Source organism: Gopherus evgoodei, chromosome 19 (genome assembly GCF_007399415.2).
Source record: "Gopherus evgoodei ecotype Sinaloan lineage chromosome 19, rGopEvg1_v1.p, whole genome shotgun sequence".
Lineage (NCBI taxonomy): Eukaryota > Metazoa > Chordata > Testudines > Testudinidae > Gopherus > Gopherus evgoodei.
In genome coordinates this window covers 21,662,013-21,950,370 of record NC_044340.1, presented here as the reverse complement: position 1 = coordinate 21,950,370, position 288,358 = coordinate 21,662,013, and the positions used below count along the sequence as shown (strand labels likewise).

At 46.6% G+C, this 288,358-nt stretch overlaps 6 protein-coding genes across 24 annotated transcripts in view; 1 reads left to right on the top strand and 5 right to left on the bottom strand.

The window, feature by feature from the left end:
• PHLDB1 (pleckstrin homology like domain family B member 1) overlaps nucleotides 1-95,822 on the bottom strand; it is a 109,512-nt gene extending 13,690 nt beyond the window's left edge. For 2 of the 10 annotated variants that reach the window (XM_030538286.1, XM_030538287.1), the window contains exons 1-17: nucleotides 95,757-95,822; nucleotides 94,595-94,712; nucleotides 89,005-89,094; nucleotides 86,796-86,919; nucleotides 83,271-83,441; nucleotides 52,987-53,112; nucleotides 39,529-41,051; nucleotides 26,566-26,862; nucleotides 25,900-26,037; nucleotides 25,124-25,261; nucleotides 18,968-19,096; nucleotides 16,180-16,335; nucleotides 15,644-15,754; nucleotides 14,923-15,012; nucleotides 5,446-5,589; nucleotides 3,549-3,665; nucleotides 3,135-3,237 (exon numbers count right to left, since the gene is read on the bottom strand). In XM_030538286.1, the coding sequence (XP_030394146.1) occupies nucleotides 3,135-3,237; nucleotides 3,549-3,665; nucleotides 5,446-5,589; nucleotides 14,923-15,012; nucleotides 15,644-15,754; nucleotides 16,180-16,335; nucleotides 18,968-19,096; nucleotides 25,124-25,261; nucleotides 25,900-26,037; nucleotides 26,566-26,862; nucleotides 39,529-41,051; nucleotides 52,987-53,112; nucleotides 83,271-83,441; nucleotides 86,796-86,919; nucleotides 89,005-89,094; nucleotides 94,595-94,663 (3,526 nt within the window). In that variant the 5' untranslated portion in view covers nucleotides 94,664-94,712; nucleotides 95,757-95,822. Of the gene's footprint in view, nucleotides 1-3,134; nucleotides 3,238-3,548; nucleotides 3,666-5,445; nucleotides 5,590-14,922; nucleotides 15,013-15,643; nucleotides 15,755-16,179; nucleotides 16,336-18,967; nucleotides 19,097-25,123; nucleotides 25,262-25,899; nucleotides 26,038-26,565; nucleotides 26,863-39,528; nucleotides 41,052-52,986; nucleotides 53,113-70,799; nucleotides 70,885-83,270; nucleotides 83,442-86,795; nucleotides 86,920-89,004; nucleotides 89,095-94,594; nucleotides 94,713-95,756 lie in introns of those variants that run through there. The other 8 variants (XM_030538290.1, XM_030538291.1, XM_030538292.1 and 5 more) reach the window with 6 other exon arrangements.
• A 15,510-nt stretch (nucleotides 95,823-111,332) lies between these two features.
• On the bottom strand, nucleotides 111,333-126,330 carry ARCN1 (archain 1). The gene is made up of 10 exons (XM_030538303.1): nucleotides 126,231-126,330; nucleotides 120,835-121,098; nucleotides 119,750-119,929; nucleotides 119,297-119,502; nucleotides 118,094-118,258; nucleotides 116,708-116,873; nucleotides 115,155-115,302; nucleotides 114,632-114,740; nucleotides 113,438-113,642; nucleotides 111,333-111,881 (listed from the first exon to the last, which is right to left on the bottom strand). The coding sequence occupies exons 1-10, from the start codon at nucleotides 126,231-126,233 to the stop codon at nucleotides 111,792-111,794; spliced, it is 1,536 nt and encodes a 511-aa protein (XP_030394163.1). The 5' UTR covers nucleotides 126,234-126,330; the 3' UTR covers nucleotides 111,333-111,791.
• Nucleotides 126,331-126,424: 94 nt separating this feature from the next.
• IFT46 (intraflagellar transport 46) lies at nucleotides 126,425-171,686 on the top strand. Its single transcript, XM_030538318.1, is given in 15 exon segments — nucleotides 126,425-126,764; nucleotides 127,659-127,733; nucleotides 128,157-128,253; nucleotides 128,786-128,862; nucleotides 146,785-146,839; nucleotides 146,842-146,917; nucleotides 148,134-148,208; nucleotides 148,318-148,411; nucleotides 165,270-165,398; nucleotides 166,112-166,230; nucleotides 168,794-168,897; nucleotides 169,386-169,430; nucleotides 170,147-170,170; nucleotides 170,173-170,231; nucleotides 171,325-171,686. Coding segments are annotated over 15 exon segments (1,128 nt in total). The 5' UTR covers nucleotides 126,425-126,761; the 3' UTR covers nucleotides 171,421-171,686.
• On the bottom strand, nucleotides 152,849-192,126 carry TMEM25 (transmembrane protein 25). 8 transcript variants are annotated; one of them, XR_003997213.1, is made up of 11 exons: nucleotides 192,058-192,126; nucleotides 189,656-189,788; nucleotides 188,914-189,225; nucleotides 187,541-187,831; nucleotides 181,886-182,017; nucleotides 181,685-181,715; nucleotides 180,828-180,928; nucleotides 180,459-180,545; nucleotides 178,573-178,820; nucleotides 155,990-156,064; nucleotides 152,849-152,888 (listed from the first exon to the last, which is right to left on the bottom strand). XR_003997213.1 is itself a non-coding variant. In XM_030538306.1 (9 exons), exons 1-9 carry the CDS (start codon nucleotides 192,076-192,078, stop codon nucleotides 178,747-178,749), a joined length of 1,182 nt encoding a protein of 393 aa, XP_030394166.1. In that variant the 5' UTR covers nucleotides 192,079-192,126; the 3' UTR covers nucleotides 176,669-178,746. The 8 variants fall into 8 exon arrangements, 4 of the variants coding, with proteins under 4 accessions (XP_030394166.1, XP_030394168.1, XP_030394169.1 ...); XR_003997214.1 differs by lacking the exon at nucleotides 155,990-156,064 and having other exon boundaries at nucleotides 152,863-152,888; XR_003997211.1 differs by lacking the exon at nucleotides 152,849-152,888 and having other exon boundaries at nucleotides 155,113-156,064.
• Nucleotides 192,127-192,317: 191 nt separating this feature from the next.
• On the bottom strand, nucleotides 192,318-197,797 carry TTC36 (tetratricopeptide repeat domain 36). 3 transcript variants are annotated; one of them, XM_030538315.1, is made up of 4 exons: nucleotides 196,279-197,797; nucleotides 194,154-194,342; nucleotides 192,968-193,251; nucleotides 192,318-192,399 (listed from the first exon to the last, which is right to left on the bottom strand). In XM_030538315.1, the coding sequence occupies exons 1-3, from the start codon at nucleotides 196,292-196,294 to the stop codon at nucleotides 192,983-192,985; spliced, it is 474 nt and encodes a 157-aa protein (XP_030394175.1). In that variant the 5' UTR covers nucleotides 196,295-197,797; the 3' UTR covers nucleotides 192,318-192,399; nucleotides 192,968-192,982. The 3 variants fall into 3 exon arrangements, with proteins under 3 accessions (XP_030394175.1, XP_030394176.1, XP_030394174.1); XM_030538316.1 differs by lacking the exon at nucleotides 192,318-192,399 and having other exon boundaries at nucleotides 192,963-193,251; nucleotides 195,700-197,797; XM_030538314.1 differs by lacking the exon at nucleotides 192,318-192,399 and having other exon boundaries at nucleotides 192,963-193,251.
• A 67-nt stretch (nucleotides 197,798-197,864) lies between these two features.
• On the bottom strand, nucleotides 197,865-275,785 carry KMT2A (lysine methyltransferase 2A). Its single transcript, XM_030538284.1, is given in 46 exon segments — nucleotides 197,865-203,161; nucleotides 204,340-204,469; nucleotides 204,886-204,969; nucleotides 205,492-205,599; nucleotides 206,081-206,255; nucleotides 207,555-207,629; nucleotides 208,278-208,445; nucleotides 209,418-209,482; nucleotides 217,183-217,260; nucleotides 219,675-223,977; nucleotides 225,131-225,319; nucleotides 227,106-227,266; nucleotides 227,555-227,633; nucleotides 227,731-227,848; nucleotides 228,150-228,308; nucleotides 229,604-229,741; nucleotides 230,486-230,592; nucleotides 231,608-231,801; nucleotides 232,182-232,255; nucleotides 232,614-232,724; nucleotides 233,601-233,774; nucleotides 235,259-235,443; nucleotides 236,169-236,282; nucleotides 237,488-237,608; nucleotides 238,627-238,722; nucleotides 239,346-239,492; nucleotides 241,711-241,824; nucleotides 242,751-242,879; nucleotides 243,776-243,849; nucleotides 244,554-244,925; nucleotides 246,767-246,831; nucleotides 248,232-248,466; nucleotides 248,891-249,068; nucleotides 250,489-251,222; nucleotides 251,225-251,248; nucleotides 251,251-251,595; nucleotides 251,598-251,652; nucleotides 251,655-251,695; nucleotides 251,698-251,833; nucleotides 251,835-251,873; nucleotides 251,875-251,915; nucleotides 251,918-252,622; nucleotides 252,625-252,703; nucleotides 252,705-253,162; nucleotides 257,391-257,460; nucleotides 275,669-275,785. Coding segments are annotated over 46 exon segments (11,571 nt in total). The 5' UTR covers nucleotides 275,717-275,785; the 3' UTR covers nucleotides 197,865-202,885.
• Between the last annotated feature and the right edge of the window lie 12,573 nt (nucleotides 275,786-288,358).

The window sequence follows — 288,358 nt, the reverse complement described above, 5'->3', positions numbered from 1 at the left end:
TGAAGGGGAAGCACCACACTAAGTCTTCAGAGAACTCCCTGACCCATGACTCAAACCCCTTTATAGCCCCCTTCCTGCGGCAGCCCCTATGCAGCACTGTGGGAATGTAGAGTAAGTGGGATAAACCTGTGGATTTGAACTGCAACGGTGACAGAGTCTGAAGGCAAAAGGAATTCCCTACTGTGCATGTGAGGAGCCAGGGATAAGCCTGGTCTCTGGGCAGGATGCACATTGCGACCATGCAGCAGCCAAAGAAAAGTCGCTCACCCTGAGGAGTTGGAGACACTGCCACCACTGTGCAGCTGCAGCAGCCCTGTTGCATGGCGACTGCCCAGCTCTATTTCCCATCTGGGAGCTGGCGGCAAGACAGGAATAAGGCAGGTCTGACCACGGGCCACCGATGGCACACCCCACTTCCATACTGTGGTCTTGGATCACTTGGTGGATGCACTGGAAGCTCCCAGTGTGTCTCCTAAAGGGGCTCCTCATCTTTTCTGGACCCATTTAGATGTTACCCCACTCCTCCCTCCTGCCAAAAATGCACATAGCCAGATCCAACCTTCAAGGTTCCCAGCTTGCATGGACCATCCCAGCTGGGCCTCTACCTTCCCCTGGCCTCACTCAGCAGAGGCAGCAAGGGGAGGGTGCATGCATCAGTCTGGCAGGGCTGGGCAAAGCATTCATAGACCAGGCAGCCTGATACCAGATTTGCCAAATCCATACAACCGCTTGCATGCTCAGTGGGGCTTTGGGAGGTGCAGCAGGGAGAGAGGGGCATGCAGGGAGAAGGACCAGGCAGCAGGTTCCTGAAGGCGCTCCAGCTTTTGGCGCTTTGCGTGGCAGGCACAGGCACTGAAAGGCGCAAACAGCTGCTGTCACTGGAGCTGCTGCTGTGGAGGAAGAGGAGGCAGACAGGGTACTGCAGAGCTCATTTGACCAAAGTAGGAAAGGTGTTGGCTGACATGGCCTATGGGGGAGAAAATTGCTAAGGGCTTCCCTCCAGGCTGTGCTCTCTGATGCAGGGGAAATCTGGGCTGGTCAACAACAAGCCACCTGCCTCAGTCAGCACCAACCCTTAATGCCAGGGGAAAATAAGCAGGTTCCCAAGTGCAAGCTGGAGATACCCTCTTAAGGATGCAGCTGGGGATGCTCTTGCAGGAAGATGTCCTGAAAGCATCTGGCCAGTTTATCTGGCGCTGCAAGCAGATGGACTCACGGACACACTGACACCTTGGGGTTGGGTCTGTGCCTCCTCCCCACCATTGGCAGATGGCATCAGGTGTCTTCTTGAACCACACAGCCATGCTGCTGCCTAAGGGGCCAATTCAGGAGTCCTAGCCTTTCCAAGTCTCTACCTGCCACACTGCCTGGCTGCAAGGGCTCTCCTGGGAATGCAATAGCTGAAGATGCACCGTTGGAGCCAGAGGTGAGGGGACAGAGGGGGAAAGCAAGAGACCACGAGAGCCACAGTATCCATGTCAGAGCCAAACCAAATCTGGCAGGCTCCTGGCTTCTTCCTCACCTGCGCAATGGCTCTGGGCATTGCCTGTTCCCTGTGGCTGCTGCTGGGAAGGGTGCCTTTGCACAGGGTTAGCTGACGTTTTAGTCTCATCTACACTGTTATATCAGCCATGCTGCAGGAAGTGGCAGCCCGGCACAGTTACTGTCGGCAGATGGGACCTGCCACATTTCATTGTGTTGCAGGACCATGCTATTGTCTTGCCAATGAACAGATCTCAAGGATCAGAGGGATCACAACCGAGTCGCAAGATGAAATCTGTTGGGAGCACTGCTAGGCTAGCAGCAGGATGCCAAACATGGCTGGGTCTACCACTGATGGGAGTTCTTTCTCTGAGAATCCTGTCAAACTGCTAAAGGCCTAGCTGGGCTCTCCGGCAAGACAGCCTTGTGCACATGGGTCACAGCAACTGCTAGCAACAGCCATGCTGGAGCATGAGCAGGGCGCAGCATGGACAGAGCCTGGGAATTGCCAGCTGAGCTGAGCGCTTAGGGCTAGACAGGCCAATGCTGCTCGTGCACCAAAGCAGCATGTGACAACTCAGTGATGACATCCCTCCACCCATCCGTGAGAGTCCTGACCTCTCCCCCTTCCCATGATCCTTGTGGTCTACTCCAGCTGACTTGACCACTCATATTAAAGTCATCAGATTGTCAAAAGGCCTGATGTGGAGCCTTACTCCTTCATTTCCTCTCCCCCATTAGTAGAGACCATCTCATGCTGGGCATGTTTATGGCTGCAGGAGCCAAGCATCAGCTAAGATATCTTGACTCCTGGGAAATGGGTTCGAATCCCAGCTGGACCCAGCTACTGCTCCAGACTCCAAAGCCAGTGGCATAGGCAGCAGCCTGACACACCCCTTGGAGTGAGAGGGACTTATAGCAACCTAGATGATTCTGTTTCAACTGTGGCCCCCAGGTGTTCTCATCCCCCTCCTCCCCTGAAAAACTGATCCCCCAGCACCTGGGAAGCAGGTGCTGTACATGAGGGGAAACCATAGGCTCAGCTCAGCCTGAGTTGCAGAAGCTTGGGCATCTTTCCCCAGTGGATTTGGATTCCCCCAGCCTGGGCTGGGTACTTGTTGGGAGTGAGAGATCCAGGACCATTCTCACAAAGAGACAATTTCTCTTAAGCCAACTCTCCCTCCACAGGGGGATCAGTGGGAACCCTCCCTCTCCCTCCTCCTCTCGATTGTGAGTGCCACCAGAGCCTCCTGCGTTTGTGACACACAGCCAGACTGGATCATGGTCTGGGCCTGCATCGTTCAGGAGGGCAGAGTAGTAAAAGCTCCAGGCAAAGAGGCTCTTCTGTTGCCAGCTCAGAAAGTGGGTGTTTCTTCTTCTCCTCCTCCTCCTGCATGAGAAAGGCCCTCGGAGTTCCCCAGGCGGGATGTCTAGTGAACCGTGGCCAGCAGAAACACACAATGAGCAGAGATAGTGGTGCAGGACACAGGGCACAAGCAAGGGCAGTACCATCCTGGGAGGGGCAGAGCAACCCCAGCTCCCACAAACTACTCAGCACAGTTTGGAGCATCCCAGTAGGAGCATCTCCTTTCTCATTCCCTGGGCAGGTTGAATCCCAACCCCTGTGGGATGCCCTTGGAGCAGGTACTTACCCTTCTGCTGCAGGGCCAGCTGGCGTTTGGTCTCGATGTCCTGCAGTGTGGCTGCCAGGTTCCGTGGCAGGCTACCTGTGCCATTCTGTGGGTGCAGGGGGCTCTAGGGATGTGAAAAGACAAGGATGAAGAAGCCCGCGTGGGTTATGCCCCCGTGCGATGCCCAGTCCCTGGCTTATGGGCTTAAACTGCAGTAAAGGACCTTAGTTATAAACAGGCTGGCTGATGGAGATATTAACAGATCCACCTGCTGTACTGCTGCGAAAGGGCATCAAGTCAGGGTTCCAGGCTGTTTCTCCCAACTATCTTCCTGCAGCCTAAAAGCCCAAGACCCCCAAAGTCAGTGGATTGGAACAAGCCCCGCCTTTGGGGAATGAGTGCCGATGCTGGTACTGCAGCCCCCTGAGCACATACCTTTGGGGAGGAGCTGCGTCCCAGCATGGCCACGCTGAGCTGCGGGGATGATGCAGACCCGCTCTTTGTGCGTGGGAGGGTGCTGCCGGTGTTGCTGTCCATCTTAGCACGATAGACCTGGACACAAACACAGACATGACTAAAAAGGGCAGATGAAAGGCACAGCACAGGACCCTGTGGACTGGCTGAGGCTTAGGAAGAATTGATGGTTACCAGAGCCATCAGTACCCGTAACAGAGATTCATGGCATTTGAACCACTTCAGCCCTGAAAGAGGCAAAGAGAGGGGAAAGGAGCCCAAATAGCAACAGGAGGATAAAATGAGATTCTGATCTGATGGCAGCCTGGATCTACCTGAAAGATCTGCATCTTTTCAACATAGACATGTGCAGACAGCAGCTACCTGAGGGCCCAGCTTGCTAACAGCAGTAGAGTTAACGCTAATCTCTGTTACGTCCCTCCTTCAGCCCCAGTCCCTCAGCACAGGCTCCTTCCCTACAAGATATTCCCTGATGGCTTTGCTCTATCTTGTTTGAATGTGCCCCATGCTGGCCAGCTGCTGCACAGGGTACAAAATACCCAGGGCCCAGGAACGTGCCCTCTCTGAGCAAACACCTGCCCTTCTGAAAACCAACTCCCACTGTCAAAGTGAGGAGAAACCCTGTTACAGTGAGATTGTGTTTCATTCAAGCTGCAGTGTCTATGACTCACACCTGCTTTCAAAGGCTGAGACAGCCAAGTGAGAGCAAACTGGCCTCTAGGTTGCCTTACACTCTATTCCAATAGCAGAGCCTTTACCCCTGGTGAGGAGACAAGTGTCCCAACCTGGTGCAAAAGCAACTTTTGGACTCATCAGCTGAGCTCCTGTGAGCTGGACTCACTGAGAGTGAGCATAGAGCCCATAAGGTTGTGTTCAGTCACCTCTCTTCAAATCCGAGTACAACGCCACAAAGATGGAATTGCACAGGTACAGATCAAGACTTTCCCAGTGCTGCTCCTCTGGTTCCTTTGCAGAGCCCCAGGCACTAAAGAAGCTTGGGAGGGTTAGCTTTCACTTCCTGGGGTCTGGTGCCTGGGACTTGTGGTATACTGAGGGGGCCTTTTACTGCGGGTACTTCTCTCCACACTCATTAATGTCATTCAACAGGTTATTGTTCCTCAGCTGAGATCAAGGGCTGGTCTGGAACCCAATTAACTAAAGGGGCTGTAGCCTGAACCATCAGTTCCCCAAGGGAAAATCTGCATGAGCAGCTATTGTGATGGGTCTTACACTGATAAATAATCCATTTAATTCATTCTCAATTGGCACTGGGGCTCACAGACTTGCAGTGGAGTAGCTAAAAGTGAACTACAAATCATTTCATTACTTTGATTCTGTGTTCTGGGGAGATGAGCCCTAAATTACACAAGACAGGGCAGGGAGTGTCTCTTTAATGTGTCTGTTAAGCACCATGTGCCAGCATGACATGGCATAAATAATGATAAATAATTCAGCTGATAATTCTCCCCCAAAATTGTCAGTTGCAACACTGAGAGAGTAACAGACCCAGCCAGGCAGTGGGAAATCAAAGCAACAACCAACTTCTGGGTCAAATCCACTGTGGGTGCAAATTGGCTCCACTGATTCATGGGAGCTAAATCAATTGACACTAGCTGGGAATCTGGGTCATACTACCTGTGTCTTCCCTCCATCCAAGCCGGCTTTGGGAGGGGACTCAGAACATCTCTAGCTCGGAAACCCCTTATTATGTGATCAGTCTCACTAATCTAACTGGCTGAGTCCAGCTGCAGCTGGCCTTGCTGCCAACAGCCCCCTCCCCAGGCACCTCTGCAATCCCAACCCTGCACCCTGTCCACCCCTGCAGGGCCCAGAGATGGGAAGCAGATTGGGCAATTACCTGGAACAGCTTTCGAGAAGAGTGAGCTTTAGCAGGAAGAGGAGGAGGGGGGGAGTGAGGAGAGGCAGGGGGGGAGGCCTCGAAGCCAGCCTTGTAATCCAGGGCAGAAAGCTGTACTGGGCCCACCTGAAGCTGCTTCTCCATCTAAGAGAGAGGGTGTGAGAGACAGGAGGGGAGGGATGGAGGATGAAACAGTGAGAGAAAGAGAAACAGAGAAACCCTGCACCATCTCTGCATGCTCACACCAAGGACCTAGATGTGAGGAGAGGGAAACAGAACCCAGTGCTCCCTACAGCCCACCAAGGGCCCCAACTGGCTCTGTCCCCTTCTTCTGCGAATTAAAACATGGGACTCTTCATCTGCAGCCAAACCCCAGCACTGTGCTGACAACAGCTCCAGGAACTTCCACCCCCAACCCCATTATCAAATAGCGAGAGCAGCAGGCACTAACATGAGCACTGGAAAGCCACTCAACCCCAGTCTGCATGGCTTACATCGAAACCAGCTAGATGTGGCAGGAAAGCCCCGTGGGAGCCTTGTGAGTCCTCACAGAGGGGCTGAGATGAATGAAAGACAGCGGGGGACACAGGCAGGGAGGGGATGCACAGGTACCAACACTTGCAATGGGAGCTGTGCAGACAGCTACTCCTGCTAACCCTGGAGCTGCAGCAAAGCAGGGCAACAGTGTAAGCAGGGTCGAGGTTGGGCTGGCTGGGATGGAGACAATGCGTTCTCAAACCCCCCTTGAATCCAGGAGTGTTGGGACAGATTGTTCTGCGTAGATACCCACGGCTTGGGGCTCAAAAAGGTGTCATTCCTTCCCCCTCCACCCACGGTATGCTGCAGGGCTCACAAGGGACCCTGCACACACAGGAAGATGTCAGACATCCCTGGCATAAACACAGTCCTAGGCCATGAACTCTCACCACTTATCAATCCTTCTGCTGGGTCTGCTCCCCTTTGCTGCCAGTCCTACCTCCTCCTCCAGCTGAGTGTTGTGATGAGGGCACTGGGCAGAGCAGGGGAGCAGCACACAATTCTGCTTTGCAGTGAGAGAAGGATCCTGAGAGCCCGTCTCCCTCACCCTGCGGACTGACATGGCAGTGTGGGATGCTTGCTTGTGGGTCAGAGGCCCCAGAGCCCCACATCTGCCTTCCCTTCTGTAGCTGGACACCACCCACCCACACAAAGAGCACCTGGCCCCAGGGGTGAGCCATGCTGTTCCCTCATCACAGCCAAACGAGAGCTCAACATTAAATCAGTCCTGAGGCTTTAGAGCTGGCAAGATGGGCTGGTGTGGTGGCACTGAGGAGGGACTGTGTAGCTGGACCAGCTCTTCCTCTGACCCATGTGCATGTTCTGCACTGCGAGGGATCTGTCTCCACGGATGATTCAGCATTTGCCAAGGTTGCCCAGGCAAGCTAACATAGACTCGTAGGTCAGAAGGGACCAATATGATCATCTAGTCTGACCTCCTGCACAAGGCAGGCCACAGAACCCTACCCGTCCACTTTTATAACAACCCCTAACCCAGGACTGAGTTATTGAAATCCTCAAAATTGGTTTGAAGACCTCAAGCTGCAGAGAATCCACCAGCAAGCGACCCATGCCCCACGCTGCAGGGGAAGGCGAAAAACCTCCAGGGCCCCTGCCAATCCGCCCTGGAGGAAAATTCCTTCCTGAACCCAAATATGGCGATCAGCTAAACCCTGAGCATGTGGGCAAGACTCACCAGCGAGCACCCAAGAAGGAATTCTCCGCAGTAACTCAGTTCCCATCCCATCCAGCATCTCCCCGCAGACCACTGAGCAGACTTATCTGGTGATAATCCAAGATCGATTGTCCAAATTAAACTATCCTATCATAACATCCCCTCCATATACTTATCAAGCTTAGTCTTAAAGCCAGATAAGTCTTTTGCCCCCACTACTTCCCTCGGAAGGCTGTTCCAGAACTTCACTCTCCTAATGGTTAGAAACCTTTGTCTAATTTCAAGTCTAAACTTCCTAATATCCAGTTTGTACCCATTCATCCTCGTGCCTACATTAGTACTAAACTTAAATAATTCCTCTCCCTCCCTAACGTTAACCCCCCTGATATATTTATATAGAGCAAGCATATCCCCCCGCAGCCTTCTTTTGGCCAGGCTAAACAAGCCAAGCTCTTTGAGTCTCCTTTCATAAGGCAGGTTTTCCATTCCTCGGATCATCCTAGTAGCCCGTCTCTGGACCTGTTCCAGTTTGAATTCATCCTTCTTGAACATGGGACACCAGAACTGCACACAATATTCCAGATGGGGTCTCACCAGCGCCTTGTATAACGGTACTAACACCTCCTTATCCTTGCTGGAAATACCTCGCCTGATGCATCCTAAAATCGCATTTGCTTTTTTAACAGCCATATCAGATTGGCGGCTCATAGTCATCCTGCTATCAACCACTACCCCAAGGTCCTTCTCCTCCTCTGTCGCTTCCAACTGATGCGTCCCCAACGTATATCTAAAATTCTTATTATTAATCCCTAAGTGCACGACCTTGCACTTTTCACTATTGTATTTCATCCTATTACTATTACTCCAGTTTACAAGGTGGTCCAGATCTTCCTGAATAGTATCCCTGTCGTTCTCCGTGTTAGCAATACCCCCCAGCTTCGTGTCATCTGCAAACTTTATTAGCACATTCCCGCTCTTTGTGCCAAGGTCAGTAATAAAAAGGTTAAATAAGATCAGTCCCAAAACCGATCCTTGAGGGACTCCACTAGTAACCTCCTTCCAGCCTGACAGTTCACCCTTCAATACGACCCGCTGGAGTCTCCCCTTTAACCAGTTCCTTATCCACCTTACAACTTTCATATTCATCCCCATCTTTTCCAATTTAACTAACAGTTCCCCATGTGGAACCGTGTCAAACGCCTTACTAAAATCGAGGTAAATTAGATCTACCGCATTTCCTTTATCTAAGTAATCCGTCACCTTCTCAAAGAAGGAGATCAGATTGGTTTGGCACGATCTACCTTTAGTAAATCCATGTTGCAATTCGTCCCAATTACCATTGACCTCTATGTCCTTAACTACTTTCTCCCTTAAAATTTTTTCCAAGACCTTACATACTACAGATGTCAAGCTAACAGGCCTATAATTACCCGGATCACTTTTATTCCCTTTCTTAAAAATAGGAACTACGTTAGCAATTCTCCAGTCGTACAGCACAACCCCCGAGTTTATCGATTGCTTAAAAATTCTCGCTAATGGGCTCGCAATTTCACGCGCCAGTTCCTTTAATATCCTCGGATGGAGATTGTCCGGGCCCTCCGATTTTGTCCCATTAAGCTGTTCAAGTTTGGCCTCTACCTCAGTTGCGGTAATATCCACTTCCATATCCACATTCCCGTTTATCATCCCTCCATCATTGCTAAACTCCTCACTAGTCTTATTAAAAACTGAGGCAAAGTACTTATTTAGATATTGGGCCATGCCTAGGTTATCCTTAACCTCCATTCCATCCTCAGTGTATAGTGGCCCCACTTCTTCTTTCTTTGTTTTCTTCTTATTTATGTGGCTGTAGAACCTTTTACTATTGGTTTTGATTCCCTTTGCAAGGTCCAGTTCAATGCGGCTTTTAGCCTTCCTCACTTTATCCCTACATGTTCTGACCTCACCAAGGTAGCTTCCCTTGCTAATCCTGCCTTTCTTCCACTCCCTGTAAGATTTCTGCTTTTCCCTAATCCCCTCTCTGAGTTGCTTGCTCATCCATCTTGGCCTACAACTCCTACCCATGTTTTTTTTTCCCCTTTCTTGGGATGCAGGCTTCCGACAATTTCCGCAGCTGCGACTTAAAGTAATTCCAGGCCTCCTCCGCATTTAAATCCACAAGTTCCTCTGTCCAATCCACTTCCCTAACTAATTTCCTTAACTCTTTAAAATTAGCCCTCAAGAAGTCGAAAACCCTAATCCCAGATCTACATTTGTTTATCCTTCCATCTGTTTGAACTGAATCAGCTCATGATCACTCGAACCAAGGTTGTCCCCTACCACCATTTCTTCTAGGAGGTCCTCACCGCTCACCAAAACCAAATCTAAAATGGCATCCCCTCTCGTAGGTACTTCAACTACTTGATGAAGAAATCCATCCGCTATCACATCCAGAAAAATCTGACCCCTATTATTCTTGCAAGCACTCGTCCTCCAGTCTATATCCGGGAAGTTGAAGTCTCCCATAATCACACATTTCCCCTTTGTGTTTACCTCATTAAAGACGTCTCTATCCATATCCAAATCAGATCCCGGTGGTCTATAGCACACCCCAAGCACTATCTCAGGGGAAGCTCTAGTTGCTTTTTTACCCAGTGTGATTTTTGCCCAGACAGACTCTGTCTTATCCATTCCATCGCATGCTGATGATGCTAGCGGTGTCTGTGCTGGGCATGCCTACCCGCTAGGATTCAGACTCCATCCCAGGCCAGGAAGGATCCCTATTGCCTAGCTGCCTTTCTCTGGGACCCATCCCAGGCACACAGTGTGGGGTGCTGAAGCCTGAGGGGTGGCAAGAGGGAAATGCAATGGACACAAACCTCAGCAGAGATGAAGGAAGAGGAGAGAGATGGCGCAGGAGAAGGAAGGCAGCCTGCAGACGAAGCAACTTGAGGGGCGAAGCCTGAAGTGTGATGGCCCAGTGGGGAAGCAGGAGGGTCCTGCCCTAGGTCAGCTCTGACATTGCCCAGAATCCCTGAGAGCTGGTCAACAGTCACGTACTGGGGCAGAGAGAAGCAGCAGAGTGAAAAGCGGAAACAGGACTAGAGCAATGAGAGCCAGACAGGCAGAGAAGTGAGCAGGTAAGGACCTCAGCAGCCCAAAGCCCATCCCAGGAGAGGTTATTACAATAGGAGAGTTTAACTTCCTGACAAGCTGCAGAGGCTTTTGTCTCAGCTCCACAGAGCAGCATCAGGAACAGCTGCTATTTGCATTGAGCCCAGCTGTCACCCGCTTGCCCGAAGGTCTCGCAGCACACCGTAAGTGGCACTTGCATAAGCTCTGCTGGGGGATTCGCTTTACTTTATAATTTGAGGAGGAACTATTATTGCTCCTGGGACTGGTAAGAACTCACTTGATCCAGAGAGAGGCCAGGCTGGCAGTGTGTAAGGTTCCCCATGCTGCTCTGCCAAGTCACCTCCATCCTTAGTTACCTCAGTGTCGGGTTCCCCCTCGCTCCACAGCTATGCCGATGCCTGACCTCCAGCCCCAAAGCTACTCCAGCCATCCAGCTGAGACTGTCTATGCCAAGCTGAATGGCAGTTTTGTAACAAAGATCTAATTCAACCTAAAGCTGATCCCACATATCTCACTTGCAGACCCCAGCAGCCAAATTTTGCTTCGGGGAATTCCACTGAGAACAGGGAGGGACCTTGCTCCAGGTAGCCAACTTCAGAGGACTAAAGAATTAACTCATTCACCCCACCCCCCAGCAATGTTCCCTCTAATTTTTTACGTCCATGTGCAGAATGAACTTTGATATGTGCACCAATATGGAGGTGATGTGTGGTGAGGGGCCGATGGGTTCAGGGTACGGGAGGGGGATCAGGCCTGGTGCAGGGGGTTGGGATGTGAAGGGGTGAGGGGTCTGGCTGGGGTGGGGCTGGGGATGAAGGGTTTGGGGTGCAGGAAGGGGCTCAGGGCCAGAAGGTGGTTGTGTGTGTGGGGGTACAGGCTCTGGCTGGGGGTGCAAGCTCTGGGGTGGGCCCGGGGATGAGAGGCTTAGGGTGCTGGAGGGGCTCAGGGTTGGGGCAGAGGGGTTTGGGGTGCTGGCTGCCTCGGTGCTGTGGCGGAGAGAGAGGACTCCCCCCAGCCCTCTCTCCCCACAACAGTTTGGGGCCAGGGGAGAGGTGCCTCTTCCTGTCTGCATGTCCCTTGATACCTGCTATGCAGCCATGCAGCTTAGAGGGAACTTAGCCCCCCAGTGCTATCTGTGAGTCTAAAGCACTCTATTTTACAGCATAAGAGTAGAGAGATGCCTAGTCACTAGAAATGACCATTTCAGCCTCTCTCACTAGTCAGCATGAATTCACTGCCTGTTCAGCTGCAGGCCAGGGGGCTGCACCAAGCCAAAACCAATCTGCTCCAGTAAGGAGCATTGAGGCAACCGGTGATGGCAAGATGGCTCCATCCCTTGCACCAGCCTGATCCATCTTGAGCAATAAGACAACCTTGCTCTCAGCGTCAGCTACTAGAGTACAGATTTTGCTATCCAGACAGAAACAGTGTATGCAAAACTCAGCATGCTCAGGAGCAGGTACCTCATTGGCTGCAGGAGGTACAGCAAGCAAGAAAGAGAGTGGAGCAGCAGCAGTGGCAACAGCAGAAGCTTTAGTGTCCTGGCCAGGGCCGTACACATTGCAACAGAATCTGAAAACGTCAGACAGCCTCATGTATTCCTAGAAATCCACGATGGAGAAGGAGGAGAATTAGATTCATGCGCTGGTCCCCTGGCACCGAGCACAACACAGCAGTAAAGCTTCACACGTGCTGCCTAGGCGCTGCAGTGCAGCTGGCTGTGCAATTTTACATTCTGACTTCCGCTTTCATAGAGAGGCGCTGCCTGTGGGGACTACAAGTCCTAGCGCTGCAGGGCAGGACTTGTCATCCCAGGAGTGCTGCTTGGCTGAGGGCAGAGCATGATGGGACTTGTAGTCTGAAAGTTACAACGCTGTGTAATTGGCTTTATCTTAGGCTGTCTGGCTGTCCACAGAATAGGAGCCTCCCAACCTTCACCACCATGGTGCACACAGCCATTCGCCTTTAGGCTGCTGCTTTATTCCCACTGGCCTAGAGCTTCAGGATTCTCTAGTGCCACCTCTTGGTTGCCAGCCCTCCTGTTCTCTCTCTCCTGGAACTTGGAGGACTGGGCCAACGACACCTTAGCTGCATTTGGTGCCACCTGGTTGCAATGTGCACACCTGAGACAGTTTGAGGCAGGGAATCTGGAACTCCTTTGGCATCTGAATTAGCATCTGATCCAGAGGGATCGCTAGATGGAAATGGATTCAGCTCGTAAGTGGGTGGGAGGAGAGACCGCATGCTGCTGCAGTACTCGGCCTATAATGGAGCTTTACTGCACACACCACACAAAACATCCACATGCAACCCCACCATCAGAAGGGCCCAACGTGCTCCACTCCAGCAGCAATGGGAAACGCAGCTCTTGGGATACTGGCCCAAGGAAAGCAACTGAATTAAGAGCAATTGATGGGTAGGAATTAGCATGGGTAAGAACTGGAATTGGAACAAGCTGCCCCTTTACCAAGAAACACAGCAAAGGGTATGGGTGGGTCAGTGCAGACATCGAGACCCATCCACAGTGCCCCCTGCTGTTGCCAGCCAGACAACACAGGTAATGGGGTGAAGCATCTGGCGTCTGTTGCCAAGCATCATTAATAGAAATGTTTGCTAAAGCCCCAAACTGTTTAGACACGGGCAGCAATTTGCAATTAAGAATCCCAACCTCTCCTGCCAGTTGGTTTGGAACCGGTTCCCAGCTCTCTCACTATTTCTAAATCAAAGACTTTGAGGCTATTTAAAAAAAATAGAAAAACAAACAAACAGGCAAATAGAAGAAATTAAAGGGATGTTGTTGGGGAGATTCAGACTTGCAGTCTGCGGAATGAGAGGGAAAAACACGTACAAGGCGTTTTGTTGGGATTTAAGCCACACTGCAGTATGGTGCCAATGCAAGTGAACCAGGAAGCCAAACTGTGTAGAAACGAGAGCTGAATGCAGCTGAATGAAGTTTAAAGAGCATCAGCTGTGAGGAGTGTTAATCGCGGGTATTTTGAAGGTGCATGAGAAATACGGGAGTGTTAATCTGATGGTGCCCTGTTAGTGAGCCTCTCCCATGCCTATCTAAGGGGGCCTAAGTCACTGATTGCAACACAAGCCAATTTAAGAGATCTGCTGGCCTGCCTGCTGACTGAATTATTGACAAGACCCTGATAGGATGGTTGCACATAGCAGTCTGGCCCCACTCTGTGCAGGGGAGCAGAAGCAGTGAGCAAGCGATCACATGCAGTTAGTCCCGTTACCTCTTGCATCTTGGGGTAAGAGTGGGCGGAGAAAGGACCTAAGGAAGCACTTGCCCCTAGCAGGGGATTCTGGGGCTTAGTTTCCTCTAACAGGTCATAAGACTCCGAGATATGAAGTGTTTCCTGTTGGAGGGTAAAGGTCATCAGGGCAAAGCAGGCACAGAAACAGCGAGATCAAAAGAGCACAGAGGAATCCCTTCCCAGCTGAACAGCCTCAGGCAGAAAGCAGGGACATTGCCTAATGGAGCCTCCAACTGGCCGATCCCTGCTGACAGAGCACTGCAGCTTCATGCCACAGCCTTAGGGAAGACTTCACCTTGCAGACCATCTCAGTAGCACGACTGAAGGCACCAGGCATCACATATCCCATGGCTGGATTGTCACAGCTCTGCCCTTGGGAATTCTAACCACAGGAGGGAGAAAAAGGGTCTGTGCCCTCCACAGCATAGAGCCAACCCTCCCTGGATATGTTCCTAGTCTCCACATCAACACACTCACACCTTATACCTACCTGGCTACCAATTCTAATCAGGCACATGATATGGCGGAGTCTGCGGAAGGGCCAGCCCTAGCTCACTTTGCCCCTCCTCAGAATAAAGGTACTTAATACAGTTGGTGGGGGAGGGGGTAATAGGCTAATTCCCTCCTCCCATGCTGAACGCCTTGGTATGTATCATCAGTGACAATCCTGGGCACCTGGACAGAGCCAGTGCCACGCTCTTCCCCTGGCACATGGAACAAGGATTCGCGACATGGGACTCCAGCCCCAGCTGGTGCTTACAGTCCCCGCTGAGCAATGGGATGTACTGGGAAACGCTCCTGCAGCCATGCACTCATGGGCTACAGGATGCTAGCCAGACCCTAACAGCACAGACTGGTCTGGGGGCTGTGGTGAGTTAGCCAAGGCCACCCCCCTTTCAGGTGTCCAAGGCAACACATACCTGGGGAATGATGCTCTGCTCCCAAGATTGGATCAGGTCCCTCTCCCTACCAGTGTTTGGGGCCAACCAGGTAAGAACCAGTCTCTAATCTCCATGGTGCATGGCATGACTAGGACACCCAGCTAACGGCAAACCCATGTGTGAAGGAACAGCTCCAAACAATGAGGTTAAACTCTGGTTCCATGGTGTTGGTGGCTCTGCCCTCGGAAGGTTCTGTCAAAGGGAAACAGGATCCCCACTGCCGTGGGAGAGAGAGAGAGCCCTCTCCAGCTGACACGTGTTTTCACTGTCAGGGCACTGGGACTTTCAGGCATTTGTGCCAACAATCGCACAAATCTGAGCACTGTTTACACCTCTTGGAGGCCAGAGGCAGGAGCGCATTGAGGTAGCTGGAGCCCCAGGAAGGCATGGTACTGTGAAGGGAGGGCAGTTCTAGTGACTAATCATCCCTCTTCCCCCTAGTTACCTCTTTGAGCGCAGATGATGTTTTGGGGAAGCTCCTGCCGCCAGTAACAAGATGGTACCGTCTCTCCAGGGAGACAAGCTTCTCTTTCTCCTGAGTGCACAGCAACAAAGAGAAAAAGGGTGACAGCAAGAGAGTTAGTGGCTGTCCTGAAAAGCGTCCCAAAGTGATGCCAACACCAGGGCAGCCACAGAAACCATTAGGGCCCTTCCTGACAGCACCCGCATTGACATATTGTTGAGGTTCCTGCTCAGATCCATTCTTCTCCCAGCCACAAGCAGAGGCAGCTAGTGACAGTCACCCAAGTGGCATTAGCCCAGCCCCAAGCAGAGGGGTTCTCAACCCTCTCCCTATCACTAGGTGAGCCTGGGGCAGGGTGTACAGCTGGGCTCCCAATGGGGGGCAGTGTTTGGATACAGGCCAGCTGAAAAGTCTGAGCTTAGTACCAGGTCCATCTCCATCAAGGTGGGAGGGATATGACAAGCTGTGCCAGCACAGTTGCCCTCTCCATTTCCAACAGACAATGTGTAACGTGACCCCTTTGCTGGAGAGCAGAGCCCATATGCTACATGGACTCATTTGGACTTGAAGGACACAGCAGTGCAGAGATGGGGTCCAGCCCCACAAGGCAGTGCACTCTGTTAGTGAGTGTGCCTAGCCTGGCACACACTACCCCAGCGAACCCCTTTCCTCCTCTCCATCTAGCATGGTTCCAGGATGTTACCTTCTGCAGCAGTTGCAGCATGGTATTCTTCTCCTTGGCAAGGTGCTCAGACTCCTGGGCAGCCTGGAGCCAGATGTGATTGGCCTGGCTTTCCAATGCAGCCACCCGCTCCTTAAGGAAAATAAGGCAAGGGTGAGCTGGCACCAGGCCCTGCAGGACAGCTTGAGAAGAAGTAGCTGGTTGGGAGGGAGGGAGAAACCTTACCAGTCTGGGCAGGTATTTGGAGCCCCTCCATCCATTCCCAGAACAGGCACAGAGCTGGCTTGGAGCAGAGAGAAGTGTGGGAGGGGACAGTGCTCGGGAGCCAAAAGACTGTTGTGAGCACAGAGACAGCACAGGGCCTAGGGCATTAAAGGAAGGGGCTAGGAGAGGAGCTCAGACCAGAGCAAAGCTAGGCCAGGGAGTCCTAGGCTAAGGTGGGCTGGGAGGGGATTGCAGACAAGCCAGTTTCCCCCTCACTGCAGTGGACACTTCTGGAACAAGGGAGAACCCAGGCTCCACAGCCTTTGCTCAAGGGTCCAGGGCCCTCTCCTCACCTTCCTCTTGGCGATACTGCGGTGGCACTCAGCCTTGCTCTGCAGGAGCTGCTGGCTCACAGTCTCACGCTCCTCCTCCAAGCGACTCTCCTTTTCTAGCTGCTGGAACTCCAAATCCTCAAACAGCTTGGTTTCCGTCTCCAGGGCCTCTACTTCCTTCAAACACACAACCATGGACGTTCAGCTCCCTCTGAAACAGAGATACCTCCCTGGTAGCAGCACCTGCCCCCCCTTCCCCATGGCACACAGACATACCAGGCAGGGACTGCTCTGACAGGAGAGCAGGTCACTGAGAAAGCAAGGGACAAAGCTCCATTTGCTGCAGCAGAAGGGAAGCTGTACACCTCCTTGTTGCTTGTTGGGAGGCACAGGTGCAGTGCACAGCTGGTGGCTCTAACTGAGCCCGTCATGGACCTCCTGGAATCGTGCCCAGCCCAGGGACCTACCCAGGCAAGGTCTCCTGCTCCACACACACAAACTCAAGACAAGAAGTCCACTCTCCCCACCAGTCTCGCTGGCCCGATCTGTCCCCCCGACAGTGCTGCCAACCTATGTGATGCTCACACCCCAGCAGAGAGAGGTCCAGCTCAGAGAGTTCCCTGCTGACTACGGCAGTGAAAGAGAGATGATAGCTTTGGGTAGGAGATAATGTGCAGGGCCCCTGCACCATGGGACAATGAGGACTTGTGATCTGCTGGAAAGACGGTCACGGCAAAGCAGTCTTGGCGGGGACTCTGCAGCAGAGATTCAGACAGCAGATTTGTTCCCTTACCTTTTTTTTTTTCCCCTTAAAAGTTACTTCTCTGAAAGGTGCCAGCTGGGCACTCAGTGAGCATGGATTAGTGGGGCTGTCGAGCTGGGGTTACATAAAGGTCTTTCGCTAACAGTTAGTATGGCCAATGTGCTCCAGGGATGCAACCACGTAGCCCCGAGATGGACGAGACTCCCAGGGTTTGAGCTAGATCACCTCCTGGACAGCGCAGGATTGAGCCTGTTTTATTTCGTTTCAGATGTGGATGGCATCTCCTGGGAAGTGCCGATTCAATTCAGGGTTTGTAACTCCTACAGTAACAGCAAGAGCCTTTAGTCATGTATTTTTATTTATGTTATTAACTAAACAAGGTTTTGTTTGGATGTAAACATCCCTCTGCAACTCATGCAAATCCAACAGAAGCTGGGGCACAGGAACTTGAAAAAGAAACTGACCAGGCTAGCTTTGCTGAGTAGGAAGCAAGAGACAAACACTGCCTTGGGGAAACAGTGCATCTGATGTTTAAAATCCTTTACATTCCAGTCACTCTGGCTGTTAGTAACAAGCTGCAGAAGTTAGGGTTAGGTTTTAGCTTGGTTAGGATTTTTGCATTTTATTTAAAATACCTATTTTTCAGCCTGACCGTGCCCCATTTCAGTGAAGAATTTTTCCATGGAAATCCTTTTAACATCTATTTAGTGGAAACGGCCTGTTCAGTGTCAATGGGGAGACATTGGTTTCCTGCTCTATCTATCTCTACATGTCACTCACTGCATTAGACATCTCCTGAGTTCCATTTTAAACGGGACATAGGTTTTCAGGCTGGGATTAGCTGAAACTCCTGCGGGGACCAGGAAAAATGCTTTCATTTATTGCACTAAAAGAGTTTGGCATAATAAACAGACGATATTCCATTCCTAGGCGCTCCTGGAAAATCCCAGCTAATGGGAAAAATGCTGCAGCACTGCGATATGGACATTACCTGGCCTGAATGGCATACAGACATGTTCATAGGAAACAGCAGAAAACCGATACAGAGTTTAATCTCCTGAGGCTTGCCAGCCTCTCCTTTCACACAGGCTGGATTAAGGCTAAAGTGGTGTTCAGTAACAGTGCAGCACCCAGGGGCTGGTTGCACCAGCATTTGCAGTAGGCCTCTTCCAGTTCTACCAACGCCAAAGATCCTTGCTGCACTGCAGTTCAAGGGGCAGAGCAAGAGTTTCCCTTGGCAGGTCCAGTCTAAGTAATCAGGCCTGGGGTCTCTGAAATAGACATTCATTCCTTTGCACCCTTTTGCAGACTCCTCTGCAGGAACTGCCCGAACAGAAACCCCACCTTACATCTCTTCGCCTCCAGCCACATAGGAGTCGTCCCTGGCTGAGGCAGGTGCTCAGGAGCAGCACCTAGATGGAGAATTTAACTTATGGAGACAAGTGTTGGGTGTTTGCCCATTTTCCACACTTGATAGGAGTCTCCAGTCAAAATCAGAGCTGGCCAAGCAGCCAAATCGCTGGTTTCTGCTGGCAGGTGGGGGAAAGATGGGACTGAATTCACATCTGGGGACAGGCGGATTTGCTCCAGTGCTCAGAATTCCCCCTCCAGGCATTAATACAAGGGGGGGGGGGGCGCTTGCAGCACTTGTCACATTAGCATCCCCCAGAGAACAGCAGCAGTGACCAGAGAAGCGGCTGGTGGAAAAGGACGAGAGCACTAGGGAAAGAAACCTGCCTCCTCCTCACTTGCTGGCAAGAGGAGAGGCTGCCATGAGGTGTTATGGCATTCGGAGAGAGGGACATGTGGAACAGTATCAATAGCAGGGGAGAGTCGCTCTGCAAGCTGCTGGGGCCAGGCTACATCCTGAGTGGTAAACTTACCAATACCATGGCACCTGGATGCCAGCCTCCTCCAGCCCCTGGTGTACTACTGCATTCAGTTTGGCACATGGTACCAGTCGAGTGCTGGCTCAGGCTGGAGCTGTGGGCATGGAGGTGAGGGGGAGTGGGCAGTGATCCAGGAGGGTGGGGGTTAAACACTGACCCTTCTCATCTGGTCCTGTAACTGCTCCCGCATTGACTCAGGGCAGTTATCAAGCTGGCTCTTCGACTCATTGTAAAGCGCCTGCAGTTTCTCTAGCTCCTTCCTTTCAGCATCAACCTTTGCCCTTTCCTGAATCAGGGAAAAAACAACAAAACAAAACAAAAAACAAAACAAAAAAAAGAGAGAAAACACACTTCTCAAATCCGCGCCATGCAGAAGCTGGAGAATCAGACAGTGGCTCAAGCCAGAGAGAGAAGGGGGTTGGGGAAGAGTATGTCAAAGAGGCATTTTCCAAAAGATTTAAAAAGCAAAAGCATTTGGCATCCAGGGCTGGATTGGATTAGAACAGTTATTGCTCAAGACTGGACCTCAGTCTCACATCTCAAGGCAAAGATTTTACAAAAAGCACATACCAGGCCCCTCTAGGCCTCGAGCAGATTACTGTTAACATGGCTTCATCATCAGGGATGATGTCAGCACAGCACTGGGAATGGCTTTGTCAGTTAGGTGTCCTGCACAGCCTGTCATCAGAGGCATTTTCGTAGGCCTTATATTAATTTTCAGGAACGTCATTTTATAACAGATATTTTGAATCCAGGACACCATCAAATAATTATAAAGCAGGTCAAATGTAGAGACTACATTACCAGTCAACTGTCCTGTTTCGTAGACAGGGATGTCCTGGCATTCTGGTTTCCTTATGGACAACATGAAAAACGAGAGACTAAGATCCAATCTCTTCTCAGTTAATACAGGTTAACACCCTGGGTCCTCAGGAACATTTCAGGTTTTATTTAAGTGAGTTAGTGACAGAGAGGATATAAAGAGGAGGACACTTGTCGCTGGCCTAAAGAGAGGAAGAAATAGGTTCACCACCCCACTCTCCCACCCAGTTTAAATATGTAGTTGGCTTCAGTCCTGCATCAACATGCTGGATTTTCAGAGAAGCTGAGCCCCCTGCAGTTCCTAGGGTTCTTTTGGGGGTTCTGCCAGCATAAAAAATGATGATACAAATCCACCATTCACGTGCACAGGAACCCTGGGTTAACAAAGCAATGCACTGTAACCAGTGAGACCAGCACTTTGGTTTCAAGACATTCAGGGGATTTTATACTTATTTTACAGGTGGGGAAACTGAGGCAGACAGCCAGCAAGTGATTTGCTTGATGTCACACAGTGAGACAGTTGGAGAACCGGGAAACACTTGACTTCCTTTCCCTAGCAATAGCCCCATGACAATCCTTTCCTCCCATCCTGCCCATTTTACCTCCACCTACAGGAATAAGTAACAAACTGAATGGGAGAAACCCCAGACTGGATTACCCCTAGTTTGGGGTAAATCTGCATCAAAACCCTGTAACATGAGACTCTCTCTCATACCAATGCAGAATGATGAGACCAGTTAGTGCAAAGTTGAAAGAGGAAATATGAATATTCCCTCCAATCCTCGCATTGTTTTCAAATCCATAGTTACATGAGACAACCCCTGGGACTCGCTGAGAAGTTTGTGACTGAATGAGATACCAACAGTAGCAGTAATTGCTTGGACAGGGCACAAATGTCTATTTAGAGGGTGGCTCCAGCAGGGCAGTCCGGATTATCTTAGAAATGGTTTGAGCCATGACGTTTGGCTCTAAACTGCTGAGAAGTTTGGGATGGTCAGATTATTGCAATATATTACATGAGTACTGGGCTCAAGACAGCAGTAACTGGATAAAATAATCTGGCTTGTGTTATGTAGGAGATCAGACTAGATGATTTAATGGTCCTTTCTGGTCTTAAAAACTATGAAAGAAAGATCTGGGACTAGTTTAGGCTCAGCTCTAGAATTTATTATTTCTGGTTTTCAGCACTGAGTGCTGGCTACCCGGGCAATTGTTTTTTAAAAAAAAGTATGAACCTGTGACCACCAGCATTTACAACATCTACCTACCTATGTATGGCACAATGTTCTGTGGCTTCTAGGGAATCTCTTATCTGAAGAGTCAGAAACAGAAGCTGATTTCCCCTACCAACACTTTTGAGAGGGGAAGTGTTATGAAACCCACTTTATGAGTAGGTAAGCTGAGGCACTAACAAGTGAAGTGACTTGTTTCAGAACATGAGGGAAGTCAGTGGTTGAGCCATGAATAGAACCCAGCAGTCCAGACTCCTTGACCCATACTCTAAACACTAGAAAGCAACCCATCAGAGTATTTGCACCTTATAACTCTGAGTACCACCCCTCCATGCAGTAACACGGGTACAAGCCTTGGAAGGCTGTGGGCTGTCTCCAAAACAAGAGATCCATGCTCTCCCCATCACACTCAGAAGCTGCTAAATGGTGGGTCTGGGCTCATCCAAACAAGCTCCTGCTGTTTTCTAGGAAATCTTTAACCACTAATGTTATGCTTTTAGGGCCCAAATTTCCTGTGCCAAATATTGCCAGATGTCCTGCACTAGACTGATGTGAATAAGATTCATGACCACCCAGCATTTCAGACAACATTGTAATACCTATCTACACATGTGCATGCATGAAATCACACAATTCATTTTTATTCATAGAATAGAATTTGCCATACAAACCCAGTTAGCTACATCCACTTAAGTCAGTTGCTTCTCAGTGACAACAAAATTCCTGGGCAGAGCTGTATCAAGTACCCTGCCACCTCCTCATCCCTGCAGTAGTCTGCTGCCTTTTAGCAATCTGCAAGCATGCCAGCATCTTCATGCCAGATGGCTTGTTTAACTTGACAAAGTGCTGTGGAGTGTCACGTCTCCAGACTGGGAAGGAAACCCACATGCACTCAAGGTATCTACTGCACTTCAGTGTGAAAGCCAGGAGGCTCGCTTTAATCAGAGATGCCTCATTGCTCTGCACTGCAATCTGGGTCAGACTCACCCCACATTGCAAGCAGAGTCACCACATCAAAGCCACAGGCAAAATCCTACTCAGAATTAAAGAGTTCCCAGGAAACGTTAAATCTACAGCTCCCAGTATAAAGTGGGGCATACCAGGTGTGGGGCATCTCCACAGAACAGACAGACCATAATGAATGCTCCTGCAGTGGCCAGAGGGGAGGGAGGTGGTGCCCTAGAGAGTTCCAGGCCTGATTCTCCACTCACTCACACCAGTTTTACATCACTGTCGCTCCAAATTTACACCAGGGCTGGTGGAATGGAACTAGCCCTTCAACTCTATGATACCTTGTGGCTACCAACAAGCCACTTGGCAGCAAATCCATCCCTGTTCCCCAAGGTGCTCAGCCTGCAACTAGCTCTCCATGCTGAAGCTCACATCAGCCCAGTTAGCCCCATGAAAGAACCCAAGAATACCTGCAGAGCCAGAATGTCACGCAGGATGTTTCCTTCACCTTAGGAGGTGGTGGTAAAACCATCAGAATCACGATGCAGAAAAATATATGAGTAACATCCTCTGAGGAACTACCCCAATCCTCCTCTCCCTCTGCCAACTCCTAGCAAGAGGCCAGGAAACACTCCATTGTAACCAACCATGAGACCCCCTATCAACATGAGAATCCACATCAGTGCCCCACAGGGTAGGCTACTAGCTACACCAGGAACCCATCTCCACTACAACCAGAAGTAGGTCAAAGCAGCTGGTTACGGCTAGGCTAGAATGGGCAACCATGTCCCCAGATTAACCTGGATCCAGGGATGCCATGCCACTAACAATTGGTAAGCAGTCACATAGCTGTCACAGAGAGGGTACAATTGGTCAGAGGAGCAGCCAGTGGGGCTGCTCGCTAGTGAAGAATGGATTTCCATGCTGCTCACTCAGTCCAGAGTGAATAAAGATCATGTAGGAAAGCTTCAATTCTCAACCTAAGTCAAATATCAAAGTCTATTATTAGCTTTGATTTTTCATCATCTTCTGTGTAAAGCAAACAATATTCCCAGAGACACATGTCCAGCTGCAGTTACTCTGACTGTCCCTAATGGGCCCCCTGCACCTTCTCCTCTGTCTGCACTATGTGATTAAATGTTAGGAAGGAAATTTAAAAAACAGGAACATTACGAACAGTGATCCATGTCTCTCTCTCTCCCATACTCCCACAGGGTTAATGGAAATCTGAATCTATACAAATAGGTGGATTTAGGTGCTAGCCCAGAAGCACCGATTCTTGGCCCAGGGCGGCTCAGAGGACATGTCACAAGGACACAGCATTGCTAAAAAACAGCTGCCCAAGTTAGGCCCAGGTGTTTGCTGTGTGCACAAGTGCTGGAGGTTATGTGGGGCCCCATAGCATGCAGAGGCATGAGGGATTAGAGACACATTTCAGAGCGGGCGCTGTTAGAGAGAGAGTTTAGTGCAGACTGATTAGGAAAGCGAAGATTAAGACAGCAGAGACTTTGGGAGTGTGGTTTCTTCTAGTCCCTCTCCTGACTCCATATGGAGCTGGTTGTTTCACTACAAATGGTTTTTAAAAGGGCTGTAAAATTAAAAAAAAACAACACCCCAGCACATTGCATCTGTGCAGGAGGGACTGCCTGCATCCTGCCACTCACAGGCTTCACCTCGTCCAGTCTCAGAAATAATCACCAATGAAATTAATCAGGACCTGGTGCATTTTCAGCCATGGTGCCAGCATGGCTACATCCCACTGGGTTGCCATGGAGAGGGCAAGGAGTGCACAAACATCCATTCACTGTGTGGGGCAGTACGAAATCCCTGGAGGGACAAGGGCAAAGGTTCTCAGAGAGCTAGACAGAGAATGAAAGTTGATCTCACTGCTGGGAATGTGCTCTGCTCCCACTGATCCTTGCTCCACAGAGTGATGCATTCCAGCAAGCCTGGGACTGCTCTCCAGTGCAGTCAGTTACCTTCCTGCATGGGAATGGATCATCTCCAGCAAGACTCCTTGAGACAGGTCCCTGTGTGGGGGGGCACCAGCAGAGGGCTCTGTTGCTGTGAAGGGCAGAAATCATCAGCAGGAAGTGGGGTTTTGGTGCAGTTTCTGATGGGAACGGGAGTACAGTTTGTCCTGCAGAGGTTATTGCAAGGGACATTCAGGGGTGAGGGTTGGAAGGTTGCCACAGGTATCACAGAGGAAGCTGCATTCAGATCTCTTTCTGGAGTTGTGTGCATTTCTACATGGGTGTGGAGGTGTTGTTTCCACTGTTAAGAAGCACGGAGCAAACGATACCCCAGATCTGGAAGGGAGGCTGAGATAATGGTCTTTGGAAGGTGCATTCTGGCTCTTGTCCCCCTCTGCTCCAGCGTTCTGGGAACGTCTCAGCCAACAAGCTGGGAAATTAATGACCCCATGATGGCATCATCGTCAAAGCTGAATGATGCTTTAAATGGAGCGACATGAGGATCTCCAGCAAGCGAAGCACTGCAGCTTCATCACCACTTGCACGTGAGCACCTGGAGCTGTTGATTGGTGGGGCATATAGAGAACTGACAAACTCACTGCAAAACCTCAGTTTCTTTAGTCCTACACCAAGGCTAGTGTAGGAAGCAAGGCGGCATGGTGGGCCAGTAACCCATGCACTGCCCAGGTGAAGGCTGAGGCCAACAGAGAAAGCTCCAGAGATTGGCACCTTGTGGAAAGGTTCAATGAGTGCAAAGGTGACTCCCAAAGTGCACCCCAAGCACCGAAAGGAGCTGCCCTCCCACACCAGAGCCCCAAGAATGGACAGTTCCAACCCCCGACAGCTGACAAAGCTCCCGAGCCAGCGGCCAGTCTGCCCCAGGATCCCAGACAACGGCAGAGAGAAAGGAAATGCTCTGAGTAGAGGAAGTGCTGTCTCAAGCTGGCTGCAAGAAATCCAGCACCTCCTATCTGGCTGCGAACATGCCTGGGGCAGCCCCCTCCTCAGGGAAATGGCACTTTAGATGCCCACCCAGGTGGTGATAGGAAACCCTTTGAGAAGGGGGGCCCAAAGGAAGATGACACAAGCTTTCTTGGGGACGGATGGCCAGTGTGTGCAGTGCACAGAACCCATGCCATTCTCCTCCAAGACCAGCGGGTGACTAGATGGCTCAGTCTCTTCAGCATCAGAGCCAGAAGTATGTGTGCAGGGACAACACTTTCCAGCAGAGAGGGGACCTGGGATTAAGCAGCCCCTTGTGGGGGGCTCTGGGAGTACACCCTGCACTCATTGCTCTAAGGCACAGACAGGGGAACTCTCAGCTCTGGGGTTTACCATGTCCCGCTCCTTCTGGATGCTGGAGTCCAGCTCGCACAGTTTCTCTTGCAGCTGCTGCATGATCTTCTGTTCCTGCTGCAGCTGTATCATTTCCGACTCCCGCTCTCCCTGCAGCAGTGCCCGCTCCATCTCCGCCTAGGCAAACACAGCCATGTTACAGCAGTGCTGCCCCTGCCAGCCTCAACTCCCACCCTCACGGCAGGGCCCCCTCGAGGCACAGCAACGCCTGGGTGGGACGTGGCTCTGCTAGCAGAGATGAGCCAAGAAGGGCAACTGGACTTGGGTCAGGCCCAGATGGAGGTCAGGGCTGAGGCTAATGGCTCAGGTTCAATGGTTCTCAGACCTCACATGCTCTCCCCATTGGATCTATGCTCCATCAAACATGGCAATTAGAGACAGGCCCCATGAAGCCTCAAGTCAGAGCCAGACCCAACCTGTCCGGGTTAGTTCTGACCCTCCATTCTTCCCCCCCAAAAACAAACAAACGAACAAAACTTTAAGGGGTCAGATTTAAGGCTCTGGTCCGGGTCCTTCCCTGCCTTCCTTGTCTAAGGGGAGGGGAGCCCGGTCAAAGCTCTCTAAGGGCAGAGTCCCACAGTACTCCAGAGAAGTGGGGCTGGGGATGCCGGATGCACTTGCCCCAGCACTGTTCCATTCCGAACCCGCAGCCAGAGCCCTTCACCCCTGTCCAGTGCAGGGCTCCACTTTGGCCCCCCATGGGTGTCCTGCACCCTTCCCCCACACCAGGAGCAGCAGAAAGGGTTTCCCCCCACCTCATGAGACAACTCCTGCAGCTGCTGCTCCAGCTCCTTGACATGGCTCTTGAGCTCATCCACGTGGCCCAGCACCCGCACCCATTCCTCCTCCAGCAGGGCAGCCTCCTTGGTCTTGGAGCCTGTCGAGTCCTCGTGCTGCTTGGAAGAAACGGTGATGTCATTGAGGGACTGCTTATTTGCTATTTGCAGAGTGGGGAGTGCGCACATCACTTCAGCAAAAAGAGGGCCCTGCCCCAGAGCTCACAGCCACTGCCTCCTCTGATATACCCAGAAATCAATCACTGCCCATGCCCAGCTCGGGTCATACGCATGTCTGACTCCAGCAGCAGCGGGGTCCCCTGCAGGACACCCCCTCCTCACCCCATCCCAAAAAACACTCCATCCCCTCACCTCAGGGCAGGTGCTCTCCTGTGCTCTGGGCCCCGCCCACACGCACCTTGTGGTGCGTGCGGGCAGACCCTGACCCCTCACCTCCTGGTGGGTGCTCTCCATGCTGGGCAGGCCCTGACCCCCCTACTCCTTCTGGTGGGTTCTCTCCATGCATTGGGCAGGCCCCGACCCCCCCATTCCTCCTGGTGGTTTCTCTCCATGCACTGGGCAGGCCCTGACCCCCCATCCCTCCTGACGGGTTCTCTCCATACACTGGGCCCTGCCTCCCCTCACCTCGTGGTGCGTGCTCTCTGTGCTGCTACATTCCTCCTTCAGATTCTCCTCGTCTGATTTCTCCAGGCTCTCCCTCTGCTGGGGCCCTGTGGCCTCTCCAGTCTCCTCTATGGCCTTGCCAAGGCCCAAGGCAGCCAGGCTGGCGGAGCCCTTGGAGTGCCTCCTGGCTGTCAGGATGTTGGTGGTGGCATCTCCGTCACTTGGGAAGTGCTGATGCGAGCTGCCTGCATCTGTGGTGCCATCAGTTCTGGTGTATTCTGCACACAGGCTCAGGATGGTCTCCAGACGCTGGCGCTCCTGGGCAGGGGTTACAGGGAGGAAGGCGTGAGTGGGCTGCCTGCTGGGATGGGTCCTCACATAGATATGGGGGGGCCAAGCAAGCAGGAACTGGGAGGCATGTAAACCCAGGCCCACTGACCTGGACTTTCCCCTCTTCCACTCCACCCCTGCATCACGTATGACATCAATCTCCCTGAAGTGATACTTGTGTTGGACTAAAACACTGAGCTCCCCACCCCTCGATCCCCCACGTATTGGCCCTGTTCTTTCCCCCACTGAATAAACACACAGCACCCCATCACATGTCTTGGCCCACCAGCTGGGGTAGCATGTTGCATGAGACTGGGACCCCTGTGGGGAGGAGCAGGCAGGTTGAGTGACAGCCCTTTGCTCAGCCCTGCTCTGTTCAGCACTGGGAGCTGTGTGACCCTGGGGGATGTGACTCAGGTCTCATCTCCTAGCACAGGTCCCTGGCTGCAGGTGGTGGCAGCAGCAATCACAGTTAACATGCAGGAAACGGAGGCAATGGCTCTGGTTGGCCACTCCCCCCCGCACACACACACACGCTAATTCCCAGCCAGGACATGGGGCAGGGCCTTCACAACACACTTGGGCCTGACAGATGGGACAAAGTCCTGTGGGGGAGACCTGCTTGGACCAAGCCATAATACAGCACTCCCAGTAAAGTGCCCAGACATCACGAACATTCATCTCTCCCATCTCCTGCTGCCATGTCATTTCTAGCACCCATAGCTGGGCCTGGATCACATGGCAGTGAGCCAGATAAGACAGGGAAGTTCATTCCAATGCGTGCCATGGCCTTTGACCCCAAAGCCACCCCATTTCTAACCTGGCCATTATGAGGAAAGCGTCTCCTCTTGCATTCTAGGGGATCCTCAACACAGAGGCATCCGGCTGCATCTCGCTAACAGGGTTCCCCTGGGAGTCTAGGGTCCTCCAGGATGCACGTTCAGTCCCACTGAATTGCAGCTGCCTTTGGGGCAGATGATATTAACTAGAAGGGAGTGCCCAGCCGCAGACAAATGCACAGGTTGCACCAAGACATCCTAACCCTCTGGGCTTAGGCAGCTTGGTGCTGCATTCACAGACCTCAACTGCTGGCTTAAGGAGTCACTCTGACTCTGCTCAGGAGCAGAGAAAAGGGGCCCCAGCACAAGGGAATGGTCTGGAACGAATCTCCCCAGGCCGCTGCACGGGCATGGGGCAGAGTCTGGATGTGCGTGACAGAGTGGCACAGGTTTAGCTTCAGTTGTTTGTTAAGCCCGTATAGTTGAACTGGAGCAGGCCAGTGTGCGGATGCTCTAACTGCCATTTAGTTTAAACTGATTCCTAAGCAACTAAAAGTTAAACTGAACTAAGTTTGGTTTAAAGCCAAAATAAGACTAAAGCACTTCTTCAACTGAACCAGGGACCTGAGACAATTGCCTATTAGTGCCAGGGGCTGTTTCAAGAGCAGGGCTTTTCCCAAGACTCGGATTTGTATCAAGGCAGTGCTGGCCAGAAAGGCACCTGGAGATTTTGCATGAGCTGTGAAGCTCAATCTGAGCTTTATGCCTTGGCCACTGAGAGTGCTCAGCAGCACAGCTTCACACAGCCCAGAGGGAGGCACCTAGAGTCCTCGTCTCCACTGGATGGGTGTGGAGCCAGCCTGCCTTGCCCTGCAGTGGGGATCGAAGGAGATACAGGCACTGCTTCCAATGGAGCCCATCCAGGACATTTGGGGAGGGGAAAAAGAAAACAAGGGAACCCTAACAAATGTCTCATCCTCTTCAAATCCCCCCAGAAAATCAACCCAGACACAGCATCCCACCTGCTTCTGGGGCAGATGCTCCTGCAACAACCAGAGGAAGGGTTTGCTTCTGCCAGCTCCCTCCATGGCTTTTGTTGTCTGCTTCCAGCCACAGAATCACTGATTCCACAGCACCCTCCCTCCCATGATCTGAGCCCCCAGAGTCTGGCAGCATTTGCTTCCCACCGGAGTAGGAAACCAAGCAGAAGCTGGTGCCATATTATTAAGGGGATGTTCTCAGGACAAAAGTCAAACTCACACAGCAGGGATTTATCTACATTGCTAGTCACCTCGGGAAGCAGCATGCATGGACCCAGCCCCTTCCCCACCTCTCTTTGCAGTGTCCAGGGTCACCTATGGCATCTCAAGCTCTGGTACACTGCTGCAAATCACATCCCAGATGGGACCCCTGTTACAAAAGGTAAGCAATCTCCCCCACCCCCAAAGGACAGGCAGCATCGAGACAAAACAGACTTGCCAGGACTAGTAATTCCTAATCACAGTGAAGGGTTCAATCCCCTGTAGATCATGAGGGGCAGGACCATGCCTCTCCAAGGCCCCACGAATCCCCACCTGGTGCCGAAGGACATGGTTCTCATTCATTAACACACTCCTGGGAGGTGAGAGGACATATGTGTCTATCTAAAAGCCTGCAGAGCTCCCCAGATTGACCTGGGTGAATGAGCGCCCCCCTCGCTCATTAGTTACACAGTGTGCACACAATACAACCCGTCCTAGCACATTCTTGCCCTCGCCTGACAGTGTTGCTCCCTGACACTCCTGGCTCTGGGCCAGAGTACAGTGCTATTACTTACTCCAATGTACAGGAAAGGGAGGGACGAAGAAGGGTTTGTTTGAATCATTTGTTTCATACAGGTTAACGTGGCCACATACCAGGTCCATGGAGGATCTGGGAGATGATACCAGAACTCCAGGTTTTGAGTGCCCTGCTGTAACCACGAATCCGTGTTCTCTGGTACCTGTTCAAACTGCAAGGAACCACCAGCCATACAGCACTTGTCTGGTATGCAGGGGACCAGGCTACCCCTTGAGGTGCTTTCCCACGCAGCCCCATCCCACCACCAGGTGCAACCCCTTGTTACTACTCCCCAAGGCCTGACAATCCCAATCCCAGGAATTATTCCAAAAGGTTTTTGGCCTCTACTCCTTCCCAACAGGTTGCTCCCATCATCTGCCTGGGCGCACGAGTGACCACCTGCCTTGCAGATGCCAGTGCTGTCCTGTGAATCAGTGGCAGGAGACTGCTAAGGACGCAAAAATAGCTGTGTGCGCACATACACATATGCAGACACATAATCACAACCCTGACCAGCTCAGTCTCACAAGCAGTCTCAACTGGTCTGGGAAGCCAGTGGCCTGATGGACCCACAGAGATACGGGTCACGTGCCACAAAGCATGCTGCCAACAATTAAACAGCTCTGCAAGTTGAGACGAAGCTTCTGACGAGCACAGATAGCAGACACTGGGCCTTGACAGCTTTTTCCCTCAGAAATGGATGAAAATCAGGGACTGATTGTACAGCAGCAGGCACCACACAGCATCAGAGGGACAATGAAGACCTCCCTCCCACAGCCCTGCCAACGCCCTCAGTCCAAACCTGCAGCCCCGCTATTCCAGTCCTGGACCACTGTTGAACAATGACTGACAGGCCACAGAGCAGAGTGCATTTAGTTTTGGCATAGCACAGCCGCACAAGTACTCACGCAGCTCCAGGTGCATTCCCAGCCCAGGGAGAGCGAGGGAGGAGAATGGGTCAAAGGTCAGGGCAGAGCAATGAAAGGGAGGGGAACAAAGGAAAACCAGGGAGGATGGTGCACAAAAAGCCTTGCAACAGCCTTTCCAACCTGCACTGACCCTGGCTAGAGACCGAGGGGGTGAACTGCAGCAGCCACAAACGAAGTGCTCCCCATGGCTCAGAGGGATTCAGCAACCCGCTCACAGCTGCTCCTGCTAGCCCACCCGCACATAACCTCCTCCCCCCAGGTCCATATACTCACAGAGGGATCCAGCCCCACTTTCATGGTCCGTCGGATGTTCCTGCAGGGAAGCAATTCACCTTCACCCTCTCGCCCACCTGGATTCAGCACCACCCCATGCAGGGTGCCAACCCGCTGCCCCGTGGGAGACACGTGACCAGCTGGGCGTCAGAGATAGACTAATTACATAGACTATAGCCCCAGGCTGGAGAGCTGCATGGCTCGCCACGCACACTACACAGGGCTATTTCTAGACAGTGAATCAGGCAGTCTGAGTGCACACTGCAGCGCCAATCCGACTCAGTTCTGAGTAAACAGGGCTCCCTCCCCCACCCCAGCCAGATGCAGCCTGGGAGAAAGGATCCCCTACCTTCCAATGAGTCTGGGTGAGGGGAATTATGGTCTTGTGGTTATAACACAGGACAGAGTCATGACACCCGGTTGCATCAGGACACCTGGGTTATATTCCCAGCTGTGCCACTGAAACGCTGCATGACGTTCGGCAAGACATACACTCTCCATGTGCCTCGGTCTCCCCCTGGGTGCAATGGTGGTGATGATCCTGACCTGACTGGGCTGGGAGAGGCCGTGACAGGCTGGGAGACCTGGGAAACCACTGCAGAGGGCAAAGGACATTCAAGAGAGGGATGGGTGTGGGCTCCACCTGTGGGCCAGGTCATCTCCCTGTTGGGGGAACAGAGGGGATGGCCTCAGACAGAAAGGCCCTGGATAAAAGAGGGGGATAGTCACCTGCCTCTGACTGGTACCTCAGGAACCCACAGTGCCTAGCTGCCCCCTCTACAGCCTCACCCTGGGGACCCTGGTGGCCCCCTTGCACTGCGCTGGCCACCAGAAAGATTAACAAGGGGAGCAAGGGCAGCCTGCCAGGCTCTGGCACCTAGCTCAGCAGGCCCCAGGCTTGCTTACTCCTTAGGCACCACTGTAGCAAAGATAATTAGTAATAGTGGGGGTGGATGTTCAGGCTCAGGCTGGCAGAGCCCCAACCACGCTGGACTGCCCCTGACATTCCTGCGCTCTGCTGCTGTGGATTCACAGGGCTGTAGGTGCTTTCATAATTACCTCCCTCCCATTCTGGGGACCAGACTGCCTGGGGCAAGGACACATCAGCAGCTTCCCACTGAGCCAAGAGACACAGAAGGGGCTGGGTTAGGAAGCCAGGCCCCATGTTTGGAGTGGGTTAAATCTGAATATTTTCAGAAAAGGGGGTGCTGCCCTCTGACCTGTTCCCACAGCAAAGCAAGATGGATTCCCCACACCCACTGGCCCTCTTCCCTCTCGGCCCAGCCGTCTTTGAAATCCCAGGCTCCAAACCCAGCCTTGCTCAGAGTGGAAAGGGCCTCCCTATAGCTGGGGCAGACAAAGTACCCAGAAGCTCTCGCTCTCCTGCTAAGAGGGAGGGAGATATTCAGGAGCAACCTTCCCATTCTGTCTGTGCTGTGCCCGTCTCACCCCGTGTCTGTCTCACCCCTTATGCCTCCTCCCACAAACCTGATGTCCCCAGCCACTGCCTGAGGGTTTATGCACTCCCCGGCCCTACAGAGACCATCAACTTGCAGGTCAGAGAGAACAGGAGTGAGAGTCAGGCACTTCCCAATGTAGACTCTGAAGAGAGAAGGATAGCACATTAACAAGAGTGCTATAAACCTCCGGCTGGCACGGTGCCTCAGTGTTCGCTGTCCCCAAAGCAGGAGCACCAATGGGCAGCTGAGGCGCGGCATAAGCCTCTCCTGAGCTGGCATAATGAGGTACTGGGGGATGGAAGGACCATTCTCAGGGATGAGTCCTTAGGGCTGGAATGGGCCCCTAGCACGGAAGGGAGGGGAAATTAGGGTCTCACTGCAGTGCACAGGATAGAGAGGGTGCTGCATCAACCCACGAAGCTGACATTCACCCTATTCCTTCCATGTTAGGGGTGGAGAGACTCTCTTACACCCCATGCCACAGCTCTGAGCCGGAGCACCTAGGAAAGGGACTGACTGCCACTTGCCAAAGCACTATAGCCTGAGCCAGACATTAAGGAGTAGAACTAGTCCCTGGGCATCCCCCAGCCTTGGGCGCAGGCAGACAGCAAGCCTGGGCCATGCACAGCATGCAGCCCAGTCAGAGCCATGCTAGTCAGGGATAGCTAACACTTAGACCTTAGACCCAGGCCCTCTGCCTCATCTACTAGTCCCAGTTCTGAAGCCAGACCTGTCTGCAAACCCTATGGGCCCCTGGGAGCGGAGCATGAGCTGAAACGAGAGATTCGGCCTCTCTGGCCAGCTAGAGACATAGACCTGCTTCTGAGAAGGAGCTCTGAACACATTCAGGGCACCAGACGCAGAGTTTGGCGTCAACAGCAACACAGCGGCTCAGGACACATGCAGCCAAAGACCTTCCCAGCAAAATCAGCCAGCTGCAGTGTAAAGAGATTCTGGAGAGGGCAGCAGCTGCCTATCTGCTGGAGTCCAGGAGAGCTATTCCTTCCTTTCAACCCCTGATTGGCTAGGGACAACAGGTACCACCAGATCTAGTCCCTTGGGGGCTTGGGTCCAGAGAAGAGGAGCCTGAGTTTGTTCTCTCTAATCTGCTTCATCTCACAAGTGAACTACCAGTGGGGAAATGCTCAGCGCTCTTTCTATCCCCCTTGCTGGACAGCTGTCCACAGACTCACATCCCTGGCCACCCAAAGGGATCTATTTCCTCAAGGCTGGGCAGGACAAGGAGCTCCAAACGAGCACTTTCCTCTGTCACAGGGACAGCAGGGCATCATGGGTGCATTCACAGCCCATGCATTAGAAGCTATGGAGAGAGGTTTATTTCTAATGGCATCTCCTCCCTGAGAGGCTCCAGGGTCAAACACACTAGATACAGTGATGTGCTATGGAGAACAGTCTTGCATTCCTGCAGCAACTGTCCCCCAGGTACTCCACACACACTGCAGATGGTACGGACAATATGGGCAATGGCCAGGGCAGTTCCCACACCTGGGGAAGGCAGCAGCTGTTTACAATGCACACGGCAACGGCACACACCTCAGAACCCTGTTTCCAGTGTAATCTCTTAGGGGATTTAGGGAAGCGAGTGCCCTGGAGAATGAACATTCCTGGGCTCCTGGAGACTGTGTCAGGGGAGTATTAAGTGCCAGGCTGAGTCAATCTTGCCGGGTCTCATTATTTTGTACCTGATGCCACCCCCACCTGACAAAGCACCAGTCGTCACCTGCCAAGTGCCCCTTCAATCAGGGACACTGTCATATCCACCTTCTTCCCAGATAGCGTTACTCCCAGCTGATTCAAGGCATTGGTTCCTAAATGGAACCCTTTACCTTAAAAAAAGGGATCTCAGGCACTGAACCTTGCCTTAGTCACAGGGCCGCCCAGAGGATTCCAGGGGCCTGGGGCCGTCAGCGGCAGGCGGCTATGGTGGACCTCCCACAGGCGTGCCTGTGGAGGCTCCACTGCTCCCACGGCTCCGGTGGAGCATCCGCAGGCGTGCCTGCGGGAGGTCCACCAGAGCCACGGGACCGGCAAGCGGCAGGGCGCCCCCTGCGTGGCGAAATGTCTAGAGCTGGCCCTGTTCAGCAGCGGGGGGCCCCCACCGCGGGTCTTTGGGGCACTTCGGCAGTGGGTCCCGGAATGGAAGGGCCCCCCGCCGCCAAATTACCGCCAAAGACCTGGTTGCACTTCGGTGGCAGGTCCCGCTTTGGCGGTAATTCACTGGCGGGGGGTCCTTCCGCCCTGGAGCGGAAGGACCCCCCCGCCGGCGAAGACCGGGAGCGGAAGAAGCTCCAGGGCCTGGGCCCCATAAGAGTTTTCCGGGCCCCCCGGAGCGAGTGAAGGACCCCGCTTCGGGGGCCCCGAAAAACTCTCGTGGGGGCTCCTGCGGAGCCTGGGGCAAATTGCCCCTCTTGCCCCCCCTCTGGGCGGCCCTGCTTAGTCAAACCCTACCCTTGCAGTCTGAGGCCAAGGACAGAGAGGTGAGCTGTGCTGCCCTGTCCCCAGACACATGGCTGGGTGCTGGACAGCCTCCTGGGAATACAGACCAGACGCTCCATGAGCTTCCACAAGGGACAGCTCAGTAGCCAGCAGCCATCTTTGGTTGTTTTGGCCCTGGCTGCAGAAGCGACCCCCTAAGGTAAGCAGTGCAGTCAATAGGTGCCTCCCTGATCCCATTACCTGTGCAGAGACTTCTGCCCAGCAACTACCATCTGGCTTGCCCCAGCACACCATCCAGTAGCAAGGGGAGGGGTTTTGCTACACAATCTCTTTGAACCACCCTGGACTGGCCCCCTTCACTGGCTACGCATGGACAAAAGAAGAGACAGATGCACTGGGCAAACCCCACTCTTCTCATAGACTCATAGATTCATAGGTCAGAAGGGACCAATCTGATCATCTAGTCTGACCTCCTGCATAAGGCAGGCCACAGAACCCCACCCATCCATTTTTATAACAACCCCTATCCCAGGACCGAGTTATTGAAATCCTCAAAATTGGTTTGAAGACCTCAAGCTGCAGAGAAACCACCAGCAAGCGACCCGTGCCCCACGCTGCAGGGGAAGGCGAAAAACCTCCAGGGCCCCTGCCAATCCGCCCTGGAGGAAAATTCCTTCTCGACCCCAAATATGGCGATCAGCTAAACCCTGAGCATGTGGGCAAGACTCACCAGCCAGCACCCAAGAAGGAATTCTCTGCAGTAACTCAGTTCCCATTCCATCCAACATCTCCCCGCAGACCATTGAGCAGACCTATCTGGTGGTAATCCAAGATCAATTGCCCAAATTAACAATCCTATCATAACATCCCCTCCATATACTTATCAAGCTTTGTCTTAAAGCCAGGAAAGTCTTTTGCCCCCACTACTTCCCTCGGAAGGCTGTTCCAGAACTTCACTCCCCTAATGGTTAGAAACCTTCATCTAATTTCAAGTCTAAACTTCCTAATATCCAGTTTATACCCATTCGTCCTCGTGCCTACATTAGTACTAAACTTAAATAATTCCTCTCCCTCCCTAACGTTAACCCCCCTGATATATTTATATAGAGCAAGCATATCCCCCTGCAGCCTTCTTTTGGCCAGGCTAAACAAGCCAAGCTCTTTGAGTCTCCTTTCATAAGGCAGTTTTTCCATTCCTCGGATCATCCTTGTAGCCCGTCTCTGAACCTGTTCCAGTTTGAATTCATCCTTCTTGAACATGGGACACCAGAACTGCACACAGTATTCCAGATGGGGTCTCACCAACGCCTTGTATAACGGTACTAACACCTCCTTATCCTTGCAGGAAATACCCCACCTGATGCATCCCAAAATCGCATTTGCTTTTTTAACAGCCGTATCACATTGGCGACTCATAGTCATCCTGCTATCAACCACTATCCCAAGGTCCTTCTCCTCCTCTGTCGCTTCCAACTGATGCGCCCCCAACGTATATCCAACATTCTTATTATTAATTCCTAAATGCATAGCCTTGCACTTTTCACTATTGTATTTCATCCTATTTCTATTACTCCAGTTTACAAGGTGGTTCAGATCTTCCTGAATAGTATCCCTGTCTTTCTCCGTGTTAGCAATACCCCCCAGCTTCGTGTCATCCGCAAACTTTATTAGCACATTCCCGCTCTTTGTGCCAAGGTCAGTAATAAAAAAGGTTAAATAAGATCGGTCCCAAAACCGATCCTTGAGGGACTCCACTAGTGACCTCCTTCCAGCCTGACAGTTCACCTTTCAATACGACCCTCTGGAGTCTCCCCTTTAACCAGTTCCTTATCCACCTTACAACTTTCATATTCATTCCCATCTTTTCCAATTTGACTAACAGTTCCCCGTGCGGAACCGTGTCGAATGCCTTACTGAAATCTAGGTAAATTATATCTACCGCATTTCCTTTATCTAAGTAATCCATCATCTTCTCAAAGAAGGAGATCAGATTGGTTTGACATGATCTACCTTTACTAAATCCGTGTTGCAATTCGTCCCAATTACCATTGACCTCTATGTCCTTAACTACTTTCTCCCTTAAAATTTTTTCCAAGACCTTACATACTACAGACGTCAAGCTAACAGGCCTATAATTACCTGGATCACTTTTATTCCCTTTCTTAAAAATAGGAACTACATTAGCAATCCTCCAGTCATACGGCACAACCCCCGAGTTTATCAATTGCTTAAAAATTCTCGCTAACGGGCTCGCAATTTCACGTGCCAGTTCCTTTAATATCCTCGGATGGAGATTGTCCGGGCCCTCCGACTTCGTCTCATTGAGCTGTTCAAGTACGGCCTCTACCTCAGTTGCGGTAATATCCACTTCCATATCCACATTCCCGTTTATCATCCCTCCATCATCGCAAGGTTCCTCACTAGTCTTATTAAAAACTGAAGCAAAGTACTTGTTTAGATGTTGGGCCATGCCTAGGTTATCCTTAACCTCCATTCCACCCTCAGTGTATAGCGGCCCCACTTCTTCTTTCTTTGTTTTCTTCCTATTTATGTGGCTGTAGAACCTTTTACTATTGGTTTTGATTCCCTTTGCAAGGTCCAGTTCAATGCAGCTTTTAGCCTTCCTCACTTTATCCCTACATGTCCTGACCTCACCAAGGTAGCTTTCCTTACTGATCCTGCCTTTCTTCCACTCCCTGTAAGCTTTCTGCTTTTGTCTAATCCCCTCTCTGAGTTGCTTGCTCATCCAGTTTGGCCTACAACTCCTGCCCATGGTTTTTTCCTCCTTTCTTGGGATGCAGGCTTCCGACAGTCTCCGCAGCTGCGACTTAAAGTAACTGCCTAGTCTATAAAAACTCTGTCCCATGGCCTAAATATGGGGCCTAAGTGCCCGCAAGACCTCCCATCTGCCAAGAGCCTTGGAACATTATCTGCACAATACATGCAATGCAATTAAAAGGGCCCAGGCAGCTAACTACTTCGGCACGAAGCTGGAGTCCCAGCCTGGCATCCCCCAGAGAGCATACGGTCAAATCCTGAGGGCCTCCATTTAGAGAAGAGGCCTTGAAGTCCTATACATACAGGTCAGACTGTGCCAGTCAATACCCTGTAGGTTCACACTGCATCCTGTACATGGAGACTTAATAATACAACCCACAGGCTTTGCAGATTTACAGTTCACCCCACATAAATGCAGACTACTTAGCTTCATAACCTGCCAGCACTGTCCTGACTTAAAGCCATTAGGTTCCCTGTCCTGTTATGATGGTTAATTGCACATTGGCTTCTGCAAAATCCAGCTATCTGCATTCAGAAGCAGAAAGGGTCTGGGTTTGAAAACACTGTAAGTCCAAGGCCCTATGCAAAGAATACACCAGCCCGTACTGCAACTGTCTGGGCTCCCTGGTATCTGGGTGCAGGTCTGGGCTTGGAAAGAGTCAGACTCAAAACTTCACCGAGGGTACAAAAAATCCCAGGTCACTGTGACAGCAAGTATGTATAGTGCCAGTGAGGTGAGTGGAGAGACTAGAGAGCTCTCCAATGATGTATACACCATCCAGTGCCATGTGGTCGGTGTACCAGTATGTGGCACAGCGGGGTCAGGCCCACAGTGGTGTGTGAAAGCACAGGCCAGAGCTCCAGAGCAAGGAGGATCCCAGACTCTATGCATCCTGGGGAGTGCAAGGCTGAAGCAACCCAGCAGCCAATGCCACAAGCCCCTCGGCCATCAACAGAGCACTCCGCTCTCTCTCCTATCCTGTGGAGGGCACTGTGGTTGGCTTCCTGTCTCCCCTTCACAAATCCCTGTAAGGCATTTGAGGGGGTACAGGGCCTATAGGTAACATACACAAGGCAAGAGCTTTCCAGGCTCTGTAGCAAGCTACAAGCCCGGGGCTCACCAGTGAGTGCCTTACTCTGACCACTAATTATGCCCCCTGCCATGGATGTGTAGTGGTGTTACAGCAGGAACTGCAATGTGATTGCTCCTATAAAGCAGCGTGTCAGCTGGAGCAGAGGGAGAGGGAACAGGGGTCACTGCAACCAGTGCCTCCCCCTCAGCAAACACCACTCTGACCGGGAGTGAGGGCCACAGCAGCCCCCCAGGGGTCCAGCAAACTTGCCAGACACGATGTGAAACTGGAGGGGACCAGGATACAGTTTGCAGATAATAGCATCTGAGCTTACAGCTGTGATGAATGATGGTCAAAGACGCAGCAACTAACTCCTCAACTGAGGATGCTGTGCTGAGGGGAGCCGGCAAGGGTCACGTGCAGAATCTTACCCAGCTGCTCAGCAGACTAATGAGTGGGGCAGTCCTACCACTGTATATGGCAGCCGGCCATATACAGCATGTGAATCTGAGGTCAGCAGGGCAGAAAGGGCCCAGGAATCAAATCCCACAGGGAATGGATTGACCAGCACAGCTCAGACCATGTATCCAGTTAGTTTGGTGTCCTGCCTCCCATGGTGCACAGGGGGGAGGCAAATCAGTCCAGCATGCAGCTGGCCAACAGTACCATGTGGGATGGCAGCTCCTTCCTGACACTCTCAAGGACCAACTGATGCTCTGAGACCTGATCAGCCTTAGTCTAAGTCAAAGCAACTGAACTAGCATCACAGTAACCAGTTCCAGCAAGACCAAGAGCCTCTTCCCAGCTGCTGCAAGGGGCTTGGATAAACCGGATATTCCTAAACATCCAGTGTTTTACCCACTGTGGCACTACCTGTGCTCCTCAGAATGGGCAACAGTATCAACGAGCAGGGACTGAAGACGACCTCACTTCTCCCTCCAACATTCAGTGCTCCCCCTTGCCTTAGAGCTCAGCGTCTATCCATAGTGCTTCCCCCACTACGCCCCATCTCCGACTCCTTACCAGGCCCCACTTCCGTCCCATGCCCTACCCCCCACCAGACCCCCTCCCATCCTGTCCCTCTCACCAGGCGCTCCATCTCCTGCTCACGCAGCCGCTCCTCGCGCTGGCGGCGGTGATACTCCAGCAGGTCATCCTCATTGTCGCTGATCTCAGTGATGCTGTTCTTGCGCTCCCTCGTACTCACAGGCAGATGCAGATCTCCTGACAGCTTCCTCTGTACCCGGGGGCTCTGACGGGGTGAGGGAACAACCAGCGATCCCAGGCTGTATGCAGTGCTGAGGGTGATGCCAAAGCTGGGTTTACGCTGGGAGGCAAGTTCTGCCTGGAAGATGGGTGAGGAGCTCCTGGTTCTCAAATTCTTCCCCATCAAGGAGGACGAGGAGAAGTCTTCATGCCTCTCCAGGGGCCTGGCTGCCTTGCGCCGGATGCGAGGGCTCTCAGGTACCTCCTTGGCCAGCTTGGTCTGCTGTGAGGGACTCTCTTGGGGGGTCCTTGCTTGGGGAGACAAGGCAGAGGGCAGGGGTGCTGCCCGGCGAGACAGGGAAGGGCTGAGGGGAGGCAAATCCCTCATGCTCTCCACGCTCCTTCTGCCCATTCTGGGACTCTCAGGGGGCTGCAGAGCGCGGCTGTCCTGATTTACATGGATGAAACCCACAGTCTCCAGGGGCTGGAAGACTCTTGTCAACGCCTGCCGGGAGGGGCTGGAGGCCAGGTGTCTGTCAATGCCAGGGGGCTCCCTGCCCTCCCTGAAGGGGCTAGGTGGACGCTCTTGAAGAGCCACAATTTTCAACCTCTGAGAAGACGGTGACTGAAATTTGGGTGCTAGTCGGGGGCTGCTGGGGATGTTGGTAGGCTGAGCCTGGGGGCTCCCTGTTACATAGTCACTTGGGCTTACAGACACCAGGGGCACATGCTGGTTAGGATGGCCCGGCTGTGTGCTCTCAGCAGCTCTCCAGGTACTGGAGAAGGCTGAAAGCCCAGGGCCTTCAGGGTGCAGGGCTCTCTGGCAAGGCTTGGGGCTCAGGGGAACGCCATGCACTGCCCTCCTTTGCATCTTGGGACTCTCTGCAAGCTGTGTCCCACTTGTGCCTGTGGTGCTGTTCCTCAGGTCCAGGCTGGAGCCCCCACCCGGAGGTCGAAGTGGCCGCTGCTGTGGGGGCTGCATGGCATGGTTGTAGCTGGAAGATCTCACTGGTACCACTGGGGGGATGGGCGGCCCCTGCTCCTGGCTACTGGGAGAGTGACTAGTGTAGCTGCCACTGCTGGCTGGGGATGAAACCGGGGAGAAGGGTGGGGATGCGTTGTCATAGCTGGAGCCCACAGACATGGCCCCAGGGCTCAAGGGTGGGGACAAGAAGTAGTGCCCACCACCATTCACTACTGAGGACACAGGGGACTGGGCATTGGCAGAGAGTTTTCTCCTGGGAGAGCTCGAGTCCTCCATCACCAAAGAGTCCATGATGTCTTGCAGGTCCTTCTCAATAGAGCTGACCAGGGAACTGTGGCTGGGCCGGGGCCTCACTCCCTGCCCCTTATGGACATCATTCAGAGACAGCTGGTGGTTGCCGTTCACGAGACTCTCTGATTCTGCCAGAGGGAAAGACAGGAGCACCCGTTAGCCAAGGAGACAGCACCATTAACCTCACAGCCCAACCTATGCCAAACCCCTCCACTCAACCAGGCCATGTAGGTAGAGACAGGCCAGAACCAGCCTGTGCTAGGGAGCAAACATTCAGCTCCTGCTCCTGTTTCTAAGGCAGGACGGCCCAAGCACTGTCCCACAAAACCCCAGCTGCAAGTCAGTTCTGGAGACTCCAGAGGAACCACGACAGCCCAGGGCCTGCTCTCCAAGAGGCTGGTGGTGGAGGAACCAATGGCCACCAAAGCCTGGTGGATCGGTCTGGGCTCTATCTGTGGACCTGCCTACCTCTCCTCCATAGGGAACCGCTATTTACTGCTACCACAGCCAACCTCACCACAGCCACGACATGAGGCCACATGGGGAAGGGAAGGGATGGGAGCCAGTTTCAAATCACTCTTCTCTTCCACAGGAAACATTCCAGCAGGAAGCTACCAGTAGGAGGTGCCCACACAAGAGATTTCCACCTCCCAATCTTCCTTTTCTCCTCGCTTCCAACATTACAGAATACCCCACAGAAGTTCTAATTGCTCTGAACCAGCACTTTGCACTCTGGAGGAGGGCGAAGCCACACTGCCAGGGCTGGTGCAACCATTTAGGCGGACTAGGTGGTTGCCTAGGGCACCGAGATTTGAGGGCGCCAAAAAGCGCCCCCCAATTTTTTTTTAAATGGTTGAGCAGCTGCTGCTGCTGGGACAGAGAGGGAGTCTGAGCTGCTGGCGGCAGCCGGCAGCCCAGGGTGTCCCCTGGGTCAGGGCGCCGCCGGGGCAGCTGGCAGTCCAGGGGGTCCCCTAGGTCAGGGCGCCGCCGCGGCAGCTGGCAGTCCAGGGGGTCCCCTGGGTCAGGGCGCCGCCAGGGCAGCCGGCAGCCCAGGGGGTCCGAAGGGGGCGGCAGGCAGCTCCTGTGGAGCTACCGCATTTGTGCCTGCGGTTGGTTGGCTGCTCACGCGACTCCGGTGGACCTCCCGCAGACACTACTGCGGCAGCACCACCGGAGCCGCGGGACCAGCGCACGGGGCGGCGAAATTGCCGTTCACCTAGGGCGCTCAAACCCCTAGCGCCGGTCCTGTACACTGCTGGTGTGTGCTGCACATACATGCTGGCTGGAATGCTAAGCACAGTAGGAAGTGGTGCCAGCAATGCAAAGGGGAACACCCACAGCTCCATTAGACAGGATAAGAGCTATTAACCCTTCAATTTCTAAGCATGAGAACTAGGTTTCAGAAGACCTTTTCCTATAGTCAGGCTATTCCATACTTGGCCATTAGAGGGATACACGCACTGAAGCACCTGGGACTGGCCTCTTTGGGAGGGGAGAGGAGAGACAGGAAAGGAAGCACTAGAAAGACACAGTCTGAGACAGCTTGGCAATGTCCATGCTCCTTTGAGTGCTCTTCTTCAAGCCAGTGCCACAGCATGGGCTTGCTGCAGGTGCCATCTTCCGGATGTGACCCTTGCAGAGGCCCTGACTACCTGGAGCCATTAGGAGTCCAGGGCACACCTCAGAAGAAAAGGAATATTAACAACAGACCTAGCTAAAGTCCACCTCCTTAAATTCCTCCTGCAGCTTCAGTAATATACAAGAGTCTTTTTCATCTCTTACCTGGAGCTACTTTGTACAGAACAGTTGCTTTAATAACAGGTCCTGGGACCTCTACTGGATCTTTTCTTTTATGAAACTCAAGCACACAGGGCTGTGCTGAACTGTCCCCCCTAACCCTGCTCCACTCCCCCTTGGGGTTCAGGGTAAGCCATGCCCTTATGAAGTATTGTTATCTCCCATGCTGATCATCTCCTTGGAGCTCAGGTGCCCGGGGATTATCTTCCAGTAACTATCAGGGTGTCCCACTAGCCTTATTGCCCAGGCAACTGAAATTTGATAGCTCTTTCCAGCACACAGACTGCAAAGCCCTGTGATGCTAATGCATCCTCTTCCTGGCTCTGCCTGTGGCATCACTGGCATGCTGGGAGTTGGGCAGGGAACAGCTGCATATACCTCACCTCATCCTACAGATGGGACTGCCTGTTGTGCCTTCCCTGTCCACATAACAATCAGTCCCTGGGGCCGCCTGACTTTTCCTCTGGAGTCTTGTAGACAAAACTGAACCAGCAGTGCAGGGAGAGAAGAGAGCCAACTCCAGACATGTCATGTGGTTAAGCATCTGCCTCCCACTCAGAAGGGAGGAGGTGCAGCCTCCTCCAGAGCACCCGACAGCAGCAGCCGGGGTGCAGAGCACTTCCAATTTCACCCTCCCAGCTAAAATGCCACTATTCCCTGCTTCTCTGAGGCTGAGTCAACACCCCCTTTCCTTCCCCAGCTGCCATCACGGTCTGGGGAAGAAAGAACATGTAAGACCTGCAAAATCAGACATCCAGGCAGACTGGAGGGAGGGGCAGCTGCTCCCTGGGTGGGATTTCGGGATGGAGCCTCTGGGGGTTTGTCTTGGGGATTCAAAGAGTTTCAGGGACAAAAAGGGGGGAAAGACTAAGAGAATTAAATGATTTGATTGAATGTCCCTTAGAAACAATTTACTAACCAGCATGGAGCCAGCTCCTGCCATAACCTTTGACCAGGGTCTAGAATTTGAACTATACAACATGTCTCTAAACAGTGGCAAGAACGCTAAGCTGGGGAGGCGGGGGGGAGCATGTGTCAGTCATAAACCAGACCAGGCCACACACTTGCCTCAGGACGTGGGGGATAAATGTAAAGCGGGTCCCCCCACAGTTCCTGCCACTTGGCTCTGAACTAACACTCCTCCCCAAGCCCCTGAAGCTGAAGTTGTGTTGGCCCTCAATGCCTCAGGACACTAAGGTTCTCAGCAGGTGGCAAATGGCCAATTCCTTTGCTAAACAAGTGAGGGGTTATCAGCTCCTTACTCAATAAACTGCAGGGTGTATTGACACTTCTGGCGCCCATTAAACTGGCCCTGTAGGACACGTGAGAACTATCCATGGCACAGTATCTCAAGGTCCCAAATGCTGGCCTCTCAGAACCTGAGCTTCCCACAGGACCAGGCTCGGAGAAGCAATAGCACTCAATTAACCATTTATGCTCATTCCTAGGATAGATCCTCATCAGCAGATGAGTTCAGACGTCTTCCCTCTTTTGGGGCAAACACTGCACATGTGAGCTGGCCAAAAGCTGCCTGGTGACTTTGCACGTCCTGAGTACCAGCTCCCCCTTCCCATACAGCTTCCTGGGGCTGGGGTGAGCCACGTCTGGAGGCAATTCCCTCCAAGGGCAGAGCCACCCCAAAAGCAGCTGCTGCACCCTGCCTCGGAGCATCTCCAAACACTCTGCAAACACTAATTAATTAAGCCACAACCTCAGGGCACCTTTCCAGCTCTAACACTCCCAGCAGCAACCAGCAAAAACAGCAGAGGGAAAAAAAACAGCCAAGTAGGTCACAAGCTTCTAGGGTGCCTCCCTTCTAGCCACACAAGCCTTCGATTGCCTGCTGATACCCAAATGATTGACAGACCAACCTTCCTGTCTCCACTCGACTTCTACAGGACCAATAATGGCCACTTCAGTCATTCTAGCTGTGAAGACAACATGGTCAAGGAGTTAGATCAGGATGCCTGACTCAAGAGCTCCCGGGTGCTATTCCTGGCTCTGCCACTCACCTACTGGGTGACTGTGAGCTAATCCCTTCCCCTTGTAGTGCCACAGCATCCCAGTCTCTACACGGCACTCATCTGGGAAGCACCAATTTCTGCTTGCAGAGCTAGCTGGGACCCCTGGATGGCCAATGCCCAACTACCTGTCTGAGCTGGCAGAAGGCAGCTGGCTGGCTTGATGGAGAAAGTATGGCTCTTGTCTGAAGCCACACAAATGTCCAGCTGAAACCAGACTGCTCTGGTCTGCAGCATTTGTCAGACACGGTTAGATCCCAGCCGGGATTGAGAGTGGCTGGGTTTTTTTCCCTTTAATAAATGAAAAGAATCATGAAGGGGAAGGATGGAGAAGCCATAATAATACTGCCAGAGCGATAACCCAATCAGGGGCACTTACGGTCTGGCTTTCTGGAAGACTAGACAGACTCACGGCACGAGTGGCTCACAGTGAGTGCTGAATTAATGGGCAAAGCCATGGTCTTATGGTCAGTTACTGTAAGAGCAGGGATTGATTGGCAGGTTAATCTGCTCATCCGTTCCAGGCAGACCAAAGCTCAACTTATTTCCATTAAATCAGCTCTTCCGCAGATACAAGATTCCTGACCACATCTGTCTGCAGAATTATTTCATAGGAGTAAATTTTTGTTATTATAATAACAATGTGCACTTGGTCTGAAGATCCCAAAGCACCTCACAGACATCCTGCAGCCTCACAATCCTTTTATCATTAGCTCTATTCTATACCTGTGTGAGTGATTTGCCCAAGGTCACCATGCAAGGCAGTGACAGAGCTGGGAACAGAACCCACGAGTCTTGACCCCGAACTCTCATCACCTGGAGGAGAGACATGCAAGCCAATTTCAGTCAGTCAAGTATTCCTGAATCGAGGGACAATGCAAATGACTGTACAAGAAAGGGAACAGAGACAGAGGTCACACAGGAAAGACAGCACTTCCCATTTGCAACAGGCAGGCCAAGAAAACCTGACACCAACTTTCCCTTGGTAATTCCCTCTGTGCCAGTCAGCTTGCCCAATTCAGCTAACCACCAGCAACAGCCTGACATGCCTCCAAATTCTATTGCAGTGCACGCAAAGGGATCTCCATACCTTAAACAAACACCAAATTCTCTGTGCTTCTCATCTGAAAGCACTAGCCTTTTGTTTCAGCTTGTGTGATCGACCAATGCTTAAAACACCAACACATCTGTCACTGGGGAGAACAAATCAAGAACAGCAACAAGCTGGACTGTGCCAGATCCCTGCCCAGAAAAGTGAGACCAGATAATATTTTGCCATAGTGACATGGGTAAAACAAAGGCAGACTTCCACCAAATTGAGAACCAGGTGCAAACTGGGAGCCTCAAAGCATGGTCAGAACCCAGAAAGAAGCAACTGTGCAGTTAGCAGAACAGAGGAGAGACTGAGACACAAATACATTCCATCCCACATCCTAAATATGAGGGAGTGCAAGGAAGCGATTTCCTCAAATAAGCGGAATCAGAAGAGATGTCTCATTGCAGAGGGACAAGGAAAATCTGACCATGGGAGACAGAACAATACAGCAGAGCCATCTGCCACCAGCTGAGGAATGACACATGCCTGGCCCAGGGGATCAAGCCCCAGACACTGGGAGTGATCCTATCCTGTGGGGAGCAGACCTGCCCAGCAAACACCTGAGCAGCCTAGCTTTTTTGCACAGCCTGTCCTGCCAATAAAAGCTAATTGAATAAAACTGTGTCAATTCCTTCCTTCAACTGTAGGTATGGCCTTGGCTCCCCAGTTACTTAGCTATGGTGGCAGGGAAGGAAGTGCTGGGGCTGATGGGTCACAGAATTTCTGGGTCTGCAGCACATGCTCAGCCTGCAATAAGCAGCATCACAGGTTTGCCCGTATCAGGTCTATGCTATGCAGTCAGCAAAGCCCAACACCTCTGCATCAGAATCATTCCTGCTGGCAAAGTGGCTGGATTGTCCTAAAAGTGAAAGCCAGTAAGAGCACTGCCCTCTACTGATCTCAAGACAGCAAATTCTCAGCATATCCCCTCTCTCCAAGGCACTGGATGTGGGAAGATACTGACCAGGATATCTGGGTCAGAATGAGACATTCTCTGAAGAACAGGGGAGGCCAAGAATCTCCCAGTTTCCCCTTAGAGGGGCATGGCACTGATACCCAAAGGTTATGCAGGACATAAAAGACCCAGCAGGGTGGACCGATTTAAAACAAAGTGATTTAAATTACCAATTTTAATCATGCTTTAAATCAGCATGCAGGAAACCTTGATTTAAATAACTGATTTTAATCTTGCTTTGCATTTGTACTTTTTAGTTATTTTCATAAAGAGATGTTGATTCTCATTGTTGGTAAACATTAAAACATGTTGATTTGCAACTAAATACAGCCTGTACACTGAAATCTGTTGCTTCTTTTTGCTCACCAGGGGGATATGCTATATCTATACACATTTATTTAAGCAATCGTATAGCTTAAACATTTATTCAAATTCTTACTTTTTACATTTTTATTAAGCAGATGACTAATTTTTTACTTGTGATTTGGTTCAGTTTGGATGGAAATTCAAATTCAGTTAAAAATGCATAAAAGCAGCTTCTTAATTTAGTTATTATTAATTTAAAAACTACCTTAAATGTGCTGGATATAAAATAAAAAAAAAGTTTATCAGAATATGTTTTGTATTTAAAATTAACTTATTGAACAAAAATAGTACTTAGGGAATTGAACCAATTTTTCTGGTCTTCCAAGATTTTAGAATGAGTAGATCTCAAACCTCTCATACCTAGTTTTATTAATAGATTGAAAGAGGAAAACAAGCTTTCCTGCTTTTTCAACTCCAATTGGTTTTCGAACTTTGACTGAACTAGTTATTGAATTGAAATAGTTGAGTAAACTGAAAAAAATATTTTCTTTGCACCTGCAGAAAAGATACTGCTATTGAAAGCTGGTTCAGCACTTCAATAAACTCTGGTTCCAGGTGCTTAGCCAGTGACTTCCTGTTCAGAGGCTGACTTTCTTCAAAACTTCACAGCAAATATGTACTGCTTAATATTTTTTATTCAATTTAAATGATTTTAATAAATTACAGTAAGTTTAGGCCTTAACGTAGGTTGGTCATAATTTCACATTTATATTTAAATAAGTTTATTTTTAAAAATAAAACCGTTTCTAATTTAAATACAAAAATCTGATTTTTTTGGATAAAAAATAAAGCTACCAATTTCCAGGCCCTTCTCTTCATACAACCTGTTCTGTCCCTATGTCTCCTCAGTGCCCAGCACCATCCATAGTCATCAGGGATACAAACACATGCTAGCAAAGGACATTGCAGAGCCCTCTCTTCAAAATATCACAGCAAGGTTGGCTACAGGACAGGTAAGGACCAGCCTTTAGCTTGAAGACCATTTTCAGAGGTGAATCAGACCAGCTCTCTTTGAAAAGCATCTGAGCGTGCTGAAACCACAGCAAGCCTGAATCCAGATGGCACCCTGGCTGACTGCAGTGTTGTGATTTGCGCCTCAGGACCAGCACTCACTGCAGAGGCAGTCAAGGGACAGAAATCAAATTACTTAAGAAAAGTGAATTCAGTTCTGCCTGGAGCCCTTGGTTGACATCAAACAGGCTCTGCTGGATGTAGCCAATGGGAACCCATGACAATTCCCCACTCTCATCCTAGGCTGACTCCTGTGTATGCACGGAATGGATACTTCTATGCCACAGACCAAAATGCCATAGTGAAAAGTTTTGAGATTGCCCAAGTAAAGTGTAAGGCCCACCCTCTCTAATTTCCACCCAGGCATGGTTCCTGGCCCTCCTGGGGTGTGCGCGCTAGGGGCCATGTACATTAGACAGCCCAGATATGCGCTCAAGACCGGCATGCAGGAAATAATTGCCTAGAAAGTATGTGCACACACCCCACAGAAAAACATGGGGTTCCAGAAGCCCTGACACACTAATTGGCTCCACATGCTCCCTTCCCTCGCATGCTAGCAGGTTAACAGCAGCACGTGGTCACACACACACACACACACACTCTCCCTCTCTCTCGTGGGTATCAAGCTACCCCATGTAGATTACTGCCAGGCTTGTGACACAGGCTGTCTCCTCTCCTTGCGCATCACCCTAGCTAGTTTGACACGGCCAATGAGAGAGCCTGAGATGCTGCAGCTAGCTGCCCACTCCTCCATGCAAACAGCTAATGCCTTCTGTTCTACAGTCCCAAACACAACCCTGGGGCTGCTAATATCTGCAAAGGGGAAGATGACATTCTGAATTAAGCTCTGGCCCCCTGACACCTGGGGTTTAGGAACTGTGTGTGACTGTACAGCATGAGCAATCTGAGGTCCCTGCAGTGCTGCATTCTTAGGGAGTAGAACCCAAGCCTCTCCTGATGGGAGTGGGTCTCAGAGGACAAGTGGGGTGGGCAAAAAGGAAAGAGACTCCTCTCTTGTGAGCTTTGGTAAAGAGAGTGTGGGCCAAATTCTGTCCTGGCTGTGCATGGACAGCAGGGGAGAAGGGCAGAGAAGGCTCTGCCCTATCTGTGTGCTTCCTCTTCCTGGGGGCTATGTCTGAAGATTGCCTATAGCCCCAAAGGGCCATTTTGGCAGCCAGGAATAGCCAGAGCACAGCAACATCCTGGCCACAACACCATGCCAGGAGCTGCAGGGGAGGTATGGAGTGGTAATGGAAGCTCTGCACAGCCTGAGAAGGTGCATGGAGACAGCACATAGCCACTGGCCTGGATCAAAGCAAGGCCCATCTAGCCTGGTCTTCCATCAATAGTCAGTGGCAGCAGAGGAGGAGAACAGCCACAGAAGGTGAAGGAGACTTGCACTCCATGGAGAAAAGTAACGATGAACCTCTGGGCTGAAGAAACAGCCTTTGAATCTTGCATTTATTCGCCCTTACAGACAAGGGCTGCCTGCAGCTCTCCCACCCAGCTCCAGGAGGGTTCCCTGCTTTCGACACATCAGATGAGGCTTGTGACCTTGTGTTTTATGCTGTTCTGAGGGCTAAAAGGTCTCTGGAATCTGCCCTGCGACCAGGAGAGCTGGTGTGAAATGCCAGCCAGGTCCTGTGTTCAGCCAAGAGTTCACTCAGGAGCTGCTACAATTAAACTCTTTGGAGACACGTATTAATAATTAACAGACAGAAGTGCAGTTGCTGAGCTGAGTCAACAGTGGGTGCAGAAATGGAAAGGCCACAAACCAGGTAAATGTTGTTCATATATACGTAAATAGCAGGCATCTCTTAGCAAGTAGAGAGATCATTTTAGCAACATTTCAGTTCCCAACTCTGGGATTTTTTTCACCAGCTGGAAACACAAAGCTCCTAATTGCTCCTCTATCAGGATCCAGTGACCCAATGGCCCCTGGCAGGAGTGGGGACACTCGTATGTCTAAACTGAGAATCCAGTTAATTCAGGGCTTTTCTCAAGATGGCCCTAGATCTGCACTGGGTGACATCTGCATTCAGTGTAATGGAGTTTTTAACAGAATCTTCAATAACGATCATTTATGTAATAAGCAAATAGCAGCTTTGCCTGCCAAAGCGCCTGTGTATTTCATTTATTAAAGTGGAGTGAATGGGGGCAGGTGGCACTCAGTCACATAAGCACTGCTCCTGCATGAGAAGTGGCGGTTAGCATCCCAGACAATACTGATTAAGGAGACACAGCATAGTCAGGTTCTGTGGTTACAATGTTGAGAAACAAAAAACGGCAGATGGACGGAGAGCCAGCAGTGCTCAACGACGGCCAGCATTCCTTACATAGAACATGCCCTCCTGCCCCAGACAGCTTCCCATGGGACTCTCACCAGGCTCCCGATTGTGTCCCAACTCCAAGCCCTGTGGTGAAATCCTGGCCCCACTAAGGTCAGCAAGGGCTCTGCTAGTAATCTCAGTGGGACCAAGAATACACCCCTGGGGTTTCTCAGTGCCTCACCGATGTACTTTGCCCATGATAGGTGCTTGGGGGAAGGGATGCACTCTGCTATAAACTGCTGGTGCAGGATGCCAGCCTGACCTTCCCGACTGCCAAGCACTCAGCTCTTCAAAGTGCTTTCCAAACAGTAAGGAGTTTAGTCTCATAAGGAGTCGAGGTCATGGGCCCTGTCACTGGGTGAGTGCACTTTAATGGGGCCTGGTCCCAGCCCCAAAGATGGAGTAGCTGCTGAAGGGTCAGGTGACTAAACCAGAGAGCACCTAGTGCTCATAAAAAGCCAGGAGATGCTCAGTTAGGAGGAGAGGGGAATCCGGAAGGAGGCTCTCACAGAAACCCCTGGATTAGAGGCTCTAAGAAGAGCTGCCTCAAGAATCAGAGCTCTATAAAACGGTGATGAAAACTGAGCAGAGCTCAGGAGGAGCTAGGAGCTGAGCCCACTGGGGATAGAGGATTGTTTTGGGTTTGTGTTTGTTTGGAGTTTACTGCCCAGGAAGGAGTGGACTCTGATGTGACTCAGCCTAAAGTCACTGCAGCAACTGGATGTGCTGAAAGCTATGTAGGTTGGTGCAGTAGCATGCCATGCCACAAAGGGGTGTGCTCAGAGACTGCCCCAATACAAGCCCCCCAGTACAGACAGAGGAATGCAAGCAGGAAAGCACTAGCTGTCAACAGCCAGACTCCATTATTGGAAAGCCTCGGTGAACTCCCCCCTCTGCACCCTCTCTGTCTCCCAGGCTGGTTCCCAATATTGCTGTGCTACCAGCACAGACTCTCGCTGAATCCTTCCCACTGTAGGCACCAAGTCAGCAAGTCTGTCTCAAGTGGCCATTAAGGAGAACAACATTTAGTCTGGATCATGCAGAGCGCCTCACTGCCCAACCCCCAAGAAGGGTCATGCAGGTATCCTGGTGTAGATGTTCTGGTAACAGCACATGAAGGGTTAAACCAAACACTGCTACAGGTACTAGAAGGCTCAGCACTTGAGAGATGTTAAATGCTAGGTTGTGCAGGCCACCCTGTAGCTCAACCCAGCTGGGTCATATGGTGAACCATAACGCCAAGGTGTGGCTGTACGACCATGTTAGGAGCATGCTCTCCCGGGAATGGATTTACTGAGCTATCGGATCTCACCTGCTTCCCCCAGAGTCACTCGCTGCCAGCCCTAATGGCATCAGCTTTGGTTCAGCCGAAATAAAGGTCAGTCATGGCTACAGCTGGAAGTAGGAGCCTGGGCTTGATGGACAAATCCTACAGACCAGTTCTGCCATCATACCAAGCAGAAACGCTTAGGCCCAGCTGTGCAGCCCTCGCTCAAGGCAAAACCCCACTGAAGCAAGTAGGAGTGCTGCCTGAGTAAGGACAGCAGAACTGGGCCATGGCCTTTCCATTTGGTGTGATGGCAGAACTGGCTTATAGGAGAAGACGTGTTAATCAAGCCCCATCTCCCACTTCCAGCAGCAGCCTCCACCTGATCCTTCAGAAGCAAATGAGTCCCCTTCTCCCCTTCCTTCACTGGTGAGAGAGGGAGAAATTCCTGCCTGACATCGCTGCCACTCTCCAGCTCTCCACAGGCACCAAACTCAGCACTGGTGACTCTCAGTGGCTCAGAGAGCACGGCAATAATCTGGCAGACAGTAGGGGTAGCTGCAGACTAAAAGACCACAGCACTGGACAGAAATGCCGATCTGAGCCCTGGCAGAGCTCCCTCCCCAAACTCTTCTCTCCAAGGCCCAGGGTTAGACCTTTGCCATACTGAATATCGGGGCTCTGTTGAGCTCATTACACTCTGAGGCTTTGTCTACACTGGCACTTTGTGGGCAAAACTTTTGTCACTCAGAGGTGTTAATACAACACCCCCCCCCCCCGGCCCCATCCACCCCCGAATGACAGAAGTTTTACTGATGAAAAGCTCCAGTGTGAACAGCACTTGTTGCCAGGAGTGCAGACAAAGCTGCTGCTGCTCGTGGGGGCGTGTAAGTTTTCTCTTCCCAACAAACAGCAGCTACACTGTGTGGCTTTTAGCGGTACAGCTGCAGCATCACAGCCGTGTCTGCTAAAAGCTGCATGGTGTAGACAAAACCTCAGTCAGTTGCCATTAATACTCACAGGGGTATCTTCCTCAGAGCAATCCCAGGCCCACAGGCACTGACACAACTCCTCCCTGGGAGGTGGGTTATTATCCCCACATTAGAGGTAGGGAAACAAGCACAGAGAGGGGAAACTGACTTGCCTGAGTCGGCAGCAGAGTCAAGAATAGAACATGGGTGTCCTCACTCCCAGGCCCTGAGCATGGAGGATTCACCTACCTGCCATGAGTCCATATGGGGCCCCAGGACTCCTTTCTCCAGCTGGGATCATGCTTTTCATCCACTTGGCCTCAGCAGGGTGATTAAACCGGAGGAAGGTTGACTGCCCCAGGCAGATCATGCACCCTTGCGGAAAGAGAGTGAGATGGAGCAGGTTATAGCATACAGTGAACATGGCCACCCCAGTCTTTGAGGGTCTCTCCTTCCACAATGCACCCCCAAGGGATTCATCACTGAATACAGCCCAGCAGTTGTCAAACTCTGGCCATGACCATGAGAACTGGCAGGATCTCTGTCCCAAATGTACCAGCTGGCTGTCTAACTGCCCTGAGACAGCAGGCATGATGATGGAATCATTCTTTGTATCACCGTAGCACCAGGATCCCGAGACATGGAGCAGGACCGCACTGAGCTAGGCACAGAATCATTGCCATTACACTTCCCTTCCTGAAGGACCACAAGGAGCTTTACGGAAGTCCCAGCAGGATTTACACAGAGCTACGGTTAAACTCCACCCTGGGACACATGAAGTGATCCCACTGCCCACACTGGAGCTGCACACACCCTGCTCCTGATGAAAGAGCCAGGCCTGAGGAGCCTCTGGTGGCAGAGAGATGCCAAGAGAGCTTTAGCCCGCCCCTTTACGCCTGGCAGTGTAGCGTAAGCAGAGAGCACCCAAGTGCCAGGTACAGAGGGGTTGAGGGTGGGACCTAGTGGGTTTTAGACACATTGGAGATTTGTTGTCAGGTCACAGGTCTGATGTGGAACTCACAGAAGCTGGCGTGTCATTTTGCTCACCGGGCACTGCAGATAGCACATGCTGTGAGGATGCACTAGAACAAGAGCTTATGGTGCAGGACCACAGCCTGCCAGGAGGCATAAGGCTATGAATGAATAGCTCATGCACAAGCCTATTGGGGGTGGTTGGGGTGAAGCCCCTCAAAACTACTTGCTAACTAGACATCTGACCCTCACTGAGCCATTCATTTCCCATCAAACATTCTCCTACTGGTTATTGCTGCACCCGTCTGTGTCTCCCAAGAATGGGCAGAGGGAGTCACGCACGGAGGTGGCAGCTTGAAAAAGAAGAGCCTTGTTCATCTTAAAGAGAGGAGCGCAGCAGTGCCTGTGCAAGGAACGTTGTGCTCCAGATTCAGACAACTGCTCTCTACAGCACCCCCTCCTCTCTCATGCCTGGGCTGAGATGGAGTGTCCATCCACCCACCCACCCAAGGAGCTTCAAGTCCAAGGGCAGTGAGGGAGATAAGAGCCAGTTTGCAGAGACATGATGCAAATACCACAAGACCGAGGGATCACTGGGAGGCTATTGTGCTGGGACCGCCGATTATGGGTGCAGTCACTGACTTCCTGCATCATCAGATCCTCTTTTCCTTTCCTAAGGTAGGTTGGGATACAAGCAGCCCAGCTGTAGCACTGCTTAGACATGGCCTGGCAGCAAGGCTGCATCAGTCCTAGCCAACTATTGCCTAGTATCAAAGCTCCTTTGCCTGAGCAAGCTCATCTGACTGAAGCCAGCAATCTAGACCTGGCAGAATCTGCATTCAGGACAGGATGCGGAAGTGAAACTGCTTTGTGGCACTGATGAACATCCATTCTCATCCTCCTGGACCCCTCTGCAACGTTTAACATTGCTGAGCACAAGATACTGCTGTCTCACCTGAGAGAGGTGGCAGGAGTCCAGAGTAATGCATTAAAATGGCTTGGGTTCTTCCCACAGTTTGCATCCAAGGATGAGAAACTGCACCACTACCACTACCCCTTGCTTGTGGGGTCCCACAAGGATCAATTCTCTCTCTGATCTTTTTCAGCATTTATATCCAATAAGTACGTGAACTGGTCAGATCACAGGGACTCAAGTGCCAGCAATATACAGATGATAGAGCTCTATCTTTCCTTCACCACATTTGACCACGCCACTACCAACAAGATCACCCAGTGCTTGGATGAGATCAGCTCATGGATGACAAGCAGTTGGCTGAATCTGAACCCAAGCAAAACAGAGGTGATACTGGTGGGCAGAGGAAAGTATTTTGCGGAGTTTACAGACACAGTACAGTGGTTGAAGGTTCACATCCACAATTTGTCAATTCAGTCCAGTGTAGGAGTACTCTTGGATTCCTCACTGACTGAGCTCTCACATTGCAATGGCCATGAATAATGCTTTCTATCACCTCTGGTTGGCTAGGAGACTCCATTCCATCCTGACAGAAGGTGACCTGGCCTCAGTTATTCATGCCTTTGTCACCTCTCAGCTGTACTTCAGTAATGTGGCATACCTGGGCATGAAACTTTCAGCACTTTGGGAATTCCAGCTAGTAGAAAACACTGCAGCACATTTCCTCAGCAGCACTGGCTACCATGAATGCATCACACCTGTCTTCCACTCTCTGCAATGGTGTCTCATAAAATATCAAATCAAGTTCAAGGTCTCAGTCCTTGTCGTCAAAGCGCTCCATGGCCTGGGCCGAGGCTATCTAAAAGACCGTTTAATGCTCTAGGATAAAGATTGTGGTCAACAACCTTGCTCTTTTGGCACAATGGAATTCTCAACAATAAGAGTAAAGCTTGTTTGTGAGGGAGACAGAACCTCCTCTGAGGGCAGTCCAAGACTGTGTTATGAACTCCCCAAGAACTAAGGAGCATCACAAATCTCATCACATTGCACTCCAAAACCAAGGCACATTTCTTTGACCTTGTCTTCACTAATAGAAACATATAACATAAGAACATAAGAACGGCCATACCGGGTCAGACCAAAGGTCCATCTAGCCCAGTATCTGTCTACCGACAGTGGCCAATGCCAGGTGCCCCAGAGGGAGTGAAGCTAACAGGCAATGATCAAGTGATCTCTCTCCTTCCATCCATCTCCATCCTCTGATGAACAAAGGCTAGGGACACCATTCTTTACCATTCCTGGCTAGTAGCCATTTATGGACATAGCCACCATGAATTTATCCAGTTCCCTTTTAAACATTGTTATAGTGCCAGCCTTCACAATCTCCTCAGGTAAGGAGCTGACTGTGCGCTGTGTGAAGAAGAACTTCCTTTTATTTGTTTTAAACCTGCTACCTATTAATTTCATTTGGTGACCCCTAGTTCTTGTATTATGGGAATAAGTAAATAACTTTTCCTGATCCATTTTCTCAACACCACTCATGATTTTATAAACCTCTATCATATCCCCCCTTAGTCTCCTCTTTTCCAAGCTGAAGAGGCCTAGCCTCTTTAATCTTTCCTCATATGGGACCATCTCCAAACCCCTAATCATTTTAGTTGCCCTTTTCTGAACCTTTTCTAGTACTAGAATATCTTTTTTGAGGTGAGGAGACCACATCAGTACACAGTATTCGAGATATGGGCGTACCATGGATTTATATAAGGGCAATAATATATTCTCAGTCTTATTCTCTATCCCCTTTTTAATGATTCCTAACATCTTGTTTGCTTTTTTGACTGCCTCTGCACACTGTGTGGACATCTTCAGAGAACTATCCACTATGATGCCAAGATCTTTTTCCTGACTCGTTGTAGCTACATTAGCCCCCACCATATTGTATGTATAGTTGGGGTTATAGCAACAGGTATATTTATTTAAACAAAAAAAAAAACACCCTACCAAAACAAGACGCTTCTTTACAAATGCTTCTCTCTCTGGGCAGAGGATGAGAGAACAAATATGTGATAGACACGTATTCACATTGTTTAATACATTAGTGGAAGGTGCTCAGATGGTACAGTAATAATCGTGACATAAAAACCTATATAGAACAGAATACCCTCAGCCTCTGCTATTCCACACTGAGATCAGGCCTTTGCTCTTCACTTGTGTGTTATTTTCTACCTTCCACTCATGACAGAAAGCACAAGACACAGAGAGAAAGTGTGGGAAAGAGGCAGGATGGAGCCAGGAACAGCTGGGCTTCAAGGTACGGCCCAGCCCTGAGGGTTCTTCCTAGGGACAGGTTGTTCTGCCATCTTCAGGGACCAAGGAGAGAGGCTGAAATCTATGGTATACCTCCTCCCCACATTTCCTTCCCCCAAAGCATCATGGAAATGAGGGAGTACACAGCATCTTGTGCAAGAAGCGGGGGGAACACAAGTATGGATAGGGTGCATGGTTCCAGGGGGAAGCAGGATTGTGTGTAGGATTCACCTTTTACTGGAAATCAGCAACATCGCAGGGATTCCACAGCTGGCAGTCTGCACTGCAGACAAGACAGCTCCTGTCTGCCATGAGCAAATCATCTTTTTTTGGCCAAAACCAACTGACTTCTCTGGAGAAAGCTGGTGATGAGCCATGAGTATGGAATGTGGCTTGAGGGATGTGCAGACAGGCGTATAAACAAAGGCCCTGCACATACACACAGTGCCAAATGCCAAACCCATGCCACCTGCCTCCCACCAGCACACATGACTGCTATCATTCCCTAGCAGAGGGGAAGGCACTCATGGCTGATGCATGTGCATGGAGGCTGTAGGAGTAAAAAGGCCATCACTGAAGACTAGGAGGCCTGATATTCAAATGATCTGGGCCCACTGACCTCACCGGCAGCTGCAGGTCAGCTCCTCTGAAATCAGGGCCCAAGATGAATTCTATAAATGGGGGAGGATCTAAGAGCGACTCTGACCCTGGGCTGGATGGAATGCACTCCCGGTCTCTCAGAGTCAGCAATCCAGAGAAGACCAGATCCCAGCACTGGGTTTCCACGTGGAAAGTGAATTACTACCTTATTAAAAAGGGAGTATGCCTTTCCTGGAGTCCATTGGCTAGCCATGCAGCCAGCAAACCAGTAACACTAGCCCTGACCCAATACATCACTGCAGGCACGGGGGCACTTTTTTGGGACAAGTAAGGTGTTACAGGTTTGGTAAGTAATATTTATATAGGGCTAAGCAGCAACACTCCTAGTATCAACAAACTGCTCTCTTCCAGTATCTGCTGAGAACTCTCACTCCACTTCCCCAGGCAATCTCACACTTCTCCTTGATTCTCCTTTGATCGACAACAAGAGGAGAGAATTTTTCTCTACAAAGCAGTAGGGCTTCTAACATGTTATTGGTAGCTTTCTGTTCTTACACTGCTTTACTTTCAGTCTCAGGCTCTTCCCCAGTCTCCTTCCATTCCTTAACAGAGGGAGCACTGTATAGCAGCAAGAGAAGCAGATGGATGTTTGCAACTCCCAGGTTCTATTCCTGGCCTTGCCACAAATTCAATGTGAGCTGGATAAGTCACTGCTTTGTGCTCAGTTTCCCCATGAACAATTATAGGGGCCTCATACAGCTAAATTAATGTTTATAGCAAATATATATTAACTGCCGAAAAACTATATGAACCCAGAGTTAAGGTTGCTTGGTGGTACAGTAGAACCTCAGAGTTATGAACTGATCGGTCAACCACACACTTCATTTGGAACTGGAAATATGGAATCAGGCAGCAGCAGAGAGGAAAAAAAGAGAAGCAAATACAGTACTGTACTCTGTTAAATGTAAACTATTAAAAAAATAAAGGGAAGTTTAAAAAAAGATTTGACAGTGTAAGGAAAGTGTTTCTATGCTTGTTTCATTTAAACTAAGATGATTAAAAACAACATTTTTCTTCTGCATAGTAAAGTTTCAAAACTGTATTAAGTCAATGTTCAGTTGCAAACTTTTGAAAGACCAACCATAACGTTCTGTTGAGTTATGAACATTTCAGAGTTATGAACAATCTCCATTCCTGTATTGTTCATAACTACTGTATATCATCCCCTTCCAGACCATTGAGTTGAGTAAAACTCAAACTTATGAAAACCAGGAAATATACAGTTACGGTTGCCCATGAAACCTTAATTCTTTCCTCTTTCGGCAATGCCTCAATACACTCCATTAATACATGGTTTTCCTCTGCCAATCCCACAGTTGTCGAAATGTACAAGCTCTTTATCTCCTTTCACAATCCATTCCTCTTACCCACAGGAGTCCACCTCACACTATTAAAGGCTAAAAAGGAAAAAAAAAAGTCAGGATTAAAGCATGTAAAATGTCAGGAATGGAAACCCTCTAGCCATTTTTCTGTACTGGGGCATGGGCAGTGTAACAAGAGCACATTTTCTTCAATACTGTTCTCAATTTGAGTCCCCCAAAGATGTAGGCTATGTCTATACTGGCACTTTCGTTGTTGCAATTTTTGTTGCTCTGGGGCTTGAAAAAACACCTCCCTGAACAACCAAAGCTTTAACGACGAAAAGCACCTGTGTGGACAGTGCTTCGTCGGCAGGAGCCGAGCTCCTGCCAATGAAGCTACTGCCCCTCGTTGGAGGTGGTTTTATTTTGTCGCTAGGAGTGCCCTCTCCCGGCAATAAAGTGCAGCTACATAGCACACCTTACAATGGTGCGGCTGCTGTTGTAAGGTGCGTGGTGTAGACATAGTCCTAGTGATTGCCACACATTACCTTAGGTAAAACTTTACAGTTTGAAACCAGGTTGACCTGCACAACTTCAATAGTTTGGTCTTTAGTGCTGGGCAAAACCAAAAACCACATACCTAAAAGCTTTTTTTTAATATGGCTGGTTTGTGGGGGGCGGGGAGGGAGGGGCTTATATCTCTGGAACCCTTAGCTCAAATTACTCCAAATATGGGTCACTAATCCAACCCCACACCCTCCTGAGACAACCAAATTTCATAGAAATCTGATAAAGCATGTCAATTTTAGAGTACTTTGAAAGAAGAACCTTTAAATAGATGTTGTGACAGAACCTTAATGATAGTGGTGCTCCTGCACAACTACAGTAAAGTTTAATTGACAGACAGGATTTTGAGCTGTGGCCAGGGCTGCTGGAAAGGGGATTGCAAATCACAATCTGCTCAAGTCCCAAGCAGTGTTTAGCAACTGTCCCTCACACTCATGAGGAGTGGAGACCGTTGTCACCTTGAAGGGTGTGGGAACACTCTGGTTAGAACTGTCACCTGCAGTTCTAAGGTGAGGGGAAGCTGGGGAGAGCATACTCCACCACAGAGCAAGTCGGCCCTGCCAGAATCCATCCCCTCTAATCTAGAGCCGCTGCTTTCCTTGCTCTAACATGAACAGGTCTATGTGAGCAGCAGGGCTACAACAATGGTGTCACTGACCACTTTTTTCCAGTTACAATTCCTGTCTGGAAACTCAGAGAGACATGCAGGTGGATACAGTGTATTTAAAGATCCCCTGGGGGCGGAGAGGTGGTATAGGGTGATATAGCCATGCCAAATGCCAGACCATCTCTGTACAATTTAATTTAATAATTCAATATACACACAAATCTCTCAATACATGACAATTACTGCAGTGGATAATATAGTAAACGGAGAGAGGCTGGTTGGTATATTGCTCACTTCAGGCCTCCCTAGGTCTATAGGCTGGGTTGCACCAGCTCTTCTACAAATTCATTTCACTTCAGATCTGTCTCAGTTTCTCCAGCAGTAAAATGGGGTCAATATCACCTTGGAAGTGGGCTGTGAAACTCAGTGTTAGAAAAGCCCATGAAGAGCCTAATCCGAAAGTAAATAGAGCATCTTCAAAACAAGGAGCCTAGAGTCCAGCACCTACATCCGTATCAGACACCTGAATAAGTGATTGAATTTCAGAGGTGCTGAGCACCCACAGCTCACATCATGTGCAACAGCCATGCTCAGTCCCTCAGAGTCTAGCAACAGGTGCCTAATGCTAGGTTTGAAAGTGCTGGTTATAGAGAACAGGCAGATAATTCTGCTGGCTGTAGCTGTTCCTGTTAGCTCCCTCCTGACCAAGCCCCATGTAAGAGGTCACGGCCTTAAATATCTTTATGACAAGTTTTGAGTGGGCAGAGGAGAAGGTGAGGGTGGTGAGTTAGTGAGTTACTTCCTATTCAGCAGGGTTCGGCTGACCCTCTCTGATGGCATCCATATGCCTTCTTTCACAGAAGCTGCTACATTATGCACCATCAGCCAAGGACGGGCAAGGCACAGTCTCAGCAAAGCTGCAGAGACCTTATAGTCAAGAGCATGGCTCACTCTTGTAAGGGGGCCCAAGGACAGCATGGTACATAGATACTCAGCCCAAGGGTGTTTTAGACTGACGCCAGGATAGCTGACACAATGACTGTCCAGGGAGGTGGCATGGGGCAGTGAATTAGATACAGCACTGGGGCTCAGGAGAATGGGGTTGTCTCAGACTCAGTGTGGGCACACTGCCTCTCTCTGATGGGTCGGGGCAGAGCTGACAGGGAACAGGCTATTTACCCACCTGTGTAAAGTGTTTCAAGGGCAACAGATGAACAGGACACACACATGACAATTATAATTAGCCACTGATGCTATGCCCAGCCAAGCCTGTTACAGAAGCTAGTCCCCGACCCTTCATTCTAAGCAGCCCTTTCAGACAGCGAGGAAGGAGAAGACATAAATTTGTACAAGCAAATCCACAACCATGCTAGACTGCAGCATCCAGCTCTTGCTGTACATCTCTGGTCTGTGAAATGGTAGTACAAGAGCAGCACCTCTTTCTTTTCTGACTGTTCCTGAGATGAGAAGATTCCCACATCTGTAAGCTGATCCCAGGGGACTCAGGATGTGCTGTACCAGATCAGACCATTTTCAGCAATTCCAGTTCCTAGCCTAACATGGAGGCTTCAGCAGGCAGCAGAAGAGACCACAGAGCACCCGCAACAATGCTGCACTTGGGTGGGAGGCTATTCTTCCTGATCCCCTACAGGAACCACCAGCACATGCTCTCAAGTATAAGCCCCAACTACAGCCATAAAAGCCAATATCAGTCAGGGTCAGCAAGGCCCGGCAGTATTTGACTCTGCGCCTGGGGTGGCACTCCACACACTGCACAATGAAAGGTTTTTTTCACCTGCTGCTCACATCATTCAGCAACTCCCTTGCTTTCACCACCTGGCACAGAAAGAGGAGGAAGGGATTGATCTCTCTCCTTGCCAGGCTGAGCAATGCTGGGGCCTGGAATCTCTCCTGGAGGGTGGCAAGGCTCAGAGACTGTGTGGAATTTCTTTTGGGCATTGGCCTGACCACAGGCAGGACCATTCCTGCTCCAATTGCCCGGCACAGTCTCCCCGGCTGACTCATGTGCTGTTTGTTCATGGCCTGTTGAGTGCAAAGGAGTGAGCAACCACGCTTGCCATCTAGCCCTGCTTCTGTTGCTATCGACATGCCTGACCAAGTCCCAGAGCAGAGCCAACAAGTCACACTTTAGAGGCAAGGATCTCAGCCCAGAAAAGGCCAGAGCCGCTCCTAAGCAGAGTCCCACCGCTGACCCTGACTCAGTTACCAGAATAAAGACCTGCAGAAGGCAGAGCTAATGGAAAGTAGAAATAAGAAGCACAGACCCTTCCCGTCTGCAATGGACAGGAGAGAGTCTATAGCACAGAAATCTCAAACTTGCAGCCTGCAGAAGAGAGTGTGTTGTTATATATCCAACCAGCAAGAAAGAAGAGGGTGAACTGCTTCCCCTGGCTGGGGAGGAACTGAACATTCAGAATTTGATGGGAGAGTCAGACATTGCAAAGGGTCTGGTATGCTGACAAATGCTGATCTACATCCTGGTCTGATTCTCCTCCTATTGGGGAAGTTCCCTGACGTCTGTGTAATGGTACTAGAATAAGTGAAGGAAGAACCAGGTCATGTTCTAGCTTAGACAGATCGCAAATACAGAAAATCAGACTCATTTAATCCTTTCCCTCCACTAGCTCCTACCATCAGATGATCTCAAAGCATTTTACAAACCTTCACAAACAAGCTCCCACTCTAAAACTTATGGAACCCTACTAGGCCCACAGGGCAGCCGTTAAGCTCAGGAATAGAAAGAGGAAGGGTCCAACAGCAACAAGTGCTGGGGATCCACATCTGCAGGGTGTAGTGACTCAGGAGCAGAACTCAGGAGTCCTGCTGTCAATTCCTGTGCTCCATCCCCTACAAAATGCAGGAAAAAGTTAAGGTTGAAACTTAAAGCGAAACAGCAGGAAACCTGGTGACCAAGTCAGCTCTCTGCCCATATGGCAGAGCTCTCAGAGATGTTGTTCCAGTGCTACAAACCCAGGCTAGCACTCAGCACCAGAAAGAATGCTGCCACATGGTATCCCAAAGTCAGAGGCCAGCAAGCGATGTGCCATCATGTGGGACCCCACCCCAGAGCACTGACTGGGGGCTGCATTCCTAGGCCCAACTTCCCTCCCCTTTTCTGTGTTGAGCAAGGAATGCACTGCAGAACATGTCTGTGTGACGTGCAGTGGGAGGGGAAGGAGCTGGAATGCTCCCCAGACAACATAGCTTTGAAGCACTTTGCCAATCCCCTGGGGAACCTTGCTCTTCAGCTTCAGTCAGAGCTGAAAATACGTCCCTCCAGGGTATGGTTCTTCCTACATACAGGAGGGAAGGAACTTCTGTCTTAGGGGAGAGAGATGTGCAGGGATAAACAATCATAGGAGAAGGAGGGGGACTGGGATGCTCCCCTTTTTCCCCCAGTGGGTGCTGTGGGCCTGAGCAGCAGAGCTAGGACAGACATCCACCACCACGAAGGCAAGGGGAGGAAGCTCTACGGAGCACCTAGCTGCTCATGTTTAGGCTATCATCACGCACAGAATGTGCCAGTGGCAAGAATTTGCAGCAAGGCCTGGGGCAAAGAGGAGCCCAAGCAGGAACCTCTACCTATGTGTGGCACTGGCATGGGGCCAGTATAGATGTTAACCAGACCCTTATAAGAGTTGGGGTTGGTCTGAAAGTCCAGATCAACACACCCCTGGGTCCTCCACCCCAAGCACACCAAATGAGAGAGGGCAAAACAGCTTTCTGCCACCTGGACTGTAGAGGGAGCATCCCAGCATGCAACACCATACTGGTCTAAGCAGTCCAGCAGGCAAAGCCAGCAGGTAGCAAGCAGTATGGCACTTGCCTCCACGGGTCACAGGCAAACAACTGGAACCTTTAATGTGTTAACAGAACATGAACATCCTATGCCTGTTCAAACATCTGGAGGGACATCCCATCACTTGGTAGGATGTGGACATGGAGACAGGCTGAGAAACGAATGCTTCTCCCCATGGGGAGTAGAGGGAGACTCTACACCACCCCACTTTGTAGCCAAGCCCCAGTTCCGCAGGGCAGATCTGACAGGACAACTACGCCAGGTCTGTCCCCTGCCTCCCAAGGGAAAGGACTGTCCTAGGGACCTCTTGCTCTATTGTGGCAGGAAGGACACCCCATGTGACACCCCAAAAGCAGCGCAACAGCTCAGCATCAGGAACCACCATAACAGGAGACTCAGGTACCTGGCACAACACATGCTCCTCTCCCAGGGTATACCCTCCAATGGTTCTCTGAGGGCCTGTGCAGGGAGCTGGGGGGCATTTCTGCTCCTGGGGGGCCCCTAGATCAACATCCCCGTTGATGACAGACAGAAAGACAGAACTATCTCAGCAGAGCGCATAAGGATTGATTGAGACTTGATTGGCCACACTGCTATGGGAGGCCAAGGGCACTACACCCAAGTCAGGGGAGGCAGTGAATGCACTATGGGCACTAAACTGCTAAAACAAACAGCAATGACATCAGACAGACAGGCCTCAACACTTCAGGAGATCCCAGATGTGCTTTGAGCCAACACCCTGATATCAGACACTAATGAGTAAGGTCTCTGAAGAGGGTTGGGGAAGGAGAGTGAGAAGGTGCTAAACCGGATGGAATAGCCTATAGAAATCACCTCCAGCATCCATCTGTCCAAAGTAACGAGCTCCCATGAAGACAGAGAATGGGAGAGACGATACCCACAAGGGTGGAAGGGGGAAGAGGTTCAATGTAGGATCCAGAGAGGAAAACAGTTTGTGGTCTTTGACCAGTGGGTCAAAATGGTTGTTTTGAGGATGTTGCCAACTGCAGTGTCACTGTGGAGGATGGCCCCTTTTCAGTGAATCTGGACTTTTTCCTGTAGGGTTCAGCCAGTCTCATGAGCTGGTAGTGGACTAGATGAGACCACTGAGCTGTCTACTATATTTTTTCTTTGTCACAGGTATATAAACGCCCAGTGATTGTAGTGTCACCAGGGCATCTTCAGGCGAATGAAGGGACCCACCCGTGGTGCTGTTGCACAAATTAGGTCCTTTGAAAGTAAGGTCCTTGATGGCATTTTGTACCTTCTGGGGGAGGTCGGAGACTGCAGCCACGACACTCTGAGCACAACTACTGCCATAGCCATGGAACTTGCAGCTGTACTGGCAGCATCAAGAGAGGCCTGGAGAGAAGCCGTGATGATTTTATGGCTTTTATGAGGGCCTGAAATTGTTCCCTCTTGTTCTGTGGCAGATATTCAGTAAAAGATGAAAAATTTGTAATAATTCATAAAATCATATTTTGCCCTTAGAGTTTGGCAACTGGCTCCTCTGAACTGCAATTAGGCCAAGGAGTAGCTTTTGCAGCCAAGGAAGTCTAGCCATTTCAGTTCCCTGTCAGACGGCGTTGAACAGCAACAGTGGTGTCGGTTTCATTCATTAACCACCTCAGCAATCAGGGAGTTAGGTGTCTGGTGAGGAGGAATATTTATGGGAAGGAGGTACTTATTCTTCCCCAGCAGGCTCTTGCTCCTCTGTAAGCAACTCCTGCAGAACAGAACCTGGGCTTGGTGCTCCTGGCATGACCTCTTACACAATGGAACTCCGTAGAAGAGCTTGTCATAAGGGGCCCCCTGGTTCCAAAAACCCCACTTTGGTGGGGCATAAGGGAAGGGGGTTGGACCCCCAAGGTTATTCTTGCCAATACTGCTGGGTACACCACCTGCTGGGAGTTTCTTCCTCAGGGTGCACTTCAAGGAGGGGTGGCTGAAATGGAAAGGTAGGGGAGCCTTGTATAGACGCCTCAGAAGTGAATGAGGTGTCCTCGCCCATGACCATCAGGGGTGGAGAAGAAAATGGTGCCGGTAACAGTGTTTGTGCTGGTAACATGATGAGTCATACAACTGCATCAGTGCTGAAGTGTTGTTGACTGGTAAGGGAATTCTGGATAATATGTCAGTACCAACTGGAAGTCCCTCTCAGTACCCTCAAAAGGTTGGTGCGGAACCAGTGGCTGTATCAGCACCGGAGGATGAGCAGTTGACGCAGATGGAAGGGTCGACTCCAGGAGATAAGTCAGTACCAGCTGGGAATGTCGTTTTGTACCCCTCAGCAATGGTAACTCACATTCCTTATGGAAGAGGACTCTGGGCAGTACTGGGTACTCTGGAATCAGTACATCAGGAAGTATTGAAGATGGTACCAAAGTGAGTCCATGTGTTCTCTGTGGCTGGATAAAGACACTGTTACTGATGACTATTTCAGTTTGGATTTAGAAGAGTCCTTGTGTTTTAAAGACACTGAGTCCAGTACCGATATTGGTACTGCTCTAGGCTGTTTACTGGATGTGATTCTCAGTACATGGTGTAATCTTTTTATCCAGTGACAAGATCTCGGTACCAGAGGAGTTGGGCACCTTAGCAGTACCCACGCCAGGATATGAGGTCTCCTGAGACGGTCACTTTCCCCTACTGTTCTGGAGAGGGGATTTCTTCTTAGTTGAAGGTCTAGATAGTTCTCAATGGCTCCCAAGATCTTTGCTTACCACTGCAATCACAATGATCACAGAGGTTCTCTGAGCATCTGGAGCTGAAGTACAGGAAGTGGGTGAGGGGATTCACACCCCAGGAGTCACAGAAAATGCTCAATCAGCAGCAAGTTCATCCTGTCTTCCCTAAGCTTTCAAGATCTGCTTTTAAAACTTGAACAGACCTTACATTTGGAGGGCACGAGTCACTCCAAGGCAGGTCTGGCAGGGTTTGAAGCCTGGGATTTTTGGTATAACCTGTACCTGAGGTCATGGATTGAGGCTAGAGAAAACAAAGGCCTAGATCGGGCAAATAAAGAAGGGAAGGGGAGAAAACCGCCAAAGCACAAGATTATGCTAAAAAAACAGGAAAAATAAAAGTAATGGAAAAAGAAATCTTAAGAAACAAGACGGGGGTGGGGGAGGGAGGCATGTAGCAAGCTGTGTGCCAGTAACCTAGAGCTGGGCCTGGGGATTCCTGCCTTCTCTCCAGTCCTCAGACATTCATAGCTTTTATACTAGTGTCTAGTTATGGGGAAACAGTAGCTAGGACTACAACAGCATTTACATGTTGCCTGGATTAACCACAGCATAGGAACAGAACTCCCAGGTCTACAGTGCATACAGCACTACCACCACCCCCGTCCGCCCCCACCAATCGGGACAGGGGGTAGGAGGTAATAGGAGCCTATATAAGAAAAAGCCCCAAATATCGAGACTGTCCCTATAAAATCGGGGCATCTGGTCACCCTAAATAATCCTATTACTCCAGGTCTACTCTACTTAGGAAATACGCACTCCTCATTTTTGCAACCATAATGAGGGAAACGTTTCACACATCCATAATGCTTGGCAGAGGGTCCCAACATGCTTTATGGGCATAACCTGAGATGTGGTTACCTCCAATAGGACAGGAGCAAAGGAGTGCATGGCAGTAGGGGAGGGAAAATGTTGGACAAAGCTTTACTGAAAGTGCCCTGGGACCTTTACTGTCCATGCAGGGCTGATCAGACCTTGGTATTTAAGGTCTAGTGTGTTTCACACACAGCATGCTACATGGAACTTGATTTATGCAAATCAGGAAGACAGGCTGAGCTAGCCCTGCGGGGATTTGTGGTTTTAGGGAACCTGTTTATTCCAGACCTGATGATTAGACCCTAAAAACAATTCATGCCTTAGTTAAGAAATAGCACAGATAGGTTCAGTGTAAAATGGCCCAAGGCCACACAGTCAATGGCAGAGCTGGAGTCTTAACTTCTAGTTCCCTTGCTAGACTCCAGTCACTCCCAGTAGCTAAGCATTTCTAACACAACTGTCAGCACGGTCTCTACAGCCCATGATCAGTTTGACTTGCTACTCTGCAGTTGTCTCTGGGAGGAAGTTTGGGGTTTTTCTAACTCCAAGGATGGAGCAGAAAGTCATGGTCACGCCTTTGTGAACAGATGAAAAGCAGCCTCTGCCCTGGCACTAGGGAGCATCTCTGCTTCTGGGGTTTGACTGGGCCAGACAGGACCCTCCCTCGTTAACACCCAACTCTCACACAGCCTGGGTGTGAGTTTTACACTTCCTCTAATGACATCTCTTGAGAACAGATTACGTATACAGACTAACCCTGCCTTCCCATCCACCCTCAGTAGACCCTGAAGCTCTCTCCCACGAACATTCGCACACAAGCCTCTCTGCTGCTGGTGACCAAGAAAGCATGATCTACTGCCCTTGGAGGGTTTAGTAAATTAACAAGCAACACCAGTCCATTTTACTAAAAGTTTTGTAAGGATCTTCAACCTGTTCCCACCATCCCGAGAGGCACAGAGAGAAAGACATCTGCTGCAGAACTCCAACTACAGACACTAATCAAAGTCCCATCCCTTCCACTGGAGTTACAAGATTCTCTGATCTCTAACAACAGGCTAGAAAAAGCGGGAAGTGTCAGGGGAAGAACCACAGGGTGAGCGAGGAGCTTTTTCCTCCAACCTGCCTCGATCCAGCCACATTAGACACAGAAAAGCAGAAGCAGGGGCAGAATGTCAGGAACAGGGAGCTTTAAAGAAACAGGTGGTTCCTACAGCAGAGAGTAGAGTATGGGGAAATCACTTCTGTACACAGACCCCAGTAAGCTTCCAATGCTCCTTGGCTTTTTAACAACAAAAGAAAGTCTCATGTAGAAATCCTGGGATTGTATAATCCCTGACAGCTGGGTTTACAGATCACTTGGAGACTCAGAATTACATCCCTAGCTCTTTACTAAAAGCTCCCCAGTATGTAATCAGTGCTGTACTTGGGAGAGGGTTGGGCAAATCCCCCTCTTAAACCAATCTGTTCCCTGGTTCTAAACATTCAAGGACTAACTAGCATTCTCCAGCCTCCCTGTTCCCTGAGGTTTGGATGATTACTCATGGGGTCTCCTTCCATGCTCTAGCCCCAGACCTTTGTGTGACTTCCTCCACTCCAGGAAATTCAAAGATAAATCACCACCTCACAGAACCCTGATTTCTGGCTCCAATGCAATCCAGCACCAAGAAAGATAGATGTGGTAGGGAGTGGAGATGGGTTTAAAAAACCACTTTAATTTCTAAGAACACTAGAAAAGGAGCAGACAACAACAATCCAGACCTCCCCCAAAACATTAATGGGACACATTTCCTTTACCCTACAGTACTGCTCATGAGGACACAAGTGTTTTTTCCACAACCCAGAGGAACTAAGATTCCAGCTCTCACAGCCAGATCTCACTTTCACTTTGTTTAGAGGGGTGTCATCAAACTGAAATCAAGTCAGTTTAAAAAAAAAAGAAAGCCACCCAAGTTTTTTTCAGGTCCCATACCTGCTCCTGCTCTCACAGCCACAAAATAAACATACTTGAAAGAGGAAAAAAAAACCTCATCCTATGATTCTATGATAAAAAAATGAAGATTGCAAACAGCACTGTGTGGCAGTCACTTATGAACCCAGTTTATAATGGCACTGTGATATACCATTGCTTCCCCCGAAACACACAACAACCACCCAAAATAAATACTGGAATTTCCAATATCTGAACCACAAAGCAAGGAAAATAAAGTCAACGGGGAGGTGTGTCGTTCAGGATTTCACTATTCCCAGGAGGGATGGATGCATGTAATCACATCAGCGCATCATTTTGGGGACAAAAACAGCTAAAGTGTACGACTTGTGTTTAGAGGACAATGTTTAAGGGCCAGAGAAGTACAACTCTCCTTCAATAAAGTTTTAAGCCACTTAAACCAGAGCCAAAATTACTACTGTATCTTTAGCAGCTCTCTGTTATGATATAAATACACTGATGGCTGGGAAGGCAACAAACTTTCTATTTTCATTCATTTGGGATGACCATATGCAACTCACACACACAAATAAGTGCAATTAATTCCCGTCAAGCACACATTCACCACATGTACATATAATACACAGGGGACATATTTAGCTAGTATTTCATGCTATTTGCAGCCTTTTTTCAAGTCAGTTTCAGCTGCACAGCTGTGGAGGTCTCAAGGAAAAATGCCAACATATCAGAGGGAAATAAATTTCACTGCCCATTGCAAACAAGACCAATTATTTTCAAACAAAGAATACTGGGTGGCCTAAGAAAACATCCTTTTAAAAAGCCACATGCAAATACATACATCAATCACAGACATGTATGTACTGGTACACGAGTGAATGCACACACACAACAGCACAGAGATGCCACCAAGACACAACTCTGGCTAGTTTACAGCCAGGTGGGAGGAGACTTGTACCATCTGCCAGGCTCCAGCGCCCAAAGCTAATTCTGGTACCACATTCTAGACTCCCAAAATAGCGAGGAGGAGGAGTTATAATTAAAGTCTAGGACCAGCCCGATACAGAGGCGAGCCCTGGCTTCCCCGTTGGCTGGCACGGAGCTCCGGGATCACCGACCGCTGCCGCGAATCCAGCAAGTGGCTGCCGTGAGCGCCCAGCCCCAGCCGCGTCCCTCGCCGAGGTAAGCGCCCAGGGCGGAGAGGGTCCGAGAGGGACAAGGGCCGGGCCGGCCGGACACCCCCAGCCCGTGCGCTCCGCTTACATCGATCCCATTTCAGTCCCGTCACCAGCGCCCCCTTCTCCCTCGGCGGCCAGAGCGGGGCTCCCGGCAGCTGGAAGCAGCACAGCCGGCAGTCCCCCCGCCTGCCCCATACCCTACCCGAGCTGCGCCGCCAGACCCTGCTAGTACCCGGCATGGCCACTAACCAGCAGCCCGCTACCGGCCTGGAAGGACGCGCTGCGAGCCCGGCTCCGCGCCGCTGCCGGCCGTCCCGGGGCCAGCCCCGAAGTCGAAGGGTCTATTCAGGGGGCGGCTCCTCCCCGCAGACAGAGCGGCCGCGGCTCCAATGGAGGGGAGCGCACCGCCCCCGGGAGGGGAGGTGACAGCGAGGATAAAGCGGAGGGGGGGGGGTGCCAGAATAGCGAGGGGACGGAAACAGTGGAGCGGATTTGGCCGGGCGACGGGCCAAGATAGAGAAGGGGGCTGCAGGAGGAAGCTTCGCTTAAGGCAGTTTATAGCTTCTCTCTGTTCTCAGGTGCAGGAGGGAGAGAAGGGTGCAGCAGGCACTGCCCCCCTCCTCTAGCAGACGGGGGAAATGCCTGCCTGCTTCTATCTTCTCTTCCATCCACTGTATCCGCCTGCCACGCCTATGCCCGCTGTCTGTCTCCCTTATCCCAGCCTGGATTTGTGCCCTGCGTAGGCCCTGTTCTCAGAGCTCCCCTGTATGGCCATGCCCCACATGGACACAACTCTCATCCCCCTCTTTTATTGTCCCTTCTGGCCTTTCCTTCTCCCTCTGGCTCTGCCACCTTCTTTCCTTTTTTGAAAGAGGGAGTAAAGGTTGCTGTAGCCTCAAAGTGTGCCCACCAGGCAAGTAGTGCAGAGTGCAACACGCTAAGCCACCGCCACTCCTCACAGGTCCCAGCATTGGGCCTCCACTCAGTCAGAGCAGCCACAGTGTAGGCGCCCATGGTGGCCCACACTTTCTAATTTTAAGGGAACACTCTGAAGATAAAAATAATAAAGGTCCAGATCCTGCAATCCAGTCCACAGGGCTCTGCATACACCCTTCAGACTGCAGGGTTGGGGGCACCTGCTCTTACAAAAATGTTCAGTCATTCAGAGCAACACCAGGACAGAACCGAGTGCTTCCCATTCCCAAAGCATGAACCCCTGACACCCAAGCCAGAAAAAAATACATTAGCCATACAGGGCCTCTGGCATGCAGCAGAGCAGTTCTGATTTTAGCCAGCAGAGGGCAGTGGTGCCATTTACTACTATGTATATAGTTACTCCAGGAGGCATTCTGCACCAAAAAATTAAAAATTCTGCAATTTTTATTTGTCAAAATAACACTACCTAATCACACTAGTTTCAATTATTCTGCTAATTTTTTCAAAATACCTGTCAGAAAGTATGTCTGTAACAATACAGACACACACTCAAACATTCCCCCAGGAGAAGAATTAAAGAAACCTCTATGATAACCCATTTCCTATTTCTCTGTCCTCTTCCCCACCCCAGAGCCCAGCAAGGGGGGGGGGCGACACCCACAACCCCTCCCGTGAAGTTCAGCCATGAGTCTCCCCCAGCCAATACACTCAAACTCTCTCCCACCAAGAGCCTAGCCATGGGCCCCCCTAGCCTGGTTACCTGTACCCCCTCTCCTCCTAGAGCCCATTAGCAGGGCCCCCTTGGCCCAGATACCTTCACCCCTCCACACAGAGCCCAGCCCTGTCCCCCAGCCCAGATAACTCTCCCCCCTCTTCCCCTTCTCCCCCCTCCCCCCCCCCCAAGCCCAGGGATCCAGAGAGAGAAACAATATGATGGTCAGTCCCAGGCTTGCATGGAGTTTCCTGCCAGGAACCTTCTACCTCCCTCCCCCCTCCCTGCAGTGTCTTCTATGTGCAAGCTGGGCTCTGACAGGTCCAGTGGCCCCTAGTGGTGGCTAGCAGCACTGCAGCCCATTTCTGTGGGGAAAGGGAAAATTCTGCATGCACATAAATTTCTGCAAAATTCTGCATTGTGCAGTGGTGCATAATTCCCCCAGGAGTAATACAGTTAATGTCTCTTGCTTGAAGGTAATAAAGCAGTGAACTTTGACAAGTTTACTTCCTAGTGCTTCTACAGCTAGTTGTTTTACATCCTACACTTTATGCCCAGCTTGGGCAATAAAATTAGCATGGTCAGTTCAGTCTTGGCTTGCAGTGGATTCCAGTGGCCTACTGCAGTTGGGAAAAGGATTCACAGCACCACCTGGAGCTGATGGAAACCCATTAGGATTCCATGTGAAAAAACATTTTAAACTTTGCACAAAAACAGCATTTCTGTTTGCATATAAAACCTCACAATGAGGGCATGGGGCTGAGTACTGTAAGTTCCTGGAAAGTGAGAAGGCTGAGGACCTCACAGGATCAGCAAGACCATTTCAAAGGGACAGTAGTGCTTAGAATTCTGTGGCTGAGTCCCATTTCCAACCATTGCATCTCTCCCTCATCCCGGGCAATATGGAGGTGTCTGTGTCTCACTGTCATGACCATTCAGCAGGAGCTTTTCCTTAAGTTTGATTTTTTCCTGATTTATTCTTTATTGGCAATTTACTCCCTGAACAGCCTCACCCAGACCTAAACTCTCCTGAGTCACCTTGCTATAAGGTGACACCTGAAACAGGCCCATACCCTGCAAAGTATTAGCACCCAGGAAGGGACCATAGCTGCAAAGCACACCAAGGAGATCAGCACAGGTTATGAGCCTATGGTTCTGAATCCATATGACAGCTCTGAAAAATGATTTTGCAAACAGGCTGAAGAGCCATTGTCAAATGGTGCTAGAGAGGTTTACTCTCAAATGCAGCTCTGTGGAGCAGAGGGTAGCCCAAGAATGAACAATCAGGCTCTAGGGGGGTTGTACAACCACATTACCAAGTACACACTGCTCTACCAAAGTAAATAGTAGAAAAGACACTCCTCCCACACACGCAATACAATTCTGGTAAATAAGTCACAAAATGGGATAGTTTGTGTGTATATAGCTGCTCTAGTCTGAGAACCTTTCTGCTTTACAGAGGGGAGGGAAATATTAACAGTCCTATTTTACAAATGCAGAAACTGATGCACAGAGGACCAAATTCATCCCTCATGTAACTCCATAGTTTTAAAAGGAGTTTTACTAGGGACAAAATTGGCTCAAAGTTAAACTCACTCTGTGAGCTCCGGTGACAGTGTTGGGGATAAAACCCAGGAGCCCTCATTCCATCCAACCTCACTGCTCTAATTGCTAGTTTAGGTAGGTTAGCATAAAAAGCATCCAGAAACACAAGACCCTACTTTGCCTTGGAGCAAAGCTCACACGTTGCAAAGCGCATTCAAGCAACGTTATGGATGAGATTTAACTTGATGCACTGATGCAGTATCAATCACTGGGAGTAATGCCATCTTTAGAAGCAGTTAAACCTTGTGCCAGTGTAGACAGGGAAAATATTGTGCTCAGGATCCACAGCATCAGGAATACATATGGTGTGGCAATTTTTCCCCTCTTTCCCCACAGAGCTGGGAAACACTATTGATCAGTGTGATGCAGTAGGGACTGTCTGGGTGGGGAGTGGGAGAGCAGGGGAGGACTTTAGAGGATGGACGATGCCAGGGCCTGTAACCTGAGCTAGGTAAGGGAGGGGAAAGGTCAACACCTTTGCCCAGGAAGGGGACAAAGGAAGGGAGTGGCAGGAGGGAAGCAGTTTGAGTTTGGGCTTGGGGCTGTGTGGGCGGAATTCAGGGTATCCTAGCTAGGATCCAAGCACCCTGAAAGCCCAGAAGGACTCGGTGGAGGGGTCCTGACTGTGCCTGCAAGCTCTGCTGTAACCTGTGTTCCTGTTGTCCAATAAACCTTCTGTTTTACTGGCTGGCCGAGAGTCACTGTGGGTCCCAGGAAGAGGGGGGTGCAGGGCCGGACTCCCCACACTCCGTGACAATCAGCAATGTTTTATTGGCAGGAGGGGAGTATGTGTGTGTGATCCTGCTAAGAAGAATTCCAATGTTCCCAAACATTTCCCAGTGTTAGAGGCCATCTATGCTACAATAGAAGTCTGGTGGTGACAGTAGTGAAGATTTCCGAGTGACTCAGTAATGGAGAAAAATATCTACATAATTTTCCATCAAAATCCCTGTTAAGACCCCAGGGAAGGCTTCCAGACTGTAAAAGAAAAATTAAAAATGTTTTTTTTAAAAGAGTATGATCAGAAAAAGTGATTCAACTGGAAAACTAAAGCAGCTGTGGAAAATATGACACCATCTTTGCACAAAGATATTGACTGCAGTAGTGTGAAAAACGTTACTCAAGGACAGGGTAGGAAAATAAGCCCCTTTGTCTTTGTGAAACCTGGAAGTGTTCTGAGGTGTTTTTTTCTTGTTGTAGAGCCTAGAAGATGTAAAATTTTCCAAAGTCTGTGCTCTGTTACAGCAGAAAAACTCCAGTGAAGTCAATGGAGTGACTCCAGATTGAGGAAGAGAGTACCTGCCCTCACTCGTGTGTGTGTACATGCACACTGTATGGCACTGCCAGGGATAAACATAATGAAACACTTTAACCATGTTTCTAAGATAAGCATAGAGCATAGACTGGTTGGTGTTCAGTCCCTGTGTCTTGGCCTAATTAGTCTGCTTTCTGATAGGCCTAAGTGATCGGCCTCGGATGCTACAGCTTTGGAGTTGCTTATAGTGTGTAATTTTCTATTCTAATGTGAGTTTTCACACATCTGGTTCAAAGTTTCCAGAGTAATGTGGAAAATATACATAATTATCAAAGGAAATGGCTGAATTCTGAACAGCTTAGCTTCCATGCTGATGACTCTACTAGCATTACTGTTGCTACATCCAGAAAATTCATTGCTGCTACTGTAATTTCCATCACAAGGGCACAGGTATAGCAGGGAGCACCACAACTTGGGCAATCTAACGAGGAAGAGAATGAAAAGGATATCTTAATTGCTGTACAAAATAAAACAGCACAGAATGAGCCAGGACAGTAGATCCTTGGCCAGCAACAGTGGTACAAAGCACAGGGGATGCTTGTTAGAGCAGCACAAATAAAACAGTTTCTGCTGCCCTTGTAGACAAACTTGCTCCAAAGGAGACCCATTTCCCGGACACGGTGCAGCAGAACCTCACACAGAAACACCATGGGGTCACGATGGGCCTGGGCTCGTTCTTGTTCAGCAGCCAGATTCTGATCTCTGTCACACCAAGATCAATTTAGAGCAGGTAATGATTCTGACTTCAGGGGAGCGTCTCCAGATTTATACCAATATGAGGCAGTTGAATCAAGTCTTTGGGGAGTGAAGACATAGAAGGTTGCTGGGTCCAAATCTGCAATGTCCCAGAATAACAGATTTCAGAATTTACTCCTCTGTCCCAATTATATTGAGTACTTACAAAGGGTTTTCCAGTTAATGGCTGTCAAAGCCATTTATCACCTCCATTTTACTGACAGGCAAACACTGAGGTTAAATGACTCGCCCAAGGTTTCACAGCAAATCCGTGACAGAGTGAGGAATAGACTCCCAGTCTGATATCTTGTGCACTAAGTCACAGTGCCTCCCAGGGCTGGATAATTCAGGCAGAGAGGGGGAAAGAAGTAAAAACAGAAAGGAAGGGCACAATGAAGTCCCCAGCCTTCCTCAGTTCCCCTGCTCCCCTGGAAAAAGAAGTTAAATACTTACCCTTTCTAATAGGGAACCCTCTTGTGACAGGGGCTGGAAGAAGGATCTGGCACCCAAGGAAGCTTGTCATTGCCAATCTCATCAAATAGAGCAGAATGCAAGTGGCAGCAAGGTTTGCTGGGATGGTGCCCACCTCCAGCATCCTGGGCTCTCCCACCCCGACAACCCAGCCTGCCCTCATTTCTCTACTGGTTGCATCCATCCAGATAAGAAGCTGATGTCATAAGCAAAACAATGGGTGATTTTACCTCTCACCAGGATAGATAGCTTCCAGGGCAACACACTCATGACAATGTTCTGAACAAGCCCAAATCCATCACCTGTCTCCATTCAAGAGTTTCTCCCTTCAGAAATCTCCCCAAGTGTGAAGGCTCTGGAAAGGGAAGGTATCAGAGGACAATAGCCTACCTGCCAGCCTTGCACAGGAGCATCTGGGAGAGGCTGCCAGGCACTACCAGGAGTGGGGCAGAAGGAGTTACAGGAAGCAACAGTGGGACTGGGGGAGGGAAGGGTCAGGTCTGGAGAAATTCTCCTCCGCCACTCTTGAAGGTCTGTACCAGACTGTCTGTCTACTGCACTATCATTAACTGAATTGATCCCTTCCCCTGGATACCATACAGCAAAATGATGACACCTTAATAATAGCCCGCGGTGCCGCTGCACAGAGCATGTTTTGGGCTTCACTTACGGCAGCCAGCACATACTGGGATCACGTCACTGCTCAGCTGTGAGATACAACCCAAAGAAATGCAACCAATGGGCATAGGTGGCAGTCAAACATTCATGTGTCCACACGTGTCTGTCTGCATCTGTCTAGACTGCCTGTGGGCCAGTGCACAGTGGTATGCATGTATATTGTTCTATCTGCCCTTGGGCAGAGAGTGTGAGGATGTGTTGGGTCTTGGGATCTCACTCTCTCATGCATGGACTTCCCAGACAAGCACAGAGAAGGAGCAGTGGGGTGTGAGAACAAGTCTGTTTATACTGATTGTAGCTAGGAGGAATCCTCAATTTAGAGGGTATATGTTAGACTCAGAGACAAATCTGATTTAGCCTGTCCCTGGGGTTTCATTAGTAAGGCAAAGAACTTTCACTGACCATGCTTCCTGGGAGCAGTCAGGCTGTGTTCAGATGCTCTGCAGAAGTCAGATTCCTGCAAATAGAGACTTCAAGAACCAGCATTGTGAGGAGTGGGTCTGCACAGTGCTGCCAGTCACTACTAGGGTTTCCCCTCTTGCATGTCCTGAGAGAGGTTACACCAGTGGTTCTCAAAGTTCTGTCCTGGTGACCCCTTTCACACAGCAAGCCTCTGAGTGCGATCCCCCTTATAAATTAAAAACATTTTTATATTTAACATTATAATAAATGCTGGAGGTGAAGCATGGTTTGGGGGTGGAGGCTGACAGCTCGCGACCCCCCACGGGGTCACAACCCCCAGTTTGAGAACCCTTGGGTTAGACCAAGACACAGTGAAGGATTCTGTCACCCAGCTCTGCTAATGTCCTTCAATCCCAACTCACAGCCCCCTGCTATTCCTCTTCTGGGCTCTCTCCCATATCACCTCTGACAGTGCCTCTCAATCCCAATCTACAGCCCCACTGCTATCCCAGATCTGGGATTCCCCCACCCCCAGCTCTGCCAATGCCCTTCTGTCCCAACCAACAGGTGCACCCGTTATCTCAGCCATGAGCTCCCCACCTCATACAGCTCTGCTGGTGCCCCTCAGTCCTGATCTATTACGCTCCCGACCATTCCTATCCTGAGATAGAATCATAGAACCATAAGACTGGAAGGGACCTCAAGAGACACTCATGGCAGGATTAAGTATTATCCAGACCATTCCTGACAGGTGTTTGTCTGACCTGCTCTTAAAAATTGCCAGTGATGGAGATTGCACAACCTCCCTAGGCAATTTATTCCAGTGCTTAACCACCTCGACAGTTAGGAAGTTTTTCCTAATGTCCAACCTAAATATCCTTTGCTGCACTTTAAACCCATTACTTCTTGTCCTATCCTAAGAGGTTAAGAATAATTCTTTTCCCTCCTCCTTGTAATAACCTTTCATGTACTTAAACTGTTATGTTCCCTCTCAGTCTTCTCTTTTCCAGATTAAACAAACCCATTTTTTTTCAATATTCCCTCATAGGCCTTTAATCATTTTTGTTGCTCTTCTCTGGACTTTCTCCAATCTGTGCACATCTCTCCTCAAATGTGGCACCCAGAACTGGACACACTACTCCAGTTGAGGCCTAATCAGCATGGAGTAGAATGGAAGAATTACTTCTCGTGTCTTTCTTACAACACTCCTGTTAATACATCCCAGAATGATGTTTGCTTTTTTTGCAACAGTGTTACATGGGTGACTCATATTTAGCTTATGGTCCACTATGACCCCCAGATACCCTTCTGCTGTGCTCCTTCCTAGGCAGTCATTTCCCATTTCTGTATTATTCCTTCCTATGTGGAGCACTTTGCATTTGTCTTTGTTGAATTTCATCCTATTTACTTCAGACCATGTTTCCAGTTTGTCCAGATTATTTTGAATTTTAATCCTATCATGGTTGATTGCAATGAACTGCACTTGTCCTGTGGCAGAAATGTCAATTAGGAACCAAACAGGTCACCAAATGCAAGTATACTAAGAAACATTTAAGCAAAAAACAAACACAAATATTCCCTGTGCCCCCCCATTTCCCCTCTTCCCTGCAGCTCTATGCAGCTGCTTTATCACAAACAGCAACATTGTAACTGCTACAGCTGTAACTAGGCTGACTCCTCTGGTAACACCAGGGCCAGTGCTGTAAAAGACGTCATTCAGCCATGAAGTATTAAGGCTGAATGTGTCATTTACAGCTAAATTGGAGGTTTATTTATGAGGCATAGCAAGCACTAAATCCCCAGCAGGGCAGCCTGTACAGAAAGGCAGAGTCCTCTGCACATATTTTAGGGCCTATTATCGCCCATAGGAAATCTGAGCGTGTGAGGATTACCATTTCATCCCAGTTTGACTTCAGCAATATCCAACCCTCAGCACTTTTAAAGCCTACTGCAGATGGCTCAGCCTCCCCTCCCCTATGAGGCTGGGAGCTGGTATCTCCATTTCACAGATACAAATCAGGGCAGAGAGGTCAAGCCAAGAGCACCAATAGCAGAGCCAAGAACAAAAGAACCCAGGAGTCCTTACTCCCACTCCCCTGCTCCTTCCACTGAACAAAGAGGTCATCAGATCTGTGGGCTTGCAGACTCAGTGCCTTGGGGAATCTCGGATAACTAACACTAGCATTTCTGCCAGGGCCTCAAAGAACTTTACAAAGCAGGGCCAGTGTCACTGTACCCCTTTCTAAGTGGGGAAACTGAGGCACAGAGAGGGCCCAAGACAGTAAGTCAGCAACAGAATCAGGCGTAGAACCCAGGATTCCTGGTTCCCCATTCCCTGTGATAACTGCTAGAAAAAGTCACATACAATCTGCTTTGCACCCAGTATTGTGCTACAAATCAAGGTCAATGGGTACAAGACACCACATCAGCTAGATGGGAGCATGTGGTGTTTCCATCTGGGACAACAGGCCCAATCGGTGGCAGCACAGACTTTGCTCCTTCCCTGCTGGGTACAGACAGCAGACAGTTTAACAAAGGAGCTTACATCACAGACAGTCTTGCTGGATGGGTGAGGATTATGTCCCCAGTTGTACTGAGAGGGAGATGAGGGGCCTGACAGGAGGCTGGCCAGCTGTGCCATGCGTTACAAAGCCAGCCCACGCTGGAGCACATGAGGAGTAGGTACAATACAGCTAAGCAAACACTGCCAGCAGAGAGGTGTGTCGCCCCATCCACTACCTCACCAAACACCTTACTGGAGACACAGGTCTGAGGTGGTTGTCAGCTCAGACTATCCCTCACACGAGGCTAGCTCCACCTCACAGCCCAATGGCCATCAGAATTATCAGACAGGATCAGAACTATGGTCTTTCTAGTCCAGTATCCCGTCTCCAGCAGTGTCTTGAGCTGAGCCAAGATATCACACTCCACATGCAGCTCAGCACAACTGGCCAGGCATCTGATAGGATGTTTCAGCCTCCTCTGAAGCATTGCATGAGGATCCAGGACACCCAGCCATATGGACTGATCCAGTGTGGCAGGCAGAGGAATCAAGGCTAGCTCAGATTTGTTCTGGCAAATGCTGTGCTCCTCTGTTAAGAGCCATTGGGAGAAAGAAGGTCTGGCTCTCAGCTATCCCATAACACTTATGGTACCTGTGACTCCAGAGGCCACACGGCATCATTTCCCCTAGGCTGGGATTTTCTCCAGGTGGAGCAAGGCTCATGCCTCTTTGTTCCTCTTCAGTGTTCAGTGCCCCCTCCCGGAGCAGATGCCACCAGCTGGCCATAACAGTTACAAGCCTGCAGCTCATTTCTATGGCAACTCAAGCTCTAGAACGATGCCACTGCAGCACATTTACCTTGGCAATCAAAGTTCTAGAATGACCCCAACAAGAAGGCCTGTTAACATTGACAATCCCACACGTGCCCCCCCTCCCCCGCAAGTTCTGTAAAGGGCCAAGCAGAGAGACAGGGACCCTGCCTCAAAGAGCTTCAAGTCCAAACCACGCAAATTTCAGCCACGGGCAAATGGAAGGGGCAAGGAAATGAGGGAGCACAGTTATGGTAAATGAAACCAACAGGAAGTACATCAGAGAGGGAGTGAGTCACGCACACTGATATTTTTAAGGATACATGGGGAAGGGGACAGCCTGGGAAATGGCCCAGGAAAGCTGAACCCAGAAGCTGAAATAATTAAATGAAAAGGAGGCATCTGGATTAAAAAGCCTTGTTTGTTTGTCAGACGGTTGGTTCTTTTAAAACAATCAACTCTAAATTCCCCTCTTTCTGCCTCAAACAAGCCCAACCATTATTAGACGCTCTAGTAAACTCCTGGCAGCTGATCCCGCCTCTGCTTTCTGCAGCTGTCAGAAGATGGCTCAGGATGCACCTTTGATATTTGACAGTGTAAACTGTGCATCAGAGAGGGGGAGCTGGATTCTGTGTTTTGTGCCAGAGACCTTAACACCAGATTACTCGGCAAAGTGCATGGCAGCTCCCCTAAAGCAGCATACTTCTCCATGGGCTAGCAAGGAACTGAGGCACAGGTGAGCAGAGAGCCTTTTCCAGCACAATCCGTGACCTGGTGCAAAGAATTTCAGAAGGCATCTCTTTTTAAGAACGATGCATGACAGCATTGTGTGGCAATGGGCCAACAGGACTAGTCCATGCCATGCTTCCAGCTCCCAGGGATTCTAGCCCAAACCTGCTTCTAGTAGACAAACTGAGGATACAGGATGGGTCACACCTGTCCCCATCCACCCCTCATCTTAGTTCCAAGTTTGGCTTCCCCCCAAGACAGTCTAGCACTCTCTCCTCTTTACAGCCCTTATTTAGGGCCAGAAAGACTGACCTCTCAAATGATGATAGCTCCCTGCTTGAGCCTGTAGCAGGGTCTTCTTCAGCACCCTGACCACATAAACTAAAGGAGTAATCCCACTAGCTGCTGCCAGTAATAGGCAGTTACCCTCTAGTGCAACTGCTAATAGAAGAGGACACAGCACAAGCTTGACCAGTGAGTCACACTGAGGTTCTATAAAGGATTATTGCTGCTAAAGAAATTCCCGTCAGCAGAGCTGCCTGTGCTGTCCTTGCCCTCCGTGGAGCCCTAGACGGCTGAGAGGATGGGGAGGCAGGCTGGGAGTCTTGCATTTCCACAATGGCCAACCTTCCTTGCTCTGGAACTGCACACACCCATGCTAACAAGGCAAGAAGGACCAGAAACTTCTTCAGAAATACAAGCCTGGAAAATTCCAATTAACCACTGGCAAGAAGGATCTGTAGCATCATCCCCTGGGCACATGGGCCCTTTCCAAGGGGAAGAGACAGTGAGATGTTAAGGAGAACTGGCCCTCATCAAGGTGACAGGGAGTATGTCTACACAGCAAAGAAAAACCTGCAATTGGTCCATGCCAGCCAACTCAGGCTTGCAGGGCTCGGGCTGTGGGGCTTTTTCATTGCTATGTAGACTTCCGGGCTCAGACCCTCTCACCTCACAGAGTCCTAAAGCCCAGGCTCCAGCCTGATCCCAGAAGTCTACACAGCAAGGAAACAGCCCCAGAGTCCAAGCCCCGTGAACCGAAGTCAGCTGGCATGGGCCAGCTGTGGATTTTCATTTGCTGTGTAGACATAACCAGGGAGGCAAACACAGATCCCTCCAGCTGCATCAGAGCACTCAACGGCTAAAATATAAAGGAGACTCCAAACTTACAGCAAATATTGGGGGCTCCTTCAGGAAGAGGGATGGGGAGGAGGAATCTCTGTGCAGCCAGGATTCAAATGAAGCTGCACAATCAGAACCACATGCCACCTGCACACTAACCAAGCCTGGTGGGATACCCTCACTAACCCAGCACCCCAACAGGATAGTTACTGGAACTGGGCTTCACCTAATTAGCAGTCACCACTAGCGCTGGGCCTGCACCCAGGGCTGGGGTTCGAGTTCCACTGAAAGCAGTGAGTGGCTGAAAACACAAGCCAAGTTCACCCTGAAGCCAGTCCCAGCTCAATAAAGCTTCTGTAAAACTCGGTGAGGCTGGGCTAAGTTGCACTGGGCACTCTCTCAAGCCCAATTATTTCTCCTGAGAGCAGGTGAGGGTATGATTCACCCAGCTCCAAGGCAAAGATGTAACCCTAGCTGCAGACCTGAAGCTGGCTCCAAACATATCCAAAGTCAGAGGAAGTCAGGATCCACCTTACAAAGCTAGGAAAGCCAGAACTTGACCCAAACATCACCAATCTTTGGGGACTGAGGAGCCCAGGCCTGGAGCTAGTTGAGTGGTCAGGAGTGTCCTCTCATGCATTGCTCCCACCACAACCAGCCTTGATGCCCAAGGGTAGGCACCTTACCTTGGGTCAGGCGAGTGGGCTGCTTAACCTGCAGGCCATCAACGGCACAGGCATTCCCGCAGGGATGCAGGGTGAGGGTCCCACAAACGTTCTCAATGTAGCAGTGCTCAGAGGCCAACCCAGCTCCCTGCAGAACAATGTCCTTAGCGGCTGAGCCAATCATGGTCCTCCCTGCAAGGAGAAACATCTGCTTAATGCTCCTTGGGACATAACAAGGAGATCATGTGCATGGGATGGGAGGCCAAAGCAGGTGAAGCACCCCCATTTACAGAGGCTGAGAGGGGACCACTCACCCTGTATTATTGGTGCCAAAACTCCACTTGGTGTGCACCCCACCCTGCGTGGGCACCATGTGATAGGAAGGTGAGGGCTGGGCAGGAAGCAGCCTCTGTAGTTTTTGCCCAGAGGAGCTCCTGAACTGGGAAGTGGGGGGGACGACATAATTCTGTGGAATAATGGGAGTGCAGCCAGGGCTGAGGGCAGGTCCTGTCCTGATGCTGCACAGCAAGTGCAGGCCTAGGCATTAAGCCACCAAGTTTTAGACACTGGTGGGTCCCCGAGAGAGGGACTAAAACAGCCTCTCCCAGCTCCTGTACCCATCGCTCTCTGCACACACACACAAACCACCAACAGCCACTGATTCCCCCACACACCACCTCAGGAAATGGGGGTACAAGCCCCTCATACAGGTGCATGACATGGGATCAGAAGTCCTGTGCTCTTTCCTCTAGGCCAGGCTGACTCTTAAAGCTCCAAAGGCAGGGCAGTCTGCACCCACAGGGTGTGTGGCAGTGCTGATTTGTCCCTCCTGCCCCAGCACTCTGCAGCACTTGGAGAAACAAGGCTGCTTCATACTTCAGAGGAGAGGGGAGTCCTTCCACAATGGAAGATCTGGACAGTGTTGCAGGGCCCAGCACAGTGCTGCTCTCTCCTTGGCTGCAGAGATTAGCACTGGGCTCCTGTTTGTGGCCCAGACTGCAAACGCCAGGCCAGAGAGATGGGACCTTGCAGGTCCTCAGGTGAGAGCCCATGCTCCTTGGGGCTTTTATCAGGGCTGCTATTGATCATGGTGTTCCCTGGCTCCCTGACAGAAACTCACCCTACAGGTCTCAGCATATTAGCTGCTGGGAAGACATGGGGCCACTTGGGCACAGACAACAGACAGCTAAATGTAGGTGGTCAGACACCCCCAAAAAGCAACCCACACATCCCAGTCTTGTCCCTTCTAGGAACATGAACCCAAGCAAAGATGCAGCAGAAGAGGCAGGAGGAGGCTAGTGATGATTAATCCTGTTTCACACTAACCACTGTGCCCCCAGGTTCCTCCTCCTGTTCCTATCTCCTTCACTCTCTCTGATCAGACAGGCAAGTTCCCATGGCTCCTCTACCTCTTCTTCCCCCCATCCCACCGCAATCCCAATCTCCAGCTGTCTCCTTGGGCAGGCAACTCTCACTCTCCTTTGATCCAATTATCGCTAGCAGCTTCCTCTGTTGATTCGGTGCTGAACAGACCCCAAGCTCTTGGCTAGGCCCCCCCACCTACCCTCAGCTCCCACCCATTTCACACTCTCAGGGCCTTGCTGACTATGTGTCCAAAAGTAAGACTCACTAAGTACAAGTCCATGGCCCAAGAAGCAGCTACGCTCTGCTCCCCTTCCCTCCCCGGTGGAGGAAGCACACTCCCTGTCTGAAGTGCAGGGGGCTCGGTACGATCTGTGCCTTGGGCTGGTGTGTGGGCATGTCACGTGTGCACAGGTAAATCCTTCCCAGCAAGATCCTGGACATCTCCACAGGGAGTAGACCTGGCAGCTCCCTGCCTCTCAAGCCAAGGAGGCAGACAGGTTGCTAACAGCAATGTCTCCAGGAAAAGCGTGGTTCTTGCTTCTCTCCAGTTTTTAATCTGATCTTTAATCTGAGACTGCACTGTGGCCTTGATAACAATTATTGGACACAGATGCATGCCTAAGGCTCGCTTCCCAACACCAACTGCTAGAGAAGGGCTGACATTTGGAGGGGTTGAGCCATGAAGGAGCTGGAGTCTCTGATCCTAAACTGAGAGGCAGGGGGCAAGTGGCTCAGGGATGGGGAGGCACAACTGGATTCTGATCATCATGTGCTTGTCCCTATAGCAGGGCCATTCACAGGGGCTGCCAGGGGTGGCGGGATGTTATTGGGGACTAAAACTTTTCAGGAGCTTCCAGTGCCTCTGAGAGCCACAAAATTGAGCTAGCCACTCACTGTCAGGAGGGAAGGAACAGCTGCCCTATGTGCCTCTCACTCCCTCCATTCTTGGGAGCCAAGGCTGGATCTGAATCCCATTGCCAGCCCAGCTCTCGCTGGGATGCTGGTTCCATCTGGCTCTGGGCTGCTGAGCTCACATAAACCAGGAACATCAATGTAGATGTCAACCTAAGTCCCTGCAAGATGAGAGGGTGTGGCAGCACCAGCTCCCATTGCTGGGACTGAAGATGGGTGGGACTTAATGTGCCTACTCCCCAGGGGCTCTGGATATCCTAGCCAGATCCAGACTGTGCCTCCCCATCCCCATTTTCAGAGAGATTAACCCAGGTTCCGGATCCCACATTCAGCATCTAGATGTGGCTAGTTTAGTGGGGCTCTCTCAGAACCCTGCAGAAAGTTACAGCCACACAAAAGTGGATCACAGCAAAGCCCACACACCTGGAGGAGAAGGGCGGGGGCAAGGACATGGCTGGCAGCAGCAGTCAGGCCAACACTGACAGTAGTTAGCAAGAGCAGAGGAATCACACAGGTAACATATCACCTTCGGTCTGTGCATCGAGTGTGGCAGAAGGCAAGTGCAGTGCAGCAGCATCTTGCGTGCCAGGCCATCAATAGCCCTGTCTTTTGCCTCTCATCTGGGCTCCAAAAGCATCATATAATCTTCCACTAACTATACCCTACAATCCAGGCAGACAGGCAGGTCCACATCAGATACTGGGACAGGACAGGAATATTAGCTCCGTTTAGCAACGGGGATGGAAGAGGGCAGGCTAAGATACTCAGAAGTGGTCACTAATTTGGGGGGCCCAACTGAAGACCCCTAGGGGATGACTTCCAGGGGTGCTAAGCACCCACAACTCTAGCTGACATGACTGGAAGCTTGCGTGTGCTCAGCACCCCTGAAAGTCAGGCCCTAGGGTTTCCAGTTGGACCCCCCCAAATTAATGACTTCTTAGAATCAGGCCCAAGGTTCCTAAAATGGGGCATTCAAAATTAACAGCCAGTTTGAAAACTGGGGTGTAGGGGACTTGCCCAAGGCCTCTCAGGGAGTCTATAACACAGCTGGGAATGGAATCCCTAGGCCTCCTTTTCTATCCATTACAAACACACCCTCTCCACACAGTCTGGCTTTCCCATGGTGTGATGGTTGGTCTCCAACCAGTGTAAGTTACACAGTGAGTCTCAGCCACAGGAGAGCAGGAAAAGTGACACCCCTTCCCCCAGGTGAGCTCCTAACCCCTATCAGCCTCAGCCCATTGTCACAGATGGGCAAGAGGAACTTACCCTCTCCTAGGGGCAGGAGGGTGATGGCGGTGCTGAGCCGGCCACTGCCCAGGCTCACCAGATGTGGCTTGTCGGTCTGGACCTTCAGCCCCTTGCCCATGTCTATTAGGTCCAGAGGACTGTTCTGTAGGTAAGGATAAAGCAGAACCCCTGGTTAGAATATGCTCATCCCTGAACTCAGGGGAGAGGTCGCTGGGCCGAGCCCTTCCTAGATGGGGGCCAGAGAGGTTTTCCACCTGGCAGGAAATGCAATGAGTTTGGTGAGTCTCAGTCAATTCCTGGTGAACCAGCATCCACAGCACAAAAACCACCCCATTAGGTTGGTCCCTTACGGGCAGCGCCAGCAAAAAGGTCAAGGGCTGAACAGACCATTGGGACTATCCTCTCTTCTTATCCCTCTAGTGCAGGCCATGTTGTGGATGCTGACCTTGCCCCTGACCATTCTGGAGGTAAGCAGAGGACTCCAGAGCTGTCAGTCTGGCACCAAGACACAAAAATCGTGAGGTAGATATGGCACCAGCTGCTGCAGAAGAGGTGATTCTTGCACTGGCAGCACCCCACATGTGGGAAAGGGAAGAGAGAGAGCAGGGATGGAAGGAGCCATGGGGACAAGGCTGGAACATGTCTGGGGCACAGGCACGAGTGTGCAAACAAGACCCCTGAAATGAGGAGCAAGGCCAGCTTTAGCCCCTGAAACATGCTGGTAAATGGATGGATGGACAAGAAGACAGATGGGGTCTGTGCTGAGGGCTGGCTCCTACCCAGCAGCCTGTCCACAATCAGATTCAGATACGTTCTCTCTCCGTTCCCACTTTGCACAGCAAAGATGGATCATAAATATTTATGGGCGCCATATCTTTCTGCTCTCTATGACAGGGCAGAGCGGAAGTGGAGGTCTCACAGAATGGCTGGCTGCAGCCAGCAGGGCAAGGCTCTCCTCACTGCCCTTGGCCCCTGACCCTACTTCACGTAAACCAGAATCCAACCGGGCTTCACTTAGACCCCATCAGCTACATGCACACACATGTATATGCATGCATACGGACATGCATCCCCATACGGATGCAAGCACACACAAACACAAACCCACAAGCACAGCCTGCTGGGCCCCTGGCTCCACATTCTGAGGGTGTCTCCCTCAGCCCTTTTCCCAGAGCACAGAGAGTGCCCTGTGTGGGTTCCAGACAGCGGGTTAGCAAGCTGAGGAACAGACTCCTCAGATGCGGAGTCTGAGGGTTCTGGGCCTTCCCCATGTCTCCAGATCTCACGACAGGCCGGCTGTGATCTTTGCTCTGTGCTGCAGCTTGGGGAAGCGGAGACTAGAAGGATGAAAAGTGACAATAGCCCAGCCCCAGGGCAAGGGGGATTCCATGGGCTCAGGTTCTTTTTAACAGGATCCAAGGTACTAGCCATTTAGCCCAACTGGATTTACAGCCAATCCCATAATAGGATTGGGAGGAAACGCTCAATGGCACTCGGCAGAAGGCAGCGCCTGTCACCCACACCCTAGTCCTGGGGTTGTTCAGAATACCAATAACCCTTCAGAGTCGAGCTCTGGGAGGGAGTGGAGGGTGGGAGATGTGGCACAGAGCCATGCCATTCTCCAGCTCTGGGGTGGGATCATGCCTCACTGACCATAAATCATCAACAGCCTCTTACTGTGATGGGGCCACAATTCCTCTCTGGCAAACTGTTCCCATGTCCCCTCTCCACACGATCCTCCAGGAGCCTTTAGGGTCAACTGGGCCAAAGTGCTACTACATGGATGCTGAACTGCCCAATCTAGAACCAGTGCCCCCAACCCCCATCTGGAATTGGGGTCTGGCCCATAACAGAAGCAGAGCCATTTATGAAGCCTGACCCAGGCCTGGGAGAGGGAATATACTTTCCCTATACTCTCATGGGATTGCCAGGCCCATCTCCCAGCACTTGGGGCTGCTCTCTCTTTGGTTTTCTGGATGCCCTGATTTCCTGCTGGATTTCCCCCCACTATGGGGACCTAAGCAGCCTGTATTGCCAGTGCTCTCAGCATCATCCCTGAATCCCTCTCTAGGACCAATAACCTTTGCTCATTTGTGACCCCAGTGCCAGTCTCTGGTGATGGAAGGACAGGGTATTAGCCCCCAAAGCTATCTCAGTCTGCCCTCACCAGCACAAGGCAGCAGTGCTGATGCACTGGCTGGAGGAGGTGACCCCGGCACACACTCACCTGGATGATTGCTTGGACTTTGTGGGTTGGACTGGTAACATTCCTGTTTGAAGCTTCCATGGCAACTTCATCAATGAGCCTGGCACTCTCCTGGGAAGGAACCAGAAACACAGAGGGGGTGTTAGGACTTGAGAGCGCCCTCCAGTAAGAGGAATACAATGACAGAACCAATCCAGCGCTGTGCATGGGGCTATGCTGCAGAGACACACCTCTCCTTCCCCAGCAGAGGATGCAGAAGGTTGGACCAATGAGACACATGAGGTCACAGGCTGACAGTAAAGTTCAAAACAGCCCAGCAAGCACAGGTGAGTGATCGAGAGGCCCCATTATCTAGGCCTAACCAATGAAAGGAGAGTGATTTAGGGATTATAGCAGGGGATGGACAATCAGGATGTCCGAGTTCTATTCCAAGCTTGACCTTTGGCAAGTCATCTCACTGCTCCAGGCCTCAGTTTCCCCATCTGTACAGTGGGGATCACACCCACCTGTCCACACAGGTTGTCAGAGCTCATGACTGTAACCAGCTTGAAGTACTTGCTGCTCCCTGAACCACCTACCCATAGACACAAGCAGCTTCCAGGCTTTTAATCAGCTTCTGCACTGGCATTATTTTCTTCTAGAAATGGGTGAGGTGTATGAATCCCAGTACTAAAGAGAGACAGCATTAGGAAAAAGCAACAAACAGTCCTGTGGCACCTTAAAGACTAACGAATGTATTGGAGCATAAGTGTTCGTGGGTGAATACCCACATCGTCAGATGCATGGCACACGAAAGCTTATGCTCCAATACATTTGTTAGTCTATAAGGTGCCACAGGACTCTTTGTTGCTTTTTACAGGTGTAGACTAACACAGCTACCCCTCTGACACTTGAGCATTCGGAGCTCTGAGAGCTGGACACCAGGGGGCATAATTTCTGGCCTCATAATCTTCTACCAGCTGGGCTTTGCATGACAGAATCCCTGAGCCTCATTTCCTCTCTGCCTGCTCCTGCTCAAATCAATGGGGAAATGATCACAGGGGCATCTGGCTTGGACCCCAACTGAACTGAGTAATTCTGCAAACATACCTTGCCACAGGGTCTCTGCTGATGCGAAATGACAGTGAGTGGCACAAACACCCAAAAAGCACAGTAACTTAGAGCCCCTATGCGTAGAATGCAACAGAACGTGTGCAGAGCATGGGATACATGGCCATCTTTCACCATTCACCCAAGGATCTCCCAGACCTTTACAAACATGAACTACGTTAGCATCATGAACCCTGCACAAGGCTGGTCAGGGGAGGTCTACGGGAACAGGTCAGCCAGTTCTCCAGCACAGCAACTTTTTAACAGCACTCAGACTGGCAGGAGAGGAAAAATAATCTTCTCTCCCAGTGAAACTTCAGGGAACTATAGGGGGAAGCAGACAACTTCCCAGGGTTAGAATGAGGCCAAGACACCTGAACTAAGAGCCCAACTCATACCATGTGCCCTGGTCAGTTCCATGTCTCAGTTGCAAGGATTACATTTAATAGCAAGAAGATACTTTTCTGCGAAATTCCTGGTTCCAGATGCTCAGGAATTGTCTCAAGATTACATTTCTCTGTCCATCCATCCAGAGATATTCTCTCTCACACACATTCACTAACATACATTTGTACACAGAGGGCATAACTACAGAACACAGAACAAAAGAGGGAGTCTTAACTGAACAATAGCTTTGCAGAGCCTCATTTTTAAAAATCTACATCACTAAATAATCATTGAGGGAAAAACCCAACATCTGGGATGCAGGGAAGGAAAGACTAACGAAGACAGACGTACACATACCACATATGACAACGCATCCATGCTTGCCCAGCAGCCCGCCCCACTAGTTAGCAGGAATGTTATGCACCAGCCAGTCTCTCTCCCAGGTGCTGCTTAGGGAACTAGCAACCCCTCACATTCATATGTGTGCACACAGCTCCTCAGACCCTCTGCATGTCTGCACATGCCCCTCATTTACATGCATGTGCAAACACACACATAAACTGACTAACTGAAACCCAATGTCAGCTCCTCCTACATTACCATCCTGGCCAGGGTTTCTGTCCCTGCAGGAATAAATAAAGCAGCTTGGAGAGGAAACTGACCCCACAAGCCAGTGATTTCCTGCACTCTGGTGCTCAGACCATTTGGGCTAGCTTAGCCCAAGTTTACCCCCTACTCCATGAATCCCACACTTCCATCTTGGGGTCACCCTACAGCAGGATGGCAGCAGTAACCCCCTCCTTGCTGGCCTGGGCTTTAAGCACTCCCAGAGCAGATCTGAGGATGGACAGTTTGTGGGGCAGAGACCTCACCCCATTTGGCCTGTGGATCATTGGGTTCTGTTGCCTCCCCATTACAGACCACGTGGCTTGTGACATTACAACACAATGATAGGGACTGCTCCCAGCGTTGTGTTGTATGAGTGCAGGTCAGGGGGCAGATTGTATCACATGGGTTCCTAGCAGCTGTCCCAAAACCACTATTTTGAGACAGTGTGAAGCACTAACATTCTCCCTGTCGACAATGAGGGTGGAGTGAAGCCTACGCTTTTAGCAAGAATCATTGTGCTTCAGAGTAAGGTTAAGAGGCTCCGGAGAAGGCTGGGATCTGCTGGACCCTTCAGCCCCTGCTTCCCAGCAAGAGCCGCACTGCTCCCCTATCATATAGGCACTAGCTCTTTAGCCAGTCTGGTGTTAAGACCCCAAGTGATGGAGCCACCACTCCTTCCCCAAGGAGCTGCAGACAAATCACTCGGGTGGAAGAATATTGTGCTAGGATATTCAGAGCTGGAAAGATGCACTGGACTACTGAATCCCCCAGCAATGCAGGGCTCAAACGGGACTGCAGAGGGAGTGTCTGGGAGGAAATAGAGTTGCTGGTTGCATTTGTCTGGGGAAGAGGCAGCCCGGCCCCTCCTTCCCCAACCAGGCCTGTGCTCTTTGTAAAATGTTATTTTGCTGGTATTAAGGCAGAACTAGGTCACATATGGCTCATTAAAAGCAGGCCAAACTGTGTGACACCAGTGCACCATCTACAGGCTAAGCCTGCATTGCAGGGGATAGCATCGACTTAGCCTTCTCCTATCATTGCCAATGGAGAAAAATGTTCACGAACGCAGCCACCGACACTCCCAAGAGCCCCAACATGCTTTCAGGAAAACACGCTGAACTCTCCTCTCAGTTACCCCCAGGAAGCTTTCCTGGCCCTGCTTCACCTGTCCCCCGGTTAGCATTGGCCCCAGCAGGATTAGAGAAAACAGGATGGGCTGGGGTAACTTGATCAAAACGACTCCAAAAGTCCCACCAGGATGCGGTGGCTCCCTGTTCTCTACCAGCTCACCTTTGCCAGCTGGGCATTTCTTGTGCCTTTCCTGCCAAGGGCCAGGGCCACTGAGTACATGGAAAGATTGTTTAGTCTCTGCTGTCACACATCCAGTAGCCCACCCATTACAGACACAGCCAGAACAGGGTTGCGCTGCTCCTGGGTCGTACTGGGACTCAGATCTCACAGATGCTTGTGTCTAATGCATTGCAAGGGCCTATAGGACCCTGGGGATTGAAGTCTGTCTCACCACACCAGACATGCATATTCAGTCCCCAGATCTTTTCTTTCTGTTGGCCAGACCCTGAAGAGGGGGGAAAATTCCCATATCACTTTTCATATAGAAGGATCCCACAGAGCTCTACAGAAACATCACTTCCCCAGGACTGACATTCACCCCAGAGATGGCTGTAACATGGCAGCTGCCACACCCAGCACAATGACAGGTTAGGGCAGAATGGGATTAACCATCTGTATCCAACTGAAACGGCTCGGGCAGATTGGTAGAGAATAATTACCCAAGATGGGCTTTGGCCATGACACTAGAGTCAATGCCCTGGCTTGTGGAAAGTGTCCTGGGAACTTTATTGCTCCCAAGTGACCAGGACTTCAGTCCACATCCCATCCAGAAGACAGGCCATTTGTGGGAGATGGGTCAGTAGTGTGGGGGGGCCTAGACAAGCCTTAGTGTAGCCTGGGATCACTGCAGCTCATGGGCTTCATGGAGACCCAGTGCTGCCTTCACCTATCAGAACACCTAGGCCAGTGGAAAATACCAGTGCTAGCCCAGCATGCAGTGCTCCTCTGGTTCCAGCTGAAGGCAGCCGTGATTCGCACTTCTGTACAGCATATGTACAACCCATGGCTAGCCTCTGGGACAAATGCCAGCGCATCCCCCTCAGATGGGCAAAGTCTGGGCTTCTCCTACTCTCCCTAGAGACAGAGCTATCTACAGGATACCCTGACAATCCTAGCCCACCGATCCTCAAGCTTCAACCAGTGCAGCAAGGAGAGATCTTTTCCCTACTTTGTCAAAGAAAGCAGGTTCTGTGGTTAGCACAAACCATACCCAGAGCGAGAGCACACAGCCTGGCCAGGAAGAGTGGGAGCTAGCGCGTAGCTATTACATGCTGCGGAAAAAATGAAAGGCTGGAAAAAGAGTGTTTTGACTCCAGGGCTGGGAAAGAACAAAATAACCATCAGCTCACAGTAAAGGCCCTGGCTCCCTCGGGAATAGGCAGCTGAAAGAGGACAGCATCAGGAAGTAAGACCAGACAGAATTCAAACTGAAATGCCTAGATTGGCATTCAGGCCCAAAATTCATAGCAGTCCCCACTGACACCCAGGGAAGCCAGGCTTCCCCCAAGCTGGGCCCTGGGTATGGAGTGGAGGAGCTGAGTTGGAAATATTATTTGTAAAAGGAGCTCACTGGACATGAGGCTGAGTGATGGCTCTGGGGTTAGAGCCAGGAGAATATATGTGGATCTGGCTGTCAGAGCGGTTGAGCTCCTGCCACTACAAGCTGTCAACGCTCAGCACATCTGACCCTCATCTCACTGTCTGGACAGTGATGCAGGGCCGTTTCCCTTCACTCCCTGATTCTCATGCACAAGCCTATAGCTACTGAGGGGTAGGACTAGCCCCTACTGTATAGAGGGCCGGTGTGTGTTTTCGCGAACAAGTTGGAGAGGGGGCACTAGCTCATTACCACCAGGGCATCTCTCCATTTGCTGCCACTTTCCCACAGCTGCAAAAGGAGTTTCCAACCTGCTAGATGAGATTTCCTGTGTGGGCTGTGCAGCCAGGACCTTTCCTGCAGGCCGTGGCACTCGGGGCAGAGAAAGGGGGTAGAGGAAAGATGTGGCACTGGGATCAGGGGTGGCAGAGGAGGAGACACAGTAATGGGGTTGGGCAGGGGGAAATGCAGCTTCCACACAGCATATTAATGGAGTGGTTTGGAGCTCTCTAGGACCTGCTCCCCTGCCTGCTCAGACATCACTCGCTAGCATGCAGCTGAGCCTGTGCCAGCCATCTGTTGGGCCAGAACCACCGCTGATGTTTACAGGAGCCCCCGTTCGGCCTAGACTCCAGCTGCCCCAAGTCAGGGTCTGAGCCCGGATGTTGGCAGGACAAGGAGCCCATTGGACCCATGAGCACTGGGAAGGGCTAGACTTAAAGTTTATGTGATCCCCCTGCTCCAATACACACATGCCACACCCCGAGCCACAGTGTGGTTTTAAGATCTGCACCTTACCTGCGCTTGGATCCTCACCCTGGCACTGGGCCAAGCACTGACCACCAGCTTCAGTGGCAGAGCGTTCATGTCCCTGTGCTCTGTTCACACCATGGCCTTGAGGTGCGGCCTAGCTGAGCTGTGGGAGAAGTTGTAGAGAACAGTCTGTACTGCGAGCTCCCTGGGGAGGTGACAGGCGCATCAAGGCAGGAGACCCCAGCGGGGAGAGCCAGGCCAGCAGGGCCCACAGCCCTAACCTCTCCCCAACCCCTGCACCTTCCCCACAAAAGCAGCTGCAGCCAGCTGCTAGCTCTTGGCTGCTGTTGGGCCAGAGGAAAAGCAGGCAGGGGGCTGGACTCTTGAAAAGGAAGAGAGGGAGGCCAGGATGGAATCATGCTTGGAGATTAACCCCTTCCCACCACAGCAGGCCACAGGATCCCAACCAAACCCACAGAGTCAGTGTGGGGTGAGGGGCAAGCATCACACTGGGCCATGCTCTGGCACCTTCCATCGATCTGGGCATGGCAGCACCAAACCCACCCAGCTCCCGTGAGGCAGGTACCCCCTTCACAAATGGGGGAACTCCAGCACTGAGAGGAAGAGTCACCACAGCAGCCTATAACAGAGCAGGATATAGAAGCCAGGAGTTCTGTCTCCCAGACTTGCTGCCCCAGCTCTAACAATTAGGTGTCTCTCCTATCCCAGAGTCAGCACTAGTACCCAGGAGTCCTGACTCTCAGACTCTCCATACACACCCTTCAGCTTTAATCACTAGACTCCTCTCCCCTCTTTAAGCCAGGAATAGAATCCAGGAGTTCTGATTCCTCTCCCACCCCACTCTAACTACAAGATAAGCCCAGGTTTCCTGCTCTCATGCTAGCCTAGCAGGCCACCTCCCCCGACCTATTACCATTGAGATGCTATAATCCTTACAGGGGATTTAACTGCTTTCCACAGGAGGGAGACACTGATCCCCTAGACCTCTCCACAAAGATTTTGTACCATCTCCCCCATCCCAGTGCCCCGGTTGGAATCCTTGTGGGAGCCACTGGCCACTCCATGGACCTGGCTATCTCCAAGGCTCTCCAAAGGGAACTCCCCAGTGCAAGGAGATAAGGAATTGGGGAGCCCCCCTCAGGGCATATTTCATGCTTCCTCCATGCCCCCCATCCCAGCCTCTCACCTCATCTCCTGGGAAGCCCCAGCACGAAGGGTGATTGCTGCCCTTCACAAGCAGACTCTGTTCTAGGAATGCTAGCAAGGGAGTGAGGGCCAGCTCAGCCGGGTGCCCCACCTCTGGCAGCAACAAGGCAGCCTTTCTTCTCTCACAGCAGCCTGCAAAACACTTCACTTGTTCCTGCCACAAAAAAAGGCGCAGGCTGCAAATGCCAAAGGGTCGGGCTCAACTACCAGAAAAGCAGCCCCAGAGCCTTCACAAACAGCACAGACCATGCTCACCCCTCACACTTCCCCATGAGGTCACTACCCCCTGCCTGCTCCTCCCCTAGCATCCATGGGGCTCAGGTCTCCCAAAGAAATCCCTACATAAAATTATTTTAAAAGTTAAGAAAAAGACCTTGGTTCTTTCCAGGAAGGGAAGAGGTGAGCGTAGGAGGGGAAGCGAGGGGGAGGACTTTACCTCAGCCTAAGGAGGATGGGAGCACAGAAGCCACCCACAAAAATGAACTTCCATCTTGCTCAGCTGGTGCCGCTCAGTCCTGACTAACAGCACCCTTGCTATTCCAGCCCTGGGCTTCCCCCCCTGCACACCCCACAGCTCTGCCAAAGTCCTTCAATTTCAACTCATAGCCCACATACTGTTCCAGCACTGGGATCCTAAATCCAACTCTGCCAAAGCCCCTCATTCAGACATGAAAATAACAAATATTTGACAACTCAGGCTGGAGCTTGCACTCAAACGTCAGCTGCTGCTGTTGGATTCTTGGTAAACTGAGCAGCCTCTGTGGCCTGGTCACAATACTGGGATGGGTCAGTGAGCTGAAGCATCAGGTGGGAGCAGTGGGGGCCAACTGGCCTTGTGGCTGAATCCCTCCTCCCCCTTTCTCTTGGGCTGGGGCTATCAGTGGCAACAGTCGGAAATGCAGTGGTAGGGCTGGGAGCCTAGTTTGGCTTCAGGAGGGTTGGGGAAGGAGGATTTTTTCTCCTGGGTGTCTCATCAAGTTTGTTTCTCTTTGAGATCCAGCTGGTCCATTCGACTCAGATGCTGCCTGCCAAAGTGCTCACCTTCCTTTCTTCTTGCGCATCACTGCATGAACCTCCAAGTGAGGTCCCTTTGAGACACCATAGTGACTGCAGCTTTGTATAACTGTAACCTACCCCCAACTAAACAGAGGGAGATGCATATCACACCTCCAGCAAGCCACACGTGGCCAAGTCATTTCCCCCTTCTGTGCAGGGGCAGCTCCAGGCACCAGCATGCCAAGCGCATGCCTGGGGTGGCAAGCCATGGGCAGCGCTCTGCTGGTTGCCATGAGGGCGGCAGGCAGGTTGCCTTCAGCAGCATGCCTGTGGAGGGTCTGCTGGTCCTGCGGCTTCGGCGGACCTCCCGCAGGCATGCCGCCGAATCCGCGGGACTGGGGACCTCCCGCAGGCAAGCAGCAGAAGGCAGCCTGCCTGCCATGCTTGGGGCAGCAAAATACCTACAGCCGCCCCTGCCTCTGTGCCTGAGTTTTCTCATGGGGATAATAGCCCTGCCCTGCCTTCAAGGGCACTATGAGCCTGGGTTAATTTATGCTTATAAAGCATCTTGCAGATGGGACCTGCTGTTATCTTACTTAAAACCAACAAAACACAAGGGGAAAGAGCACCCATCTGTGCCCCACTTAGTTGTATCTGCAGCTACAGAGGACAGGTCAGACTCAGCCTGCAAATACACCTAGAGTATGGAGGCCTGGGTGTGCCCAAGAACAGTATTTGGCCATCTGTACATCTACACACACCATATGGAAGCTGGACAATGTCTATCATCCTCTCTAATGGCTGAATGCAGGTGTGGCTGAGAGAACACATGACAGGAGTGGTCTTAGGTAACCCACAAGGAATTGCAGCACCCTATGTTATATGCCCTGAAATATAGCATCCCTGGCCTCTTTCTTCCCCCCCATCCCATTCCCTTCGATGAGTCACTTGGAAGCAGTCAGAGCTGAGTTAACGGGTACACCACACACCATCCAGGCCCTGTATTCAACTTGGCTGTACATTCACTCCACATCTGCTAATGTGTTTAAGGCACCAAAGCTGTCACCCCGTCCCAGTGAGCAACGGGCTGTTGTGCTTCCAGCCTGGGAATGTCAGAGGCGGGAGCATTGTCTTGGAGACAAACGTGGGTGGGAAGGGGACTTGCGCCAGGCAGCCCACAGTAACTAAAATGCAGCAAGGGCCCTGATTGGCAAGGGCTAATACGGGCTGGTGTCACAGTGTCGGAAACATCCCATCAGGGCCAGTTGCTGTGAATAGGCTAAGCTCAGCCTGCACCCATCTCTGCAACAAGCTGAAACAGTCCAGTGTTCAGGAAAGCTTGGAGTTGACCCAGGCTCCCCACTTCACATTTCACCCTGTTGAGAGGAGGGTGTGGGGACGGCAGTTCAGCCCCAAAACCTGGATTTGAATCCACTGTTTGGGTCTGATCTTATCTCAAAAGCCGTGCTCCCCATGGCTGGGGCTACAGAGACAGTATTTGTTCTGATCCCTTCTTAGCACAGAGCTGGCCATGTCATCACAGGTGCAAGTCCCGGTAGAGAGGCCAGCTTGTCTCAGAGGCTCCTTCCCCTCTCTCTTTTTTCCAATGGCTCCTTCTAGGCGAAAACACCCACACATCTCCATCCCAAAGATTACACACACTGGAGCCCTGGTCACATGTTGTCAAGGCGACACAACATGCCTGGCAATAACAGTAACATAAATTAGCTCCAAGATAGTTACATTGGGAGACAAAGAATTCTCTGCCCCACCCACTGATCTCAGCTCCTGGGAGGAAATGAGCTCCCCTACTGGGGTCATTAAAGTGTGCACAGCTGCCAACTCCAGCCCCAAGCACTTCCTCAACTCCTTTTGCCATTCTCCATACACAGCAGTCAACCCCTCCCGCCCCCCAGACATTCTGTTTTGCCTGCCACCACAAGGTATTGTCAGCCAGGGAGATTTGGGAGTCAAATTAGGGACCTGCTTTTTAACACTATGGAAACATAAAGGACACAAAAGCAAAGGGAGGCATCCAGAGGGGCAGAAAGAAACCACAAAATAAGCGTTGCCTCCCTCATCACTCGCTAGAGGCAGGTCTGGGAGGGTTTATTTAAATGGACTGGGATCAGATATTCAATTAAATAGGGTACCTAATACACAAAGAATCCTCAGGTAAAACAGCTAACACCTTACCACAACAGTACTTCCTGTCAATTAATGCTTAGGAACAAGACTGCAGTCTGCAAAGAATTAACTAGATATATCTCTCTTCTGCCTTTTTGCATCATGGAAGGGTTTGAGTTTGGGCAACCCAATACATCTCAGTCCCGATTCACAGCCTGCTATCCCTGACCTATAGTCCCCCATGCACATACAGCTCTGCTCCTACCCCCACATTCTGACTTGTAGCTCCCTGCTAGTATCCCAATTCAGAACCATGCCCTCACCCACAGCTCGGCAGATGACTTCAGTCCAACCCAGAGTCCCCCACGATTCCCCACACAAGCATACAGTTCTGCTGATGCACCTCAAACTGACTCATAGCTCCCTGCTATTCCAGCTCTGTCCTCCCAGCTCTGCCTATGCCCCTCAATCCAAACTGCAGCATCTCACCCCACTCCCTTTCCCAGGTAAAAGAAAACAAGGCTGAGGTTCTTGACCTGTATTTTACAACAAATCTCAAGTGGCAGATATGACACACCAGGAGGCTCAAGACAGCTCTGCCTGAACATCATTTATAAAGGCTGTTTGAATTCATTTCATGGGAACAGGACAGTGGCCAGGTCTCATAAGAGTTCTACTGCCACCCACAGACACTTTGAGGAATTCCACCAAGCAAGAGCAGCAGCTGTGCTCACTTGCACCAGCCAAAATACCAGGGCATGAGGGGGGACACTACATGAGAGTCCAATCAGAGATACTCCCAAGTGCCACTATTTTAAAACTCAACAAACAGATGAAACAAGGGAATTGAGACTATTTGCAGACCTGCCAAATGTTAGGACCCTGGTGACTCTCCCACTCTTGGCAGCATTATCACACATCTTCGGTAAAGTATCACAAAACAGGAAGAAGACATTCCCCCAGGAAATGCTCTTAGGGCTCACAGAATGTGCACTGGGCTGGAGCCCGAGACCAGAGCTTCCAGTCCTGCCTCTTTTGGTGAGGGGTGTTAATGTTACTGGCAGTTCACACCCCTAACTACTGATAAAGAAGGTGTCCGAGTCCTAAAAAGAGAAGTGCTGGAAACGCAGCACAGGGCAGCTGAAAATCAAGGCCCACTCAGCCATCTCAGCATTTTTACATGGGGATGGATAAAAATGCAAGTGGCTCTTTAAGGCCATGGCTACACTGTCACTTTACAGCGCTGCAACTTTCTCGCTCAGGGATGTGAAAAAAACATCCCCCTGAGCACTGCAAGATACAGCGCTGTAAAGCGTCAGTGTAAATAGTGTCGCAGCACTGGGAGCGCGGCTCCCAGTGCTGCAACCTAAACCCCATGAGGATGTGGAGTATGTGCAGCGCTGGGAGAGCTCTCTCCCAGCGCTGGCGCTGCGACTACACTCGCACTTCAAAGCGCTGCTGAAGTTTCGAGTGTAGCCATACCCTAAGAAGAAAATCCTCACACTCAGCACAGAGCAGCTAGGCAGCTTCCTCTGGGGCTGACCAACCATGGTGCTCTGGAACCCTCAAGCAGGAGGTGAACAGTGCAGAAAGAGCATGGCTGTCCATACAGGAAGCTCCCAGGCATGAGCATGGGAGATCAGGATTCCTACTGATTGGTGTGGGCTTACCCACCAACCATCATTCCCTGCTACAGAGGGGACAGTCAAGTTGAGACCTATCAGGACCAAACAAAAGAGAACCCCAGGATTGTGTATAGACAAGGATAAGGGACAAAATATATAATCCCCACTTCACAGGATCCCAGCCCTCATAGAATCATAGAAGATTAGGGTTGGAAGAGACCTCAGGAGATCATCTAGTCCAACCCCCTGCTCAAAGCAGGACCAACCCCAACTAAATCATCCCAGCCAGGGCTTTGTCAAGCTGAGCCTTAAATCCTCTCAGGATGGAGTTTCCACCACCTTCCTAGGTAACTCATTCCAGTGCTTCACCACCCTCCTTGTGAAAAAGCGTTTCCTAATATCCAACCTAGACCTCCCACACTGCAACTTGAGACGACTGCTCCTTGTTCTGTCATCTGCCACCACTGAAAACAGCTGAGCTCCATCCTCTTTGGAACCCCCCTTCAGGTAGTTGAAGGCTGCCATCAAATCCCCCCTCACTCTTATCTTCTGCAGACTAAACAAGCCCAGTTCTCTCAGCCTCTCCTTGTAAGTGACATGCTCCAGCCCCCTAATCATTTTCATTGCCCTCCGCTGGACTCTCTCCAATTTGTCCACATCCCTTCTGTAGTGGGGGAACCAAAACTGGACACAATACTCCAGATGTGGCCTCACCAGTGCCGAATAGAAGAGAATAATCACTTCTCTTGATCTGCTGGCAATGCTCCTACTAATGCAGCCTGTAGCAGGGTAGTCACCCAGCTCTAGCCCTGAAGGGGTTAAAGCAGCCCTGGAGAAGGCTGCAGCTGGAAAAAGCAGACACAGCTGTGGCCAGTTTAATCAGGGCCCAGCTGGCCCTGATAGAGGGCTGTGGACCAGAAGTTAGCGCACACACACACTCTAGTTTTCAGAGACAGAAGGACCTGGCTGCCTGGGAAGCTGAGGAGGGTACCTAGGGTGGAGCAGTGCTGGGGAAGGGCAGAGAGAGCTGGTGAGCTCCAGCCTAGCAAAACCTCAGGCTACAGGCCAAGTTACGGGCCCAGCAAAAGGGTATTAGGGCTGCAGAGGGGCAGTCCAGAAATAGGCAGAGGCAGCTGGTCCAACCCCACTTGGCGATGATGAGTGGTTTACAGACAGCAGTCTGCCCCAGTAAGCGGTGGCTAGATGATGACTAGCAATAGCCATTGAGGCAAGGTGGGGATAGAGGGGTGGGGAGACCCTGATGGGGGGTTACTGCTGGGGGCAGAACCTTGCTATAGAAGGGCACTGAGGTCTGGGAGGGACATGGGGGCCAGTGGCAGCTGAGACACCAGCCTGCAGAGGGTGCTCTGGGCTGAACAGCTAATTCCCAGGATGACCAGCAGGAGGTCCCGCACCAGCAAGTCATCACCTCACCACACAGCCCAATATGCCTTTAGCCTTCTTAGCAATAATGGAACACTGCGAGCTCATATCCAGCTTCTCATCCACTGTAATCCCCGGGGCCTTTTTTGCAGAACTGCCACTCAGCCAGTCGGTCCCCAGCCTGTAGAGTGCATGGGATTCTTCTATCCTAAGTGCAGGACTCTGCACTTGTCCTCATTGAACCTCATCAGATTTCTTTTGGCCCAATCCTCCAATTTGTCTAAGACACTCTGGACCCTATCCCTACCCTCCAGTGTATCCACCTCTCCCCCCAGCTTAGTGTCATCTGCTAACTTGCTGAGGGTGCAATCCATCCCCTCATCCAGATAATAAAGATCTTGAACAAAACTGGCTCCAGGACTGACCTCTAGAGCACTCCTCTTGGTACCGTCTGCCAACTAGACAGTGAGCTGTTGATCACCTCCGGTTGTTGAGCCCGACAATCTAGCCAGCTTTCTAGCCACTTTATAGTCCATTTATCCAATCTATACTTTTTTAACTTGCTGGCAAGAATACTGTGGGAGATGGTATCAAAAGCTTTGCTAAAGTCAAGATATATCACATCCACGACTTTCCCCATATCCACAGAGCCAGTTATCTCATCATAGATGGCAATCAGGTTGGTCAGGCATGACTTGCCTTTGGTGAATCCATGCTGTTTCTGACCACCCTCCTCTTCTCCAAGTGTGTTCTATGCTCAAGTCTTCTTTCGCTTGACTTGCCAAAGGCTAAATAACCACAAGGACAGAAGCAGCCTTGGGCTGGCAACAATGGCCCACACAAGAGCCCTCCTGCCACACTCACACAGAAGTGACCGTTCCCAAAGCATAGACACTAAGCCACTGTATTTTCCATTGCATGCATCCGAAGATGTGGGTTTTAGCCCAGGAGAGTTTATGCCCAAATGAATTTGTTAAGTCTCTAAGTACTCCTTGTTCTTTTTGCTGATACAGACTAACACAGCTACCACTCTTAAGCCTAGTTAGTCAGCATCATTCTCTCCATTTCATGGGCCTAGAGAAAGGCGAATCAAGTCAACACCAAAGCTGGGATTCCTGGCTCCTAACCCCTAGCAATCAGTCCATTCAGCCAAGACACCTCCCCTTGTGTGTAGCTGGACTCTGAACAGCCATTTGCACTAAACTGCCCAGGAACTCTAATCCCATCTCTCAGCGAAGTGGGGAGGCTACAGGTCTGTAAGAATTTCCCTCACTTTGGCTTCACAACCCCAGCTCCCTCCCCTTCCTGGAAAAAGCAGGCTGCATGCCAAAGACTTGCTGTTACAGATTATGGGAGAAAATATCAGAAATGTAAAGAATTCTGCCAAAGCCATTTCCCTGGGATAGCACGAGCCCTGACTCAGGTAGGGGACAGAGCTCTGTTTGTTTGCAATAGCCCTTTCACACGCTCCTGTCTAACCCAAACAGCGCTGCCTGGGGGTAGGGGCCCCTTATTAGTCCTGTCGCCCCAGCTCAGAGAAGGACTCCAGGTTTAAAGGCGCGATTTAGCCCGTTAGCTCTGCTGGGCTCTCATACGGGCCGTACAGGGTCAGCCCCGCCCGGGCAGCAGCCTCTCCCGCCAGCCTCACGCACAGCCCGGTCCCAGGTGCACGCGGCGCACTCGCCATCTGCCAACGCAGCAGTAGCTGCGCGGCCGCCCCTTCCCGCGCCCCAAAGCCTGGGCCACCCCCTGGCCCCTGCCCGGCCCCGCGGGACCTGCCCTGGGGCCCCCGCCCGGCTCGAGCGGAGCCCGGCCCTGAGCCGGGCACCCACCGCCGGCTGCCCTCGGGCAGCGTGCTCCGCACCCGCCTCGCCCGGGCCCGGCCCGCTCGGGGCGCCGCTCTCTTGGGGGTCGGAGCCAGCCCGCGGGCGGGCGGGCGGGCGGGCGGCGCGCGGAGCCGCCGGGCGCCCCTCACCTGGCAGGTCCGCGCCGCTCGCGCTCCTCTCAGAGTCACTCGGCGCGTGGCTCGGTCACCGCCCACCGCGGGCGGGGGGCTGGAGCGCAGGAGGAAACTGACCCCCCCGCCCCGCCCCGCGGGCGCGCGGAACTCCTGGCGGGCCGCGCGACGCTGAGGGAGGGGGCGCCAGGCTGGGGCAGGCAAGGGGTCGCCTTGCCCCGCCCACCCCGGCTAAAGGGGACAGTGGCGCCCCCCTCCCCGGCTGCCTGGGGACTCACCCACAGACCCTTCAAGTTGCTTTAACGTCCTCTGGAAAAAGCAAGGAACTACGCCTCGCAGCCGGCTGCCGCTGGGGAAATCGAGGCAGGGAGACGGGCGTGGACTTTCCTCAGGTCAGACTCTAGAATAGACCGCAGGGTTCCTGCCAGGGCCACCCAGCCCCCTTCCTTTCTCTGCCCCGGTTAAAAATACTCGTGGTCTACACCACCCTGGAACTGAGGGCTTCACCCAGCAATTGGGGCTGGCGCCTGCAGCGCTGGGTAGTCAGTACTGTGGCGACAACAAAGCTGTGCATTTCTAGAGCACTTCCCAGTACAGGGCCCCAAAAACATTTAATTTTTTTATTCAAGGTAATATTAAAAAAGTATATAATACATAGGTTGAGAAAAGTGTCTGTACAGCCAGGTATAGTGCTGGGATTATCCACAAATACAAAGTTTGTTTTTAAAGTCATAAGATACATATAGCACAATCAGCAATAACCCACATTTAGGTGAATAGATTTAACAATACAGTTTAGATATTAGAATCCAAAGACCCAGGTATACATCACTCATGAAAAATTGCACAGAGATTTGGTTGTGGAAAGCAAAATATATCAATGAGTGGCAGTTGTCCCTCAGTAATGGAGAATTAGGTTGGTTATCCATTTACTACACAGAGAGGGGAAGAGACTTACCATAAAGACCCAGGGAATCGATTAAGGTTCCTATCTCATCCTCACAAGTTACCAGTTCTGAGCACTTTCTGGAGTGCAGTAAGGAACATCTGTCACACAACTTAGGACATGTTCTTTCATCTTCAGGGGACAATTGTGAGGAGTGTGTAGTGGTTTGATAAGGTGTACAGTTGTAAGTACATACATAGGCTGATATGCTTATAAAGGTGTTTATCCTCTTAGAAGAGAGCCCAAGTCTGGCTCCTAGTTCACCTCCTTATACTTCTCCAGCCCCTTCCTTTTAATGATAAAAAGGCAGATGGCAAAAAGAATGTGAGGAGGTCTACTACTGCTGCTGACCTCGCTCTGAGAACAGACCTTACTTTCCTGGCAGCAAACTCCCTAGCTGAGCACTGCCATGAGGACCCTCATTCATGCAGGGCACAGGGGGCATGCAGCAGTAATTTGCCTGGCCCATGCACAGACCAAAACCGGGACAGGTTTGTGACAGTGTCTCTGAAAAGCCAGGAAGGGCTGGGAAAGGGAAAAGAGAAAATCAAAGCAATCAAGGGACAAACCCCCTTGAAATGCTCCTGGGCTGGCTTTCTCCTCGGAGTCACTGATGGGGAGCTGGGCCTTGGAGCCTTCCCAAAGCTGTGCAGAAGGAAAACTTAGCCTGACTAGACACAGGGCACTAAATCACTGCAGCCCAACAGGTCTTTAAACTCAGCAGCTATTTCAGTATCTGAAGACTGGAAGCCATGGAGTGAGCAAGACACAGCACTGTGGAGAAACAGCTCAGGACAGGAGGAACTGCCAGATACCCTAGTCAGATCCACTCTGACAAATGACATGATGAAAGCACAATGCAATGCAGCCTGTAGCCTAAGCTTCCAGTTCCCACAGTCACTGAGTAAACTGGACAATGCCACAGGTCAACATCTGCAATCTATCAAGCCTGCATTTTTAGTTATGCAACAGACTGTACAGCTGAGATATCCAAGAACCAAGGGATGAGAACAGGAAGGAAGAGAACAGGCATGTAGGCAGATCTTTCAGCCTCTCCAGAGTTTCCTTGAAGAGAGAGAAGTAGGCAGGGATACACCAGGACACACACTTGGCTTTGGAAACAGCATGAACCTGCAGCTCCAGCTAAATCAGTTCCAAATACATTTGGGCTGAACAGTATAAACTTGACCAAACTAGTAGTTATTTTCAAAACCCACCAAGGGGACATATATGTGCATGGGGGCTCATGAGGTTTTAGCTTTTCACATCTGTATCTAGACCTAGAGCCCTCAACCATGGCAGGGCTCCAGCACATTAGCACTAAACAAATGCATGGTAAATAACAATCCCTATTCCACATTGAGCTAACAATCTAGATATAATTGCTGGGTTAACAAACAAACAAACAAACAGAGGCTGAGGATGTGGTAACAAACAGACTAGCTATGGTCACAGTTCATAGAGGAATTAGGCTATATTACCCTGCTCCAGATAGCAGCAAAGCCAGCTGCTGTGGAAGAGGAGGGATAAACACAGTCAGGGACTCTCTCCAAACATTTTCCAAATTAAAAACAAATTCACTAAAAAAAATAAATAAACCCATTTATAGTTTAAATTACATCAGCTCTTGGCCACCCAAACCCCTCTCCATTATAATGAAGCACCTTGACCCGGGAGCTCAGAAAATGTTCGGAACAGGACAGCTGAAATGTCAATGTGCAGTACAAGACCTCCCACTTTGTTAAATTTGCTCATAATTTTTTGCTTCCTGGTCCAGCATGAACACAGTTCAAGGGCCCAGGTGCGTTCATGGAACTGGACAGGAAATGATTTTCAGAAATAGCAAGCTGGTGCTCTTCTTTAGAACTCTCTAAGCAGGGTCAGCGTAGGAGTTGAACTGGGCAATGTCGGCAGAGACATGTTTTGCTGAATGCTCAGCAATTAGTCAGTGGTTGTCTAGTCTTCTGTAGCCACATTCCATGACACACGAAGCTAGGGAGGTGTGTATATGAAGAACCAATGTCGTCCTAGTAATTCAATGCACAGAACTGAGGAAGGACTATGGGATAAAAATGAAAGCAGCTTTTTCTTACCAAACAGTGGTGTACACTCTACAAAGCCACTTTTGGAGGCAAAACTGTGCTGTTTCCCTGACAAAATAAAACCACCTTGATGAAAGGCATAGAGCTTTTTGTAGCAAAGTTAAAGCAACAAAAGCATCAGTGTAGATGCTGCCATTCATTATGTCGATATAACTGGCCTCCTCCAGTATTTCACAATGCCCACTGTGACCACTTTGTTCACTGTTTTGAACTCAGCTGCCCTGCATCTAGCTATGCAGGCAGGCGCCCCTCCGTTTTAAAATCTCCGGGAAGTTTTGACATTTCTCAGCATGGAGTGCTCACAGAGCTGCTGACACAGCAGCTCCTGGTAGCTGAGGAGGCTATGGGAGAACCTGGAGGGAATCACAGAACTATTAATGTGGAATAGGGGACTGATGTGGGTGGAGTGCATCCCCCTGCCTCAGGATTGGTTGCTCAGGCAGCTGCATGAACTTTCAAAGAGACACCATGCGAAAACTCTTCCTCTGCTCCAAAACAGTCTCTCACATATATACTCTACCCACCCAAAATCTCTCTCACTTCCTCACAGTTTCTTCCCTCCCGCCACACACACCCTCTTCCCCTTTCTCCACCCTCCTTTAGTTGAAAAGCAGCTGGCAATCTCATAGGATGCCCATGGAATGATAGGATTGAGAAACCTACATCACAGGATGCTGTACCTGCCCCATGAAGCACTGCAAACCCTTCCCAAAGTACCCTATGCCCAGTTGGATAACTACCCACAGTGCACTGCTCTGTGTCAATGTAAGAGCTGCTAGTGTCGATGCACTCTGCTGGAGCATAATGTAGACATGCAACAGTAGTTTAATTAAAATGGCATAACTTATGTTGACAAAACTTAAGGGTTTGTCTACACGAGAGACACTTATTTTGGTATAAGTGTCTTCACACCAGAAGTGGCAACAATACTGTAGTAATTTTAATTCACACCGTAGTTTATATGGGAAAGTTTTTTTTCCTGTACAGAGTGCCTGAGTTAACAGTAGGATTGAGATTGTGAGGGTACCGAAGCAACACTACGGCAGTCTACAGGCTAGAAGTTTGATTTACATCAGCTGAAGTTTTCCCACATCAGGATGTGAATAGCTGCCAGTAACTTCAGGGAAAATTACTGTACACTGCATCTGAAGAATAGGGCTGCAAGGCAGCAACCGTACTGCTGACAGTAAAGAGCCATCCCTAGCCATGCAGAGACATCAGCTGGCATATGCTACCATACCACGGAACAGCTAAAGGAGAAAAGAAGGCTAGAAGTGACTCACAAATTATTAAAATGGAGGTTGTACTGTTTTTTTACGGTGTTCTCTTTCATGATTTATTACCTTGGCAAAAAACAGGAATGTGAAGTCTGCTGGGGGTCTCAGAAATGGGTACTCGGAGCATTCACATCTGAACTGAAGGGACGGAGTTGTGTAACTTAGAGACATCTTTTCTCCGAAGTGCAGATAAAGAAGCATCAACAAAATACAAAGTGATTATAGTGATTTAAAATCACTTCCCCTCAATCGCTGCAGCTCTCAGTGTGGTCTCTGTCACAATTTCACTCATTCTCTAGTCACCACAGAATCTCCCTAGACAAGATCTGAAGCACTAATATAAAAGAACAAGCAGAAAACACTCACAAAAACCTTTCACCGACAAGCAGGAAAAAAAGAACAAGCCTGATTCTTTCCATCTCCCCAAGTTCTTTTTAAAAAGCAGCACTGGGAGGTTCCATTCCAAAGCTCTTCAAAGTAAACTGGGATAATGCTTCTCTGTGGTAGAGGAGCATGGTGAAATGTAATTAATTACTGTTAGTGAAGAAGAGCTTTGAGATGGGAATGGAAGGGGCTAAGAGAGCACCACCACATTCTCTGGGCAAGAGCTCTGCGCAGGACTAGCGTACAGACCTACAGTAGGGCTGGGATCTCGCAATAGTGGGAGGGGGATTAAAAAACAATCCTGCGCAGGGCTCCACTAGGGGTAACTTAATCTTTTATCAGTTTGTTCTTTAACACACACTTTCAAAATTCTCATTAACTCTCCACCTCCCCATTCCAGACTTCTCTGCCATATTACCCACTCTTCACATAATACACCAGTGGAGGGGGAAGGAGGAAGAGGAGACAGTAGCCTTCACCCTTGGACTATTTTACTTATCTTCCCTTTAAGGAATCTAGATAACATACAGACACCTGTAGCAGATTCCAGCAAGGGAAGTGCTCTCCCCCAGCCTCCGCCACCCCCCGCCCCCAACCTGCAGCCATTGGTCATGGTCTGCCTTTGTTACTGGAGTCTACGGAGATGGTGTGTTTTAAAAATATTCAGCTACAGGTTTTTAGGACAGAGGGGCCAAGCCTTAGCTGAAGGCAACGTAACTGTAGCTAGAGCTGTTAGGTACCTGCTAGAGGGTCTCCATATCCGCTTAACCCAACATTAAAATTCCTGAGTCCTCTTATTTTATTTCAGTCATACTGTAAATGTATTCACTAACAAACAAACACTCTCCCAGCCCCCTTTCCAGGTTTAGTACTTCTTGATTGGAATAAGAGGCTCAAGACCTACACACAGTAATTGCCATGGCCTCTCTCAAGTCATCCAGGTCATACCTACATAGTAGCACTAGCAGACACTGCTGGATGTGATTCTGCACATAACATATGGCAAGAAACAGTCTGGAAAGTGTTTGTTACAGGGAAGTGGTCATCCAATTCCGCTCAGCAAAATGCAACCTGGAAAGGTTTAATGAGAGCGAAAATCCTTCATGAAGTTTCAGTCATTTTTAATGGTTTTTTTTTGTTTTTTTTAAAGGAACTAAGAAAGAATTCTTGCCCATGAGCTGTCCCAATCCTGATTATTCCAATGAACTCCATGGAGCTGTGGTCACTATTTCTGATATTCTTGGCTCCCCCTGCTTCCCAAAGTGTGTTGTGAAGAAATCAAAACTGCGCCATTCCAGCATCCGAGTAGGCCAAAGGCTTGGTTGATTGCTTTTTATAATACTCTTTATTTGATTAAAGAATCTGTATTCTTTGTGTACACTGGAATGTGTTCTATTCCCTAAGTCATTATTATACAGGATTACAAAACTTTTTTTTTAAATATTACCCCCAAAGTAATTTAAGAAAAATGCTCCTTTGATGTTTGAAACTAAACATGACTCCATTTTAAAAATAATACAGACAAGCAACTCTTGAACACAACTGAATTAAGATTCATAGTCTACTTAACTACAGGACAGGATTTGCTTCCACTCCCTCAGAACACATCACCCTCACATGGAAAGAATTGGAGTTACACTTCCTCATTGATGCATTTCAGGGAACAGGGGAGAGACAGCTAACTTCTTTGGCAGATGACCCTACAATCATTGGTGTGCACTTAGTCTCAAACAGGTGTTCTCCCGCTGGAGCACAGTGCACAAGTTTCTAGGACTTCCATGAGCAAAAAAACTTAATTTCCTGTCACCCACAAACCAGCAAAATAGTTATGTTTGGACAGAACCATGAGGCCTTGCTACAATGGTTGTTAGCAAGGTTCCTTGTTGAAGTTGTGCGATCAGCCAGGCACAGCTCAGATGCAGTCAGGCTGAGACCACCACCCAATGTCATAAAAAATGGTTCTAAAGAAAGTAAGTGAGAAGTGTTTTAAGTGAGGACGGGTTAGGCAATGCTATTCCAGCCTAGTCAGAGAGGAAACACCTTTTCTGTGGTGCAAGGGAGTGTGGCTGTGTGCAGCCCTCACACCACAGGGCAAATTTAGAAGCACTACAGTACATTTAACTTTTACCTGAAATCTCTGTGCTGCAACCCAGGCATCCCTTCTCCTACTCCATCAATAAGTGCCAACAGGATCAATCTCCTCTGCTCTTACGCAGGCCCACGCAGGGTTACGCAAGCATGAATGTGTCAGAGTAATTCACATCTGTTTATGGGGCTGAACAAGGCAGGTTCCATATGCTTTTACAAGCTGCAGCTAGGAAGGGCTAAGATGCATACTGGCAGGTATGGGGGCTCAATTTACTGGGGGAGATTCAAATGGATCAAGAAAGGCTCCAAAGATTGTTAACTTAAACCAGGCAAAACGATTGTATAAATCTGGCCTAGGGGCTACACCAAACAGTGACAGGAAATTCCAGCAAAAGTGAGTACTTCCAGGCGCTCCCCCTTCTGCAGTTGGAACCAGTCAATTCAGAAGCTGCATTCTCTCTGCCAGCTGGGAGACAACTCTGCTCTAACTCACACCAAGGGCACATGGGCTCACTGTGGGAGCTGGCCCAAGTGCAGGTCCATCACTGAGAAGCAGAGCTGAACAGGCAGCAAGTCAGGAGTACAGGTAAAGGAGAGGAACAGGTTTAAAACTGAGGCCTAGTCCAATCAGCTTATTCCATTCCCAAGAGAAAGGGATCCAGAAGGCATAATGCCCATGTATAGAATCTTTTAATGCATATTTGAATCCATGGAAACAAGGGCTGGAGGCAGGGGATAAGTTAAAATGGCAACAATCATAACAAAAGAAACAGAACTCCTGATATACTAAAAAGGAAGAGAATGACGTGTAGTTTCATTCTGGGACTGAGCTAAGTAGCCAGCTTTGTGGGAGAGAGGAAGGGGAGTTATCAAAGCCAGGGTTTCTCAAAGGAGATCCTGCTTTACTGCTGGCCGGTAAAATCTGCCAAAGAAATTAGCAGCCCTTCCCCCATATGATCATGTCAAATCTCTGCCAAAGAATGCCTGTGACCCAGAAACACTGCAGTTGGGCGGACAGAACCGTGTGTCCTAGCAGAGAGAAGGCTGCGGCGTTCCAGACATTCAGAATAAACTTCAGCCTTTTTTTCTTTTAATTTAAAAAATTCAGTTGTTATTCTCTGCTTCTGGCGTTACAGGATTTCGTATTTGTCCACCAAGAAGATGGTCTCAGTAGAAAACCTTACAGGGCTGTTCCCATCTACCTGGGTCACTTTGGTAACCTGTGGAGATAATACACACAGTTAGTTCAGCACTTAATATTCTACTTCCAAAACACAATTAAACAGAGATTTTTCAATTCAAACCAGGACAACGAAGGGGTTGGGGTGGCTGAGCACATCATCTCTGAGCCACAAGGTCAACTTCAGCTTGAGAGCCTAAGAAAGAAGAGTTTAGTTCTCACCTGTCCCTAGAGGACAACAATCCAGTAACTTCATTTACGGTAACAATTGGGTTTCTGCTCAGAACACCCTGGAGAGAACTGAACTGAATTGTGGCTTCTGGTTAAGGTTCAAGGTGGAGAAAGGTCACACTGCAGCTGCTCATTTTGAACAGGCAGGTGGATAAGTAGCCTTCGGTTCCCCATCCTGTGGCTGTTTACCACACCCAAACAAGCCTTCACACTAAGACAAAGGGAATTTTCATTTGCTTCAGCTGATCTATCATCCTTCGCCTTCCACCCCAGAACACTTCTCAAACACTGTGATAAATGAATTGCTTTTGCCACCATCTCATGAGGACAAGTGTGCCTAACGCTTAGGAGAGGCACTGAGGAAGAAATCCAGATCCAACTGAAATTGCAGGGCAGGTTTTAGAAAAGCGGAGTCGAATTATCTGAGATGGAATTTAGCCAGGATACGAGCATTAATGCCCCAGCTCATGAAAAACAGCTTTAACACAGGTGCCTAGGAACTTTGTCTCTTTTGAAGGAGATGGCAGCATACTGCCCCTAGCGTCAGGCTATGTGCACTTACGGAGGGCTGGTCTACACTACTGCAGTAAATCGATCTAACTTACACAACTTCAGTTAAGTGAATAACATAACTGAAGTCAACATAGTTAGATCCACTTACCATGGTAGCTACACTGCACTGTGTCAACAGAAGAGCATCTCCCATCAACTTTCCTATCAATTTGTGTACGTAAGGGGAGTGCTCTCCCATTGATTTAGCGCATCTTTACCACAACTGCTAAATTTACACTTGCATTGATTGCAGCAGTGCAAATGGTGTAGATTCACCACAACCACTTCAGGCAGCGCTTAACCATTTCATGGAGGATTCGCATTCACTACTAATCTAGCCACACCTCCCTAGCTTGAGAGATCTGAGAAATCCCAGCACAAGCCATCCTCATTACTGCTGCCTACTCTTTCAGCAGTGCCAGGTGGGAATAATGTACTGGGCTGAAGGAAGGGTATTCTCCATGCAACTTGCAAGGGCTGAAAAGCAGTGAGTGGGAACTGCAGCAATATAAAATGAAGAGGCTGCTCTTGGGGAAGATCCAGCAGAAAACGGTTTAGAAGACAAACTATCTGAGAAGAGGATGATGCAACAGAGCGTGTGGCAGAGCAAAGGGAAGCCAGGGCTGGACAGTCTCCAAGAGTATCAGTGACACAGCTGAGTGGGTGCTACGAATGCAGAGCCGGGCACCTATCCACAAAACAATTAGTGTGCCTCTGTGACTGTTCATTCCGAGGACTGCAATGCACTGGGCTTCTAGGCAGAGCCTCCCAAGCTCTGCATCAGGACACATAAGAAGTTGAGGGTGACCATACCTGTATGTTGCAGTAATTCTTTCTGGAGATGAAGGAGACTTGCACCGGGAAGAAGTCATTGGGCTGCCCGGCTATGCTGAACTCCAGGCTGCCACTCTTGTTTTTGGCATCTATCACTGGCAGGCACCATTCAAGGAGATTCCTCCGGCTGTCATGGCGATACTCCCCATCAATCTCTCCAACCACTGGGGCGCCAACACTGGACCTACAGCAGGGCAATAAGGAGCTGCGCATTAGCTCATTTGAACACAGGTCAAAGACACACTTGTAACAGCCCCAAATGGGACAGCTCACCTCCTAAAAGCCCTCCAAGAGCCACGGGTAGAGCCCTACCAAATTCACGGCCATGAAAAATGCATCATGGACCATGAAATCTGATCTCCCCCTGTGAAATCATTGTCTTGTGTGCGCTTTTACCCTATACTATACAGATTTCATGGGGGAAACCAGCATTTCTCAATTTGAGGGTCCTGACCCAAAAAGGAGTTCACAAGGTTATTTTAGGGGGTCACAGTATTGCCACCCTTACTTCTGTGCTGACTTCAGAGCTGGGTGGCCAGAGTGTGGCAGCTGTTGGCCAGGCACCCAGCTCTGAAGGCAGTCCCTCTTCCAACAGCGCAGAAGTAAAGGTGGCAATACCACACCATGCCACCCTTATTTCTGTGCTGCTGCTGGTGACACCTTTGCCTTCAGAGCTAGGCGCCTGGTCAACAGCCGCAGTTCTGCATCTGCCCAGCTCTGAACGCAGTGCTGCTGCTAGCAGTAGCGCAGAAGTAAGGGTAGCAGTACCGCAACACCCCTCTACAATAACCTTGTGACCACTCCCCCTACAACTCCTTTTTAGGTCAGGATCCCTACAATTACAACACTGTGAAATTTCAGATTCAAATAGCTGAAATCATGACATTTACAATTTTTTAAATCCTATGACTATGAAATTGAACAAAATGAACCATGAATTTGGTAGGGCCCTAATCATGGGTGAGGAAGGGAGAACAGTCAGTCCGCAAAGTGTAAGAGAGGCAGTCTCAACTCCTCAGATGGGGGAACAAGACAGCACTGGATTTACAGCAGACAGATGCATTTCACATGAATGCTGCTCCCTCCTATGTTACCTCCATGATTGCTGGAAAGGGAAATAACCTACAGGATATTTACAGGTACTTGCTGACCTCATCCCCAAATCCTACTTACGGCAATGGGATTGTGATGACCACATCATTCAGTTCTAGGCCCTCCTCTTGCAGCTCATATTCAATGTTAACGTCACAACCATTCCCACTTTCCGATGGCCAGCAGTTAACTAAGGGCAAAAAAAGTGCACGTTGAATCATGTGACTTTGTTTTACAGACCAGGCCTCTGAGAAAGACAAACTTAGAAAAATGCAGGAGGGCACTGAATGAAGGAGGAATAGTCATCAATAACGATCTCACCCAAGAGATGCCAGCCCACTTGAGTGAGTTCCAGAGCAAGACACTCAGTATTATCTAGCATTACAGAAAATAGCTATTGACTGGCTAAAGTGATTGTTACAGAGGGAAAAGGCACTAAAATTGTTTCTTCCCTTCGATAATATCAAAGAGTAAAACATTCTGCAGAAGGCAGAGCCTGCTGTAGCAAATGGGCTGTCATTTCCTATCCAAGACCAGTCACAGCTTCTTCAGCCCAGGCTCCAGTATCCTACCTGAAGAATGCCACATGCATGCTTGCACTCACTTGTCAGTGGAATGAAAGACTCTTCTGTAGTCTGCAACCTCCATTTCAGCACCCCCACATCACTGTTAATAGGGAATGATTTCTCTGGATTCTTCAAGCCAATCAGAGATTCAGCAGTAAAAAGTTTCTTGTCCACATTTGGGTGAGTCTGAAATGAAGGAGACGGGAAGACACAGACTGGGTAAACTGTTCATTGTCTTAGTTTTAACTCAATGGAGAGCACAAATGTGTCTAGGTAATACTGTTTCTTGTGAAGTGCTCCTGACCACACATGAATACCTTTGCTAGAGAAAACTGCTGACTTCAGAGTGCTACAGGATCACAGTTGCTTGGCAATCCAGAGTTCACTCCAAGAAAGAGAAGATCAGTTTACCAAAAAGTTTCATTTGGCCTATTTCTCCATTCCTCCAATGCTTTCCGTTTAAAAGGGATTCTGGCAAATAAACTGGGGCTGACATTTAGGTTTTTATAAAATAAGTTTTAATGAAGTTTGAGATCTGCAGGAATATTTCCACTTAAAAATAAGTTTCAATTTGAATTTATTTTTCACAAACAAAAGAACAGCCCCCTGCCGTGTTTTCAGTCTTCTGCAACTTGGAACAGACTAGAAACCAGTGAAACTGTTTTCCTGACCAAATTCAAATAAATGCAAAAGTTAAACCATCTAAATAGGGAAGATTAACACTTGGATTATAAAGAACGAATTTATTATATTACAGCAACAGATGTGAGCAGCTATTTCAACAAAGCCATTTTTTGGTGACTGGCATCTAAGTTGTATTGGAGAGAGAGAGAAGCTGGCACTGCCACCTGACTCTTCCTGGAGTAGCAGGTGCTGGAGTGTTGAGGAAGAATTCTCAGCCCCTGGGAAAGTGATAAGGACTTCCATCACTAAACACAAGTCCCTCTGACCAATTAAGCAGCAGCACTATCTAGTTTGTAGGCATTGTAATGGTGGCCATGACACAGGGCATATAAAGTGGGGAAATCTTCAGGGCTCAGCAAGCACATGGAACCACATGGAGAGAGGAAAGGTCGACCATGTGACAGTCTGAGTTTACAGTACCGACTGTAACCCAAAAGCCGTGGTTCTAGAGACTGTCTCTGATATTAAGAGCAATGACAACAGCAAAAATAACTGGGAGAATAAGCAGTTTTCTGGTTGATTAAATCTTTCTTCATTGGCTGAGAGTAACTGGCTATAAACATTCTCTTCCTTACAAAGGAAGCTCTCATGATATAACTAGTGTCAAGCAACACACTGGGACTGTTGCAAAGTCCAAGTGCAATCAAGTGTGCATCAATGTTCATCATGGGATAGATAAGGCTGTGGGAGCATGATGATAAGTGTAAGAAACTGTATTTTCAAGTTAACTTGAGTCTTTTGAGCATGAGATTTAGCCCTTTATTTGTGCTGCACTTATATTTACTGTAACTATGCGCTATTTTCCACTATGTCTATTGGGAGAACTTGGATAAAAATATACATTACAGTGCCGCTACTATCCATGACAGAAGCATGTACGGAAGCCAGAACCATCAGCCAGCCTTACCTGTAGCTGTACCCCCTTCTTGTCTTCATTTTCTACATGGAGGCGAATCCGGGCAAACTTTTCATCTAAAATCCTCAGCATGATCATGCCGTGCAGCTCCATGTTCTGTAACCCACCATCACGGCCACAAGTCACGGAAATCTTCTCCTCGATTTTCATATGCACACTGCACAGAAAAGAAAGCCCAAAACACACCAAATGCCCTGGTTTGACAGGCAAGATAGTTGTTTCCCCCTTTTAAGATCTGACAGGGACAAACTAAGTTTTCAAAAGGGTGCCCAAGAGGACGTTGTCATAAAAAGAATGACCCAGAGCAGAGTGGTGCAGAATAGAATTATGGAAACATGCTTTTCTGCTTGAAAGAGATTCACACAGAAGATACTAAAAATCACCTGAGTGTGGTATAGGTCTTGAACAGATGGGAGCCCAAATACAGAACCCTGGCTCTTCTTCTGCAGAAAGCTCAGGCAATTTTCAAAAGAAAGAGCTAAGCAGTGGGAGCAATTCTACATTTTACCTTAAAAACAAATGGACACCTTTGGTGCTTCAAAAGACACTAAGTGAGTTTATGTACGGCACTGCCAAGCTATTCTATTCAGTTCAGAATAGAAAACGTAGGCAATATGAAAACTTGTCTAGAAAGGAGGGCAGCCTTGGTCATGTTTTTCACTTAGCCTCATAAAACTGGTATAATGTTGTCTCTTATGGGAGCAGATGGTTCTGTGCTCCAGCACGGAAAACTGGAAATTTGCATACATGAACTCTAACTGGAAATTAGTCAGGAACTCTTCAAGACTCCACCCACACTCGGAGGAGGGAAAGCAGATCTCTGATCCAGCCACCTCAATACTTAGTATCTGCTGACAAACTGAAAAGTCCCAGACAAAAGCAACAAAAATAGTTAAAGAGTCAGAGGAATGGAAGTATGAAGAACTATTAAAAACTCTGTATAGCTTGGCTAACAGCAGATGGGGGAGGTGGGAAGACAGCTGTCTCAAAGTATCTGAAGGATGCAGACACCAGGAAATATGAGTATTGGGAGAAAGGGAAAAATTAGGCTGAATATTTGAAATATAAATTCAAAAGCAGAGGGGTAACATTTCCAAATCACCTAAATGACTTAAGAACATGAGTCCTGACAGCTTTCAACGAGATTTAGGCTCCTAACCACCGAAGTCACTTTTGAAAATGGGACTTTGCCTAAATGAATTCGGAGCCTCTTGAAAATTTTACACAAGACCTAAAGGCCAATGTGTAAGAACCGAATGGTGGGAAGAAATCTGTTTATAAAATAAAGTGAAGAGCCCTGACAGAGCTAGAAGCCATCACTGGAGTCTGCAGTCACACTGAAAAGAGCATCCTCTTACAGCCCAGGACAATACCCACCTCTCCATGTTAATAGGTGGAGCGAGAACCTTGGCTGCCTCTGAGGAGCGCTTGCCTACAGAAGAGGTCATGATATTTTCTCCTTCTGATTTCAGCTTGTCCACAAAGTTGTCTACCTCCTTCCCTTTAGCTCCAAGCTTCAAAGCCTTACTGGGACCTGATGGTCTAAAGAACAAAAATAAGATGTAAGCATCCATCCGACAACTATGGTAGCAGATACAATCTTTCCACAATTTTTTCACATTATTACAATTAGACCCTTCCAGCATTGCAGCTTTTACTGTTTGAGCCCTTTTCAAGACACATTAAGAGAAAGGATAGTCTTGTGGGTAAGATACTGAACTGGGACTTAGGAAATCTGGATTCTGTTTCCCAGCACTGCCAATTACTCTGTGACCTTAGGCAAGTCATTTAATCCAGACATCAGTGGATAAATCAGACTGTCTTGCCTCACAGATCTATCTGTCTGGTTAGATTCTTTAATGTATATGAGGCACTTAGATACAGTAGTGGTGAGTGCCACGAAAACTCCTATAAGTAAAAAGGGCAGTCTAGAGAGCACGTGATGGCTGTGACAGGCATGGGCAGCAATTTAGGCTGTTAGAAGAACAACTACAGATCTACTCAAGTTCAGAAGAGAGGTTTCTGCTTTACAAAAATTATCAATACTGCTTTAAAACAACCCAGTGGGAGTCTCCAGCATCTTTATTCCACTCAGCAGCTGCATGCATAGAAGCACCATGATTACTAGAAAGCTGCAAACATGCAGGATCATGAGGTAAAGTGAAAGCTCAAGACATCCAAAATACACAATAGCTGGTAGAAAAGCTCTAACTTCGCTAGAAGAAGAAACTGACATATGCACGAGGTAGTAGAGAGCACTAGCACACACACACTGTCCATGGGTACCTCCCTCACTTACACATTATGTGCATTTTTAACATCCCTCTAAATCATTTATTTCACTTGTTGAGCAAAGAAGTTAATCAGCAGGACAACCTAAAACTGGACTCTCATTTTAACAAACAGTACACAATTTCTTTTCCCTTGCTGATGGACATGCTCTATCTTAGAGCCTTGCACCGGACCATTTTAATCCCACTCCTGCTATTACAGCGACGGATACTGCAGGACCCTAGTCCTGCTGCAGCGATCTACACTAGTCCCGGGCAGGGCTCTAGTGTACCTGAACCAGTCTCATACCTGGCTGGTGCTGGTGCCACTTTGGGCTTCTCTGTTTCAATAATGGTCTCTGTGATCATGGCCGCTGCTGTACCCCCAGACACAGCTGAGCTGCCAAATCCACCAAAGCCTGGTGCTTTTTTGCCCTGTCTCTCTGCATCCCTTCGGGCCTGCTGCAACTCCTTGGCTTTACGGCGCATTTCAGCCTTTGCTTCACGCTCTTGAGTCTAGAGGAAAAAGACCAGGGACTGACTAGACCTTTAAGACTTTGATCTATTCCATGCATTAATCAATGAGAGAAAGAGGAGATGAAGGCAAGATAGGTTGTTTACAAAATGTTAAAATAAATTTGATCACTGAAGAATTAAGGATTATGATCAAACTTGGAACAAACAGCAACTTCACAGTAACTCCTGGACACACAACAGACTATTTCATTTCCAACAACTAAGACACAGAATGGCTCAACCCCACCTCTCTGACTGCTCGGAACACCTTCTCTTCATGTGAGTCCATCTCTGTGAAGGTCCGAATTTGTGCCAGGTTTACGTTCTCACGGTAGCCCAGGGCAACAATTTCATCAAAAGCAAAAATCAGGTCAAAGCAGTGCTCAGAGATCTCGTTCTCCTCCAGAGCTCGGCAATATTCAGGAATCTGGTTAGGGAGAATAATTAGAGAAGAATCTCTGCAGAGGAAGAGAACGTGACTACCCCAGCTAACCCTCCAATCACACGTACAGGGTGAATTCACCCCTGTGCAGAGATTTAGCAGAAGGCCTATGCACTACTTACATTCTCTTTTGATGGTGTGACTTAAGAGGTGTTGAGGCCTCGTGTAGGGTCTGCACTGGGGTTAATTTCAACCAAAGGCATCACTTCTGTGACCCTCGCAGCCTCACCTGATCCCAAAATGCCACCACAACGCTATCTATTTAAAGCCATTAACCAGTCACTTTTTTCCATGCTTAATAGGCAGACTGAGTGTCACTATTAAAGCATGCATTTTTAAGACTAACTTTAAATAATATTCTATTTGAACTACATTTACAATAGAAGGCTGAACTGACAGCAGATACCAAGCTGTGATTTCCAGGAGTTCCCCTGGCTGCATTTGGCTGACAGACAAAGCTTTATATAGACAATACTACAAATACATATGCAGATAGATTTTTACAGTAGAATTACTACTATAGCAATTGCATACAGTGAATTAAATCCACTCTACTTACTTATTTTGTACAACTGGTACTAAGGTTTTGTTTACAGCACTACATACTTGTTAACAAATAGTTAATTTACTGAAGGATTGGGCTGTTTTGGTTTAAATCGCATTGATTAACTCAAATCAATATGGGCCTCAGTCAAGGAACAGCGCAGAAGCTTATGGGATCAGACTCTATGACTACTTCCGGGTCCCTAATGGACCACAGGAAATCAGATTCTGTTATGAGGCAGTAGATACAGCGGTAATAGCTCTCCAATACAGCACTTTGTAACGTCACTGCTTGGGGACAAGATCGTCTGAATTTTGTATTAACTAAGCTTGGAATAAAGTCTTACCACTCTAGAGAAGAGCCTGAGTGTTTCTAGGTCTTCCAGGATATTGCTGTTTTTGGTGGTGATCAATACCATATACAGCTTCTCCATTGGCTGATATACATATCGCACACTCTCTGTCTCCACAAACGTGTGTTGTTTCCCAGTGTTCATAAGTTTGGGGAAGGCTGCCAGCAGCCCCTCAATGCGGGTTCGAGTCATCTCCACGAACTGCCGAGAAACTATGGCCTTCCCTGCCTTTGTGCAGACGGCTGCTGCCAAGAGCACCTATGGAGAATACAAGCAATGGTTAGCTTCATTCATTAAGCAAACAGATTTTCTGCGACTAGACAGTCCCACAAAACTTTTGAGATAATGTTAATTGCCTGTGTAGGTGAAACTCTTTGGTCAGAGACCATATATTCATGCTCATCTGTATAGTGCCTAGCATACTTAGTGATAAATAAAAAACATTTACACAAACACGTATATTTTTCATCCATGCTTCCTCTTAGCATGGAGAACAGAACTCTTCTAGGGGGAGACCCATTTCTGTTTTTGGTGCTGCTCCCATCCCCCAAATCCAACTAATTCATGTCACTCTGTTCAGAGCTGACATAGCTAACTAATCTGAATTCACAGACTAGTTTTAACACAGAGGTAGGGTACAGTAAAATCGCAGAAGTGTTTTGAACAAGACTTTCAGATTGACTTAATAAAGCACAAGCACACAAAGAAGGATCTCAAATGCTACTTGCTAGAGTAACAAAGTAAGCTACATACTTCATTAACATTAGTAACCTCACTGAAGAAAATAGTTCAGTCACACCAAAAGATTACTTGCCAATGGGAAGGGCAAGTGTCAGAACACAGCTACTAAAACATTAACCTCTTGCAATGCCTTCAAAGTGCTTTGGCCATTATTAAAATGCTGCTACCTTTTTCATAGATAAGTTTGTTTAAAAGGGACGGTTATGGAGTTTAGCCCCCAAATTTAGCCTTTGAGGAAAATTATAATATTTTTACCATATCTACTATCAACAGAAAGGATTTAATGAGATTTCTTTTAAAGATTCTTTTCATCAAACTTGATTTTTTTTTAAATGATATTCCCAGGTTGTACTGGAAATTCACACTGGAACATCGTGCAGTTGTAGAAGATCAAACACAGAGCTCTGAATGGTACCATGAAACTGACAAGCCAAGTTTTATTGTCCAAGCTGAGTAACGCGCAAAAAGTAATCCAAAGGCAAAGATACTGAAAAGTAAGGTAGAATTGTTTTTAAATTCTATTTTAATATAAACATTAAGAACAAATGAGGGAATGCTTTTAAATTTAATTTTTCTTTTCACAGTACCCCTTTAAAAAGTCAATTGATAACATATTTATGCTAATAAAATATTAACCATATTAATTACTGTTCATTGAGCATCTCTTGGGCTTTTCATAGATGTTATCACACTAATGAAATTCAGAAGTAGTGAGACAGATACCAATTTATCTTTTACAGTTCTATCAGTCTCCTGCAACTTCCTATCAAATAATCTCTCTCTACTGGAAAAAGATTACTGTAACTTCTTAATTTAATTGTTTGGACATACAAGGCAGATTTTGTTGAAGTCTCATAAAAACTCAACCATTGCTTCTTTATTTTGAGCTCTTTGTTGGTTAAGGAAATACTGCAATTATCCAATACAGAAATTTAAGACCCTTTGCCAAAATATGCTCATAACCACACATTGTACAAGCCACTCATAGTGGACATAATGCTTGGATGCCTTGATTAAACTGATTATATCCCATCCAGACAGCAATGTCCTTATATTAGTCCAACAACTCAGAATAATGCAAGTCCATGGTATGGACAGGTTAGAAGTGAGCCTCAGGCTCCAACCATTGCCTAGTAGGGACTCAGAGCATGGTGCTGCACAGTCCAGCTGCACCAAGCATACTTACTGCATCACTCACAGGTAATGCCCCTCTTTAAAGGGGCACTTCTGTATGAGGGACTGGCAGCCTTTGTGGAGATGGGATCTCCCATCAGATGAAGCAAAGGATTGTGAATGGAAAGCAAGGACAGCACTGTAATAACGAAACTCTTACAGCATTCAACTTTCCTAAGATGGCCAAGTCTGACTGACTATCACTTGAATGAGATAGTAAACACACACACACAAAAGAAATCATGAGGTTACACTAAAGAAGACAGCCTTAATATTCGTAAAACAGCTTTAAACTGTACAGGCATTTAACATGTTTATCTAAGGGGGTAATCACAGGTTATTATTGCATGCTTATAAGGTACCACAGATCCTGTAACTGACACTAGGCCTCTGACTCAAGGGCTAACACTTTGGAAGCAAAGACTGATGATGTGTCATTGCTTCATCCCAATCACTGACAACTCAAACACAACAGCTTATAGGACAGTAAAAACGGCATGTGTCAGCTTTGAGCATATTCCACTGTTCAGTCACACGATGTGGCTTTGGACATTGGCCTGTTAGTGTTGATTTGATGCAGACAGTACTCTGATAAGCGTGTCAAGAGAGGAGATTCAGAAAAGTTAACAGCATCCTCAGTCTCTACTCTGCAAGGATCCAGAGTATGAAAATACTGTTTTACAATATTAAATGTCCCAGTGATCTGAGTAATCTAAGGCTACTAGATAAAATATTTCAATAAATTCCTATCTATAAGCAAAGCTACATATGGCAGCTTGCAAATCTTGTTTGTAACTTAAAGACAGAATACATTAGCAAACCTCAGATTCAGTTGTTTGGATTTCTTGGATTAGATTTAACTAATACTGCAAATGTGCCACTTGAATATTCAACTAGGTTTTAAAAGGATGGCTCCATTTATTAACTGACAATTTCGTTACTGAGAGGACAGTATCTTCTGGATGGACAGAGCACGTTACACACACATCACATGAAAAAAATTAAGAAAATTTTAACCCACCATAACAATTCTTTTCAGACTATTAGTTTGTGAAAGCAAGGGATAAGCCTTTTTAAAGGTACTTAAAATCCCTATTGTGCTATGCAAACAATTAACTTCTTTGGATAGAGGACAAAAGTTAAACTAGGTATTCTTGGTTTGCAACTTGTTTTAGAAGTACATTGTTCTTAGCTTCACTAAATTAAGTACAGCATTTTCCCAGCAATAAAAGGTGATAGCAAAGCAACAACTTGTAGCAGGAGCTGTGAAACGTGAATAATGAAAAATTATATCAAACTAATACTCAGTCACTACCCAATAGTATCAAATCCTTTCTACTCAAATATCTATGAACCTGAAACAGGGATTAAGTTATACAGCACTTGATTTTGATGCAATACACATTTTGCTTATTAAGAAAAGGTTCAAAATTACTTCAATTTTTTTTTGCCCTCAGTACAAATATTTTTCCCCATTAAATTCAAAAGATTACAAAAATAGCTTGAGGGAAAAACAGTTATTCAAAGGAGCAATCCCAAAAGTTACTCCTTTTAAATTAAGCTGTCCTTTTGTGTACATTATCGCATGCTGCACTTTGCTTGCTAGATTGTCATGACTTGTCAAATTTTCCTCTAGTTCATTTGACAGGTTGTAACTAAAAAATTTTTCTCTGATCAAATCCAAGTTGTTTCACCACCTCCAATAGGGTATGAAGCTGTTTTAAATCCATTTACTAATTTATTGAGCAATGTAAGCAAATTACACTATCTTTAGCCCCAAAAACCACATGCTTGAAACTCTGTACAAGCCATGCTACAACAAAGGAAGGAGAGTGAAATGTAATTTACTACAATTAGGAGCCAAGCTAGTCTCTTTACAATACAAAGAGCTATAATACCTGAGTTCATAAAAAGAGAATACAATAATTGCATATCAGTTTCAAATCCCCTGCATGAAGCAAGATGGGTAACAATTTGTATAGACTGACGTTCATATATAGATCACATAGCTCTTCTTACATATCTGTACAAACTCTAGATTAATATTGCACTAAGAGACTAGTAATTCTGCATGCCCAATTTGCCATGGCTTAAAGGAACCTGATTTTCAGAAAGTGCAAAATAACCATTCTCTGAAAATAAGGTACCCCCAGTTGGGCACTCAAAGTCAGTGTTTAGTTTTCAAAACCTTGGCCATGGACTATATAAAGAAACCAACATAAGTGCATTTTCTGTAAGGATGGGGATCTGAGGTGAGAACAGGATTGTAAGGACAAATGAATTATTTTCCCAGACCTATCATTGATTCATGTGATTCTGTGCAGACCACTTAACTGCTCTGTATCTCAAGTTTTACCAATCTAAAACTGAGATAATATCTACATCACAGGGTTGCTATTGCCTGTACAGTACTTTAAAAAAGCATATATGATAATACTGTAATTCAAACAGCCAATTTTAATCAAATGCATGTACAGTCATGATCTTATACATGCATATATACACACAGTCCATTTGTCTCATGTATTGCAGAGTGCAATATTTTGCCTTTCTGTAGATTTCATAGTTGAAAAGTGCTAACTGCTTTACTCAATATTCAGTACTCTCACATCAGTATCACTAGTCCCAGATTATAGGTGGGGAAACAAATATATAGAGGCAAAATAGCATGCCAACGTTCACTCTGAGAGGCAGCAATAGGAAGAAGACTACAAAGGTCCTGGCTCCAAACTTTGTGCTCCAACCAGAATTTCTCAAACTCCAGGCCACAGGCACTTGCTGGTCACTGGTCCTCCTTGTTTCAGCTGTCAAATTAGACTGAGATACAAACCATACTAATTTCATTTTCCTTGTAAGCAGCTGCTGTCGTTGCTGAAGAGGTCTTATGTGATGAAGAATGGGAGTGGAGGTCTGCACAATGTAGAACAGGAGGCAAAGTGCCCCCAAGACACTCTGTTACACTAGGGCTGGTCCCAGGAAGGTCTGGGAACCCTGCAGGAGAAGGCTGCTTTGCAAGGGGGCACAGGTGTACCTAGGCCCCGTTTGCCTCTGAGGACCAGCCCCAGGTACAAGCGCGGCACCATGTCCCGGATCCGTGCAAAGAACACGTAGGGATCACGGTCTGTACCAGGGAAAGGCCCCCACCACTGCTGGGGTGCAGGGCGGGCCAGGCCCCAAGCGAGGGTCTGAGAACCACGGCTGGGCGACAGCGAGACACAAGCCGGTGGGGAGGCTCCCGGGCAGAGGAGGCGCGGGGCCCGTGGGGCCTCGAGTGACGGAACCGGCCGTTTCCACGGAGCGGCCCCCGCGGCAAGGCGCTAGGAAGGGGCACGAAGAGGCCTGGTGCCCCCTTATTTCGGGGCTGGGCCCAGCTCCTCCCCCTCGTGTCCCACGGCCCAGCCTCCCCCGGCCGGCTCCAGCCACGCTGAGTACCCGCTACTCAGGAGCCCAGGCTGGGGACGCGGCCTCCTCCTTACCATGGCGGCGGAGCGTGTGTGCTGCCCGGCACGCTCAGTCTCTCGCTGCCTCAGCAGCGGCCGCCGCGTCTCCTTCCAGCTGCCCCGCAAGATGGCGGCGCCGAGCCACGTCCCCAGCCGGAAGCGGCACCACGCAAGGGGGCGGGAGCTTCCTGCTCTTCCCCCGCCTCGCTAGGGGGCGCAGTTCTGGGGCATTTCCGGCTTGCCCCCCGGAGTGCCATGTCCCTATGCGGGAAGACTCGCGCTGCCTCTGAGCCCCCCGTCACGGGCCGCTCTGACCTGCTTCTACCCCCCCCCCCCGTTTTGGGGGCTGGAGACGGTCTAGCACGTGTCTGTGCACAGCCCCCGCCCCGGCCGGTCTGGAAGATGCCCCACAGCGGGCGAGCTGAGCCCCATGGGGCGCTGTGCATGGCCAAGGACAGGGAGTGAGTGAGGGCTTCTCCATGCCACCAGACTGAAGCTGGAGGGAGCTTGGATTAGATTGAGCTAGAGCACAGACCAGTCCGGGCCTTGTCCATCTGAAGACTGCGCATGGTAAGAGAGTTTCTGCCCTGCGTGTCTATCCTGCCCCTGCTTTCTCCATCCTTGGACCTCAGATGGAAAACTACTGACGTAGAGCAAACCTGATCCCTGCCTTTGCCTTCCCAGAGAGACACGGTGGGTGAAGGAATATTTTTTTTTATTGAACCAACTTCTGTTGGTAAGAGAGGCAAGCGTTTGAGCTTACACAGAGCTCTTCGTGGCCTGAAGAAGAGCTCTGCGTAAACCCGAAAGCTTGACTCGCTCACCAGCTGAAGTCGGTTCAGTAAAAGATGTTACCTGGCCCACCCTCTTTTTCTAATATCCTGCCACTCGCACCGCTGCAGCACTTTCCTTCTCAGACAGGCTGATGGAGGATTTGAAGTTCACTCGGCAAATTATGACAGATTAGAAAGATCCCCTTGCCTTGTAGTCCTAGAGGAGTTAGAAGGATTTGCTTTGCCCTGAATCAGTCTGGTGCATTGTAGAACAATGCAGCCCATTTCCTATCCTCCCCGCATTAAGATGATGGGAGTTTGCAGTGCTGTAAACCAATCTAGCTGGAACTAGAACAGCTCGGCCCTTTTCATCCTGCGTTGGGAGCGGTGATACTGCTCTAGACCAATCCAACCCGATGTAGAGTAACGCCAGCCTGAATCGGAGCTGTGCATGGGACTGGCGAAATAAAACCCTACGTGCCGCCGGCAACTCTTTTCTTGCCGTGAAACTGTTCCACCACTAGGGGCCGCTGCTGAAAGTGTTCCCATAACCATAGACGGGGGCGGGAGGGGGTGGTGAGACTTAGTGACGTGGTTCTGGATGAGTCGACCCGGTCACCGGAAAGCCATAGAGCTGGGGCTGCAAGTTCTCGCGAGAGTTACTCTCCAATCTCCATGGTGACGGCCACAGGCTGGGCCAGGCGAAGATGGCGTCCAGGCGGCGGGCAGCGCCCTGAAAGGCCGGGACATGGCGGAGGCCCTGCAGGTGACCGAGCGCCAGCCTGTGCGGGAGGCGCGGCGGGGGCAGAGGGGAGGGAGCCCGGCAGCGCTGGGGAAAGGCCCTCGGCCGCGTCAGCGCCGGGCAGGGTGCCTGGAGCGGGGACCCGAGTCTGCCGCGGGCGGGCGCGTGGGGAGTGAAACAGTTGCGGGTGGCCAGCCCCACCCTCCAGTGGTGTCTGGGGCCCTAAATGCCCGACCACCCGCGGAGCACCCACGTGCAGCGCTGGGACCGGCTCTGGGGGCACCCACAGCGGAAGACTGGACCTTTAGCGCTGGCAGCATTTAAGAGGCTTTTCATCTTTAAAGTGCTTTGCAGTCATTAACTAGGGAGAGCCCGTACTCAGAAACATGAGAGAGAAAGTGTTCTTCCCCGTAAACGCCATCCGAACGTGTTTGTGTTTGTTATTAGACCAAAATCGTTGAAAACCAGCCCTATGATGAGAGTCTAGAGATTAACGACTCAGAAGAGGTCGCCAGTATCTACACGCCAACTCCACGGCAGCTAGGTAGGGGAAAGCCTAATTTCACATCATGCTTCTGTCTTTCCTACTAAAACAGTTTGTCTCTTACCTTAAAATGAAAGTGCTGAGCAATCTCAGGTATGCTTTGACTACTTGATTTTGGTGGTTATATTTTCTTAAAAGTACTCGGATGGGATTTAAGTCTACTCCATAAAATTGGAGCATGAGCAAATTCATTGGTAAAATAGAATACATTCGCACATTTTTATTAATGTAATGTGCTCATTGCAAAAAAGCTAGTGAGATCAGATGTGGTAATGCCTATTGTCACTGAAATCTAGGTCTGCGACATGGCTGGTGTAATATGGATTTGAGCTTCTCCACCAGGGCCAACCCCTGCATTATATTCTAATTCAGCCAAAGCAAGTTGAAATTGTGAGTAAGCATGATTGTTAAACTTGGGTGTAAGGCCTTTATAGATAGGACTTCCTTTGTAAATTCTTTAATGTGACAATCTGTGGTGCAATCCCGCAACCCAAACTTGGGTAACATACTTTCTTGGTGATCTCTTCAACAGGTCCTAGGTCCACGCGCCCACAGCTCAAAAATATGGCTGATAACAGCAGTGATGAGTATGATGAAGAAATAAACAAGGTATGAGGTTGCCTATGTTCTTCTCTGCTGTTACGCTTGATCACAGCATTTTGTAGCCCCATCTACTGGGGACTCATTATCTGCATGTTGAGTCCTACTGGGGAAATTGTGGCAAAGCAGCTTGGAAAGTTTTGTGATTTTTTTTTTGACCCATTTTGAATAGAAAGAAATGTAGTTGCAGTATCTTTTGGCAAGACACATTATTTATACTAGAAGGGGTCAGATTGCTCTTTCCTTCAATTAGAACAGATGGAACAATTTAAGTATTCTAGGGAGAACAGATCTGGAAGGGATTTTCACATCATGGCAGCTGACACCATCCAGTGTGGCTGTAATGAATACCAAGCCCATTGTCACTCAGTGGCTGAAGTGGGATAAAAAGAGGGATGTGAAAAATAAAGTGCTTAAGCTCACATTTAGCTGTAAAGGCAGGGAGTGTTTTTTACAGGTTAGAGAAGATAAGTTGACTCTGGGTCAGGACTCCTGGGTTCTGCTTCCAGATCTGCCACCAATTAGTTGTATGACTTTGGGTGAGCCAGTTCCCCTCATCAGTATTTCAGTTTCTCTGGCTGTAAAGTAGAGTCATACTACCAGCTACCTCGCAGGGACTTGGGAGAGGATGGAGTAATGTTTGTAAAGCATTTTGAGATCCTCTAAGAGAAGGATAAGTTATTGTTTATTAGAACTGAACATTTCCCCCACCACTGAAAACCATTCGAGTCAGACTAAGATTAAGTGCCTGTGCAGGCATTCCTTTTCCATGCCACTAAAGGAAGTTTGTTTTTTTTTTTGGTACACTGCTGTGCCCCACCCATTTGTGGCAGGTTTGGACAGAGGATGTTTTCTGTTTAGAATGAAAGATGCTGGAGCTGGGAAATGGGGCTGCTGGAAATGTGTGTTGTGCCTATAGTCAGACGCTACCAGTGTGGTGCTCTACTGCCTTCAATGTTGATAACAGTCAGCTGCGTGCGTGTGTTCCCTCTGTATGCTGCCCTGGCTCTGCACAGATAGCTGACACAGCAGACCCCCGAGAGAACCCCCAGTGATCACAGACTCTAGTAAGGTACGAAGGCACCTGTCCAGGTTTATTGTCAAAGAGGAACATAGTCTCTAGCTCCCCAGATTAGATATCTACTGTTCTGCTAGTACATCTGTGCTCCCTGGCAATGGACCAGTTCAGTCAGTGGCAGAACTTTCCACTGCCCCCTAGGCCGGACAAAGATACTGTTACCAGATTTGTCCATTACTTTGGGGTATGCTCATTTATTTGGGTTACTTTTCTGGGGAAGGGGATTCTGTAATTTTATCAATGTACTTCTTGTGTTTTCATATGGAGCCCTACTTCTCACTTCTCCAGGTCCCCTCCCAATGGAGCTATCCTGCAGGACCTAGGTTTCCTAGGGCTGGGTTTCTTCAGCCGATGAACACACACCCTGGGTCTTTCAGCCCCCAAACCAGGTGAAAACACACACACTAACAGAGCAAGTCTGAATGGACCAGGTCCATCAGCACTGTCAAGCTGTCCCTTTATGCCTCTGAACTCACTGGGCTGGATGAAGCAGCACTTTCAAGCTGACTTTCCGTTTGTGCCCCTGGGTGCTATGGACTGGGTCAAGCAGCACTTTGAAGCTGTTATCCTTAGGTGTCCCAGATTCAGCACGTCCCTATCCCCACTTTCACAACACAACTGTACCGGCAGTAACCTAGTTGATGAGTAAACCCCACCGTATTTTGAGCACTGCAGGGATCTTCAGCTTAGGTAAAAGAAGCGTTGCTGTAGAGTAAATGGGAGAAGCTAAAAACACAAAAGAGTGAAGTTCATTAGGAAAAAGAGAAGCAACCAACTTAACCATAAAAGTTATTTATTGAATAATAGTGATAACTACACAAGGAGGGCTAAACCAACATAACATACATTATTACAGATTAATACCTAAGGTAGAAAGAAAAACAAAAAGAAAGAGAGAGAGAGAGGAAAAAAGAAGGGAATCTCACTGCTCCCTGGAGCTTGAACTGGTCGGGATTCCCAAATGATGGGGGTAGCTGAGGGTCCTGAGAGCAGGAGACAGGCATAATCCCCAGCACGATTAGTCAGGAGAATATGGAGTCCCAGTGGAACTGATGCATAGTTTGGATCTAAGCATCAAAACACTGACTGGAGGGTGAGTAGGGATTTTTGTAGAGAAATTACTATGGTTGAAGGGAGAAAACTAGATTTGTTTATAGGTAAGCTGATGACGCAAAGGTGTTCTTAAGGCTAAACCACAGGAGCTGATTACTCTTGGCTATGGGTGGTGTTTTCTTTCAGGGAGCTCACAGTGCAACTAGGCTGCTTCAGTATTTGAATATCAATTAAGAATTCTTTACTAAAATTGGTCTGATAATTGCTGAGCTGGTGTGTGCAGACATAGGTTTATTAGCATCTGGAGCAGAGATGCCCATGATGCAGTGCTTCCCTGCTTTTTCTGGTCCCAGAGTTTGTTAGGGTTCTCTGTTCTCCATTTTGTATGCAAATTGAGATGTCTTCCTGTCACATCTTTCTTGCAGATGAGGCATGGGGAGTTGTCTCTGCTCTCCATTCTATATGCTAATAGAGATGTCTTAATCTTGTCACCCTTGTCAGGAGGGGTTTAGCTGTGTCTTCCAACGCTCTTTACTGCTCTCTGCAAGTTTTTTCCTCTGATGGGTTTTGGTTTGAGCAGGGGTGTCTTTTATGAGTCAGGCTAGATACTGCACCCCGGTTCCCCAAGAACACAGATGTCTGGTATCAATAGCCACTCAGGAATGCATTCTTATACACAGGTACACTGTGTATAAGAATGTATACCGGGGTAGGCAACCTGTGGCACGTGTTCCGCCTTGGGCATGCAAGCTGATTTTCAGTGGCTCTGACACTGCCTGGGTCCTGGCCACCAGTCCGGGAGGCTCTGATTTTAATTTTATTTTAAATGAAGCTTCTTAAACATTTTAAAAACCTTATTTAGTTTACATACAACAATAGTTTAGTTTATATATAATAAACTTATAGAAAGAGACCTTCTAAAAACATTAAAATGTATTAATGGCACACGAAACCTTAAATTAGAGTGAATAAATGAAGACTCGGCACACCACTTCTGAAAAGTTGCCAAGCCCTGATGTATACATTCTTATTATACATTCTTATACACTGGGAATGGCTGAGCCATTACAAATATTGAATCTATCTCCCCTTGTAAGTATTCTCACACTTCTTATCAAACTGTCTGTACTGGGCTATCTTGATTATCACTTCAGAAGTTTTTTCTCTTATTTAATTGACCTCTCAGAGTTGGTAAGACAACTCCCCCTTTACATGCTCTCTGTATGTGTATATATATCTCCTCAATATATGTTCCATTCTATGCATCCGAAGAATTCGGCTGTAGCCCACGAAAGCTTATGCTCAAATAAATTTGTTAGTCTCTAAGGTGCCACAAGTACTCCTGTTCTTTTTATGGATACAGACTAACAGGGCTGCTCCTCTGAAAGGTACAAACAAGTTACACGTCACTGGTGACGTATTGAGGTGCAGCCCCTGTACATAGCAAGGTACAACCTCTCTACGCAGTAAAGTGCCGCCTCTGACTTTGTACGTGTTGGTTCGAACAAAACAACTCTATCCATCATATTCCCCTTTTGTCCCTGTGCTTGTTGTCTGTGTGGAATGTGCAAGTATCGGAGTGTTCTGGTATTTCTCGTGTCCAGTACCTTTTAGGTTTGTGTCTTTGTGCAACATCAGCCCTTTCCTTGCCAGCTTCTGTGAGCAGGGGCTGCCTCTGGGTCACAGCATAACCTTGCTTTATGTTAGCAAGTCTTGACCAGTACTTTAGTTCAGGCCTTAGGCCTAATACCGGGCCTCTGAAACCAGGGGTTTATGTTTCAGGGCGTCATCTTATTACATTCTCCCACTCTTTGTCTTTTTATGGGGAAGATGCTTACCCATCGTCCCGGAAAAGCATAATGCATGGACTAAAGATAACCCAGTGGGCTAAACACTGTTAGGGGTTACCTCATTTTACCATCCATACATTCATGCCCCATCCATCTTTGTAGTCTGCACATTCCCACGTACGACTGATAGATATTATCCAATTATTTTCTAGTCCCTTATGGTGGGCCTGGGAATGTTGGGCCCGGGACCGTGACTGTGGAATGTAGTATTATGATTGAGCCTTAGAGGCACTCCCAGATAATTAATATATATGAATAATATATATATATGGGCATATATGTATAGTATGTATGTATACAGATGTGATGCAGTAGGGACTGTCTGTGTGGGGAGTGGGAGAGCAGGGGAGGACTTTAGGGGATGGACAATGCCAGGGCCTGTAACCTGAGCTAGGTAAGGGAGGGGAAAGGTCAACACCTTTGCCCGGGAAGGGGACAAAGGAAGGGGGTGGCAGGAGGGAAGCAGTTTGAGTTTGGGCTTGGGGCTGTGTGGGCGGAATTCAGGGTATCCTAGCTAGGATTCAAGCACCCTGAAAGCCCAGAAGGACTCGATGGAAGGGGTCCTGACTGTGCCTGCAAGCCCTGCTGTAACCTGTGTTCCTGTTGTCCAATAAACCTTCTGTTTTACTGACTGGCTAAGAGTCACTGTGGGTCCCAGGAAGAGGGGTGCAGGGCCGGACTCCCCCACGCTCCGTGACAACTGGTGGCAGCGGCGGGAGATACTGCACCCCATGGACGGCGCTTCCTGTAGTAAGTGACTGGGGAATAGTAAAACAAAGGGGTGATTAACCCCTGGGAGTGTGTGCAAGAAGGGCTGATGCACTAGGGGTCCCCCTGGAAACTGTGGGGAGCAGCGAGCACCCCAGCCTGTGAGTGGCCAGCAGGAAGATGTATGCCAAGCTGCGCAAGTGTGACCTGCTGGAGCTGTGCAAGCAGAGGGGGCTGCGCTCGGGGAGGCTCAGCAAGGACCAGCTGATTGCCCAGCTGGAGCAGGGAGACTGCATGAATGAACGGAGCCCTGTCGCTGAGGGAAGCAGCCGGGCAGATGCAGCGCAGGCACCAGTGTCTGTCCCCACTGGGAGTGGTCAGCCGGCAGACGAGGGCTTCCCGAGACCCCCCCTTCCTAGGCCTACGGGAAGGGCGAGGAGGAGCCCAGTGTATACCGAGGGCACCGTGACACCCCCGGCCAGCAGGGGATCCTCCCGGCGACGCTCACCCCCCAGCAGGGGATCCTCCCGGCGACGCTCACCCCCCCAGCAGGGGATCCTCCTGGCAACGCTCACCCCCCAGCAGGGGATCCTCCCGGCGACACTTGGCATCCGTGGAGCGGATGCGGCTGGAATATGAAAGGGAGCTGAGACGGGAGGAGCTTGAGTTAAAGAGGCAAGAGCTGGAGGAGAAGGCGAAACAGCGTAACAATGAGCGGGAGGAGAAGGAGAAACAGTGTAAACATGAGCTGGACCTGGCCCAGCTGAGGAGAAGTGAGGCCCCGGCTGTGGTGAGTGAGGGGGGACGCAGCCTACAAAGAGCTTTGATAAGCACTTGCTGCCCCGGCGTAAGGAGGGGGAGGACATAGATACCTTCCTGATGACCTTTTGAGAATGCCTGTGAGTTGCACAGGGTTGAGCCTGCAGACAGGATCGCAGTTCTCACCCGCTTACTGGACTCCACAGCCGTGGAGGTGTACACCCGACTGAAAGGGGCGGAGGCAGGGACTACGAACTGTTCAAACAGGCCCTGCCTCCGCGAGTTTGGGCTGACTCCTGAGATGTACCGGAAAAGTTCCGGAGCCAGCGTAAAACCCGTGAGGTCACATACCTACAACTGGCCAACCGGCGCAGGGGTATGCCCGCAAGTGGACAGCTGGGGTCCAAACTAAGAGGACCTGCTTGACCTATTCATACTGGAGCACCTGTACGAGCAGTGCCCGTCCGACCGGAGGCTGTGGTTGATGGACCAGAAGCCGGAGAACCCACAGCACGCAGGCCAGCTGACCGACCAATTTGTGGACAGTCGGGCAGGGGATGGCAGAGAGGAGTCTCAAAGGAGCAGGCCTGCCTCAACGCAGAGAGAGAGTCATCATGGGACCTCCCAAAGGGGGCCTATGGAGAACCCCCCCAAAAGGGGAACATCCAGCGGCAGGTCCCTCCGACCCACTCAGGGGGACCCACGAGACATGAGCTGCTATCGCTGTGGCCCAACGAGCCACATATGGGCCCAGTGCCCTGTCGTGGAAAATGACCACCACCCAGTTGAGTTGATCAGACAGCCTGAGGCTCCTTTATTGATTAATCAAAGAATACAAGAATATATGCAGGGAGAGACGACAAAGTCCCCTAGCAAGGGGAAGTCGCTCTACCTTACAGCAGTGATACCTGGGTTTATATAGCCAAAAACCGCACATTACCATATGAACTTATACATCCGATGATACCTTATTTGGTTAATACAATAACATCTTCTAACCATCTGCTAAAAACAATTGCTATTAATATACCGGTTATGAGCTAATTTGCAAGCCTGCTCTTTGTAACTTCCCCTTTTTACGGGTTTTGTAAGTGTTAGGTCATTGACACCTGGTGTTTTTCTTCTGCTTGCGGTTAAGCTATTACACGTTGCTTGAGCCTTTTTGAGGAACTTGTACCCAAAAATACCTATTGGTGTACCTTTGGTCAAATGATCATGAGTTATATTTTACGCCCACACAAGCAACTTAATAAACCATGATAAACTAAAAGCTGTTATAACTTAACAGATTTTCTGGTTTCCCTTTATCCAATTCTAGTTCCTCTTTTGGGGCCCTGACCACATTTTTTGCCTCAGCGTGCCCTTGTACAGAAAAACAAGTTTAGCAGGAGTTAAAACTTTTGCTTCTAGCTAAGGGCCTACTTTTACTTTATTTTTTAAAAAAAAAAGCCTGGGGCCTTGGGTAAGGTGGGGTCGGGGGGTTTTCCCTATCAGCCCCAAGCTCAGGGACAGACCAAGCAGACCCAACCCGCAGAGGGTGGACTGGGTAAAAACCCAATCGGAGGAGGGGCTACATTCCCAGGAAAGGAGGGCTGGCAACATACCACCTGTGGATGCTCCAGGCTCTGGGTTTTTGGTTTACCGGGTGGGCGGGGGGCTGCCCCTCCGGAAAGAGTGCATTGTTTCCCTGGAGGTAGATGGGAGGAAGGTCACTGGGTACTGGGACACGGGCGCAGAGGTGATGCTGGCCTGGCCTGAGGTGGTGGCCTCAGATCGGATGGTGCCCGACACCTACCTGACCCTGATGGGCATGGGCGGGACCCCATTCAAGGTACTCGTGGCAAGGGTACACCTGAAATGGGGGCCAAGGAGGGCCCCAAGGATGTGGGGGTACACTGATATTTGCCCACTGTACGTGTTAATGGGAGGGGACCTCGAGGACTGGCCTAGTAACACCCAGAGTGCCCTGGTCGTGACTCATAGTCAGAGTCGGCAAAGGGCACTGCACCCCGACACGGGAAAGTACTCGACCCGAGGTGCAGGACCCTAACCCAGGGAGCGGGGAATGCCCAGGGGCACGGTTCAGAGAGGCTGCGGCCTCAGACCCAGCCAGCAAGAGAGCTGGTCCCCATCCCTGTCCCAGCTACTGAGTTCCAGGCCGAGTTGCAGAAAGATCCCTCCTTGCGGAAGCCCAGGGACCGGGCTGACCTTAGTGCGGTACAGACCATGAGGAGAAGTTGCAAGGAGAGGTTCCTGTGGGAAGAAGGGGTTCCTGTACCGAGAATGGGCTCCCCCAGGGGAAGTAGAGTCATGGGGGATCAGAAGGCAGCTGGTGGTTCCCCAGAAGTTTCGTCACAAGCTGCTGTACCTGGCCCATGACATCCCTCTCGCAGGGCAGCAGGGGAGTCCGGGCCCCTTTGTATCAAGCATAACAATTCTTTTCCAATCTGTTGTTGTAGTTTGGCCCTTGTGGTACTGCAGATAGCAACCCACAATTACAGTTACCATTTGTATCATTACTAATAGTCTGCTGAATGTTTTGAATACTGGGATAGGGATTGTGATAATGTGTCCACAGTGCTATGTATATGAGAAGTAAAACAGAAATTTGGAGTAGTGACACTACCACTGTGGCCTTTATATCTAAATCTATGTAATGAGTTACTACACAGTACTGTCCATTCATGTTATGCATTACCTTACTGATGGTTGTCAGCCTCTGGTAAGCTTCACTGGGCAGGAAACAGAAGTGGCTAACTTCTCTGTGCCATTGGTTGAACTGCTCTGTGATACACCAGTAGTTGATGTAGATCCAGTTGTTTTTTATGGATGCTGTCTTCCAGATAACCTTTTGACTGGACAGTAACCACTTTATCAAATATTACTTTGTCAGGATTTAGTATGGTACTTAGACACTGAACAAAATGTTTTGAATAACATGTGCCTCAGTAAGATGCAGCGTTACTGATCCAATGTGATCAATACTAACAGGGAATTTATATATCTAATTTGTAGTTACTGGGTGGACAATTTTATTTATTTATATTTATTTATTTATTTATTTTTAAACCATTTGTTTCTCCTTGCCTTTATGTTGTTTTGCTGCCCTTCGTCTTTGTTGGTTTTTACCTGTGTGTGCTTAAACAGTTTAGCAAGGTTATGCACATTGTACATGTTGTACAGCAATAATACAATACAGCAGTACAATGATAATACAGTAGTACAGCAATAATACAGTGTTTTTACACAGTAACCAAGTTGAAATTAAATGAGTTTATCCTGGTCCAGCTAGTGGTTTTTAGCTGATTAATTGTCCATATATGCTAGCTAGAGGTGTATTTGACCAGTCTCTTATTTATAAAGAACTTCGTTTTTCTTTTCTTGATGCTTGGGGATTTCTTCACTGTATACCTATATCATCTGGGTCTTCAGGGTGTGATATTTTCTGGTGTCTTTGATCTGTGGGATGCAACATTAACTAACTTTTGTTAGTTAACATAGTAGTGTTTTTGTTTATTTTCCTTTTCTGTTTTTGTTTTCAATAAGCCAAACTTAATACAAAGTTTAACTTAGTTTGTTTACAATGTAATAGGAACAATATATAGGGACCAAGTCTTTATAACACAAGCTATACTTTTGCAATTGTTGTATAGACTTCATTTTCATTTGAGATGCATTACTAATATTTTATACTAAATATATGCTAATGGCTAAAATAGATGCTCACAATCTTCCATGAAAAGGTGTATTGCTTTCCCTTGCTGAACACTTTGTTTCAGCAAGACTTAGGCCTTGGCTACACTGGCGTTTTACAGCGCTGCAACTTTCTCGCTCAGGGGTGTGAAAAAACACACCCCTGAGTGCAGCAAGTTACAGTGCTGCAAAGCGCCAGTGTAAACACTGCCCCAGCGCTGGGAGCCATGGCTCCCAGTGCTGTAAGCTAATCCCCACAGGGAGATGGAGTACCTGCAGCGCTGGGAGAGCTCTCTCCCAGCGCTGCCGCTGTGACCACACTCACACTTCAAAGCGCTGCCACGGCAGTGCTGTACAGTTGTAAGTGTAGCCATACCCTTAGTAACATAATTTTACCAAGCTGTTTAGAGTTAATTTGCTTGTGATAGCAACTTCACTGTTGTTACCTGTTTAAAACACAAACTTTAACAACCATTGCTTCCCATTAACATAACATAACATATAACAAAAGAAAAGTGTATAAAATTAAACCAACTATAAAATTAAACCTAAATAATTTAAATACAGGTCCTTGCAAATACTTGAGGGTAATAAACTTTCATGATGCTTTGTTATGTTTGGGAGCCAAAGGTGGAAACCTGTTGAAATGGTTTGGTTAGCTTTATGCATAAACTGTTATTTAAAACATTTTGGTTATGACATTCTTATAACTATATTTAAAAGTGCAAACAAGTTTATAAAAAGTCCAAACAAGAAATTGACATTTTGTTAATATTATCTTTACCTTAATTTTGAGGTTTCCCCTTACATTTTTTCTTTGAATAACAAATTAAAAAAACAAAAAAAGTGATTGATAAAAGAGAATTCTTTTGTTTGCAATTGCATTATTTGTTGAGGCAGAAATATATGTATATATATATTTGTAACTGAAACCTTTTTGAACTTTGCACAAAAAAATTGGTGCTAATAATACTGTGATTATACCCCAACCATGATCTTAAAATAGTATGGTACCACATATATATAATTTATTTTTTAAAAGGGTATAAAATTGACTTTTGTTGCAACAAAATAAAAATTAATCACGTGACACACACAACATACAACACAAGACAACGCCCATGACACCCAGGGCAAACTTACAGTTAAAAACAAATGACGCTAGAATTCTATTAATAACTATACAAAATAAGGCAACAAATAAGTAAAAGGGTTAAACGTTTGAATAAACAAATATTACCCTATTTAAAACTTGTAACATAAATTGATAAAAATATATGAATATTTGCCAAATGTATTGTATTAATTTGATGATAAGGAATTTTGCATACTTTATATTTAACATTATTTTAAACTCTGCTATATGGAATAAGAAAAACTCATGTTTCAATATTAGTGAGTGGTTAGGATTAGAAGCAGAGTGTGCGTTTCCATTGCTTGGCAACCATATCTTCAAGAAAGTTAGGAGTAATTCCAGGTGTTGCATTCCTAAAGGGTTAAAATAATTAATTTACTGGATTTATTTAAAGTAAAGCTTTACTATGTTTTCTTTTGTTTCTGGTTTTGATCTGTTTTCAATTGCTTTATCTTTGGAGGTTTCTATAAAAGCTATAACTTAAAACAAAGAGAGAGAGCAGAAGTGAGGAGAGGTGGGGGAAAGGGAGGGGGTGATGAGCAACCTAGGAAGGTACATAAGACCGGCTGTACCGGGTCAGACCAAAGGTCCATCTAGCTCAGTATCCTGTCTGCTGACAGTGGCCAATGCCAGGTGCCCCAGAGGGAGTGAACCTAGTAGGCAATGATCAAGTGATCTCTCTCCTGCCATCCATCTCCATCCTCTGACAAACAGAGGCTAGGACACCATTCCTTACCCACCCTGGCTAACAGCCATTTATGAACTTAACCACCATTAATTTATCCAGTTCTCTTTAAACGCTGTTATAGTCTAGCCTTCACAACCTCCTCAGGTGAGGAATTCCACAGGTTGACTGTGCGCTGTGTGAAGAAGAACTTCCTTTTATTTGTTTTAAACCTGCTGCCCATTAATTTCATGTGGTGACCCCTAGTTCTTGTATTATGGGAATAAGTAAATAACTTTTCCTTATCCACTTTCTCCACATCACTCATGATTGTATATACTCTATCATATCCCGCCTTAGTCTCCTCTTTTCCAAGCTGAAGAGTCCTAGCCTCTTTAATCTTTCCTCATATGGGGACCCTCTCTAAACCCCTAATCATTTTAGTTGCCCTTTTCTGAACCTTTTCTAGTGCTAGAATATCTTTTTTGAGATGAGGTGACCACATATGTACGCAGTATTTGAGATGTGGGTGAACCATCGATTTGTATAAGGGCAATAATATTCTCAGTCTTATTCTCTATCCCCTTTTAATGATTACTACATCCTGTTTGGTTTTTTGACCGCCTCTACACACTGCCTGGACGTCTTCAGAGAAGTATCCACGATGACTCTTGAGATCTTTTTTACGATTCATTATAGCTAAATTAGCCCCCATCATATTGTTTGTATAGTTGGGTTATTTTTTCCATTGTGCATTACTTTACATTTATGTGCATCAAATTTAATTCACCATTCTGTTGCCCAATCACTTAGTTTTGTGAGATCTTTCTGAAGTTCTTCACAGTCTGCTTTGGTTTTCACTATCTGAGCAGTTTAGTATCATTTGCAAAATTTGCCACCTCACTTTTTACCCCTTTCTCCAAATCATTTTATGAATAAATTGAATAGGATTGGTCCTAGGACTGACCTTTAGGGAACACCACTAGTTACCCCTCTCCATTATGAGAATTTACCATTAATTCCTACCCTTTGTTCCGTCTTTTAACTGGTTCTCAGTCCATGAAAGGACCGTCCTTTTATCCTATGACAATTTAATTTTTGTAGGAGCCTTTGGTGAGGGACCTGTCAAAGGCTTTCTGGAAGTCTAAGTATGCTACATCCACTGGATCCCCCTTGTCCATATGTTTGTCGACCCCTTCAAAGAACTCTAATAGGTTAGTAAGACACGATTTCCCTTTACAGAAACCATGTTGACTATTGCTCAACAGTTTGTTTTTCTATGGTCCTGACAATTTTATCCTAACTATTGTTCCGACTAATTTGCCCGGTACCGATGTTAGCCTTACCTGTCTGGAATTGCCAGAATCACCTCTAGAGCCCTTTTTAAATATTGGTGTTACATTAGCTAACTTCCAGTCGTTGGGTACAGAAGCCGATTTAAAGGACAGGTTACAAACCTTAGTTAATAGTTCCGCAAGTTCACATTTGAGTTCTTTCAGAACTCTTGGGTGAATGCCATCCGGTCCCGGTGACTTCTTGTTGTTGAGTTTGATTAATTCCCAAACCTCCTCTAGTGACACTTCAGTCTGTGACAGTTCCTCAGATTTGTCACCTACAAAAGGCCAGCTCAGGATTGGGAGTCTACCTAACATCCTCAGCCGTGAAGACTGACACAAAGAATCCGTGTGGTTTCTCCGCAATGACTTAATCTTCTTTAAGCGCTCTTTTTGTATCTCAATCATCGAGGGGTCCCACTGGTTTGTTGAGCAGGCTTCCTGCTTCTGATGTACTTAAAAATCATTTTATTGCCTTTGGAGTTTATGGATAGCCGTTCTTCAAACTCCTCTTTGGCCTTCTTATTACACCCTTGACCACTTAATTGGCAGTGGTTATGCTTCTTTCTATTTGCCTCACTAGGATTTGACTTCCACTTTTTAAAGGAAGTCTTTTTATCTCTCACTGCTTCTTTTACATAGTTGTTAATCCACGTTGGCTCTTTTTAGTTCTTTTACTGTGTTTTTTAATTTGGGGTAGACATTGAAGTTGGGCCTCTATTGTGATGTCTTTAAAAAGCGCCCATGCAGTTTGCAGGGATTTCACTTTAGTCACTGTACCTTTTAACTTTTGTTTAACTAACCCCCTCCATTTTTTGCATAGTTCCCCTTTTGAAATTAAATGCCACAGTGTTGGGCTGTTGAGATATTCTTCCCCAGTACAGGGATGTTGAATATTATTGTATTATGATCAGTATTTCCAAGCGGTCCTGTTATAGTTACCTCTTGGACCATCTGCTGCGCTCTACTCTGGATTAAATTTAGAGTTGCATCTCCCCTTGTGGGTTCCCATACCAGCTGCTCTATGAAGCAGTCGTTTAAAGGATCAAGAAATTTTATCTCTGTATTTCGTCCTAAAGTGAAATGTTCCCAGTCAGCATGGGGATGATTGAAATCCCCCACTATTATTGAGTTCTTCATTTTGATAGCCTCTCTGATTTCCCTTAGCTTTTCAACATCACTATTACGGTCCTGGTCAGGTGGTCAATGATAGATGCCTAATGTTATATTCTTCTTCTTAGAGCATGGAATTGCTATCCATAGAGATTCTGTGGAACATATGGATTCACTTAAGATTTTACTTCATTTGATTCTACATTTTCTTTCACATATAGTGCCACTTTCCCCCGCATGACCTGGTCTGTTCTTCCGATATATTTTGTACCCCGGAATGATTGTGTGCCATTGATTGCTCTCAGTCCACTAGGTTTCCGTGATGCCTATATCAATATCCTCCTTTATCGCGAGGCACTCCAGTTCGCCCATCTTATTCTTTAGACTTCTAGCATTTGTATACAAACACTTTAAAAACTTGTCCCTGTTTATTTGTCTGCCCTTTTCTGATGTGTCAGATTCTTTTTTTATGTGACTGTTTATCATCTGATCTGGCCCTTACGTTATCCTCTTCCGTCCTTTGTTCCTGACTATAACCTGGAGATTCTCTATCATTAGACTTTCCCCTAAGAGAAGTCTGTGTCTGATCCACATGCTCCTCTGCAGCAGTCGGCTTTCCCCTGTCTCCTAGTTTAAAAACTGCTCTGCAACCTTTGAATGTTTAGTGCCAGCAGTCTGGTTCCGCTTCAGTTTAGGTGGCCCATCTCTCCTGTGTAGGCTCGCCCCATCCCAAAAGTTTCCCCAGTTCCTAATGAATGTAAACCCCTCTCTCTACACTATTGTCTCATCCGTGCATTGAGACTCTGAAGCTCTGCCCGCCTACCTGGCCCTGTTCGTAGAACTGGGAGCATTTCTGAGAATGCCACCATAGAGGTCCTGGATTTCAGTCTCTTTCCTAGCAGCCTAAATTTGGCTTCCAGGATGTCTCTCCTACCCTTCCCTATGTCATTGGTACCTACATGTACCACGACCACCGGCTCCTCCCCAGCTTTACACATAAGTCTGCCTAGGTGCCTCGAGAGATCCGCAACTTTCGCACCAGGCAGGCAAGTCACCATACGATTCTCCTGGTCATCACAAACCCAGCTATCAACATGTCTAATGATCGAATCTCCCATTACTAACACCTGCCTTTTCCTAGCAATTGGAGTTCCTTCCCCCGGAGAGGCAACCTCAGTGCAAGAGGCAACCCTAGCACCATCTGGAAGGAGGGTCCCAACTATGGCAAGGTTTCCCTCTGCTCTCATTGACTGCTCTGCTTCCCTGGGCCTTTCATACTCCTCAACAGTGCAGGGGCTGTCTGACCAGAGATGGGACGATTCTACAGTGTCCTGGAAAGCCTCCTCAACATACCTCTCTGCCTGTCTTAGCTCCTCCAGTTCCGCCACCGTGGCCTCCAAAGCCCATACAAGAGAGCCAAGAGAAATTAACTCGATCAAGGTGTTTGAAAGGACAGGCAACAGCAGCAAGTTTTGTAAATTGAGAAAGCATATAAAGGACAAAACTTAACCGATATGTAAAAATATTTGAGAAAGAAGGTTGTATTTTCAGATATGAGCGCGGAGTATAGTTCCGTGGGTCAAAGCAGTTGGGAACTGCGCCCCTGTTTTTTATCCTGGCTCTGAGAGGATAGTGGAGGTAGTTACCTGCTCTTGTAAAACCTGAATTTGTTCCCCTAATGTCTGTTGCTTTTGTATGCATGCCAAGTGGATTGCAGGAGTGCACTTTTTTGGTGCAGTTAACTGTTTTTGGGCAGCTCCTTGTATTAATTATAGGTGTTAACCAGCTTAATTTCGGTTTTTTTACTTTGAAATTCTTCTTTATTCACTCCCCTGCAATCGAGTTGCAGCTCCTGTCTCTGATGTGCTTGGTGAACTGTTCCATATTTTCCTTCATCTGATTGACCAATTCTATGAAAGTTTTGGTTGCTACTGTTTCCTTCTGTGCACTTACTTGTCCCGTCTGACAGGCACCAGTCTAGGTCCCGGTTTAGGTTTTACGAGAACCTAGCTTTTATCATAAGGTGGTGGTTGCAATGCAGTGGACCCCGTTTCATCTTTTCATTTTGCTAGGGCCCCGTTTTTCCATTTCTGTCCCCATTCTTCAGGCACAGGGGAGCTACCTGAAGCCTGCTGTTCACCACCAGTATTTATAACAGGGGACGACACATGTATTTTTTTTGTAGGTTCCTTGCAGCTGTGGCCAATATTTTATTCTCCTGGTTTATTTGCTCGAGCATATCGTGAGTCTGGACCGCCTGTTGCCCTACTAAAAGAGCTTGGTCTTTCCAGTGCTCGACTGCCGGATTGCCTCTTGTACTTCCCCGGTTTTTCCCATTACTTGTCCAGCCAGTATGGTGGCGTGCTGTTTGAGCTATCTCACTGCCATAGACATTAGTTGAAAAATTCTTGCTTTTTTACTTTTATTATTATTTTTTAGAGCCTCGGGTTTCTACCATTGCTCTACATATGCCAGTCCTTGTTTCCCAACGTCCCTTTTAAAATTCATATGGACCCCCCTTACTGGCAATCCAGCCAGTCCATGAGTTAGCAAACTCTGTGGGGATGTAAAGGGAGGGGAAAAGGGGGTTCCCTAGCTCGTGGTTTTCTGTCATGTTAGATCGCAGTTCTGACAGCCAACACCTTGCCTACTCACCAGATCAGTGGTCGGGGTCACCAGCGTCATCAGACGCTACCAGTGTGGTGCTCTGCTGGCTTCAGTGTTGATAACAGTTGGCTGCGTGTGTGTTCCCTCTGTATGCTGCCCTGGGTCTGCACAGATAGCTGACACAGCAGACCCCCGAGAGAACCCCCAATGACCACAGACTCTAGTAAGGTACGAGAGCACCCATCCAGGTTTAGTGTCGAAGAGGAACACAGTCTCTAGCTCCCCAAATTAGATATCTGTGGTTCTGCCGGTGCGGGGTCAGCAACCTTTCAGAAGTGGTGGGCCGAGTCTTTATTTATTCACTTTAATTTTAAGGTTTCGTGTGCTAGTAATACATTTTAATATTTTTAGAAGGTCTCTCTCTATGTCTATATATTGTATAACTAAACTATTGTTGTACTGTAAAATAAAAAAGGTTTTCAAAATGTTTAAGAAACTTCATTTAAAATTAAATTAAAATGTTGATCTTACACCGTCAGCCTGCTCAGCACCGCTGCTGATCTGGGGTTCTGTTCACCTAGGCCGGCAGCGGGCTGTGTGGAGCCGGCGGCCGGGACCCCAGACCGGCAGTGGGCTGTGCGGGGTCAGCGGGGGGTCGCTCCGCCCACTGCCACTCAGAGATTCCATCCACTGGCTTCTGCCAGCCAGGATTCTGGCTGCCAGACCCACTCGGCCCACTGCTGGTCTGGGGTCCCGGCCCTGCCCTGCCCACACACAGTGAGTACCTACCTTCTCCCTGGATCTGGCCCATTCTCTTCCTCTCTCTGCACTGAGCTGAGGGTGGGAGTGCACTTAGCACAGGGCTAGGGGTGAAGGGTCTGGCCAGGAGCTAGAATGAGGGAAGGGGCTCAGGGTTGGGGCAGGAGGTTTGGGTGTGGGGCACTTACCTGTGCAGCTCCCATTTGGTGCGATGGGTGAAGGTGGGAATGTGTGGGGGGTGCAGGAGGTCCCGTTTGGTGCTCAAGTGGGGGTGGGGATGTGGGGGTGCATGAGTCATGACGTGGGAGGTGCATGGGATGTAGGGGGTCTGGATATGTGAGGAGGGATGCAGATGTCAGGGTGTGGGGGGCTGGGTATCTGTGGAGGTGCCAGAGTCAGGGCTGGGGTCGTGCTGGGTGAGTGAAGGAGTCAAGCAGATGGCTGGATGTGTACGAGGGAGGTACAGTCCTCAGGGCAGGGGTCTGGGGGGTGTGCAGGGCACAGGGCATGGGTCTGGGGGGTGTTCGGGCTTGCGGGGCTCAGGACAGGGGGCTGGGTAGAGAAGAGCAGGCCAGGCTGGGCAGAATTTTTAATGACAACGTGTGCCATAGGTTGTCGACCCCTGTGCGAGTACATATGTGCTCCCTGGCAATGGGCCGGCTCAGTCAGTGGCGGCACTTTCCACTGCTCCCTAGACCGAACAAAGATATCCACTCAGGTGCATTGTACACAGGTACAAACAAGTTACACATCACTCCTGACGTATTGAGGTGCAACCCCTCTACATAGCAAGGTACAACCCCTCTATGCAGTAAGGTGCCACCTCTCACCTTGTACGTGTTGGTTCGAACAAAACAACTCTATCCATCATATTCCCCTTTTGTCCCTGTGCTTGTTATCTGTGTGGAATGTGCAAGTATCGGAGTGTTCTGGTATCTCTCGTGTCCAGTACCTTTTTAGGTATGTGTCTTTGTGCAACATCAGCTCTTTCCTTGCCAGCTTCTGTGAGCAGGGGCTGCCTCTGGGTCAGAGCTTCACTTTGCTTTATGTTAGCAAAGTCTTGACCAGTACTTTAGTTCAGGCCTTTGGCCTCATACTGGGCCTCTGAAACCAAGGGTTTATGTTTCAGGGCCTCATCTTACTACAGCACCATAACTCTGGTTTTAACATTGACCTAGGAGAAGAAGGTAGCCCAGTTGGCCCCCCAGCGAGGATTTAGTGAGCATGAGGATGGGAGGATGAAGACGATTCGTCTGAAACTGACTCGGATGATGAAGATGATGAAGAGGAGCATGGAGCCCCTCTGGAGGGGTATGAGGGATTATTAATTCCTAATAACACTGAGACTAGCCATATGAGTTAAAGTCAGGGTCTCCATTCTGAGAGAAGACTCCTAACAAGCCAGTTGAATAATGTTACATTCTAGCAACACTGTGCAGATATATCTTTAGGTTAGATATTGTGGGAATGAGGAATTTAAAAGCTGAGGTAGATAATTTGCAGGTGCAAGTATCCTCAAACAGTTCAGTGCTACTGTGATTGGAGTGCTGCAATGGGAACTGTAAGTCTGAATCCAAAGTTTGGGAGAGCTGCTTTCAGAGTATCAGCCCTGAAAATGAAGATAGAAGGATATAGCTATATTAAATGGGGAGGAGGAATTTCATTGACCATGTGGATGTGGACAGGAAGAGTGTCACTGGGGTTTGAAAAGCATCAGAAAAGATGCACTGTTCATATAATAGAACTTTTCTTAGAGAGTTTGGAAATTGGATTCCTAAGCAAGATTCTGAATTGTTCATTGACACAGATAGGATTCTTAGATTTCAAATACTGCTGCCCAGTTTTCTTCCTACAAATACCTACTCATGAACTTTATAACCAATGCAATCAGCCTCTTTGAGGTAGTGTAGGGGATACCCAGGTAGCCTGAAATAAACTGAGACTCAGTATAATAAACTAGCACTAATAGAGGGCTAATTAATTAATTAATACATTAGTAGGCCCATTAATATGCTCAATGCATTGTGCTGCACAAAGACAGAGTACATTTACTGCCTTTTTGCAGACAATTCATTTCCATAATTGACATACAGATGTCTAGCATGCAAACCAGCCTGCCCCAATGGCAATAATTGTTATAGCATTACACCTATTGTAATATAACTTTGTTGAAAGTCTGGTCTGCTGCCAATCACCATGGTATTATTATTTAAACTCCAATCAAAAAAAGGGAGTATCTGGTAAAAGGGGTTGTCAGTGTTGTGAGTGGTGTTCTTACGATGGAAACACGTCTCCAAGAGGAAGAATTTGCAGCATTTCCTAAAGATGTCAGAAACTGGATTCTCTTGATCTCTTCTGTAAATTTGTTCTGTAGCCAGATACATTCCCCAGTATGGGTGTGCTAAGCTGGGGAAGGCATCCAAGACCTTCTCCTCCTCTAACACACCCACAGAGAATCAGATATAAGTACCCCATAAAGTTAATCTGCATGACTCCATTGGTCTTGAATCTCTCTTCTTTTCTCTAGTGCCTACAACCCTGCTGATTATGAGTATCTACCAGTGTCTGCAGAGATTAAAGAGCTCTTCCAGTATATAAGGAGGTGAGTAGAAGGATCACTAGGCTGCATTGGGATGTCCTTCTAGGGGGTGAAATGTTTACAGAAGGAAATGCTCCTTTTCTGGACAATAATTTTCCCGTGTAATTCTCAGGTACACTCCACAATTGATAGAGCTTGAACAAAAACTGCAGCCTTTCATTCCAGACTTCATTCCAGCTGTTGGGGACATTGATGCTTTCTTAAAGGTACCCGGCTTTCAGACCCTTCCCTGTAACTCCGTTGTGCAGGATCGAACACTGCTCTCGCCCATGAAAACAATATTAATTTAGTGAGAGAAGCAGCATTTGCGTTTCTCTTTGTTGGAAGAGGAGCAATTTCAGCACACAGGGTGCCAAGCTAAGAGCCCAAACCCACTTATGGGGACTTAGCCTCCTCAGCCCATAACCCCTGCTGTACCAGTGTAGGGTTGGTGCACCCCGTCAGAGTGTCAGAAGATAAGTTTTTTACCTAGTTCTTTTACAGACCCATAGAATAGCCTTTGCTAAAGGATTTATATAAATTTCTAGATTTTTTTTTATTAATCCTTGGTAGCCTAGCAATATTTATGGAGAAAAACTCAGTTCTCACTCTTTGGTTGGGTGCAGCAAAGTCAGATACTTTATTTATTCTCAAGCAATTGCATAGAGGGAAGGAGTGTGCTAGGACACAGAGTTTCCCCCTCCTAGGCAGGTCTCTCTACAGGTAAACAAAAACCTTTTGTTACATACAATAATAAGCCACAGCTGCATTTTTTTTTATACATTGGTCATCCTGATAACTTATTTTTCTCACTTATTTTGACTCTAGTCCACATTCTATTTTATCTACACAAGGTCGCAACAACTTCACACAGTTCTTTCCCACTCGCCTCATACAATCCTTGCTTCTACAAATCTTGCGTTATTAGGGTTACAGCTAGCCTGACTCTTGTTAACAGAGACTGTCATGCATTAAAAATCCCTTCAGATCCCTGTCAGTTCTTTCTCTACTTCCACACACATCCCTTTTGTACTTCTAGTACAACAAATATTCTCAAACCTCTATTTGCATTAAGCCATGGATTTCAGATTCTACATCAAATGTTTCAACCTTAGGGGTTTTGATTGCATGTAATGACAATGCATACTTAGCCTGGACATGAAAGGTATTATCACGTCCTTTACAACAACAACATAATCCTAAACTAAATAACAACAAAAGCAGTAACATTCCCACAGTAATAGATATAATGGGATTGTTATACAGTTTTAGTCACAAAGCACAATACATCATACTTAGTACATAAAGTAGACCATCTATAAGCTGTATGAAAGGCATTCTTTTCAACCTGATGTATACTTTGAAGCATATGGATTTGCCCTTGGAATTCAGAGATTCTTTGAACCTCTGGTAATAAAAGCAAATCTTGAAACCAATCAGGTTCTAAACTAGTCCAGTTAAAGGATACCTGAAACCTAAGGGCTACTTGTAAAATTCTGTCTGCAGGCCATTAAATAATATAATTGCCTGCAGTAGTAGTGAGATTAAAATGCATATCTTGCAATGTGGTGGCTTCAACATACAAACAGCTATTTTTAGCTTGAAGAAGTAGGTGTCCTGTCAGGGTAGTTCCTTGTCCCCTACCCTCCCAACAAACGTTGTCATGAACAGTGACAACTTCCCCTGGCTTCAGTTTATGTGTACACTGAAGCTGTGGGGGTTCTAACGGCCAAAATGTCCATTGACTCCCCAACCCCATCCAAATGTCGGGTGTAATCCCAGGAGCACTAACAACAAATTGGCTAGGCATGCCAGGTGGTCTAATCTCCCAGATGTCATGGTGAATAATCCAGTCCCACATGCATCCTCCCCAGGGACCTGGCAGGTTCGGTATGTGGGAGCCCACACCCCACCAACCAGTCCGTATGCTTGGAAGGAGCACTGTGAATGTCCATACTTCCACCCAGAAAGTCTCCAAGTGTGTCTCCATGGCTACAGATCAGATGGTACTCCTGATGTGTCTGTAAGGGCAGTGGGCCAAGCCTGGTGTTCAAGATCATTCCGAATAGCCATTAGTGGTCATTCAGGAAATCTTGAATTTCTAAATATGCTAGGTCCCACTGCAATGCCTTCCCAGCCACAGCAATAATCAATACCATCTCTGTCAGTAACTTCTGGGTCATAGAACTAAGGTTGGAAATAACATGTAACTCACCAACTCCAGTCTGCACTTGGGTTAACTGTGCCCCAGAAATAAGGCAAGTGCCCTTCTCTAGTTGCCCCAATTTCTCATCATGTTCTTGGCTTTTAAAATATTCCTAATTGTTGCTGCACTATTGGCCCCATCCTATAAGGATCCGGTCAAGTCCCTCTTTTTTTTAGAGGAAATAACCCAAGCCCTCTGTTGTGCTAATCTAATGGTAGCCCCCTGTGAGCAATTTGGGTATGTACAGGTGATCTGGAAACTAGATAAGGGCAATGTAAATTTGACAGTCCCTAGTTTAGTATTAATCACAGTCCATCGATATCCTAATACATCTCTCTTTGGTGTAGTACCATACCACATCTGTTATTTAACTATTCTCAGGTACTTTCAAGAGGTATTAACATTAATAGCATAGGAGGGGATGTATTGCAGTAAGGTACAGGTTACATTATTAGTCACTGAAATAATTTCTTATACAGGTGAAATTTCCTGTGGCAGAACAAACTCTTTTTGGGTATTCATTTGATTATTCACTAATTGGGTGACCAAATAACAATAAGGGCCTCTTTCATGTAACAGATTGCAAACTCTAGGAACAGCCATCAATCTACTTCACTATGGAACTCATCAATTTCAATTACAGATTCTTGGGGTTCATTTGTAGTGATATCATACTTCTATTTCCACTGATCCATTCTTTTCCTACTCAATTGTTTGCTTATATGGGATATCCTGAACTTTTAAAAATAAATTTTTTCTTTTTGTTTTTGAAACAATCTTTAAATAAATCACTGAAGTGTGAAGGCCTTGGCCATTGGTTTTATCAAATATATGGCATTGTCTGTATTTGGATATATTACACGGGTAATAATGTAATGGAGGAGATGGCAGGGGCAGTGGCAACAAGGTATCTTTGGCACTTGTCATTTAAAATCCAATTAGAGAGAGCAACACATGCTAACGGACTTATCCAAAACACAGGGTGCAGCCTGTAGAATAAACTTCAACATCCAATCAATACCACATTCCCAAGCATGGGTCCCACAAATTTCTTCCTGGCAGTGTAAAATTTGCTGTTTCTTCACCAGGGTCAGTTCTTAATGTCCTTTGTAGTCGGGAATTCCTGGACTTTGGCAATTTCAGTGGAGCCAGTGTTCCTTCTTTCCTGAAGCAATCGTGGTTCAGCATCCTACAGGGGAGAGGTTACCAGCATATCACCCTGTACTGGTTTTGCTGCTTCTAGAAAAATCCAAAGGCACAGTAGGCCTGTCAGTGAACAAGGGAGAGGTTACTAGCACTTCACCTTATCCTTTTTTCCTGTGTCCAGAAGGCACAGCAGAGCTAGAAGGAGAAATAGGCCAATCATCAGTAGGAAAATCCTCCCGAGGTGGAGGGGTCTTTTAGTAGTGAGAAGCGTGGGTCCAGGCAGTCAGTCTTTGGCAGTTCACAGTGGTGTTGGTGGTTAACAGGACTTGGTAATGGCCTTTCCAGCATGGAGCCAGGGCAGTCTTTCATTGGTGGACCTTTACATAGATCCAGTCTTCTGGTTCCAAGGAGTGGCAGTGCTGCTAGGGTCTTTGGGTAGCACTTCTTTTACCTGTGAGAAAAGAAACCTAACACATTTCATTAATGCCTGGCAGTGTTTTGCAGATCTCATAGCTGCTTGGGCATATTCAAGCCCCCCCTTTTCTTGGTTGTCAACCAAGTCTTATCTGTGAGCTGTGTCCTTTAATGGGGCGAGCGTCTTATCTTTAGACTGAGCATGTTAGCTATTTTGTTTGTTTGTTCTGTTCTTTTTCCTTCTCCCCTTCTTGGCTTCTTTTAACCTACAAAGGAAAACTTCCGCTCTTCATTCATATACCCTTTTCCAACAATGAACACATTCACACTGCAATTATACAGTACATTAGTCTTATCATTCAATGTATGCCACATATACCCTTCCAGTAAAATAACTTTTTATTACAGAGCTTTGGAGCAACAAGCCAGGACAAGCACACCCACTTTTGAGGAGTCCACTCAGTACTAACTCTGGTGTCCAATAGCTTCCCACCCTCCCCACCCCTCTGGCTAGAAATCTGAGGTAGCCAGAAGGATCCCATGTGCAATATAGGGAGTGGGTTAACAGTTCATGTCCTTGCTTCCAAAGACTGTTGGTATGCAAATTTTAACAACAATTTTTCAATTAAAAGATCTGGCCAATGAAGTTTTTTTTCTTACGTAAGCAAATGTATTAGACTTTAGTATATCTCATTTTCCTGATTTATCCAAACACTTTTTGTATTTCAAGTTGAATAGAACAAGTATCTGCTTTTTGATTTAACACTTCTGTTTAATTTTAAACTAAACTATCTGATTAAAATATTAAACACAACAGTTCTGGCCATGAGACAAACACCACAAGACTGGACATAAAACAGAAAACATAATTCCTATTGTGCCAGTAAATGCATGGTACGTTGACTGCCGTTCAGCTGGCATCAGTTTTCTCTGATTATCTGAAAAACAAAAGAACAGAGGTCTATCCCTTCTGGACAGTCAGTCATTGCTTAAAATATACAAATAGCCTTGTTGATTTCAGGCAAAACAGAGGAATTACCCCATATTTTCTTGTATTTGTTTCATAGGCCGCCCAGGTTTCAGTGACTCCTACCTTATCAGTTAGATAATTTGCATTAATAGAGATGCTGTCTGGCTTGCTTCTGGATCCAAGCTATCACAGCTTAAGATTCTTACTTAAAAAGGGACACAATTAACTTTACCAGAATTTTGATGGCTTTTTACTTCTAACTTCTGCTTTCAAACACACAGTGATCTGAAAGAAACACTACTTACTGTAGCCCCTTAGAACCTAATAGGGTTTTAATTACATAGCACTGTATACATTTCCTTTAGCTTAATTTGACTTAATGGTTCATAGCCAAATGATTGCAATCAAATAATTTCTTTGCCTGGATTTATTTGTAAAAATACTAAAGAGGAAAGTTCTTGCTGTCTTTGAAATGTTTTGTAAAGTTCAACTGCTGTTCCCTTCAGCAACTACAGAGTTAACTTCTCACTTTTTTCCTTAATCACTGCTTGTCTCCCAATGCCACCTTTTTATCAACTCAAATCACCATTTGAAGTATTGTCCTGGGTATTTGAAATCCCCATGTTTATGCTTATTTACTCTTCCTTCCACTATGCCCTCAAAATGTCCAATCTGTTTTTCAATCTCTCTATCTGTTGCCTACCTGCTTGGGCCTGATCCTGCTTCCTCGCTGAACTGTCCCTTCCATGAGCTCCGGCTTGTTCCACTACCAATTTAGCTAGAAGGGTAGGTTTCTCAACTAGCCCCCACCCTTCCTGGTCTCTTCCCTTAAACATTCTTACTCGCAAGGCTACCTGAGTCCTCCCTCGTGAGGCTGCACCTGGGCAAAAACGCATGGCCCATTGGCGTTTAATTATTCAATTTTCTCTTGTGGCAAACACACTGCTGTTACGGCATATGCTGAGCACAAATGGTTCAATTTTGACAAGTCCCTGAAGGACGGGTACTGCTTAACCAGTGCTTCCTTTTCTGCCTGGAAGTCCTGTCTCAAGGCTTGCAACTTGCCCTGGGTGTAGGTTTGAGTTGCTGCCTGGTTCATGATTATTCTCTTAATTGCTCAATTCTAGTTATCAAGTACACATCTCTTCCCTGTTATCCAACTTTCTCTATTGCCCAGGCCTGCTACGATTGGGGTAGATCCGCCTGCAACCATTCCTGGTCAACCAGGGTGGAGAGAGGAATGCTAAAACCCCTCTCCCGGTCTCAGGCTTACTGAGGCTGAGAGTGGGCACACCTTTACTCATGCAACCCTCAACTATAACACCAACAGTACAAGCAAAGCAAACACAAAATAACAAGGGCAAAACAAATAGATGGTGTGCATTCTGCAGGGCGCCCCCCCTCTCTCTCAATTGCCCACCAAACTGTGACAAATTTCTATTTACCAATCTATCTGTCGTGTCAAGTGATCAGGCTGACACTGCAGGATCGTTGGGGGAAAGATAAAGAAAACACACCATATGATTGAATTTTAAAGCTTCATTAATAAAATAAAACAAACAACAGAGTATTGGGAATGCTCCCACTCACTCAGGGAAAAAAACATTAATGCCGTAAGCCCTAAGCCACTTTCATACTCTCACACATATGTCCAGACTGGCCACGTCTGTGTATAACATTCACAGAAGGGGGAGAGGTGGACGGGATATTATCCTGTATACAGCTTGTCTAGACTTTCCAACATGCTTCTGCACCTTGGGAGGGCTGTTCTTTTATGCCCAAGTATCTCTGGGGCATCTCTTTCAGAGACTCCAGTCCAGGTCGGCTGCCTGTGGTTTCTTCAGCGTCACCAGACCATTCCGGCTTTTACACTCTGGGATCTCACTGGCCAGTTAACTTTGCACATGTAATCTCAAGTCTGTAACTGTATTGCCTTTGGTTTGCCTCTGTCTATATTTTTTTCACAGCCAGCTGGGGCCGAAAGCAGTTTTTCTTTGTACTTAGCATGGTCTGCATTGATTCTTGACCTTGAACGCAGAGCAACTTTCTCTTTATTTTGGGCCAAGCTGAATTTCAAATTAACCTGTTCCTTTTCCTCAATAGAACAATTGCTCCCATGGTGTCAGAGGCTTTTTGGTGATTAAAGCTCCTCAGAGATGTATGATCTTATCTAGATTGAAGTACCTTCTAGTGAGCATTGTTTAGATGGATTTTCATGCATGTAAGATTCCAATTGTCTAAATAGCTCCAGGTTTTAGGACCATAATGTACATACATGGAATATGCTGGGGTACCCTGAGGGGGAATGCTTAGACTGTCCCCACCCATTTTCCAATCTCTCTCACTCTCACACTCACACACACACAGAGTCCGCGCTAGCGGCTCAGAAACCAAGGGTCTCACCCTACAGGGCACTCACACACAAGAGGTTAACGAGGATGGCCACGACCCTCCTACACCTCCCTTCAGCAAAGAGCGTTGGCTAGTCTCTGAGAGACGGCCCTGTCACTGGCTCACAGACAGGAGAAGTGGGAGGGAAGATGGGTTCACACGCTCCTAGACCCAGGTAGCTTCCTCACCGGACGATGCCAGGCCGAGTCAGCCCACCGTGGGTCGGATCTTCTGCAGATCCTCTACATAGAGTTACCGGGCTTGCTTTAGAATATTTCTGATCACGAGCCAAACGACTTCGCAAAATACTCTGGCGTCTTCCGGTAACTCTCATTCACACTATGTACACGCATTTCCTCTCCTCCCTTCCTCTTCCCCCCACCCCCCAAGACCTCTATCCGAAATACCACGATGCATCTGTACCTTATGTCCGGACTCAATACACTTTCCCTTATGAGGCAGTAACAACCACTCTTGAGGCAGTAAAAAGCTCCTCAGCACCAGGCACCTAATGCATTTCCCTATGCATTAACCTATTGGGGGCGGCCCCAGTACTGCTCTGCATTTGATCTTGCTGCATGGTCAATAAATTTAGATGGCGTAATCCCAACAGGGACTGACGGCCCCAAGGTCAGTCCTCCTCCAATATCCCAATAGAGATTTCAAACGGTCTCATACCTCTCTTGTGGCGCCATGGGGTTCGAAGGGGAATGATCCGTAGCAGCTGCCTGTTTGTCCGTGGGTGTTGCCATCCTGGACGAGCCCCCAATTGTTGGAGAAAAATTCAGTTCTCACTCTTTGGTTGGGTGCAGCAAAGTCAGATACTTTATTATTCTCAAGCAATTGCACAGAGGGAGGGAGTGCGCTAGGACACAGGGTTTCCCCCTCCTAGGCAGCTCTCGCTACAGGTAAACAATTACAGCAGCATTTATACCTTTTGTTACATACAATAATAAGCCACAGTCACATTTTGTTTATACATAGGTCATCCTGATAACTTATTTTTCTCACTTATTTTGACTCTAGTCCACATTCTATCATATCTACACAAGGTCGCAACAACTTCTCACATGGTTCTTTTCCCACTCGCCTCACACAATCCTCGCTTCTACAAATCTTGCGTTATTAGGGTTACAGCTAACCTGACTCTTGCTAACAGAGACTGTCATGGATTAAAAATCCCTTCAAATCCCTGTCAGTTCTTTCTCTACTTCCACATTACCCAGCCATAGTTTTCTTTTTCAGTAAAGACCCAGTGTGTGACTGGGTTAGAATGCTCCCAATCTGCTACTATTTTGAGCTGGCTGGCTTGACAATACCTTGTAGTATTTGAAACAGCTAGTCCAACTCATTTAGTGGGTCTGAGCGAAGTATCTGCATTCACTCTGTCTTTTCATATTCCATGTAAAGTCTAACATCCTCTTTTATATTCCTGCTAGGATTTTTATCTGGAGTGGTTACAAAAGGTTTTGAAACAAGAAAGATATCCATGGTGTTTTGACTGTGGCCCTTCTTCCCAATCAAGAAATGGAATGCTTACCCCGACACTCCAGATCTCTTTTCATTTGCTAACATTTGGTGGTTTGACATTTTAATCATATAACTCTTCTGGGTTGTTTTGAGATTTGAGTTCTTAGCTACCCTATATAAATTGTTGCCCATTTGTACCCAAATGTTTTCTGGAGGAATGACTTATCAGAATCCAGCAAATTCATAGCTAACATATCAGAATTTTCATCATTTTGTTAAATTTAGATGCTTTCCAAAATCATGGATTTTTTTAGATACTGATTTTAGGAAAATGTTTGGGTTAGATAATAAATATTACATCATCAGCTTAAGAAGTTATTTTCTGTTGTGTTCCTGCAAGTTTTATTTCTGTGATAAATTCATTATTCCTTCTCCTCAATGCAAAGGCACCATGGCCAATGCAAAAAGTAAGAGACAGTGGACATCCCAGCCTAGTCCCTCTGTATAATTCAAACAGGAGAGATTAAGCCCCATTAATTCACACAGCTGCTTTTGGGTTGATGTAAAGAGCAGTTTCAAGTCCTGTCCCATACATACAATGCTGGCCCACAGTTCCTTAATTGGATAAATGCAAGTTCTGCTCTAGTCTATCAAATGTTTTCTCTGGGTCAAGTGATCAAAAAAATCAATTTTGCTAAAACTGGCATTGTGAATGATTGAAAGTACTCTCCAAATATTGTCTGACATTATCTGTCCTTAATGAGTCAAGTTCGATATGGGTTTATATAAACTGAGAGCATGGATGGCAGACAGCTAACTAGTAATTTATTTTGTTTTAATCTTTGCTGTGATTCATCAGTGATCTGAGCCAATAAGAACTGCATAAAGTAAAGTATTTTCCAACTTTAGGGAGACCAGCAGTAGCTTCTTTCATAGGCTGTGGAAGTCTCTCCCATAGCAGAATGACACTGAAGATACCCTTCAGGGACCCACTAATAACTCCTTAACCAGTATGTGAAATATAGCTGGAAAACAGTCAGGTGCTAGAGTTTTATTCTTTACACTTGCTCTTGCCTTTTGAGATTTTCTGTTACATAGACTCATAGACTCTAGGACTGGAAGGGACCTCTAGAGGTCATCAAGTCCAGTCCCCTGCCCTCATGGCAGGACCAAATACTGTCTAGACCATCCCTAATAGACATTTATCTAACCTACTCTTAAATATCTCCAGAGATGGAGATTCCACAACTTCCCTAGGCAATCTATCCAGTGTTTAACTACCCTGACAGTTAGGAACTTTTTCTAATGTCCAACCTAAATCTCCCTTGCTGCAGTTTAAGCCCATTGCTTCTTGTTCTATCATTGGAGGCTAAGGTGAACAAGTTTTCTCCCTCCTCCTGATGACACCCTTTTAGATACCTGAAAAACTGCTATCATGTCCCCTCTCAGTCTTCTCTTTCCAAACTAACAAACCCAATTCCTTCAGCCTTCCTTCATAGGTCATGTTCTCAGACCTTTATCATTCTTGTTGCTCTTCTCTGGACCCTCTCCAATTTCTCCACATCTTTCTTGAAATGCGGTGCCCAGAACTGGACACAATACTCCAGTTGAGGCTAACCAGCGCAGAGTAAAGCGGAAGAATGACTTCTCGTGTCTTGTTTACAACACACCTGTTAATGCATCCAGAATCACATTTGCTTTTTTTGCAACAGTATCACACTGTTGACTCATATTAAGCTTGTGGTCCACTATGACCCCTAGATCTCTTTCTGCCATACTCCTTCCTAGACAGTCTCTTCCCATTCTGTATGTGTGAAACTGATTGTTCCTTCCTAAGTGGAGCACTTTGCATTTATCTTTATTGAACTTCATCCTGTTACCTCAGACCATTTTCTCCAATTTGTCCAGATCATTTTGAATTTGACCCTGTCCTCCAAAGCAGTTGCAATCCCTCCCAGTTTGGTATCGTCCGCAAACTTAATAAGCGTACTTTCTATGCCAACATCTAAATCGTTGATGAGATATTGAACAGAACCGGTCCCAAAACAGACCCCTGCGGAACCCCACTTGTTATACCTTTCCAGCAGGATTGGGAGCCATTAACAACTACTCTCTGAGTACGGTTATCCAGCCAGTTATGCACCCACCTTATAGTAGCCCCATCTAAATTGTACTTTCCTAGTTTATCTATAAGAATATCATGCGAGACTGTATCAAATGCCTTACTAAAGTCTAGGTATATCACATCCACCACTTCTCCCTTATCCACAAGGCTCGTTATCCTATCAAGAACGCTATCAGATTAGTTTGACACGATTTGTTCTTTACAAATCCATGCTGGCTATTCCCTATCACCTTACCACCTTCCAAGTGTTTGCAGATGATTTCTTTGATTACCTGCTCCATTATCTTCCCTGGCACAGAAGTTAAACTAACTGGTCTGTAGTTTCCTGGGTTGTTTTTATTTCCCTTTTTATAGATGGGCACTATATTTGCCCCCTTCCAGTCTTCTGGAATCTCCCCCGTCTCCCATGATTTCCCAAAGATAATAGCTAGAGGCTCAGATACCTCTTCTATTAACTCCTTGAGTATTCTAGGATGCATTTCATCAGGCCCTGGTGACTTGCAGGCATCTAACTTTTCTAAGTGATTTTTTACTTGCTCTTTCCTTATTGTCTCTTCTAAACCTACCCTCTTCCCGTAAGCATTCACTATACTAGACATTCCTTCAGACTTCTCAATGAAGACCGAAACAAAGAAGTCATTAAGCATCTCTGCCATTTCCAAGTCTCCCGTTACTGTTTCCCCCCTCCTCATTGAGCAGTGGGCCTACCCTGTCCTTAGTCTTCCTCTTGCTTCTAATGTATTGATAAAAAGTCTTCTTGTTTCCCTTTATTCCCATAGCTAGTTTGAGTTCATTTTGTGCCTTTGCTTTTCTAATCTTGCCTCTGCATTCCTGTGTTATTTGCCTATATTCATCCTTCGTGATCTGACCTAGTTTTCCATTTTTTATATGATGCCTTTTTATTTTGTAGGTCACGCAAGATCTCAGGGTAAGCCAAGGTGGTCTTTTGCCACATTTTCTATCTTTCCTAACCATCAGGAATAACTTGCTTTTGGGCCCTTAATAGCGTCCCTTTGAAAAACTGCCAACTTTCCTCAGTTGTTTTTCCCCTCAGTCTTAATTCCCATGGGGACCTTGCCTATCAGCTCTCTGAGCTTACCAAAATCCGCCTTCCTGAAATCCATTGTCTTCTATTCTGCTGTACTCCCTTCTACCCTTCCTTAGAATTGCAAATTCTATGATTTCATGATCACTTTCACCCAAGCTTCCTTCTACTTTCCAATTCTCAACAAGTTCCTCCCTATTGGTTAAAATCAAGTCTAGAACAGCTTCCCCCCAGTAGCTTTTTCAACTTTCTGAAATAAAAAGTTCTCTGCAATGCAGTCCAGGAACTTATTGGATAGTCTGTGCCCCGCGGTGTTATTTTCCCAACATATATCTGGATAGTTGAAGTCCCCCATTACCACCAAATCTTGGGCTTTGGATAATTCTGTTAGTTGTTTGAAAAAAGCCTCATCCACCTCTTCCGCCTGATTAGGTGGCCTGTAGTAGACTCCCAGCACGACATCACCTGTGTTTTTTACCCCTTTTAGCCTAACCCAGAGACTCTCCAACCTTCCGTCTCCTATGTCCATCTCCACCTCAGTCCAAGTGTGTACATTTATAATATATAAAGCAACACCTCCTCCCTTTTCTCCCTGTCTATCCTTCCTGAGCAAACTATACCCATGCACACCAACATTCCAGTCGTGTGTATTATCCCACCAAGTTTCAGTAATGCCAATAATGTCATAGTTCTATTTATTTATTAGCACTTCCAGTTCTTCCTGCTTATTACTCATACTTCTTGCATTTGTATATAGGCATCTAAGATACTGGTTTGATCTTGCCTCCCAGCTTTGCCCTGACCCTCCTTCCTCTCTGCCACTAGAGCCCGTGCTCCCTCCTGTTTCCAACCCATCTCCCAGGTCTTGTTCCCCACTTACCTGTGGGCTTTGCTCACCTGTCCCCGTCGAACCTAGTTTAAAGCCCTCCTTACTAGGTTAGCCAGTCTGTGCGCAAATAAGGCCTTTCCCCTCTTCGAAAGGTGAACGCCATCTGTTCCTAGCAGTTCTTCCTCAAATAGCATCCGGTGGTTGAGGAAGCCAAAGCCCTCCTGGCGACACCATCTTCGCAGCCAGGCATTCACCTCCACGATGCATCTGTCTCTGTCCGGACCCCTACCTTCAACAGGAAGAATCGAAGAGAATACCACCTGCATTCCAAACTCCTTAACCCGTACTCCCAGAGCCCTGTAGTCACTCTTGATCTGCTCAGTGTCACACCTCGCAGTATCATTTGTGCCCACATGGATGAGTAGCATGGGGTAGTAGTCAGAAGGCCGGATAATCCTCGACAATGCCTCTGTAACATCTCGGATATGGGCCCCTGGCAGGCAGCATACCTCCCGGGATGAACGGTCAGGGCGGACAGATGTGTGTCTCCGTCCCCCTCAGCAGGAGAGTCTCCAACCACCACTACCCTACATTTCTTATTTTCAGTGGTGGCAGCAGACCTCCCAGCCTTAGGGGTACGAGGCTTCCCCTCCTTAACTGTTGGGGGTGATTCCTTCTCTCCTCTATCAAGAAGAGCATAACGGTTATCTATTACCACAGCAGGAGGGTTCGCAGCAAGGTTGGAGCACTGCCTGCTGCCAGAAGTAACCAGCTGCCAGTGTCCACCCTGAGCCATCTCCTCCTCCACTGGTGTGTCAGTAGTCCTGTGAACTGGGACAGCTACGTCAGCTGTCTCCACATGGATACTGTCCAGGAATTGCTCATGGATACAAATGTTCCTCAGCCTAGCCACCTCCTCCTGTAGCTCTCCCACCTGCTGCCTGAGAGATTCCACCAGTAGGCACCTTTCACATTGGATGCCACCCCCAGCCTGGATATCAGTAAGTGGAAATTGCAAGTTACAGTCTTTGCAAACCCACACCAGAATCTGGGTAAAAGCATCCATGCTTTGGTGCTCTGTCTGGCTACAGGCGCAGGTGGAGGAGACAGAAGCTGTGCTGCCACAGGTGTTGCGGGTCCTCCTAACCATCGTAAGCCTCCCTCTGTCAAACTCTCTCAAATTCCCGTCTGCAGCTCCCTGTCCGCTCTGCTCTGCTTTAAACAGAAAGGTTTTGGATGTGGCTTGGTTTATAGGTTCAGGGGACCAATGGGTCACAGATGAGACCGACAAGGGACCCCCACTCCCTTCCTACTCCCCTTCCAAACTCCCTTGATAAACTCTAACTTATCTAAAGTTTCTTTATCAGTTTTGTTTATCTTTGGCAAGCCTGCTAATTCCAAACATTTTTTTAATTACTGCAGATACGTCAAACTCTGAAGTTTAGGGTTTTGTATAATAATGAACAAAAGTAGCATGTTTCACTGCATTGTGTAACTGTCTTTTGCTGATTGTTTTTAATTGCTGGAATAATATATTCCTTCCCTAATCCTTTCTGCCATCAGCACATTGTTTCCCCTGGTATTAGTTAATTGTTGATGTACTTTTTCGAACTGTGTTTTTATGAATGTCACAGCATATTTATCTGCAGTTCTGGTTTTATTTTTCTTAAGTGCTGCTCTCTTTTTTCTATTTAGAGCTGCTGCTTATCACCAGGCCCCTAAATACTGTTTTACCTGCCTCTCAGAGAAGACCTCTTTTTATATTGTCTTATCATTTATTTTAAAGTATTGAACAATGTCCTCTTTAATTACTGCAACCTGATTTTTGTCCTGCAGAAGCAAGCAGCTCATTTTCCAAAAAAGTGATCTTAGGATGATGCTAGCAAATATTACTTCCCGTGAGGCATGACCTGACCATGTAATGGTGCCAATTTCCATAGCACTAGTCTGCTTCACTAAGGATTTAGTGATTAACATTAAATCTATTCTAGTATATAAATTATGAGGGTATGAAATAAAATGTAAGAGTTTGTTCCCCAGTGTGCAATTCTCTCTAGCAATCTGAGAGATTGAATTGTTGGCATAGAGAAGTCAATTCTGCACCTGCTTCCCTGTCTATTTTATCTCTTTTTTTTAATCCAGTCTGCCCCAGTAAGGTGTATGTGTGCATTTGAAGTCTTCTCCAAATATAATTTCCCGGTCTCCAAAATGTTGCAGTATTTGGGCGAAAACTGGTCATGAACAAAATTAAGATTGGAAATTAGAAGACAGTTCCTAACTATCAGAGGGGTGAGGTTCTGGAACTAGAGTTTTGGTGGCAAACAACTCAATTAGTTTTAGAGAGAGATGGACAATTTTGAGTCTGATTGTATGTCAAGGTTGGTTGTGATGGTAGGGGGGCCAGGCTTAGCAGCCCCAGGACTCACTTCCAGTTTACGTCTTATGTTCCTAAAAGCTCAGCCTTCAGTGTTTCTTTTGACCATCAGCCAGGGTCAGGAAGGGATGCTCTCCCATGTACTCTGTTGTTGTTTTGTTTTTTTATCTCCTTTCTTTCAAGCATCAGGGGTGGCCACAGCTGGAGACATTGGACAGGGAAGCCTACGGCCCTGAGTGGCACCGAGCATCCTCTCTCTCAGGTGCTTGGCTGGCTGGTTCTTCCTCACATGCTCAGGGTCTAATTGATTGCCACATGTGGGGTCATAAGAATGGCTTATTGAAAAACTTGAAATTATTATGATGCTTTAGCTATTTGAAGGCATGAGTCCTTGTGTGGAGATTGTCTCTCTCATTTCTAATTGCATTGTATTCACAACTGTGTGCCTGTATATGGCTTGAATTTTGTTTGTGAACTTCCATAGTATTTTTTTTTTTGTATTAATTCCCCACTGCCTCCCTGGTTCCCTCCCCTCTCCTGCATTCTCCTTACTTAAATCCAAAAATAAAATACCAACATGGTGTATAAATCAGTCCCCAAACAACTGTGCTTTGCTGTAACCTAAACCCTTGTACTCTCCCTATGAACTTTGACTGCTTCTCTTGCAATACAAGGGGGGTATATTCTCCTCCTATGGGCTCTTAATCCTCTATCATAGGGGATAGATTATCATCTGGTCATTTGAATTACATGGGGGGGATTAATACAGGACCCCTAAGGGCTCCTCTCAGTTTGCTCCAATCTCTTCTGTCTGTGCCCACCATGTACTCCCCTTATTGTCCTTTATTTTGTCTACTTGTTAAAATACAGAATACGGTTATCAGAATTTTGATCACTCCAATTAAAGCAAGTTTAGTACTGTTTCTTGAAAAGTAACTATGTTATTTTGTAAGTGTTTATCAAGTGTTCCTCAGGGATCCAAGTCCTCTTGTTCAGCCTCACTTCTGCTATTTCAGTACATTCAGGAGTCTTTAGTCTTTTATTTTCCTTTCCTCTTTTCCTTGGATTTCACCATCTACCAAGGCTTTCTTCAGAATTTCATCTTTAGTTTTATCTCTGGATTATCCTCCAGTATGTCTGAGATTTGGATTTCTATCCTGAGTGACTGGAGTGTATTGGTTTCTCTTATTTACAGTCTCTTACTGTATCATATCACTAATATTGGAAACTGTGTGAGAGTGTAAATGGGATCCCTGTCTATAGTGAATATCTGGCCTCCTGAGTGCTGCTGTAATTTCCCCCAGCTCTCTTCTCTTTTCAAGTCAGGGCACAGAGGTTATGGAAAAACTGAGGCCTGTTTTAAACGCTCTGAATGTTCTCTGTTTTTTTATAATTAAATCTTTCTGCTGATAATGATGAAATTTCACATCAGATCTCTGAGTCTATTATGAGACCTAACTGGCCAGAGCAGAGCTTAATTTGCTCTCTCCACTTTCAGCTCTTCTGGTGACCTCAGCTTTAATATTTTGCAGTGTACATCCTCCTCCAGTGGTTTCAGGCAGTCCCTTAATCCTGATATTCCTTCTTGCTGTTTTCTGTAGCATCCCATTTAAGCTGCAGCTTTCTTTCTGCTCCAGAAGTGCCATGCAGCTCTGCAACACTCTCTCTGGCCTTGGCTACACTGGCGCTTTACAGCGCTGCAATTTTCTCGCTCAGGGGTGTGAAAAAACACACCCCTGAGCATAGCAAGTTACAGCGCTGTAAAGCGCCAGTGTAAACAGTGCCGCAGCGCTGGGAGCCGTCCAGCGCTGGGAGCCGTCCAGCGCTGCAAGCTAATCCCCACGGGAAGGTGGAGTACATGCAGCGCTGGGAAAGCGCTCTCCCAGCGCTGGCGCCGCGACCACACTCGCACTTCAAAGCGCTGCCAGAGGAGCGCTTTGGAGTTGCAAGTGTAGCCAAGCCCCCTCTCTCACCTCTATCTCTAAGGTCAGTCTGTAGCACAGTGACTTGATCTTGCAAGTCAGCAATTTAGAGAGGCTCATTTTAAACATCCTTCAAACTCCTGTTTTGAATATAGAAGGGGAAAAAATTCAGCTCCTCTTTGTTGATCTGCAGGTCCCACGTCCCGATGGGAAGCCAGATAACCTTGGCCTGTTGGTACTGGATGAGCCATCCACGAAACAGTCAGATTCCACAGTGCTCTCTCTCTGGTTAACGGAAAACTCCAAACAGCACAATGTTGCAGTAAGTTATGAAGGGAAAAAGGCTGGTTACCCCACACTAAGCTTGGTAGAAAGATGGGAGTCTTGTTCTAACCCGTGTGGCTGTACCACTATAGTGGTTACAGCACAGTGAGGATTTGACTAAGTTCTCATGAACAGGAAAACATCTTCCTCACCCACATCTTTAGACTACAGTGTGTCTGCTCTCTTTCACACACACGTCTTCATAAACAGACTTTGGATCCATTTGTTTCTTTGGGTCAGAGCTTCATTCCCCTGTGGTTGTTGCTGTCTGGTTTGGGTCACTGTGTTCTTTCCCAGGCTTTGGCTACACTGGCGCTTTACAGCGCTGCAACTTTCTCGCTCAGGGGTGTGAAAAAAACACCCCCCTGAGCACTGCAAGATACAGCGCTGTAAAGAGCCATTGTAAACAGCGCTGCAAGCTAATCCCTATGGGAAGGTGGAGTACATGCGGTACTGGGAGAGCTCTCTCCCAGCGCTGGCGCTGCGACCACATTCACACTTCAAAGCGCTGCCGCGGCAGCGCTTTGAAGTTTTGAGTGTAGCCAAGCACCCAGATGTTCTTCTGCTCCTGTATGCAGACACTGGACGGTATAGCGCAGCTGAGAAAGAGAACAGAACCACACGGTCCAGCCAGGAATGAAGCACAGGGTTTGCAGGGACCCACCAGTCTTGGAAAGTCTGTCTCCAGATTTGCATTTCTGTTCTCACCAGCAAATAAAAGTGAAGAGCTTGGAGAATGCAGAGAAGAATCCCAAAGCCATTGATAACTGGATCGAGAGCATCAGCGAGTTACATCGCTTCAAACCTCCTGCTACTGTTCACTACACCAGGTGAGCTCTCCGTACCCTCCTGCATTTGTATTTTACTCTGCTTACTCCTTACCACTTGTTTTGCATGCAGAGATGCAGTTTGATATCCTTTAATCAATGGAATTTCTCTCCTGCTGACTTTGTGTAATTCAGATAGCTCTAGTTTGCCCTTGTAGAAGGGGTGCATGAGTAAGTAGCTTGAGTAGGGGACTAAGAGTCAGGACTCCTGGATTTTATATTCCCCCTGCCACTGACCGGTTTGATGTTGGACAAGTCAGTTACTCTGTATTTCAGTTTCCCCACCTGTCATATGAGGATAGTAATACTGACTTACCTGAGAGTAGGACTGAAGGGCTTCTCTAATGAGCCAGTTCCTTTAATATTCTTGGATTAAGATTATGTGGGCCCTCCAATTTTGTCCCATTAAGCTGTTGAAGTTTGGCTTCTACCTCAGACTTGGTAATAGCTACCTCCATAGCCTCATTCCCATTTGTCATCCTACCATTATTCCTAAGGTCCTCATTAGCCTCATTAAAGACTGAGGCACAGTATTTATTTAGATATTGGGCCATACCTAGATTATCCTTAACCTCCATTCCATCCTCAGTGTTTAGCGGTCCCAGTTATGAAAGGAGACTCAAAGAGTTCGGCTTGTTTAGCCTAACCAAAAGAAGGTTGAGGGAGGATATAATAGCTCTTTATAAATATATCAAAGGGATTAATATCAGGGAGGGAGAGGAATTATTTAAGCTTAGTACCAATGTGGACACAAGAACAAAGGGATATAAACTGGACCCTAGGAAGTTTAGACTTGAAATTAGACGAAGGTTTTTAACCATTAGAGGAGTGAAGTTCTGGAACAGCCTTCCAAGAGGAGTAGTGGGGGCAAAAGACATATCTGGCTTGAAGACTAAGCTCGCTAAGTTTATGGAGGGGGTGGTATGATGAGAGAGCCTAAATTTGGCAATTAATTTGACAACTGATCTTTGCTTATCAGCAGGTAAGTATGCCCAGTGGTCTGTGATGGGATGTTAGATGGGGTGGGATCTGAGTTACTACAGAGAATTCTTTCCTGGGTGCTGGCTGGTGAGTCTTGCCCACATGCTCAGGGTTTAACTGATCGCCATATTTGGGATCAGGAAGGAATTTTCCTCCAGGGCAGATTGGCAGAGGCCCTGGAGGTTTTTCGCCTTCCTCTGCAGCGTGGGGCATGGGTCAGTTGCTGGAGGATTCTCTGCAGCTTGAGGTCTTCAAACCACAATTTGAGAACTTTAATAACTCAGACATAGGTTAGGGGTTTGTTATAGGAGTGGGTGGGTGAGATTCTGTGGCCTGCATTGTGCAGGAGGTCAGACTAGATGATCATAATGGTCCCTTCTGACCTTAAAGTCTATGAGTCTAATGTTTGCAAAGTGCATAGATACCCTGGGATGAAAGGCTCTGTATGACAGCGAAGAACTATAGTTAACTCTTTTCAAAATGCAGTCAGGAGAGAGGAGGAACTTTGTTGACCTACAGTATGTTGCACTGCAGTGATAGGGGTTTTAGAAATGCAGATACAGAGTTAGACTAATGGTTTATTTAGTGAAGATAAAAACATCACTTCATCAGAGTTATTCTTGCCATGACTCTGAAGAAGGAACTGATGTCTCATCAGACACTTTGTAAATGGTTACAGCTATGGATTGTGTGTACAAGTCAAAATCTCTGACACAGGCAACAGTTAGGAATTGTTGTGTGCACTCTCTCCATGTTACCTTTACTTGGCTCATCCAGTCTTAACTGAAATTCCTATTGATTCAAAACTCCTCAGCAAAACTCTGCCTTGATTTTGAAACATACAGCTGTGCGTGTTTGTGTCTTGAATTTTGCAAGTGAGTTTGGTCCCCACTAAAGCGAGTATGATGAATGATACTCACGTGGGCCAGGTATAGTTTGCACAGGGATAATGATCCTGAGTACTTTTGCAAAGCGTTTTGAGGAAGGTGGTATTATTAGCAAAGCTTTTTCATCCTGCTTTGCCAGTATCCCCAATCCTGACTCGCATACTCCCTGCTTTTCCAGGCCTGAGCTCACGGCACACATCTGCCAAAAATCCTCAGTCCCAGCCAGCAGCCCCCCTGCTATCCCACAAGCCTCTCCTGTGAAGAGATTTGTACCATATATAGATTGTGATGTCCAGATGTGTGGATTAATCTGAGACCATCAAGCTCATTTTCCCATGTGATCCAAACCAGACTTGATCCCAGACCTCCAGAGGTGAAGTCTAGTATATTAACTCTCATTCTATATCAGATGTAGTGAAATCTGTGCATGACTTGCTCTTGTCTCTTGCAATATGGAGTTGGCACCTTGTTTTGACTGCTGTGAAAGCTGCTTTATCAGGACCACAGTTGTGTGTGCTCCTAGGTGCAAATGTGTGTCTGTTTTCTCCTTCTGTGAGGACAAGAGTGCAGTTGCTTTGTCACGCTGTCCCCAGTCACACCAGCTGTTGTCCGTGCACTATCAGGAAAGCTCCCCATCCAGCAAAATTAATGCTGGCATACTGTGTGTTTATATGCAGGGTTGTTTCTCCCCTCTGCAGGCCAATGCCTGATATTGAGACTCTGGATGCGGAATGGTCCCCAGAATTTGAGGAGCTCTTGGGAAAGGTATTATGTATCAGGCCTGCCTAACAGCTACCCAGCTGTGTATTAGAAGCATAATCTGGGCTTGTTTTGCTAGTTGCCTACTCTGTGTTTATCCCTCATTAACGCAGGCTGCTCAAAGCTGTTTAGGTTTCATGTATCAATATGATGGAAAACCACTGTGCAAACCAGTGACTAGGTAGTTTGTATGTTCTAGCTCAAGCTTCAAAGCCAGCCAGGTCAGTCAATGGTGCTTGAAAGCTGCCACCCTATGATGCCTGTGTGAAATGGGTGAGTTTCAGCCCAATTCCTAGGTGAAACAGGCATCCACATCACAGCTGGCAACACCACCATTGGTACTAATTGTCCTCCATGTTGACAGGAACACCAAGTGATGAACAGGCCTCAGAGGCTTCCCTCCATCTCAAACAGGCCAAGCCTGCTCTGTGCTGGGGTAACACTAGTGCGAGTCTCGCTGTATGGGCACTGAAAAAGAGCTGGATCATAAGTCACTCTTTCCGTGTCCCTTCTTAGGTAACCCTTCAACAGCAGACATCAACTGTGGCCTGGCTGAGTATATTGACATGATATGTGGTAAGCAAGGACCTATATGTTCCACTCTCATCTTCTTCTGAGAGAGAGCAGGGTGCTAGCTTCTCATCATCCTCCCAAGCACCACCATGCACGAACTATGAAGTGTTATGTGCCTAAGGGGGTGTCTGAGCAGGCAGCACGTCTCCTGACAGCAGTGCTCTCAGGCTCTTTGAGGAGGTATGCAGTACCTTAGTTGCATTCCCCTCCCATTTCAAGCTTAGTCCTTTGCCACCATGCGCAGGTCTGACAGGTGATCCCTTCAGAACCTGTAGCTGTTGCACATTGCATCAAGGTGAATGACCCTGACCTAGAGCTTTCATTTCAAAACTTGTTTTTCCTGGAGATGGGGTGTTGTACTCCCAGTATCACGTCCTTGTGTGGAGAAACAGATGGATCCTATATTTCTAAATGTGTTTGTTCCCTCTGGATATTTGGGGCAGGCTCTGGCGTATTCACCATCAGTGCTAACCCCTGACTGCACAGTAGCCTAGGAGCACTAGAGATGGAAGTACAATTAGGAAAAGCAAGAGGCACCTGGAGACAAGTTCAGCCCTGACCTAAGCTGATGCATCTCCTGGTGACTGCAGTTTGAGAGAGAGAATCTCTGTGCGTAAAGCCCAAAGCACTGGGGATGCGCAGAAGGTATTGCTACTTGGAGAGGGCCAATGTCCAGGCAGCAGTGTTGTACTCAGAATCCTTACGTTGTTTTGTCCTAGCTATTCTGGACATTCCTGTCTATAAGATCGGGTCCAGTCCCTGCATGTCCTCTTCTCACTGTATTCAGAGTTCAAGAACTCACAGGTAGGTGACTCCAGTGTCCACACCTTCCAGGCTATCACTGTTTAGGAATGCTCAAAGGTGGGGAGGGGGAAGAGGCAGTGTTAAGCCACTTGTCCTGCAATTTACAATAGCTCCCCTGCGCTGCTGAAGAGCCCATGACAACATCACTTTCTGAAGTGTTATCATTCTTTCCTAACAATTTTAGCTGTAATGCATTTTTCACCTCACAGGCTTCCCATGACTCCGAAGGATTCCTTCATCCAACACATGCGTATAGTGGACCCTCTTCCAGCAAAACTCCAAACCCACTTCCCCCCTTGCAATATATAGCTATTCCATCTCTGCTGTAGAACGCTGACTTATTACTTTTTCTAGTACCAGAATTTCCCACACTTCTTGATCTCACTCACTAGTTTGAGGGGAGTCACTCCTTCCACCAAAATGCTTGTGGTACTTCTACTAGCAGCTGGAGGAAAGAGTGCTCAATTTTTTAGGGCTCTTAGAAAAAGCAGTTTGCAGGACAATTCAATAAAATACTGGTGCCCTGTATTTCCTTCTTAAGTCTCCAAGGGCTTTCCAAAATGTCTTTAATTTATGGACACATTTGCAATGTATGGAGAAATCCTTCCCTTACATTCTCTCCAGCATTTGCCAATCCCTGTACCATAAATTCACTTAATTCTAAGGGGACTTAGATTCCACTGGTGAATGTGAACATACTTTTCATTTTGTATTAATGTGTTTATGGAGGTGTGTGGACCATTGCCCCATATGTTTCCCCTTTCCTCCTACATCAGCTTTATCTTTGTATCGGTGTAGTTGCTTCCTCTAAATAACAGATTATTTTATGTAGAGTGGAAAGGAAGCCTTTATGTTTCACGAATGTAGTTGAGTAGCTTTTCCAAGTGCATCAATATTCTACTTAGAGGTATGCCTTTTTGTGAGGGTGAGTTGAAAGAATGCCTCACACACTATTGTCGTAGTGAAATTCTAATGGTTTTTGGGGGGAGTTTTTCATTGGGTGGTCTCAATAGATTCTCTCTTAACAGCTGGTTGTGTGTGTTAAGTGACCAGAGCAAATCACTGTACTAACACAGTCTCCTTTCCCCCACAGCATTTCAAAGCCCTGGCTGAAGGAAGAAAGGTAGGGAGTCCTCCATCAAATCCACCCTCACAAGCAGGAGAGACAGAAGTGTTAAGCTTCAGCTGAGGAAAAGATCCTTTCTTCATGAGCTGGGGCCTGCACCTAGGAGTAGAGCCTTCGCCTAAGCCAATCAGCAGACCAAGGCAAAGCATTACCGAAACCTCCATCTGTCTGTACGTACTGGCAGCTGGACAGTGTACGACTCAGATGAATTAGTAGAGGTTAGAATTTAGCTCGTGGTGATTAATTGTAAATGCTGCATGACCATCTTTCTTTGGCTCATTCCCAGAGGATTCAGCATTAAACAAGTGCTTGTGAGTGGGAGTACCTCAGCAAGGGTAACAATGTCATTGGTACCTGAAATCAGCTTGGGCAGAGCATCTCCTTAATGACATAACCTTCACACTGCCCATGCAGCTGTTTGGACTCATAAGAACAGCCGTACCGGGTCAGACCAAAGGTCCATCTAGCCCAGTATCCTGTCTACCGACAGTGGCCAATGCCAGGTGCTCCAGAGGGAATGAACCTAACAGGTAACAATCAAGTGATCTCTCCCCTGCCATCCATCTCCACCTACTGACAAACAGAGGCTAGGGACACCATTCCTTACCCATCCTGGCTAATAGCCATTAATGGACGTAATCACCATGAATTTATCCAGTTCTCTTTTAAACGCTGTTACAGTTCTAGCCTTCACAACCTCCTCAGGTGAGGAGTTCCAGAAGGTGACTGTGCGCTGCGTGAAGAACTTCCTTTTATTTGTTTTAAACCTGCTGCCCATTAATTTCATGTGGTGACCCCTAGTTCTTGTATGATGGGAATAAGTAAATAACTTTTCCTTATCCACTTTCTCTACATCACTCATGGTTTTACAGACCTTCATCATATCCCGCTAGTCTCCTCTTTTCCAAGCTGAAAAGTCCTAGCCTCTTTAATCTCTCCTCATGTGGGACCTGTTCCAAACCCCTAATCATTTTAGTTGCCCTTTTCTGAACCTTTTCTAGTGCCAGTGTATCTTTTTTTTGAGATGAGGAGACCACATCTGTACACAGAATTCAACATGTGGGCATAACATGGATTTATATAAGGGTAATAATATATTCTCCTTCTTATTCTGTATTCCCTTTTTTAATGATTCCTAACCTCCTGTTTACTTTTTTGACCACCTGAGCGCACCATATGGATGTCTTCAGAGTCATCTTTGATGTCTCAAAGATCTTTTTCCCAATTTGTTGTAGCTAAATTAGCCCCCATCATATTGTATGTATAGTTGGGGTTATTTTTTCCAGTGTGCATTACTTTACATTTATGCACATTAAATTTAATTTGCCATTTTGTTGCCCAATCGCTTTGTTTTGAGAGAGATCTTTTTAAAGTTCTTCACAGTCTGCTTTGGTCTTCACTATCCTGAGCAGTTTAGTATCATCTGCAAACTTTGTCACCTCACTGTTTACCCCTTTCTCCAGATCATTTATGAATAAATTGAATAGGATTGGTCCTAGGACTGTCCCTTAGGGAACACCACTAGTTACCTCCTCCATTCTGAGAATTTACCATTAATTCCTACCCTTTGTTCCCTGTCTTTTAACCGGTTCTCAATCCATGAAAGGACCTTCCCTTTTATCCCACGACAACTTAATGTACGTATGAGCCTTTGGCGAGGGACCTTGTCAAAGGCTTTCTGGAAATCTAAGTAGGCTACATCCACCGGATCCCCTTTCTCCACGTTTATTGGACCCTTCAAAGAACTCTAATAGATGATTAGTAAGATGCAATTTCCCTTTACAGAAACTATGCTGACTTTAGCCCAACAATTTATGTTCTTCTATGTGTCTGACAATCTTATTCTTTACTATTGTTCGGACCGATTTGCCTGGTACTGATGTTAGACTTACTGGTCTGTAATTGTCAGGATCACCTCTAAAGCCCTTTTTAAATATCGGCGTCACATTAGCTATCTATCTATCTTCCTGTCATTGGGTACCAAAGCCGATTTCAAGGGCAGGTTACAAACTCTAGTTAATAGTTCCGCAACTTCACATCTGAGTTCTTTCAGAACTCTTGGGTGAATGCCATCCGGTCCCAGTGACTTCTTGTTGTTGAGTTTATCCATTCATTCCCAAACCTCCTCTAGTGCCACTTCCTTAGATTTTGTCACCTACAAAAGCTGGCTCATGATTGGGAATCTCCCTAATATCCTCAGCCATGAAGACCGAAGCAAAGAATCCGTGTGGTTTCTCTGCAATGACTTTATCATCTTTAAGCGCTCCTTTTGTATCTCGATCATTGAGGGGCCCCACTGGTGGTTTAGCAGGCTTCCTGCTTCTGATGTACTTAAAAAACATTTTATTTCTTTTGGAGCTTATGGCTAGCTGTTCTTCAAACTCCTCTTTGGCCTTTCTTAGTACACTCTTGCACTCAATTTGGCTGTGTTTGTGCTCCTTTCTATGTACCTTGCTAGGATTCGACTTCCACTTTGTAAAGGAAGTCTTTTTATCTCTCACTGCTTCTTTTACATGGTTGTTAAGTCACGGTGGCTCTTTTTTAGTTCTTTTTTTTAATTTGGGGTAGACATTGAAGTTGGGCCTCTATTGTGGTGTCTTTAAAAAGGGCCCATGCAGCTTGCAGGGATTTCACTTTAGTCACTGTACCTTTTAACTTTTGTTTAACTACCCCCCCCCCTTTTTGCATAGTTCCCCCTTTTGAAATTCAACTGCTCAACACTGTGGCATTTAGATGTTCTTTCCACCATGAAGGGATTTTAAATGTTGTTATACTATGATCACTATTCCCAAGCGGTCCTGTTTATAGTTACCTCTTGGACCAGGTCCTGTGCCCCACCCAGGACTAAATCTAGAGTTGCCTCTCCCTGTGTGGGTTCCTGTGCCAGCTGTTCCAAGAAGCAGTCATTTAAAGTATTGAGAACTTATGTCTCTGCATTTCATCCCAAGGTGATATGTTCTCAGTCAATATGGGGATGATTGAAATCCCCCAGTATTATTGGGTTCTTCATTTTGATAGCCTCTCTGATTTCCCTTAGCATTTCATCTTCACTATCACTGTCCTGGTCAGGTGGTCGATGATAGATCCCTAATGTTATATTCTTCTTCTTAGAGCATGGAATTGCTATCCATAGAGATTCTGTGGAACATGTGGATTCACTTAAGATTTTTACTTCATTTGAATCTACACTTTCTTTCACATATAGTACCACTTTCCCCCGCATGACCTGGTCTGTTCTTCTGATACATTTTGTACCCCGGAATGATTGTGTGCCATTGATTGCTCTCAGGCATCACAGAAACCTAGTGGACTATTATATCAATATCCTCCTTTATCACGAGGCACTCCAGTTCACCCATCTTATTCTTTAGACTTCTAGCATTTGTGTACAAGCACTTTAAAAACTTGACACTGTTTGTCTGCCCTTTTTCTGATGTATCTGATCTGGCTCTGAGATTATTCTCTTCCATAGTCTGCTCCTGACTATAACCTGGAGATTCTCTATCATCAGACTCTCCCCTAAGAGAAGTCTGTGTCCGATCCACATGCTCCTCTGCAGAGGTCGGCTTTCCCCCATCTCCTAGTTTAAAAACTGCTCTGCAACGTTTTGAATGTTTGCCAGCAGTCTGGTTCTGCTTTGGTTTAGGTGGAGCCCATCTCTCCTGTATTGGCTCCCCCATCCCAAAAGTTTCCCCCATTCCTGAAAAATCTAAGCCCCTCCTCTCTACTGCATCATCTCATTCTCACATTGAGACTCTGAAGCTCTACCTGGCCCTGCGCGTGGAAGTGGGAGCATTTCTGAAAATGCCACCGTATTGGTCCTGGATTTCAGTCTCTTCCCTAGCAGTCTAAAATTGGCCTCCAGGCTCTCTCTCCTACACTTCCCTATGTCATTGGTACCTACATGTACCACAACCCTGGGCTCCTCCCCAGCAGTACATATATGTCTATCCAGATGCCTTGAGAGATCTGCAACCTTCGCACCAGGCAGGCAAGTCACCCTGCGGTTCTCCCAGTCACATCACAAACCCAGCTATCAACATGTCTAATGATCAAATCTCCCATTACTAATACCTGCCTTTTCCTAATGACTGGAGTTCCCTGCCCTGGGGAGGTAACTGCAGTGTGAGAGGATACCTCATCATCATCTGGAAGGAGGGTCCTCAACTATGGCAAGGGTTCCCTCTGCTCCCACTGACTGCTCTGCCTCCCTGGGCCTTTCATCCTTGTCCAAAGTGCAGGAGCTGTCTGACTGATGGTAGGACAATTCCACAGTGTCCCAGAAAGCCTCATCAACATACCTCTCTGCCTGTCTTAGCTTCTCCAGTTCTGCCACCCCAGCCTCCAAAGCCTGTATGTGCTCTGAGGGCCAGGCGCTGCTTGCATACACTTGCCACGTGCCCACAGGGCTGGTAATCATACATGATGCACTCAGCAACTAGACTGGAGAGCTCCCACTCTGGTGCTGGGCTTCAGCCTGCATGGTCTCGTTCATGAATGGGATTTGTTTGAATCAAGACGTTGTGCATGTAGCATAGGTTCTGTTAAGGAATATGACTGGGAAGGGGCCTTTGCCCACTCCCTTCCCAAACTCCCGTGCGAAACTCCCTGTTAGCAGTCCCTGGTCGCTTGCGCACTACATTATAAAGCCCTGGCCTTCATGGTAGCCCCACCTGCTGACGAAGGCTCCACCAATAACAGAGGCTCCTAGCTTACACACCTACCTTGGAGACTCCTTTTATAGCCAAATGGTATGGCGCTGCAGCCTGCTCAGCTTCAGTGTTGGGTCTAAGGATCAGGAGCTTGACCCTTTCCCTCAAGCAAATATTTAAAAGAATGTAGCCCAGAGACTCAGTCTGCATTGCTAGGAAGCCAGGAGTTCACTGCAGGAATGGGCTTTGATTTGCTTCTCTGCAGCTGTTTCCATTATGAGATGAGTAGAAGATTGAGCCACTAATTGGAGAGATGAACAGCACTGAGGGACAGAACCATGGCTTTCCTCATGAAGTGATGTATTCACCACACATCATGTGCTTGTATAAACCTAGGCTGTAAGAGCTCTCACTGGAAGCAATTAAAGGGGGGGAGGAGGAGGTGCTATGGATGGACATTTGCTCTGTATCAGGAGCCCATATAGCAGCCACTCTAGAGAGAGAACTAAGGGAACTGACAGGAGGGAGAGGGTGGTAGTGCCTTCATATCAAGGCAGAGCAGAGTCAATACCTACAGGAAATAAGGGGGAAACAATCAGTTAACACATGGAATGCCCCCTTCATCAGCCTCCGGGTAGAGATGAGGGCACTAGCTCTGAGCCGTGTTAGTCTACAGTAAATCCAACAGGTACTCCCAGCAGAGTTTGGCCCACCAGCATGCTGCATTTTAGGAGAAGCGGACAGATCACCAGCCACCAGTACAAACAATGATTACTGCTGTTGGAAGAATTTGCCTGACACGGTCATCAATCTCTGAACAAGATCCTTGGAGTAAGGACCACTTACGGCTCCCTCATTACAGCAGCTAAGACACAGTAGGTCCTTCCATCCCATCAACTCCTGCTAGAGACAGAGCATCAGTCAATTTAGAAAGAGCTCTGCATTACACTTCAATTATACCATTTTATTCTTAAAAGTGCCTAAGTTACAGAAAAACATGCCTCAGCTAACAATGGAGCATCTTACAACAACTAACTGAGCGAACAGTTGCTAGATCATTTGATGCATAGCTTAATATATTACTCAGAGGCTGCTCAGCCTGCATGGCCACATGTATTTATTTCCACCAGCACCTCTATTAGTGCTTATTCACTGGCACCCAGGCCAAGCCCCCTTCTTGACATGAGAGAAGGGTCACAAATGGGAGTCTCCCAGGAAAGAATTGCTCTTTCCAGATGCACATTGATAGACAGAGACAATTGCCATAGCAAGACACTACCAAACAAAGCAAAGGCTAAAATACCTCAGGGCCATACCTAGTGCCCAGGTGCTGCAGCACCTCTGGACTTTAGGAATTACACAGCACTTATTGCAAGGGATGGTTAGTGGTTTTTCACACAGAAAGGTCCTCTGTGTGCTGCAGTGTCTAGATTCAGAGGGGTGAAGAATTAGAGTGATTGATTGATAACTACCCTCAGGCACACCCATACCCATCCCTTCTCCACAGCGGAATTGCATGAGTGTAAATGAGGGCACAGTAGGGACACATCTCTCCTAAATGTTCTTTTCAAAGAGTAAGAAAGAACTTCCCTTTATTACTCTAATTCTTCTCCAGGAGACAGCTGTGGGCTCCAAGCAGAAACTACCCCATGTTCTTTCTCACAAAGAGGTTGATTATGGGATACCCAGAAGCAGCCCATCACTGCTCTCCCAATATAGGGCTAGAGTTAACCCGAGGCTGAGAAGCTGCACAGGGTACTCTTGCTCTTTTTTCTGTTTCATCCCAAACTGGTGAGATTTACTTTTCCCTACCAGAGTGAGTACACAGAACTAGAGCATCTCACAAATAACGGCCACAGTGCTTGCTATTTTGGGTTTTAGTACTATACTATTCCTGAAGTGCTCCTCCCCTCCCACCCCATGGGAAGGTAAGTCAGTCTGTTCCATCTCCCACTGTAAGATATAATACTCAACACACACGGGACAGGCCACGTTTTCCAAAGCAGTCCCTAATTCTTGAAGCCTAGCTGGGAATATCTAGAAGCTGATCTTCTGAGTTTCCTACCACACACCAGGAGCCACTGGGCTTAGGTACTTGGCCAGCCTGAGACAGAATGTGTGACTAACTGAGATTGGAGTTTGGGCAAGCCAGGCTTCCTGCCAATCACTCCCATGCTCCCCTAAGATGCTGACATTACCTCACCCTCTTCCACTCCCAGCAGTTTCAGACTCCTCACAGGAGCTCCAGAACGCAACCCTGATCCATTCACAGATGGACAGAGCTGGGTGCTCCCATGGCTGAGTAGAGATGAAATGACCATGGCTGTTACATGTATGAATTTCTCTTGCTCCTGGGCAGGCAAACAGGCCCTTCCCACTCTTGATGCTCAACCTGCCCCCCAGCACACTGGAGAGTTCTTAAAAGTCAGACTCCATGATGTTTTCAGTGAGACTAGCTAACCTACTCAAGTACAAGAGCTGAAGGCCCCAGAGATCCTTGGGGCAGGATGGTGTGTGGCAGACCTGCAGTCACAGGAACTTAGTGACATTGCACTTTTCTCACCTGGCGCTCTGGTGGTGGTTACACAGAGAGCTTGTTATGAGCTGGCTGCTGCAGTCTGGGATTCTAGGGAGAATGGCAGCTCCTGGATGGGTCTGCAGTACCGATGGATCAGTGGCCTCATCCCAAGAGACTGAGGGATAACCTGGACCCCACAGGAGGGTCCTGCCTACACATTCATAGCCAGATCTCATCACTGCTCATGCTGGACACTTTGTAAATGTGCCCAACCATCGGGAACCGGACAAAACCTGGAGGACAAAAGAAACCCCATTACAAGGGCCGTGCTGCACAGTCAGCTCAGGTTGTGAGTCAGCAACTGCAGCTCAATCAAGCTTCTGGATGCAGGTGATATGCTATTCCCAAGCTCACTAAAGCCCCAACACTCCAGTCATTTCAAAGCATATCCATGCAGGTTGCCTACCAGCCCCTCCACTTTCAGCCCATTTTAATATTTACGTTACATAGGCTTGATTAATGACAATCTATGCGAAAGTCTAAACAAACGTAAATTAAATAATATTAAGAACATAAGACCAGCCATACTGGCTCAGACTTACAGGCACCCACTCTGTGGATGCTCCAGGACTGGGGACTCCTGGGAAAAAAAAAGTGCTCAGCAGCCCCACTGATCACCCCCCGGCAGTGCCTGCTGATCACCAGGAAGTGGGAGGAGCAAGGGCAGGAAGGGGCAAGGCATGTTAGGTGGAGGAGACAGAATGGGGTATCCGGGCTTCCAACAGTGGCCAATGCCAGCGGCCCTAGAGGGCATGAACAGAACAGAATCATAGAATATCAGGGATGGAAGGGACCTCAGTAGGTCATCTAGTCCAACCCCCTGCTCAAAGCAGGACCAATCCGCAGACAGATTTTTTACCCCAGTTCCCTAAGTGGCCGCCTCAGGGATTGAGCTCACAACCCTGGGTTTAGCAGGCCAATGCTCAAACCACTGAGCTATCCCTCTCCCTATCAAGTGATTCATTCCCTATCACCCATTCCCAGCTTCTGGCAAATGAGGCTAGAGACACCCTCCCTGCCCATCCTGCCTAATAGCCATCGATGGACCTGTCCTCCATGCATTTATCTAGTCTTGTCCTTCACAACACCCTCTGGCAAAGAGTTCTACAGGTTGACTGCGTTGTGTGAAGAAATACTTCCTTTAGTTTGTTTTAAACCTCCTGCCTATTTATTTTTTTCATTCAGTGAACCACTAGTTCTTGCATTATAGAATCATAGAACTGGAACAGATCTTGAGAGGTAATCTAGTCCAGTCCACTCAGGACTAAGTATTAGCTAGACCATCCCTGACAGGTGTTTGTCCAACCTGTTCTTAAAAATCCCCAATGATGGAGATTCCACAACCTCCCTACACAATTTATTCCAATGCTTTAACTAGCCTGACAGTAAGTTAGTTTTTCCTAATGTCCAACCTAAACCTCCCTTGCTGCAATTTAAGTCCATTGCTTCTTAACCTCTGAGTATAGGACAAGAACAACAATTAACCTCTCCTCCATGTAACAACCTTTTATGTCCTCTCTGTCTTCTCTTCTCCAGACTAAACAAACCCTATTTTTTTCAGTCTTCCCTCATAGGTCATGTTTTCTAGACCTTTAATCATTTTTGTTACTTTTCTCTGGACTTTCTCCAAATCTTGCCTGAAATTGGTGCCCAGAACTGGACATAATACTCCCAGTTGAGGCCTCATCAGCACGAAGTAGAGCAGAAGAATTACTTCCTGTGTCTTGCTTACAACACTCCTGCTAGTACATCCCAGAATGATGAGATGACACTGCCCCCAGTAATGAGCCATTTGCACTAGTCCATCACAGGATGGAACCACCTTTCCCAGATCCACTCCCTGCCCCTAGAGGGCTGCCCAGACTCGTTACCTCTGTTACCAAGGCCCAGGCTGTTCTCTGGCTCTGACAGGGCATCGTCTTTCCACTCGGTCTGGATTCCTGTGTCTCCATGGCTGGCTGTCAGGGGAAGGTGTTTGGAGTGAGGAGGAATCAGACGCATTGTATCCACATCTGTACTGCCCCCATCAGAGCTGGGACTCCCCTAGCTGGGGATCCCAGTCCAGAGTACAGACCTACAATCAAAAGGGAAGCCACTGCCCCGGACAGATGGAGGAAAGGAGTCCCGAGGAAAGGCTCACACTGGGTCAATGGGAAATCCCACCCCGTCTGCTATAGCCAGCTGCACCCACCTCAGAAGGGACATCCCTCTGAACTGCCCGGTTCTGGTAAGGAACACACCTTTGGCCTCCTGCGTGAGGTCATTTAGCTGCAGGTTGGACGGGAGGGACATGTTCTCTCGTGGCAGTCGCACACTGTTCAGCTTCAGGTTGTTGGAATCACTGCAACAAGAACGAAGACTGAATGGCTGCAATAGCCCCTGCAGTGGCACAGCACATAACTGCAGTGCAGGCCGCTTGCCCAGAGGCTCTGCCGCCCCCGTTCATGCCTATGTGTTGGTAGATTTGGCTCAATCCGGGCGGGTTGGTAGGGCCTTGGAACACACAGCTGGGCTGGCCCTCAGCCCCAGCTGCTGCTACATCCGTGTCCCATGGAACCAGCGCTGCTCGAGGGGGGGAGGTCTGTATAGGGAGCCCTGCCCACCTGGCAGGCACTGGACACTATCCGCAGATAGCAGCTGGGGCCCCTCTGTGCAGTGAGTTGGCAGGAGTCAGTCTAGCTCCCAAGGGCTCAAATTACAGCCCCAGCTGGCCATATAGGACTCTCCTCGTCCCCCTACACAAGGTCTCTCCAAGACAGCAGGGTGTGGGTGCCCAGGCTGCCCCTGCTCTGGGAATAGAAGACTCCAATCTCCAGTACTGTGAATCTTGGACCTTGCAACAATGCCAAACTTACCCCATCCCCAGGGGCCACCACATCGAGCTCAGCCAATCCTCATGTGCTTCTAGTGGCCCCAGACCCTCCCAAAGACCACACATGCCAAAGCAGTGAAGGGGTTAAAGAGGCAGGCACAGGTGCATGGGGGCAGTGAGTGCAGGCTTCAGGCTGTTCTGGGAGGGGGATAAATAAGGCACTTTTACCCTGCACCAAGTCCTGTCAGAACAGAGACCCCACAGCGAGGGGCAGGGGTGGGTTACCTCTGTGGCAGTGGCGTAGGTCCAGAGAGCCCTGGCAAAGAAGAGAGAGTGTTAGGGCCAAAGTTGGCATCCTGGCCTTTCCACAGAGCTGGGCGCGGCAGGGGCACGTGACCCAAGTAGGTGGGGGAGGGAGGACTCCCAGGCCCAAAGAATAGCCCTGGTGTCCAGGGCACCGGCAGTGCAAGGACACGTCCCTCTCACCTGACACCGCCTTCCCCTTCCTGCAGACGACACAGATGATGAGGGTGTTGAGGCAAAGGAGAGTTCCCAGTACCAAGGCTCCTCCAACAGTGATGGCCAGGAGGGGCAGCTCCACACGGGTATCCAGGAGACCTGCACCAGAGCCAGTCACCCGCATTAGAGACCTCTAGACACAGCACACACAGGCCTACGCCTCCCCTGGGCTGCGCTCACTAGCCATTCCCATATGGCATCTATGGCTCCCCCATCACAGGTTCACAGATTCCAAGGCCAGGAGTGGCCACTGCCATCATCTAGTCTGACTTTATAACACAGGCCAGGGAACTTCCCGCAAATAATTCCCAGAGCAGTGATGGAGAGTCCACCACAACCCCGGCTACATTGTTCCAGTGCTTCATTACACTCCCCGGTAAACATGGACATCTTATTTCCAGTCTGAATTTGTCTAGCTTCAACTTCCAGCCCTTGGATCTTGTTCTACCTCTCTCTGGTAGACTGAAGGGCCCATTATTAAATATATGCTCCCCATGTACATATTATAGACTGCAATCAAGTCACCCCTTAACCGTCTCTTTGCTAAGCTACATAAATTGTGCTCTTTGAATCTATCACTATAAAGCACATTTTCTAAGCCTTTAATCATTCTGATAGCTCTTCCCTGACCTCTCTCCAATTTATCAATATCCCCCTTCAATTGCAGACACCAGAACTGGACACAGGATTCCAGCAGTAGTAGCACCTGCCAAACACAAAGATTAACTAATCTCTACTCCTGCTCGATACTCCCCTATTTATGCATGCCAAGATCGCAGTAACATTTTTGGCCACAGCATCACACTAGCAGCTCATGTTCAGCTGATTATCCACCATGACTCCCAAGTGTTTTTCAGAGTCACTACTTCCCAGGCTAGAGTCCCCCATCCTGTGAGTATGGCCTGCACTCTTTGCTTCTCATAGACTCATAGACTCTAGGACTGGAAGGGACCTCGAGAGGTCATCGAGTCCAGTCCCCTGCCCTCATGGCAGGACCAAATACTGTCTAGACCATCCCTGACAGACATTTATCTAACCTACTCTTAAATATCTCCAGCGATGGAGATTCCACAACTTCCCTAGGCAATCTATTCCAGTGTTTAACTACCCTGACAGTTAGGAACTTTTTCTTAATGTCCAACCTAAATCTCCCTTGCTGCAGTTTAAGCCCATTGCTTCTTGTTCTATCATTGGAGGCTAAGGTGAACAAGTTTTCTCCCTCCTCCTGATGACACCCTTTTAGATACCTGAAAACTGATATCAGGTCCCCTCTCAGTCTTCTCTTTTCCAAACTAAATAAACCCAATTCCTTCAGCCTTCCTTCATAGGTCATGTTCTCAAGACCTTTAATCATTCTTGTTGCTCTTCTCTGGACCCTCTCCAATTTCTCCACATCTTTCTTGAAATGCGGTGCCCAGAACTGGACACAATACTCCAGTTGAGGCCTAACCAGCGCAGAGTAAAGCGGAAGAATGACTTCTCGTGTCTTGTTTACAACACACCTGTTAATGCATCCCAGAATCACGTTTGCTTTTTTTGCAACAGTATCACACTGTTGACTCATATTAAGCTTGTGGTCCACTATGACCCCTAGATCTCTTTCTGCCATACTCCTTCCTAGACAGTCTCTTCCCATTCTGTATGTGTGAAATTGATTGTTCCTTCCTAAGTGGAGCACTTTGCATTTATCTTTATTGAACGTCATCCTGTTTACCTCAGACCATTTCTCCAATTTGTCCAGATCATTTTGAATTTTGACCCTGTCCTCCAGAGCAGTTGCAATCCCTCCCAGTTTGGTATCATCCGCAAACTTAATAAGCGTACTTTCTATGCCAACATCTAAATCGTTGATGAAGATATTGAACAGAACCGGTCCCAAAACAGACCCCTGCGGAACCCCACTTGTTATACCTTTCCAGCAGGATTGGGAGCCATTAACAACTACTCTCTGAGTACGGTTATCCAGCCAGTTATGCACCCACCTTATAGTAGCCCCATCTAAATTGTACTTTCCTAGCTTATCTATAAGAATATCATGCGAAACTGTATCAAATGCCTTACTAAAGTCTAGGTATATCACATCCACCGCTTCTCCCTTATCCACAAGGCTCGTTATCCTATCAAAGAACGTTATCAGATTAGTTTGACACGATTTGTTCTTTACAAATCCATGCTGGCTATTCCCTATCACCTTACCACCTTCCAAGTGTTTGCAGATGATTTCTTTGATTACCTGCTCCATTATCTTCCCTGGCACAGAAGTTAAACTAACTGGTCTGTAGTTTCCTGGGTTGTTTTTATTTCCCTTTTTATAGATGGGCACTATATTTGCCCCCTTCCAGTCTTCTGGAATCTCCCCCGTCTCCCATGATTTCCCAAAGATAATAGCTAGAGGCTCAGATACCTCCTCTATTAACTCCTTGAGTATTCTAGGATGCATTTCATCAGGCCCTGGTGACTTGCAGGCATCTAACTTTTCTAAGTGATTTTTTACTTGCTCTTTCCTTATTTTCTCTTCTAAACCTACCCTCTTCCCGTAAGCATTCACTATACTAGACATTCCTTCTTCCTCTTGCTTCTAATGTATTGATAAAAAGCCTTCTTGTTTCCCTTTATTCCCATAGCTAGTTTGAGTTCATTTTGTGCCTTTGCTTTTCTAATCTTGCCTCTGCATTCCTGTGTTATTTGCCTATATTCATCCTTCGTGATCTGACCTAGTTTCCATTTTTTATATGCCGCCTTTTTATTTTGTAGGTCACGCAAGATCTCAAGGGTAAGCCAAGGTGGTCTTTTGCCACATTTTCTATCTTTCCTAACCATCGGAATAACTTGTTTTTGGGCCCTTAATAGCGTCCCTTTGAAAAACTGCCAACTTTCCTCAGTTGTTTTTCCCCTCAGTCTTAATTCCCATGGGACCTTGCCTATCAGCTCTCTGAGCTTACCAAAATCCGCCTTCCTGAAATCCATTGTCTCTATTCTGCTGTACTCCTTTCTACCCTTCCTTAGAATTGCAAATTCTATGATTTCATGATCACTTTCACCCAAGCTTCCTTCTACTTTTAAATTCTCAACAATTCCTCCCTATTAGTTAAAATCAAGTCTAGAACAGCTTCCCCCCTAGTAGCTTTTTCAACTTTCTGAAATAAAAAGTTGTCTGCAATGCAGTCCAGGAACTTATTGGATAGTCTGTGCCCCGCGGTGTTATTTTCCCAACATATATCTGGATAGTTGAAGTCCCCCATCACCACAAAATCTTGGGCTTTGGATGATTTTGTTAGTTGTTTGAAAAAAGCCTCATCCACCTCTTCCGCCTGATTAGGTGGCCTGTAGTAGACTCCCAGCACGACATCACCTGTGTTTTTTACCCCTTTTAGCCTAACCCAGAGACTCTCCACCCTTCCGTCTCCTATGTCCATCTCCACCTCAGTCCAAGTGTGTACATTTTTAATATATAAGGCAACACCTCCTCCCTTTTTCCCCTGTCTATCCTTCCTGAGCAAACTATACCCATCCACACCAACATTCCAGTCGTGTGTATTATCCCACCAAGTTTCAGTAATGCCAATAATGTCATAGTTGTATTTATTTATTAGCACTTCCAGTTCTTCCTGCTTATTACCCATACTTCTTGCATCTGTATAAAGGCATCTAAGATACTGGTTTGATCTTGCCTCCCAGCTTCGCCCTGACCCTCCTTCCTCTCTGCCATTATAGCCCGTGCTCCCTCCTGTTTCCAACCCATCTCCCAGGTCTTGTTCCCCACTTACCTGTGGGCTTTGCTCACCTGTCCCCGTCGAACCTAGTTTAAACCTAGTATCTAGATGGATACATTTACATTTAGCCCTATTAAAATGTATATTTTGTTTGCTTGCACCCAGTTTACCAAGCAATCCAGATCACTGATTCAGTAACCTGTCCTTTTCACTGTTTACCACTCCCCCAATATTTAGGCCACCTGCAAACTTTATCAGTAATGTTATGTTTTCTTCCAGGTCATTGATAAAAGTGTTAAACAGCGTAGGGCCAAGAACCAGTCCCTGAAGGACCCCACTGGAAACACACAGTGCTGATGATGATTCCCCATTTACAGTTACATTTTGAGACCCATCAGTTAGCCAGTTTTTAATCCATTTACTGTGTGCTGTGTTCATTTTATAGTCTACTTTTCTTTGAAAATGTTATGCAGTACCAAGTTAAATGCCTTCCAGAAGTCTATTTCATCAATACTTTTACGTTTATTAACCAAACTTGTAATCTCCTCAAAAAAAGATATCAAGTGATTTGACAGGATCTATTTTCCATGTACCCATGTTGATTTGCATTAATTACATCCTTCTTTAAATCTTTATTAACCAAGTCCCATATTAGCCACTGCATTGTCCTGCCCAGGATCGAAGTCAGGTTGACAGGCTTACAATCACCTGGGTTGTCCCATTTAATCTTTTTTAAAAATTGGTACATTAGCTTTCTCCTAGTCTTCTGGAACTTCCCCAGTGCTCCAAGCCTTATTGGAAATAAACAAAAATAGTTCGGTGATCGCCTCAGCCAGCTTACTAAAATTTTTTGGATGCAAGTTATCTGGACCTGATTATTTAAAAATGTCTAGCTTCTGTTTAACACTCTCCAGACATATTAGTGGAATGGAAAGTGTTATCATCACCATGTGATGAGATTATATCATCTGTTTTTCCCCCAAATACAGAACAGAAATATTTATTGAACACTTCTGCCTTATCTGCATTATTACTGATAATTTTACTATTTCCATCTAGCAGTGGACTGATACAATTGTTAGGATTCTTTTTATTCCTAATATATTTTTAAAAGTCCCTAAGGAGAAATCTGTGGCCAGCAGAGTTGTGTCCTTTTGCTTCTCTTATTAATTTTCAACAATTCTTAACTTCTGATTTATAATCCTTATTATTAACTTCCCCTTTCTTCCATTTGTTTTATATATGTGCCTAAAAGCCCACAAGGAAGAACACCATGTTGGTTAAAAAACCTCGTTTAAAGGTTATCAGGTTTAAACCTGGTTTAAACCAGGTCGGTTTCTTAACCTACACGGTGTTCTTCTATGTGGGCTTCTAGGCATCTAGTAAGGTGTTAACGTATTCCCAACTATCATTCACATTTTTTCTTCCTCTCAGCTGATTTGGCTCATAATTACTCTCAGCTTTGGGACACTGCGCTTCAGAAGAATAACATGAGTCTCTACATTCACTGCCCAGTTCCCCCAACGTGGAGCAGGGAGCGTCAAGCACAGCTGGGCTCCTCTGTAAAATTGTTCTCACAAAACAGAGATGCTTTCTGGGGGGGGGGGAAGTAGGATACAGGGCTTTCCCCTCCAGGAGGCACTGGCTCTAATCCTGCCCCAGGGCAGGGGTGTGCATATTGGGGAGAGAAAGGAGGTATCAGCTCCTCTACAGGGCAGTAATAGGAAAGATGTGTCCATCCTCACTAGCTCTCAGAACATCCAGTTCCCCCTCAGTCCTGCTTGCATGGGCTGCAGCCTCTCCCACCCTTGCTGGATTTGTGGATCGCCACAGACGAGATGTGGGGGAAGGGCTCTGATTCTGCAACACTCTCCACCTCAGTGCCCAACGCCCAGAGAGTCCCACTTACCCGGTGGCAGGATGGAGGAGTTGGTTATGCCCACGTTGTTGGCAGCAGTGAAAGAGAAGTTCTTGGCCACGCTACTGAGCTGCACCTGCACGGTGTGGTTGGTCAGCCAGGGGTAGCTCTTGGTGTCCAGGATGAGGAAGTCAGACGTATTCACCATCACGTGCCTATCCTGGTCTATCCAGGTGATGCTGGCTGGGGGGTTGGCCCGCACCAGGACGAAGAGAACCATGAAGAGACCCGGGTCCTTGGCCTCCTGATACTTGGCATTCATCGTCACAATTTCCGGTTTAACTAGGCAAGAAGGGACACAAACCAAATGTGTAAAAGACAAAGCTGGTCCCTGGTCTTGAACCTAGTGAATGCTGACCCTGGAGAGGCAGCAAAGTCTAGTAGGTACAGCTGAGGATGGAGAGTGGGGTCTAGTGTTTAGAGCAGGGATCTGGGGGTCACGGCTTGCAGCTTTGGGCTGGGAGCAGGGGCTTGTGAGCTGAGAGGCAGGGTTCCTCTGCCAGAGTTGAATTTGGTCTCTTGTCTCAGCGATGGGAGGGAAAACCCATAATTTCATGTTTGTGCAGCACTTTAAGGAGGAGGCTTCGTTATGATTAGTGCCAGATTCAGATCAGTGTCCTGTGTTCTCTGCACATCTGACTACAAGGTGCAGGGCTCAAATCCCTCAGGTGCTGGCAGCACAGAGCTCCTGAGAGCCCAAATTAGCTGCTAATGAGAGACAGCCTCCCTGCAACTGGCCAGGGCATCCAGGGCACTGCACAATTAACTCCTTCCAGTCCAGCCCCGGCTCTGGCTGTCTCCTTGGTCCAGACACACAAGCATGGATGGGAAGGAAGCCTCTCCCATTCCATCATGTCTAACTGCCTGGGACTTGGCTGGAGAAAGTGCAGGAGGGGCCTTGTTAGCCTCTCTGTTCAGGGAAGCTGAGCCCAACCCTTCCTAAGATCTCCAGCAAAATACATTTGGTGGAGCCCAGGGTACTGTGTCCACCTCAGAGTTCTGTATGACCAGCTGCCTCTGCTTGGGGTGCGAGCCAGGACTGAGGAGCAGCAGCAAAGCTGGGGGCAAAGTGGAAGGGCTGGAATAATAGGGTCAGGATGGAGGGGCACAGGCAGAGTTTAGGAGGAGAGAAGGGGCAGGGCTGGACTAGCCAGGGGCCATGGCTTGGAATCAAGGGATATTAGCAGAGCTGTAGGGGGAAAGAGGGGGCACAGCTAGAATAGCAGAGGGGCTGCAAGCTGGGATTAAGGTGTGTGTTGTGGGGAGGATTGCCTCTTGCTCTCTCCCCTAATGAGTTCTCCGGACAAAGGACCTGGCCCACACGGAGCTGGAGCCCTGGCAAAGCCCAAGGAGCCAGCCCTTACACTGCACGTTGAGGAGCACTGAGGCGTTGGAGGTCTTGCCAGAGGCTGGGTCAATCAGTGAGCAGTTCAGTTCCCTGTCTGCGCGCTGTGCTGTAACTGTGAAAGTGCTGGAGCTCTGCTCAAAGGCCTCAGCCAAGGTGGTCAACACTGTGGAACCATTGGTCTCCTGCTTCTTGCCGTTCAGGTACCAGGTGAGCATGGGCACGGCCTGCCAGCTGTCCACCTGGCAGGTGAAGTCCCGGCTCTCATCCTCCTGCATGGTGCTCACCAACAGTGACTGCCCGTTAATCTTGGGATCTGGTTCCCCCAGCCCTGCCAGGGAATCAGGACGAAAAGCCATCAAAGCAGCACACTTGAGCCAGGAGCTCATCCTATGCCCCTCCTCCCACTCCATACACTCCAGGGATCCATTTCACTAACACAGAAGCAGGCTCTAGCCAGCTGGACCAAGTCTCTGGAGGCTCTGAATCTAAGCCGGGCTGCTTTGAGCTGGCTGAGGCAGCTGCTGGAGAACACTGCAGCAGACCAGGTAAAGGAGTCTTGGTAGGCACCAGGAGTCTCCTGCCTCACAGCCAAGGCTAGGTTCGGCGCCTGTTCACTCAGTTTCAGGGGGCCCCTCAAGCTGGGATGGAGGCAGGGGGCAAGTCCAGTCCCAGAACAGCATGAACTCTCCATGCACAGGGCCCAGGCCTGCCCAGCACCCCCCAGGGCATGGAGACTCTCCTCCACGCAAGGGCCTTACCTGAATGCACCAGCGCCTCAATGTGGAGCAGCAGCAGCAGCAGGTGGGAGAGGGCAGCACCACGGCCGGCCAGGTTCCTGGTGAGCCCCATCTGTGCTCTGGTTGGGTTCTCAGTTTCATCAGTGCCCCAGCGCTAGGAGAGAGTCAGATGGTACCTGAGGGCCACGGAGAGAGTGAACTTGGGTCTGTTGCCTGTGTGGCCAAGCAAGGGGGTGATCACTGCCCCAGGTGTTAGCCAGGTGAACAGTATAGCACGTCTGCCCATGCACACACATGCAGGGGGCACAAGGGCAGGGCGAACACACGTGGGGCACACAGGCATGCAGGGGGCGCACGGGCACGGTGCGCACACACATGGGGGGCACACGGGCAGGGAGCACACAGGGCGCACACACATGGGGGCACATGGCCATGCAAGGGGCACACACATAGGGGGCACACAGGCATGCAGGGGGCACACGGGCAGGGTGCACACACATGGGGGGCACACGGGCAGGGCGCACACAGGGCGCACACACATGGGGGGCACACGGCCATGCAAGGGGCACACACATAGGGGGCACACAGGCATGCAGGGGGCATACGGGCAGGGCGCACACACATGGGGGGCACACGGGCATGCAGGGGGCACACACAGGCATGCAGGGGGCGCACACACAGGCATGCAGGGGGCACATGGGCATGCAGGACGTGCACACATGGGGGCACATGGGCATGCAGGGGGCGGGCACATGGGCACACAGGCATGCAGGGGGCACGGGCAGGGCACACAGGCATGGGGGGCACACAGGCATGCAGGGGGCACACGGGCACGGTGCGCACACACATGGGGGGCACACGGGCAGGGAGCACACAGGGCGCACACACATGGGAGCACACAGGCATGCAGGGGGCACACAGGCAGGGCGCGCACACATGGGGGCACACAAGCATGCAGAGGGCACACGGGCAGGGCGCACATACATGGGGGGCACACGGCCATGCAAGGGGCACACACATAGGGGGCACACGGGCATGCAGGGGGCACACGGGCATGCAGGGGGCACACACATAGGGGCACACAGGCATGCAGGGGGCACACATGGGGGCACATAGGCAGGGCGCACACGCATGGGGGGGCATACGGGCATGCAGGGGCACACGGGCAAGGCGCACACACATGGGGGCACATGGGCATGCAGGGGGCACACAGGCAGGGCGCACACGCATGGGGGTCATACGGGCATGCAGGGGGCACACGGGCAGGGCGCACACGGGCATGCAAGGGGCACACGGGCAGCGCACACAGACATGCAGGGGGCACACATACGGGTTGGGGGCCCACAGGACAGCTGCCGCAGAGGAGCCCGGAGTGCGCGCGGGCTGCATCCGATGCCCCGGCCCCTGCCGGGGGAGGCTCGCCCAAGGCGGCGGCCGGTTACCTGGGGGAGCTGCAGGGGCCGCCGGCAACGCGCCGCCCATCCCGGCAAGGCGGTGAAGAGCGCGCGGCCCCCCGGCCCAGCCCCAGCAGCCCGACGCGAGCGGAGCGGACCTGCCCGGCCCTGGCTCCGCGCCCGGCCGCTGCAGTCCCAGCCTCGCTTGGGGCCGGCGCTGCAGCTGGCTGGAGGGTGGAGCCAAAGGGCCCGGCCTGAGCACCAATCCGCACCGGCTCAGTTCACCGGGGGCCGCGGGCTCGTGTGAACGCTTAGTTCGGATGAACCGGTTCTACTGTGATTTTTACCGCACACCGTTATTACGTAAAATGCCCTTTGAGAACCCTAGAGCCCTGCTGCAGGCTAGGATGGACCTGATTCTGACCCAGCTTAGAACTACAAGTTACCTTCGGAAACGAAAAGAGGGTTCAAAAAAGCCCGTGTCAAGAGGGGTGTTTGCCATGATTTCAAATGGGAAATGTTTGGGGTTAGACAGGCCCTGGGCGTCAGCCCTGGAGCCCTAAACACAGCAGCATCATGCTGAGCCTGGAGAGGGAGTGCAATCAAGTTAAAGCAGTAGGAAAGCAATCAGTACACAAACCACAATCTAATAGGAGCAGAGAGAGGCCCAGTCAGGATCAAGGCTCCATTGAGTTAAGTGCTGAATGTGCACAATGAGAGAGTCCCTGCCTCAGAAACGCCAACCCTTTAAAAAGGCAAGCCACACCAATGAAGGAACCGAGGCACAAAGACTACGTGACTGGCCCGTGATCCTACCGTGAGTCAGGACCAGAGCAGGGAAACGAATCCTGTTTCCAAAGACCCTGTCCAGTGCACTGCCTAGTGAGCTACTGTTACTGAGCCTAGGCCAGTCTAGTTCTGGCCCCAGCTGAGCTGAGTGACATGTGAACAGAAGAACCCAATGGCTACATTTGCTATGGACACCGGAAGGGGCGGGGGTTTTCTGAGCACTCTTTCATTACTACTTACATCTAAAAGTGAAAAGAACATGGATTCCACCAGGACAACTGGAGCCAACCACCAGTCAAACTACGAGTTTATTTGTGACAGGGAAGAACAATGCCCAAGGTGACGCAGCGTCAGCTCTTCTCTGAAGCAGGGAAGCGTGAGAAACGGCCGCAGGAGAGAGCTGTCCGGAATATGGTGCAATTCTGATCCAGCCGATCCACTCAGGAGGTTCTAAAGCTTTACCAGAAATGACAAATGCTTCTGGGGAGGAAGTGGTTTGTGCTGGTTTGTACACGGTGCCCAGCTCCTGGGGAGTCCCTGCCAGGTGCCTCACCTGCCTGGAGGCCTCATCTGGGAACCAGCCTGTGACAAAGACACTGCAGATCATGCTCTGTGCCAGGCCAGCGGAGGCTGCCAGGACTGAGATGCCTCAGGCTCTGCAAAAGACAAACTTCCCCGCAAACATCTGGGCGTTGCTCAGGATGCACCGATCTAGGCCAGTGGTTCTCAACCAGGGGGCCACAAGCAGGTTTGGCATTAGAATTTCTAGGGCCCAGGGCAGAAAACCAAAGCCTTGCCACACAGGACTGCAGCCCAGGGTCCTGAGCCCCACCACCTGTGGCTGAAGCCCGAGCAACTTAGTTTTGAATGGCCCCCTGTGGCACAGGGCCATAGACAATTGCCCTGTTTGCTACTTGCTAATGCCAGCCCCCAGCTTTTATATGCTGGCACAGTTGGACCGTGGAGTTTTTATTTGGGGGGGGGGGACCTCAAAGAAAATGGTTGAGAACCCCTGATCTGGGCTCCCCTTGCCCCAGTGGAGAGCTCAGGATTCTATGTGGGGTAGGTGGAGGGCATCCTGTCTGCCTGGCCCAGCAGAATGATTCATTAGCAACCCTCTCCCCCAGAACAATCCCAGCTGACCCCTTGCCTGGACAGATGGGCTCTAGTTGCTTCCCTGGATGTCTGGGTTCTGCAGCTTCCTCATCATTTCCAACAGCATCTGGTTGCAGAGCGCTGAATAGGGATTCATTAGGACCAGCTGGTGCCGAGCAAAGGCGCTACCCAGTCTGGCTCCCTGCTCAAAATCCTGCCTGGCATTATCCTCGTGCCCCTCCAACACATTGATGAGACCTCGCTGTACAAAGCACTGGCATGCCACCCGGCCTGTGCCCCCACTCAGGTGCAGGGCTGTGTCCAGGTCCTGCAGGGCACCTGTGTGGAGACAGCAGGCAAAAAGGAAGAAGGGTGAACTCTGCCTGCCCTTGGTCAGTGTAATGTGCTGGAACTCAGCTGTGGGCTTCTGGGGGTTCAGATCCATGATTACTATGCACAGCACTAGATACTTTACATTGCCTTCTGCTGGAAGAGCAAAGTATTATCCCTCTCGTACAGATGGGGCACAGGAGAGTGGCCAGAGCCATCCTCAGAGGAGATCTCAGAGCTGAGATGCTGGAACAACATTTTCAAAATAATAAAACAGAGTCCTTTCGTGAGGACTTGTTTTAGGGTCATGAAATGTTCATTCAATAGACAAAAAAGTGCCTATTTTCTATGCTGGGCACCAGCTCCTGACCCATCCACAACATGGGCAGGTTTTCAGAGGGGAGAGATTTTCACGGTAACTTGTTCTGAATGTATCTATTATGGAACACGGACCAAGAATCATGAACATTGACTGTGAGCCCCATGCACCTCCAGTAGCGTCTCTACTCATCCTACTCCACTCCAAACCCCGTTCATCACCCTGAAAGCGTGTTCCTGGTAAATACAGAGCAAATTCTACCCAGTGTTACTACACATTGGAACAAACAATAGGACCAAAAAAATGGGCATTTCAGGACCCACAAAGGAAAGTCCTGGGTCACATGGACATCACATGAAAAATTGGGTACCAAGTCAGGATTGAACCTAGGAGCTCTTGGCTCCCAATGCTGAGCTTAGAACCTTATTCTCTACTGTGTGCTATTCACATATGTTGTGCTGTGACTGCATTGCTGCCCATCAGACCCCACGCCTGGCCCAGTCACCTCTAGAACCAGTCAGACCATCTGTTTGCAGTCCTCCCCAAGGTAACTGCCAACCCAGGTGTGATGGGCATGACTCCCCTCATTTACCTGCCACATCCCCTCGGAGACGAAGGGCCTGAGCACGGTTGTTGTAGCATGAGGCTCGTTCTGGAAGGAGCTGAATGGCCTGGCTGAATCTCTCAAGGGCCGTGTTCACATCTCCCGATTCAGCCGCCAAAACCCCCTGCAGCTCCAGGTCTTTGACTTGCTCCAGCAGCTCTGAGGCGAAAGCTCCATCTGTGACATGTATAAAGGAAAAGCCTCATTTATGCAGCGCTTTGGGCAGACACCGAGCTTGGGGGTGGTATGGTAACGGGGAGTGATCCCCTGTTCCAGACCAGGGCACAGTGAGGGGAGAGAGTCTCACCACCACCAGACATGGGACAGAAGAGCCCACGGAACCAGGGATTAATATGGGGGCTCTGAGCTAATCTTGGGCTCTGCTTTCCTGATCCACCAAGGGTTGAGAGAGGTGCCCAGGCATGTCATGGGTTGCTGTGACAGCAGATCCCCATTGGGCACCTTTTCTCAGGCAGATATGCAGACTGGGCAGCAGGCTGCATTTAAATCCAACATGCAGTTTAATTTCCACACACACATTCAGATTCACCTAAACCTGCTGCCCCAAAGAGAGATCAGGAATCTCAGTGCAAAGTGCGTGGGTCCTGGCCCCAAGGCCAAAGTGTCCAAGCTGCTCCAATATGAATTAGAAGAGGAACTTCCCTGTCTCCTGCATGATCCCTTTCCACAGGATTGCTTGGCCCAGGAGTGGGTCCGATGGGATCTACTCAGCACTCTGATCCAGGCCAGACTCTTTGGTTATTTATAACAATTTTGTGCGTTTGGGGGAAGGCAACGTGGCCCTGAGATGCCTGCACAGGCACCACTCAAACCAACTGTATTGGTGCTCCTGGCAGGACAGTCTGCCAGGCCCAAAGATGCTTCAGTAACTGGCCGAATGTAGAAAGCAGGCTGAGGTGATCAGGCAGATATTTGCTTCCACTTTCTGTAATTGTGGCCCTGCTCTGTGGGCCCTCCCCCAATTCCCAGCTGCACCATTATCTGGTAAGGAATAATAGATGCAGGGACTTGCTGTTCTCTTCTCATTTAAGTGACAGACATGCAGCATAGCAAGAGGGAAGCAGGCAGCTCTCTTGCGTCACTTTGTCTGCATTGTAGAGATTTCCCCCTCCGGGGCTGAGAAGAGCTTTCAGGGCCCCAGTCCCATTAGGGTCCAGTTAGTCCAACTGGCATGTCTTTCTAGAGATCAGCATGCTCTCCTTCCAGCTCTTACTGAGTTCTGTCCTAGCTTCCAAGGCCCCATCAGTTACTGCCAGGGGAAACTGGATCATTCCACAACATCCCTGCGACTAGTTCTTCCCCGGTGCAGCTCCACTGACTTCTCTTGGATTACAGCAGTGCCATTGTTCCCAGTGAAGACAGTTCTTCCCTTCATTAACCAGTGCCAGTGTACACCACCTCAGTGGCAAAGTCCGCCACTGGGAAGGGTAAATCACAGCTACTGCACAGACATTTAGTTACCAGCAAGAATCTGAGGCCCCCGAGGTACAACTGCTGCTGAATCAAACCTCACCTTCCCCTTCGATTGCCACTGCCTCCTCTTCCTCATCTAACCCAGGGATATCCCCAAAAGGAGTACTAGGGTTAAAGATTGTTTGCAGAATCGCTCTGTCCTTGGCTGTAGCCATGTTTAACTGCACAGTGGGAGGCAGGAAAAGGCACCTCTAGCAAGCCAGGAATGAGGTCTGGAGACACAAGTGGGGGACTGGCCTAAAAGCAGCCAATAGGAGTGGGGGAGGAGATGGGGGCACTGCACTGCAGCGCAGAGCAGCAGGGGAAGTTAATGTTCACATGCCCCTTTGGCCAGTGGCAGAATGCTAGAGGCAGATAAAGCCTCCAGAGGGCCTGCTGGCTGTTAACTGCAGGCAAGGACAGCAGTGGAATTGCAGGGTCCAGACATTCAAAATGTCAAAGGTGAGCTGAACTCACTAAAACCATCGCAGGTATTGAGATCAGTAACAGGATGTGTGCGGGAGAGGGCAGGGAAAGGGATTCTAGCCCCACTCAAAGCACTACCAGTTTCTACTGCACAGACATGGCAATAAACTGGACGCACATTCAGGTCATTGCTAAATCTTGACAGTTTTCTTACACGCCTCCTCTGGCATCAGACTTTCCCCCCTGCGTACACAGCCAAAATTGTTGTCCAAGCCCGGATCCCTGAATGTCTTGGCTACAGAACCCTCTCCTCATCTGGCCTGGACTCCTGCACCCTTACTCCCCTTTTGTCTTCTGCCAAGACCTTATTCTTGGGATTCTGACGTCAGGCCCCAAGTCGCTCTGCCAGCTCCTCCTTCACCTGTATATCAAATAAAAGATACTTGTCTTTACCTTCAAGGCAGTTCATAATGTTGCCCCACTCCACTTGGTGACCTACTTACCTATGGTGATGTCAACCTGTGTTCGCTTTGCCAGTGTTCCCAGTCTTCATTGCTCACAAGGTAGTTTCTCCCTCAGACACCTCCGTGCTGGCTCCATGCCTGAGGAAAACCCCTGATAAAATCCCCACTGTCACTGTCTTGTCCACCTCAGGATGCGCCTCTGGATGGTTCTCCAGGCACCACAGCAAAGGGCATTCCTGGACAGGCGACAAGCAGGGCCTGTTCTTCCACTTCTTTCCTTTGCCCTCAACTGAAACCAGCCATCCACCATCCACGAAACTAACCCAGCAGGGCCAATTCCTCCAATTCATTGGATTGTTTGTTGTATATGCATCCCCTCAGTGTAGCTGTGACTTCTGGCTGGCTGTACAGTGCCCTGCAATGCAGCCCCAGCCCCAACCCCAACGGAGGCCTTTGGGCTCTACCAGCGTATAAATATTGACTACACTAATGTCGCTAACTTTCCTGCCATTGAGTTCCATAATGCTTTGAACTAATTCTACATCACAGACCAAGATGATAGGGAGATGCTGAATAGATGTGAATGTTTCTGTTTCCTCAAGAGCTTAGAACATGGATACCCAATGCCAAAGTACAATCCCACACACAAGTCACAAAGTACACACACAGTCTTGGCACAGGGTCTGCTTAACACCTGGGTGATTTTTACAAACGGTGTTTCACTTGTTCTGTGACCATGAAGGATCAAGGACTTGGAAGGAATGAGGCCTCCTTCCTTACCCTTCAAAAGCTCACTCTCCATTAGTCCTGCTGCCTGCACCATCATCTCCATAAGCAACTCTGCTCAATATCCAAGAGCTTTCAGAAGCCAATTCAAAATTGCCTTGTTTTTAGCTTCTTCCCTCTCTACATACCTTTTACCCCAGCCACTTGTATCCCTTCATACAGTGTCAGCCACACTACTGCAGGAGACTCCTCTTCAGCTCCTGGCAAACGTAAAGGAAGCTCGAATTCCACACTATCCATTCTCAAACCTCCCAAGCACAGTTTTCTCCCCTGTCTAACTTTTCTTTCATGACATCACTGCAGGCCCTTATGTTTCAAGGTTACCTGGCAAGAACCATCCCGTTTTGAGGCAGGGACTCATTTCTTTCACAGCGCAACAGTCACATCTATGGCACTACAACACAAACAGTAACAATGAAGCCACGATACCAATGTGCCTTTTCTGAAGAAAGGGTGATTCATATGATGAGGCTGAGCGATGGTGGCACTGGAACACCTTCTCTCCAGCTTTTTAAAAATAAAGTAAATCAAGAGTCACCCTCTGCAGCAATAAACTTGACATGTTTATTAATTAAACTATCACTTAAATAAAAAAAAGTGCATAGAAAATAAACATGTTTAAAAACTCCTTTTTGTTTTTTACAACTATATACACTTTTTTATTTTTACATTCAGTCTTTCGCAGAGCTTTCAGCATTGTTTTTTTTACTATTAAAGTAATTCCTTCGTCCCTGTGACAGGGAGTTAACACTGATGTACTTTAGACATTTCCTTTTTTCTTTTTTTTCCTTTTTTTTTTTAAACCAGAAGCTTGGAAGAACACAAGAAAAAAAGAAATAAAAAGATCTGTTATACATGATAAGTTGTCGAGAAACGTATTATTTCTAGAACATAACCTTGCCATTGTAGAGCTTTTTTTTTTTTTGAACAATTATTCACCTACCTGTATTTACTAAAGAGACTGTTAAGTTTAATAAAAGAAACACCACAAGTATAGTTCTTGGTTGATAGACAAAGCTACAGTACCTTGTTAAAAAGATACCAGGAAAGCACAGAACACATTTTCCCTATATGCAGGTGGGTACCCCAACATTCATAACCAAAATAAAATAAAATAAAATAAAAAAATAAAAAAAAAAACCAAAAACAAGTTGTACAAGTACTGACTGGTAACGTTGAAGGTCAGAAAAATCCTCAAGCAGGGAACCTGTGGGCTAAGTATTTCATTGCTGCAGCAAGCTCCTGAACGTTTATGCTGTCACTCTTCAGGCTGAGATGTTCTACACTAGTGCCAAGCAAGCCCCCTTTGGTTTACATTTGTTAACCCAGAAGTACACAGCTTGATTATTTTTCCTGCCTTTGTTAACTACTGTAACACAATCCTTATCTATAGTGTTAAGAGAATTAAAAGCCATGGACCGATACTGAACTAGGCTTCATTACACGGTGCATTACTATATTAGTTCCTATATATATCATATTTATAGTTATAAAAAAAAATGGCAAGTGTGTTGAGTATGGACCAGTAGTATGGGTTTGAATGGCATGATTCTGCACAAAGACCATCTTGCTGAAGAACCTGGTATTGCTTGGAAATGAAAGAAAATGAAAGAAAAAGATTATACCCAGCCCTTTGCAATGACCCGCTTTTCCTTTAAAAAAATTGGTTTGTACAAATAAGAATAAACGCCGTAAGGTTTGACTTTTAGTATTTTCAGATATCATGATCTATGTCAGTCCTTATAAAATATACATTCATATACGAGGAAGCTGCATTGTGCTCACGATTAGCCTGGGCAGGACAGGATTAAAGGGCACATAGGCCTGTTTCTTACAGATGAATCATTGAAAACTTAAATACTAGCTGCCAAGGCTTCTCCCCACCTTCCTTTTATTTGTTTAAAATTGTAAGTGACTGGAAACATCTGTGCTGGAAATAGACTGGTGAGAACAATGGAAGTGGAGAGCCATGGGGACCCCGGCCCGGCCTGTAGGTCAGCACAATTCAGCTTCTCTGGTTTACAGACAGTTTCACTGGCCACAGTGGCTGCTAGGTAAGGCAGCCACAACAGGTATAGCAGCAAAGCATTCAGTGAGCTGGATCTTCTACCACATTCTAGCCTGATCCATTTGCGCTCTCAGTCCTCACGGTAAAGGAAATTTCTAGTGCCCGGTTCTTAGAGGGACTCAAGGTGGTATCTCTCGTCTGTTTTCTCCTTCACTTGTTTTTTCCCCCCTCTTCTTGTGTTTTTTTCCCAAGGGGGTTTGTGGGAGCAGTGTTTCCTGATCAGAGCATGCTCTTAGTGTGGATTTCTGGTGAGGACTCAGTTTTGTTTATCAAATAGCTGATAGCTACACAGATTTTTGGCAAGAGACAAGAATGGGATTGTTGTCAGCTGCAGAGGCTGATTCTCTGCCAGATTAAGGGATATCAGCAGGAGGGAGAAGGGGAAAAATGATTGAACTAGACCATTCTGAAGTTAAAATTCACTGGTGTGTCCAGCACTGGACCTGTCCCCTGCCACTGCCATGAAGAGCTGTCTCTAGGGATGCTGAGCTGAGATTTCCCCAGACATGCTTTCTGGCCTCTCAGTGTGTGTGCATTCCCAAACTGTCAGTGCATCAAATCATTTCAGTAACACGTGCAGCTTTGACTTTGATTTTTCCTTTACAAAAAGTCTTACAAAATAATAAATCACACAGTGCAATAAAAAAAGGAAACAGTAATTCCTGACCCTTCTGAGTGCTGCATTTCATTCTCAGGTCAGAGGAAAAGGTCTCTGGGATTGAATGGCACAAAAACATAGTGCTAGGCGGTGAGCGCTAAGGAGTTATTAGTCAATGCTGTCCAATTTCCATAGGTGGCTGCTGATGCTGTTTCACAGCAGCCTTTCAATTTGCTAATTCAGCAATTTGTAGATGGCCTGTCCACAGGGACAGATGAGAGGAGTGGGTGTACATTCTAATTTTACTATTCAAAGGAAAAATTCATATGTTTCCAAGTGAGAGGCACTCGGGGCTGAGAAGTGCATTGGTGGGTACAAATCCTACACCTGTTCCTAACAATGATGGTGAACAAAGGCAGGGCTGGGGTTCTATTGCTTTGCTCAATTTCCACAGGAGCAAGTTTCTCTGGTTGAAGAGTTGAGAATTTTCCAAGATTGAAAACCCACTCTGGCTCTTGATCCAGTGAAGATGCTTTAGAAGCACAGTAGTGAGTGACAGGAAGCTGGCTGTCCCTGCTACCAATCACAGTCCTGGGCAACAGTTCAAGTGATCTCTCCAGAGATGAAGGGACCACTCACTAGTAAGTATCCTGGCAGAATCAGTGAATTACTGCGGAGGACACATCTGCTCTGCAAGATTTAAGTGGAAAGAGCAAGGTGGAAAAATTTGTATTTCCTGCCATATTCCTAATTCTGAGCTCTGAACAAACTAATGAAAAAGTAAAGATAGCAATTATTACCCTCTCTCCTTCACCTTTCTATAAATGGAACAGTGGCATATGTCAAGGCAGAATCACGCCTCTTTCTGCCTAGCAGTAAGAAAACTGTACCAAAAACCGTTAACACAGACGTTCAAATAAAGTTCCATTGAGTCAAACTCCTCCTGAGTTGGGTGATTGTTCCCCATGCCCTCTCCCTTGACAAATCAACATCATTAAGGTCCAGCCAAAGCTTCCAGGAAATAATTACTTAAGTCAACAAGGCAGAACAAGATTAAAAGTAAAATAAAAAATAAAAGTATCCCTCTCTCTGGAGGAAGGATCAGACTATGTCCAGCCAGATATTTCCTATAACCATCCTATGAAAATAAGCACAGATTATCTTAAATTAGGATACCACCACTGTTTAAAAATAGCCTTGTCATAAGTGCTTTTCCCTATGAAGTGCTTCTCATAGAAAAATATACAAAATATATTTACATTTATAAAACCTTAAATACTACACTGTAAACAGAACAGAGTAAAATCCAATCACTTAATTTAACAGGGTTGGGGCTTTTATTTTGTTTGGATCCAAAAGGTGGGGGGAATTATCTCGTTTGAAGCAGGACTAGTGTCATTCTGTTTTGCTTTTTAAATGGATTTACTATTTCACTCAGGTGGGTTTAACTGTGACAGTTGCAAACAGGTTTCCTAAACACATTTTTAAATGCTACAAGGAGTATGTTCAGACTGTTAGTGTTTGGCCTTGCATGTCTACTGAGCCTTCACACTCCTCTTTTGGTACCTATTCCTATGTCTTACAAGGAAGATTGACGTAACCGTAACCTAGAAATGGATCTAGAGAGAGGGATGTGCTTAGAGAACTCACTCATTTGCCTGATTCATTTATCCTACTGCATTATTTAAACCACCTGAGCAGAGCTTCTCCAGCTGAAATCTCAGCAAATCGCCCTTGCTAGTTTCTGTTTGTGAATACTGGCTGGCTAATAGAACTGCTCTCCATTTCTGACAGTTGAAGGTCCTGCTACTCCGCTCATGGATTTCCATTGCTTGGACAGGCTCAGAGGCAGGGAGGCACATCTCTATGTGGCTGGAAAACCCTTCAGCTCCCAAGACCAAAGAAGAGTGACCATTTCTGATGGCAGAAACATGGGAGAAGAGTTGTTTCTACTCTACAAACGACTTAATTACTGAAACAAGGCCTTTGCTACCAAGGATTTCCACTTTGGGCTGTAAATCCTGAAGAGTGAATCACTGTAATCAGTTCGCATAAACCCAACACAGCCCCTTCCTTTACTAAAGATAGCCAGGAATTCTCTTATACAAAAACAGGAATTTCAGAGGAAAATGCTACTGAAACCCTTTTCGGTTCATTTACAGGGTGCTGTAGGTTACCCTAGCCTTATTTACTCTTCCCAGGGTCCAGTAAAGGACAGACCAACCAAGAGAAATGCACTGGGCCACCTACGGCTGCTCTAAGAAGTTTGATAAGACCCAGCCTGCTCACAAATAGTGTTTTGGAAATGCATGGTGGAAGGAACCAGACACTCAGAATGTCCTTCACTGAGCTGGCTGATGGGATACGGTCTCTCTCCTGAAGAAAAGCTCAGTCAAGTACTGGGCTTTTTTAAATTATGACACCGCAAGCGAAGGAAAGTGAAAACCCCACATTGCCGTTCCTGGCAAAGCTGGTCACGGAGTCCTGACAGACCAGAAACAACAAAGACGGACAAAATCTGAGGCATCGACCCATATACGGGTTTTGGTCTGTTTTGCCTCATCCATCCACCCTTCCCCTCTCCCGCTCACTATCCCACAATGACAGACAAATACTGGAGAGGGGGGAAAAAAGGGGGTGGGGGGGCAGTGGGAAAAGTATAACAATCATATTGAGGATCTTCTCTGATCGTCCGTGTCTTTCACAAGGATAAGTGTGCGCATGTGAGACATGAAGATGTGGACTCCGACGGAGAAGCGCAGCCATCACTTACGTCCCTGAGCCCCAGTCAATCTTCATTTCTGTCTCTGTCATCCCCTCTTCCTTCCCAATGGCGGGAAGGAAATGCATTGTAACTTTGGTTTGCCCCAGGCCATTCAGGGCTCACTCACAGCTCATAAAAGTTTTAGTTTAAGAATTTCCTGCACTTCTTGGCGCCACAGTTACAAGGCAGTTTGTTGCTGGCGTCTTCAATGGGGAATTTGTAGTCATAAGTGAGCTCCTCCCCACGGTAGATTTTGCGCATGGCGAAGATGACGATGTGTTTCTGGCCATCAATGTTGATTACACGGGAGTAACAGTTGGGCTCACATGAGTGGTTGATGAAGCGGGCTGCATTTCCATGCATAGTGGCATCTACCACTTCAGAGTCATCAATGCGGAACATGTAGCAGCCAATCCCCTGGACATGGAGGAAAGAAAACCATTTAGAGTTTAGGGAAGGCAAGAGTTCCTCTCCCCTGCCTGGAGTTTCAGGAGATTGTTTATTACCATAACTAACAAGAGAAATCAAAATGTAGTCAGCGTGGAACCATGATCTCTTTAGAATCCTGCAGCCATTCTTCAGTTATAAGGTACTTGCTTGAGCCACTTTATCCTCAGACCCTTTGAATCCGAAGTGCTGATGCCGGGTTCAATTATTTCCTAAGCCCTTGGAGGAAGCAAAGGAAGTGCTGCTAGAGCTCTAGTCAATGCTGGAAAAACTGGGAAGTCTAGAACCCCAAACTACAGAGTTCAGGTGCAATTTTCATGCCTATTGAAGTTTGCACTATACATTTACTTGACTCCCTTTAACCCACCCTTGCAACCCCCCAGACCAAGTCTGGCCAGGATCAGGGCCCATTCTCTACAAACTGCTGCTGGAGGTCATAATGCTGCATTGCAACTGGATTTTAAAACTAGTGACTTCACCACAAACATGTTTTGGCTCTGTCCGAAAACACTTGGGACGCCACAAATGTGAAACTTCTCCTCTTTTTCATCATAATTTTCAGTTCAACATTATTCTGCAAATGTCTACGTTAATACAAACAGAAGAGAGTCTTCAAGAAGAAATTGCTGATATGTCTAGGAGAAGATGCCAACAATAGGCATTTAATTCAGACCTTCTCCAAAGCAAACACACATCAGAATGTAAAATCTGTTTTAAAATCTACAATTTACGTTGTCAGATGAATTCTCTAGTGGTTTGAGCACAGGAATGGCAGCCAGAAACTCTTCTGTTCTCATCTTGGCTCTGACACCAGTCCCCTCTCTGAACTGAGGCAAACAGCTTAGCTCCTCTGCCTTCGTTTCCCCAGCTATACTCCTTACCCCACAGAAAGCTGTGAGGATCAGCTGTCTGTACAGTACACTGAAGATTAGGAGTACTATGTAAGTGCTAATATTTTATAGGACTCCACACATTAGGGCATATATTTTTTCCATAGTTACACAGGGTTTCAGTTCATAACCCCTGTGAAAGACAAATTATCAGTTTGCTCTTGGGAATGGTCCCTTCAGCTCGCCAACTAGAGAAAAGTGCTGTGAATGGGTTTAATTGTGCCTTTTACAAATGCTGATGAAAGCCACAGAACTCACCTTGCTGTCATAGTACTTCTCTCGTTTGTCAGTGAGGATGGAGCGAATGACATTGCCTGAATATTCAATCACCATCTCACCTGCATCTATGTTCCTTCTGCAGAATAGGCCCCGGCCATGGATGGGAGACCTAGTAAAAGGAAACAAGGTAAGAGAATGTATCAACCAATGCAACTGGACCACATTGTATCAACTGAAGATCAGAAAACCTTAGCACACAGGCTAACTCTTCATCAAAGGGACGAAGGGTTTGACTCTCCTCACTGTGTTTTTATCATACGCAAGTAACCTACACATTTTTAGCTTCCCTTCCCACCCCAAAAACAAATGGCTGAGCTATCACCAAGGTGAGCTGGCAGGAATAAGTGGTTTGTACTGAGGATCAGCTTTTTAAAGATTTGACCTGAAAACAAGGAAAGGGAAGAGATGAAAGGAGAGAGAGAGAACTCTTTCCTTTCAACATTCCAGTCGGACTTTAGAAAGGGTTTTCAATTTTTAATCTCCTTCTGCCCTAGACAGAGTTAAAGCACCACAGTAAAACCATACCTGTAGACACCAACTGCCTCCTTGGAGGTCTTCTTCAAGTGTCGGAATCGCATGGGCATTGGCAGATCCATACTAGTTGCCCTCCTAGAACAAAGAGACACTGCTAAGTGATCACCTTTATTCGAGAGCCCATGCCACGCATTACTCGGTATAGTTTCACAAATATTAACATTTAGTCACTGTGACACTGCAGCCCAATGCCCACTGAGAAAGCAACCAAGATTAATACAGTGTATTTTTCTATAAATCTTATATTATAAAGCTGTTCTTAATTCAACCTCAGATCTCAGACAAACTCCTTACTGCTAACCAGCTCTCCTCTTGTGCACATTCAATATAAGTAAACTTTTTTGCCTTATTCTCCCAGAATTCTGATCAGAACATCCTGCAGTAGCATGAAAACAGATTAGAGAGGGGCTGGCCACATTCAGTAGCCAGCTCCCCTGCTAATACAGGATTGTCCTCTACAATCTATTTTCTACTGTTTTGTACATTTAAAGTTGCAATACCACACCTCCAGGTGCAATAGACAAGACCAAAATATTTGGCTTTTCTTCTTAGTACCCTCCCCTTTTCCTTGTTGGAGACAAAAATCCAGTTGCATACCGAGCAGACTTCAGCTGCACTTCCTCCTCTTCCTCATCATTGGGGTTGTATTCTGGTGGCTGTCGATGTTTAGAAGCCAGGAAATTGAACATATCAAATGCTGACTTCCTGGAGGGCAAAGAACATGTGTATTACTGGCAAAGTTAGTTTTCAACAATATCTTGGCTGCTGCAAGGGCTATGTGCGTCTGCTACTCTATCACTTCTCTGGCCTAACTTTCATTTCCTTCTCAGTGATTCATACTCACTTCAGGTGCTGATCAAAGCTCTGTAAGGCAGCAACATCAAACAAACATAATCTTTTGGACTGTGAATGGAAGTGGTAAAATGAGCGGTCTTATTAAATTTCCATTTCCTACTGCTTGGCAAAGCTAAGAGCAACAGAAGTACTAGAGCTGCATGCAGGCTCAGGAATATACAGGCCATCAGTTTACATCTGGAAGATACCATTAAACCTATAATCTTGTTTTTAGTTTAAAGCTTAAATTTTGTAGAACTTTACAGTTTATGCCCCCTCACTTGCCAGGGAAAGTCTCTTACTCTGGCTAGTAGACTGGTCAAGTCCCGCCCATCAGAAAGCTCACACTTACCTGAGGTGGACTTCAGCCCGAGCAGAGCCATGTGGATTCAGCGGGGGATCATTGGTCTCCTCTGGTTTGTGGAACCTAAATTTGTAATTGTGGCAATGCTTCGCTCCATAAAGCTGCTCAATCAGGAACACAACAGCATCATGGAGAATCCCCAGCATCCTCAAACCATTCACACCTAGAACAAGGACAAAAGGAAAGGGTAAGAACCCATGAGTCAGTGAAGACCAGCAGCCTGGAAAATAAACCGGCCCATTAGAAACCAGTGGAAGCTCCTGCCAGATCCCATCTAGGACAGTGGCGTTTAGATAGTGATTAAGTTGAGCAGAATGCGAACTCCTATAGCAGGTGTATAAACTATGCCTAACTAATAAATCCCCCACACTGGAGCTTATAGGGTAACTCTGGGCATTCCACTTGTATGCTATGCAGTTACATTAGTGCTTCATAGACTCTAAGGTCAGACGGGCCTATTCTGATAATCTAGTCTGACCTCCTGCACACGCAGGCCACAGACCCTCACTCACCCACTCCTATAATAGATCCCTAACTTCTGGCTGAGTTACTGAAGCCCTCAAATCATGGTTTAAAGACTTCAAGTTACAGAAAATCCAACACTTACACTAGTTTAAACCTCCAAGTGACCAGTGCTCCATGCTGCAGAGGAAGGTGAAAACCCCAAAGGATCTCTGCCAATCTGACGCGGGGGAAATTCCTTCCTGATCCTAAATATGTGGATCATATAGACCCTGAGCATGTGGGCAAGATCCACCCGCCAGTCACCTGGAAAGAATTCTCTGGAGTAACTCACAGCCTCCCCCCCTCTAGCGTCCCATCACTGGCCGTGGGAGGTATTTGATGCTAGCATCGTAGCTAGATCGGCTACATGCCATTGTAGGCAGTCTGACCTGAAGCGAGGAGATTTCTGTTCATACCATGTTGTTAAACAACTTCATGGCAGAACTCCAGGACACATCTAAACTAGTGCTATTTGTGCCACTAACAAAGAATAAAAAGGTCAAATAGGCTCAGGTGGCCAGCCACCATACACTAAGAGAAGTAGCATAATTTTCTTATTTGAAAAAGTAGCAAGATTGCCTAAGCTTTGTACAATAAAAGCCCAACATTTCACAGCAAATGCAGCTTGCTCAGTGATCAAACACAAACCCTGACACAAAGTAACGCATCAGGTAATAAGAGAGAAAATCACTGGCTGGATCATTCTCATATAAAAGTTATTGTTGCTGCAATATTGGAGCTTTTGATTTATGCAAACCTTGAGGAGTTCTGCCCTGCTTAAATCAAAATATTTACTGCCGAAAATGTTTCTCCTTTAAAGAAGTGAGCTGTCTATAAGCAATTGACCTTTTTCTTCTGAAGATTCTACTCGTTTGACAATTTCCTCATCACATTGGTTTATCTGCTCTTAAAATACACTTGCTGGCAAAAAGGAAACTACCTCAGTGCATGGTATTACCTGCAAATGATAGCTGCTTCAGACGGGCATTGGAACGAGCTTCTTGAACTTTATCAGTCAGTGATTTCCAGGCATCTGGGATTAGGAAATGGAAGACAAAACAATAAAACAAGCTTTGCATCTGTCGGACATCAGGAGTAACTGGAACAGCTGCTCAGTACGTTTCTTGATTGTCTTCTCATTCAGCGAGGTCTGCAGTAATGCAACCAAGTCCAGAGGGGGTGTGTGTATGCGTATGCACACAGCACCTATCAGTATCTAGCAAAACACTTATGTGGCAGAGTGCGACTAAGCCATGTGGCAAATATAAAGAGAAGTGCCCTAAACTCATCACTTCTCCTGTAGTTATACAGTTTTCACCCCCTCCAAAAAAACTTATTGGTGCACAGGCAAATAAGTTGCTTTAGCAATTACATTTGAAATTAAATTTAGATGACCTAATGCTTGGTCTGTGTTAATTATCTGTTTTGTCCCAGCACTCCTTTATATACCAACAACACTGTTGGGCAGTGGATTCAAAGCAAAGTCGGCCAGTGCAGACATTTAACACAAACCTGGCACTCTGGCATAGGATTTTGTTCCAAAGCTTTATGTCTAAGAGATGACAAGTCTATTCTGAAGAAGCCTGATAGAGAGAGCACAATTTCTCAAAAAGCATCTTTTGTTTTTAACCTCTGGGAACAAAGCTCAGAGAAAGCTGCAAACAGAAATCATTGTCCTCACCTTCAATACTTTCTGCACAGATCTGAAACCCATCATCACTTGAGATCTCGAACACTAGTCCTTTCTTTGGCTTCTTCTCACCAAGGCTTTCTTTCCTCTGCTGTTCTTGCTGCAGCCAACACATGAGTGGGGAGCTGAAAGTGCCTTCCTCCTCAGGAGCTTTGGATCCTGGAAGACAGACAGACTGACCAATATGAAGATACACCTGGGCAGAATGAAGCTATATTGTACCTCCCACTACCAAACAAACAGATACCTAATGGTGAAAAGTATTTGTCCCTGATTTGAACAATGTATGATTATTTCTAAGAAGCCATCAAAACTTAAGTATTATTCTTAGTAGGAGGTGTCTCCCTTAGTAGGAGGTGTCTCCCTTATCAGTGTGCCTGGGTTACTCCCTAGTTTTGAGATCCTTTTCACGCAAATCAACTCCTGGTTGCTTCAGAGGTTAATACAACCTGTAGAATCTGTGAGGCAATCTAACTCGGCATGGAGAACAGCGCACACTCTAGTAATCAGCTGTACAGTTTCAGCAGAATCCATGTCCACATGCAGGCATGTGGACTCAGCCAGAACAATTCTGCTAATGATATTAAGTGACTTGTTCAAGTTCCACAATAATGGACTACCTACTGAACCGCCTGCCATCCCCAGTGGCAATGGGAATTATAAAATGGGAAAACAAAGACAGGTCTCTCCGAGAACCATACTCTAGGGGAGCTACTACAGGAATATCAATTTCTGGTGACGATGAACAGAAAGAAAACTGCAGTTAATGGGACAACAGCTTTACCACCACAATTTTAATTCTGTTCTCTGTATATGGGCATTCTAAAGTCTGGAGCTCTCACTTCCTAATCAAGAACTGAGGTCCTCAGCATGGATTTTACATCCATTTAGAAAGTGAAAGCCAGATTACACCGCAACATGAGAACATAAAAATCAAAGTTGCAAGTTTCTGCAACTATAACCACACATGCAATTCATATTACTGTGACTGGAACATAACTCCATCCAAAACTAGCAGAAAACAATACAGTGGCTACTGAGAGTTCTTTAAAGCAGTCAAACATGAAAGTGACTACATAGTTCAACACCAAAGACTGCCCAGAAACTGAATTTTTGGAAGACGTGACATACCTGTATTTTCTTGCTCATTTGCTGTGTTCTGCACTGACTGTGGCTCTGTAAGAACTGCCATTTGCCTTGGGGAAAAGGGAAAAAAATGAAATATTATGCTTGGCAATAAACCACCCCACAGAAGGCAACTCCTGTTTTTTTTCTATGGCTGAGCCATCTAACCAGTTGGGGTTGTTTGTATTTCACAGAGACAATGTCAACTTGAATATTTTTACATTGATTAAATATAAAAAATTCTAGTTTCTAATAGGGCACAGTTTAAATAATACTCTTATTCCAAATATGTTTATACGAGTTTTTCAGTTCTCCAGTAGCTGTTTATAATGATCCTTTCAGAAAGGGAGAAACTGACTGTGCAAGAGAACAGTGAACCTGCATGCCTGTGACCAAAAGCACCTCCGTATTCACATCCTGCACATTACTGTAATCATCTCTGTACAAAATATGCCTTGAAAGCTATATTGGAAAACTAATAACTCAATGGTCAATAATGTCATGGTGAAATGTATGTAATCCATAAATCACAAACCACACAGCCCTAACTAGACAAAAGTTGATTGCACCCCAGAACTTCACAATGCCTTATACTGACAGACTTAAGGAGCTCAGAGGCAAGGTTAAGAAGTGACCTGATTACAGTCTATAAGTATCCACGAGGAATAAATACTCAATAATGGGATCTTCCATCTAGGAGAGAAAGGTCTAACACAAGCCAACGTCTGGAAGCTGAAGGTAGACAAATTCAGACTGGAAATAAGGCGTATATTTTTAACAGTGAGAGTAATTAACAATTGGAACAATTTAGCAGGGGTCATGGTAGATTCTCCATCATTGAGAATTTTTAAATCAAGATTGGACTTCTTTAAAAAAAATAAAATAAAATAAAATAAAATCTGCTGTAGGACTTATTTTGGGGTCGTTCTATGGCCTGTATTAGATAGGAGGTCACACAGTGGTTTCTTCGGGTCTTGAAATCTACAGGCTTGTTTACATTACAAGCAGTGCTGCTAAAAGGCTCGCAGTGTAGCCGCTGTGTGTCAGCTCTCCTGCCGACAAAAAGCGTCCACCCCCAATGAGCGGCATTTGCGTTGTCGGCAGGACAGCGCACCTACCGACTGCGTGCTGTTCACACTGGCACTTGTCACAGCAAAATTTCTGTCTTTTGGTGGGGGGGGCAGGGAGAGGAGGAGATGTTAACACCTCTGAAAGACAAAACTTTTGTCGTTCAATTTCCAGTGTAAATATAGCCTATGAATCCATGCACAAAGAATACAAGCTGGAAAAGGAAAAAAAACCAACTAGTTTTTAGATTATTTCAGTATAGAAATCTTAGTGTTACCTGTAACTACAGTAGGTACAAGGGCCCAGATTCACCATTGAATAATTTCAGCTTTATGCTGTTGTAACGCTTAGCATGCATTCACACTACAGAATTAACTTGTGTGATCCACCCTCAAGTTACTTCCTTCATGGCTGCATTTCACAAAGAAGAGTGGCTTCACTAGAGAACAGCAGCCAAGCTTGGGGGAGCAGAAAGGCTATTGTGACCTTTATCCACACTGGCACTTTACTCACTTCTGTGAAGCCTAAGACTTCCTGGGATACACCCCATGGTTCATAGCACCGCCGTGCAACTCTATGTTTTTGGTGTCTGGAGAGAGAACCTATCCTGGGCAGAAATGGTATGAACCTGACAACTCATTAAAGTAAATCAGTTCCGGCTTGGAGCACTCAACATTTCTGTCCATTACCTTCATTCCAACTTGGAAGCAAGGCACGGATCCAACTCAGAAAAAACAAAATCTATAGCAAGTGTTGGTACTAGTACAACTCTCATTTTGGAAGGAGAAAGAAACAGGAGATATGGCATGGGGGGCGGGGGGAGGCAGGCAGCAGCTTGTCACCATGCAGAAGTGATGGTATGCTTTCTTAAGGAGAGCAAAAAGCTACATGCAGAGCTGGAAAATAGGAGACAGTTGATTGGCGGTTCTGGATCAGGCCCTTAAGCACTGAGTGATGAGAATACATCACCAAGCAGCCATGAGACCACTAAGAGTGGGCCACACTCCCAGAGTTGTGCGAGAAGCTCCATCCAAGCAACTGGCAGTATGTTGAGACAATGTCTTCCTGGAGGCCATTCTAAAAAAAAATTATGCCGAAGATAGATCAGTGCAGTTGCTGGTACTGGCAGCTGAGTGTGACTGTAGAGAACTGAAGGCTCAGCAAGCCTAGATGTAGTGGCATAGGACTTCTGGTCAGGAAACAGGAAATAGATAGCAAGAAAAGGCCATATGGTAGTAGCCACAAAGGATTGTGGGTGAGTATAGGAGGACTAATGACCCTCATAGGGTTGCCCACTTTCTATCTGCAGAAAACCAAACACTCTTGCCCAGCCCCCATTGTCTCCGAGGCCTTGCCCCCTGCTCACTCCATCCCCCTGACATCAGTCTGTCGCTTGCTCTCTCCCATCCTCGCTCATTTTCGCCAGGTTGGGGGCTCGAGTGCAAGAGGGGGTGACGGCTCTGGCTGCAGGTTCTGTGGTGGGGACAGAGATGAGGGGTTTGGGGTGCTGGAGAAGCTCCAGGGTGGGGCGCAGGGCCGGGTGAGTGCTCCGCCTGGGGGTGTGGCTCTGGGGTGGAGCCAGGGATGAGGGATTTGGAGTGTAGGAGGGGACTTCCTGGCTGGGGGTGTGAGAGGGGTAAGGACTCTGGCTGGGGGTGCAGGCTCCGGAGTGGGGTCAGGATTTGAGGTGCAGGAGGGGTCTCAGGGCTGGGGCACAGGATTGGGGCGCAGGAGCGGTGTGGGCTCTGGGTGGCGCTTACCTCAGGTGGTTCCCGGGAAGCAGCGACATCTCCCTCCAGCTCCTAGGTGGAAGCGTGACCACGGCTCTGTGTGTTGCCCACATGCGCTGTCCCCTCAGCTCCCACTGGCCGTGGTTCCTGGCCAATGAGAGCTGATGAGCTGGCACTGCGGGAGGGAGCAGCACTCAGAACCCCCCATGGCTGTCCCTCCACCTAGGACCCAGGAGGAGATGCCAGCAGCTTCCTGGAAGTCACATGGATCCAGTTAGCCTGCCTGCACTGCCAACAGGACTTTGGTGGCTCTAGTCAGCAGTGCTGACCAGGCCGTTAAGAGTCCCTTTTTGACAGGGCATTCCAGTCAAAAACCAGACACCTGGCAATTCTAGGCTCTCAACTGTCATGCTATGACACTGGCCTATGGCCACAGTATAGATAGGTGGAGTTAGTGGTTCTTGAGGGAAGCTCAAGGTCTGTCCTATTACCCCATCATGACAGCTTACTTGTTTTACGGCTTACACCACACACAGGACATCATGGACGACATGAGATGCACTGTCCTAAGGATGGGGATTCCACGACCACCATTCCCAAGAGGAGGCGGCAGGTGGTGGTGGTGGTGGTGGTAGGGAACTTCCTCCTAAGGGGGACTGAGTCATCTATCTGGCGTCCTAACTGGGAAAACCAAGAAGTGTGCTGCTTGCCAGGAACTAGAATTCACGATGTAATGGAGAAACTGATAAGACTCATCAAGCCCTCGGATCGCTACCCCTTCACGCTTCTCCACGTGGGCACCAATGATACTGCCAGGAATGACCGTGAGCAGATCACTGCAGACTACGTGACTCTGGGAAGAAGGATAAAGGACTTTGAGGCGCAAGTGGTGTTCTCATCCGTCCTCCCTGTGGAAGGAAAAGGCCCAGGTAGAGACCATTGAATCATGGAAGTCAGCGAATGGCTACGCAGGTGGTGTCAGAGAGGCGGCTTTGGATTCTCTGACCATGGGATGGTGTTCCAAGGAGGAGTGCAAGGCAGAGAGGGGCTCCACCTAACAAAGAGAGAGAAGAGCATCTTTGCTAGCAGGCTGGCTAACCTAGTGAGGAGGGCTTTAAACTAGGTTCACCAGGGGAAGGAAACCAAAGCCCTGAGGTAAGCGGGGAAGTGGGATACCAGGAGGAAGCACAAGCAGGAAAGCGTAAGGAGGGAGGACTCCTGCCTCATACTGAGAAAGCAGGAGGCATGGGAAACAAGCAGAGAGAACTGGAAGTCCTGGCACAGTTAAGGAATTATGATGTGATTGAAATAACAGAGACTTGGTGGGATAACTCACATGACTGCAGTACTGTCATGGATGGATATAAACTGTTCAGGAAGGACGGGCAGAGCAGAAAAGGTGAGGGAGTTGCATTATATGTAAGAGAGCAGTCTGACTGCTCAGAGCTCAGGTATGAAACTGCAGAAAAACCTGAGAGTCTCTGGATTAAGTTTAGAAGTGTGAGCAACAAGGCTGATGTCGTGGTGGGAGTCTGCTACAGACCACCAGATGAGGAGGATGAGGCGGACGTGGCTTTCTTCAGGCAACTAACAGAAGTTACTAGATCACAGGCCCTAGTTCTCATGGGGGACTTCAATCACCCCGATATTTGCTGGGAGAGCAATACAGCGGTGAACACACACTTCAGGAAGTTCTTTTAAAGCATAGGGGACAATTTCCCGGTGCAAGTGCTGGAGGAACCAACTAGGGGCAGAGCTTCTCACAAACAGGGATGAATTAGTAGGGGAAGCTAAAGTGCATGGGAACCTGGGAGGCAGTGACCGTGAGATGGTCAAGTTCAGGATCCTGACACAAGGAAGAAAGGAGAGCAGCAGAATACAGACCCTGAACTTCAGAAAAGCAGACTTGACTCCCTAAGGAAACTGATGGGCAGGATCCCCTGGGAGAATAACATGAGGGGGAAAGGAGTCCAGGAGAGCTGGCTGTATTTTAAAGAATCCCTATTGAGGCAGCAGGAACAAACCATCCCGATGTGTAGGAAGAATAGTAAATATGGCAGGAGACCAGCTTGGCTTAACAGTGAAATCCTTGCTGATCTTAAACTCAAAAAAGCAGCTTACAAGATGTGGAAAATTGGACAAATGATCAGGGAGGAGTATAAAAATATTGCCCAGGCATGCAGGAGTGAAATCAGGAAGGCCAAATCACACTTGGAGTTGCTGCTAGCAAGGGACGTTAAGAGTAACAAGAAGGGATTCTGCAGGTACATTAGCAACAAGGTGGTGGTCAGGGAAAGTGCGGGCCCCTTACTGAATGAGGGAGGCAACCTAGTGACAGAGGATGTGGAAAAAGCTAATATACTCTATGCTTTTTTCACCTCTGTCTTCACGAACAAGGTCAGCTCCCACACTACTGCAGTGCGCAGCACAGTATGGGGAGGTGGTGACCAGCCCTCTGTGGAGAAAGTAGTAAGTGGTTTGGGACTATTTAGAAAAGCTGGATGAGCACAAGTCCATGGGGCCGGATGCGCAGCATCCAAGGGTGCCAAAGGAGTTGGCAGATGTGATTGCAGAGCCATTGGCCATTATCTTTGAAAACTCATGGCAATCGGGCAAGGTCCCGGATGACTGGAAAAAGCGTAACATAGTGCCCATCTTTAAAAAAGGGAAGGAGGATGATCTGTGGAACTACAGGCTGGTCAGCCTCACCTCAGTCCCTGGAAAAATCATGGAGCAAGTCCTCAAGGAATCCATTTTGAAGCACTTCGAGGAGAGGAAAGTGATCAGGAACAGTCAGCATAGATTCACCAAGGGCAAGTCACGCCTGACTAACCTAATTGCCTTCTATGAAGAGATAACTGGGTCTGTGGATGAGGGGAAAGCAGTGGACATGTTCTTCTTTGACTTTAGCAAAGCTTTTGATACGATCTCCCACAGCATTCTTGCCAGCAAGTTAAAGTAGTATGGGCTGGATGATTGGACTATAAGGTGGAGAGAAAGCTGGCTAGATCGTCGGGCTCAACAGGTAATCATCAATGGCTCGACGTCTAGTTGGCAGCCAGTATCAAGTGGAGTGCCTCAAGGGTCGGTCCTAGGACTGGTTTTGTTCAATATCTTCATTAACGATCCAGAGAATGGTGTGTACTGCACCCTCAGCAAGTTTGCAGATGACACTAAACTGGGAGGAGTGAGATCCGCTGGAGGGTAGGGATAGGATACAGAGGAATCTAGACAAATTAGAGAATTGGGCCAAAAGTAATCCGATGAGTTTCAACAAGGACACGTGCAAAGTCCTGCACTTACGTGGAAGAATCCCATGCACTGCTACAGACTAAGGACCGAGCGGCGAGGCAGCAGTTCTGCAGAAAAGGACCTAGGGGTTCCAGTGGATGAGAAGCTGGATACGAGTCAACAGTCCGCCCTTGTTGCCAAGAAGGCTAATGGCATTTTGGGCTGTATTAGTAGGAGCATTGCCAGAAGATCGAGGGACATGATCGTTCCCCTCTATTCAACATTGGTGAGGCCTCACCTGGGGTACTGTGTCCAGTTTTGGGCCCCACACTATAAGCAGAATGTGGAGGAAAAAAAAAAAAAGAGTCCTGCGGAGGGCAACAAAAATGATTAGGGACTAGAGCACATAATTGATGAGGAGAGGCCGAGGAAACTGGGATTATTTAGTCTGCAGAAGAGAAGGAGGAGGGATTGGATAGCTGCTTTCAACTACCCGAAAGGGGTTCCAAAGAGGATGAATCTAGACTGTTCTCAGTGGTACCAGATGACAGAACAAGGAGTGATGGTCTCACGTTGCAGTGCAGGAGGGTTAGGTTGGATATTAGGATAAACTTTTTCACTAGAAGGGTGGTGAAGCGCTGGAATGGGTTACCTAGGGAGGTGGTGGAATCTCCTTCCTTAGAGATTTTTAAGGTCAGGCTTCACAAAGCCCTGCTGGGATGATTTAGTCAGGGACTGGTCCTGCTTTGAGCAGGGGGTTGGACTAGATGACCTCCTGAGGTCCCTTCCAACCCTGATATTCTATGATCACATGAGTGACAGGTGGGTGGGGGTGTGTTTCTGTGGGTGTACATAAGGGGTTTGAGGGAATACGAACACCTGGAGCTATCCCTCAGGCTAACTTGCGAGTGAAGACAACCTCTTATGCTGATTTAAATCTGGAATAGCAGCAGCAGTTAATCAGGCCCCAAAGTTTTCAGATAGAAATATGGTTTTCAACTTGACAGTGTCCGCTTAAGTAGATCTATTTTTGAAGATTAATACTGTTCTTTAATAGTGCAGTTTAAGTGTCTTCCTTTAAGACTCAATTACTACCAGGAAACTGACAACTATCAAACCTTTCCACTAAAGAACTGAGCATAGATTTTTAAAAAGAGGTAGTCAATCTCCAGGGGAAACAGTCCCCCGACAAAATCCATCACAAACTGGCCCCTGGATGGCAGTCTAACACTCATCTCTAGAAAGAAGCAAAGCAACAAACTGAAGAAAACTGGCTGCCTAAGGAAAGCTTGCACTACTGTATCCATTCTGTGGGTACAGGATTTTGACCTGTAGGGCTGCTAATCTGGTAGCTTTTACCAGTCCTAAAAAAAAAAAAAAAAAAAAAAAAAAAAGTACAAACAAGCCACAAATATGCAACTATTTCCACGCATTTACTCTTGAATCAAGTATTCTGAAACCAGCTGGTTTCAACTGAAAATGAAAATATTCTTATAGATTAACATTTATTTCTGTGACATTTATCACTGTGGCATGTGCTCTGATTATGTTATTACGATGAATCTTGTTCTACTAGATTAAACAAGGATTTAATATTGTGGCTGACAAGTGACATACATTCCAGACTGAAAGCTACCGGGGTATTTTAATACAAGGAAGGAAGAACAGAGTTTTATTTTGTTTATAAGGTACTGAATATAAACCTGCAACAGCTGATGGGGAAGGTTTGTTTTAATACTTACCCTGTAGGCTGCCCAGATGGCTTTTGTGGTAGCTGATCTATACTTGTATCATGAATGTCTGCCTTCATTGCGGGAGTCCTGGAAACAGAAAGATTTGGAATAATTCAGAAAACTGTACAAATAAGAATTTACTGTGACCAAGAATTAATGGGATTGCCATAAGTGATTCAGCATTTCAGCAAACTACTAAAATAGGAACAAATGCTACTGTGAAGCCAGAGGACAGAAAGTAGATCAAATTGCTAGTGCTTTAGGTCAGATTCAAGACTTGCACTTCAAAGGAATGGAATACTCTAGGATCTTTACAAGGATGTTTCTGCATAACCATAAGCATGGAGCCACGGGGACACTCCATAAAGAATGGTATGCTGGGAAAAAAAATAGCCTAGAATATTTACAAATAGAAGACCAATTATGTCTAAAAGATTGTGGATCAATTGCTTTTCAAAACAGACTTACCAGTACTGAATTAAAAAACATCAAGGAACTGTAGAACTGAGTCATATGACCCAACTAACCAGAGTAAAAGGTCAACGGACCCACCCAGTACTTTTGGGCAGGTCCCTTGCCCTCCAGGAACCACAGTGGATTGCTGGGTTGCCCTTGGTCAAATCCCTTATCATATGGACTGCTGGCAATGTTACACAGCGAGGACATTTGGAGGACTTTCTGAATAAAAACGTTAAGTGTCACATTCAGCACCCAGGTCCACAGTCCTTATTCTCCCTTCTTCCTACAGATTTGCACCTCAAGTAAAATCACCAAGACAAATGCTACTTCACTTCAAAGGCTGGAAAGAAATTGCCATACAGTGAGACACTTGAGTCCAGTCTGTTTAGTTTATCAAAACAAATCAAAGAATGATATAAATGTAAGACTGGAAAGGACCCAAGAAGATTGAGAGTTGACCTGATTACAGTGTATAAGTATTTCACTGAGAGAATATACCAAGTACTGAACTACTCTTTAAAATAGTTTACATTCTATAAACTGATGTTAACTGGCAGTTGTGAAAACATCCCAGAGGTTTGCTGGCAAAGTCACATGCTGTTCCCAAAGACCAAGAACCATTGGCTGGAAGTTAACACCAGACAAATTCAAGTTAGAAAACAAACATTTAAAAAGTGGGGGCATTTAACCATCGGAACAAGCTACCAAGGAAAGTGGTAAACTCTCTTCAAATGCAGACTGACTGACTAAAACATCTTCATGAAAAGCAAAACACAAGCTACTGGGCTCAGTACAGGAGAAATGGGGTGAAATTCTTTGGCCTGTAATATATATAGATCTGACTAAATTATCTAATTATCCCTTCTGGCTTTAAATTCCATAAACATTCCCTATAACATGTGAGTCCTCTTTCCAAAGGAAAGAGAAAACTCTGCTGCATGATGAAAATGCAGTGTGATTACTGACATTAACTAGCATACCGCTTTAACCCTTTCATTAAACAACTAAAAAGACATCTATCCAAGGCTCCAGAAGCATTTACAGACAATTAACCATATAATTAAATCTCTGCAGCGTTAACATGCTATTAACAACATTTAACGGAGAGTATTCTGCTCCTGTGACATTTTAAAATTGTACCATGGCGTTCAAGAAAGAAGAGAAACAAGAGGGCAAAATATAGGGCAGAATGAATTCAAAACAATTTACGAACTGTAAGTAGGGATACCACTTCCCTAGTCACTAAAATATAGACATTTCTAAAAGTGAAAGAGGACACTTGTTTTCCAACACACAGCACCACCACACAACAATCAAGGTGTGCAGAATCCCATTGCCACTTGAAATAGCAGGGTTACTTGGGAAGGCAGATTGTAATAATCCAATTAGAAATTTGACTAGGATGTTAGGACTAACTCTCCTCCTGCAAGAAGTACCATGGGATCTTCAAATGACAACAACTGGTCAGAGGCTCAGTTTTAAGTTCTACCTAAAAAGCTGGTATTGTGAGTATCATAGTACTTCCATAGGAACATACTAGAGCAGTCTCTTGGTAATGACTTGGAAGAGTGAAACTTCCTCAGACCACCACCATTTCCTGAAACCACCATGTTTTCCTTGCAGCGTTCCAATCCAAGTTCTAATCAGGCCAAATGCTGCCAGATTTTAAGATAAAAAGTATATATTGATAGGTCCAAAGTTTCTATCAACATGGCAGCTAACCACCAACTAAATTATAGCACAGCTAGAGGTACCGTGTTTGCAAACAACTCTGCTCCCCCAAATAAATGGTTACCAACAATCTGACAGGGCTGTCAACCATGAATGAAGGCAAAGATTGTGTGTTGACTTCTTTAGAAATCTGCTTTCCCTGTCCAGATGTCCACTGATGGCAGTGAATGCTACTCGAGAATTTACTACTAAAGGATTCACTATGAGAAGATAAAAAGGAAATTTAATGTGGGGACAAGTGCAACGAGAGCCAATTTTTACCACTGTTACAAAACCTCAAGGATACACAAAAGCAAACGTGTTTCTCTTACCCTGCAGCTGAGACCTCGGATACAGCATTGGCCCCTCTGTCTGGAATGTGTACTTCAGGGGGACTGGTCCACATGTGAGAAGTTTTATGCTTCTTTCCATTCCCTTTGTCTAAAGGCGATTGAATTCGTTTAATTTTTGGCTTCATTTTTGTGGGACCAAGCACTGAGCTACTTGCAGACTGTTGGCCAGATGACGGGGAGCCTCCAGGCGAAGCTGAACTGGCATGCATTACAGTTGAGGAAACCTTGCTTTGCTCAAGTCCTGTGTTGTTAGGAATGTCCACTAGCTGAGGAAAGCTTGACAGCTGAGGTGCTGAAGCAGTGGCAAGGTCCAGCTGGGAAGAAGCATTTTTGATGGCTAAAAGTTGTGTCATATGCTGAAGCTGATAAGGACCTTCTGGGTCAGTGGATGAATGAGCAACTGTCATGCCCATAGTCTGTGCTGAAGGCAATACACATATGCTTGATGCAGCTGTCATTGCTGCTGTAGCTGGAGTTTGCGATGTCCCCAGTTGTGAAAACATCCCAGAACCTGGTGGCAAAGTCATGTGCTGTTCTTGAAGACCAAGGCTTTGCTGACTGGCTTTGATCAGGAGATTGCTTATTGAGCCAAGGTCTCCCAACAATCCAGGGCTAGTTAATGTTACAGAACCCTGTCCCAAAACATGGCCAGGTACTGACCCACCAGTGCTAGGTGCTGCTGTGGCCTGCATGGATACTACATTCAGCACTGATGAATTTGATGCTAGTCCCGACACTGGCCCTGTTGTGAGGTGGCCAGCATCTGGTCCAATAATGCTGGGTGAAGTGCCAACTGCTGCAGCAGGGGCTGCTCCCACGCCTTGGGGCAGCAAAGACGCTTGCTCAAAATACATGACTCCAGACTTAGACCTTTTAATAATATTGGGAACAGTTCTATGGGATGTCGAATTCCCAAGGGTCCCCAAATCTAATGGGCTGTTGGAAAGTTGGGAGGGAGCAAAATTAATCAAAGTCATGTTGGAAACCATATCTGAAGGAGCTATGGCAGAAGGGGCTGCAGACGGAGCTAGCTTTTTATTCTTCCGTGACTGCAGTCGGGATATTGGCCGTTTCTTCACAAGGCCAGAGGTTGGGGTGGTAACTGTAGTGCCAAGGTCTGTCCTCTGACTTGCTTCAGACACTAAAAGCTGAGGATCAGGAGGTGGTTGTACACCAATAAGGAGACCTGATGCAGGACTGCCAATATTTGGTGGGAAACCACTCTGAGTAGCTGTGGGAAAGGTATGCAAATGCTGGTGATGGGACATAGGCAACAGTCCTTTGCTAGTGGGGGGGAATAAAGACTGAGATGATGGCAGGCTTGGGTTCAATTCCGTAGTCAATGTAAGTGCACTTCCCATGGGCCCTAGTACTGAAGTACTGGTCTCCATTACGCTCTGTGCAGAACTACTAGAAGGAGTCAGCTGTATTTTTTGTGTAACACCATTGGGAAGAGTCTGGAGGACATAGAGAGGCTGCATATTCTGATTGACTACCAGAAGTTTTTCAGTGGCTGGTTTTAGGTGGGGTGGGGTTGTCTGTACTGCAGCATTAGAAATCTGAGATGGACCAGGACTGTCAGTGGAGTTTGGAACATATTTTTGGTTTTGAAGAGGAACAGTAGGCGATACTGGCACTTGGAGTCCAGGGGTACCACTGTTCCTAGTTAAATCCTGGTTGCTGGCATGTCCTGGCTCTACTGAGGCGCAAGGTGGGCTGGCTATGTGCTCTGCATCTATGTGACCCGGGATGAAATGCTCAGGAGTCATATGTCCTTCAGGGCTTGGGTCTACCCCTGGGCTTAAGAGAGTTGCATCCCCTTCACCAGAGGCAGATTTTTCTGTGACTGTAACTCTCTTCTCTCCAGATTCTGTGGAAGGTAAAGCCAGTATAGACCTCTCTCCTGAAGATGAGAGTGAAGACTCTGAAATTACAGCAAGCCTGTTGCGGTTTTGGCTGGGCACAGCAGGACTACGAGTAGTTAGAACGGAGAGATCTGATGGAAGTTCTAAAGGCAACTCAAACTGCTCCTCTGCTGATATAGAGGAAGAAACACTACTATCCACTGGTTCAGCAGTTGGCAGCTGTTGAGAAAACACTTCAAACAAACCCATGTCCTTGCCACGATTACTATCAAGACCTAGCCCTTCCCCAAGTGTTAGAAGTTCAGATGAAGAGGACTCTGGGCTTTCTCCTAAAGCCTGCATCGATGGTGTATTCTTTAGTACAAAGTCCATGATGTCCGAAGGGAGAATGTTTCCACAGTCATCGCTATTGTTATTGTCAGAGTCTGATTTTAGCAGTTCTGTGTTAAAAGTATCCAGTAAGTTCTTATCTGAGGGCGTGCTAGCATGAGCTCTACGGCCTGTGTCCAAGGAACTCAGCTGAGCTTCCAAGGAATCCTGACCCTGTGTTTTAACCCTGCTTACAGAATGGCAATTATCAATCTTTGGGTCAGTCTTATGGCCAGTAGAGCTCTTGGTGACCTGTACTTTCTCTCCAGCTTCTTCAGCTCGATCAAGCTTTAAGTTTTCAGTCCCATTTTCTTTGCCACTTCTTTTGGTTACCTGATTTACTTTTCTTGTTGTTGCTGTAACACTTGTATCACTTTCTGTTCCATCATCCACACCATCTAATTGGGAAATTTTGGGAAGATTGCACTGCTCTTCCTCCTTGAATAAATTATGGGATCCAAGCCTGTCTTCTGCACTTGAGGAAACCACTGTCCTGGTGAAATTGTAGTAGTACAAGTCATCTTCATCTGAAGTACTTAAGTCATCTGCACCATCTACTTGTCCTTCTGCAGACCTCTTTCCTCGCTTCTTCCCAGTGGAGTTGCTGTAAAATGGAATGTCTTCCTCTCCATAAGATCTCACACCATACAAAGGAGTTAATCCAAAGAACATGTTAGATCTTGCCCGAGCACTTCGCCGGGGATACCTCCGCTTGTAGGAACCATCTTCCTGCGCTTTAGTTCCATCTTGAAGCATCAAGTTTCTGTCTTCAACAGGCAGGTTCGGATAAGAATTATTTTGAGATTCCTGGGTAGGAGTATCACTTGGACTTCCCTGGACAACAGAACCATCTCCTTGGCTTTCAGAAGTTGAAGACAGCTCTATCAAAGCAGTTGGTTCTGCACCCTTACTCTGCGATTCGGCATCACTTTCTTTCTGTGCATTTTTCGATTGGGTTTCACTTTCCATCTTGAGAGGAGTCAGGGTTACTTTAACTGTGCGTTTTCTAGGAGCCTGTGCTTCTTTTGAGGCCACTTCAACTTGCACCAATGGAGCTTTAGATGCCCCTTGTGTAGGTGGAGACTTATCCCCCGTTTTCTCAGCAGAAACATTACTACACAAACTCTGACTAATCTGTTCAGTTGCCAAAACCTGACTGATGAATTCTGGTTTTAAGCTTCCTTCATCACAGGTTGTCAATTGACTCGAGTCTGTAAAAGTTTTTACAGAATGTTTCTCTTTGAAAGTGTCTTTTGTTAACTTTTTTCCTTTCTGCTGCCTGTCTCTGCAAGCAGAAACCACATGGTCTCTTGCTGCAGAAGATCTGCTACTTATTCCAGTAGGCTTAAAGTTCTTTCCATCTATGTCTTCAACAGAAGGGATTTTTTCTGGTTGTATGAGGTCCCTCTCTTTCCTTGGGCCTCTCTGATGGAAAGATGGAAAGAGCATTGTCTCTCTGGAAGAAAGTGTTGCAGAAGAAGGTTCTTGAAAAGTTCCCTTTTTATTAATGTTTAATTCTATGCCTGATGCACTGAGCACTGGGGTGGACATTTTAAGATTCCCAGATGAAGCCAAGCTATGAGCTGAAGAATCTGAGTCCTTTGAGTTCAACAATTTTGTCTTCTCTCCCTTTGAAGATGTGATTTTGGAGGTCAACTCTGAACTGGTAGAGTGTTTTACTTCTGAAGACTGAGATCCACCCAAATGACAAATTTTACTTCCACTTGTAGCTACCGTTCTTGGAGAGCTTGAAGAGTTAGGGCTATTTTGAGCTAAAGCACTTGGAGCACTTAAATTCACTGACCCTTTGAAGTTGTCTATATTTTTTGAGCTTGATTCATGCTCTGAAGAGGATCCAATACTAGATACTCCAGGCACAGTGTGTCTGGAGTAAGTGTTCCCAACTCTGGTGGGAAAAATCATTCGGAGTTTTGACTGCTGTGACAAAGAGGAGGTACTGTGTCTCCTAGAGCCAATGCTTCTAAGTCCAGATGATAATAAAGGATCTCCCACTGTTACTATTTCATGGGTCATTGGCGTAGGACTTCCTGAAGAGAAAAAGATGGAAAAAAAATACAGTGAAACAATATGGGTATCACATAGTCAACACATACATGCAATTTGATTATACAAACGATGCACATACCTAAGAAATTCAACAAACATGTTTTAGAAAAACTGTCAAATTAAAAATGAAGAAATAAGACTGAAGATACATATTCCCCAAAAATCAGTCTCTTTGTAAATATCCAATATTGTCAACTCTGCATCTTTTGAAGCTAAAAGTTGATAATTTCTGAATTATATCCTGTAGGGTTTGATGCTATACAATTTCAAGTCTCTGAAATGCAAGAACTAATTCTGATTTACAAAGACATCATAAAAGTTAAACAAATGAATTCAAAATAACTCTGAAGTATTATTTTACCTGCTGCCCCTCACTGCTGGCAACATTACACACGTTAATGTCAGAGCATACTAGTTTCAGGATAACTGAAGAGGATTACTATCTTGTCTTTAAAAGTAAATTTGAACTGATGCTTAATGTAGGTTTTCAACACACTTTAGAAATAATTCAGTAAGTATGCCCTCTTTTTGACTAAAACTGAACTTTGGGGGGGGAGGGATAGCTCAGTGGTTTGAGCATTGGCCTGCTAAACCCAGGGTTATGAGTTCAATCCTTGAGGGGGCCACTTAGGGATTTGGGGATTGGTCCTGCTTTGAGCAGGGGGTTGGACTAGATGATCTCTTGAGGTCCCTTCCAACCCTAATAATCTATGATTCTATGATATCTTTCATCCAAAGGATTTCAAAGCTTTTTATAAAAGATTCTACAAATGCTTTTTAAAGAACACATGATCACCACACAAAAGAAGTAGATCACCCAAGATACTGAAACTCTGAGTCTCACTAAAAAGTGCCATTTAAAGTTTTTGGGACTTTAATAAGCCAAAACTATGATCACTGCTGGGAGCTATGACAATTCTAGAGCCTTTTCCTGGGCATATTTTTGTTTTGAGTATGCAGTCCTTGACAAATAATCTCTCCTGCATGTTCCCCAGACTCTCTCTTCTTCCCTCATGCTCCATTTTGCACTATCATCTCCACAACAAGCAAACTGAGTATCTAAAGTGAGCAGAACTTCTGAGAAACAAAGCATGAGAGAGACACAAAAACAACAAAAGAAAGGCAGCACAATACCTGCAGAGGGCAAAGGCCTAGACCCAGGAGACCGCTGTGTTAGGGGATAGATTGGTGTCCTGATCCTGGGACCTTTTGAGATCAGAGGATAGTAACAGGAACTGGCGGTCTGAGAACGCAGAGGACGATCTGGAGATGGAGGGTTTGCCATTTCTAGTGTATTTCGACTCTCCTTGGATAGGGTTTCTGCTGCAGAGTAAGAGTAATAAAAATTCAGACATTAAAAACTAAAACCCTGGACCATCTGTTGCTGACAAGTTTCACTCAGAGAAGTCAAGATACATTTTTTAAACAAAACATAAAATCACTGACATCTTGCATTAGATCCTCAGGAAGTAATAGTCTAATTTCTCGCTCCGAAATATGTTTTTTCAGCTGAAACACTTAAACAAAAAACACACAACGTAAAATTCATTTATGACCCATCCATGTGGCAGCTTCACTAATACTTTGTCCTGCGGTAATGACCTTGTCTTTTTACATGTCAATAAAGCCCCATGAACATCTTTGCCACTACGGTAATAAGAAAGTCTCCTGATTCCCACGCCTTGGCTATAACTACCTACTTAGGTACTCAGAGAAGCAATGCGTACAAGAGGGATGTATATTCTGGTGTGCTCCAATTGCTCCATGTAGACATACTGACATACTCTAAAAGGTGTCCAGTGCCCACTGATGTAGTTCTTTCTGAAACACTACTATGTTAACATGCACTAGGAACCACTTAGAAAGCATTGGCAGTGTCTACATGGGGCAGTTAGAGAGCAACACTTTTGATCATTCTGCAATTTACACCAGTCCAGTGCACACTGTCACAGTGTCTAGACAAACCCTTACTCTGCCCTTCTATCCACAGACTTGCGCTACAGTCAAAGTCCTCATGTACTCTTCAGCAAGATTGACTGCAATTCTACAGTAAGGCTCAAAGGATTCTGTTGCAGCAGTCGTGGGGCAGCAAACTTAAAATTTTGTGGCAACTGTAGTTAAAGGAAAAATGGAGGATTTAAATAATTTGGTTTTGATCTAAATGGCCTAGGACCTGCCTATCTGAGAAACAGTCTCTTCTTGTGCAATACTGCCACAGTTGTGATCAAGAGAGACTTGAACTGGAGCCCCAAGGTGATAGAATATTTTCAGAGAGATTCATTGCTTTGGGAGCTATCCTTACTCTAGGTCAGAACAGCTAGGTTCAGCTGATCTTCAAGGGCCAATATAAGGCTCATCTGAATACTCAGGCTTTTGGGGATGTAGGGATTGAAGAGGAGAGGAATTTTATTGGAAATTGCTGGTGCATTCAGCTGATTTCAGGTTGTTTTTCATTTTTGTCAGACGTGCCTAAAATAATAAGACAGATACCCTTTTGTGTATGTTTTTAATATACTGCAGATTTTTGTACAGACAACGCATAACTGCATTGTAGAAGTTGTCTGGAAGTGAAGCTGGAGGTTTTGACAGCTTGGAAGGAGGTGACTGAGGCTGTCAGCATCTGTGGAAGAGTAGGAAGCAGTCTGGAATTATGGAACAGGCACAGCAGTTAGCGGATTTTGCTAAAACTAACAGCAGTGAAATATTTACCAATATTGACATTTAAACCATAATTTTTGGTTTCAGAGTTAACACCCCGTGACAAATGGGTCAGTTCACAACTCTCAGAGCTATTGTGTCAGGCTATCTGAAGACTGGAAGGCAATGCTGCATCAGCTTAGGTTCGAGTTTCCAAGACTACCTATGCAACCATGAGTCCTAGAAACAATTTTTTAAAATAAAATCGTAAGATACTGGAGCACACTTCTGCAGCACAGAGGGTATTCTGTGTCAAGTTCTACGTCCAAGAACACACAGGACACTGAGCACAGGGCAAAAAATTCACTTTCTGGAATCTCTCTCACTGGCTTACTAAAAATCATGAGCCACATGGTTGAGGGAAAAAATATACAGAGGATTTGCCACTAGAAAAGTATCTTAAGAGACTTGCCTGTCGTGGGTGCTGGACTATGAGCAATTGTCCTGTTCTCATCATGCTCTACAGTGCTATTGATATCTGGCTCTATGATAGGAGGTCGACATTCCACGATCTTACAAGTATACACACAGCGCTTCCGAGCATCTGTTGTGCTCCAGTACACCCTGGAACACCTGGAAAATATTTAGAAAGTAAAATAAATTGTGTCACTAATGTAGAGAGAGACCTCCACATTCCTGTCTTCAGTTCTCATCTTCTCAAAACTATGGAGGCTATATGCTTCCTGTACTATTTGGAATCATCCCAGCCAAATCCCAAGGTTCTTGAGCAGTTTTTGCTCAAGCAAGCTACAATCAGCTTCAACGCAAATTTCCCTGAATAAAGACCTATCAATCGAGCCCATAACTGATAAGAGTCTAGTACAGTAAGATCTACCTAATGATGAAACAGTTTATACTTACTGATAACCAATGGGGAACAGCTTGTCTTCACAGTCTGACAGATCATTCAGAATTCCTAAGCAGTCTATAGTCATTGAACCTAAACCAGAAAGAGGACAAGAAGGGTTCTAGAAGAGAGAGGAGATCAGATTCCAGCCCCAAAAGACAGAACAAACGCTAAGAGACACAGGCCTTACCAATCATCATGTGGATGTTTTCTGACTCCAGCCCACTAAGAAATTTTCTTCTCAAACTGATCCCTTCAAAGTCCACAAAAACTCTTCTAAGAACTTCAAACCCATTCTCCGGTACCACCTAGAGCAAGAACCCCCCCCAAGCAACACATTACTTTTAAAGGAAACACGCATGTTTCACCCAGCCTCGCTCAATGGATACTTGATTTGGTCTCTCAGATGGGGCTGTGTGGAGATTTATACAGCACTTTCCACATGTATCCAGAGCTATTAGTCACATCAGTAACCTCTCTTCCCCACTAGTGTGTCAGGTCCTTACTTTCATGAAGAGCACATTCACCTAAACCTTTTAAGAAATAAAAATGCTTATTGCTACAGTTCTCCCAAGCCTTGGGCAAAAAGGGGTATGAGTGTGATCTCACCTCTCCTTTGATCAAGTCACGATGCCGCTGGCAGTACACTTTCTTATCATCCAGAAAGACACAGTTCTTGGCTCGGGAGCACATGAAGTGATAGTTGCTAGTGCAGGAAGTAAGGCAGCAGCCTACTGTGGCACCTGACTTTTGGCAGAACTCGCATCTCTACAAAGCCAAAGCATGGAAACATTACAAAGATGTCTTTTTGAACAAATTGTCCTTTCACAGACTGAAAAAGGGGTTTAAGACTTTAAATAAGTTTATGTTAATCAAAGTTAAAAATTATACAAATGAGTTATTCTGCATAGGCTCATACCCAAAAACCCATCCACAGGAGACAGCGCACATGTGCAGGGGGGTTGTGTTTGCAATGGAGAAAGAAGAAAATTCCCTGAAGACCATACTATTTTCCACCTAAACTCTGGGTCCCTCAAAATCCAAAGAGGTTATCCTGCTTACCCTTCAGGACAAGAACCACACAGGTATTCTTGGATGAAGCCTGCACAATTGTGCACGTGCAGCCCTGACCTAGAAATGGCAACTACTCCCTCCTGTGGGGCTTGCTGCCGGCCAAAATACAGGCACAATTTATCGCTATTTCTGAAGTTTTAATATGAAAATCATTGTTTAGGGGGAAATGATGCAATACCAAGATTTGGCCAGATTACTTCAATTTGATTTGTCCAATTGCCTTCAGCCCCATTTCCTTTCTTCTAGAAGGAAAGCAGCCACTGCGCCACAATAAGAAGGTTAGTTCATTTTCCAAGTCTGGTCAGAATTGAGAAAAACCTTTTGCAGAGTTTATTACAATGTCTCTCTCTGTAAGCGAGATCTTTAAAAAGTAACCAACCTATACTGGATTTTATGAACATCCTCAAATGGCAAGCAGCCATTTCTGCTCAGTCAATATCTTATATTGAACTAACACTCTTTAGCCCTGTTACCCTAGAATTTTGATCTAGGAATAGTGTCTCTCTCTTACCCAAGCCTCACTAGAATCAAGGCAAATGCAGACAGAAATGAACCAGAAAGACCTAACTATATATAGCAGCAGTTCTCAAACTGTGGGTCAGGACCCCAAAGTCGGTTGCAAACCCATTTTAATGTGTTAGACTTGCTGGGGCCTGGAGCTGAACTCACAAATAATTTGTTCATGGGAGAGTCCCCTGTAAAATTCTGAGTCCATAAAGCATTGTCCTCATATTACAAGCAAATTAACCCTTTGGTCTCCAACATTTTTCTATACCAGGAGTTCACACTGCATCAGGAGGAAAAGTAGGTTTTCAAATGTCAGCCTAAGGACTAGTTAGGGAACATACTCTATGTTACAGACAGTGGTAAAACTTAAAATCAGAAATCAGATTAATAACAGGAAGGGAGAGGAGGGAAAAAACCCACAAGAATTGCCTTAGACGGACTCCAGTCTCAACCCCAACCAAGCCACATTTGCTTATACTCACCAACTGCTTCCCTCTGATCACAGCCATGTGTACATTTTTCAGAGACCCATCATCATCCTCAAACACTTCTGCTGACCATAAAGCACAGTTTACATGTGTCCATTCATTCTGGCCAATGTACAGGAGACGTCCTGCATCCTAAAGAAAAACATGTAATACATAGTTTTTCAAAGATTCCTTAGGACAGTGGTTTTCAATCTTTCTTCATTTGCAGACTCCTAAAAATTTTGATGGGAGGTGTGCACTCCTTTCGAAATCTTAGACATTTCAATGAAGGTTGAAAACCACTGTCCTAAAGTACAGCAATGCATAAAGATCCCAGCAAACTTCTACTTGCATTGGATTTCACTCCACCCAAAAAGGAAATTTAGCAAATTAGCAGTAATATCACTTTAAAAAAAAAAGGACAGCCTAAATAGTAGTAGTAGCAGCTCCAATTTTAACCTGTTACATGCTCCACAGTACTCAACGTGCTATGGGAAGCTGAAAAATTAAATTTTTGTTTCTACAGGTTTTCTGTCTGTGTTCCAGAATCAGAAATTTCACTGGAAATAAATGCAGCTCATAATTTCCCTCTATGCATTATCTGGTGAACTTGTATCAAAAGAGTGACTCTTAAAATGCCAAAAACAAATAATAATAAATAATAATAATAATAATAATAATAATTAAAATTTGGAATTAAAACCAAACCACACTTCCTGATCAGAACCAGGCTTAAAGACAAAGGTTTTTTTGACCTAAAGCAGTAATACTTTTTTAATATTAACTACGAACAGAGAAATCAGTAACCATCTATCCTGTTATCAATGGTAGCTCAAAAGGCGAATCCACTGTCACAGTCTGTCACTACTGTAGAGAGAGTGCTGTGCAGGTACTTACGTTAGCACTATCATCACCGTACTTCAGACAGAGTGCACACTGCCTATTGTCTTCCACATCAGGAGGTGGATTAAGTTCAGGGCTATCCTCCCGGCTTCTATCAGAGCCTTACAGCAAAAAGAAAGAATGTTTATTCTTGGCAACTGGTTCTTAAAGATAGAGTAGGGGAGGGAAATATTTGTTTAGAAAACTTGTCAGTTTAAGAGTTTTAAGTGCACAAATGTAGAAGAGTCAAATAGCAGCATATGCAGCATTCATTACTAGCCTGAGTGCTTTAAACCAGAGAGTAGGGTCAGTAAGGCAGAACTCAGGGGCTACAGGGCCACTTTCTGGGGAGAAATGAACATGATACTGGCCATGGCTCAGCAGAGGAATCCCAGACAACTGTTCAGGTTAAGATATTTTACGGCCTCCTTCACAGCCTCCTTTCAGGCCAGGTACATCTATGTATTTGTCTCTTCCTGGCCCAGAAGAGACAGGTAGAGGGACCAGTAGAATGTCAGGTCTCACATCTAGTCCCCTGACCTTCCTCTCCTCATGGGCAGGGAGAGAAAAAAGATGAAGAAAAGACAGCCACCACCTCAAGGGCTGAGGCTTCCTGTGCAATAGTCTCATGCTATAGGGCTGCTCCCATGACCAGTTAGAGCCTCCTTTGATCTCACTTGTGGTGTCTATCCTTGCAGCTCCTGGTGTCCTTAATGGAGCCGCTCTTCTGCTGCCTCTGCACTGCTCTGCAATTTCATGTTGCCTTCTGTATCGTGTCCCTGACACTCTCCTCTCTGCCTCCCACCCCAGCAGCCTATGTCTTGCTGCCTGCTTCTCCTTTCCCTACAGCCTGCTCCTGCGCCCAGTTTATTTGAGTGGAGCTGCCAAGATCCTGGATGTGCCTCAATCAGCTCTGTCAAACAGCAAATATGCTCATTGCTTGATAAGGTTTGAACTAGCAAGAGATCATGAAACCATTCACAGATTATTCAAATATACCCAAGAGTTCTCTCAAATAATGAACATGTACAAGTCCCTGTGTGGAGCTAACTCAGTCTACCCCTTGGCTCTCAAGAGTCTGGAGAAGAATGGGCACATCACGGTTTGGGTCATCTCTACAGGGATCTGGTTTCTTACTAGAGATAGGTGGTGTTGGGGGATGCAGCGGAGTTGGTGAATCTGGTTCTCCAGGCCCTTTGGGTTTTGGAGCTGGAATGATTTTCTTCATCAAAGGGGGTTGTTCAGTGTGGTTATTCTCTTCACGCTCCTGCCACTGAGCATAATTATGGTCAAGTGAAGGAGGCAGCACTGCATTCGGCAACATCCCACTGCTGAAAATGTAAACAGGAGTCAACGGTCAGACCTGGCTTTACCAATGACCTGGACACTGTAAACAATCCACAGTCTGTATCCAGCTACAGTTCCTTTCAATACTTAAAACCTGTATATGCTCTCAACTAATCACTGCTACCCAATCAGTTACACTTCAACATTTGTGTTGCTGTCGTCCGACAAAGGGCAGCTCACACAAACCAGGCTCTCTATCATGCTTTTAGTCTCTCAGTTTCAGAAGTACAAATGCATACAATAAACCCATCTGGGAATTTGACTGGTGTTTTTTTACTACTAATAACAGCATGTCTTGTTCTTTTTTGCTTTGACACGTGACAAACTGCAGGGTGCTGCTCCTAGATGCAAAACAGTTACTTACTTGCTTGTTACTTTATTTGGCTCCCAAAACCTGGATTTTTTTACACTGAACCATGGAAAAACACGCTCCATTTGCTGAAACAAAAACAATGCTAAATTAGAATAATAAAATATTAATGAAAAGATCCAAGAAATTCATCCAAGATCCACAGCAAATGTGCAGATCTCAGGTCAGTCAAGAAGACTTCATTAAGGTCGAGAACTGTGCCAAGGTACTAAAGTATTTCACAAGGACAGCCAACCAACCAATAGCTTAACCAGAAGAATGCTAAGTACACAGAATGTGATGAACTCTGAATTCCAGTGGCAGCACAAACAGCTAATCTGGAAGTTTGGGAATGAAAGAACAAACTTCATTTATTTATTTATTTATTTTAACACAAAGAGGTAATTACATAGAAAGCAGTATTTAAAAATAAACTATATTCCTCACCCGAATAAAGAAGGACTTGACCATGCTATTAGCTTTTTTAACTTCTGGTTGCCCTCCATCTGAATTAATGGCTGCTTGAATAATCTTCACAATATCGTCACTAAATTCCAACTACAAGAAAACACAGTTCATATCAGCATGTTACTCTCTTCTGCACACCTGTGCTGTCTCCAAATCCTTAGTCGGCATGGTAAGCCCCCACTGAATGGGATGCTCCTCCTCAAAAGGTCAGATCTTGCCCCCTTTACACCTCAAGTTGCACGCTGATTTGCGAATTGACTGGTGGGGTTGCTTCTAAGTGATGTGGAATATTTACATGATTTTCCTTCACCCAATACTGAGAAAAGCAAAACCAAAGTCAAAATGGACCTTATGAGGTAACTAAACTGCCATTTTATACAGTGTCTTGGTTAAATTTTGCGGTTATTTTAAAGACACACGGCATGTGGTTGCAGTGGAAATAGAATATAAATTCAAAGGCAAGATTATCTTAAAATGAAAAAGCTTCTGAAAAAAATAAAATTGGTAAGATTATCACATTATTAAGTGCCAGTTCGTTACATAGCAAGTTGATTCAGTTATATTAGCATTTTTACATACACTGCTCCCAAGACTCTCTTCCTTCTAAATATGAATAATAAATTTCCAGAGAACTCAGATGAAAGCAAAATCAGTGAAGTCACTGGACTATATATATTTCATTAGATGTAACACACGAAGATTTTTCACCAGCAACTGTAATAACTGTAACCAAATGCCTTCTCAGTGTAAAAAAATATGTCACAAAATGGTGTAAATTTAATATTTTAAAGGCTTCTCTTTAATATTATTTAATATTTTAAAAAGTTTCCTTGTTCATTAAAGACAGGACGAAGGCATTCTATGAGCTATTTCACAAAGATGGCATTATAGTCTCCAGAAAAGGGTATTTATTACAACTGAGCAATTATAACAAGAATGAGAAGTTACCCCCTAACTTTGACATACCACAGAAGTGTAACCTCCCTGATCCATTTTTCTTTTCACTCCTTCCAGGTCCAGAGGCTGCTGCTCCTCCTGCTTGCTGACCTCTGTTAGAACAGGTGGATCTGGACCTTCAGGAGAACTTCTGGATGGGATACTCTCTTCTGTCTCAGGATTTAAATCCGGTGGTTTGGCTGCCTGTTAACATTAAAAGGAAAAGGACAAACATTCTATATCCAGCGTTTTACTGAGTGAGAGTCTCACTTAAATACATTAACTTTTTCCTGCAGAAATTAAGATAGGGTGACAAAACAAAGTCACACGTTAGTAGACCAGTAGGTTCAATGGACAAAGCTCTGAGTCCTCCTCAAAAAAAAAATATGGGAAAAATGTCTCTCTTTTTAAACTGATTCCTACTGCTGACTTCTACCCTTGCTCCTCATTCAGACATGGTCACCAAATTCTATTAAATAATTCACTGTGGAACTAAAACATTGTACAATCTACAATAATTCCTTTTGCTATTTCATGGTCATAGTCTTTGTTCTTTCCCCTCGCTCACGTCCTCCTGTTTATTATCTCTTTCTGTTTAGTGTTTAATTAAGACTCCTCCTTAAGGTATGAACCTATCATTTTTATCCAAAACAACACACTCACCTATTGTGCTGTACAAAATAACTTTCTGGCAAGCTGCCAAAGTTCTGGACCAACTTTCAGACCATTCAGAAATGGAGCCATACAAATCCACGCCTGCAGAACACCACTGCCTTCACAGAATACTTTGTACTTGTACAGTGCTATTCCTCAAAGTGATTCATAAACATTAATTAAGCCTATCACCATCCTGTGTGATAAGTAAACATACTCCATTTTACAGAAGGATAAAATGAAGCAGAGTGGGGAAGGCACTTTATTCTGGGCTGCACAGTGGCAGAGCAGGAATACAAAACAAGAGACCTAAACTTCCACTGCCCTATAATGTAGTTCCACAGTGTCACTTCACCTAGGAAATGCAAAGCATATGCAGGAAGTTTTGATTTTTTTATTATCCCGTTATTACAATTAAACCGTACTGTGCACAAAAGGCAGGCTACCCCAGAACTTTAGCAAAAAGCACGTATGCATAATGATGCCTGGACAGGAAAGCAAATTCATTCGGCAGCAGAGCTTAAAATGAATACATTCAATACTGATGAATTTAAGCAGCAAGAAGCCCCAATGCATAAAAAACAGCTTTGTGATCTACACAGGGCAATTCTCCTGCACATCTGCAAGGATTTCTACAATTTATTACATTTCCTAGCATGGGTGCAAGTAGCAGCTTGTTCACATGCAAAGGGAAGTGATCAGCTGTGAAAACACAAATTCACTTCCACAAGTCTGACAACTTCTTACAACCATACAGTCTCCACAATGTCAGTCAGAGACATTGTTACTGTTGAAGTCCCAAACTTCCCCTCTCCCTAAAACACCACTTGTCCTACACTAATTTAAAAATCATATATCCTTCATGTCTACCTATGTAGATCACCATATAAAATAAAAACTTAATTATATACACTTTGGATTTACCAAGTACAATAAATCAACTTCCCAAAAGAAGACATCTAGCAACAGTAGAAAGAACTCAATCCAGAGATGGGCAACTCATTAAATTGTGCTCAACGCAGAGGTGAACCCACCTGTCTGTAACGTAGTAAGTGACTGGTAGTCCTGGAATTTAACAAGGCTGTTAAAACCTGCTTCAAAGAAACTTGCAGCTCCTTTTCCAGTGCCAGCCGCCATTCGGCAGGGTGCTGCTCTGTGCAGTTAATGCAAGTGTATGCCACGCTCTCAGGAAGGTTAGAGAGGATTTCATACATCTCATCTGGAGACAAAAAAAGTAACAAACCTAACCTGAGTTGCTTAACTAGAAGAGGGGTAAAAGAGAGAGGCAAAAAAGGAACCACTCTATATACCACACTTGCTTTGTCCGGCGATACCCTAGTCTTTCCCATCATCAATCAATGGAGCTAGGCTGTTCTCAGCGGTACCAGATGACAGAACAAGGAGCAATGGTTCCGGTTGCAGTGAGGGAGGTTTAGGTTGCATATTAGGAAACACTATTTCACTAGGAGGGTGGTGAAGCACTGGAATGAGTTACCTAGGAGGTGGTGGAACCTCCATCCTTAGAAGTTTTTAAGGTCAGGGTTGACAAAATCCTGGCTGGGATGATTTAATGGGGTTGGTCCTGCTTTAAGCAGGGGGATGGACTAGATGACCTCCTGAGGTCTCTTCCAACCCTGACATTCTAAGATTCTATGATCTTTGCATAGAGGGTAACCGTGGAACTCAGCTACGGTGCTATTACGTTAGGTAGCTTGTGAAGGAGGATATCAAAATTTGCCGAAAACTGTCAATTTTAAACCTGTGTTCAACTGTAGGAAAATCAGTATTTTTCTTAAAATACCACCCAACATACACTCTAAATGTCTAAAATTTGATCCCTTTAGTCTAGTGGCAACACCCATACATGGAAACTTTTAATGCAGCCATATTATTGGTCCAGGGGCCAAGGAGAGCCTGCTGAGCAGTAAAGACAATTTGCCTCACCTGAAAGATTTTCACATTTGGAGTGGACCCAGCGATCACACTTCCCACACTGCATCATCTTACTCTCGTAGTCATCGTCATCATAGCACTTGTCACAGAGTGGGCAGAAGTTTCCTGAAAATAAGCCAGGAGCTTCAATCATCATTCCAGATGCCGCAGGCACATCTCAAAGGCTGGCCGGCTGGCTACTTACTATATTTCTGAGAAGCAAACCCACTGAAACCTTCCTGCCCAAATGCAAACTGCTCCTACTTCTACTCTTACAGAAAAAATAAGAATGCCTACAAAAATAAACTACAGTCCATGTGGGTCTTACAATTCCACTATAAGGAGGCACTTCATTTTTACCTTTATTGCAAGACTTGTAACAAAATAAAAAACTGACCAGATAGGGAAAAGTGAGAAAGAGAAAAAGATAATTTGCCTGTAGAAGTATAAGACAGAAAAACCTATCCCGCTAATCTGGCAAGTGGGGTAAACTCAATTTCCTACTGCGGTCTAGTCATTTACCCCTCTCCTTATCATCCATACCCCTTCGATTCAGATCCTGAACTGAGACTGAGGAGGAGGCAGAGGAGGCCATCTAACCCAAAGTATTTGTTTTTTAGGCTATGTCTACAGTACAGCCCATGCCAGCAAAATTTATGTCGCTTAGAGCTGTGAATATTGCACCCCCATGAGCAACATAAATTACACCAGCATAAGCACTCATGTGTACAGTGCTATGTTGGCAGAACAGCGTCTCCCACTGACATAGCTTATGCCGCTCATGAAGGTAGATTTTTTATGACAACGGGAGAGGTCTCTCCTGTCGGCATAGAGCGTCTTCACCACATGCATTGCCCTGGCACAGCTGCACCGATACAGCTGCATCATTGCAGTGCTGTACATATAGATATGGCCTAAATCAGGCCATGATCCTGTCTTAAATTTTGTACCCTCTTCTCCACTACTGGTAAGGATCTTTAGACAACAGTTTAGAAATAACCCCTGGAACAATTTATAGTGCTTATTATATGGAAGTCCCAAACTCTCTCACTAAGAGGCAGTGTTGACTTTTCTTTGTTAACCGCTGTAAAAAGCAACCCTACTTTCCCTGATTTCACATACCAAAAGCTTCCATAGTTTATGATTTCACTGGTTCTTGGCCATGACACTGGAGTTGCACTATAGCTTGGAATCAGCAACACTGCTCAACTGCCTCATAGACCATCACTTCATTCTGTGATAACATTTCCTTACAATAGTTGTGATCACCTTGAGAATAGCTTCAAACTACATTCACCATAAACAACGTTGCAACCTCAATTGTTTTGTACCTTTAGCAAAGAGTTTGGCACAATCATGACACAGTGAGAAGTCATGAGACCACTGTGCATCCCATCCTTTGCCTGGAGTTGTTGAACCACAGCTCTTGCAGCGAACACATTTGGTACAGATCTGTAAGAGGGGACAGAGATTTGACAGGAGTTAGCATCTTTGCTATCTTCTGAGGGTTCTAAAGATCCATTTCACAATTTTTATTATTTAACAGGGGTGTGTGTGTGTGTGTGTGTGTGTGTGTGTGTGTGTGTGTGTGTGTGTGTGTGTGTGTGTGTGTGTAAATCCCATATATATGCATCTTTGGGCCCATGTTGGATGGTGAGTCATTTCCCTCACTTCAGACAACTTCGGTAGCAGAGAAGATGCTTCCCTCCTTATGGTAAAAAGCTGACCATGCAACAGAAAATATGCTTCAGTCTAGCACTTTTGCCATTAGAAACTGTAGTACAATTAATCTCAAACCTTTCTTTAATTTGGAAAAGGAACAAACATACATACATGGTATTGACAAGGACAACATTCTTAAGACATTCCGTACAACCTCTTGTTTTAGATCAGGGCTAATGTAGAAAGTTGACAAAGCCATAGGTATAGCACCATAAAACCCTTATTTATATTACAGTAGTATACAAAATGTGCTAGCCACTGTACAGAGGAAGACAGTCCCTTCCCCAAAGAGCTAACAACCTGAAATACAAGGAACAGTCTAGCACACTAATCCCATTCACACCCATCACCATAACAATGTCCACTGACAGTAATGTCAGAATGGAATCTCATGTGTTTACTTACTAATATAAGGGAATTCCCTGGCCCCTGTCCACTCAGTTTGCTAAGGAGGATTCATAATAAGGCTAAAATACAGGTGTCTCCTCTTGTATCCCTGCCCTTCTTCATTCATACAATGCTAGAGAGTTCATTCACCATGAGAGCATTCAAAAGCCAGTCTTTAATGATAAAACTTTTTCAAATTTACCTTATAAAACAGTAATCATCCTTTAATAGGCTGTACATAGAATTTGTAATTCTGTCATAGTCTAAGAAATCCCATCATGTATCAAAGACCTGCAGACTGACTAGCTTGAGCTTTGGCTGGTCGCTCCTAAAGAATATAAGTCAAGCAGAGCAAACTCACCCAAACTTTCTTTTTCTTGGTGGGTTTTGTTGGGTAGTTTGGTCCCAGGCACTCAGGGTGATAGCTGTTTCGGCACTTATTACACTCCAACAACTGCTACAGAAATGCAAAAATCCATTTTACACTAGATTCAATCTTCACTGTGCCACTATGTACGTTAGTCAATTTGAATTCACCAGAATGAGAATACTACGCTGCCATGTGCACAAAACATCCAGTCGTTTGTTAAATGATTTAGATAAATTAAACTAAACAGTTCCTGGAAGTAGGGAACTCGGATTATTTAGTCTGCAGAAGAGAAAAATGAGGGGAGATTTGATAGCTGCTTTCAACTACCTGAAAGGGGTTCCAAAGAGGATGAATCTAGACTGTTCTCAGTGGTACCTGATGACAGAACAAGGAGTAATGGTCTCAAGTTGCAGTGGGGGAGGTTTAGGTTGGATATTAGGAAAAACTTTTCCACTAGGAGGGTGGTGAAGCACTGGAATGGGTTACCTAGGGAGGTGGTGGAATCTCCTTCCTTAGAGGTTTCTACCGTCAGGCCTGACAAAGCCGTGGCGGGGACGATTTAGTTGGGGATTGGTCCTGCTTTGAGCAGGGGGTTGGACTAGATGACCTCCTGAGGTCCCTTCCAACCCTGATAATCTATGATTTTATGATTCTATGATGGACAACAAAAACAGCACTCTCAAAATGGTCACATTTGTTATTCTTAGTACCTTTGTTGCCTGGTGCTGTCTCCCACATACATGACAGAACTTGCAACGACGACAGCACCAGTTTTCCAACTGGTCCTCCAGAGGGCGCTCACTCTCTTCTAAACAGAACTTGTGGAAGGGCTCACAACAGACCTGACAATACACGAACTACAAGGGGGAAAAACATCAGCATGTCAAACACTGTTGACTTCTCAACCAAACCCAACTGCTCTCTATTCTGTTCTCTAATTCTGGTTTAGAATTCATAGAACAAGTATTTGCATTCAGATATTTTACACTGGAATTCACACATATAAACCATTTTAAGCACCCATGTAGCAGTTTTAATCACACTGTTAAACAGAATAACAACTGGAATAGATTAAATATTTTGGATGCTTTTCTATATTTTCATATATATTGTATTTTGTGTTGTAACTGAAATCAAAGTGTGTATTTTTATTATAAATATTTGTATTGTAAAAAAAACAAAAAGTATTTTTCAATTCACCTCATACAAGTACTGTAGGTGCAATTTCTTTGTCAGGAAACTGCAACTTACAAATGTAGATTTATTTTGTTACAGAACTGCAGTCAAGAACAAAACAATGTAAAACTTTAGAGCCTACAAGTCCATTCAGTCCTATGTCTTGTTCAGCCAATTGCTAATACAAACAAGTTTGTTTACATTTGCAGGAGATAATGCTGCCCTCTTCTTATTTACAATGTCACGAGACAGTGAGAATAGGCATTTGCATGGCATTTTGTAGCTGGTATTGCAAGGTATTCACGTACCAGATATGCTAAACGTTCATATGCCCCTTCATGCTTCGGCCCCACCATTCCAGTAGGACATGTTTCCATGGTGATGATGATCGTTTTTATAAAACATAATGCGCTAATTAAATTTGTGGACTGAACTTCTTCGGGGAGAACTGTATGCCCCCCTGCTCTGTTTTACCCACATTCTGCCATATATTTCATGTTATGCAGTCTCAGATGATGACCCAGCATATGTTCATTTTAAGAACACTTTCCCTGCAGATTGACAAAAGGCAAAGAAGGGTACCAAAGTGAGATTTCTAAAGAAAGCTACAGCACTCGACCCCAAGGTTTAAGTATCTGAAGTGCCTTCCAAATCTGAGAGGGAACGAAGTGTGGCGTATGCTTTCAGAAGTCTGAAAAGAGCAACACTCCAATGCAGTAACTACAGAACCCAAACACCAAAAAAGAAATCAACCCTTCTGCTGGTGGCATCTGACTCAAATAATTAAAATGAACATGCGTCGCGTCCGCCACTGCTTTGGATTGTTATTGAGAAGAACACCGTCATCAGCATGGATGCATGTCCCCTGGAATGGTGGTTGAAGCATGAAGGGACATATGAATCTTTAGCGCATCTGGCATGTAAATATCTTGTGACGCCAGCTCCAAGAGTGCCACCTGAATGCCTGTTCTCACTTTCAGATGAACATTGTAAACACGAAGCAGGCAGCATTATCTCCTGAAAATGTACTAACTAACTTGTCTGTCTGAGCAATTGGCCTGAACAAGAAGTGGACTGTGTGGACTTGCAGGCTCTAAAATTTTACATTGTAGAAAAAAACTGCATTCAAAAATAAAACAGTATTAATTCTACATTTGTATGTTCAACTTTCATGCATAAAGAGTGCATTCCAGTACTTGTATAAGGTGAATGAAGAATACTATTCTTTTTGTATAGCGAAAATACTTGTAATCAAAAATAATATAAAGTGAGCACTGTATACTTCCTATTGTTGTAACTGAAATCAATACATTTTGAAAATGTAGAAAACATCCAAAATATTGAAATAAATGGTATTCTATATTGTTGTTTAACAGCACGAATTATCACACGATTAATTTTTGTAATCGTTTAACAGCCCTACTCACAAGTTTCAACTGATGTCCTGTTCTGCCTAGGTGGTCCCAAAGCACTACAGGTACTTTTTTTCAGGGACAAACATATCCCCTACTGCATGCAACCCTTAACAGGCTGAGATACATGTGAGGCAAAATTTTCAAAAGCATCTTCATCTCACTGACTTTCAATGAGATTTGTGTTCCTAAGTCATGTTTGAAAATGGGACTAAGGTGTTTTTAAAAGTGTTACCCTAATACCTAATACAGATCAGATTGCTTCTTTTGGAGAACTACAGAACTCTTGAAACAGTAGATGATTTTATATATCATGTGTTTAGGTACTGTGGGACACAACAGAGTTATAAAAGGATGGAGTTAAAGCTTCTAGCCTGAATTTCCTCTTATTTAACATGATTTAACAAAAAGGAAATGCATACACAATTGCTGAATATTTTGGTGCTTGTAAACATTCTAAGATCAACAACAGAACAAGATGCTTTACCTCCACATGTCCACTGCTGGCACAGAGAAAGCAGACCACTCTGGGAGTGATAGGTACCGAGGTTAGAATGCCTAGCCCACCCATCTCCCAAACGTTCTCCACTTCACAGTCCTCCTGAAAACACAAAAGGGTACATCAAGCAGAAAAGAGAAAATCAGCATTAGGGAAAAAAGTATAACACAACATTTGCACAACTGCTGATAGTCAGCGTACCTAAGCTTCAGTTTCAAAATATTCGTAACTCATACCTTAGGTCCAGCCATATAATATAAATTAAAAACAGAAATCACATCTTACTAATTCTTGCTGAGTGGACCCACTGGATCTGACAAGTTTGTGCATTAGTAAGTGAATATAAGAAGGACAACATATCAGAAAGTGTACTTTATACACTAATATTCACAATTCTATGTTTTGATCAGTCTAATCATACTTCACAGTTTACTGTAATATATTTTATAAAAGTATGAAGTCTTAGTAATACAGGATCTCAGTATACCCTCTGCTTTAAAACTTTTCTTGAGGGGCTGGAGAAGAGAGACTACCATTCCCACAGTGGATTAGGAAAGTACTGATTATGTTATATATTTAAGTGACAAAAAAGATGCAAAATTCAACTGTTCAACTCCCAAACATATTCCAGTGCTGCTGTGAATAACACAAGATTAAAAGAATATCCAAATTCTTTTTACTCAAGTAGCTGTCATGGTTTTACAGTTCCACCTTGATGAAATTACTTCCTTGACAATGTAACTCCTGTTCATCCATTCTCGCTCTCATATTGAGAATTACTGTTTAAAGTTTTAATAGTCTCTTAATCCAACACTGATATTGTAATAAAGATGGAAGAACTTCCAACAGCAGAAAGACTTTTCAGAGAGATACTGAGGTTCCTATTGATACCATCTTAAAATAGAGCATATCACATTAGATCACTTACTTAAAAAGTCAAGAATGGCATTCCTGAGGGAAAAAATTGCTCCAAATGTTCATTGTATAGCCAATTATATGAAGTATTTCCAAGATATTTGACCCCTTACCTTGAAGTCCACTCTGATCCTGTGGACTCCATCTGTAGGTGCCTTTTGCTTGGAACTGCTTCCATTTGACAGAGTACTGAGCAAATTCAGCGTGCTGTTCTCTGGCTTGTTGATTGGAGGAGGTTTTTCCTAAAGAGTAAAGAAAAGACATTTGCATTCATTCCAACCCCAAATCGCTATTTTACTAAAGGATTGACCAGAGTAAACAAATCTTTGATAATTCTTATATAAAGAAGCTGAGTGCATCTGAGAACTAAGGTTCCTACAGAAAGTGGAAGCAGATGATCAGTTTTGCAAACCCTTTTTAGAGCACTTCATGCACAGAATTATGCTTGTTGTATTGCATTCTAAAATCACAACATTGTCATCCAAGACAAAGCTGGTATTTAGCTTACTATGTTGCGGCATCTCTGTGGGTAATCGATGTCTATACAAATTGTCCATTTTTAAAAAATGGAATTGAAAAATAGTCAGTTTCGTTTGTTTTTCAAAGGAAACATCACATTTGTTTTTTAAATTCAAATTATTCATATTTCGTTAGTTAAAATGGAACTTGTTTTTGCAGTTACTTAGATTTTTTAGTAAAAAAGGTTGACATGCATCAATTATGTCTTAAAGGCATGTTTTATCATTTGGGGACTTGGTACAATGGAGGTAGGAGGAGCCTTTTACATCTGTAAGGCTTGTCTAGAGGGGGAAGAAACTACAAACTCTGCCCTTGGGACAAGTAATGGAAACTTCTTCCTTTAAAAGTGTCTAAAAGGATCTGGAAACATGATAGAAATCAAACTAAAGTCTATTTTAGACTGACATTCCAGGGGAAAGACCCTGAATTTAATTCTGATTGGGTTTAATTCTAAACATGCTCTTCACAGTCATAACTTTACCTAATCATGAAAAGCCCACAACAAGGTAAGTTAGGGTTGCACACTGGTATATGACAATAGAAACTAATTTTGAAATTCTTGTAATTTGCTGAATACGTAGTTAAAAAAACAAAAAAACAAAAAAGCCAACAATCTCACCTTTTCTTTTGGTTTCTGTTTCACAGGGAAACTTGGACGGGGAGTAACTTTCTTCTGTTTGCTTTGCTCTATGCCTAGGGAAGGAAAAAAAAATCACATTTAGATCTTGGAATGAATAACCACTTCCAGAAAATAGGAGAGAAATAACACACTTGAGAAGATATTTTAGGCCTTGCTCCCAGATCTGCCCGATCTTTACTCCCAACTGCTCCCTTATCTCTTTTAGTGACTAAACACCACCATTTATGCTGTAAGTAGCTTCCTAAACACAGCAAACATGCACTCCCCACAAAACACTCCTGAAAACCAACTTGATTCCCCAGAGCATAACATATACAACACTGCCCCAAAACTGCCTATACAGTAACAGTCCCTATCCGTTAGACTACACTTTTTTAGGTAGGGATTCTCTTCTTTGTTTAGCACTTTCACTCTACTATGATGTGCAACTATTGAGAATAACAAAAGTTTAACTAAACACTATAAAACTCTGTTTTAAGGTTACCAGGGTTTGAATGGAAAACTCAAACATACAGTTAAGACATCCTTATACCTTCCCAAACACACATACTAAGTTTAATATAAAGAAATCCAATTTAAATAACAAACATCTCCCAAAACATTTTAGAGTGATACTGCCAGTATATAAAATATTTTCCAATTTTATACTGTTCAGTGATGTTTAATATTCAACACTCTCAGTTTTTACATAATAATCTAGTTTTTAGTTTGTTTTTGAACAAGTGACTGATTATTTTAATTACATTTGTTCATTTACCTAATTCTGGTTGGGGTGTCTGTTTTTTCTTGGGCTCACTAGGGATGGTTTTAGGTACTTCTTTTTTCAGTGGTCCTGAGCTAGGCAGCTGACAAAGGGGAACTTGCAATGGCTGGGGTGCCTGTTTACCAATTTTTCTGGCACCAGAAGCAGTGAACTGTTTGGATTCCAACACTGGGATAGAGGTATTTCCCTCTTCATTCTTCTCCTCACTTGGCTTTCGGGCAGGTTCACTGCTCTTCTTCAAGGCATTATCTTCTTTTGCTAAAACAGTCTGAGGAGCTGGCTTCTGTCCAGAATCCACTTGGTTCTTCCCAGAATGGCTCTCTTTCTTTTCATTGGTCTTGGATTTCTTCTCTTTCTTTTTCACAGCTATGGAACAGAGATAATTTACTTCCTATCAGTTTTCACAATGGAGAGAAGTGAACAGCAGGGTCCCTGAAGAATTTGTACTGAGACCTGTCATGTTCAACATATTCATTAATGGTCTGGAAAAGGAGGTGAATGGTGATTTGACAAAATGTGCAGGCAACAAATAATTATTCAAGATTATTAAGTCCAAAGCTGATTGTGAGGAATTACAGAGGGATCTCACAAAACTGGGTAATAAATTGGCAAATGAAATTCAACACTGATAAGTGCAAAGTAATGCACATTGGAAAAAATAATCCCCAATATACATATACAATGATGAGTTCTAAATTAGCTGTTACAAGCCACGACAGATCTTGGAGTCATTGTGGATAGTTCTTTCAAAACAACTCAATGTGCAGCAGCAATCAAAAAAGCTAACACTATGTTAGGAACTATTAGGACAGGGATAGAAAGTAAGAGAAAAATATTATAAATGACACTATATAAATCCATGGCATGCCCACATTTCAAACAGTGTCCAGTTCTGGTCACTTGATCTCAAAAAAAGACACAGGGGATTGGGAAAGGTTCAGAGAAGAGCAACAAAGATGATCAAGGGTATGTAACAGCTTCCATATGAGGAGAGACTAAAATGATTAGAGCTTGGAAGAGAGATGACTAAAAGGGTGGAGGGATCTAACAGATGTCTCTAAAATTATTAATGGAACAAAAAGAACGAAGAGAGGTATTTTTTACACCTTTTCCTACAATACAAAAACCAGAGGTCACCTACAGAAATTAATAGGCAGCAGGTTTAATACAAAGAAGAGGAAGTACTTTTTCACATAGCTTATTGCCATAGGATGTTGTGATAGCCAAAAGCATGACTAGATTCAAAAAAGAACTGGATAAAATGCACGTAGAGTAGGTTCATCAATGACTATTAGCCAAGATGGTCATGGACGCAAATCCACACTCAGGTTGACCCTAAACCTCTGACTGACAGAAGATAGGAATGGATCACTACATAATTGCCCTGTTCTGTACCCTCCCCTGAAGCTCTGGTATGGGCCACTGTCAGAGACAGGGTACTGGGCAGTATCCTGCCCAGATACTGACCCAATATGGCAGCTATGTTCCTATGAAGAAAAGGCACAAATAAAATAAAAGTCAGATGCAATTATGTGATATCAAGCCACCCATCTCATTTTACAATTATATACAAACAAAGAACAAAACATAGTCTGTTCTCAGAACTCTCATACTGGAGTTCCTGGGCATAAAAAGTGGCTCAGTGCTCTAAAAGGAATGCACATAAGCAGTCAAATTGACATGTTCAATTTCCGATGCTACAACCACTGTTCTAGTAAGTTGGTTCTGTATTCTTAAGGACCAATCTTTCTGTAGCATGACATGGATCCTTCTTACCTTAACTGTAGGGGAAAAAAGGAAATTTTGTACAGCAAGTTCAAAGAGTTCAACAACTTAGCTTGAGAAGCTCACAGTGGCCAAGACACATACTTTTAAGAGTTCAGTGTTTAGCATGCAGGGAGTTAAAAATGTAGTGGAGGGAAAACATATCAAAGTTTCAATACAGCAGCCAAAATCACAAAAAGGAAGGCAATCTAGAGATTTGGAGAATGAAAATGCTATATAGCACCATGATTCCAGAAGCTGTGGCCCTGCTTCCGTTCCTATTGCAAGTCAAGGGTAAAATTCTTATTGGACTTCAACAGGAACAGGATCATGCTCCCTGCATTACTGTCTTTGGCTCTATTGCTCAACGCAGCCACAAAAGCTTCAGATATGAATTTAGTACCCACTTCTCAAAAAGATGGTCCATTATACACACTGCATACCTTTAGCTTGCTTCTGGAGATAAGCTTTTGAAGGCATCCATTGCAGATTCTGGCATTTCCTCATCCTGAGATGAAAGGGATAAGTTGGAACAATCAGAAACTGATATACGACAGCAGTACCCTTCAACAGGATTTTCTGCTGAAAAAGCCTTTTCACCAATCAATATTCCCATTACCATTTTTGAACCATTCATTTTTTCTTCAAAAGTGTTAAGGCTGAAAAATCCTAGAGTTTCCTTTTGGCTCATAATTACTACAATCATCCAATGCAAAAGTATGTGAATAGTGCCACAAGAAATGGAGTAGCTCTGTCAGCAGCATACTGATATCTCTATCAGTTCCCTTTCTCATATACTAGGATTTGAGAGGCATAGAAGTCTCATGATACATTTAAAAGGTCTGGAAAACAATGTCAAATCCAACAACTGCTAATTCTCTGAATTTTGATTAATGCTAATTGGGGGAGGGGGAGGGGGAGGGGGAGGGGGAACCATTTGGATTTGGTTTATAAGAAAGGAATCTTCCCCACATGGGAACAGCCCCTTCATTTATATAGAGTGGGATGAGACAAGGTCATCAAGTTGTTATCTTGCCATAACTTAAATTCCTAGATTTCATGTAAAATTAAGATTACAATATCTGTTGTCTACTGAATTAGCTTTGTTTCTCCTTTAGCTCTTGCAGCAGAACCCCAGGTTTTGAAACCTTGTCCAGGGCCAGGGCAAAGCTGCTTGGAGACAGACTACTTACAGATTGTACTCTGCAAACTGTTTTCACACAGATGCATGCTATGCAGCTATTCTCACAGCTATACTTTATAAATAGCCTTCATATCACAACAATCTTTATTTATGCCACTTCACTTGCTGCCTTCTCAAACTGATTATCCAGGCTGGTAAAACAAGTCAGTTACTGTAGAAAGGAGGAAGGTAAATTCCAAATGCAGGGATGTTTGTACACAAAAATGTTTAGATAAACTGATAAAAAAGATCAAGAAAAAAAAGTGGTATTTTCAGCCACTGTCTGGAGTTTCCTTCACTGCATGTTAAATACACACTGGATAAACATCATATGCTGCAATAAATCCATTTCTTTACATATTATCTGAGAAAATAATTTTCGATCTTGCCTGGCAATTAAATGACCTATAAAGTATCAGTGCATTTTGCTATATCACATTCCTTACAATCCTCTCAAGTTTTTTGAGGGAGTGGAGTAGGGCTGGGGGAACAGTAGAAAAGAAGGGGTATCCCCAACTCAGAGCAAAAATACTCCAGCGATTTTATTTTCCTTTGTCCTTTACCTACCTCTACCCAACACCAGCCAAGACTGAACAAAAGGGATTCCCTTCAAAGCCTGTCAACTCTGCTTCTAAGCAGCGAATGAGACAGTCTCCACCTATAATCCCAGGGCATCCTCTCTCAACGCTAGGGTTAGCTAAACAGCTTGTCAAATATACACTCACTTGCAGCACTGTTTCTTTATGTTGCGCCCACCAAACTTCGGTTTGTCTAGACAGTTAGTACAGACACCACAGTCCTCTGGAACCTGGCAGCCTGAGCACTGTCCACAGCGCCGTGAGCGCCGACCTTTCTTCACCGGAGGCTCTTGGGGTGCCTTGTTTCTGGTAACTGGCTTAATTGGTTTGATAGGTGGAGCAAGGGGTTCAGCCTCTTCTGAGCCAGCTATTGATGACTTATCTGCCAAAAAAATCTGCTGTGAATTCAGCGGCCACCAACACCATTTCAGAAGTCTCAAGTTTACTCAGGAATCATCCATCCCATCAAAAGTGTAAGGTCATCCACAGAGTCATACAAGTTGAGTGTTTTTTTGTTTAAGATTCAGATGAGAAGAACTGACACAACTTTTGTGCCATGAAATAGCAAATGAACAGAGGTCAATGGATTAGTGAATTACCTTTTAGACTGGAAGTTTATTCAAAATATCTGAAATCTATTTAACTCGGACCTTCCCCTGTATAATCTTATGCAGCATGTTGTCCATTCTACAGAAATATACATTCAACCATATAAGTATTGCCCCACAAGAAACTAAACTAATGGGCAACAGCATCAAAATGTTGTATGAATCCACAGACCCCAAAGATAAAAATCTTGAATTTACCATCATTTCCCATGGAAGACAATATCTTCTCTCGTTCTTCCCATGGTAAGGCACTCAGAGTAGGCATGTCATCAGGAAACACTGCCCGCTTACGGCCTAGTGCTACAGCCGCCCTCCTGCAGACATGTTTTATTCGTGGTCCTCGCACTGAAGTCTCTGATGAATCACTCTCTTGACCCTAAGTTTCAGGTGTGCAAGAACATACGCATTTCTGAAGAAGGCATTCTGAGTGTACTTGGAAAATACAACAAGCACACTTAAAAGAAAAAGGCAGTGGTTAAAACCAAATGCTCAAACTGCAGGTCACATAAGAATATGAGTCAGCTATAGTTTTCACAGCCTCCTTCCCAGTGAAGACGTACTTTAAAGAACAGTAAAGCAGAATGCTTATTATGTTTACTAAAGTTCCATAACCAATTTTAACTTCTTACTTCAAGGACCTGAATTTCTTAATACTATATAATAATGTAAAATGCATCAGGACCAAAACATCAGAGCTGGCACGGACAATTAGGATAAGAGAGGCTAAAGCATCCTACCAGTCTAGTTACCCTGACAGGGAAGTGAATCAAGCTGTTTGAAAGCCTTGTAGCCAGTGGGACAAATGAAAACAAGGTCGTATTCCCCCTTATAAGGTTCTAGAAATTACAGCACAACCAGCCTCTAATCCCTGCTGTTAAAAGAAATTGAGTAATTTAACATTTTTCCCCAGGATTTGCCCCCAAAGATTCATGGCTATTTCTGATGAACAAATGTACTCCCATAAAGCCGAATTTTAGGGACAAGTCATTTTTCCCTAATGTGAAACTGGCCAACAGTGCATGGAGTGGTATAGAGCAGACAAGTGGGAGGTTCAGAACTTGATGGCAGGGAGAAAAACTTTGGAGGTTTTCTACTGAAAAAATCTATTTTCTGAAATTCCTGAATGTTACCACTGACAGCAGACCAAATTCTGGTTTAAACCAAAAATAGGAACCATTACCTGAAAATGTGTCTGTATGATGTCTACATTTTTAGTAGCCAAAATGGACTACAGTGAGAGCATTTGACAGAACACTGGGGCCAAGAAGGAGGGATCTGTGAGATCCCATTCCTTTAGATGCAAAATCCCATGGGATCTCAATTCCCTCCCACGAGACCGAGATCATGGCAATATGCACCTTAAACAAAAATCAGATCAGGACCACTCATTTTTGGATGTCAGCTTTGTAAGCAAGTGGGGTACCAGAAACAGAAATCAAGGGGCCAGAGATGACTATATGATTCGACAAAGCCTTGCCTTTATAAGCTCAACATACACTAGATGAACATCTCCACCAGACTTAGCCAGAAAAATCTACTAAGCAATTACACTGCACTGTTCTCAGAAAATGTGTGCAACTCCATCCTGAACTGACTCCAGCAGCTTTATCTCCCCCTCAACTTCTGCCCAGTGCTTCTCATTTTTCACATTAGTTACCATCTGTTGCTCTAACAGTTATTCAAATTAATATGTTATTTGTTCTCTTTCAGCATCTGAATGACATTAACAATTTTCAATCCAAGTACAAAACAAAATGCACCGTAAAGCCCTCTCATGAATAAGTCAGAAAGAATACCTGTGCTTTTGGCTGATCTGCTTGCTTGAGGGATTTGCTCTTTTCAATCTTGTACAGCTGGGCTTTAGCCTTTTTTAGGAGACTGGCCACCCTCTTATCAGTCATTGGAAGTTTGTCTGCTTGAGCCAACATAGAGCTGATGGAGGAAGTGGAATGTTTAACAGTGCTTGACGAAGGAGCAGAGAGGCGTAGAGCTTTGTCTTTCTCCAGGGGCAGAACAGTGGGGCTTAGGTCTAGATCTGATTTTTCTAAGCCCCCTCTACCTTTCTTAGGCATTTTGGTTTTGCCAGCTGTCATATCTACAAGAGCGACAGAGGAAGCATCTGCTATAGGATCTATTGCTGTAGACTTCTTCCGCCCAGCAGCTTTTTTAGCTGAAGATGCTGCTGCAACATCTTCATTAACAACTTTTTCTTTGGATACTCTACCTACAGGAAACAAAGCAGAGCTACTCTGAATTTCTAACCCTTTTTTCCTTTTCTCTTTTCTTGATTCACGTTTGTTCTTTCTCTTTTCTCTCTCTCGGTCTCTCTCTCTGCTCTTGTCCTTTTCCATACTTTTATCAATGTCTTTATCTTTGGACAGTTCCTCAGTAGCCCTGTCTTTATTTCTCCCTCTTTCTGTCTGGGGACTTGGTGTGAACCAGGGAAACAGAGGAGTAGGATTAGTGGATGAGAAAGGCTCAGCTGGAGTGCTGATTTGCTTCCTTGGTCTCTGGCTTCTCTCTGCTGATTCCCAGACTGCGTCAGGGGATGGGAAGAAATGTAAAAGTTGAGTTTAAGGCACTAGTGGCAAGAGAACTAACAGACATGCTAGTTAGTGAGGAAGAGACAGAAGATTGAGGGGTGAGAGTTGTCAGGTCAGAGGTACTAAGTCTTCCACTTCTTGTCCTCATAGAGTGCGAAGGAGATCTGGGTTCTGATCGGATCGGGCTAAACACTCTTCTCTTTCGTTTCCTAGAAGATATGCCTGTCACAGAAGTTCCTGCAGTGGTTCGACTAACAGAAGAAGGCAAGGTTACAGATTCAAATATTCTGGAGTGGGCCTCACTTGGAGTGAATCTTGGAGCTCGAAGCAGAGGACTTCTTTTGTGCATATCAAATCTTGTCCAGAATGAAGAGCAGAAAACAAGCGCGCTGGAGCCGTAGCACCAGATGTTGAAAAAACCAGATGCAAACGCCAACATCCTCTGGAGTCAGTGGTGGGGTCTAAAGTTATCAAACACTGGTTTACGGATGAGACCTTCTTTGGCATACTTTGCTGAGGAAAAGTACTGTGGTTCTGACCTAGATGCTTCAGAGAGGTCCACCCTGAATGTTGGTTCTCGTAGAATTGATTTCCGTTTTCTCCTGCATGGGTGCAGCAGAGGTGGGCAGAAAAGGTGAATGCCAACGGTATTGTTGGAGGCATAAGCCACGGTGTGTGTCTGAGATGCCAGTAGCAGGCTGTAATGGTGGGGGAGGAGTGAGCAGAGGTGGAGGAGGAGAGGAAGAGGACTGCTGCTGGGACACACTTTGCAAGGTTGACAGTTTTTTAGCTGCCCTTTGCCCGAAACTCCTTTCTGACATTGAAAACCTCCTGCTTCTCTTATCACCGTTATCATTTTCAGGGGATTGAGAAACAGGCAAAGGGGCATGAACTTCTGGAGTATTGCTGCGCTCTTCGGAAAGTGCCTGCATCTCCTCGGACGCCTGAGAGTCAGTAGATGTATCTACACTAGGACTACTAGATCGTGAGGAATCTGAAGACATCTGAGATGAGTGCTGAGAAGCTGCACTTGATTTTTCACTGGACCCACAGGATGTAGCACTAAACCTGCTGTTTGGTGTGGACTCTAGGCGAGCTATTTTAATAGGAGGATCATAGTCTTCATCTTCAATGAATCGCTTGGGTGTTTTAATGATCCGCGAAGAGATAGCACTCACAACTGGCATGATGAACTGCCGGATGTTTTTGAGCTGAGTTCTTCCCTTTCTACCCTGCAGTTTAGCTGCTTCTTTCTCAATCTTCTTTTGTGCCCCCTTTTTAGCCCTCTGCAAGAGTTGCTTAGCAATTGTTGCATCTGTCCTCTTGGTGGAAGGAATAATCCTAACAGGTTTAATCCTGCGGGGGCTCTGTCTGACAGCGGTCTTTCTTCTTTTGTGAGTGGCAGTGTGCCATCTTTCTCCTTGCATACCCTCTGGTGTTTCTCCAGCTGTGAATTAATGACCAGGTGGTGAGGCAGCCTTTAAACGTTCCGAAGACGGTGGCCTTCCTCTCCTGCGCACAATCTGAACCGCTTCCTCCTCCAATCTGAAGTTTCCCCCCAGTTTTGAACTTAGACTTCGTGGGGAGAGTTTACCAGTTCGTAACTTCTTGATTTTTGCAGCATGCTGAAATGCAGTGGACGGTGCCCTTTTTATCTTCTTCAGATTCTCTTTTGCTTCTTTGCTCCCCTTATGAATATCTGATGTGTCCTTTACTTGTGATAACTTGAACCTCACACTACTAAGTGCTGGAGGTCTTCCTCGTCTCTTTTCCCCACTTTTAATTTCCTTCTTCTTTACCTTTTCCATGGACATGGTTTCAGATTTGCTCAGGGGGGAACACACTGATGAAGAGTCTGAATGTGCAGCTGAACTTCGATCAGGACTGCTTCTGGGTCTCCTACGAGGTTTTCGTGGACTAGACTTGACTGAGGGGGAAGCAGAGAATGCAGAGCACGTTAGGCTTTTCTGTACACTGTTACAACACTACCCCAGGTCACATTTGACTTTATTCATCATAAGTCACATTACATGCATAGAACAAGCTACCATAATTTTGATCCACCGACCCACTATGAATACAACTTATTAATAAGAACTGTACATAAAGGGTTCCGCTACAGACAAACAAAACACTTCCCTTATAATAAAGAGCTTATTACCAAAACATATTTTAAGTACAAATAGCTTTCCACCAAAAGAACTTTTACATTATTAAAACAAATACCAAAAATAACTCTTTGAAGGGAACAGTAACTCCCAAGATTAACTTTCTTGAAAACATCATATACAAAGAATGAAAAAAGTTCAAAACTAGTTCATTTTAAAATATGTATTTTTCTTGGTTATCATCCACCTCACTGCTAATACAAAGGCCACCATACAAAGAATAGCATTGGGAAAAGCATGAATCAAAATTGATATTTTACTAATTCAAGATTTTGTTTTGTTTTAATTTTGTAGTAAATTTAGTGCTTGTGACTACACTCGGAATAGGTGTTGTGCAAGATTTCATTATCCACTTCTGCCAATGCACCTTAATTTCAACCTATAGTCCACACTGGGTCCCCACACAGCTCTGCCAATGCACGTCAGCCACTACTGCGACATTCACAGGATTGCAGTACAAAGTCTCTCCTTAGCAGACATTGTTGTCTGGGCCAAACTGTGTAGAATATTGTAATGGGGACATTTATCTATTCAAGTCTAGGATAGATGATCAAACTCACTCACCTGAAACCAAATCAAAATCTAAATATAGGGCTCCAGAGCTGAAAGTAAGTATAATAAGCTATTGCACCTTTCCTCACAAGCCCTCCATCTTGTTTGGTTTCACACAAATTCAAATGTTGAATAGTTTCATATCAAGGATGCCTACCACTGGCTCACTAAATCAAATCAGAGACATTAAACAAAATGGAGTTAAAAACCCAGATTAGGCAGTGTTGATTGCATGTCAGAAGGGTTACCTTATTAAGACTACTTTTGGTGTCAGCATTTCAGAGAAATGCATCATATCTTCATTGGCAATTATGTTCACCATCTCTCCCTTTGGCTACTTAAGCCTAACATAGGGTTGGACATACTCACGAAACTAGACCATCATTAGCAAAAGACACCTCACCACACCTTCAGTTAAGGCATAAATTTACTCATGTTTCATTTGTTAGTCTCCCTTCAAATGTTAGTCTCACCTTCTAATATCAGTTTCACTCTCTCTTTCCCACAAAACTTCCCTGCTCCATGATAAATCAGATAGACAGACCATGATGGAGTCAGTTCTAAACAGTTGCCGATTTGAATCAAAAGACTGGATGTGGGTTTTATTTTGTTGTTCCACAAACACATACAGCTTTTAAGTAAGACGAAATGTCTCTAGTCTCCAAAAGGAAGCATGTCATAGTATCAAAGTAGCATGGAATGGGGCGTACAAGGAACTACAGTGAATCCATTACTTCATTCCATCAGAAAGGGGACTCCCAGCCAAAAACATGCACAGGATTTGTCATCTTCACAATGGACTTGAACCTGACCAATTTTCATGGCGTTCTCTGGTTCCAAGTGTCATCTCCTGTTAAACTAAATTAAAAAAATTCTTCAAAACATCCTCCTAATAAGAGGAAGCTCACTCCCTCAAAGTCCTTAAGGTTTTTTTAGAAATAAACTGAAACCTCCGTATGCCAGAATAGTACTTGGAAAAGCAATTGTAAACTTCTTTAAATTACATCTTGATGACACTACTACTATAGTTAAAGAGCACTGTGTGTGCGTTCAATCGTATGATTTCAGGGCCATTCTCTCAAAAAAAAATGTAATGTCATGAGACAAGAGGAAAAAAGGTTGTAATTTTTTTTTTTTTAGGGCAACTGCTGCTACATACAACTGAGTAACAACAGTTTGCAGAGACGTTTCCACATTATTAGGTTAACACTATCATTAGTACCGGGATCAACTAGTTGTTGAGATTTTTCACAATAAAACTAATGCCAGACAGATAATATGATGTACAATCAGCTGGAATAGGTTGAGTGCTAGTGTATTAGACATCTGCATATATTTCACAGGATCTCCATCTCCTTCCCCGACACTTCCACCCACTGTCGCATACCCAGCATGTAGAACTGGAATTGAGGCAGAATGGGAGCTCCCCCACCATCCTCACTTGGTATTCCTGGGAATAAACAGATTGTTGCCATTTTCTAAGATAATACCGAATCCTGCCATGAGTGCAGGGGACTGGACTGGACTAGACGACCTCTCAAGGTTCCTTCCAGTCTTATGAGTCCATGATTTTTCAGGTTTGAGCATTGGCCTGCTAAACCCAGGGTTAAGAGTTCAATCCTTGAGGGGGCCATTTAGGGATCTGGGGCAAAAATCTGTCAGGGATGGTACTTGGCGCTGCTGTGAAGGCATGGGACTGGACTTGATGACCTTTCAAGGTCCCTTCCAGTTCTATGAGATAGTTATATCTCCATATAATAAAAGATCAATAGAGAAAGCTACCCACGTTCACTTTAATTCAGAGGTTTTTTTGTGAAACTAAATTTAATAAAGACTGCCCAATGTCATTTAATATCTTCAACAAGACTCCAACTCTTATATTTCAAAAGACAAAGTGAAAAGATACAATGGTTTGTAACAAATAGCAATATAATCAGGTCTAATTTTAGTTGGTCTGTTTCCATTTTTGCTTGCTTTGTCATTGCTCACCACCTCCTCTCATTAACAAAAAAGACCAGTGTGTTAAAAGGCTCCTCTCACTTTAATATACACTCACTGGAGAGTGAAGAGCAAGTGAAGGACTCCAAATCCACATCAAAAGATCAGGAGGTCAGCCTTATTTCTATTAAAAAATTCTTGACAATCTCCTGTTATACTATGACGAAACACTAATGCCATGTCTACATCTAAAATTTTGCAGCGCTGGTTGTTACAGCTGTATTAGTACACCTGTATAGGGCCAGCGCTGCAGAGTGGCCACACTTACAGCAACCAGCGCTGCAAGTGGTGTTAGATGTGGCCACACTGCAGCGCTGTGGGCGGCTTCAAGGGGGGGTTCGGGGAACGCGAGAGCAAACCGGGAAAGGAGACCAGCTTCGCCGCGGTTTGCTCTCGCGTTCCCCGAACCCCTCTGCAAACCGCAGGGAAGGAGACCAGCTTGCTCGGGGTTCGGGGAACGAGAGAGCAAACCGGGAAAGGAGACCAGCTTCGCCGCGGTTTGCTCTCGCGTTCCCAAACCCCCTGCAAACCGCAGGGAAGGAGACCTGCTTGTTCGGGGTTCCGGGAACGAGAGAGCAAAACCGGGAAAGGAGACCAGCTTCGCCGCGGTTTGCTCTCGCGTTCCCGAACCCCCTGCAAACCGCAGGGAAGGAGACCTGCTTGCTCGGGGAACGGGAGAGCAAACCACGGCGAAGCTGGTCTCCTTTCCCGGTTTGCTCTCGCGTTCCCGAACCCCCCTGCAAACCGCAGGGAAGGAGACCTGCTTGCTCGGGGTTCGGGGAACGAGAGAGCAAACCGGGAAAGGAGACCAGCTTCGCCGCGGTTTGCTCTCGCGTTCCCGAACCCCCCTGCAAACCGCAGGGAAGGAGACCTGCTTGCTCGGGGTTCGGGAACGCGAGAGCAAGCTGGGGAAGGAGACCAGCTTGATTACCAGAGGCTTCCTCCTTCCACGGAGGTCAAGAAAAGCGCTGTAAGTGTTTACATTGGATTACCAGCGCTGGATCACCAGCGCTGGATCCTCTACACCCGAGACAAAACGGGGAGTACGGCCAGCGCTGCAAACAGGGAGTTGCAGCGCTGGTGATGCCCTGCAGATGTGTACACCTTCAAAGTTGCAGCGCTGTAACTCCCTCACCAGCGCTGCAACTTTCTGATGTAGACAAGCCCTAAGAAGCGCTTTATATTGTGAGTGCTGGACCCTGCCAAAGAGCAGATCCTAAAGTAGGAGAGCCTGGGCTAGATATGGATGAAGCACAGCCTCTCAGGAACAGCAGTTCTCCAAGTGGTTCACTCAGAGTAGGACAAAAAGATCTACAATTGTTTTCCAGCAAGCTCTCGTTAAAATAAGCTATTGCAATATGAACAGGGAGAGGCATGACTAAACCATGCAAAGTGACAATATGTAACTCAGCTTCCAACCCTATGAGCTAAACGTACCTGTGGGAGATTTGGTGGGACTTCGTACTTTGACCTCTTCATCTGAGCCAAAACCTAGGAACTGCTCATCCTGCAATGAAAGTGATTTTTTAAAGTTAAAGACATGGGAATTAACTTTAAAAAATTTAACTACCATCAAAAAATTCCAGGAAAGAAAATCTATTCTATAGCAATGCTTGTTCCTTCAGCAAACCGTGGCTAAAAGGAAATAGTATCTAGTCATGGGGAATAGCCACAGAATGCTCAAAAGACTTGAGAGGGGAATAAACAGCACATTCAGATGAGAATGTACGTTGTACAACACAATAGACTCTTCTCCACAAACTAGGGATAAAGACTCAACCTGTAGGAATTACACAGTTTACCCTAAGGGCTTGTTGGCACTGGAATGCTTTTTTCAGTATAAGATTTTCCACTGCAATTATACCAGTACAACTATAGTGAAAGAATGTGTCCACACCACTTTGTTTATGCCAACTTAAACTATTTCCCTTCAGAATCACTGTGCCCACACAGCTCTGTGCTTTCGAAAAATAACCACACAGCATTCTGGGCAAATATCCCATGGTGTAATGTTCTGCTGCAAGACCCTACATAATCTGGGATTTTTGTCATGCTGCACAATGGAAGGTCCACTGGAACCTACTGAAATTCTGGGACATGGGCTCAAATTAAAGTCCCATGATTCCTCTCCTGTCATCTCATAATTTCCACTGTTTTTTGCAAGGCAGCACTATTTTCAAACTGCAGTCGAGGAAACACTACCGAATACCTCAATCCTGAGAATCATTAACACAAACAAACTGCTCCACCAAATGTTTCATCATTCAAACTACTGAATGGCTTTGGATGGGTTGGGAGACAGACACGGTGAGACGGCTAGATGAGGAGAAGTATGAAAAAACTGAGCTGTTACTTTGGTAGGACGTTTTCCTGGAACAGCTTCACGTGACACAATACCATTTCCTGGTGTGGCCAACTAGCACTGACTGGTGGGACAGGACAGTGCTGCAGAAGCGGGATGACCAGCAATGGTGGCAGAACTTCAGGATGCAGACAGCTACTTTCCTAAAGACCTGTGCAGAGCTCAGCACAGAGGCACAATAGAAGAACACCAATATGAGAGTTCACCTCACCATGGAGAAGCACATGTACACTGCCATCTGGAAGCTCCCCACCCCGAATTGCTGCTGCTCAGTAGCTTACCAGTTTGGTGTTGCTAGATCCAACTGTCAGGACTGTCATTATTCTATTGGGAGTGTGCTGCTACCCCAGGGTCAAAAAGTTTGCCAATGCACAGAAGTTTATTAATGGATGGCACGGTTGGGATTCCCAAGTTATATTTGGGCCATTTCAATCACAGTGATTTAAATCACTAAATTTTAATCATGATTTAAACAAACAGGAAACCTGGACTTTAATAATTGATCTTAATTTTGTTTGGCATTTTACCTTACTTATTTTCCTACAGAAAGGTTCATTCTCATTGGCTGTTCATACTAAACATTAAAATATGTTCATTTGCAACCAAATATAGCCATTAACAAAAAGGTACCAAACTGAGTGTAACACTATAGCTTTACATTTATTTAAGCAGTTATATAGCTTAAAATAAATTTATTCAGAGTCTTAAATTTTTACTTTATGCAAGAAAGTGATTAATTACTTTTTTTTTTTTAATTTGGAAACCGTGTCAAGCTGCATTTGGATGGAAAGTAGAATTCAATTAAAAATGTATAAAAAGAACATTTAAAAAAATTTTTTTGCTAGTTAAATAAAGCTTCCTTAAATGTGCTGGATACATAAGCAAAAAAAGGAAGTTCATCAAAACATGTTTTGCATTTAAAACTAACAGATTTATTAAACAAAAGAAGTCATAACTGTAGTTAGTGAATTGACAGATTGAAGTCAATGGGAGTTTGGCACATAACTGGTGTAGGCATTTTTGAAGACCACCACGAGGCACCTATTTGCATGTTTAAGTGCCTAAATAACTTTGAAAAGCTTGCCTATGTCCTTCAAGTTTTCCCAGTTAGTAGATACCATCCCCTCCTCTCCCACCTGTTTTTTATTCATATATTTAAAGAAGAAAATAAGCTTTCTAGCTTTTTCAAACTCCTTGTTTCTGAATTAACTAGTCCAAATGAAGAAAATATTCTTTCTGAATCTGCTTGCTAAATTGAATCCAAAAGTTACTAAGGCAAAAGCTTTCCTGCACAACAAAAATTGAAAATATTTACACATTTGGAAAAATACAAATACCAGCACTTGCTTCACTGAAAAATTGAAAATAACAGACATTACATTGTGAAATATTTATAAAGCATGAGTTGACTTCAAAAGTTAAAGATGATTTCCCCCCTAATTCTGTATATAACTGTACCCTTTAAGTCATTAAAATTTGAGGAGGGCTCACACACTACTCAAATAATTTTAATAAATTATAACAAGCTTAGGCCTTAACATAGGTTGACATAATTTCAGATTTATTTTTAAAAAGAAAAATTCCAATTTAAATATAAAAATCTGTATTTTTTTAAATCATCATTTTTAACCACCATGGCCCACGTTCTTTGCCCCCCACACCAAGCCTCAGAATTTGTCAACAGAAAGGGGTATTTCTCCATGGGGCAAGCCCTGGTTGATCCTTGTGCAAGGTTTACTGATACTGTAGTAATGTGAGACGGTTAGGAAAGATCCATGATACCAGGCTATTTAAAACCTCTGCCCTATTTTCTGCATTGAAAAAGGGAAAATTTTCTCCCACGTCTACAGACATTAATGGTGCTGTGTCTCCTCCTGTCATTCTGGGAGACCCAGCTAACTCTTTGGTTCCCTGATTTAGGAAGCCTTATACTGGACAATCAGACAAGAGACAGAAGTTGTTGACTATACCTGAGGAGCTGCTGAATGACAGTGGAAGGTACATTTGAAAGACTGAAGGGATGGTAGAAGTGCCTCATGGAAAGGCTGGATGTTTCTGAACAATGTTTGCCTATTGGAGTAAGCGCATTTTGCTCTGTTTTTCTCATCATATGAGAGAGCAAGTAAGAGATCCTCACCAGTGGGTGGAAGAAGAAGGTGGAGAGACTTCTGTACATAATGAACAGCCAAAAAGGCTGCCTTTCCACAAGGTGCTCCAACTAGTCAAGGAAACAGGGTAAGGGATGTGTTTTTGTCCAGCTTTCAGGCCAGGGTGTTCTTGTGGAAAAGTAGTGTACTGTAACCAAGAAAATGAATGAAAGGTGTTTGTGTAAAGATATTCTTAGGGAGAAGCAATATCTCAATTAAAATTTTCAGCAGAGTTTTACATATTAAGAACCTTTATTGATTCATTATTATATTGCAAACCTAAAACCAATAGAACTGTGGCAGAATATGACTAGAGTGCCGAGGGCACACAAGTTTGTGCTTAAGGGCCCACAAAAAAAGCAAAGGTAGAAGAGTAAAAACTGTTCGCTGCCCTGGGGTGGAATGGTGTGGGAAGGCCCCGTCATTTGGAGAAGCAAAAAGGGGCTCTCCAGTATCCTGTGTTCTCCTCAGGGATCAGGGCCAGGCTAAGCTGGGGTGGTGGCTGTGAACACAGCAACACAATGTTCTCCAGCAGAGCTGTTTGCCTCTCCTCTAGGTCCAGCATCGTCCTCCTGAACGTCCTTGTCCATGCAATCTGTTCAGAGCCTCTAAGACTGTTGTGTTGCAGGAAGTCTTCCCTCCCCTCTTCTGCTTTTATGGCCCTCTGATAGGATGTAGTCATGAGGTTAGTGAACCTGTCCTTCCTTGCCCTCTTTCACTTCCTTCAGAGGTATGCCAGGCATTCAGCAGCTGATAAGACCCCTGTCTGTGAGGGGCACAGCATTTCAGGCACTAGAAAAACAGAGAAACAGCACAAGCAGTTATTGTCCTAATACAAAATGATCAACTGTTGCTTTTTCACAATTTTAGAACGCTATTCCCAACTGCTCTGTCCAGTCTGGTGTGAGCCTGGAGATAAGATGTTTTCTATCTTACCTCCCCCTTGTATAGGGCCCCTGTACCAATGGTGGGGGGGTGGGCTAGGGGAGCAAGTGGGGGCAGGTTAGTAATTACACGTGCATCTCTGGAGGCTATGCTTACTCTGAAGGATGTTACCCAAAGATGTGTTCCCAAGAGGATCATGTTCACAAAGAAAATGAGCAAACCAGGAAGATATGCAGCACTTTTATTTACCAAAATGATCCCCCATAGCTGGTACAAGAATTGAAGGGAAGCGCACCACCCATATGAGCAGCTCCAAGAAGGGTGCATTGTCTTGCAGTGGATATACCAAATAGCACACTCTCTTTGCTTTCAATTGTTTTATAACAAGAGCACAGAGAGCACTGCAAAACAAACATTCACACAGTAATTGGTTTGAACCCAAAGGGTTAACAATGCTGAATGAAAAATCAAAATGACTACTCGTTTTGAAATGCTCTTGTAGCCTAATTTTGGCAAATTTACCTCATACAATGTAAAGGTGGCTAGGAGCAAAAGGCCTTGATTAAACTGTGAGCCAAAGTAACTATTCTATTACTTTTTCTCTTTCTATATCTGCTCTGACACTGTATGGGAGGCATGTTTATTGTATTTGAGGTTTTAACCCTGACAGTGCTTCCATCCTGAATGGAGGAAGAGGGCATGGTTCACCATGAAGGATAGGGAGAATCAAACTGCACGGAAAGGGGTTTAGAGAGGCAACCTATTTGACTAGCGGGTGTGAGAGTCGCTAGTTAAGGGAAATAAACCCTTCTGAGCTTGAAAGCTCCAGCAGAGATGCTATTTTGAGCAGAGAGAGAAGAAGGGGAGCTGAGCAGGCAGGGAATGTCCTCCCAACACGGTGATGGTCAGCCTGGACTTGGAACAAAGTTGTTTAAATCCCCCCCTACAGTTTTATTGCAATACAGAACATAATACTTACTGGTACAGCTCCATTCCTCAGCAGTTTCAGGCTGGGGCCCCATTTGAGATTCAGGTGGCATCTTTGGTTCCTGGGCCTCTGGCTCAGAGTTGGGTGTGCTGAAGAAACCTTGGCTGTCTGGGAGAATCTCCTTCTGGTAGCTTGGATGCCTTCTGTGATCAACTCCAAACTGTCCAAAACCCAAGCGGTGTCCTCCTTTGCAAAAATCCAGTCCAGCTCCTCTTAGTACAGGCAACTACTGGGAGCATTACAAGCAGACCGGTTTTAGTCCATTGGATTCTTGTAGCTTTGTTGGAAGCTACTTTGCTTTGACACAGCACTGGGCTATATCCCAGTAGTATGCTTTTTCCTGCATTTGTTCTGGCAGCCTCTAATAGATCTTGGTGTTCGGTGATTGCTGCTCAGATGGGCATGGGTGTGCTCCTCTCCCTAAAAGTCAAGAAAGTCCAGGGCCTCCTGATAGGATCATCCAGAAGCATGGCTGCTATAATGAGTATGTGACTCGGTGTGTAAACATGCCACGAGCTGGAATTACAAAGGGCCACACCTGGCTGCATGCCAACATTTAAACAGAAAAAGGTGACGTCCAGTTAAGATGACCCCAGAGCTGTACAGGGTCCACAGGTAAACAAACAGAACAATCCAGTTATGAAACAAAGTAGTGTGGGACAGCAGCTGGAAGACTGCTAGAGGCAGCATAATTAATCCAAAACAGGGTTGCATTCACACAAATGTTATACCAGTAATACCTCATTCTGGGATAGATGTATGTTACTTCCTAAGCAGATTACTTAACACAGGTTAAGACAAGAAAAAAAAAAAAGTGTGTGTGGACACAAGGCAGTTTATACTGAAAAAATAAAGTTAAATAAAAACTTTCCTGTGTAGTCAAGGTCTAAATTTTCAGACCAAAGGAGGACTGGATCAAGGCTGAACTCCCACACAGAGTGAAACCTTTCCAGTACAGATTTTCTGCTCTATCCGCTCCATGGATAAATAGATTCATGTTCCCTTATATTACCAGTGCCTTAAACTAGCTAATTTATAAGTTCATGTATAGGTTTCTTTGGGTAACAAGAAATGTTTTGAAGCCATGCAAATCTGACCCAGATGCTTCTTGGTTAGTAAAAGACTCTCAGGCTTGTCCAAGTCTCCTCCTGACAACTATCCGCCCCATATGAAAATGGAACTTACCACATCCCCTAAAGAGAACAAGGAAGCAAACACTGATCCTTACGAACATTGCAGTATCCAACTGAGTAAACTACATTGAAAAAAAAAATAGCAAAAAGCCATCTCTGACATACCCTCCCACTGCCAAGATCCTGGACCCATTTCAATCATGTTTCAGGCCAGGACATGAAACAGAAGTGGCTATGGATGATCTTTTGTCCAATGACAGAAGAGGGTGTCTATGCTTATATTATTAGATCCTTGGATTCCTTGTCACTGTAGACCACAGTGTACTACCAACCCACCCTGAAGAGGCATCAGGGGTTACCAGGAAAACAGTGAGTTGTAAGTAATCCCTTCTTACAACTCACACTTGGAGGGTGGTGATGGACAACTTATCCTCCCTTATCAGAGCGCTCACCTACAAGTCCTTTAGATCTGCATATTAATACCCAATCTGTTCAACAACTCCATTAAACTTCTTTGGGAAAATCATGACAAACATCAATATATGGATGATACCCGGGTCTTTTATTCACTGACACGGTTAGACCTATCACCTAACTATTCTTGTAACTGTTTGAGATCAGCAAATGGATGAAAAGCAGCTGGTGGAAACTGAACTCAACAATCAGAAGTGGGAAGACTTAAACACTCTGAAGAGCTAGCTACCATATACCTTCCCAGCCTCGAGCAAGTATGGACACACATAGGCAACTCAGTCCACAGCCTCAAAGTTCTTCTGGATTCATCCTTGTTTCTAGACGTTGAAATAACTACAGCTGCTGAAACCATCTTTCAACAAGAAGATACGCCTCTACCCCGATATGACGCGACCCGATATAACAGGAATTCGGATATAACGTGGCAAAGTAGCGCTCGGGGGGGGGGAGGGCGCCAGGACTGCGCACTCTGGTGGATCAAAGCAAGTTCAATATAACACGGTTTCACCTATAACAGTAAATTTTTTGGCTCCCAAAGACAGTGTTATATCGGGGCAGAGGTGTAGTAGTACCCTGTTGTCAGAAAAAAATTCTGGCTATACCAATTCACCCTTTTGTGATTCCCAGACTGGATTACTTAAACTTCCTTACTCAGAAATGAGTGCTGCAGCTCAAATAAAGCTTTAATTTGTTCAGAATAGAACACCAGGCCACCCAAGTGATATCAGCCATAGAAAAGCACATCACTCTAGTGCTCCACTCAGATTGATTTATCTTAAGGCAGTGGTTCTTAACCCACGGTGCAATCAGCACACAGCTGAGGCCCATGTAACATCCTCAGGGCCATAGAGGTAGTAAATATATTGTGTGGATACATCCCACTTAATACACAGAGAGCTGTATATACGGCCCACAATGGTAAATAGGTTGAGAACCACTGTTGTAAGGCATCGACTTACAGGACAGCAGTCCTCATCTTTAAGGTCCTCCATAGCAATAGATCAAGTAACCTACAGAAGCACCACTTGCTAAGCAACCAAGACCCCTATCAACAGTTACACTTCAAAGAAACTGTCAATCTCAAGCAGAATACATCTGAAAACAAAGGACAGAGTTTTCTCAGCAACTGGCCCAAAACTACAGAACTTTTTTCCAGAGTTGTTTTTGTTTTAGTATTTTTCTTGAAAAATCAACAATAAGTGTTTTTAAAAGAATGACCACAACTTTCACTGCCTTCAGAATAAAATGCACGACTTATTTCTTTAGCCTAGAATTTCCATAACTGCAGCAGAAAAAAAAAGGAGGGGAGGGGCAACTAACTAAATCACAAGATAACCAGAGCTGGGCTAAATCTAGATTTGGATGGAAGACAACTGAGAAACACCTAGATGCTGAAACGAAGGCTGTCAATGATTCAGTAGATGGTACTCCTTTTTGAAAAATGCAAAAACAATACTCCAACATGGCTTGGGGTACTGTGCTGCTAAGGAAGACTTTTTGGACAACCTATTAAACAAAAGCCCTATTCACTTAGGGTAATTAAAGATTTCATGGTACATTTCATAAGAGCAGCATGTTGATCCAGGTGTCCCAGCCAAATTCCAACTTGGGCAATTACATTTCCCTCCCTAAAGTCCCTCTACAGTTTCAACTAATGTGGCACACTCTACTTCCTGTCTTAAACTATTATGTACTGTTGTATGGTGTAATATTCCACCTCAGAGATGGCTATAGTGATCCTCATTGTACAGTTTCTACAACAGTTTAAGTTTGTAAAGAGCTCTGAGATTCTTCTGGGTAAGAGGTATTACAAGAAAGTAAGTAATTAAAAATAAAAAGGTAGCAACTCCAATCAATCACAGAAAAGAAAAATTCTAACAATGCCAATACAGTACACCACTAGTACCAGTCACTGAATTAGCTTGGGCCACCTCTTAATTTTCAACTTTGCTTGATAAGGAAGCCAAGATGAACCAATAGCAAAGCTTTTTTCTTGCGTCTACAGTACAATATTTTACCTGAAAACGATACAAAACCTTTTTAAGTTTGTGTCTTATATGTGAAGGAAAAACACTTTCCATCTCCATTTTTCGCAAAGTAGGCAACAAACCCAGTTGCAACCACTGAAGCACCAAGAGCTTGTTTTTAAGAACTTAAACCACACATATGGACAACAATGTCTGTGAGTTTTTGCTAAAAGGCTGTCAAACCAGTTGTTTACAGCCACCATATGCTCCTAACCTGCTTAACTGTCATTCTCAGTAGGAAATGTTTGAGAAAAATCTATGTAAACCGATTGCTGAATGTAACAATACATTCTAATCTATATTCTTATGGCCAAATTTTGCCCTTGGACACAAACATATAACATCAAATGACTTGAATGTGAGATGCATACATATCTGAGGTCAGAAATTGGCACAACATGCACATGTTTTTACTCCAAGAGGCAGACTACAGATTATATCTATTTGACACAGAAATGGGGCAAGGTAAATTAAGACAATCCAGGGCTCTAGGCACAACATAACACAGAGCTCCCCATGGCTTTGCCACATCCCACTAAAAGTGGTGGTGGCAGGGACCCCACTTCTAGAGAGGCAGAAGCATAGGGCTCCCTTCTCTCATCAGGAGTTCCCTATACATTCTGTAAAGGCAGGAATCCCCTCTTCCTCCTGGAGAGGTAGAGGTGGCAACCATGACACTGTACTTAGCCCAGAACATGGCATGTACCTGCTTGAGATGGGCTGACTGGGCCTGCTGCACTTTTCTCCTGCCATACACAAGCCCTGCAGTTCCATAGTGGTGTTGGCCTGGCCTCCAACAAAGTACATCTGAGCCTTAACACCATACTGAGATGCATGCAGCAGCACAAACATCTCAGTTACTCTCTCAGGCTGTGTGTGAACACCACTAGATCAGTTGCACTTAGTTCATGTTAACAAGCTTCTACTTACAACCGTAAGAGCTAGAGGTTCTGTTTTTTCTTCTTCAAATGAAAGTTGAGTCTGATGTCATCACATAATTCCAGGAGCTGAGGTCAGAGGATTTATGCTATAGGCTCTTGATGGGAACTGTCGACAGTATGTTAAGAAACTCTTCTGACTAAACATAAATCAGCCTAGATGTATAATCTCTCAAAATCTTCTGTGAAAAACTAAATCAGAATGAAAGTTTAAGTGATTTCTATATTCTGTCTACAGTCACCAGAAATTACATTTTTAAGTTGCTATTTACTACCCAGTTACATAGTTTGCAATGGGAAAAGTCTCCCTACAAGTCTTCACACAAGTTAGGACATGAAAGGCATGTGGGGGTTAACTCGATAAAATGTTTCTGGAGTCTGCGTGTTTTAACTCCTTCAGTAGCGGAAACATCCTTCAGCAAGACAAATAACGGTCCAACTAAAGGCCACCTCATAATAATGTAGCAAAGAAATGGATAGCTTGCAGAATACTATGCAATTTTCTGAACAAAAGCCCATTCAAAATTTTGAACAAAAATGTGTTGCAGTGAGCTGTCTCTTTAAAAAACATTATGCAAGTGAATATAATTTGTATAAATTCTTACTACTGGCTGCTCTAAGAATAAATTAAGATTTATGTGAATATTTAAAGGTAGAGACGTTCCTTCCTGCCTGGCAAAAATTGCCTCTGGTTTTCAGTGCTCTAATTAAATACAAAAAAAGTCACTGCATTCTGTTTTTTGTGTTGTTCTCATGGAATAAGGTGGCATTCTACACATTTCACAGACCTCTGGGAATTTACCAACAAACATACAGGACACACTAGTAAATCCATGAATTGCAATACTAATAAGAGCTGCAAAGACAGGTACTGTAAATAATGCAAATTGTATCCAGAAAGAGAAGGCCCAATACAAAATTTAGATTTCTTAGTTTCAAAAATCTCTTGTATCTAAACATGGATTCAATGCTAAAAAGATATGTTTAGCTCCAATTATGCTGACATTCAAATTTATTTCTAATATCTGTATAGGTCTCTAAGTAGCACTGGAATACCAGACTGACACATAGAAATACAATTCTCTGTATTTTATATTAAAGCGCGCGCGCACACACAAACACACAAACACACACACACACACACACACACACACACACACACACACACACACACGAGTATCGTTGGGGGGAAAAGGAAGAGAAGAGAAATTGCTAGGTTTTTCACAACTACACATTCTCTTTCCAGTGCAGTGGCGTGATGCCAGGGGAAGGAAGGAAAAACATTGGTTAAAAAAAACAAAACAACATAAATCTCAACCACTTGCTTCTACAAATACACATCAAATACATTTTCAAAAATATAAAGACAATATTTATTTAAAGATCTAGTTACTGTTTTACTGAAAGAGAAAAACAGGGGTTGTGTGTCTAAATTTAAGGTAGAATTTAGATTAACAGAATTAAACTGAAATCCGAGCAGAGCAGTGAAAGGAATGCTGCAGAAGTGCATCACTCAAGGGCTCATATTTTGCACACAGCACTGCAATGAGCAAGAGCCTTGTCATGTCTCTTTTGCCACTCCCCTTGCACACGTGGGGCTCACTGCAAGATGTAAACAATGTTACACAGAACTGACTTAGAAAGGATTAATACTTGCGGGGGGGGGTGTTCTACAAAACTGACAAAAGGAGTGGGTGTTAAAAATCTACATATTCAATGCCATCAATTATTTTAGCGTGTGTTTGTGCTCTCCAAACAGAGAGTGAGAGAGGGGGCAAGAGAGAGCACAGAAAAATCACAAGCTACATATGATCAGTTACATTCCAAAATCTATCCCAAAGAGCCAATTCTCCCAAATACATTTTTCTTGATTTAAGACTGCCAAGAACATAGACACGCAGCATTTTCAAACAAACTGTAGCCTAGTACTAAGTACAGGCAAGAAACCACTGATGCTTATTCTTTACAGACCAGAGCTCCCAAATCCTTAAAAGTATTTACAGAGTTCCTTAGATCAAATTTGTTGACAAATAGGCAAGTAATGTATCCATTTTACAGATAGGCAAACTGTGGCATCACGATGGTAAGCGACATGCCCAAGATGAAAATAAGTTTCTGCCAGATCCAAGAACAGAACCCAGGTGTCCAGACTCCCAACCTTTTCTCTGAACACTAGTCTATATTCTTTTCCAATTTCAGATAAGAGCCCTAGTCCTCCAGACCTGCAATGTTTCCACAAGTCCCTTCTTTCTTTCCCTTCCTATGTCAATTTAGTTTCACGTTCTACCTCAAAATCCCCATTATGCCTTCCAGTTGCCTCACTTCCTTTCCCTTGAAGCTAGTTTAGCAATGACTCCCAATAGCAGTGGACCACTGCTGCCATTCTCCACATTCCCTGCCCACAGCTTTGATCCAGTACTATTTTATGTCATTTCTGACCTCCCGCTCACCTCAGCAATCCAAATTGTGTCCCATTTTCCCCCACTTTTTCCACTCCAGCCACCTACAGTAGAACCCCTCCTTCCGTAAAGTACCACAACAACAAACTGTGGATTGAAGGCACAGAGGCCGTGTCCTGGAACTGAAGGTGCACAGCTGCAAGTTGCTGGGTGGGAACGAATTTCTTATCCAACAGCAACAGGTTATAATGCTAGGATGAAGAAAAAGAATGAGACTGGAACAACAATGGACCAAAGCCCTGAGGAAAGGAGACTGGACAGGTTTCAATCTGTGGAGAACTCTATGCCATGCAGAACCGTGAGATAACAGTGATATAATGGAAGTGGAGCTCTCAAAATATTTGATCCCGAGGACCACTTTTTAAGACTTAAAACAACAGTTCACTAGGCAGTCTCTCAACCTCCCCACTGACTGGTTCTCAATATTTCATTCTGCAACATACCTGGAAAGACTACGAAGACAATAGTTGATGGCCTACAGTTCAAGAACTGTTGATATAGAAACAGTAGAATTGGACAAAAACATAGTCCTTGCTAGCACAGTTTAAACCATACAGTGGTCAGGGCTAAAGATATATAATATTTTAAGATTGATGATAATAGCTATACTTCAAGGACTCAACTTCCAATGAGCTATTTCAAAACTAAAGAGAGAGGTCTTACTGACTTTTGCTCTGATATAATCCAGTGTGGTTTGCCTATCAGGAAACTATGCAAGAATCATACCACAATACAAAAAACAACATAAATGCACAAAAGTATGTGCAGAAAAAAAGCCACAAGTACAAAGATTTATTTACATTATTCAAAATAAGACTATGCCCAACCACAAAGGCAAAGAAATTCAGAGTTTAAGCTAAAATAATACCTTATAACAAACCCAAACTGCCTGGCAATTTTAGCATATATGGCATGTAAAGTCATTTTCTGTTAGTAGACTATTACAAGTCCCAAACAGGGTGAGATACCTAACAGCATTAAATACTGAGTTGTTTGAACACTCTTGATTTGTATGTTGGTTTTTAAATAACATTAAAAATCTAAATCATAAACATATAAAACACTCCTGCAATGTTCTGAGAAGGAAAAAGCCAAAACTGTACAAATCCAGCCTCCATGAAAATATACAAGACCCTACCTGTCAAGAAATGCTGAGGGACACAACTCATAACTTTAGAAGAGCTCCTTTTGCTTCAATCGTGTTTCTGTCCACTAAAAGTCATTGCAAAATTCCATCCTTGATGGAAACATTCTTGAAACTAACTTATTTAAAGCTCTCACTCCTATGATTGGAAATAATTCATAAAAATCACTAAGGGGCAAGATGTAATGTAACACAATACACTGCTCTGGAGTAAATGCTTTCACCCACCTAGTGCTGAACCATATGAATGATTCATACCTTTTCTTATTTTCTGATTCAGAAAAGGTGAGAGCTGTTGATTTCTAATTTCACATAATAAATCCCATAAAAAACTGCCTTTGAATCAGATTTTGCATGTATCCCGTCTTAAAACAGCCACTTTGAAGGTGATAAAGTCAGATTTCCCAGCCTCCATTTTGGTTCAGAGACCTATTTGGCCATTTGCTTAACTGGCTCCTTCCTTGAAAGTGGCCCAAGTATCATATCTTGTAAGAAACCAGCATACATGTTACAGGCCAACCATAAACCCAATAACCTCCGTGTTGTGATTTAGATGGTGAGTCACTAATATGACAAAGAATTTTAATACTTTTTCAGCACTCATCTTGAAGGGCAGAATTTTGTGCATCTGGTTATGACTTTAGGCCGAGATTTCAGACTGCATAAACTAAACTGTATTAAATACCAAAGAACATGCAGTTGGGAGAAGACATCAAGGAAAAACCCAAGAGCTATAGGAAATGCTGTAGTGACTCAATATGCAGCCCTCTTCCCAGGGTCAGTAGTGTAAAGGTGCCCTCACTATGATGCTGTGTGGTGTGCTACTTAGCCAAATCTCATTTTTACACTCCGCCTATCCAAGTTTCCCTAGTATAGTTTTAATTGGATACATTACTCTTTGCTTCCCTTTCCCCTTTTAAAAGTTATCGTGCAGTATGACCACCATAAAGTGGCTACTATATTTATAGTTAAACTGAGGATGAAGTAGTCTTTAGGCACATATAAATACTTTGCAATCCTTAATAAATATAACTTTTTTGGGAGAGTGAGCAGGAAGGACCAATTTTGGCTTATTAAACTGTCCTTTTACCAGCTACAATTCCATAATTAGCACCCTTTTGCTGAATTCCTAAGCCTGGCCATTAAAAATAAGTAATTTCAACTCATATTTTCAGAAGACCAACCAGACCCTTAAATCATTTAATTCCTGCTAGAAAACTGCTCTAACAAAGAAGGGAGAAGTTGAAATAATACAACCCAGCAAGGACAATCATCAAAATATACTGATGTTCAAATCTGCTTTTTGTTTCTCAATTCCTTGTTGTGGGTGTTCTTTATGAGTTGGTGTCATCTTCCCTGTCAATACAAAGAGGCCAGAAAGAACAAAGACATGCTATACTGATCTAAAGGCCAGAACTACTAAGAACAGTATTAAGAAACATCCATAGGTATCCTGTGCATCACAATACAAAGACAACAATTCTCTGCCTTGAAGAATTTATTCTGCAACTCAAAAGATCACAGTTGCAGGCAAATTTCTGCTTTACGTTTGACATTCTCATACATTTAGATCAATTTAGACCAATGCTTGGCTCTTTGCAAGATCACTTCTATTTTGTGTATATTGGAAAACTTTGAAGGTGAGGTTTCACAGAAAAGAAGAGAGGAACTATAAATGCCTGTTAAAACACCTGAGTTCTCTTCTTTCTGGTAGAGAAGAAGGTCAACATCAATGTTCAAAGATGTTTATCCAGAGACCAAAGATTCAGAGTGCCCACAACGTAGTTTAATAAAAATATCAGGCAACTTACCTTCATGAGAAAAAGACTAGTTTTCAGAAGGCAATCCTTTACATTACATGCAAAGTTTGAAAGGAAACCAAACCAGAAAAAAAAGCAGAATTCCTGGATTAAAAAATAATTTGCGCATTTACTTGGACACTATGGGTGTATTAGTTTAGAGTCTTGAAAGTCATTTCCAATAATATTCACCTTCCAGTTTTTTATGGATAAAGTTATGGTTGCAGACACATATCAGTGACTTGAGTACATATTACTTTTCATGAATTTTAGCTAACGGAACACCTCTAATGTTAGAAACTCAGCAAATGGAAAGTTAAGGCTGCACTTCTCAAACAAGAGACACAAACTACTTTAACTGCCTCTGTAGAAAACCAGCCTAGCATATTCCCTTCTTTGCATGTAGAGTATCAAAAACATACACTACAGCAAACTGATTTTATAAATTTTTATTTTTTTTTATTATTGGAAACATGTTTCCAATACTAAGTGTGATGATTTGTCCCCATACTAACATTTGTTCTTTTCACTTAAAGAGTTCTAATGGGATGATCAAGGTGTATAATATTTACATATGGAGACATGCTAGCTCTATATCTAATGATACTTGGATAACTGGCTCGCACATATAATCACAGAACCAAATCTTGTGAGGCAATGAATGCACTCAGCACCTTACAGGATCAAGGTCCTTAATGAAGAAGGATTGCCTTCAGCATCTGTGCTATCTGCACAAAAAATACTGTAAAATTTTTGTATGAATGATGAAAAAAGCCATAAGCAATCCAACAACCATACAATTAAAATTAAGGCATTACAGGTATTTTTTAAATCAAAGAAAAAATAAAAACTCTATAGATGAATAAAATGTTTCCTACTTTTTTTTCAGAGCATTGTTTATGAGGCTGAGTTAAAGACTTATCTGAGAAATTCAACAAATGCTCATTTAATGGGATTCTAATGCATGAAGGTTCCACCCACCCTAACGTTTTTGAAAGGCAACATGTATTCAGACCCATGACCCACATGTGCAACCTTTGCTTCACCTTAAAGGTAAAGGTGTGTGTGTGTATAAATTTCCTTAATTCCCTACTAGTCTTAACATAGAATTTAGCAGAAAATTAAGATTAGGAAAGGGAGAAGCTTCTCCCAACCCCTTCCCTCAGTTCTGCAGAAGGGGAGCCCATCTTCTGCAACCTTTAAGAGTTGGGCTTCACCTGGGTAAATACATCAACTCCCAAGTAAGTCTGATGAGCCTCATCAAGGGCTCCCACACAATTTCTCTGAATACTAAGAGACACCGCCACCCCCAACCTTATGCTTGTGCAGCATCTCATAACACCTAAATGCTTGAGAGGTATATGGGAAGAAGGGGACATAAGGTGCTTGAGGGGGGTTGGGCTTTTGGTGAAGTCTGTAAGAAGTGGAGAGGACTAGGTAAAGGAGTTGAGAACCTCCTGGGGCTCATCAAAAGGAAATCCTCCTGAAACAAACCAGAGAAGGCACACTGAGTGCAACAGGGAAGAAAGTTTAGTGCTTTCCTTAATCTTCTTATCCCACTTCCTTAAGATTCTAACACACCTCTCTCCATCACCAAGCTTCTGGTTCAAAAGGGCATGAGGTAGAGCAGATTTCTGAAGGGGATGGAGGGAACAGGTGCCTTGCTGGAGAATACTGGAATAAAGTGAGGAAGATAGTGGTTCAAATGAGGAGGCAGAGCTGAGGAATTCAGAGTGTAGCAGAAGGCAAATGGCTCCGAGAGCTCCCCCTCTCAATTTGCCTCCCTATGGTCTGCAACAGAAGCAAATCTGTCAGTCATTAGAAGGGACCTCAACTGTTGCAGTCCACATGAAGTCTGTCAGGTGGAAAAGGGAGAGAAGCACATTCTCTTCCTGAAGACATCCTCCTCACTCTTGGTATTTCTAACAGAGGGATGCAGGGAGAGGAGCAGATGACTTGGTAAAGAGAATGAGACAATGAGGAACAGAGCTGTCACAGTGAGAAGGAAGCACTCAGGAATGTAGCAAGAAAAGATAGGGCAGGAGGAAAGAATTAATTTTTTTTACCTTCTCCCTCTGAGAAATTTCCTGTGGGTTTTTAAAAGGGTATTCCTTTCTTGGGGCTACAGAAGACTATCAGAGCATCTCTCTCAAGAAAGGGGGTAACTAAGTGAGAACTTGGCTGACAGAGGGAGAGGTGATTGGGGGGCATTCCTTCCCCTTCCTGTGAATGTTGTCAGGGCTGCAGGAGTGGCAAGAACCTCCAACCCAATGAGCCTCAGGAGGCTTTTTGGTCCTCCCTCCCTCCACCCTCTTGAAAGTCATAAGAGACAATGAAGCTTTCTTTGACAATCTTGTGGACAAATTCTTGTTTTTCCCCACTGACAAACTTCCATAATGATAAATAGATTTCCACTTTTTTACAATTTGTATTTCAAGTGAATTCTGCCTAGGGAAGGGAAGCAGGTAGAAGTGGTTTTTTACACGAAAGCATAAGTTTCAAGCAGTCATTTGACATGCTATACCAATACCACCAAAGTATATGATCCCTAGTGATGGTTCCAATTTTTTTTAAGTTGGATATTACTTAATAAGACTGTATTGCTGCACTCTAGATCTGAGCCACTGGAATATTATAATAGCACCTAGTTCTTATATGGCATTTTTCATCAGAAGATCTCAGAGCATTTTACAAGGTGGATATGTATCGCTATCCAATTTTATAGATGGAGAAACTGAGGAACTGTGATTTTTCCCAAGGTATTTCAGAAGACCTGAAGCAGAGCCAGGAATACAACTTAGGTCTCCTGGGACCCAGTCCAGTGCTCTACATACTAGGTTTTAGAATATTATACACATTTTACTACAAACAGACAGCTTTATTAACTCCGATGAACATCTCTGTTTCTAGGATGCCATAACTCAGGAAATCATTCAATTTATTTCATATTTTGTACCAATCACTTTGAAGCAGATGTGACTGTTCTGAGGGTCTTGGGGGGGGGGGGGAGAAGGGGAGCAGTGACAAAACTCAGTTGCAACCTTAACTATGGAATGACTTTGTCTCTCCATAATTCAATTAACTTTGACTATTCAGAATGTGTTTATTCATTCTGTTAATGGACATTCTATGATGATTTTGTAATCTGCATGTCATAAATGAATAAACTGGAACAATTCCTACAATTGCGCACCCTAGTCAATTCAGAATTAGGATTCACACTATTTTTAAACTGAGAGCTCTGTTAACCCAGCTCTCCAAAAGGATGAACTACTTCTCCAGGATATTGGGTCAAATCCAGATTATTATTTCTCTCTTATTTCATACCAGGCAGTTACTAGAACTGCCTGCTGGAGTACCTTCAATAAAAAGGCTGTTCTCTTCAGAAATTGTTCTTTCTGCTTCATTTGCCCTTGAAAGAGGTGTGGCCACACCTGTCAATCATGCTCGTAAGGGGCCTGTTCCTGACAACACCACCACCGATAGGAAAGAAGTAATAATGATCTATTGAGGTAGTCTGGTGACTGATCAAATATGAAAGTACCAAGCCAAATGTTGAAATCCCAACATGCATGTGGAAGGCTGGAATGCTGAATCAGTTAAAGATGCGACAGCTATTGACATTCCATCCTGAGGAGACAGAAGCACAAATACAATTGCTCTGGTTATCTTAATGTAAGTTACCATAAAGCATAACAGGGTGATTAAAAATATGATGATTTTAAACATGACTTCATTTACACGACAAAGCATAACACAACACAAAAAGGTCACTTGGGAAAATAAATAAAAGGATGAAAACAGGCTAGTCCCTCCAGTATGACAAGGAAGCGAAAAGCCCAATGTCGCAGACAGGAAGCATTCCCCAGATCTAGAGGGCAGAAACACACTTAAACTCTCCTATCAAAATACCACAGACTATCTAGATAGTTCATAGGTTACAGTTCTTACTCAATCGACAAAATCTTTTCATTACAACCAATGTAATTCAATGAGAGAAAATCATATTTAAATCTTCATGATGACGTAGTAACAGACCACTTTAATAAGACTTTGGAGCCACATTACAACATTTTCCAAAGTTATTAAATCTTTGGTGAGAACAAGAAATTCAGATCATTAAAATGAGTTTTGACTGAAAAGTTCTCCTGAAGGTACTGATTCCAGTGGTGTCTCAGTATTGGAGCATGATATGGATTCTTAGAGGCAAACAGAATCATTCTTGTCATCAAAACTGACCGGCAGAAGGACTAGAAATAAGAATGCAACTTTCCAGGCAGCACTTATGGGAAGGGGGCATATTTAATTTAAAGACAAGTATTTGAACAATGATATACTTTACTTCACCTCCTACACCCTAGTTTTTGGTTCATTCTTCAAAAGTTGACCAGTTCTACAGTATCTTATTCTGCCTGGAAAGACAAGCGAGAGTCTGTCTTCAGACGCTAACTCTGCAGACTGTCCAGTAGTTACTGGCACAACATCTAACGCGCTCCCGTCATATTGAAAAGAAGACAAAGCAACAAATTACCATGTCAGCATCAAGCTAGATGTTCATGTGCACCTTCTGATCAAAATAACTGGATCCTTAAGCTACCCTAATAAGCACATCCCTGAATTTCCAAATTACTACTATGAGTTGCATTGCCATTTACAAGCATCAGAGCATTTGGAGTTCTTGTTATATCCAGCGTAGCAAAGTGAGGGCTCATTTGACTTCCACATTCTTATAAGTGAATACCTGTCCAGAAACTGAGAATGAGAATGTCACATCTGTCGGCACTTAGTCCAGAAATAGAGGTACTAAGCAAAATCAGCTTGTAAGACCTCTCAGAAAGCACAGCAGAACTATTCACTATGTTGCCTTCTCTAAAGATGTACAACAGGAATAGAAGAAATTCTGCTTCAAAATGAACCCTACATTTTTAACTGGATCCCTGTATCCTTAGCAATTATAAGTTACAGGAAAAGCAGCATAAACACAATCAGAACTCCAGTTTCTAGAGTCTCCATTGACAAGTAATTTTAGAATTAGAAAATCAAACTGAACATCATGCCTATTCTCACATTACTACAGTGCGCATTCTAGGAGCATTAGTAGTATATGGCTTTGTCTGGTCTGTTAAAGCCAGATAATATTTGTTACGTGTAACTCAGAAAACATCCAGTGCTATTACAGAGTTAAGATGAATGCAAAGACCACCCTCATGACCTAAATCCCAAGCAGTGGCCACAAAGACAACTTTTAGACTTAAAACAAACACTCTAACAAAGTATTTCATCGGTCCAAGGTTTTCCAAGTAGTTGATGGTGTACCTCTAGGTCTGTTCTATCAACCCTGCCCATGTTCTCATTACTCTATATGAATAATCTCTAGTCACAATGTTCACTATAAGTGAACAGGAAATGCTTTCTGCAATGTGAAATACCTGAAACGGTTTCGTTCTGATGGCAACATCCTAGAAACTGTGCATCACCTCAGGATCCTGCACTCAGTGAGCGAAAAGTAAAACAGATGGAATTTGAGAAACTGAACAGTCCTGTCAATGCACCACTTTTGCTAAGCTAGTTCTTCTCCTGTCAGTTTCTTAAGCGGAACATTTAGAAAGCAATACTTAGGATAAACTGAGACAACTGAGAATAGATAAAAAATTGTCGATTTTTTGTTAATCATTCATGTCCGTTTTATGTTTAAAAGTCAAAGTTGCCCAGACACATCAAAGCAGAATACTGAAACAATTCAGATACTTCTGGACATAAATAATTGTATTCTAAAGATTCTGTACCAATCTGTAAAGAAAGTCCAGGAGAAGTGGCCAACTGCATCTTTCAATAACCTCATAAGAGAGACCTCCAGATCCTCTTTGTATCCTGACAAGTATTTTAATGGCTGTGAGAGCAGGAATCAGAGGCGAGGGTTCAGTAATGATACCGCTGTCTGTCTCACACTGATGAACCATCAACAAAGCCATTTGGTTCTCGATTTGAGAGAATGCCTTTACTAAGTCCAGGCTAAGTTCTAGCCAAGCTTTTCATAGGATGAATTGACAGGGAATAAAAAGACTGGGATTTTTGCTTGTCCCTTCCATACCATTACAACATAGTTCATCTAACTGAAATACCCGCCCTTAAAGCGGGTAACATTTTTCTCTTTATATGAATATGCACTTTCCCACAACAACACTTCAGTAAAATGCCTTCTATCCTCAGCATTTATGTACTGAAGCCAATGAGAACTGTTTTAACAAATTTAAAGATCAGTGGCATTTCTGCTACCACTCTTCCAATCTGTTTTGGTTCTACTGTGTGAACCCCCCCCCCATCTATTGCTAAGTCAAAGCCTAACATTTTAGTATTTCATTTGGATAAAGTTTCAGAGATAATGTGGGGCCATAACTGTAGTCTCCTTGGATGGAAGCTCCCAGGCTATCGCTTCCACAAAGTTGCAATGCCTATGATCACCTCCTACAACACTTGTCTGGCTCTTTAGAGTGTTGGAAACGGGTAAGTAAAGGATCTGGCTAAGAATCAATTTAGAAATATATTCTAAACTAGTAATAAAAATTGGCTAGATAAATTTTCAAAACCAAATCTCAAAAAATTATGTGGTGGGGACAAACATCTTCTGACTTAAATGCTGACTGAATGGCCCAGGTAATCTTAACTCTGTCGCATATCCTATTCCTCCTCTCAACCATGTCCCAAAATCATCCTGTTATAACTTCAATACATAAAATAAGAGAGAACAGCAGAATAAGACATATCAAAAGGTCCTTGAAATGCCAATTCATTAGCTATAGGTCAGTACATGCTGGGGCACTCAAAGGGTTAAGTGGTAATCAATGGAGCAGATGGCAGACTTTTGCACCTATGTCTGTAAATCCTGTATGTATATCACAAACAGTTTCAAAAGGGAAAAGAGAGGGCAGAGTTTTGCACCTTGTAACAAGTGATTAAGGAACACATATGGCAAAACATTGTGTTTGTGTGGAACACATGCAACAGTATGGGAGGAAAGGCAACCTAACGATGAAGAAAGAACTTCTTTATACCCTCTCCCCCAAACTAAGAATGGCTGAAAGATTAACTGCTACCTGAAGGAGGCAACAGGTTACTCGACTGTCCCCATCCACTCTCGGACTGAATCTGATGTGGTCTGATAATACCCACAGTTCAATAATTTGACTCCTACACTTGAAAACTAGACGGGGGAGGAGGAGATGACAATGTTAATTCAATAAAACATTTTAAGGACTGTGTTGTGAGTAGTATAGCTGAGAGAACCATCTTGCCAAAGAGTTCTGATGCTTATACTGTTAACATGCCAAGACACAGAAGAGATAACACCACCATCCCTAACCCAACAGTACATCATAAATCATCACCTTCTTTGAGAAGTTTGACATAAAACATTCCTTCAGAAAGAATCAACTTTCTCACAATCTACAACCAAGCATACTTGTATTCTGAGAGCTGCATATAACTAGCATTCAGCAAAGTAAGGAAACATTGAGACAACCCTAACAGGACCCTGGTTTAGTATGTTTATAATTTATACTTTATTTTTAGTATTTCTTATGAAGGAGCCTAGAACAGTTCAGAAAGACCAGGTGTGAAAAAACAGGAATGTTCAATATCTCTGGTTACAACATGCATTTAATCAGTTAGTATTTGCTTTACATAAATATCTAATAATAGTCTAAATCTCTCCAGCCACATATACTTAATAAGCTACCACTAACAGGCAGAGCTCTGTAACTGTATGTACTTCAGCAATTAAACACATACACAGTTTTACAATGATCTTTAACATAAAATTAGGAGAGGAAGTTATGAGACACAAAATTTTAATACAAGTGTGGGAAAGAAATTATCTGTGCTATTCAGTTCAGGCATGACTATGGCAGTAATAGAAAGCCACTCCTCCCAACGCACGTATCTAGTGCAATTTCAAAACAAGTCAGCCATTAGTGAACCTTTAAAGCTCTGATGTTTGCCTCATAGAAGATTATGATCCAGTTATAATTACAGCAACACTATCAGTGCCACTACAATTACTGTTCAGATCTGACTTTCATTTTAAACTCCTTTTCCGGGGATCTGTACCTGTTTTAACTTGCATCAAGCTGAAACTAAGTATAGTTTTAACAAACATAAAGCTTCAATTAAACACTATTTGAAACAACATAGCTGGCTGACATTTAACTCTGATAAAGAGCAGTTGTACATAAGCACTTTTCCAGGTTTCTACTACACAAAAATTCCATATTATAGTCTAGAGAGTAAGTAAACAAATGCTATCCAAAATCCTCCTGATAATTAAACTCAGGGTAATGGTTCCACTCAGATCAAGTAGAAAGGATTTGATGTGAACAAGACTTTCTCAATCTGTTTTGGTTCTACTATGTGAAAACCCCCCATCTATTGCTAAGTCAAAGCCTAACATTTTAGTATTTCATTCTCAAGATAAAAAAAAACATAACGTAGCTCAGTGAAAGAAACTGAACTGTACTAGAAGCAAAGGATTCGCAGAAAATCAATATTGGTTGGGGATTGGAGGAGATCCATTGGCCTTCCTCACCTCTTAAATTATTACTGAGTAACAAAGAAAATTAAAACTAAGTTAATAATGTTAAAATTTCACTGAATGGACAGAAACAAGAAGTCATATCTGAAGGAGCTGCTCTGTTTTTCTTTGACTCTTTTGTGCCCAGGATTTTCATCACATGCAGTATAACAAGTAAGATTGACTATGTTCTGGACCATGGCACAATGAGGTGAGTGAAAGTTTGAGTGCAACACTTAACTCTGAGTGTTTCTGATTTTCTTGCATTAAATTAGATTCAATGTTAATATCACATTTTTGATAGTTGCATAAAAGAGACCAGCCCAGAGTAAAAGCTGATTAAAAAATAGTACCAACCATTACACAATAATACAACAATTTCTTACATGCTATTTTGATCTCCAAGGATTCCTGGACATTATATTTAGCTCAATTTCGACTTACAAAATATTACATAATCACTAAGATTTCAACTCAGGATGAGTCATTTTAGAGCAGGTAAGCAGGAGGTTTTGATCAGCTTAGTTCAGGAAAAATCCTTGACTTCATGGAAATTCCGAACAATGTAGATGTTATACAACTGTTCACAAGACACTACTTAAGTACAATGAATCCCAGGTAAAAGGAGACTGGATTCTTGGAGGTAAGGATGATGATAAAGCTCTGCCCCCAACTTCCTGTCACAATCAGGGGCTAGAACCCTACTGGCCAGATAGTAAACCTAATGCTACTCCATCTCATTCAACAGGGAACAGAGTCAAACTTTTGAGCTGGATTTTGAGTAATATGCAGCATTACTTCAGATTAGTGTAATCTTTATTATGAACATGCTCCCAGCCTTCTGAGCTCCATATTCAGAGATCATCTGTTAAAATAACCAAGTCCCTGAAAAGCAACAGACTAACAGCTAGTCTGATCTTAAGGAAACACTACCTACTGAAAACACAGGAGGGAGCAATGTTTTTCTACCAGTTATGAGAAAAAATACTGAATCTATTAAAGTTGTCGGGCACTTTTAGTGTGTATTGGTATTTGTCTTGCTACTGTGGAGTCTCAGAATACCATTCACAATGTAATTTTAAAAAAATGTGAAAAGGAGCTCCGGTATTATTCCATACTGGTCTCTGATGTCATTTGAAATTCAACTAATGCTTCCTCACAGGCTACAACCAATAAGCGGTCAGGGAAACTTCATTTTTCCCCCATCCCATAACACTAGAAGACATGAGTTTTTCAGCAGCTTAATAAAAATTAAAAGGTCATTTGTCATAGCCCAATAGATAAACCACTCTTACCAGCAAACAAAGCTCTCTCATAGAGTCGTAATTAGAGGTTGTTAATTACCATAAAATACGGCTCTTCTGCTTATCTTAAAAAAGAATTTGCTAGTTGAACATTTAGTAAATGCATTTACTTCTAAGACAAGAAACATTTTCTTCATTAAAAGTAAAGGACAAGCTGGTCCTCTTTGCTTTCTTTATATGATGTCCTTAGATTCAAACGCACAAATATTTTTAATACGTATTAGAATTGTCTCTAAATTCCAAAATACACATGGGGATGAAAGGACAAAAAGCCACTGCCATATATAAAGCCTCTTTTCTTTATAACCCCTGCCTCCTATGCCTCAAAATAATAATTCTGTGATCAGTAGGCTAACTGTTCAGGTTTCATTTTTTGCCAGTCAACTCATATTTATAAGATACTAACTTCCTTCAAGTTGATACAGCAACTTTAATTTAACCTACTCTTGTAATCATTACATCCAGCCAAAGGGAGTTTGTGCTATTGAGTAAAGGGATGTTTTCCCCTGCGTAATTTGAGTGGCTTAAAACAAATATTTATTTTTTGTTAAAATTTTCAGGTAACATTAAAAGAAATGTTTTCATGAAATTGTTATAATAGTTTCTAATTAAATATCCCCTTGCAATGCATGAAATTCATATACTGTAGAATTGTGCCAGCAGCTAGCATACTGCCCCAGAAAGTGAAAATTACTCTGAACAACATCTGAAACTGACCAGCCTGGTTTGATGAGTACAATACAAAAAGTACACAGAAAAAATTGTGAGAAGTAATTAGCTTTCTATAATTCTTTCATTTTTAATAACTTTGGATATTATTAAGATAAGAAAACAATCCTGTTGGTTTTTAAGAGTGTGATTTTGAAAATTTTCCTTTGAATCAAGATATGGAATTGGTCCTTCAAAAGTAAGTATGTCCCTGGTATGTGGCCGGAAAAAATTCCATCTTTGGAAGGCTGTGATCGTAGTACTTCAAAAAGGCGAGAAACAAGAAAAGGGGATGCTGCAGCTAGTAGTAAGTAACACGCCCCCATCATGTCTTCCCAGCACTGTCAAAAGGCGGGTTGTTGTCAGACTCCTGATCTGGCTGCCTTAGAAACGCTTTGAAAAAAATTAAGGCAGGAAGATGAACTCCTCTACAAAAATGCCAACCCCTTTTTGCAATTACGGTGCTTTCTCCCCCATCTTGTCTGCCCCTGGGGTCTCCCTCCAAGTCCAGGTGCAGCTGAGGGTGGTTAAAGGGAGAAGGGTTGAACAGGATTTGTGTGCATGCGCTTGTGGCACCAACAGCAGGGCACACAGGAGGCGGCTGGTTGTTGACATCTTTCCCTTTCTGTTTCAGTCAAGCGCATTTCAGAGCATCCCTCCCCTCCCCCTCCTCAGCCCCCAGCAGCTGTTGTTCATGCTCCCCAATCCTACCTATTTAAATCCCTTTACCCATTCAATCCTATGGAAACAGATGTAGAAACTCTAATATCTGGACATATCAGAAGAGGCATTTAGCTGAATAACTCCCCTTTTAGAAGGAAAGGAATAAAGATCCAACGCCAGACGTGGACCCCCATCACCTCCTGTTTATGAAAGGGGACAGGACAAGTTCCTTTTACCCAGCCTCTCCTGATCAAGAGAAGGGAAGGAGCAAATGTGCTTTACCCACTGTCACTTGCTCACAACAGAGGGAAGAGTAAATATCATTTATCAGCCCTACCTGCTGATGATGGGGGGAAGCTATTTACCCACATCCTTCTGCAGCTACTGATGGTGGGGAGCACATGCTCTTCACCCACCCTAATCCCTCCTTCCTAGCCTTCCTCCCATGAGAGGCAGTTGCTAGGGCGCCTTCCTCCTAGAGAAGGATGATGGAGAAAGAACTGAGGACGAGGATCAATAACAAAATGTCTGAGTTGGGGGGGAGGCAGGCTGCTCTTCGCCCCTGAGTAGGGCCGGTGGGGAGTGTCTGCTCAGTCTGGGAATGGGATGGGAGAATCTCCTTCTCTACAAAACGCTGCTGCCACATCCACCTCAGGGGAGCAGGGCCTCCCCCGCGCAGCCCGCTCGGGGATGGGCAGGTGCCAGGCTGGGGAAGCCGGCGGAGGAAGCTCACCTGCGCCGGGCAGCACGCGCGGGAGGAGGCTGGCCGGCCGGCCGGCTGGCTCCCCAGGCAGGCGGAGGGGGTGTGCCCGCCGGCACGGGGGAGTGGCGGGGAGCAGCAGCCGGAGCCCCGGGCGCGGCGCGGCGCGGCGCGGAGCTCCCCGCGGGCCGGGGCCGGGGCCGCTGCCCCGCTGGGTGTGCGCACGGAAGGGGTGTGCCCTCCGGCCCCAGGGCGGAGCGGGAGATGCTCTCCGGGGCAGGCAGCCCCTGGCTCAGCCTCCCGCGCGGGGCTCCAGGGCGTCCCCTCCCCCGGCCCGTCCTTACCTCTCCGCTGCCCGCCTCGGACCCGCAGGCCGCCCGGAACCGCCGCAGGTTGATGCCGATGGCGGCCGAGACCTGCAGCGCCGCATCGAAGCCGGGTCCTACCCCGGCCGCGGGGCCCCCGGAGCCGCCGGAGCCCGGCGCTGCCCCGCCTCCCCCGCTTCCCGCCGCCCCGCTGGAGCCCGGGCCCCCCAGCTCCCCATCGCCCGCCCCGGCCTGAGGCGGCGGCTCCGGGGCCCGTAGGTTCCGCACGGCCGGGACCCGGAGGCGGGACCCTCCGAGCCCCCGCCGGCCCCAGCCGCCGCTGCCGGGCCGGGCAGGGAAGCGCCACCGACCGCTGTGCGCCATCTTTACTGTGAGGCGACGAGCCAGAGAGCGGGGCCGGGCCGAGCCCCGGGGCCTGGATACACCTCGCGCGCCGGTAGGGGCGCTGCATAGCAGCCGCGGCAATACAGAGTGCGGGGCTCCGCCATGGGCTGGCCCTGGCCGCTGGATAAGTCATACGTCACCCATAGACACCCAGCATAATGCGGGCCGGTATCCAGGGCACCGGCGAAGCCCCACCGCGGCCCGGATGCGGCGTAACTCGGCCATAGCAGCCCTGTATAACTCCGAGCCCCGTGCCAGGCGCGGGGCCCCGGCGGCGCGGTAGCCGGGCCCTGCCTGCGGCATAACCCCCCGGCGGGGTGTGCATAACGCCGAGCGTTATACAGCGTCGGGCCGAAGGGCAGGGCGGCCCGGGCACGCGCTGCGGCACAGCCCGCGCACGAGCACGCTGCCTGCCCCGGGCGGCGCGGGCCCCGGGCCCTGGATAGTCCATGCGGGCGCGGTGCGGGCGCTGCAGAACCCGCCCGACAGGCAGGCTGCGGGGCTCCCCCGTAGGCCCGCTGCGGACCCGAGCGCACGGGATGGAGCCTCCAGCTGCCCCCGGGCCCCACGGAGCGCTGCTCGCGCCTCCTCCCTGCGAGAGGAGACCCCCCGCTCCGGTCTGCCAGCTCCCCGGCCGGCCCCCCAATACACAGCCAGGACACCCCACCCTGTCCTGCCACCCAGAGCCCCCTGCTCTGCCAGCCTGCCCCCCACCCGGGCCAGCTCCCCAGCCAGCCCCCCAATACACAGCCAGGACACCTCACCCTGTCCTGCCACCCAGAGCCCCCCCTAGCCAGAGCCCCCCTGCCGTGCCAGCCTGCCCCCCACCCGGGCCAGCTCCCCGGCCAGCCCCCCAATACACAGCCAGGACACCCCACCCTGTCCTGCCACCCAGAGCCCCCCTGCTGTGCCAGCCTGCCCCCCACCCAGGCCAGCTCCCCAGCCAGCCCCCCAATACACAGCCAGGATACCCCACCCTGTCCTGCCACCCAGAGCCCCCCCCCGGCCAGAGGCTCCCTGCTCTGCCAGCCTGCCCCCCACTCGAGCTCCCCAGCCAGCCCCCCCATACACAGCCAGGACACCCCACCCTGTCCTGCCACCCAGAGCCCCCTGCTCTGCCAGCCTGCCCCCCACCCGGGCCAGCTCCCCAGCCAGCCCCCCAATACACAGCCAGGACACCTCACCCTGTCCTGCCACCCAGAGCCCCCCCCAGCCAGAGCCCCCCTGCCGTGCCAGCCTGCCCCCCACCCGGGCCAGCTCCCCGGCCAGCCCCCCAATACACAGCCAGGACACCCCACCCTGTCCTGCCACCCAGAGCCCCCCTGCTCTGCCAGCCTGCCCCCCACCCAGGCCAGCTCCCCAGCCAGCCCCCCAATACACAGCCAGGATACCCCACCCTGTCCTGCCACCCAGAGCCCCCCCCCCCCGGCCAGAGGCTCCCTGCTCTGCCAGCCTGCCCCCCACTCGAGCTCCCCAGCCAGCCCCCCCATACACAGCCAGGACACCCCACCCTGTCCTGCCACCCAGAGGCCCCCCCCCGGCCAGAGCCCCCCTGCTGTGCCAGCCTGCCCCCCACCCGGGCCAGCTCCCCAGCCAGCCCCCCAATACACAGCCAGGATACCCCACCCTGTCCTGCCACCCAGAGCGCCCCTTTCCTACTAGCGCACCTGTACACAGCTAGGACACCCCAGCCCACCCCCTGCCTGTCCTGCCACCCAGAGCCCCCAGACAGAATGCCCCTGCTCTGCCAGCCTGCCCCTCCCACCCTTGCCAGCTCCCCGGCCAGCCCTCCATACACAGCCAGGACACCCCACCTCACTCTGTCCTGCCACCCAGAGCGCCCCCTCCTACTAGCGCACCTGTACACAGTTAGGACACCCCACCCCACCCCCTGCCTATCCTCCCACCCAGAGCCCCCAGACAGAACCCCCCTGCTCTACCAGCCTGCCCCCCACCCGGGCCAGCTCCCCGGCCAGCCCCCCAATACACAGCCAGGACACCCCACCCTGTCCTGCCACCCAGAGCCCCCCCCCGGCCAGAGCCCCCCTGCTCTGCCAGCCTGCCCCCCAACCGGGCCAGTTCCCCAGCCAGCCCCCCAATACACAGCCAGGACACCCCACCCTGTCCTGCCACCCAGAGCCCCCCTGCTGTGCCAGCCTGCCCCCCACCCGGGCCAGCTCCCCAGCCAGCCCCCCAATACACAGCCAGGACACCCCACCCTGTCCTGCCACCCAGAGCGCCCCTTTCCTACTAGCGCACCTGTACACAGCTAGGACACGCCAGCCCACCCCCTGCCTGTCCTGCCACCCAGAGCCCCCAGACAGAACGCCTCTGCTCTGCCAGCCTGCCCCTCCCACCCTTGCCAGCTCCCCGGCCAGCCCCCCAATACACAGCCAGGACACCCCACCCCACCCTGTCCTGCCACCCAGAGCGCCCCTTTCCTACTAGCGCACCTGTACACAGCTAGGACACCCCACCCCACCCCCTGCCTGTCCTGCCACCCAGAGCCCCCAGACAGAACGCCCCTGCTCTGCCAGCCTGCCCCCCACCCGGGCCAGCTCCCCGGCCAGCCCCCCAATACACAGCCAGGACACCCCACCCTATCCTGCCAGCCAGAGCCCCACCCGGCCAGAGCCCCCCTGCTGTGCCAGCCTGCCCCCCCACCCGGGCCAGCTCCCCGGCCAGCCCTCCAGTACACAGCCAGGACACCCCACCCTGTCCTGCCACCCAGAGTCCCCCCTGGCCAGAGCCCCCCTGCTGTACCAGCCTGCCCTCCCACCCGGGCCAGCTCCCCAGCCTGCCCCCCAATACACAGCCAGGACACCCCACCCTGTCCTGCCACCCAGAGCCCCCCTGCTCTGCCAGCCTGCCCCCCACCCAGGCCAGCTCCCCAGCCAGCGCCCCTGCCAGACTGGAGCCCCCCCCCATACACAGCCAGGACACCCCACCTCACCCTGTCCTGCCACCAAGAGCGCCCCTCTCTTACTAGCGCACCTGAACACAGCTAGGACACCCCACCCCACCCGCTGCCTGTCCTGCCACCCAGAGCCCCCAGACAGAACGCCACTGCTCTGCCAGCCTGCCCCCCCCACCCTTGCCAGCTCCCCGGCCAGCAGCCCCCCCCAAACTCTCCCTCCTCTGCCAGGCTGGAGCCCCCACTACTGCTAGCCCCCGTCCACAGCCAGGACACCCAGAGCCTGGCCCACGTGCCCAGCTCCCCCAGCCAGAACCCGCCTGCTCTGCCAGCCTGCCCCCTCAACCTGGCCAGCTCCCTCAGAGAGAGGGTCTTCCCCCCTGCCAAGCTTGACCACCTCTCTAGTGCCAGCCTCCCAGGCAGAGCCCCCCACCCCTCAAAGAAGCCCAGCTCCCCCTCAGCCAGAGCTCTCCCCTGCCCTGCC

Coding starts and splice junctions, on each gene's coding strand:
- TMEM25 (XM_030538306.1), bottom strand. CDS start 192,078: ATGTTCTTTTCACTTTTAGAT. Junction 189,789..192,057: donor TGTTCTTTTCACTTTTAGAT/GTAAGTAGTAAT, acceptor ACTCTCTCCTAG/CGCTGGGGCACTGATGAAAC. Junction 189,226..189,655: donor TGAGGCGCTGGTGCATTCAG/GTAAGGCCCTTG, acceptor ATTCCCTGGCAG/GGCTGGGGGAACCAGATCCC.
- ARCN1 (XM_030538303.1), bottom strand. Junction 118,259..119,296: donor GTGGCACCAGCACCAGCCAG/GTATGAGACTGG, acceptor TTTGTTCTTTAG/ACCATCAGGTCCCAGTAAGG. Junction 114,741..115,154: donor GTCTTTCATTCCACTGACAA/GTGAGTGCAAGC, acceptor TTTTGCCCTTAG/TTAACTGCTGGCCATCGGAA.
- TTC36 (XM_030538316.1), bottom strand. CDS start 195,814: ATGGCTACAGCCAAGGACAGAGCGATTCTGCAAACAATCTTTAACCCT. Junction 194,343..195,699: donor AGTGGCAATCGAAGGGGAAG/GTGAGGTTTGAT, acceptor TACATGTCACAG/ATGGAGCTTTCGCCTCAGAG. Junction 193,252..194,153: donor TCTCCGAGGGGATGTGGCAG/GTAAATGAGGGG, acceptor GTCTCCACACAG/GTGCCCTGCAGGACCTGGAC.